We start from the raw sequence: 288,358 nt of genomic DNA on the forward strand, positions 1-288,358 counted from the left end.
ATGCGCTTTACAAGACAACGTTGTTAAAATATGTACGTCTTTTATGCAGAAATTCTAATAAAATCACGAAAAGTAGCAAAAAGGGGTTTTTTATTTTGATATTTTACAGTGATCAAAGATGATCAACCTATATAGAGCTAGCGATCGGGCGGGAATGAGTATCACTTCCGCGATGCCAAAGTCTGATTATAACATTATAAAACGTTAAACAGATAACAGTTCTTTTATGAGAATCTATTACATAACGACATTGTTAAGCATAACTAAGTGTTTAACTAACCAAATTAAAAATAACGATACAACTATAGTTATAATTCAGACAAAGAAGTTGGAAGTTACGAATAAGTTGTTCTGGAAATTAACATTATTAAAATTTAAAATGTCAAGACAGACAAACTTTTTGTTATACAGCTGCACATTATATTAATATGTGACCAATGGTTATTTTTTGTCTTGACGTTTTTACACGCAACAAATAAACACATACAATTTTTCAAAAATCTGCATTTTTGTTTTTACAAACATTTAAACATTTATCAAATTGCTCGTATTTATCGTTTCACAGGGACATAAACGTGTTGTTTTACTTTATAAATGTTTTGGTATTTGAGCTCTGCAAGATCTTGTCAGCTACATTATAAGCCGTTTAAACAGAAAAAAAGTTTTTCTCTTTGGACAACTTTACGAAAAAACGGAATGTAGAAGTTGACACTTGATGTGTGATTGGCGGAATCGATCGTTCAAAACTCAGGTGACTGACATGTCAATAATAAATTCTCACATCGTTGCGTTGCTTAAAATGTCCTTATAATGTGCAAATAATTGAAGAAAGTTATGACCTGGTACCGACAATCTGTTGGCTTAATCTTTAAATTTTATTGTTCGGTCTAAACTCGGGACCGCTTTACTTGTCCGTTGTGAAGAGATAATTTTTACGAAGAAAATAACTCCAGTTTGACTGTCTGTGTCCGTTATTGGGGGGTGTCCGTTACAGGATTGTATAACTGGTTTCGTCTGCTCTAAAACATTTGTAAATTATTTTAATGTAGCTGTATTTTACGTAACTGGTTTAGTTTTTTCGCCCTTATTACAATCTCTAGACAAATAAAACACATATTTTTTTGGTCAAAAGTTTTCAACATATTTGTTTTTTCTAGAAAAAAATTGTCGTCTTTAAAAATGCAGGATTACATTTTGCACACTATTTTTTAGTCACTTTGCCTCACTATAGTGTAACACATTAAACAATGTATGTATACGGGGTGTTTTTCAAATGAAACATCTCTATTTTTAGAAATTATGTCATTTGCTATTATAATATCTGCCAAAATCAGTCCTATTTTAGCAAGTCCTAACCCCGCCCGCCCACCCTCTTCTCATTCTAACGAAAAACTTTATTCTTGTTCAGTATAAGTACCACCTTTCATTCAGAGCAAATAAAATTGACTGAAATGGAGGCGGGGTGGGTGGGCGGGCTCTATTATTCGTTCTTGTTAGCAAATAATTTGCGGATGTAACAGTCCGTTATTTTGTTTTTGTTCATAATCTGTGTCAAGCAAATTTGTATTAAAATCAGAAAACGTTGTCTAACCCAAAAATTATTTGGTTGTTAAGTTATTTTCATAATCGCCAGTTTTTGACGTGACTCTTTCTACACTGTAAAAAAATAGACAGAACTTCCTTCGCCGTGAAAATATAGTCCTACAAGTTCCTCTATAGATTGTTAAAAACCTATAATTGACACCCCCGCACCCCCGTAAAAGTGCCAATTCCAAGGGGAAGATAACCAACGGAAAAAGTAGATATTCTCAATTTCTCGTACACGCTTAACTTCGATTGTTTATGTTTATACTTCGAAAGAGTTTGACTATTAGCGGTTAAAAGATAATTGATTGATTTTGTCTCCTTGACGTAGAAGACAGGACTGATTAATTATTAATCAACCACACTACGTGTTTTTCCAAAACACTCATAAATTTGAAGAACATTTATTCGGCAAAATTGTAAGATGACGGGCAAATTTTGATTAACGATTTCGAAATCACAACAGAAACGGCATAAAATGCCAGTTATTTGTAAATCCGAGGTAATTTAAATGATTGTTAACAAGGTAAAAATGATACAAAATTTATGTCTAATGGTGAATTATTGGTGGGGATGATTAGCAAAATTTTGGTTAGCATTTGACTATCGACATGATATTCCTAATATAAATACAAAATTTGACAATAATGCGCCCAGTAGTTTCGGGTATTATCTGTCCAATAAAAATCCGGACAGACGACAGACCGACAGACAGACGGAAACAGGAGACATCTTTTTTCGGTCATAAAGCTTCGAGAAAACAAAAGTAGCCAATAGACTCAATAAACAATTGAAACTAAAGACACTAGAAATATAGGTTATTTTTAAATATCAACGTACGTATGTAATGCATCGTTCAATTTGAAATGAAACGCAAATAGTACATAATAACCCAATATGTTTACTTTTATTAAGCTCCCGCATTCGGATGAACTGATGAATAGTAATAATGTAAACAAATGTAAACTCAAAATAGTTTAATTATCGTAAGGATAAGCGTTGTACGCATCAGTAAATAAATTTTGTATGAAACTCCTAGCACCTTTAGTGTGTCCAGACCTACAAAAAATTACGTATGTGCAGTCTTGCTAATGTGGATATTGTGTAGGTCGTGTTTTCATTATGCAAGGGTGCGGGTTTTTGCAGACAACGCAATATTTGCTTGTTTTAGATGCGATGTTCAAGCTGCAACTTTCACTGTGTGCAGCCTGTTTCGTTAAAAAATGAAACAATCTGGTTAGTTGGCGTACAGTGAGAAAGAAATGTCGGTTTACAAAACCTCACGACTGGAATTGACGCGATAATGGGGATAATAATAATAATACAACGAAAACAAGATATTTACCTTTATGGAGCTTCATTTTCAGGGTGAGCCGATGAGCAATAATCAAAAATCCAAAGTAATAATTATTTTCAGTAGACTCGTCATCACGATGCAAGGGTACGGGTTTTTGCAGACGATTTGTACGATTTGCTTAACTGTGACGTTTAATTTAATGTCATTTTTGAAATACGTAATTGTAAATAGTATTCCAATTCGCATGTATGGAAAACAATAGGGAGACTTGGAGAATCGCTTAACTGGAACTCTGGTTGTGGTAACAATACGTCATTATTAACTCAAATGTTGATTACTTTTCGTTTTAACCTATCCACGTAAATTAAGAGCAAACAGAAATTAATAATAAACAAGATACTTACCTTTCGGAACTTCGTCTCGTTGTGGGGTTAACTCAAACACAACGTTGATAAAATTCGAAACAATTTATTTAGCTTAAATATAAACATTTTATGCAACAGTAAATAAATTTTGGAACGAAACCTTAACGGAATCGACTACTAAACATATACGATCGTTTAGATTTGATATATTAAACAGAAATAAACGACTTAGCAGGCGTCTAAATGCAACAGAGGCTTAACATTTATCATGCTACTTTTAACATTTGCTAGACAGTTCGTATGATACAGACGACACTCAGCGTTAGGTAGCGAAGCACGAGTAGATTTGGCACATATCACATTGCACTGTGTCCGCGCACCGCACACCGCAGCGTCAAATCAACAAGAACAGTACCAACAGCAGCCCCCCGGATCGCAGCATCGTGTCCGTACTCCCGGAACTTCCGGAACTGACATTCGGCTGCAAGCTGCTCTCTTCAGTTTCGGTAAGTGGCCCTTGAAAGCCGTTATACAGACGCTTCTCCGTATTCTCCGTTTCGACGTCCTCGTCCATGTTCTCGTCGTCGGAATCTGCCCGGTTTTGGATCTCCATTTCTGCAACGATAGTCAATATTAAATATTTTAAACAAAAATGCCCGTATTGATCGCTTCAAATACATTTTCAACTTTAAGTTTTATTTGAATATTATCTGAATCTCGGAGAGCTCCCCCTTCACTTTCGCATAGTTGGCAAACTTTAGACGAGAATTACGTGGCTACAAATTTCAATAAACGAATACAAACAATCTTGCCACGACCTTATTAATTAGGCTCATATTTTTCTTTATTGCTACTAAAGTAAAATACAAAATCAACGCTATATTACTGCTGGAATTGTTGTCATACCTCACTAATACAAGCAATTACAACTACATACCATTGGCTTGAAAAATGCCCGGTATTGCATTAAGAATTTCTTATTTTTTTCTAACAACTATGTATTCCATACAGTCCAAGAGCTAGCGACCAATAAGTAACCCCTAGTTCCCAAAGGGGGTAAAAAAACTTTACCCACTGAATAGGTACTGAAATATTACATAAAGTAAAGTACTAACAATAAATAACCCTGCTCTTTAAGGTCCAAACTTTTCAACGAGAACTTATTTCGTTTTACATGATACCAAAATTTAAAAAATTGATCAAATTAGACTCATTCTACGGCACTGCTTTCGATTCGAACACATCACATTATGCTAACTTGTTTATATTTGGTCTGGCGCGGAGCGAGGAGAATCGGATGAACACTCAAACAATTGTTCCAAAAGTATGAATACACTGATGAGGCGGAAGGTTATGCCTGTTTTAGTGACTTTTCCCACTGAAAAATGTTCCCATCGACAATTCAGCAAGCACACGCAGTCAATTCCGACACGTGCAGCATATATAATATAATTTTGAGGTAACCTAATCCCATTGTTGATATTCATAATACACAAATAAAATTTACCAACAACCCGTTCAGTAGTTTCGGAAGACGACACAGACAGCGGATAGACACACAGACGAAACCGGGGGACCTATTTTTTCGTCGCCCGATGGACTCGATTACAATACTTCCTTAAGGTTAGTTCAATAGAAACAGAAACTAGTGGCGTGGTGTTAATACAAGGTTATGGTGGCCCAACGGGAAAAATTATCGATACATGCTTAACTTCGATTGTTTATGTTTGCCTGTTTTGAGTGATTTTGTCTCGTCAAAACAGAGTAGGCGTCTAATATGAATAATCGAAATTTTCTAAATATTTTCTTTCTTTTAATTTTGTTTGTTACTACCTTTTCCCGTTGAAATATTCGTGCAATGCTTTATATTTTTGGCCTGTCAGTGTTATTCTTAGTAATATTTCTATGGCACGCTGCCGTCACACTGCCGCCCCAAGCGCACATTATGTCTGATTTTAAATTATCCAAATCCATGGAAAGTTTTAATTTGTTTCGAATCGAAAGGTCAATAGGCGAAATTTTACTCCTAAATAAATAAACAATGGACTTAAATCGTTAAATCTGCTTGAAGCTCGCCTATAGGGGAAACGCAGATTCCAATAATTACGGTGATATTTTTGAGCGCTGCATTTCTGTATAACGGACAAAAAACACCGTCACCAACGTTTTTAAGCGCAGATGTGGAAATTTATGTCGGCATGAATTTCAAATGTACAACCTGCGATATATTGCGATAGATCGTAAGATTATACCCGCTCAAAATAATGGGGACCGCGTAAAATTCTTTTGAATAACTTAAATAAAAAGCGCGTTCTAAGTTTCTGACGTATCTTTTGCTATTATTTTTTCGGTTTGCGGGTCCCGTCGCAGTCGGCGTTGCGAGAATTTTTTCAATTAAAAATTGAGACACTCGAGGTGTCAACGCCACAAAATCCACAACACTTTTTTCTTTGTAAGCTGGAAGTCCTTAAGAGCTTCGCGGAAAATATTGTTTACAAAAGCAACAAGAGGTTAACGTAAGAATGTTATGTACACACACAATCGAAAAGCAAACGAACGCCCTACTCCTAACAAACAAGCGATATAGTTAATCCTGGAAAATGTTGACGCTATTACTGTCAAAATACCGATAAAATATAAAAATTGCTGTGCTGTTAAGGCGAAATGATTTCTCACAATGTATGATTGCGGAATTAAATTTAAACGCTTATAGTATGCGACGAATTCTGAAAGGTGTCGCACTAGACTATTTTAGTTGCAAATAGGATAATAAACAGGTGACGAGCAACGAACAAAAAACGGCGTCAAGTGGAAACTTGATATTCTATTGTCTGTTCGACGTACGACTAGGTTGCTCGTTATTTATATTATAAACACTATCGACCTCATATTTGACGCATTGTGCCACACTTTGAACCCACTTGAAGTCGTTTTTGTTCATTTCCCCTACATCGTCGTTTTTAGTGTAATGTGGTGTATTACGATAGTTGGGATAGATTAAGGAACCACTAGTCACTAAACGCTGTGGTAAGGCTAATGAAGAACGGCAATTGTATTTAAATTTAATTTCAAATAATGCAATTAGTATTGTATAAAATTACAACCCTAATTGTCATTCGCCCTGAGACTTCGTTTTAATTCGTTACAACGTTTACTCTGTAAACATAAATACGTCAAGATTAAAACTGAAATTCTCTTACAAAAAGCTTACAACTTCCAGTCAACTCTTGTACATTCTGGTGTTTCTCTAATCGTAATTTATAATAACACTGCGTAAATTGCTTAGATTTGTTCGTTCCAATATCTCATCGATACGCTCCATACGTTTTCGATTCTGTCAACCCCGCAAAACGTGAGATGTGTTTTAATTGGGGTAGGTGTTTAGTACACATTATACGATTTTTAATTAATATTTTGATTAAAACACTACTGGCATAGATAAAGCCAGTTTTTGTGGACAAGAGGTTATTAATGGCAGAAATGATTTATTAAATCAAATCTGATGAAACAGCATGGAAATTTAATTGCTCCAGTTTTAATGTATTCAGTTACTTTAACGAAAACTTCAAAATGTATAAGTATACATTTTAATGACTGAAGAAAAATATTTATCTCTTAAGCGCTATTCTCTTTGTCGGACGGACGCCAAACGGAGTAACTTTAATTATATTTTTCCCAAAACGACTTGCTTTTATTTTAAAGAGAAATTAAAATATGAAGTGTTAGTCAATAGCGACAACAAAAAAGGAGACAAAATAGAAATATTTGTTGAGTCTGTCGCCCGACTCTCTTCTACTTTTACGTTTTCTCGAGCTTTCATGACCCCTAGAGTACGAATCAATAGGTTTCCCGTTTCCGTCTGTCTGTCTGTCTGTCCGTCTGTCTGCAGTCCCGGATTTTTATTATCCAGATAATCTCCGAAAGTACTGGGCCGATTGTTGTCAAATTTTGTACTTATATTAGGTATATCATGTAGATGGTAAAACGCTAACCAAAATTTGTCTAGTCATCCCCACCAATGATGTGATGACGTCACTTCAAAATTGCACATAATAAATGGGTTTTAAATTGTATGAAATAACATAGTCCTACACGTGTAGTTTACAACTCCGTATTGAGTTTTTACCAGAAACGTCCAGATTTTTCGAAAAAAAATCAAAATTATAAAACAACATTTTGCAATTTAATTTTGAATCTGCAACACCGAATCACCAGAGATATGTATTACATGGTAAATTTTTGATCAAAATGTGTTTGCTTATCCCCCCTAAAAAATTGGTGACCCCACCAAATTCAAGTTGATATACGTGTCCTTGCAAAAATGCTCGGATATGTTTTGTTTTTCAGTTTATTAGTGTAAACTGTGCACAAAATCGTGATTCTTGTTAAGAATTGTTAGAATTCATTGTAGCTTCAAGTAAATTAAAATTTCTTGCATCAGCGAGTCGGTTGTGAGGGGCTAAAAACGAATCCCGCGAAAACTTAAGAATTGTAGCAACGTAATTTGGACGAGTTTTAATCAAATCGATAAGCCTGGATGAAAGTAGCAATTTCTGGAATCATTTATCGATTGTTTGGTAATGTATAACTAAGTACGTACATGTATTGGAACTAAATAAAATTATTAGCGATAAAATATTCATTTGGTAATAATGCACTTCGCTTAGGTATTGTAGTTAATGTATTGAAAAAATATTCCATTTATAGTTGAGCCCGAATTATCCGGACGAGCTGCGTGTACCCTTCCATTTGGAAAAGTTGAATGCATTCCAATATATTTATGCATCGCAAGCTAAATAACATTCCTGAATACGTAACTGACACTTTCATTATCTAGACACTCCGACGAAAGCTTCTAATCTCTTTTCTCGCCAATTAAACGCCCAACATTTTAACATTAATTTCACTATGGAGATTGAATCAGATGAAAATATTGCCTTCCTTGTACTTCTGCATAGTTACTTAAATAAAGGAAGCGGAGAGAAGTCTCAAGGAGTTAAAAAATTCGTGTGCGAAAAGATTTTTGCATGTTTAACGGCTAATAAAGCACGAGTGATATATTTTGTGTAATTTCGTCCAAGCGTAATTGGTTTTCGCGCAAATGAAGAAATGTCGGAGTGGTTGAATGGAAGTAATTTTTGTGCGAGATGGCGTTTGATTGTAGAGTATTTGGGTAAGGTGTAAAGTTAAAGGTAAAGTGTCGGTGGAGGTAATAAAAGTGGGAGAAGCAATTGACTTAAACCGTTAACAGATATACATTGGTGTGTCGAAAACGGGTCGGATACAAAAGTAGTAAGTGAAATTTTAGCGATTTTTGTGAAAAATCCAATTTCATTTTATTGCGTCGCCAATTCTAGTGTGAGTCTCATCAACATTTCATAGTTTCGAAGCTGTAAATCAGAAAGTAAGTGGGAGCTGGCTTACCATAGAGACGAATGTTGCCCTCGGCATCACCGATCGAGTTTTTGGAGATACATTTGTAACCTCCTAGATCGGATTTGTGGAATCTTCTTATGATTAGCTTCATTTGTACGCTGTAATAGGAATTGTTGATTTCTGTCATGAAGTACTTGTCGTTGGTGATGATCATCTCTCCTGCAGGAAATAGAAAAGAGTTTGACACGAAATGTGAATGCGGAAATTCAGATTCAGTTATAAAAGCAAAATGTACTTATAAAACCAAACCACGAAAACACAGTCATCCAGACAAGAATATACCCCAAACGCTGAAATTTACACAAGGAACATTTCCGAAAATAAATAAACAAATTGTAAAAACATTTACAATTGCTACGCTATGTGAATAAATGCAAATATCACCGTCGGTTTAAATTTCTCAAGATCTTTCACACCGAACTTAAAAACACCCATATTATTTAACTCATATTAAGTGAAACGATTCATAACAAAAATCGTCCCCTGAAGGGTTAGTAAACGATTTAAACGGTTTAAATTTACTTAAACTTCAGCTTTAAAACCAGTTGAGTTAGTTTTGTATATGCTCAGTGACTGTTAATAATAAGCACAAGTAAAATAGCAGAAACTCAAGACCGTGATGTATTTCAATCTGTTGAAAAGTGGTTAAATCTGGTCATTAAATTTATCAAAGTTGCAGTTCGAACACTCGAACGATATATACAGAATAGGAACAAAAAATAAATTAGATCTAATTTCAAATCATTTCGCCACCAAAGTAGCCCGGATTTTACTTCTCTTGTATCATCGAGGTTTCGTTTTTCGTTCGTTGAGTCCTCGGTACTGGTAATCAGTTTTACCTCATTAAACAGCACCGACGTCATATGCACTTATTACGCACGGCTTCTATGACAAGGTATTGGATTTCGCTCCGCTAAAATTCCAAGGGTCGGTTTTCACCTTCTTAGTCGTACATACACACTACAACGCACAGCGTAGCTGCTGTGACACAACAAGTCACGCGTTCAACTCCCGACTCAACTATCTTAATGATGAGAAAATATATCACACACATAAAACTCCACCAACTTTTCGAATCTCGCAAGGACGGCATCGATTTTCCTGCGCTGGTGTCCCACAAACTATTAACTTTTTGGTTGACAGCAAATACTCGTATTTATGGCTGTATCATGACAAGCCCTGGGTGGCAACCCGATGTTTCACACTATGAAAAGAAATTTTGTTTTCGCTGAATAACTCACCTAGTTTCCGAGCCTGGGAGGTCAGTGTGTGACCACCTAAAATTGTTTTTGATTTTCGGTCAACGCAAGGTAAGCTTTGATATGCAGTGGCTTTAGTTTAAACTAGAACATAAGGAATTCTTGCGGTTACAATGGACGGTGAAGGGTCGTCACCTTGCATTGTATGTTTTTAAGTTGGTTTTTGTAAGTGAGGGGATTCCTCACGAAAAGGAAGAATTCGCCGACAAAGAGAGGCTTTAGCCAAACATATTTAAACCCTAAGATTCCGAGCCTGAATTTGAATAACAGTGTGAGCAGAACGGTCTCCATGTGTAACGTGTATCGTTTTTCGGAAGAAAGATAATTATGTTATCAATTTTTTACTTTTTGTGGAATTATTATCCACTCGCTGGCGCCCTTTTAAAAAAAATAATGAGGTTGTTGCGAAGCCCGGCATTTCAATTATTCCGCATAAATTGGGTTTATTACAGAATACATTTTTTGTGCTCTTCACTCTAGTTATTTATAGGTTGTTTAATTTTTTTTTATATTTTTCATTTCAGTCGTTCCGTATGAAAACATTAAATTCGAATAAAAAAGCGCAAAGCACGATTTTGATTTTGATGAAAGAAATTGAGGATGCCCTTTTAAGTAACCAATTTGAAAAACCGTGGTCTGAGAGAGTCGATTTTTTTGGGCATTTAGTACTCATACAGTAGAAAATGTAACGGAAGTTTTAAGTTCACTATGCTTAAAATATGTAAACCTTCAAAAATAGCCTACTTTACCCCCTGAGATCGTTATATTGAGAAAAAAATACAAATGTGAAACTTTTAGGAAATGTAGTCCCTACGTTAATTTTTTGACGCCAGTATTATTTTCATCATATTTTTTTTAAAAATTGTTCTGTGACACACTGTGAATATTATCTGTATATACAGGGTGACTCACTAAGCGCACGATCCTCGATATTTCATTAACTATTAGAAATAGAGGAAAAAGTCAAAGGCCAAAATTGTACGATTTTTTGAGACTATACTCAATATAAATTATTTTGAACTACACAGAGTGTTCTGTTTTTAAGCCATAGCACACAACTTGGTGTTTTTAACAAATGAAAGATCCTATATTTTGATTGGCGTCTTCTTGCGCTTTATAACTACGGTTTATTTTTGAAATATCGATGTGACGTTGCCACGTTATTCCAATTTTCTTGAAATTTTTTAGCAATGAAAAGGTTCACAAAAAATCGCAGTAGCGTTATTTTTATCATCGGGGCTTACAATATTGTGTGGAGAAATAAATAAAGCTACGGGCTTTATGAAATTTTCATATACATATCTCAGTTTTTCAAATATAGCACCCACATTTTATTTTTGGATTATACAAAATGCCTCAGAAAAATTAATGATTGTGTTGTTAAAAAATAAACATCCAATCAGATTTAGGCATTTAACTCATTACTATAGAAATTGCAATTTAACACCGTTTAAATTTAACAAATTTGTACAAGAATCTTAGGGCAAAATCAGTTTTATCTTAACAAGTTCTAGGCCCGCCCACCCGCCCCCTATTTTCTCAGAGAATATATCATTTGCCAAAATCAGTCTTATCTGATCAAGTACTATATTTTGCCTTTTTTTTTCTTAATATTCATAGCCGTCTTTTCACAACAAGAACTTAGAACATGGTTAAAATGGTACATCTTTGCAAGGAAATATGGATTTTGCAATTATGGGGCGGAGCCTAATTACAAAATCGGTATTTCCTAATACAAATTTTCCATTTTAAACATGTTTTAAGTTTGTTGTTATGAAAAGAAGTCTACACATATTAAAACAAAAAGGCATAATGTAAGCCCGCCCGCCCGCCCTGTCCCAATTGTGATGATTTTTTTATACGCCGTTAGAAAAGAGGGCGGAGCTTAACTGCAAAATTCTTACTTCTTTACAAGAAATTAAAAATATGTTTTTGAGTATCGTGTTGTTCAAAGAGTACTATGTATATTAAGAAAAAAAGGCAAAATATAAACGCCGCCCACCCACCCCATTTCAATTGTGATGATTTTTTTAATTCTTAAAAACCTAAAACACGTTTAAAATGGTAAATTTCTGTATGAAAATATGGATTTTGCAATTAGGCTCCGCCCCTAGGTCTGCCAACGAATGAAAACTTCATTACTAGTTAATAGAGGTGGGTATGGGTGGGGCTTAATCTTTGGCTTTAATTTTTTCTTAATATACGTAGTGTTCTTTGAATAACGCGATCCTTAAAAACAATAGAAATAATAACGATTTCGCAATTAAATTTTGCCCCTTTAGCTCTCGATGATTAAAAAAATCATCACAATTGAGATAGGGTGGGGCTTATATTTTGCCTTTGTTTTTTCTTAACAAGTAGATTTATTTCCACAAGAAGAAACTTAAAACATGATAAGAAGGTCTACAGTAAAAAATGACGAAACAAGCGTTAAAAAAATGACAAAAATAACGACAGAAACGTCAAAAAAAGCGACAAGAAACGCAGCAGAAAACGACGACAAAAAGCAGATAAAAAACTATAAAACGGGTGACATGAAAGAATACTTCAAAAGGGCAATAAAAAAGACGAAAAAATGCGTTAAAAATAGCGGCAAAATGAAACAAAAAATGCGATAAAACAAGCGACAATAAAGTCCACAATAAAAAGCCAAAAAAAGAGGTGAAAAGAGAGTCCAGAACAAAGAGCGACAAAAAATGCCACACAGAAAGGATGACAAAAAAACGGCAGAAACGTCGAAAAGAAAAGGCAACAAAACTGCAACAGAAAAAATCAACAAACACGCGAATAAAAATTTATAAAAAAGCTATCGATTTTGCAATTAGGCACCGCCCATCGGTGTGACAACGAATGTAAAAATTCATCACAATTGAGCTTGGCATGGATATGGGTGGGGCTTAATTTTTGGCTTGTTTTTTCTTAATGTTTTTGTTCTCCTCCTTTTTTGTTAAGTATTTTCTATATTTAAAATTGATAGTTACTGAAAGAAAGAATAGAGGCAATGAGAACAAAGAACAGAATAAAGTAATAAAATACACGGTGTTCTATTTGAAAAAACTGAAATATCGTTTTTTAAAAATTGTAAAGTTTTAGATTTTTTTATAAACACCCTGTACACTAAAATCTGATTTAATTGATACCACACCAAAGCGACTACCTTTATTGATCTTTCCACAAAACATGGTAAGATAACTTCGTAACGTTGTATCGGAATTTAAAAAGTAAATTGTAGTTAAAAAGCTTAGCAAAAGGCTAATGAGAATATATAAAAATATATAGGCTGTTTCACTAAAAAAACTAAGTTGTGTGTTATGCCTTAAAAACAGAACACTCTGTACAGTTAACAATAATTTTAGAGTACAGTCCTTAAAGCCCTACAACCTTGATCGTTGACTTTTTTTTTTATTTATAATAATTAATGAGATATTGAGGAACTCATGCATAGTGACCCTATTCACGTTAGTTTCTAACAATATATTTAGAATTTGAAAGAATTGTTTACAATTATTAAAAGTAAAATTATCCGGAAATTTGTGTCATAATTATCAAAAATGATTTTTTTTATCTCGCTCCACTTGTATAACATGTATCAAAACTTACATCTAAAAATGTTGTGTCTTGGATAGACGATATGATATTATTGATGAAGTGCTGATCAAAGCCAAGCCGGAGACCAAATCATGGCTCGTTTAGACGTATTAGTTACACCGTTGCCGTGGAAACCGTGCGTCTAGTCCCCGTATTCAGCTCCGACAGTGCCCACCAGCAGTAACTCAATTGCGGCTTTCAATTTTCTGCGCGAGTAAAATTGTTTGATTTTAAATAAAAATAATGGATTCGGTTGAATATTAAAAAAAAACTCGTCCTCTGTGTCACGAGGGTACACTTCAAAATTGTAATGGATGCCGAGCGGAAGTATTACCTAAAAGATCATCCTCAATTTTCTTGGAATGACCCCCTAAAACCTAATACAAAAATTGTTTTGAAGCCGATTCTGTTTTGTCCACCACTTTTGTTCACTCTAATAGTTTCACTGAAATTTGAGCATAAATTACAAAGATCGATAGATGCTGGGACCAGCAATTGAATAGAGGTTATGTTAAACATGTATAGTTTATGCGATGTAACTATAACTTGTGGTTATTTTTACAGTCAGCCTCAAGTTCCAAAAATCATTTTTTCGTTTCGTTTGTTTAAAATTGTGTATATGTGTAATGAAATTGTTTGACTTGTTGCGGACTTATTGTTAATTAATCAGGAAACTTTTTAAATTTTCCATGACTTTTTACTTGGGAAAACTAGGTGGCGCCTTTAAAAAAAAATATTGACGTTGTTTACGGGTGAACTGGACCCTGGCCGGTGCTGCGAAGCCGAGCATTTCAATTATTCTGTTGCGTAAATTGAGTTTGTTACGTGATAAATTTTTTGTGTTCTTCGCAAAATGTGGTTTTGTTTTAGTATATTTTGCTTTCGTATGTGTTCGGCGTAGAGTTACCGCTTTCCCTGGTCCAGTAGTTGATTGCCTTCGGTGATGCCTCTACGTGACACTGGAGGGTGACATCGGTGTTAACCGGGGCGCCGACGAGCTGGTTGGGAACTTGTATCAAGGGGTGAACTGCAACAGAGGGGTTTACATCATCCGTCAACGGTGTCAGGCGCAGTGCTCTACCCTTCCCACAATACGCCGGAAATAAGCTACGAATAGCCAGCGGAAACTGCACGAAAATGGAGTGTTGTGACAATTATGCCTGTGCGGGCCACAACTCGACGAGGTTAGCGAGGTGCAAACAGAGTGTAGCCGCAGCCCGCGTTAGGCAGGAGCCACGAGGGGAGATACCAGATACCTACCAGCCATACAGATATCATGGCTGATAGCCGCGCGCCCTGAAAGATGCGCTGAAAGACCAGTGAGTCATAACGGTCGTGATAAGCTTTATAATATAAGTACTAGAACTCCAACTGCTCATACTTTTTATCGGGCTGTGAAGTTGCGGAACCTCCTTGTGCCCTACACTAACATTTCTTAAGAGATGACTTTCAATTTCAGACTTTGCACAGTATATTTACTTAGCGGCCTGAACAGCGGCGCGGTAGATGTATAGCTGAAATTCATTCCCCTCGACGATAAAACTTTGGAGCGCGATCGAATTATTCACTATATTGTGGCACGGGTAGCGGAACTGAAAACTGATAACAAGTGCCCCAAATTGATTGACTAACTGACTCTTTTTTAACTGGAAAAATTGAAATTGTTTCCAAACTTAACTCAACTACATTGTTTCTTACAAATCGACTGCAATATACGAACTTTGGGGTGAGATATTGGTCACATTCGATACGATAGTGATTTACGGTTATCATTTGGAACGTATCAAGATTAATTTCCGCCCGGCGCGTCCACCAATCGACGCCAAGTACGGCCGACCCAACAAAATCATTTTAAAATCTACATCTAAATGTCAGTTTGTGCGAATACATTTAATGCATACCTTTTGATGCAAATGTTACTCGTATACTAAAATCCATTAATAGATGTTAAATATTCCAGAAAGTTTATTAGGAAAGCGACGGGCATTCGTCCTGCGACTGCGGAACGCTCATACATTTATTTATTTAATGTAATACATAAATTACTCCGTTCCGTATTGCGTAAATGCATAACCAGTATAAACCTATGAGCGCTTAGCATACACGTCGGGAAATGATTGAAGTTGCGTCGGCCAACGTTTGTATTTATGGTTATGTTTATAATCAGCCGGCATTGTCTACTTAGCGCGCACCCATTACCCCGGGCTATTGTACCGTGTGCATTCCGCCGCATCCATATTCATATGAGCTTTTAAAACAATTGTTCATTCTCGCCTTTATGCAACAAAATAAATAAAAATGCAATACCGCATAGTAAACATCCCGACTGTCAGACCCGCATGTCATCTCTTCTCTTACTTATTGTTACATTGAGCCATCGATCCTTTCCACGTTCACCCCTCGCATAACCCTTTACCCTTTTTTCCAAGATCACTGCATAATTACCGATGTGTACATATACAGGGGCGAACTGCCATCATTCTCACTTCTATTCAACGCAATCTTAACTAACCTTAACTACCGCATAAGTCATCTAAACACTAAACGCATTTCCACGGAAGTGTATATCGTATCAAAAATGTTTCTCGAGTTTCACCTCTAGGAACTCTGATCACCGCTCTCTTTCATTGCTACCGCATGTTTGTGCAAGCGTGCATTGATCTTATTTTCAGAAATTTAAGGTTTTGAGAAATTTAAATTGTATTTAGGGGTAAGGGAAGTCCTATCTAATAACAAAAGACCAATTTTTAATAAACCCATAACCTCCCCGGTGCGATGTCTACGAGTTTTTCTCGTATGTGTGTCGATGAACGGTGACTCATCGACGGCCGAACGGCGGGCGCATAAAGACAAGTCTGGAGCCGGTTACCGGAAGTCTCGAAACGGAGTCGCCATGGACACTCGAGAAAGATCTCGATCGTGGAAGTGTGGGTTTAAATAGAGAACCATTATTCATTCAGCTAGTTTAATCAGTCAAGAGCGTCCAGTGAAATTCGCCGGAATAATCTCTGTACATAATCGTCGCAATAGTTAGTCGTGTAAATACCAGTTATTAAGAAATAAATTGTTGAGTTTTACCTACACCCGATTAATTTTTCGCCCGCCAAACGTAACAATACGAAGAAATAGGTCTCCCAGCTCCGTCTGCCTGCCTGTCCGTCTGCCTGCCTGTCCGTCGATCTGTCTGTCCGTCTGACAGTTAATCTCCGAAAGTACTGGGCCGATTGTTGTCAAATTTTGTATTTATATTAAGAATATCATGTAAAAGGTGAAACCCTAACCAAAATTTGTCTAATCATCCCCACCAATAATATGATGACGTCACTTCAAAATTGTACTTAGTAAATGGGTTTTAAATTGCATAAAATAACATAGTCCTACACATGTAGTTTATGACTCCGTGATGAGGACCAGATTATTGAAAAAAAAAAAACAAAATTATAAAACAACATTATGCAATTTAACTTTATTGATTTAATCAGGAACTACAAAACCGATGGTTTGAAATCTTGGAAAATCTTGGAAATGTTTTATAGTTATCACAGTTTTTAATCAAAACATATTTGCTCATCCTAAAAAATTGATGACGTCATCTCAAAATTTTGCCGAATAAATTCTATCCAAAATGTGCAAAATATGATGACTTTTTACTTGTGATTTATCTTGCATTCATATTTTTTAGAAGATACGTGTGGGCTGTTAAAGTACAGATAAAGGAGCATGTCATGTGTATGTTTCAAGTGAGTATTTCCGTAACAAAATTTTGTGATGATGTCATCAATATTATCAAAAGCACTTGTATCAGTGAATAGATGTAGTATAATACTAATAAAAACAGTACTACATACTCACAGCTGCTTTAATAAAAAGAGCAATTTCGTAATTCATTAATTGTTTTGTGTCACCCTATATAAGAAATATTAAAAGCTATGAATCCGTTGATCAACCTCAAATAAAGAGTCATAATATTTTGCGTATTTTAGATAGGAATTATTCAGCAAAATTTTCAGATGACGTCATCAATTTTTAGGACTGGATAAATGGATAAATTTTGATTACGGATGCATCATGCTTCCGACAACCGTAACATGTTTGCAATATTTCAGAGCACTCGGCTTTGCAATTTCAAAGTTAAATTGTAAAATGTTAATTAATTCTGTTTTTTTTCCAAAAATCTGATTGGGTAAAAACTCAATATGGATGCATTTAAATAATATTTACTATTGTAAATTCTGGAGAAGTCATCTCATTGTTCGTGGAGAGGATTAGACAATTTTTGGTTAGCGTTTTACAATCTACACGATATTCCCAATGTACAATTAAAATTTGACAACAATCGATGTAGTAGTTTCGGAAATTATCTGTCTAATAACAATTGACAGACAGACATAACCGGGAAAGCTACCTTTTAGTACTCCAAGGATCATTAAGCGTCGACAAAAACTGAAAATAGCAATTCGTAGGATCGTCACATCGTTACTAATTCAAAATTTTTTCGACAGGACCACAGAGTTCACCACATGTGTCCATGCTCTTTTATTGATATAAAAGATGACGATGAAATTTTCTAAAAATATATAGAATATTCCATTTGAAAAAACTAAGTTGCGGGCTACGCCTTAAAAATACATCACTCCGTATAGTTGAAAATATTTTTAGTGTTGGTCTTCAAAGAACCGTGTGACTTTGTTTGACTTTTATTTCTGTGTCTAATAATAATTAATGAGATATCGAAGAGAGCGCTTAATGATTCACCCTGTATATTTTATACCCAAATCGACTTATAACTTAAAAACTACTACATGATCGTTTTCCGGGTTGGAACCGTGTAAATTGAGTTTTGTTTCTAAAGTGTGCGAAACGTTGAGCCCAAAAACTCAATTAACACGGTTCCAACCCGGAAAACGATCATGTATTGATTCCGATCGTGGAAGCCTCCGAAATTATTTTTAAAAACTACTGGTTTTAAATAAGTTGATCTGTGCGACAAATCCACATTCAACCCTATTTATAATCGTGCTGTTATCAAAAGACACACGTACTTAAAAGTAGCAATTTAACACCGATAACCAGTCCGCCCCTGTATGTCTATACAACCCATCACACACTCCCCCTCAGTTGTTGAAACAGTACCATTAACTAGATTTACTGTTCCATTTTTTACCTACTATTTCGGGACAATTTCACATTTCAAGGACCAAATCGATCATTCCCATTCACTTGCGTTTTCAGCGCGTACACTATTTTACATAATTTGTTGCTCCATTGTTTCGCTTCTATTTAGTCACAAAACCTGGCGGCAATCACAGGTTTTTCATTTTAAAACGAACAAAGCCCACTTGTGAGCTAGGCTTTACGTGTGTTTTTACACAGATTTACATGGTTAATACACTGACGAAAACGTGCTACAACATTTGCACACATATTGCTTACAAAGGATTTCTTAACGGCTGTGTTTATTTACTGTTTTTGTTATTTTAATAACACTTTATAGATTTATCGCTTTATCTGCACACTAAAAGTGTGACAACTTAAAATGAATATTATCAAACTCAAGACTTTGCAACTTTCACAAGAATTGTTGACACAAAATCACACATCTTATTACAAACTTTATAGTTCTACATCTTTGCGCCAATACAGAATGAAATGAAAACCACATTACTAAGAAGAGAAAAAAACTTGAAATAACATCGACGTCTTATCTGGCTTGTATTTAACTTTGTATATTCTCAGCGTATTTCCTCGATTTGCTCCTTATTTTCTTATTCCAATTGTACTTAAAAATGTTTACAAATTTACCAAGGCATTTTATACAAATTCTCAATTCGTACGCTTGTTAATTAAATTGAAATGAACTTAATTAGATTGCACTGAAAACATATTTCTTTTGTGTTAGTACAAGCCGAACTCTTGTCTAGTCAGAATATGTTTTATACTCCATTTTAGCGTAATTTTAATTTTCGACTCGGCTGAAATGGATTTGATCGTTCCCGACGGTGGTGTCCCTATTTAAACCGCGATGCGTTCGCTTAGATTATTTGCGAACGCCGCCTTCGAGGTTGTTCTGGAATCCACCAGCACCAGGTTTTTCTCTGTTCCAACACCGCCGTAACCGATGATGAGTGACCACAGCTCATCGCCGTACATAATAAAAACCCAGGCCGCGTACCGCGGCATATGAAACTGAAGCCAACGTTAAAAAGGTTATAACCTTCCTAATGTAAGATTTTTTCGTAGCTTCGTTTTTCGGATGTTCAGTTTCTAAAGTGGTTAAAAGAAAGGACACATTGTTAAGGTACTTTTTTAAGTTATTGGAAATGAAACGAACAGTACGTCAGTCCTGGCCATTGAATTGAGATTAATGAACTCACACAGAGATGTGACACCGATATGGCCAATGTGACCTAACCAATTGTGATTGCTTTCGTGGTCGACTTTGGTTGAGGATTTGAGTGTTTGTATGCATTGTTAGGGCAGGTTAAATTAAGCCAGAACTAATAACAGCAGCAATTGGTATTCTTAAGCTTTCAATTAAAATCCATTACTAGTCATGTTGTTGTTAGCTTAGTATTTGATTAATTGGGTCGTTATGACTAAATCTAAAAGTTCAACATTTCCAATAAAACAAACTTAATTCTCTTGTTTAGAAACCATCTCTCGAGCGAATGCTAGCAAGGACTGTTTTTCTAACAATCATTCACGTACGTTAACCAATTAGTGAACAATTTATTGAGTTATAGGTTAGAGCATGTAGCCAGATACTTGGAGCCGTGTTAATAAAATATTTTTTTAGTTTCTGTTTGAGCGCCGAACATAAAAGTATTCCCAGAGGTCGGGAAGAATTTTCTTTGCTAGTTGAAATGAGTTGTACAATTTCTTGATTAAAGCTTGTTTTACATTTTGTTTCGCGAAATATATTAGTCTGACTTGCGCTAGTTTCATATTTAACTTGTACACACGCTATTAACCCAAACGCTTTTAACACCACGGCGTAGAAGCTTTGTGCAAACTGGAAAATCAATACCAATTGAAATCTGCACAAATGTCAAAAAGCGATATGAAACGATCACGAGTATGAAGTGTACGGGCACTAGTGAAATAACGTAAACGCAAAAATTGTTTTTATGTACCGTATTGTGTTCAAACAAACTATTATATCAGCATAAAAAAAGTTGTTACACAATTTGAATAATTTTTGCGAAAATCTACGAATCTAAGGTAAAAACTTAAGGAGCTTTCAGAAACCACAAGTATAGAGGTATGCTATTTTAAGAAATTTAAATAACATTTACTACTAACAGACGGAAACGCGAGCCTGTTTTTTCATACTGTTACGAAATAAACCCATACGCCGCCCCAGTACGACGCCTATGGATTCCAGTATGCACGGCGATGATGGATGACTCATCGGCAGTGGCGGCGACCGGACGGGTTTCGCTAAAAAAAGCCTGGAAGCGGAAGTCGCGATGGCTATTCTAGAAAGACGTCGATTGCAGTTCCGCAATCGACGTCTTTCTAGATCGACGATGTTCATCTAGAAGGAAGTATGGTTTTAAATATCAACGTAACAATATGTAGGGGTCACGAAACATTGAGAAAACATGAAGATGGCCATTCGCCGCTATTATAAAAATTTCTTAGCTTATTATTCTTTAATGTATAGTTTGTTTCTTGTGTAGCTAGTTGTTTTCAAGTAATTACAGCTAATGAGTAACAAAACAAAACAGACCTACGAGCTACAAGATGATTCGTTATCTCTTTCCTTCCAACGCGTAAGACGAACTAGTAGTAAAGCATCAAAGTATAAATAAAGGTATATACATCCGTATTTAAATTCTTTTTCCGCCTTTGAATGCTTCGTTAAAGACTAAGAAGCAGTGGAATTTTTATTGACTGCATTTTAAATGTGTCACTTAAAATTCACGCTAAAACATTGAAAGCAGTTTCTTACTCGTGTGATTTAATAAATAAATAAAACCATGCAATTTGAAAGGCATTATAATTCTTTGAAAAGTTGCAAACGCAATGTTGAAGTCTAAAAGCAGTTTTTGCCGTATTCCCAGTGAGCGTTCTGTGAGCAAACTTCAACATTCCTATGCTAAAACTAAACAAAGCTTTCCAATTTCAGCTGTATAGGTTTCAAATTAGTTGAATCGCTTAATTTAACGGCCATTTCGAATTTGTTTAAAAAAGCAATGAAGTGATTATATTTAGCAGACGAATTTGTATATTTTATCTCTAATTGGATTGAGTTGCTCGAAACCAATCGTCGGCTTTATTTTGTTAAAAATAACAATAAAAAGGTGATCTATGTGTTTCATTTCCGTCGCTTTTGGCAAATAACGTTCGTTTCAATTTTGTAAATGGTCCGCAGGTATTTCGTTTTAAACACCGACAATTACAAGCAACATGAAGAGTTATAATTTGCACCCTTTTAAAATATGCACAATACAATTGTTTGTAGAATCTGAGTAAATTAGCGAAGCATACAACAGCACCACGTTCAGGTGATGAATCGTATTGTTATTGAATTTGATTGAATAGCCCAAACACAAACCCACAATGGTTCAATTACATATCATACTTAAATCGTTTTATGGGATAATAATAATGCTTAATGGCCCGTTGTTTGTCAAACGCTCAAACGCAATTTCCCGCACGCATTACTTACGTTTATGAATTTTAAACACGATTATTTCATTCATGTAAATCTTGCGACTGGTTCACGCTTAATTGTTTCAGGTCTTTTACATCTGATCAATGAAGCTCAGTAGATCTAATTTAAACTTCAACCGTATGATTTTCAAGAGTGCTTATTTAAAGCAAGGTATCGACAAAGTCGTGTTTTTAGCCTCGACCATGCTATTTTTATTTCGAGGTAAACTGTCTGGGTCTCCCTTTTAAGCGACAGTTGACAAATAAAAACCGCTAATTAAAAATATATAATTACCGTCCTGTTGTTTACTAGGAACCGTAGCTAAAAGTAACTTACGAAGTTCAGATTTAGTGTTATTTTGACGAAAATAAAAGAAATGTTATTAATTATTATGCTGCAGAACAAAAGACGATCAACCAAAATGTAGCACTAAATGCGTTAACATCAGAGCGTGGGATGAGGATATGAAAATTAATACGAAAATTAATAGATATCAAAAGATGCGATAATAAAACCGACACGTCGTTAACGGTTTAGATTTTCACATCCTTTATGTTTTGGACTTTATATTTCGCAGTAATTACCGATTTGTTTAGGCGTACTTGTTTCAAAGTAAATGCAACAAATTAATAGGCTTCTTTGACCTTTTTCCTTTGAATAGCAGCATCGGCCAAACGCAGCGTTATTCCTTTTTAAGCTCAAGGCAAATAAAGCGGCAAACCTGTATCTGCAATTTAGCAGAATGATCTCTCTGTTCTGTATATAGCAGCACCCACAATATAAGTTAATTTGACTGCAAGCTACGCACATTTTATGTATAAGGTAAATTTCTCAAACGGAGGATGACAGCTCTTCTGTCATTATCAAGTTCCGAAAATGGTTCCCTCAAAGCTATGAAAATCCGGTACTGTTTCTTTGACTATAATTGAATAGCGCTTATTCCGCAAATTTGAGCCTGGAGCTATTAAATGTTTGCTCGAGCCGCAGCCTTAAAACAACAACAAACAAAAATGCATCGCGCTGAAAATATATAAAACAGATTAGTAACCTAATTTGCAAAAAGTGCACAGAGCGGGGATTCAAGGGCGAAAAATCTATACACGCTGTAATTTTAAAACACTCTTGTACATTATTATATTCTAGGGCAAAGTTGAATTGTCTGCTTCGCATGGAGAACGAAATAAATTGCAATAAAAGCTTGTTTTATTTAACTGATCCTTATTTTTCGAGAAATTCAATTATTCAAAATTGTATCTGAAACGGCTGTATATGTATAATAAAATTCGCATGAAATTAAGTTCCCTGATTCATCTGAAACTCGCCTCTATGTACAAGTGGGTTAAGTAACAGTATTGCAGCCGATATCACTTCGAATTTGTTGCTGAACTTGAACTATGTAGCGTGACGCATTTACAAGATGAGCTTAAAGGCTGGATCTCACTGAAAGACAACCACTGTTTTCCACCTCTCAGTCCCGTTTAATTACATTATTTTTGTTACATAGTCAAGGCGGATATCGAACCGAAAACAAATAAAGAATTCCGAACATGTTACATATATAATGCAATTTATAATACAACATTTATAATATTAAAAACACAAATACAGTCGAAAAAATTGGTCGAAAGTTATTTCGACAGAACTTCCCTGGTCCTTAAAGTATAGTCCTACAAATTCCGCTTCAGAGCATTCGGTTTGCAGCTTCAAAGTTAAATTGCAAAATGGAAGATTATCCGTGTAATAAAAATCCGGCAGACAGACAGACAGACAGACAGTCGGAAACGGGAAACTTATTCTCCCGTTTTTCTAAACTTGGTTGTTTCATACCAATCTGCATCTACGAACACATTCCTACAACATTCAGATAATTACGCTGCTAATTCGTGTCTAGATAATATATTTGTCAATTGCAATTACGCATAAATGTAATCAACGAGTGAAGCCCAGTTTAATTATTTGCATGAAGCATTTCTACATTTCTGTAATAAAAGTTTCGTAAAAATAGCTAATAAAAAGAAAACGAAAGATGCATGGCTGAGTACACCCGAAATTAAAAATTCGCCTGACTTGTTAACGTTTTTACATAGTGCGTATAAACATTATTTCTCATCAGTTTTTTAAAAACTCAAAGTAATTTCATCACGAATCAATTATTTTAGACGAGCCTAGTCCGGGCAATAGCCGTCTGTGTTATTACTTTCTCGGCCGTTTTGAGTGGGGTGCCCGAGCAACCGCTCCCATAGTAGGCGCCAATCCCGTGTTATCGTTTGGGGTGTACTCACAGTGCACGTGCAGCATCATCCTCTTGCTGACAGACGGCGGCACCCCGTTGGCGGCGATGCACAAATAGGCCCCCATTTCCGACCTCGTGACCTTGGTCAAGCTGAGCATTTCTCCTTCGACGGAAGTGAGTCTTTCCGCCCTGCTGCCGCCGGTGCCCCTCGCCACGATGGTGGCGCCGTCCTCCCGTCTCCACACGATACGCGGTTTAGGATAACCTCGAGCCTTGCATATCAACTTGGCGGAACCACCTTCCGGTACCATCATATCTCCCGACGTTTCTTCATAAATAATGTCCGGAGGAATTACCACTTCCAGATAGGCAGTCTGCAAAGACAGGCAATTACAGAACGTTTATTGCTTCGCTAGGAAGTAGCGCGACTTAAAAAGTAATTGTTTAAGCGCTGCAAATGTCTCTCCATCCACTATATTATGGTGGCGTCCTTATTTATTGCTCTGCAGCCATATTCAGATTGCATAGCGAAAAGCCGACATACATCTTTTACCGAGTTGTCACTCCAGCGGCTATTCATTAAATGGGCGCACACTACGTTTTCACGTTAACAATACTGTAATGTTACCATTAAATTTTCATTGGGACAGTTCAAATCGTCTCTTTATGTGTACAGGATGCCGGGATGAATTTTAACGTTGGCGTAATATCTAACAGTTTGTTTAAATAAACACGCAGGTTTACACAGTATAAACCTTGCAAATGTTCATGCGTTACGTGTCTTTGGTAACTAGTACATGCCAATTAATCTAAATGTCAAATCGCTATTGGCGCCATATTTCATTTTATGTAACGAAATGCGAGGCTACCACGTATGCACAATTTATTCTTATCGAGTTTTCCTCATGAAATAAAAATCACAGAATATCGGAATTAACGTATGAACTTTAAATTAAACCCATTTGTGCTGAGTACGTTTTTTACATCTGAACGTGATAGAATTTAAATCTCATTGTGATCAATATAATAGATGAGTATTTGTTGCGATGTATTTTAAATGTGCATATTATTTAGAGAAATGTCGATTACAGGGAGAAATAAGCTATAGTGTGAAAAATGGCAAAACAGGAAATCTGAGCTGGGAGCCCCACTACTTTTTACCAAGCGTTTATCATCGTCTTGTCCTCGGTTGACCCGACCCCTTGTTCGGTGGGGTTCGGGTAGTGTAGTGCAGAGCGGTCATTGCCCTTTTTGGATCAGCACGTGTCTGTTGTTGACCGGAGCGTTCAATGACCCCTTAGTCAACTTGGCCCAGCTGTATAGGACGTTAGATTTAAGATTTGATTCTCGAAACGGAGCGTGGGTTCGAATCCCACACCTGACATTCTTTTGAGTTGAAATAAATCACATTTTAATGTTGTTATTTATTGAGGAAATATAGAATACAGCCAATTGTAGCTGACCGAGCAGAAAGTGATGACAAACGTTGAAAAGGTCAATGACCGACACTACCGAACCCGACCCCGACCCAACAAGATCAAGACAATGACAAACGCTCTATAAAAATAGTAGGGTTCCTAGCTCAGATAGGAAAATACAGATTTATAAATAAAAGTGTAGATTCTCGAAAGGGAGCGTGGATTCGAATCCCACACCTGACAGTTTTTTGAGTTTACATAAAATAGTGGGGTTTCTAGCCTAGATTTCTTCAGCTAGGACCCCCACTATATAACGACTCTGGGGTATCTTCCAGTCGTTTATATAATTGCTCTACTATATCCACAGACTGACTTAAGGTCAGCTTGTATTTGCTAAGATGTGACTGATTTTGACAAATGACATACCCTCTAAGAAAATAGAGGGAGTGTGGCTTACAGAACAATTCGCCGAGACAACTTGTGTCCTAATTTTAATTATAAATTAATTTAATCTTACTTATTTGCAATAAATGCTACCACAAGAGCAAACAAGGTGTCTTTGTTGCTGTACTAAAATTTAATAAAAAAAAATAGCGTTCCGAGCACCGTTTATATGAAACGTTGAAGTAAATAATCTTAAACTTTGCCTTTGGTTATTTCTTAGCTATAATAAATTTTTGTTTCAATTGTAAAGCACCCTGTGGGTTTTATCTCCGTAATCTTTCCACTTTTTCCGGATGTAAATAAATTATAGATAAAGTTGAGTGTGCCTGTCCAGACTAGAAAACGTTTTCATTTAATAAGAAACTGGTGTAAACACTACTGCAACACCAACTCTGACTGGTTAATTTAACAAAATTCTTCATCAAAAGACCGCATGGTTTGCAGAATATTCACATAAATAAGTGGTAGTAAATTGTGCGGAATGGCTCTAATAATGCAAAGAAATTTTAATGTGGAAAGCTGTAGGACAATACGGAAGCTCACATTTCACACGAGGCACAAAACTTGTTGACAGGATTTGGATGGAAAATTCTCAAACAGTCCCTGAAGTCCTCTCCTAAGCAACTACAATTTGTCTGGATCTTATAAGGAAGCGCATCCTACAACGCCGATCACAAAATTCAAACCAAACTTCGGATATATAAAACACGCAAAAAATAAAGAATTTTCCATCAACGTTTTTAAACAGTTTCTCTAACTTTCCGGCAAAACGTACTGCTCTATTAACGGACTCTATAAACTTCTGTAAATCAATTTACAGCTAAGCTGCGTTTATGTAGCTTCATGTTGACAGTTTTTGTGCTGCCAGAACTGACACTGGCATTCGTCGGGCACCTCCGCACTGTAACATTACTAACAGCTAAAAATATGTGTTTGAAAAACAAACGATAATTACTTACAAGTCTTTATCTTTTAATATTTATTATAAACTACAATACAATACGTTGCATAGCATGACTAATTTTCATCCAGCGCAAAGAAATATAGTTAAAAACCCCAAATTCGGGTTACATTTAAGTATTAACGTTTTGTTGTGTTTTTAACTAAAAGCAGTGGATGTTTCGTCATATGTTCTTAATTTATACAAAATACTCGCACTATTTAATAAAGTTTTAAAACTAGTACAATAAAAGTTTGATGAAGCTCATAAACGTTTAGTGCAACTGTATCTAAACCAGTAACAAACTCCTATCCGTTTCGAGACATTTCGTTATGTGTAAGTTATGAAAATATCTGCGCATATTCATATGTGTAAATTATAAAACCTTCCACGTTCATAAAGTCACGCCTTAAACATTATCAATCTCCACTTTATTTTTGATGTCGTTTTCTCAAATAATATTTGCATTTGTTTCAATTTTAATTGTATTTTCCACTCGGAATCATTTATTAATATTGACAAACTGAAGTGACAAAGTTCTTGTAGAGGTTTTATCTCTATCCTCCAGAACAACATAAAACCTTTAATAACTATTGTGTAATTAATTTGTGTAAAACTTTCTATATCATTAAAAAACTGGCAGCCGTCGCTCAGATTTCACGAGCTTGTGATATATATTCTTTTTCAATTAACTGATTTTAAACCATTAACCGACATTTAAAGCAATTTCGGCACATCGATCAGATTATCCGATCAAACTGATTGACGGACAGTTTGACCGTAAGTGGAATTCTTCCGATATTCTTCCAGTTAACTGGCAGATATTCGGCAAATTTTTCACCCACAGACATTTCTCCAATTACAATAGCTTGATGACTGTTCGTTTTTAACAAAACTACTAATGTGGGATGATATTAAATATAATTACACCTACGTTAAGCGCTAATCGCGTTTAATTCAATAAATCGTATTAAATAAACAGATAAAATCACAACCGTTAATAAATCTGCAAACAAATATAATACCAACAACATATTTGTTTGTATATTTTGTTTCATTATACGCAACAAAATTCTGCATTCGCGTTGATTTTCGAAGCTCATCGACTAGTAAATTGTTATTTGAAATTTTTAACCACTATGTAGCTGTGAGAGTCATTACCTGTCGATTGGGAATAATTCGCTAAAATTAAGACTACATCTGTTTCAATGCGTAAACACCGTCCACTACACACTATTCGTAATTCTACTCATTTCAAACAATTATTTTCCGTGTTACTTAATTCAAGAAGTTTCGTATACTTCTTTCGAACTATCACAACCACAAACTTAAATTATTCTTAGTGATAAAATTCTTCAACCAAATGAGGAATGGCTCGGAATAGTAAATAGTTTTAAATCTGATCCAAATGAAGTTTTCAGGGATTAAAACTTGAAATTTTTCCAGATATTTATTTGACATGTATAAAGGCGCACGAAGTCGGTAGACACACTACAGATGCTCTTTAGAACAAATCTAATGCATTATTCTGTCCAGATTACTCCGCTAATCATCATGCAGCTTTGCGAGCATCATCTTTATAAGCCTTTGAGATACAGTAATTAGCTACATGCATGTGTGCTTTGGATGAAATCTTACAAATTAGAAAATGTCTGCTTATACTTTTCTGTAATAATGTTGGCATTAAATGAAGAATGCGCGTTAATGAGCGACATAATATGAAACAGTTAAAATGCATTTAAAAACATGGTCGAATTTGTTGTACAACTAACAAATTTATTGTTGTAGTATTATATATTATATTAACAACAAGTGTCAATATTGATTTTGAACGTTCCTAAAGTTCAGTATTATATAAATACATCGATTTGTGTCGACTTGTTTCTACTTATTTTTATATTCGCCGTTGTTACAAGTGTAACTTGAATTTGAGCCTTAATTAATGATTACATATATTGTTATACAGTGCAATGAGTATGCGATTAAAGCTAGCTGGGATGTCTACAATATAGTTTTCGTTTTTGAAATTGTTGATTTAAGTTTAAACTATCCAGATTGAACCATTAATTTAAATTTAACAAAAATGTTTCCATTTTCATTTTCAAGCTAAATAATTTTTATGAAACAATGATGTGAGCTATTTGGAGTGCCTTAAAGCGATGCATGATAAAAACAGGTAATATGGGATAAAACAAATTGTATACTTAAAAAAAAAACTAAAGTGAGCCTCTAACAAAAAATACGCGAGGATTCATTTAAATGTCGGCTAACAATGCCCCTACTCGTCAGGTTTTAGACACAATCGCAGCTCTGGTGTTGTATTACGAAAAAACACACACACCAAATACAAAATGAAATCTGTTTTAGAACTACATACGCAATTGTGATGACAAAATAACATAAACAAACCATATGTAATAAAAGAACGACAGATACTCACCTGCATTTTCATCGGATCAGTGTTTACTTGGCACATATACTGACCCCGGTCTTCTCTTTTAACGTTCCGTATATTTAACGTCCATGTGTTGAAATCGTTGTGTGTTACGGATAATCGTGCGTTGTTGGTAATAACGTGCTCATGGATGGCTAATATTGCCTTGGTGTCCGCTTTTATCCACGCGACCTGATCCAAAATGAATTGTGAACAGTTGTGGTAAATATGCTTTAATTCGATTTCATTTTATTTATTTCCAAGAAACAAAAATTCCAAAACTGCGTGTTATAGTCATATTAAGTGAAACTGTTTTAGAATTTTCGCCCTTTGCTATTATGTGCAACTACTGTCACCAATTTACGAAAGTATCTAGGTTCTAAAGTAAGGTGTTGAAAAATCGAGGAATTAGAAGCGTGCGACATCAAAACATTTATGTAAATATACTTTTTCTATTAGATGCATTATTTTTAAATTTAAAGACAAATTGTCACCACCGGATGAAATTTAAGGCCTCGACATTACCTGTGTGTAACTGTTCCAACTGAGATACTAGACTTAAGACAGTATCGTTAAAGCTATATTTTAATTTTCACTAAAATTTTACTTCCGTTCCAATCTACAAGCTCAAACAAGACTACCACTCGGGTAAGCTACTTTGCAATACCTCTACCATTTTTTTATTTTAATACTGGAGAAGAAAAGTATAACCTAGTTTTAACTTATACCCTTAAAAAATAAAATTATTAATGATTGCTCTCTAAAACTAAAGGGCACAGTCACGTTTCAATGATAAAGAGATAAAGAAAAACAAAAATTAGTTGAAAAAAGCTAAAAAAGTTTGAATAAGTTGGTATTCTTGAAAAACACAAGGGCATTAACTTCCCAGTTTCGTAAATCAGAAGGAAATTTTTTAATAGCTAGTTCAGGTCAGTTCAGGTCGGGTCGGGTCGGGTCGGGTCAGGTCAGGTCAGGTCATTAAATTGTATGAGCAAACTTTTAGGACATATTCTATTCCGTTTACGTTAAACGTGAAGAACGCGTTCAACGCGGTTCCGTAGAGTGAAGTTATAAAGGGGTCAAAGACAAAAAATATAACTTCATACAGAGTTAGTTCGAAGGGAGGAAGATCGGCACTAAAAACATTGAGTTGGACATAAGGCCCGAGATAGCACAGGGCTTAGTCCTTGGTCCGTTGCTTTGGATCGTCTTCTATGACGATCTACTAAAGCCCAATATCCCTGGAATGACCCAGTTAGTTTTTGCGGGTGATCGGGTACTGATTGTTATGGCAGAAAGCCAGAGTAGGCTGGAATACATAGTAACTCGAGAAGGCACTTATATTATACGGTCCTAGGAAAAGGGACAGTGTTAGATTTAACATCAGGAATACCGAAATTAGGCCAAGTAAGGACGCGACAAGGAGAAGTCTATTGTCGCCCTGGGTAAATTAACGCCAAATGTTGCAGGACCAACGGATAGAGGTAGAAAGATCCTGTTGAATGGGGTGGCAAACTGAATCTACAGAGGCACTTCAGGTTATAGCTTCTGCGCCTCCCCTAGACCTTCTGGCACAGGAGAGGGAACTCCTATACCAAAGGTCTAAGAAAGAACAGATCACAGAAACAGAACAGGCAACAGAAAAGAAGATGGCAGATGAAATGGGGAATTCCGAATAGAGACCAAGAGCCTGGACCAACATATTGATCACCAACATCAAAAAATGGGTGGGACGCAAACACAAAAAACTGAATTTCCATATTACGCAATTTTTGACGGATCACGGGAGCTTCGGGAGCTACACCAAAAGAATCGGGTAAACCTAGGTGGGAGGAGGAAAGAAGAAACATCCAAACAGAAATTGGGGTTGAAATTTATACCAGGAACGTCATAGACCTCATGCTAGGAAATGAAGAACAGTGGAATGGAATTTACAAATTTATCACAAAGATAGTCAAGGTCAAATAGGAAGAAGAATGACAAGACAAAATATGGAAAATGGAAATACTCAGATCCTGAGTGACGTGATTTGAAGTTTTCTTTTTCTTCTATGCAGTTCTAGCGTTCACCCCCCCCCCCTGAAGAAATATTAATGCGGTTGGAGGAGGGGGATAGGAGATAGGCCAGGTCAGGTCAACTCATTCAAAGAGATTGGATAAGCTGGTATTCTTGAAAACACAAGGACTTTAACTTTCCAGTCTAGGGACACTTTCTCGGGTGTTATGTCACTTTATTAACTGCTAATATTGCAGAAGCCAGAGTCTGCATTGTCTGTGTGGCTGACGGAAGTCCAATTTTGGCAACACTATCTGCAACCTTTGCTCTCTATTTTTTGATTGGAGCTGAGATCCAAATACAGATTTAAAATTTAAACCCTGGTACAAATGACAGTTTCTTGTTATCTCGAATTTTTCACAGGATATAATCGATAGAATTGTATCCGGGTACACTATTGGACTAATCTACGCCACTTGGTGTTTTCCAGGCAGGTATCATTCTATCAGCGATGTACTTTTCCACTGACCCTAGGTGATGTCCACTTTAAGACACCACTAAAGACTTAAAGCAGTACAATGCAAACCCATACCTTTTCGTCGTTAATGGTCACTAATTTCCACAGATCAATAGTCAGTTGGAACCCAGAGACAGTGTTATTGGTTCGTTAAGTGACGTTCTGAAGGTAAGGTATAACACGGTTGGTAAGCAGTGACCTCCCTAGGAGTCGGAAAAGGCATATCTTTGAAGAAAATAAAGGGTCGGTGGGCGGGGCCAATACTTCCCAAGATAACACTGATTTTGCCAAATAATATATCCTCTACCCTTCATTTTTTTAGAGAGAAGGTATTTGCCAATATCAGTCTTATCTTAGCAGGTACTAGCCCCACCCACCCAGCCTCTCTTTTCTTAGAGGGATCTCATTGGCCAAAATCAGTCTTTCTTAGCAGGTACTAGCTCCGTCCAGCCACTTTCTATTTTCTTAGAAGGCATGTCATTCGTCATCAGATAAAATTGATTTTGGCAAATGACATACCCTATAAAAAAGAGAGGGCGAGTGGGCGGGGCTAGTACCTGCTCAGATGAGACTGATTTTGGCAAATGACATAACTTCTAAGAAAAGAGAGGGTGGGCGGGCGGGGCTAGTATCTGATAAGATAAGACTGATTTTTGCAAATGAGATACTCTTTAAGAAAAGAGAGGGTGGGGCCAATACTTGCCAAGATAAGACTGATTTTGCTAAATGATATACCTTCTACCATTCAATTTTTAGAGAGTAGGTCATTTGCCAATATTAGTCTTATCTTAGCATTTACTCCGTTTGAGACCGGCTATGTGTTCCCGGTATCCACAGAATCCAGTTTTCCACACAGGGACAATTTTCGTAAAAAAATCGTGAACTAGGACAGGTGGAACAATGGGGTCTGGCTCTTCCGAAACCAGCTAAGGGTTGATTTATTACCTTAGCATCGTGAAGCATCTAGCCGTTAGGCGTTCAAGCATCTTTGAAACTAAGGCTAGTATACTTAAGCTTTTCACTGTCCCCTTGAATCCTCTGACCCAGAGATTCCAGGTTTTTCCTGTCGAAGAGGCACGTTGAACAAGTAGATGCTAGTAAACCTTTGCCGTTGTCTCCTTTTCTTCCGAGGTAGACAGGGCACCTGCGGCAACGGGTTTTCCGTGCCATAAAGAGTTGAAATCCCTGCTCGGGGGCACTTGCGACTCCCCGAGCCTTAAGGACATCCCTTTTTGGCTCGTTCCACCCTTAGAAGGTGAGGTCAACCAGTTTGTTCTATACCACACGAAGGTACGAGTTGACATAGAGCACGAGAGGCTGTTTTTGCATCATTGACACTATGGAGTAACGCCCTACTGGTAGCTGTACCAGATAGGATTATAACGTATCTCTCACGTCTCCGACGGAGGACGTTTAACGATCTCGGTTTTCCGGTCCCGAAGACGTCAGATCATATTACGTTAGCAGTAGATAACCACCCTCAATCTGTCAGGTCAAGCATTACCTTGTCAACTGTGCGCCTTTCTGCTGGTCCTTAAGAAATGATGCGTTCATTGTCTCTCATTGCTAAATGAACAAGTCATTCCTCTCCAAGATGGTATTGGTCGATTAAGTTCTTGTGTACCCCAGGTGGTGACAACAAATAGACCCACGTTGGGTCGGATCAAGAAGCACAGTAAGGGTTATTTGGAAACATATTGGTAGGACGACCCACGGAGAAAGATTAACCTCGTAAACTGGCTCCTGAGGATGGATGCCAAATCGCGACCTCAAGTGGTAACTACAGCAAAAAGACCGACCCATGCTGGGTTGAAAGGGCATGGTATTGGTTCACTGGAGATGCAATGAGAGATGGGGGCGTGCCATTAGTGACTCATACCTTCACCATAAGGGCTGATTTCCCCAAATTCAGAGCTGTCGCTGTTGACTTCAGGATCTTCAGAAAGCATAAAACCGGCTTCAGTGTGGGGACTATACGTTATTGGTAGAACCCTGTCGTATATTAAAATTATGCAGTGTTTAAACACTACGCATGTCCTAAAGAAGCTGTTAAACGAGAATCCTCTCACTCATATCACTTACATATAAAACCATCCGTAAACAGGGTGGAAGTATAGGGAACGCTGTTTCAGATTCCTTGAAACCTCGTAAACCAAGAACGGGAAATATAAAATGTAAAATAAAAATTTTGGGGCGATCTGGGAAGAATCTGAACTAATCCAAGGAATTGAAGAATAAGGCAAAAGAGCACGGTAACCCAGTATTTCCTCATTCTTAACCCTGCTCCTGAAGATGCCACTTACGAAAGTGTGCGAAACATTGAGCCCAAAATCTCAATTTACACGGTTCCAACCCGGAAAACGATCATGTATTGATTCCGATCGTGCAAGTTTCCGAAAGCATTGAAATCGCCAAATGAAATCTTAAAGGAAAAAATCTTGTGTCCAAAAACTCATTGAATTCTTCCGATGAAACATAATTTTCAAACTATGAAACTTTGTATCTTCCAAATGAGTACCATAGAACGAGTTTCTTAACACGTGAAGCAATTTACTCATTTATGACCCACTATCATATGAAAAAGGTTAGTCATACAATCCATACTATGCAATTGGTCTTTTATATTTAGCTACAACATGCATTATTAACTTTAGAAAAATTAAAATTTAGATTCAGTTAACTATAACACTATTAGAAGTAAAATCTTTAAAGTTAAAACTGTGAATCTTTCTGAATGTATATAGCTTGAACTTCAGAAATATTATTTTGAATTGGCTAGTAATGAATATACTTGGTAATATGGAGGTTCCGGCTTCAAATTCGACATGTGACAATTTATGTTCAAATTAAAAATAATGCTTTAAATAGAGAATGTACAGTTGCGTAACATTTAGCAACACGAGAGTAAATCAATTGAACATGTTTACACAATTAGAAGTCGCATCCTTCGATCAGTATAATTAGAATCATATACCTTACGATACTGTTACCTGACGTAACGCAATTAGAACTAAATACACACCAACACCTTCGTTGTTTACGCCATTTATGGTTAACGAAACAAGATATTACATTGAAATTCAAAAACAGCCCAATTGGAGTGTTATGATGTGGAAAAACTATCATATATTTGGTGGATGCGCCGGGACGAATTCAATTACGCGAACTACGTGGTTCAGGTTTCAGTAATTTTTAAAATTATAAATGTAATTTCAACCGTTAATAGTTAATATTTGGTGAGCGTTGGAATTCATCAAATTGTTTGTGATTTGTGGCTTTGGTGAAATTTAAAATTTAAAGAGAGCGTGTTTATTTACCGTGTTACTGCCAGATTAATTAGTAACGTTAAGGGGAATCAACAAAAGCGAAAAAATATTTGATTTATGTAACGATGTAGGCGTTCTCATAACCATTAAGAGTAACTAAGACGATAAAACGGTGCGATAAAATAAAAATTTTATTAATTAAATCTAAGATGTGGTCTTGCCCACAACGTCGTCCTCGTTTATAAAGTTTAATGTTTTGTTTGCATATTTAAATGAAATTATACTCACATTTCTTCAAGCACAAAGGAGCGTTTTAGACGCAGGGTATAATATTTTCATGAAAAAATATATAAATTTTAATTATAGAAATTCCTGAATACGCACTAGACTCCCCAAACACTAATGAAAAAATCTGAAATTGTATTGTGTAATTTGCATTAAAATGTCACTTGTTTTATTACAAATTACATGTTTATGTCTACCACCTAAGTTAAAGTTGATAATGCGGTAGAACACTAAACACTCCCTTTATCCTTCATCTGCATAAAAGAGACCTTACAAAACGGAGCATTAATTTGAACGGTCGCAACTTTATTAAATTTTCTTAATTTTTTTATAAAACGCACCACTCTGTATGACTCTCAACATCAAAGTATTATGTTTTACTTCATTTAGTTTATGTACTTATCGCAAGTTTCACAACGTAATTAAAAATTACTTGGGGGTAAAAATGGTTTCATATAATGTGAAAACAACGCTGAAGTATTTCTAGTAAATTTCAGCTGCATGCCATTCCTTCTGGATTTTATTAGAAATTGCGTTTTTCGGATAGCGGATTTTACTTAATTCCTAACTTTGTGTTCATTACTACTTAATATTTGAGAAATTTATATTAAATCATTCATTATAAACATTAAAAAAATCCCTTCAACCTCTTCCGAATTTACATTATTTGAAAACCTTCCTCACAAAGAAAATACTTTATTTGCGTTTACGTTTTTTGCCTGACTTTTATGTTTTCAGATATAATTATTATACTTTTTTTTATCTTAAATATCGCAAACAAAATATTCAGTATGGAAAGAGTTTTTTTTTCTACGTTATCGGTAAAATTCCGTTTGAACTGATTGGTATTCGTGATGTTTATGTATAATGCTATTTCATAAATTCATTGAAGCTCAATTGTGAAAACAAGCGGAGCAAGTGATTTTCACATATCTGCGAAATTTTCAAATTTTTGTAGCAGCGTACAAAACCCGTAAGCATGAATCTTACACAAATTATTATAAAGTTATACCAAAATGAAATTTTAAGACGAATAGAAGCCGAATAACAAAAACTTTATTATACAGCAAAACCTCTCTACAACGGACAGGTGTGCTAACTCTGAAAGTGTCCGTTGTTGAGAGATCTTATTGCATTACATTTGCTAAACATACTTTCGGTTTCTTAAAAAATGTCCGTTATTAGAGGTGTCCGCTATGTAGAAGTGTCCGTTAAGGGAGGTTTGGCTGTAATATAAAAAAATAAAACGCTTACGAGTTTTGTATGCTGTCAATTCAAACCAGAACGCATAGTATAATAGGTTTTTACAAATAACAAGACAACAAATTAAACGTATATCTATGAAAAATTAGAGACAAAATCTCCGAAATGAATCAATGTACGTTTTCATATTAGTAATTAAAGCCACCCTGTCAGCTACAGCCACGTTTACCTTCATGTAGTACATGTACGTTAATCGCTTCGCTCTGGTTACGCATTTTAATAAATTAAAGGTGACCAGCATAATGCAGCGTAAGTTAGTGGCGTTCCATTACTAAATAGGGAGTTTCAATTAATTTCGCAGCCCACACAATAACCCGAGTATAAAACTACAAAAGAACAATTTGCGTATGTGTTTGGAGCTAGCGGAGTTAACGTTCGTCCAGTGGTAGTGTGTGCAATTTTTCTGGAACAGCAGTGTTTACACGAGGATGAATATGCAGTGATAGTTACGCACTGGTGACTACGTGCACACGATCGATACGTAAGTGTTATGATTTTAATCCGTGAGTTATGGTATACATATCTGGTGGGCATGTATTTCCTCTTTCAGATAAGTGTTTACCAGATCTGATGCGACTGGCGTCGAAGGTGAATAATGGCAATCTTGTTTGCATATGAAAGCTAACGGTCCCGCAGTTGGTCCCGGGCCGTGACCTCGCAACCATGTCACATGCAGCCGATAGACTCACGATAACATCAAATCCTATAGGTCGTTCACGGCGAAAGTGAATTGGAATTAGAGATATGGCAGCAAACAGCCCCCTTAGTGAATTCTAGCCTGCGAGTTAAGCCCTTTAACACCGCGCGCATCAACTATTGTGTGCTAAACACAATTGCATATTTCATTATCTAGAGAAACAGAAGGATTACTAGACTTCGTACCAAGATGGCTACATAATAGAACGCATAATTCTGCTACAAATGTCCGTGTTAGTGGCGTGTTCAGGGCGCTCGAGGTCGTCCTTTAGCAGGACATTCCCTGTACCGAGATATTGCTGATCTAGCAATTAATCCACGCCATTGTTTGGTCAGACGGGTCAGACACTAGTTTTAGATCTGCCGCGGTGAACTAAATAATGGTCGCTTAAACATTTAAAGAATATTTTATACCCCCACTCTAACAAACACATCCGAACTACAGAAATCCTAATTAATGTTAGTGGCCAGGCATTAAGCTCAACCGGACCAGATGACCACTCCTTAAAAACGATCACGGGATGGCATAAAATCAACGACGCCGCTAAATAAACCAAACAATACTTCCTCTTTCACACTTAATATTACGTTCCGATTTTAGAAATGCAGACACTTCGATTTGTACCTGCTGTCACTCAAACACAGCAGATGGCGACAAACAATATTTTTAGACGAATGATCGAACACATGCAAAGTGTACGTAAAGTTTTTTGAATCCCTTAAACTTTATCTCTGGAGATTTTTGACACCAAGCACCATTTGGCACTTATAGATCACATCCCAACTTATACGGTAACTAGCGTCATTTCTAAATTATCGTCAAGTTCAAGATTCTGCTATGTTACACATAAAAGTACAGAAATGTAAGATCTAGTTCGTAGCCATATAAACGGTTGTTATGCAATAGATCCTGAGAAATCTGACGCTAACTTTTAAAACTGCAGCGCAACTTGGAAAAGATTGCTGTAATAATATCATATTAAAGCAGCAATACACTTCACGAAAAATTGCAACAATACTTACATTTTTAAGACCCCAATCCGTGCATTGTAACTTGGTGACAATTACGAATTAATTGTGTAATATTTGAACTTTCGACATCCGAGAAAACAAGAACTTTTTAATTAATTATTTATTTATAGCTTTATACAAGAAAATTGTAGTACGTGTTGGTAACACAGTCCTCAATTCTATACAAAAAAGTTTTGAATGTCCGTAAACGGCAATAAGTTTGTGCATCATTTTAAAATTTCTGTTCTAGTTACTCATGACGCTTACGTCAGCAGTGAAACGTGTCGCATAACTTAACTAACTATTAGTGAATGTGAAGAATCCAAACATCTACGTTAAAAAAGAAATGAAATTTGATTGTTTTTGTCTCCTCGACAAGAGAGAGAAAAAAAAATAACGATAGCGTAGAGTGGGTGCCAAGCCTTGGGCCGACTACTGTCGCTGATTTAAAACACGTCTGGCTAAGCTTATGGTCGCTCGGGCGCCAGCTCCCTCTCCGGGGAAGAGAGCGCCGGGGTTGCTCTCAAGCCGGATCTCAAGTGGTGAGCGCGGCTTTACCCCCGGCTCTCGCGGTACGCGTCACGGGTTCCGGCCCGCGAAAATTAGCTTCGTTACAATACTGTCTTCATTTTTTGGCGAAAATTGAGCCGTTTAGGGAAAAATTCAAAGCGGAAACTAAATAAAACTTAAGTAAAGAAATTTTACACAGATATGCTGGACAGCAGAATGGTAAAAACTGACAAATACAATGATGAGATTTTACACAATATCAATCTGTATCTGAAAATTGAAGAGCAATCGAGAATTTCATATTTTTTTGCTTAAGTTGCAAACGCTGTTGTAAACTTCTCCTAACCTCTTAATTGTTAACGTGCCGGGAATGGTAATAAAGGAAAACATAATATTAATATAATCCTTATGCGATGTGATAAAAGATAAATCAGAAGTTTTATTAACCACTTAGATCGTTTATATATGTTGAAGTTACGACGACATAACGACGTCAATTAAGTTTTCAAGCATATAATTTGCTTTTCTCACTTTGACAACACGTAGCTTAACACTTACTGGAAAGTTGTTTTGTTTATATTGCTACAAATTTAATCAAGTGTTAAAACTACTTCAATCACTTTCGCAGTTCTTTAAGGAGAGACGGTGAAAATTCTAGCTTATTCTAATAAGAATTATTCTCTCACACATTTTCTCTTTTCAGTAAAGTCGGACATGAAAAATAGGTGTCCCCCCTGACATGGGTTAATCCTTTAATATAATCATCGAAGCGACTTCTCGTGGATAATTGACGAAAATAACTCACCCTCAAAGGTGTCGCAAAAGCTGTGTTCCTTCATTCTAAATGACTTTTCTAAACTACAAACAAAATTGAATAATAATAATAATAATGATCAATTTTTGCTACTATTGGCTTTTTTTACTTTCTATTGGTTGTTCGTTTCGTTATAAAAAAATTAAAATGGCGCTTTCTGGACCGTAACAGTCTGCGACCTGCATCAGTTTTTAATTCTGCGTTCATAAATTTTGCAGATAACATACAACGATTTAAAAATTGCACGGCTCACCTGTCTTTCTAGAAGCGTCGTGTTTTTGCGGTCGGCAAATCATAAATCGTTGACACCGAATTGTGGCAATATCAGTTATTAGAGTACCACCAATTGCGTAAATCACAAAATTTTGCCGTGCTCAATCTGAGCTACATTTTCCGTGATTTACAATTCGTCCACCGTTGCCGAACTTGTAAACAAACTTGTGATCTGTGTTTAACCAATCGTGTTGTGTCAAAAGTAATCCTTGATGAAGCCGAACGTCGTCACAGATACACTATTCGTAGCACGTACCAAACTAACTAACCTATTACAAGTGTCTTTACTATATTTTTGGGCTGTGTAAACCAAACACATCAGAATAAAATCGGTGGAGGTGTTTTAAAGATTTTTTTGAGATATTTTAGGAGTATTATTAATATTATGTATTACAAGAAGCTCGCGGCAACAAATGCTTAGTACATTTTTAATTAAATATGCATAATGTGCTGTTGAAAAAAACTGCTGTATTTGGGTTAAAGAGGTCAAATGTTAATCCACGTGATTTATTAAAAAAAATAGTTAGTGAACAGTGAATTAAGATATTTTATCGACTCGCGAAAATTAGTCACTCGGACGAACGTCTCGGTAACGAAATTTCCTCTTGTGGATAAGATTTCTTTTTACTCCCTTGAACCGTAAATAATAATTATTTATACACGCGTTCAAAAATACCAACATTTTAATACAAATTTCGTTCGTACATAAAAACAAAAATAAATTCTAAAATAGAACACGAATTTTTTGGAATATCTAAAGAGTACGTTAGTTAGACCGGATTTTCCTCTTATCTGGAGTCAAACATTAACAAATTCACGCAAGTACACACACAAATTTTCCTAAAACAATTGTGATAAAAATCAAGGCGGATTCATAAACCATCACTACACACGTATAGACTTACCACTTCAAGTGGCACTAATTTTTATAATTTTTTTTGTGGCGAAACTACTGGAAAAGTTGACGAGAACGAAATTATGATAATAGAATTAATGAATTTTTTTAATCAATTAAAAATTAATGTCTTGTTAAATATTTAATGGCGCATTAAACCTTGATCTTGAGAAGTTGATAATTTAATCCCATGATCAATTAATCGCACGATTAAATTAACAGCGCTTTCATAAACAGGGTCTAAGTGTTATCGCAAAAATTTCATGTGGCGAATCTGCGGTTAGAAATCTGACACCGCATGGAATAAAAAATGAAACGATTGGCTTTTAAACAGTGTCAATCGATGAGTGAATGACAGTTGTTTCAAATATCTGAAAAGCATGAAGGAATTAAAACCCGATATGTCACACAGATTTTAGTTTAGATAGTTTAGATATTAGTATGCGATAAAACCTAAGTTTAATGACAAGTTAAAAATAATTCGATTTCGATCGAAAAAAAATTGGCAATAAAACTACTAAAACAACATTATTTGATTCTGAAGCTGTTAATTCGCCACATTTAAATAAAAGTATGAAAAGTGAATAATAAATCAGCGATCCGTTTTATATGGGTGTATTTTTACTCGGAAAATTAGCTATTAAAGTTAATTTGCATTACTAAAAATGAAAAGTTGTCGCAGCTTTGTAGCTACGTAGAGCTCACCCTTGTTCCATTAATAATTAATGTTTTTCTTTTGAAACGAACGATGTTTCTATGTTTACTGATTTTAAATTAGCCATTACACATAAAAACTGAACAACGTAGCCCAAAGCTCCGAAGTTATTAAGGTATTAAGCACAGCTAAAAGTTCGTATTTTGTTTTAGGGCTCTTCTACAAATATAAATGAATTTTCGTGAATCAGGAACAGATGATTGGAGTAATGCAGATATCCCCTTTAGAAAGCATATGAATGAAAATTCACAAAATACAATTTGCTCATGTTTATTTACGACTGTTTGTTCATTAAACACAAAGGGAGAGATAATAAACAATAAAAGTAAATTTGCATTAAGATTTGTAGTTCTTACCCTATTCAACATTGGAAAATATTCGACGATGAAATGTAGTTTTTTCGGAGGAATTTCTTCAGGTGTGTATAGATGGGAAAGAATCTGTTTTAGACAGACAATCACACAAGCAAATCTCTCAAAGAATACTTGGCGACTCTAGGTAAGTATGCGGATTTATCACATTTACGTCGAAAGAGTACGTTCGAACTGTGTATAAAAACTCAAACAAACTTGCTGCTTAAATTAAAACTACGAAAAGCGAAATATCAAATATTTTCAGATGGTGAGTATGCTTTCATTTTAAAACTACTATTTTACTTTGGCGTAAAGTGAGATAAAGCTTTGTATAGATCATGAGTTTAGAATCGAATGCATTATTTGTAGTCAGACAGAGGACGTTTCGTTTAATATTCCTACGAGTATTGCGAACTGGCATTTCTGCATATCTACCTAACCTCGGCTTTTCTGGGATTTATTTTGTACACGATAAAATTCCTCTGATACATCGATTCTTTGATCAAAATATCTATGAGATTGCAATTGCGGGGAATTCACCTGTCTTGTGAGTTTGTAAGAACAAATCCATTGCAGTGTACATCCACAAACAAGTATTTCTGTAATATCTGTGAGACATATGCAAAGCGTTCGACATAAATGAGGCTTAACTATTTATACCACATTTGCATCTATCAGCTTTGTGATGTTTCATAAAAGTTGTAAAATGCATTTATTTCACATGAATGTTTCATGATTTTATTCTAATTTTCCCTGTTAAATAAAACTGACATTACATAACATAAATCCATAAAGCGTTGGATCGTCCAATCGACAGTAAACATACAACGTTAAAAGCCGTTAAAGGCATTTCAATCATATTATTAATGCGGCAACTACGAATTTCCAACTATTCAATTATCTTTTTATTGCGTGTATTAAGTCATTTAAACAGAGCTGCGCAACTATAATTCGACAAACAGCTATTACTTTCCCTACAACAAACTGTTTCTTTTTTTTGTTGAATTGACGAAACTAGAACCAGAGCTTTATGTAAAAAAATTAAAACTTTTACTGAGTTTAATAAACATTAAACAAGACTCTAGATTAAAAATCTACTCTAAATAAAACTCCATATAAATAAACACGAAAAACATTACAATCTCGTAATTAATTTTTCAGTAAATCATCCTAGCACATTAAATGCGAATGGGTGCAGTTTTGTACTGACCTGAATGGCCGTTGCACTAAAATTCAAATGAATAAAAACTATTATTGCTATTTACATCCATTGCGACGATTTCTTGCGACGAATTCCGTCAAAATTATTTCAATGTATCGGCTTTAAATTTTGGTAAAACTACAAATACTCAACCACCATTAACTTTTCCAGTGCAATTATTATTAATGCCGTGTTTAAAATGGCATCAAATCTGCTGTGAATGCACAATTAAAAATGTATTTGTAATAAACAACAAAATTCATACATGAAACGGCAAGAATTCCATTTATGTACCTAGTTTATGCGTACAAATATTTCATTCTGAATACTGCTTGTAATGAATTTGTTATTGCAAGTGCCCTAGTGTTCGATATTTAGCTATAATATCGTCGTAATATCAATAACTAAAGCGGATACACTGACACTTACAAAGCTTAGTTGAAAAGTGCTCCAGAACAACCTCGAATTCGCGAATCCTCTAAAACGACGCATCGTTAATCGTGTAGTTTTGTATTACGGTGAAATAAATTGTTGCGTTTTACCCACGCCGATTTTTATACCCGATCAACGTAGCACTATATTTAAAATTAGGCAACGTTCTACCACATACTTTTTTTGTTGTAACAAATTGTTTCGTCAACCATGTCGAATAGTTATCACATCCAATATTTACTTTCATTTATCAGTCAAATAGGTGTAGTACACTTGAAAGCAATTCTGAATATTTTACCAGAATGATACTTTATTATTCTCTGTCCGCCGCTTTCTAGCAGAAAAAGCTCGTCGTAACTAGTAACATTGATTTTTACAAAACGAGATATTAAGTTTTTAAAATAAATTTTAAATTTTCATTAGTGGAGCTTTTAAATTAAACCACTGTTACTGAGAATATTGTAAAACTTTCAGGACTCAGAAAAGTAATTAATTCCGTATCAACATTGTACTTATTAGTTTAACGTTCCAATTTGTTATAACGTTTCTTTGGCTTTAAAAATATAAAGCATTTATTGTGTCATAATTTTAAATTTTTAGAAAACATTCTGTCTGTCCGTCTGTCTGTCTGTCTGTCTCCATTTTTATCAGACACGTAATTTCCGAAACTGCTGGACCGATTGTTGTCAAATTTTGTATGTATGTTAGAAATATCATATAGATACTTAAACGCTAACCAAAATTTGGCTAATCATCCCCACCAACAATTTGATGACGTCATCTCAATGAACCGTATTTTAAAATGCGTTGAATGTTATACAAAAATACTTGTACACTTATAGTCAATAATGGTCAAATTTTCGCAAAAACAATTGCAAGGTATAATAACGTTATCTTTGTTTTTTTTAAATATATAGAGTTTTCTTTCAACAACAGGAAAGTTAAACATGTTTTCAATTTCTTGTTGGGAAAAGAAGACGTATATTAAGAAAAAATGGACAAAATATAAGCCCCGCCCACCCACCCGTTCTCAATTGTGATGAATGTTTTATTCATCATGAGTTGACAAGAGGAATTTAATTTGCAAAATCCTTATTTCTCTAAAAGAAATTATCATATGAAATATATTTTTAAAGGGGTAGATTTTTTTTTTGAAATATTAATGTAAAAACATATTTCATATGACAATTTCTTGTAGAGAAACGAGGATTTTGCAAGTAAACTTCGCCCCTCGGTCTGATTAGGAATGAACGACTCGTCACAATTGAGATCGGGTGGGTGGGTGGGGAAAATTGAAAAAATTGAAATTGAGAAAACAAAAAATTATAAAATCGGAACATTGAAAACTTGTAAAAATAAAAAAAATAAAAAACTGAAACGAAAAATTGCACATGGAAAAATTAAAAATTGAAAACTTGGGAAACTCAAATTGAAAAATTGCAAAATCTAGAAATTGAATTGAAAAGTTGAAAAATTGAAAAATTTTGACTTGAAAACTAAAAAAAATGCAATAAGGAAAAAAAATTAAAAATTGAAGAAAAAATTCAAGTCAAATAAGCTGCGGGAGCGTTATTTACGCTACTGGTTTTCACTTTATAGAGGTTATGAGAAAACAAAAATCGCAAAAAAAATGATAATTTTTCTGAGAAGTGGGATTTATTTGACTGCACTTCAGGGGCGAGGGAAGTTCTGTTTAAATAACATTCGACCAATTTTTTTAGTTTTTTTCTGAGCGTGAGTTAAAGAAGTATTGTAATCCACTGAACGATTGACGACTTTTATGTTTTCTTGAAAATAATCATGAAAACGTCTAGAGTACGAAAAAGTAGGTATCCCGTTTCCGTCTGTCAGTCTGTCGTCTGTCCGGACTTTATTAGATAGATAATGTCGAAACTACTGAACCGATTGTAGTCAAAATTTGTATGTATATTAGGAATATCGTCTAGATCGTAAAACGCTAACCAAAATTTGAATAATCGTCCCCACAAATCATAGGATGACGTCATCTCCAAAATTTACATTATTAAATGTTATTTCAATTTTATAAAATAAGATGCTCCTGCACGTATGGTTTACAAATCCGTGTTAAATTTTTACCCTAAACTTCCAAATTTTTGAAAAAAAAAAAATCAAAATTTTATAACATTTTGCAATTTAACTTTGAATCTATAAAACCGAATAATATGAAATCTTGCAAATATTTAAAGATTATCGTAAGCTTGGTAAATCATTAAGCAAAATGTTTGCGTTTATACGCACCCACAAAAAGTGATGACGTCATTTTACAATTTTGCCGAATAAATTTTCTCAAAATTTTATACAATTACATATAGTGGACCAAAAGGTATAAGGTTATATGGCCATCATAAACTCATCCCATTGTGTCCAAATTAAGTTGTTTACAATAGAAAAGGTTTTAGGGTCGTAAATAACGTGTCCACTGCAGCTCGACCGGCTGTTGTGGTTTCGTTCAGGGACGGCTTTCACTAATATGAAAATCCACCACTCCACTATTTCTTTACTACCTGCAGCCGCTGAGGGTTCCGAAATAACCACTCGCTTTGAAAGCCGGCCCTGTTAAATGTGAGCAAGAAATGTTTAGAAGACGATTTATTGCCAACCCGTAAGCTTAGTGCGAACCACACAAAGGGGGTATTTATTTGCGGTCAACTACTTTTATGATGGTCATATAACCTTATACCTTTTGGACAAGTATACTTCTACATGTGTGATTTATGAATACGTCTCGAGTTTTTACCCTAGATATACAGACTTTTGAGAAAAAAATCAAAATTGTACAACAACATTTTACAATTTTATTTTGAATTGTCAAACCAAATTCTTTGAAAATGTGCAAGCCTTTTCAGGTTATCGTAATCATAGTAAACCGGTATTCAGGCCTCCCAAAAATATGATGACGTCATCCTACAATTCTAGCGAATAATGATTTTTTAAATTTTATAAAATAACATTCTTCTCATTAATAATTCAGCTTCTCGGGGAGATTAACGTGTAATTTTTAATAACACGTAAATGTGCTCACTGCGCTCGCATTCGTGGTGTTCGTTTCTACAATAATAAATCGTCGCTATGGTTACTTTCCAAAATCAGTCTATCTTAGCAAGTGCTACCACTGCCCACCCACCTTTTATTTTCTTAGAGGATGTCATTTACCAAAATTAGTCTTATCATGATAAGTGCCAGCCCCGCCCACCCGCCCTTTACCCTCTTAGCGAATATATGATTTACCAAAATCACTCTATCTTAGCAAGTACTAGAATCTGTATTGAGTTTTTATCCAGGATCCAGATTTTTCGAAAAAAATCAAAATTTTACAATTTATCTTTGAAACTGGAAAAACGCAATGCTGTGAAATCTTGTAAATATTTTAAAGTTATTGAAAGCGTAATAAATCGTTAATTAAAACTTGTCCGTCATCTTACAATTTTGCCGAAATTATGAGTGTTTTGGGAAAATACTGAGTGTCGTTAATTAATTAATCAGTCCTCTCTTCTGCGTTGGGGAGACAAAATCGATCAAATTTCATTATCTTATAACCGCTGACGCGTCTAGTCTGAACATGCTAATAGCCAAATTCTTTGGAAGTCTAAACATAAACAATCGAAGTTAAGGATGTACTGAGTAATTGAGAATATGTAGTTTTTCTGTTAGTTATTTGATGGTGGGCTGCGAGGTTATTAATTACGATATGCACCTCTAGTAGAACCAACTATTTTTCACAGATTGCTGATAAGGATGTTGGTAGAGACAAGGACGACGTTAATAGTTCGCTTTGTGGAACTAATTATAGTAACTCTTTTTTATTTGACTGTTTGGTTGTTTGCAAGCTAAAATTTCGATCTTCGGGTCTATTTACTTCTAAATTTCCAAGTACGCAATTTTCAGAGTGCATCATATCGATTTGAGTCTGGTTGCAATAAATATGCATTTAAAATACAAACAAAACACTTCTAATCACTAAAATCACTGTGTGGATAATCGCTTAAAAAAATCTAAAAGTTTCCGAAAGTTACTAAAAAAAAAAAAAACAGAAGGATTTGAGTGATAGACTTCCCATTAAAGTAACGACAACTAATGAAGATAAAGTGCTAAGTTCATATATCTTTTGAAGAACTTTGAAACCTACTTATGCTCTTGAGTAAATTAAGCAAAATTTTCAATTTACATTCTTTGCGTGTTACGCGATCAACCGAGTGAAGCGCGGCAAGTTTCAGGTTGTGTGTTTTAATATTTTTGGCGTATAACAACGAAGGTAAATGCGAGGTGTTCGAGGGTGAACGAGCAACGGTGCAAGGTGCTATCGTTGTTGTGCTGGTGCTCAGTGCTGTGGTGCCGTGCGGGTGCAGTGCTCGGTGCATTAGTGCTCCGCAATCTGATCGCCTACTCAGATTTGCAGTCAGATTGCGGTCACGTGGGTGCAGTAGTATATAGTTTGGATACACACCCTGGCTGTGGCGAGATCCCCACTCACCCTGTATCCCCCCAGATTATTTACCACACAGGTAAAAGTGGCATCGCGTCCCTGGGCCACCGTGATGTTCTCCAGCGGGTAGAGGAAGTCCGGCTCGAAGCCAGAAACTCCTGTAACATATCATCACATACAATAAACCTCACACATGACATGCATAACAATTCACTTATAATATTTAAGCAAGATAAGGAAGCTCTAAGCTCTTACTACCCCAACGCTCCTTGTATGTTAAAATTTAATTATTAATTAATTCCACCTAAAGCCAAGCTGAACTGCAACCCAAACCGTTTCGCCTAAACTGTCTCTTATCAACAGTTTTAATAAATGACGATATTCCGCAAAGGAATGTGCATAGTCCTCACATTTGGGCATACCGACACGATTTTTATTCCTGAATAGATATGGAACGTTGCCAGTCACGTTTTAACCCAACTCTTCACCTATCAGATTTATTTTCTTTCGTATTTATTAACCTAGAATTTTGTAAACAAACATTTCGTGCACTGACCCTAATGTAGTCAAAACATTTTACTTGCTATATCATATTTTTATGTGCACAAGTGCGGACAACTTGACATACACATAATGAAGACGACCGATGGAAAAAAAGTGTATTCTCCATTTCTCAGAACATGCTTAACTTCGATTGTTTATGTTTGCACTTCGAAAAAATTCAACTATTAGCACGCAACGGAAAGGACTATTTAATTAACAACGTCACTTTGAACTATTGTACATTAAACATATTTTAAATTACATAAAATAATAAACACAATTACACACTTGTGCTTTATGAATCTGCTTTATTTTTGTTTTTTTGTCAATTTGAGGAGAAGTTTCACGTTAAATATTGGTTAATAAATATTTAGCAATAAATTTCACATACATATTGTATTAGAATTGAGATTATAACTTGAGGTTTTGTTGTGTTAAATGTATGTTGTTACATTTTTGTTTAACAACTGAAGATGCCTTATCGATAAATCGAAACTGGTCGTCAAGTGAGTGTAAACGAAAGTTCGTGAACGATCCATAAATCTTTGATTGTCGCGGAAGTTGGTGGCAACGACGTGGTTTAAATCTGTGTATCGAGTAAAGCCACAGGCATTTAAAAGCTAAAACACGCTCACAATTTCTTGTTTAATCAACCTCGTCACTATGGAACCATATAATTAGAAACGTCACCATAATCCAAGATATTCCATTTCGAAACATACAGCATTGTCGAAGTGAGTTTTTTCTTTACACAATTTTGTTATCCACATTTTTGCAAGGACACATATGACAACTTTTTTTGGGGTGGTGTCATCAATTTTTTAGGGGGGATGAGCAATTACATTTTGATCAAAAATTTACCATGCCTATGATAAGTTTAAAATATCTCCAATATAAATACAACGGACATTACTGTTTAAAAAAATCCGGGACGGCAGACGGACAGACGGACAGACAGACGGAAACGGGAGACCTATTTCTTCGTCCTCTAGGGGTCACGAAAGGTCGAGAAAACGTAAAAGTAGAGAGTCGGCTTACGTTTAATAAATGGAACAGTTGCTTTACTGTAAAACGTGTAAAGTAAATTTACTTGGGTAATTCTCGGGTCAATAAATAAAAACTTGCTACTACTACTTAAAGCATTCGCCAAGGTTCTCAAGTGGGTCCAATTCTTTTATTCTTAAGTATTGAATATTCAGTTTTGGCATTGTAGACGTAACGACTTAAAAATATAAAAACTTGACAATCGTAAATGTGATGTTTTAGAATCTCTAGAAACACACGTTAATTAAATATTTGTAAATATCAAGCGCGTAAAAATTGTTTCACATACAACAAAAAAAAGCAATTTAAATAATGCAGGATTTTACGTTTGATCAGCACTCGCGCTAACCTTGCTTTCGCTAAAACGTAAACGATAAAATTTTAAACTGACATTTAGAATTTACATGCGTTATAAAGCCGAGTTTTTAAAAATGAGGTGTAAATGTAGACATTTAAGCTCCCTGAAAATAGCGGATCAATTTAATTAGTGAGAAAACAAAACAAACTTTTTAACTGAATTAATTTCATGAATTACAAATTTCTTACACAATGTACAATGATGTGGCTGTCATGCCAACGTCACGCACTTATTATGATAAATACTCTTTATATTTGTAAGCAGAGAAAAACAAAATTTTACAATATGTGGGATGTTGTTTTCGTAAATAGTGTTTTTTGAGTGGTGTATTAATAACATTATTAATCGGATTGGTTCTAACTCTATCAAAAAACTTCTGAATAAGAAGGGTTACATTATCCATCCCCATTACTGTAATTAATTTTCCTCGCAGCAATTCGCTATTTATGCACGGTGTTGCTTTACAATTAATTCAAAACGTAAATACGATGCTTTCACTATTCCAATTTATGAGACATATACCTCCTCAGAATTACTTGTAAACGAAGTCAGATTCTGCTCCACTTTTATAATCTAATAAAAATGTTACATTTCGTTTTAATAAAATGCGGGCATACATCAAAAACATGTTTTTAATATATCACGTAAAATCTCATTAGAGTGGACATCGCGGAATTTCCAGCGTATTTATACACTCCACATCAGGAATAGAGAAAAATTTGAAAATGTTGCCGTTTGACAAGTCCGTTTTGTGTAACTTAGGGCTTTCCAATTTTCGCCGTCCCCTACGGGAGCAATAAAAACTTGTTTGAACATAATTTAAAAAAAATGTTTCACATTTTCATTAAAACTCTGCATTGTAGATGCGTCTCTTATGCAGATTAATATTCTAAACCATTTTTGTACTTAACGTTTTGCTTTAAAAGCTGTATTCAGACGTAGTGTCAACAGTAAGCGTTCACTTTGCTCAAGAGATACGACACACCGAACACCTGTTCTCTGTAGGATTCGCAGCATAATAAAACAACACTGCAAATACGCCGGAAGATTTAACACGAAAACAATTTTTCGCTACCTCAGAAACGCTATTCAAATAGAGCACAAGGTCTGGATAGTAAACAAGAATATTATAGATGAAAACATTTAAAAAACACGTTTTCAATTTCTTAAGAGTAGCATTGATAACAAAAACAATTACATGAAAAACTTAACGAAATAAATACTGTATAAAAAAAATTGGTCCGTTACAAAATTGTAGATTATAGCGATAACGCTTGTCGAGCTGCACACGTGAGAGTGAAACGGAGAAACTAAAATCAACGATATTTTATTTTGATTTTCGATGTCGTAATTCACATTTGTTTAATTATAACTTGTCTGGGTCATGAAACGTTGAGAAAATATGAAAGCTATTGTTTCTAGCTAATATTTAAGCGTAAATGGGGGAGAAATCTGTCTAAATAGCGAGCAAATGATCGCGATGTTATATTAATAAAACCCGAACACATCGTATAGTGTAATTACCCCACTACATTCCTCTTCCCTTCATTGTTAATATTTGGAATAGCACATGTTTTAATGGCAAGTGTAATTTATGTTGATGACATCATAAACATTTAACAACGCCACCGAGGTCTCTGGAACCTAGCCCACTCGAAAATTTAGAAGTTATTAGAGTAATGACGACTATCCGTAATTTTAAATCAATAATCCATATTAGTTTTCACGAGCGTTGCATTTAATTGATATTAAATAACTCGGAGTAGAAACGAAGTTTTAGTAAAAAAATTCTTGATAAAAAGCTTCGGATTTTATTGTCACTAAAGCGACGATAGCGATAATCGTAAAGTTTTATTTATATTGCTAGTAATATAAACAAAATAATGTGATTTTTATTTAATGCAGTCTAGCACGTTTACGAAATCAGATTGTTGAACAACAACCTCCCAAAACCAAACACAACAAATGATCTCAAACTTTCTCTGAAGTTTCAAGGAACTTCTCAATATATTTCTTACTTCTCTCTAGATTAAGTCAAGATCGTTTACGGAAGCTAAACGTCAAAGTATCTGTGCTTTCGCACTTAATTGCCATGTATAGCGAAGTATTATTGTGAGCGGACATGTAACATCGACTGCTTTTACGTAGTACATTTAGATTTGCCGATATGATTTATGTTGCAAACATTTGTTAAAATTCAAGTGATGTATGTTTATTTACTATAATTTATCGTCTGCACGGTGCACTCTCATTCTGCAAATTGATAGAGCGAAGCTTAGTGCAACACTTTGTCAAAAAGCTTTTGAAAAATTGAAAGCTCGACATTAAAAATTAATTACAATAAACCGGATTACTGAAAGTACGTGGATTTATTATAAAACAATTATTTTGAATTAGTGCGAACGGCACATCTGAGATCCATTCACAAAATACTCCCTTGAGCTTTTAATAAATACGCTCGTACAAAGTTTTCATAGAAGAAAAATTGACTATTGTATGATTGTTGACAGTACAATGGCTTAACTCTCCCATAAATCCCACGATCTATTACGATTTATTGCGCAACTTAACTTGCTTATAAAATGACCCAACGATTTTAATGAAAACTCTTAATTAAATCCTCTGAAACACGGGCTGAGGGCAAGCATTTAGACATTTTCCAAACAATAGTTTCAATTATATGAAACACTAAAACACAAAAACTCTTATAGAATAGTAATGAAAGCAGTGTAGGTGTATGTTAGCAGTGTACTTAAACCCCTACGAAAAAACCTTAAATTTTTAAATGAAATCCAATACGTGGTAAATAATTAGATAAGTCAACGAACCCGACGTTTTTACCTGGCAAAACAGGATCCAAAAAAATCCATACCCCAATAATAAATCCTTTTGTAATGAGTCGTTAGCCCTTTAAACACAACTTGTGTTAATTACGACAGGGAAATAAAAAATATCCTTGAAGGGAACAACAATATCCTACAATTACGTAATTGTCCGGTGTTTGCCGAGTAAAATCTAAGCACTCATAAATTTTATTTTGAAGTTAATAGCGCTACCTGAGAAGCATAAATTATTTTGGATGCTACTTAATTATTTGTAAACTCCCAGGCCGTTTAAATCGGAAACTTCTAAAGCAAATTAATGCGATTTTTAATACGAAAATTACACATTTTAAATGAGCGATGTACATAATCGCGTTATCGGTGTTGTCCATTTCAATTGCTTAATGCTGTCTTCTTAAAATCATATTTTACGTTATACATTAAAAATTAGTGCAATTGGACACTGCGGATAAAAGTACACACAAATTACTATAATGCGGTCACGAGCTGCGCTCGCTCCGAACTTGCACTTTTTTCTTTAGTTTATTTACACACTAACTTGTTTACTATTATTGACTTGTCACGAAAAAATAAAAAGTCCTCCGAAATTTAAAATAATAAAACTGCCAAACAAAACAACCAAAAAACCCAGTTTTAACTGTACAGCATCAATGTTATTTCACCACGACATTTCACACGCTAACACTTTGAAAATATCTTCCATCTATAAATAAACAATTTAAAACTTGATAAAAACCACATTACCATCAAGAAACATAAACAATGTATGATACATTATTAATACGTGGTGAAAATATGATCGATTTTCGTTCGTTACTACGTGAATCCTAGTTTACATAGAATAAAACATTTTAATTTTACCTGATTCCAATATAGTTATTTACACTTTCATTGTACAATAAACGAATATCAAAACCCCTGAAAATTGCAAGGGATTGTGCAAATTACACAAGTACGGACAATGTAGAATATATTTAATGGGAAAAATGGCCTCTCGGCAATAATGACAAGCTTTAACTTCAAGTGTTTGTTTATACATCGGTTTTGAATGAGCTTGTGGGACTGAAATGATTAATTAAGTCACAGTCAAATTCTTATTAAATATTTTCACGTTTTCGAGTAAATGGGGTGAATGCACTCGATCGCATCGTTTTGATACACTTAAATATTTTGTGTTCATTATTTTAGTATTTGCTTTAAATGTGATGCAAATCATTCCATTATATAAAGCTGACAGTATGTTTGCACGTTGCTGGTCGATTTTGTATCGTAAAACTTAAGAATAATGAAAAAAGAGTGGTCTTGTGCAAACATTTAAATCGATAATGTTTGTACAATATTGGTCCTGCTGCTGAATTTATCTCGTTTAGATGATCTCCTCCCAGTAGGAATTTAAATCTGGAAAATTGATTTTGTGTGTCGCTAGTTAAGAGAAAAATAAAAAGCAGAATGTTGATATTGTGCAGTATAATTTATGAAGATTAGATGAGAAGTTCTTTGCTTAGCGTGTCGATAAAAAATTCCGGTTGGAAGGTGCTATTTCTTTCTTCGCAAAATAAACAATCTAGAGGAGTGTGACTGTTTGCATTGCTAACGGGATGCACACGCCATCAAATGTTTACTTATATTTTCTGTAATAGAAAAATGGCATGTTATTGTAAGGGCGAAGTGGACTACCAATCCAGGGTTTAGACGTAACCCAATTACGCGCGAAGAGGGACTAGCGCTAAGCCGTTTTTACAACAGGCTATAGTTGGATTGTTTATTTATTGGGGATGAAATGTGCCGGCATAATTGGAGATTTTCAAAACTTCCGCTGAGTATTGTTTGCGGTGTGATAAAGTAGAAAAGTTGGCGCTTCCCCCACCTTGGCGGGTGGAACCGGCCTAACCGGTCTAAAGCGCAATTTACACTTGTCCGATGTTCATAGACCCGTGGCCCGTTAGAGGATCCTCAGCCAAAACAAATACCTTCATAAAAAAAATCGGAATTATTTCTACCATTACGTTAACGTTAATTTAAAACGAATACATAATTTTTGTTCCGACGGTTACCTGAGCGGCGTGCATTCTTCGCTCAAGTGTACATGAACTTTCCTGTCTTGCCGGTAAATTTTATACAAACTGATTTACTGCACCACTACCCATCTGCAAGTAATAACCCTTAATTTATTATTTATCCTGTCCCTTGTCTAGTGGTGCACGAACTTAATAAAATCTACAAAAACCGAAAGTTATTAAGTTGTACTTAAAACTTTGCGTGATTTCTAATAAAATGAGTAATCTCTGACGAGGAGATTGCAGTAGCATGCAGACAGACGTTTTAAATTTATAGTGGTTGGGAAGAGCTGGATAAAAATCTCACTGATATTTTAGTTATTTTGAAACCTCTTTAATCCTGCAGATAGAGAACAGTAGCGAATTTACTTTTGTAGTGGAGGAATTACGGTCTTTTTTTAATTATTCGTTATATTCCAACCAGTTTCAAAATAGCGCCACAAAATATTCTTACGAAAGACACTCATACGCCGCCCAGGTACAACGCCTATGGGTTCTAGTATGTAGAAGCGGAAATCGCGATTGGCAATCGAGAAAGACCTCGACAGCGGAACTCCTACGTCTCGCAATTCTCCTTTACATAACTAAAGTTTACCAAGCCTGATTTACCAGAGTCAGAGGAGCCAGGCACGATGTTGAATGAAGCCGTAAACTCTTGACCATACATTTTGGAAATCACTTGACTGAAGTGATTCCAGTAGAACAACTGACGTCGGGCTTCACTATTACATATCGATTTACGTCAATGTTTATCAAAATCATTTATTCACGACACAGTAAATAGGTACATACCACATTAAACCCATTTCATTTGTTTCTGATGGATCAATGACCATTCCCTGTATTAAATTCGTCTTTCTAACTACCGCAGGGTGGAGAATTTTTAAACTACTGTTCTTACTATCTAACTATTAGTCAAAGGTTATTTCGACAGAATTTCCCTCACTCCTAAAGTGCAATAAAACATATCCAGGTTTTTCGAAAAATTTATTTTATTAACGTAACATACTTTAATTCCGCCACGGTCTATGATCCTGACGCATTATGTTAGGAAAACACGTTATCTTTGGTCTGGAGTGCACTTGTCGTTAGGAAACGGACAGGGGCTGCTCATGAGTGGAAAAGTTAATGAGGCGAGGCACAAGATGTTCCAATGTCTAAATATCGAAGAAATAATATTGTCGTGGTTGCGTTTTTAGGAGTTCAGATGGATTTTCTTTCGCAAAAAAATTATTTAAATTACACATTTAGCAAATCAAAAATGTGTAATTTTTCTGTGTGTGTGCAGATGGTAATCTGCATGATATCTTAATATACGACAGACAAATGGAAACGGGAAATAAAAATGTATATGAAACAAAATATTTCGACATTAACAAACGGCAAAGTGATAAATATTGTGTTGGTGCGTCTATCCAGAAAGCAGAAAGTCACTTCTTACAGATCATCAAGTCTGTGGTAGCGCCATCTAGCGATTTCAACGCCCGATCTAACTGATCCCGCTTATTCTAATCCTAACCATCGTGTCGCATCGAACGGTGGCCGTCGCAAACTCAATTGCAACAGAACGCAACACCTTACTGCAGTATGTATGTTCATAGCGCCCGGTGTTTGACCAAACTATAAATTTCCAGCGAACTGTCGCCGTAATTTATTGCTTTCGGGACGTGTTCTATGAACGGCGGACAGGTAAAAGTGCAAGTTAACGGTCTCGTTCCGGGCGATCAGGTGGGAGAAAGCATGTGCTTTGTTTACGCGTGTCTGCCTTACGGGATCGTCACGCAACTCGGAGCTTACATACACCCCGTAAATACCTGTTCATGAAGAGCTTAGTTCCGGTGACGTGCAACGCTGCACTCAGGTAGAGCCGCATCAATATTATAATTTGTCGCTGTTTTGGGAAGCGGGCCTTAGACTCGGGCAAGCGGAAGAAAAACTTAAACACGAAAAGTTTTCCGGCACGACTAGAGCCGGAGTCTTACCAGCACGTTGCCTAAGAGGAAAAGTTTTGTTTAATTTTGTTTGGTTTGACGTTAAGCTTGCCTCCTGTCACTTTCATCCCGTCTTCTTTGTCGGGCGCGTCTGTTGTTTGGCACCGTGTTGTTCCGAACAATATTTATATTACCCTTATTTCTTAGTTAATGCACTTCGACTACACTTCACAACTATGAGACGTTGCCGCCACTCGAGCGCACCATACGATGTCACCTTTCAGGAAATTTTATGCAAACAGGATGTTTGCTACTTTAAGAATCAAAATTTTTCACACTAAATTCAACTGATAATTGTCAAGGTACGTTCAAGTTATGACTCGAAATCAATACAGACGTACAAATTCCGGAATTGACTTTGCGTACTTTCCGAGAAGAAAAATATTTAACCCAATTTATTTAGTTTTTAATTTAGTAGAGTATAGGCTATTTTGTTACGTCATCTAAAAGTTCTATGTTTTTATAAGTTCAGTTTCAACAATTTCCATTATAACAGATTAACTGTAGAATTGACTTTGATAATCTTCTCTTAGTATTCTGACTACAAACAAAATGTCAGGTTAGTTTAACAGAAAATGTAAGATAATAAGTTATTCTATAATAAAAGATGAGCCTCCTGCTTTCCAGTGCTTTTGTGTCTACTACAAGCTGTATAAGGAATTAAAATTTTGTTAACTTTTTTGTAGAATTTCATTAGATATAATTTAAAAATAACTTACTAGAAGTAACTGCACTATGGTACACAGCAAGTGTGTTTACTAATTTTAATAATAATAATAATAATAATGGTTTTGATATATCAATACAAATAAATACCATAAGTAAGATCTAGCACAAAACATCGGTCGAAGATTATTTCGACCCCAAATTAGGTTACGCTTACAATTATTAAATTTTTAAGGTACTTCGATCCGTAATTCAAGTCAATGTATTCCACCAGTAAACAAGCCTAATTAGAATCAGGTAGATATTTGCTGGACCGGAGTTAAGGTTCTGCGGGTATTTTGACTTGCTTTAACTGGTCGGGTGATCGCCATTTTTGTACCCTAAAGTTCAGATTAGGTAACGTCAAAGGTTACGAGTATAGAGACAATGGCATGGATGAAAATGTTCGTTCCCTTGGCTGTCAAAACTCAGGATCTTTGTAACACCGAGGTTTCAATAAGCGTACCCGATTGTGCTTAAGGCCTAGACTTGACAATGATCTTGGGAATCCTCTTGCTGACCTGGGCTGACCAGGTCCCAAATTAGGGTCTGCAACCACTACAAGCCCGGGGGTACTTGATATCCGCCTCGCACCTGGACAGCCTTTACTGGTTCAAGAGAAGCAACTGCCACGTCATTCCTGTAAGTACCTGGAGCCGTAGAGCACCGTATGGAAAGCGCGCAATAACTTTATGAGGTTATTGAGGTCAACTAACCCGTCTCAAAAGGTACAAAACGCAAGATTTATTAAATCTCGAAGTGAGCATGGGTCAGGTTCAACACTACCCAACCTCAGGTACTTCATACGGTCCTATACTACCATGCGAAACTTTACCTTCTACAAGAAAAGTAATTCCGGTAGTATTTCAATTGGTCCGATTACACGTCGTACTATAACCTATATCAAAATGTTACCAGGATCCACTGGTAATCTTGGGGTCCTTAGAGCAGGTTTCAAGCCCTATCCTTTACTTACGCTTCAGTTTACCTGCATTTGATTGGACTCAACTAAAAGCTTAAACGCATATGATGTATCGGCCATTCGACACGATTTCAACTTATAAGCAAATTGGTAAGATTGACGAAGCGAGAGAATCATCAATATGCTTGAAACGCAGTACAATTTTGCGAAAACTGTTAAAATAAAGGGATTTCAAAAAATATTTAGGTCGCTACATTTTGAAGACAAGAAAAAAATACCAGTGGAACGTTAAATACAAGAGAATGATACAAAAAAAGGGCAATGTTTCCCGTAATTCTCACAGTCAATAAAAATTACGTAGTTCATATTGCAGCTGCATATTTTTTAAATTTCAATCACGACCAAATTGAATTGTGACAGTTTCACACATTTGTATATTTAGAAAAAACACCACAATCGATCATAGCACGTTGAGCCTAAAAGCAAATTAATGCAAAATGCAGTGTATAGATTGGTGCATTAAAACAATGCACTTTTTGTGTGAATTAGGCCTGTCTCGCTGAGATTGTAAAATATTTGTTTGGCAAAATAGCAAAAATGGGCAGTGTAATTCTTTTATTCGTATTATTATTACTTTTGATGACTGCGATTTAGGACTTCAAAACGTGATTTAGACAATGAAGAAAGATAAAATTTAAGCAAATTATACACACATATATTTCGAGAATATTGTCAGCGTAAAGAATCGTTCGTCAGTGATCCTGAAGTGTGTCTGTGGTGGCAAAATTATAAATAACTGAAGTTTCAATATCGGAAATATTTTTTAAATAGGGAGTATTGTGGCGGCAGCATTTCCATTGCTCTTTCCACAGTTTGGATTCTCTTTATATTTATAGCGTCTGTTATTAGCTTTCGACGTTGATGTGACACCCCGACTTCGATTAAGTAATTTAAAAGCAATAACAAAGACCCCGATGGCCCGACGTACATCGTGTTTTCATAGTGTGTAGTCTATTTTTCGGTAAGATAGAGCGACGTGCTTTGGCAGTCGAAAAGCAGGAAAATTTAAAGAATAGGGTGTGTACGGAGTATCCGGGCCGGTTGAGTGTAAGGATATGATTCAAGGCAATGTGAAGCCTTAACGTGATAAACGCACGCGACGCATGGCCCAGCGCTTCGCTTTATTGCCGACGTGACTCGCGCTTTTTCAATTTCGAACCGTGGGAATGATTGGCGCTCGGGGTGTGATTGCCATGATGACGTATCGACTCGGACAACCCGCATTTGACCGACCGTTCTACTTGACAAATGTTCGCCAATGTAGCGCATCGGAAGCGACTCAAATCTATGTGTACGTCCTGCAATGGAAGCGATAAATATGTATATGATGCACGTATTGTGCGTACCGATCGTATCGTGGCTTCACCTCCCGCGAAAAACGGACCCAATCAAACTCCAAATAAATTTTTCGATAGCATTAAAACGCATTTAAGCAATTAAAATCCAATTTTCATCCAGCCCAATATATGTCACAAAAAACTAACTTCCATTCAAAGGGTCGCTTCGTCTCTCTCGCGCCGCATTTGCTTGCTCCGTTTGCAGAACAATTACTATCTACTCCCTCCCCGCGCGTCCCAAATATTTTAATCCTTTACCCCTTCTGCATGTCTTGCCACAGCTACTCTGCTGCTTCGTTTTAAATGGATAACCATTGTCTCAACAGTCCACTCAACTTCCCGGCTCGATTGCCACACTCGATCAAACACCAAAATTAACTTCAAAAAAGCAGCCGGTTTATTCGATAAGTCGATAATTTGAATGCGATCGGACGCTGTCCCGGCGCCTCCACCAAAACTGAATATTAATTTAAACAAAATTGAAAAACTATAAATTATCAGTATTGCCTTAAGCAAATAAATAAGTTGTACTTTTTTACAATCGACTTTCCACCCTTCCCCATGATTCACAGAAATAAGGTGTGACGGTCTATCATGAAAACTAAAATCCTCACGTTATAAAATATTAGCACTTTTATCGTTAAATCAAATAACTCGCCTTTACATTGCGTATTCAGCTTTTACCTTTTTATTTATTCCTATTAGTATGCATTAGAAATGCAACATTTAGGCTAAAGCTCAACCAGGTTCGGCTCGGTCCGTGTGCGAGACGGGTGAGCTCTCTGTTTAATTTAGTCGAAGCTGAACCAAGCCGAACTCGGGCTGACTGCAGACGAAGCTCGAGTGAACTTCTACAGACCGAGCTCCACTGAGTCAACCGAGCATACATACATAACAGATAGATATAGGAATATATAAACCATAGAGGTGAAAATTTGTAATAATAGAGATGTATGTAAAATAGAAAAGGCACATGTCTCCTACTGACACTCCTAACAACTGCAAAAGTAATGTGTTTTATTGTTCAAATCTAATTGACGTTTAAGCCCTAAGCCCAGCTTAGGTTACCGGACGTTCAGACCGGATCGAACCGGGACGAGGTTTAGCCGGACCAGAGCGAGTCTGGACCGAACCGAGACTGAAGGGAGTCAAAACTGAACTGAACCAAGACGAGCTAATGACATCTAGTTCACAAACAAGCCGCTAACCGAGTTTAGATTATCGGAATTCGGACCGGACCAGTGCTTCGCGATATAGCTTAGTATAGTAAAGGTATTCCTAAAAAATTAGGAAACCCCAAATGAGAAAAAAATGGGTCATGACATCTAGAGTACGAAAATATAGGTGCGTCTGCCGGTCTGTCTGTCTGTCCACCGTCCATGTAGATTTTTGTTTAGATGAACTAAACCGTAAATTGGTTTTAAATTATATAAAATAGCATACTCCTGCATGTTTAGTTATTGAATACGTGTTGAATTTACCCAAGGAAACCCAACCCCCTGTTGTCGTTGTGAGAATATTTAGAATATTTTATTCGATTGTGGCTTAATTAATAACTTTACTCATCTGTTTTATGCGGCAAACCCTTTCAAATCGAACTAATTTCTACGTGACATTCTTCCGATATATAAACATAAACACTCCAAGTTGTAATTATTGATGAGAGGCCATTTATACTTATTAAGGGTAATTCAATAAGCGGACGTCTAAGCAATAAAATAGTCTCGTCAATCTTCAACCAAACTTTCATTTTAGTTATCTAAGCTGGTCGTGTTAACTGAAAATATATAGCAGGTTTATAAAAAGACCCTACTACATCCAATAATGGACTCACACAGGAATCCATTAATCGTTAAATAATTTAAATTATACTGGCTATCCTTGCTGACCTAGTGTCTGCACTGGAAATAAATTAAGTAATTTTATTAAATGAAAACATTATAATTGTTTCACCAAACAGGTTATAAATATATACAAAAAATGTTATAATCAGTACTATTATTGTTTAACTTTTTGCTTTTCAATTTCACTTCTTGTTGATATGGATCGTTCAATATTTCTAGTGGCGTTAGCCACGATCGCAACAATTAATAATCGACTGAATTATCGCTTCTGCCAATTTAACGATTCAACAATTACAAGCATATGAAATTTTGTAAATTCAATTGTAGTGGATACACTAGTACATTCTATCAGTGGATACAATTAGTGAGCTACAATATTTAATGAACTTGATACATATATAGCTAGTAAATCTGTATCATATTTTCTTGTTGAAAGTTAGTTTTATAGTTTATTACCAACCTACTCGGGTTAGAAATGGGTAGTCTGAACCGTATTTGCTCTCTCGTGGCTGCGTACATTCCAGCTTCCTCGTTTTTGGTTAGCAAATTTTTTAATACACTTGTTTCGAATATAAATTAACGGGTTAAATACAACACTAGTTTTAATTAGAACGAAATCAAAAGAAAATAAGTCGTGTTTAATTTTAATAAAGAAAATCAACAGATTAAAAATTTTAAACTGGAATTTTTCATACAAATTAATATTTGTTTAGTTATTGCAATGGAAACGTAGCTGGTTTATTTTAGTTTAATTTTTCAATTTTAATGTAAAAATAACTCCAACAATTTGTTTATTTATCAAATAGTAGTGAATTCATTTCGTCCAGCTACCTAAAGTGTGACAACTAACACCAGTTTCCTTTCACAGAAAAATAAATGGATAATTAATACCCAACTACAAACCAACAAACTTTGAAAGTATCTTTGTGTTTTGTAATTGCACCACTCGGAACAAACACAACGTAGATTTAAAGAAACCGTGCTAATTTGCTTGAGATTAATTGGAAAAACTATCAGAAGCTCACGAGTCAAGTACGTCAAATATTATTAGCCAATTGGTTCGTCAAGTTTTATTTACACACTTTAAGTTAACCTCTTCAGAAGCCCGAACAGAGGTCACCAAACTAACAAACCAATGTTGTTAGAGGTGGCTGTTAAATTTTCAGAACGTACCATACAATCAATACAAAATGTCTTAAAGAGCTAACCGAATTCTATCCCTCGGCAATTTATTCCCGTTCCGTTTTATTAACCACCTTTCATTGATCATTTCACTACATCTAAAAGTGTGATACCATTTTAAATAGAAGTCCTGTTTTAATTAAAACTAGCAACGCCGTAATCTGGAAGATACCTTTTTAATCGAAAGAATTTCCGCCGTCGTTTGTTTATTCTACTTAGTTGTATTGACATGTTGTGTGTACTGATTTGAAAAATGAACTTTGTCTGGTGTTAATAATTGCGATCGTTTGGTCAGCCGATACGTTCAGTCGTTGGGAATAATTACTTGAGCCAATCGCCGGCAGATGTGGAAAAGTGTTTAATAAAAAAGATGAACAGCTAATGGAGTACGTTTCCTATATGCTGTGTAAACGCGGAAGATAGTGATACTCTTACACTTGCTACAGCAATAACGATTCATATTTGGTATGCTTGGGTGATCACACTTCTAGCTAATTGCTAACTTTCATTGATTGAATGCAATGACTAGCAAATTTAATTTTCTACTAGTCCGACTTTTTTAACATGGTGTTTTATTTTTAACCACGTAGTTTTAACTTTTCCGATAAGAAGGTTATTGGAATTAACGTTTGCTCCATGTCTCATGCTACTTACCGAATCGATGGGCTTAGTCGACGCAGTTGCAAAAATTAAACAGTAAATCTTAGAAAAGCGACACGAGATACAACAAACAACAGATGGCGCGGAGCTTTCCTTAAAATATACATATACACATAACTTACTATATTCAACAGGGGGTAAATATAATTAAATGTGCAAACACATTCATGTAAATACCTAAAACGTTGATAAAATTGTTATAGACTTCAGAATATCCAAATGCACAAAAGATTAATCAATTAAAAAAGAATTTAACAAATTATTGTAGCCATCGGGAACAGTAGCATATAAAGAACGAGCGAAGCTCGCGACCTAATAAACATGTTGCTGACCTTGAAATGCAGCTTCCCAAAGTTCATGGATACACAAAATACTAGCAATGTTGAAAACATTTCATCCTCCTTTAGTCTTGAGAAACCGGGACTGAAAATCTTTAGCTTTATAGGGGAGTAGTACACGCGGTACAGTTCAAGGTTTCCATGAAACGAACACAACCGCTTTCGTTTAGGTCACCTTCACTTTTCCTTTGATGCAGGTTTTTTTGCAAGCGAATCCCTGACAAAACCTTTAGTTCCCAAACTAAGGTCAGCAAAATTCCATTTCCTGTGGAATTTTAACGGGTTCAAAGAAACTGGACGGCAAAACAAGCCGGGAGAACATGGATTTTCGCCCCACCGCACCTTTCTAAAAAATACCCAAAGTCACGCAACATACATGAAGATGAATTGCATCGTACAGTCTACACAAATCGGTCCTACTCAAAACCTGCACTTTTACCTTCTATAAGGAAAATGGACCGCTAGTATGATGGTTCACTGATACCTTTGTGGTCTTTCAGAAGTTTTCATTGGTCCTATGATGCCACAAACGACATCCGGCATTTTCTTACCTTTTGAGATAAGCTGTTCAGGGAAGGAGAGCTCTGCTGATTGAAAGCCCAAGGGCGATTCCAATACTGTCCCGAGCTGGGGTATTGGCCTGCTCGTTGATCGGTCGTATACCGATCCCGCATCCATGGGGACCGTGTTGTAGAGCCTCTACGTACAGCACATAAAATCACCACACTATTGGTATAGGAAGTCGGACCATGGTAACGATTTACTATTACAAACTTACATGAGGTGACCCTTCTGTAGACGTATTGTGGGACCTCAATGGACCCACATTGAGTCGGACCCTAGAGAATAGTGAAAAAGTCTTTGATTTTGGTTTTCGTCAATGAGATGCCTTAGAGGGCAAAAGCAGCAAAACTGGAAACTCAGTTTTCTATACGTATCACCAGTTCTAATGATTTAAGGGTGATAGTGTGTGTCAAGAAGAATAAAATTGTGACAGGCACAGTTTGATCTTGTTCAGTGTCTTTACCGGTGTGACATAATGTAATGAACTGATGACGGGCAAGTCAAAGACTTGTGTCTTTGCAGACCCTCTAGTTTTGGACCTTCGGGGCTGCAAATGTGGAACCTCATTTTAGGTGTAGTTGGATCATTTCTAGACCTGCTGACAATTCGCTGACACAAGAAAACCGAAGCTAAATGGAGGTGGGTGGACCTTACCAGCTACTGGTAGGACATAATTCTATGGTGTGAATGATGTGAAAACTCTTACCTTCTCGTTGGTGCAGGCTGGTAGGGGTTCTGTCCGCTGGCGACCAAAACCCCCAATTTCTAAGTCATGGTTTGCAAAATTTGTTACCTGGCTGACGATAGTCCCAAGGCGTTAATTAGGAGACCAGACGGTGGTGAAGGCGAAAAAATATTTATATTTTGCCCTACGAAGGCTGTCTTTGACGACGGATCGGAAAAGCAAAAAAAGCATGTGCAACGATGCGCTCCAGTCCGGCGCACCAGTTCGGTCGCTCCTCTTCTTACTGATGTCGTGTGACCCTACGATAAGGCCTTCTATAAATTCTCTCCGTTTTCGGCAGAAAGGGTAGAGAATGCCTCGACAGTAACCGGTACGTTCTGCCCTTCCCTCTACCTTTCCTCCCTCCAGGCATTAACCATAGGACTTCCCGACACCCAGCCATTAACCGGGGGATCTTCCATCAGCCTCCACGCATCAACCGGAGGATTACCGTCCCGACGGACCATCCTCCAGGTATCAACCGGGGGATAATATACCCTTCCGCCCTCGATGCATTAACCAGAGGACTTCCCGACATCCCCCAGGCATTAACCGGGGGATATTCCATCTGCCTCCAGGCATCAACCGGGGTATTACTGTTCCGACCGACCATCCCCCCGACATCAACCGAGGGATGTACTTTTCCGTCGTCCAGGCATTAACCGGAGGACTTCTCGCCATCCCCCAGGGGATCTTCCATCAGCCTCCACGCATCAACCGGAGGATTACCGTCCCGACGGACCATCCTCCAGGCATCAACCGGGGGATAATATACAGCACATAAAATCGCCACACTATTGGTATAGGGAGTCGGACCATGGTAACGATTTACTATTACAAACTTACATGAGGTGACCCTTCTGTAGACGTATTGTGGGGCCTCAATGGACCCACATTGAGTCGGACCCTAGAGAATAGTGAAGCAGCAAAACTGGAAACTCAGTTTCCTATACGCATCACCAGTTCTAATGATTTAAGGGTGATAGTGTGTGTCAAGAAGACTAAAATTGTGACAGGCACAGTTTGATCTTGTTCAATGTCTTTACCGGTGTAAGATAATGTAATGAACTGATGACGGGCAAGTCAATGACTTGTGTCTTTGCAGACCCTCTAGTTTTGGACCTTCGGGGCTGCAAATGTGGAACCTCGTTTTAGGTGTAGTTGGATCATTTCTAGACCTGCTGACAATTCGCTGACACAAGAAAACCGAAGCTAAATGGAGGTGAGTGGACCTTACCAGCTACTGGTAGGACATAATTCTATGGTGTGAATAATTCAAAAACTCTTACCTTCTCGTTGGTGCAGGCTGGTAGGGGTTCTGTCCGCTGGCGACCAAAGCCCCCAGTTTCTAAGTCATGGTTTGCAAAATTTGTTACCTGGCTGACGATAGTCCCAAGGTGTTAATTAGGAAACCAGACGGTGGTAAAGGCGAAAAAATATTTGTATTTTGCCCTACGAAGGCTGTCTTTGACGACGGATCGGAAAAGCAAAAAAAAAGCATGTGTAACCATGCGCTCCAATCCGGCGCACCAGTTCGGTCGCCCCTCTTCTTACTGATGTCGTGTGACCCTACTAAAGGCCTTCTATAAATTCTCTCCGTTTTCGGCAGAAATGCCTCGACAGTAACCGGTACGTTCTGCCCTTCCCTCTACCTTTCCTCCCTCCAGGCATTAACCATAGGATTTCCCGACACCCAGCCATTAACCGGGGGATCTTCCATCAGCCTCCACGCATCAACCGGAGGATTACCGTCCCGACGGACCATCCTCTAGGCATCACCCGGGGGATATACCTTTCCGCCGTCGAGACATTAACCAGAGGACTTCCCGACATCCCCCAGGCATTAACCGGGGGATATTCCAACTGCCCCCAGGCATCAATCGGGGGATTACTGTTCCGACAGATCATCCCTCAGGCATTAACCGGGGAACTTTCATCAGCCTCCACGCATCAACCGGAGAATTACCGTCCCGACGGACCATCCTCCAGGCATCAACCGAGGGATGTACCTTTCCGCCCTCGATGCATTAACCAGAGGACTTCCCGACATCCCCCAGGCATTAACCGGGGGATATTCCAACTGCCTCCACGCATCAACCGGGGGATTACCATTCCGACAGATGATCCCTCAGGCATTAACCGGGGGATCTTCCATCAGCCTCCACGCATCAACCGGAGGATTACCTTCCCGCCGGACCATCCTGCAGGCATCAACCGGGGGATATACCTTTCCGTCCTCGATGCATTAACCAGAGGACTTTCCAACATCCCCCAGGCATTAACCGGGGGATATTCCAACTGCCCCCAGGCATGAATCGGGGGATTACTGTTCCGACAGATCATCCCTCAGGCATTAACCGGGGAACTTTCATCAGCCTCCACGCATCAACCGGAGAATTACCGTCCCGACGGACCATCCTCCAGGCATCAACCGAGGGATATACCTTTCCGCCCTCGATGCATTAACCAGAGGACTTCCCGACATCCCCCAGGCATTAACCGGGGGATATTCCAACTGCCTCCACGCATCAAGCGGGGGATTACCATTCCGACAGATGATCCCTCAGGCATTAACCGGGGGATCTTCCATCAGCCCCCACGCATCAACCGGAGGATTACCTTCCCGCCGGACCATCCTGCAGGCATCAACCGGGGGATATACCTTTCCGTCCTCGATGCATTAACCAGAGGACTTTCCGACATCCCCCAGGCATTAACCGGGGGATATTCCATCTGCCTCCGGGCATCAACCGTTCCGACCGATCATCCCCCAGGCATTAACCGGGGGATCTTACATAAGCCTCCACGCATCAACCGGAGGATTACCGTCCCGACGGACCATCCTCTAGGCATCAACCGTGGGATATACCTTTCCGCCCTCGATGCATTAACCAGAGGACTTCCCGACATCCCCCAGGTATTAACCGGGGGATATTCCGTCTGCCTCCAGACATCAACCGGGTATTACCGTTCCGACCGACCATCCCCCCGGCATCAACCGGGGGATGTACCTTTCCGCCCTCCAGGCATTAACCGGAGGACTTCCCGACAACCCCCAGGCATCAACAGGGGATAATCGACCCAACCTAGCGCCGCTCGGCATTGACCGCGACGTTCCACCCCACTACCACCGTCCACCCTGTCGACCCTATGCTTGAGTTGCTGATTGATGTATGCTGGGTGTTAAATAAGTATTTTCATACCACTAGTGGTTCGAAGTCCTGGAAGTTACCGTCTTCGGTCGACTACCCCAGCATCGAAAAGGGAAAAGATCCGTTACACATGCGACTTTCCGCTGGTACCCGAAACCAAGGAGCCTTCTTTGACGGGCCTGAGGCTAAGTGTGGAATGGTAGGAACTCCCACGACTGGTTATCGGACCCATGGAGATTATAAGGTTCGGGATGATAGTTTTGAGTTAGCCTTACCCGTATGATTGGCGAGGGGGCAGTGTACTCTTTTAGAGCGCAACTTTATAAGGTGCTTCTAAGGGATTACTAAATCTACCGACTACCAGTACCTCGAACTTCGCAGAACAATGGATTGCATCATATAGTCCCTCTGGACGTGGTCAGCACAAAACGACCATTTTTGCTCTAGCGAACCTCTACCACCGGTTTGGGAGCTACTCGGGTAGTACGATGTACTTCGGACTGACCCTAGCGGGAATTTCAAGTCTTTAGGGCCCGGGGAAACGAATTCCCGCTGGTGTCCCTTTTAGCTCACAACGCAAAGAGGCAAGTTTTCCAATACCTGCTTGTTCGAAAAGTCCCTTCGGCTGACAAAACCTGGAATCTTGGAGTGGACCTTGGGCACCACCTAACGGCTGCCGTTCTCAGATGGATTGGACACGAAGGGGTAGTGAAAAACTGAAAAATGGCGGTCCTCGTTTCGGGGACGGCTTATAACCTAACGGATTACAAAGAAAAAGGACCAGTAAGGTCAGGCAAGGTTTGGACAGGTACTGATTTCTACGACGGGCAAAAATTGAGAATGTGTCATAAAATTTTTCTTTGAAAATGTCTTGACCGTACCCAATTTTCATCACTTGACATCACTGATAGTCGTATATTTAACTGACGTGAATCGCTCGAGTTCCCGCGCATAGCGTCGTTCACGTCGTATCCACTTCGTTTCTTTCTCGATTGGTGACCTGTTTTAGCCGACTATAAACAAATGGTGACTTATTTTTATTTCTTTGTATTAAATTATCTTATATTATTTGCATTTTATATATTTGTGGATGTCTACATATTATAATAAGAACGCTATTTCCTGCATGTATATTAACATGTGACCGACGGGTCCTCTCCGCACGTGCGTTAGTTTTCTCTGTCAAGATGAAGGTTTTCGTAATTGACAAACAATTCGTCGAGTCGCTACGATATTAACGGAAAATTTTATCGTTGAGGATATAAATATCGTTTTACTTGTGAATAAGTTTGTGCTTCACCAGTATTAGGTGACACAGAAAGTAAAGACCGTATTCTTGGACGGCATTGTTGCATATTTCAGACTGGTACGTGGCTAAGCTTAACGGAGTTATGCGACTTTCTGGTAGTTAGCATATATTGTTTATGCTATAATGTAAGAAAATGTAATGTAAACTTCTATGCTTAAATGTTTTTTCTCATCTGTAATGGTTCTTAATTTGCTCATTTTTTGATAAAAGGGCGGATACTTCGGAACACAAATTAATTCCTGGTACGTTTCATTGAAAGCTTCGCCCGGTGTTGGATTTTATGTGCCATTGTAAAGTATCTGATCCTCTAAATCAAAAAAGCGAATTTGACCCACAAAGCCCTAGTGAATGAAAAAGTGGCGAATGTTTTGTGCGCTATTGTTTACAGAATTTGCATGGTAACTAGCGATGTTGTAAGTAATGACTCTGGTAATAATAATAACCATAATGACAGCTGTTGTTATTAGAGCAGCGATAATCTGTCGATAGGATTGTTTTATGATTTGATGTGTCAGTCCGGGTGAAAAGCGTTATTTGGTGATTAGAGCATTAGTGTAGACGTGCTGGTCGGTGTGGGAGAGTAGATAAAATTTCACTTTGTGCTGTACATATCGAGTTTCTATCAATTGCACTTATGGGAATGGGTGTTTGACTTGTTTGTCCACCGGACCCCCGGGAAACATATAAGATTGAGTGTTATTACTCAACGCGCATAGTAGTCACGAGGGATCTTACAAATCCCCGAGTTATACGAGGCCTAGTTAAAAGGAGACTATTACACTTGCAAGTCCGGGCGCGGCCATTTGAATTGAATATCTAGATTCGATTCGCAAATGTCCGGCTATTGAAAAAGTACCAACACCAGCGCCATATAGCAATCAAACCGGCTACTAAATTACAACTGACGTTATCGCAAAAACTGGAGATTCTGGAAGTGTCGGACCCAAGTGGATTACAGCCTGCGATGGCCACGCGCTGACGGCTCGAGTTATTGGCCTTCGTCGATTTCAACGTCCCGTGTCATATCTCTCCTGCTCGTCGCCGTCGCCGTCGTCACCCCCTTGTCTTTCTAAAAATTGGATATCTTTTTCGACACACGATAAACAGTTGTTCAAACTTGTACATTGAAATTGATTTATGATACCCCATAACGTGCGTTTAATGATACTTTCTCTACCCAAGCAATTTATTCTAAAATATTTTCATGTTTATTTAATACTCTAAAATCTATATCACGCATTCTGGTCTACAACATCTAGCTGCAGTAATCAATAATACCGACACGTCCGGTATTCTAAACCCTAAACTGGCACATTCGATGACTGCAGTTGACGTACAACACTCTGTATAAACTAAATAATATGAAGAATATTACAAACAAAATAAAGGACCACGTGAGCCATGAAACTCGGACCGAGCTCGCGACATTTGCAAAGAATGCGGCTCATATACTCATATCTTTTTAATTTATTCTTTAGTTTTATTCTAGAACTTTTCAGTCTGCGGTTTCCAGAGCGCTCTCGACGCTAGTTATCGACCAGAATATTTTACAATTTAATATTTATAAAATCAAATAACGAAAAATCTCTTTGACCATACATTTTTGCCTAATGGGCACTGCGATCCTTCTTATAGCATTTGTTTGTATACAAATAAGAACGTATGGCTTAAACGCTATATATTATTCATCACCCTACCACTGCCTACGCAATTCAAATTATTCACGTCAAATTAACACGCGGCAACACCTACATTTTATATTTTTTCGATTGTACTGGATACGTTTATATTTTATTAGTAGTATTTAAGTGAACCATAACCTTACTTTTTTTAAATTATTTCTCTATAGTTTGATTAAACTCTAACCATCGATACTAAAATTGGAACAATTTTCTTCATTTAACTAACCAGACAACATGACTCCGAGGTTGAGAAATTGCTAAAGGAATGTTTTAATGCTACATTTTCCTCAACTTGTTGGTATAGCTTTGAGGCAAGACGTTCTACTTGGTTAGGAATATGTCTGAAACACTTTAGAATCGGAATCAGTCGTGTACTTGATATAACGAGAAGTTGTTTCAATGTGGAAAAAAGTAATGTAAAACTGTACTGAAAAACTTTTGTGTAATTGATTTTTCTGTCAAGAAAACAACGCAAATAATTTGAGTAAATTTTTGTCGTAATGTCGGGAATAAGAAAATGCGATCGCTCGACTTAGCGAATAAGAGAACTTACATCCTACATTGGCAAAGTAAAATTTAATGTAGAAAATATGGTACAAATATCATTAAAACAATTTCCTAGTGTATTAGATATGTGGTATGTCTAATAATTGCTCACAATCAAAGTGTCATGAAAGATGTTTTCTGTCGGTACACAGCAGCGAGGGATTAGGCTGCTCCGCCTCCTCTCAATGGGTGTTCATAATCCCATTAACGCTTAGGTATATTATACAATAAAGCGGACATACAATACGAAACCCCGGACTGAAATTTTTCAATGGTCCCCCTTCTTCAGATTTCGGGAAAATTTTGACATTTTCGAAACTTAACTAAATACATTTTCTTGTGGATTTCGAGCCCAAGAACTCATTTTCGGTCTCGATTCTTTGATAACTGCAACCGTTTTTCCCGAATCGACCGTTAAAATATCGAAATTATTAGAAATTTTCAAAAATTCGCATTTGGTCCCGATTTTTTCGAAAATGTTGCTCCGTGACCATCAACACACTATATTTTCGGAATCAGCATGTCGAGATCTACGTTCCTGAATTTTTTCGCAATTTTTAGACAACTTTTTTAAAATTGAAATTTTTTAATGGTCCCCCCTTCTTCAACTTTCGGAAAAATGTTTACATTTTCAAAACTTAACTAAATACATTTTCTTGTATATTTCGAGCTCTAGAACTCAATTCCTGCCTCGGTTCTTTGATAACTGCTACCGTTTTTCCAGAATCGACAGTTGAAATATCGAAAATTTTGGAAATTTTCAAAAATTCGCATTTCGTACCGATTCTTTCGAAAATGTTGCTCCGTGACCATCAACACGCTATATTTTTGGAATCAGCATGTCGAGATCTACGTTCCTGAATTTTTTCGCAATTTTTAGACAACTTTTTTAAAATTGAAATTTTTTAATGGTCCCCCCTTCTTCAAATTTCGGAAAAATTTTGACATTTTCGAAACTTAACTAAATACATTTTCTTGTATATTTCGAGCTCTAGAACTCAATTCCTGCCTCGGTTCTTTGATAACTGCTACCGTTTTTCCAGAATCGACAGTTGAAATATCGAAAATTTTGGAAATTTTCAAAAATTCGCATTTCGTACCGATTCTTTCGAAAATGTTGCTCCGTGACCATCAACACGCTATATTTTTGGAATCAGCATGTCGAGATCTACGTTCCTGAATTTTTTCGCAATTTTTAGACAACTTTTTTAAAATTGAAATTTTTTAATGGTCCCCCCTTCTTCAAATTTCGGAAAAATTTTGACATTTTCGAAACTTAACTAAATACATTTTCTTGTATATTTAGAGCTCTAGAACTCAATTCCGGCCTCGGTTCTTTGATAACTGCAACCGTTTTTCTAGAATGGACAGTTGAAATATCGAAATTTTGGAAATTTTCAAAAATACGCAATTCGTACCGATTCTTTCGAAAATGTTGCTCCGTGACCATCAACACGCTATATTTTTGGAATCAGCATGTCGAGATCTACGTTCCTGAATTTTTTCGCAATTTTTAGACAACTTTTTCAAAATTGAAATTTTTTAATGGTCCGATAATTTAAGATCGATTTTGGCAAATAACATACCCTTGAAGAAAATAGAGGGCGGGTGGGTGGGGATAGTGCCTGCTAAAATCTGTTTTATCTTACTAGCTACTAGCCCCGCCCACCCCCTCTTACGTTTCTTAGAGGATAAGTCATTTGCCAAAGTCAGTTTTATCAATCAGGATATGTCTGCCCGCCCCCCCGCCCTCTCTTCTCGTAGAGGGAATCTCATTTGCCAAAATCAGCCTTATCTAGGCAGCTATTAGCCCCCCACCCACCCGCTCTTTTCTTAGAGGGTATGTCATTTCCAAAATCAGTTTTACCTTAGCATCTACTAACTAGGATACGACTGATTTTGGCAAATGACATACCTTCCAAGAAAACAGAGGGTGGGCGGGCGGGCTTAGTACCTGATAATTAAAGATCGATTTTGGCAAATGACATACCCTTGAGGAAAATAGAGGGCGGGTGGGCGGTCATAGTGTCTGATAATTTAAGATCGATTTTGGCAAATGACATACCCTCGAAGAAAATAGAGGGCGGGTGGGCGGGGATAGTGCCTGCTAAAATCTGTTTTATCTTACTAGCTACTAGCTCCGCCCACCCCCTCTCATGTTTCTTAGAGGATAAGTCATTTGCCAAAGTCAGTTTTATCAATCAGGATTTATCTGCCCGCCCACCCGCCCTCTCTTCTCTTAGAGGGTTTCTCATTTGCCAAAATCAGTCTTATCTTGGCAGCTGTTAGCCCCCCGCCCACCCGCTCTTTTCTTATACGGTATGTCATTGCCAAAATGAGTTTTACCTTAGCATCTATTAGCTAGGATACGACTGATTTTGGCAAATGAGGTACCTTCCAAGAAAGGAGAGGGTGGGTGGGTGGGCTTAGTACTTGTTAATTTAAGATCGATTTTGGCAAATGACATACCCTTGAGGAAAATCGAGGGCGGGTGGGTGGGCTTAGTATCTGATAATTTAAGATCGATTTTGGCAAATGACATACCCCCGAAGAAAATAGAGGGCGGGTTGGCTAGGATAGTACCTACTAAAATCTGTTTTATCTTATTAGCTACTGGCCCCGCCCACCCCCTCACACGTTTCTTAGAGGATAAGTTATTTGCCAAAGTCAATTTTATCAAACAGGATTTATCTGCCCGCCCACCCGCCCTCTATTTTCTTCAAGGGTATGTTATTTGCCAAAATCGATCTTAAATTATCAGATACTAAGCCCCTTCTTCAAATTTCGGAAAAATTTTGACATTTTCGAAACTTAACTAAATACATTTTCTTGTATATTTCGAGCTCTAGAACTCAATTCCGGCCTCGGTTCTTTGATAACTGCTACCGTTTTTCCAGAATCGACAGCTGAAATATCGAAATTTTGGAAATATTCAAAAATTCGCATTTTGTACCAATTGTTTCGAAAATGTTGCTCCGTGACCATCACGCTACATTCTTGGAATCAGCATGTCAGGAACTACGTCCCTGAATTTTTTCTCAATTTTTAGACAACTTTTTTAAAATTACAATTTTTCCAATGGTCCCCCCTTCTTCAAATTTCGGAAAAATTTTGACATTTTCGAAACTTAACTAAACGCATTTTCTTGTAGATTTCGAGCTCTAGAACTCACTTCCGCCCTCGTTTCTTTGATAACTGCAACCGTTCTTCCGCAATCGACCGTTGAAATATCGAAATTTTTAGAAATTCTCAAAAATTCGCATTTCGTGCCGATTCTTTCGAAAATGTTGCTCCGTGACCATCAACACGCTATATTGTTGCAATCAGCATGTCCAGATCTACATCCCTGAATTTTTTCGCAATTTTTAGACAACTTTTTTAAAAGTGAAAATTTTTGATGATCAAATTCTTCAAATTTCGGTCAAATTTTGACATTTTCGAAATTCAACTAAATACATTTTCTTGTTGATTTTGAGCTCTAGAACTCAATTCCGCTATCGTTTCTTTGATAAGTACAACCGTTTTTACAGAATCGTCCGTCAAAATATCGAAATTTTTAGAAATTTTCAAAAATGTGCATTTCATAGCGATTCTTTCGAAAATGTTACTCCGTGACCATCAATACACCATATTTTTGGAATCAGCATGTCGAAATCTACGTCCCTGAATTTTTTCACAATTTCTAGACAACTTTTTTAAAACTGAAAATTTTTCCAATGGTCCCACCTTCTTCAAATTTCGGCCACATTTTGACAATTTCGAAACTTAACTAAATACATTTTCTTGTAGATTTTGATCTCTAGTACTCACTTCGGGCCTCGTTTCTTCGATAACTGCAACCGTTTTTCCGGAATCGACCGTTGAAATATCGAAATTTTGGAAATTTTTAAAAATTCGCATTTCGTACGAATTCTTTCGAAAATGTTGCTCCGTGACCATCAACACACTATATTTTTGGAATCAGCATGTCGAGATCTACGTCCCTGAATTTTTTCACAATTTTTAGACAACTTTTTTAAAATTGAAATTTTTCCAATGGTCCCCCCTTCTTCAAATTTCGGCCTAATTTTGACATTTTCGAAAATTAACTAAACACATCGAGCTCTAGAACTCACTTCCGGCCTCGTTTCTTTGATAACTGCAACCGTTTTTCCAGAATCGACCGTTGAAATATCGAAATTTTTAGAAATTTTAAAAAATTTGCATTTCATACCGATTCTAACGAAAATTTTGTTCCGTGACCATAAACATTCTACATTTTTGGAATCAGCAAGTCGAGATCTACATCCCTACATTTTTTCACAATTTTTAGACAACGTTTTTAAAAGTGAAATTTTTCCAATGGTCCCCCCTTCTTCAAATTTCGGCCAATTTTTGAAATTTTCGACACTTAACTAAATGCACTTTCTTATAGATTTCGAGCTCTAGAACTCAATTCCGGCCTCGTTCCTTTGATAACTGTAACCATTTTTCCAGAATCGACCGTTGATATATAAAAATTTTAGAAATTTTCAAAAATTCTCATTTCGTACCGATTCTTTCGAAAATGTTGCTCCGTGACCATAAACATTCCACATTTTTGGAATCAACAAATCGAAATCTACATCCCTGAATTTTTTCAGAATTTTTAGACAACTTTTTTAAAAGTGAAATTTTTCCAATGGTCCCCCCTTCTTCAAATTTCAGCAAATTTTTGATCTTTTCGAAACTTAACCAAATACATTTTCTTATACATTTAGAGCTCTAGAACTCACTTCCGGCCTCGTGTCTTTGATAACTGCAACCGTCTTTCCAGAATCGACCGTTGAAATATCGAAATTTTTAGAAATTCAAAAAAATTCGCAATTCATATCGATTCTAACGAAAATTTTGGTCCATGACCATAAACATTCTACATTTTTGGAATCAGCAAGTCGAAATCTACATTCATGAATTTTTTCAGAATTTTTTGGCAACTTTTTTAAAAGTGAATTTTTTCCAATGGTCCCCACTTCTTCAAATTTCTACCTAATTTTGACATCTTCGAAACTCAACTAAATACATTTTCTTGTAGATTACGAACTCTAGAACTCACTTCCGGCCTCCTTTCTTTGATAACTGCAACCGTTTTTCTGCAATCGACCGTTGAAATATCGAAATTTTAGAAATTTTCAAAAATTCGCATTTCGTGCCGATTCTTTCGAAAATATTGCTCCGTGACCACCAACACGCTATATTTTTGGAATCAGCATGTCGATATGTACGTCCCTGAATTTTTTCGCAATTTTTTGACAACTTTTTTAAAATTGAAATTTTTCCAATGGTCCCCACTTCTTCAAATTTCGGCCTAATTTTGACATTTTCGAAACTTAACTAAACACATTTTCTTATAGATTTCGAGCTCTAGAACTCACTTCCGGCCTCGTTTCTTTGATAACTGCAACCGTTTTTCCAGAATCGACCGTTGTTGAAATATCGAAATTTTTAGAAATTTTAAAAAATTTGCATTTCATACCGATTCTAACGAAAATTTTGTTCCGTGACCATAAACATTCTACATTTTTGGAATCAGCAAGTCGAGATCTACATCCCTGAATTTTTTCTGAATTTTTAGACAACGTTTTTAAAAGTGAAATTTTTCCAATGGTCCCCCCTTCTTCAAATTTCGGCCAATTTTTGAAATTTTCGACACTTAACTAAATGCACTTTCTTATAGATTTCGAGCTCTAGAACTCAATTCCGCCCTCGTTCCTTTGATAACTGAAACCGTTTTTCCAGAATCGACCGTTGATATATGAAAATTTTAGAAATTTTCAAAAATTCTCATTTCGTACCGATTCTTTCGAAAATGTTGCTCCGTGACCATAAACATTCTACATTTTTGGAATCAACAAATCGAAATCTACATCCGCGAATTTTTTCAGAATTTTTAGACAACGTTTTTAAAAGTGAAATTTTTCCAATGGTCTTCTTCAAATTTCAGCAAATTTTTGATGTTTTCGAAACTTAACCAAATACATTTTCTTGTACATTTAGAGCTCTAGAACTCATTTCCGGCCTCGTGTCTTTGATAACTGCAATCGTCTTCCCAGAATCGACCGTTGAAATATCGAAACTTTTAGAAATTTAAAAAAATTCGCATTTCATATCGATTCTAACGAAAATTTTGGTCCATGACCATAAACATTCTACATTTTTCGAATCAGCAACTCGAAATCTACATTCATGAATTTTTTCAGAATTTTTAGACAACTTTTTTAAAAGTGAAATTTTTCCAATGGTCCCCCCTTCTTCAATTTTCGGCCAAAATTTGACATTTTCGAAACTTAACTAAATACATTTTCTTGTAGATTACGAACTCTAGAACTCACTTCCGGCCTCCTTTCTTTGATAACTGCAACGGTTTTTCCAGAATCGGCCTTTGAAATATCGAAATTGTTAGAAATTTAAAAAAATTCGCATCTCGAATCGATTCTTTCGAAAATGTTGCTACATGACCATCAATAGGCTATATTTTTGGAATCAACATGTCGAGATCTACGTCCCTGAATTTTTGCGCAATTTTTTAGACAAATTTTTTAAAAGTGAAGTTTTTCCAATGGTCTATCTTCTTCAAATTTCGGCCAATTTTTGAAATTTTCGACACTTAACCAAATACATTTTCTTGTAGATTTCGAGCTCTAGAACTCACTTTGGGCATCGTTTCTTTGACAACTGCAACCGTTTTTCCGGAATCGACCGTTGAAATATCGAAATTTTTAGAAATTTTCAAAAATTCGCATTTCGTACCGATTCTGTCGAAAAAGTTGCTTCGTAATAAGTCAACATGCTATATTTTTGGAACCAGGATGTCGAAATCTACGTCCCTGAATTTTTTCACAATTTTTAGACAACTTTTTTATAAGTTATATCGACAATACTTTTACGCGCGAGAGTACGTCTGAGAACATATCAATCAGTCTTACTTCACAACGTAGTAACCGTATCCGTTTTATGTGACGTCTTAAGCCACATTTTACTGTTGTTTGACGAACACATTAACTAGCATGATTAGATTAAGTGGCACTTTCTTTCGAAATATTTTTGTTCTGGCCAATTTAATTTATTCGAGTGGACGAGTAAGTTCGTTTTCTGAATTTGTTGGTGACTATAATTCTTTAGTGTTATGTCGAAAGAGAGACGAAAGGCGTTTCATAGTTGACGGTAGTATGAAATTAAACACTCATAAACCGGTGGTAAAGTGGCCTCCTTTTTCCTCGAGATAATACGTGCCAAAGTTTTGGTCTCTGCCAGGACTAATCTCGAACTTGAGTTGATAAATGATGTAATATGTTGTTGATTTTAGGCTAGATGGTCCCGAAATGTAAGTCAGGCCGTGTGTGTAGATCGTTACGTCACAAAGTCAATTAGTGTTTTGGTGTTTTAGTGTGGTGTGGGTAGACAGTCTATCGAGACAGTCAACAGCCGACGTTAAATGGATTAACTACATAAAAGTGTAGGTAATGATAATTAAAGAAACCGTGGCGCGTGGATCTCAGATGTTGTCATACAATAACTCCGAACCGAGTAAAAAGCAATTTCACTAAAACCCAAGGGTGTAAGCTCAACCGGACCACTCAGAGCTCTCACCGAGTTCACTTGTAATTGTTGGTGAGACAGCGGAATGCAAGTGGTGCAGTCGTGGTTTCAATACAAGTATGTATATCAAGTTCTCACTATTGTACCTGAGCCCGTGCACCCCATTCCGGACATTATACATGCAAATCGCCGCCTGCACTAGTCGTTTTCAAGCGACAAGTCCTTATTATTATTAGCGATGAGAGGCTTGCTTGCTTGCTAGGGTGGCTCTGTTTCGGACGGTGCGCGCTGCTAAATCTCAATCTGCAAATGGCAGCTCACAAAACCCACTCGGGCTATTGACAGTTGATGAGCCAACAGCGACCACCAAAAAATCACCCCAAAGTAACTCGTTACTCGCAATGTTGCTTATTTAATCAATACGGACCATCAAATTAAAAATATCTTCAATCAAAACGTCAAGTTAGACAGGGACAACACCACCGGCAAATGCATTATTTCTAGTATTTTTAGCATTTCTACATTATTGGCTTCTCTAAACCAACGCCTACAGTTAGCTCACCAAAATTTAATTATGCACTCAAACATTTCATGTCGTTCATTTTCAAACATCAATTATTTGGACAATGTCTCATTATTTAATTGATCTTCAATATTTCCGACACTTTCTATCTTTGTCTAACTCATTGATACAGACATCAAAATAAAACTCACATGTATAACACTATACACATATGACATTCGAGAAAACAATCAAATTCCATCAAACGAGACATCTAAAAGTGTACAACACAGGAATTAAGTCATCCTCGCAAAATTTAGACCAAAATGTTTGTTGCTTTTGAATGTAACAAGCTACTTTTACACGAATTTTCTCTGCCTATTCCACCAAATTTTCTCTGATATCATGATTTTTAAATGATCTTCAGTTCTCTATTTATCACAAACACCCTTTGAGGTCAAAGAACAACGCTAGAGCTTTCCCTGTATTTGATAAATTCTGATTTGCTACGTGGTTCAATATGTAAACGTTATCCGTCCGCCTCTCTACAACTGCCTGAGAGTCTGTTAATAACCCTTTTACTTTACATTTTCTCATCAGTCTTTGCTAAATTATTTCATGGATAACGCGTAGGAGAAATATAAACCTAAAATCCTAACTCAAAACGATATAAACTTTTTGCTTCCAACATGTATACGTTCTTGCATATTTTGATAGGATCACTAGTAATTTAGGTCTTTTACTAAGACAAGAAAAATTTATATGAATTTTATTGAAATTATGATAACCCCTATAAGTTAAAAAATATATAAGTGATACACAAGAGTCTCTTATTTTATCAAATTTACTTTCATACTACAGCAAAACCTCCCTTAACGGACACCTCTACATAGCGGACACCTCTAGTCAAGAGACAATTTTTAAGAAACCGAGAGTGTACTCTATTTTTGTACTCAATGTGTTGATGTATCAATTAAAAAAATATAAGATCGCAGTAACTATGAAAAAAAATTCAACAAAAAAGAGAGACCACAAATATTGATTTTGTTGCAACTATAAGGTGAGAAATAGACTTAGCGCAGTAATTAATAATCTTTCAATACACCAGCGACCTGAGCAGTCGAACTAAATTATTCATCATTCGACTGTATTAATTCCTTTCACGACGTAACACGATTATTAATTAATTAAATAATACACGTATTAAATACGAATACTAGTTAGTGCATTTCGGTATTCGCATTTTCTGTATCGAGTTGTCATTACGGCATTACGAATCACTCTCTTAATCCTAGAGAACCCGTGTCCTCATTACTGTAATGATCCGAGCACGTGTTTGAAAACTGGTGCCCGAGCACCAGTCGTTCTCTACTCAGCAAGTACATTTTCAATTTCAATAATAAAACGGCACAGTTCTATGTAAATTTGGTTTATTACTTAATAAATGCTCCTGAAATGCTTATTTAAATTGATAATTTAAGCCCACATATGATACAATTTGCTCGAAATTACATTAACGAACAACATTTTAATTTTTACGTTTTACACAGTCAGTAATTGAGATATAATTCCATTATTTTATCGACTATAGTGTCGGTGTTTAATTATTTATAAATAAATAAAAAGGAATTCAATAATTCGTTAGTCGCTTTGTTTTGAAAACAAAATTTCGTTGCAGCACTAAATATGAAAATATGAACCCACTGTGTTCTCAGAATTTTAGAAAATTAATGAAGCGTTTCTTGGATGATCGATACAATAAACGAGTTCATGCATTCATTTAAGCAATTTTGTAACATAGAAGGAAATTGCTCCATCATAAGCGATATCACTTCCCTGAATATGCTGTTCATTAGAAAGTTGTTTAATCTGTTTGATGACGTTATCAATTTTTGATACGACTGTGTAAGAAATAAATAAATTACTCCAAGTTATAATTTTAGTTCTTTGCGTTTTGCTCAGTGCCAATAAATGCTCTCTTACCAATAAAATGTTTCTATCACTTTGAACATCGCAGAATTGACACACGAATCCTTTTTTGGCGCTCTGCGTCCGCTATGCAACTGTCAAAAAACAACGCTACTACAAAAATGTCTCTAAAAGCATGTATAGTTCGTAGTTACCTTTGAAGTTTGATACTCGTTAACTTTGTCGCGTGTGTTATAAAACGCATACGTATACTTTCAAATGTCATTGTATTTCAAATGTATGTTGTGCCGGTTGGATAGTTTTATATTCAGTTTACAAAACTGCGATTTTAACAGAGTGTGTCGTACAATTAAAATAAAAATTAACCTTTGCATTATTTATTTCATTGTCATTTGATTACAAAGAACGTCGTTAATAACTGATGTTTCGGAAATCTATAGACGGGACACCGGTGCATGACATCCCCGCTTGTATTTTGCTGATGTTTAGTTAATGGTGATCAGAGCTGAATTTAGTGTATGAACGGAGAAAACAAATATCATTACTTGAATAGGCAAATACGGGAAAATCTATTCACTGACAGCATCTTAGTTTCACCTGTCGAGACTAAGTTTACTTATTCAAATCGTCATTACTTGTGAGAGTTAATGTAGTTTGGCGTTAGTGCGTCAGACCGACAATAACGCTCCTTGGATGCATTATTTCCTTCAGTGAATTTACATTATTTGATTTTATTAAATTTATTTTACTATACCAAAATAACACCATTAAAAAACACACCAGCTCTGAAAATCAGGCAATGCCCCAAATAAACGTTCAAAACGTAAGATCCTAGTGTGACCCGAATTGACCCGTGTGTCTTCTACTTTTTACTTTGCGAACGTAAGCTCAGAAAGCATCGTAATAGGACAAGAAGTGCGAAAAAATAGGCATCCCGGTTCCATATGTCTGTCTGTCTGTCCGTCCGTCTTCTGTGTCGATTTTTGTTAGACAGATAATCTCCGAAACTACCCAACCGATTATGGTCAAACTTTATATGTGTTATGAGTATCGTTAACCTAACTCTGTCTAATAATCCCCACCTGCAATGTGACGACGTCACCTCAACATTGAAAATATTCAAATTTTTGGAAAAAAATCAAAATTTTTAATTTGGAAACTGCAAAACCGATTGCTCCTAAATCTTGAATGTAGAGCTATTTTGGCGAAACTGTGAAAATTGCTGTATTTCAATTAGCGATTTTGGCAAAACGATAAAAAGGAAGCCGAAAATAACTTCTGGATATCGAAATCTACAAGAAAATGTCTTCAAGTAATTTTCGGATATACTTGTAGTTGAAAAGTGGTCGAAAACAACAAAAGTGCCAAAATCAGTCTTATCTTATCAAATACTAGCCCCGCCCGCCCACCCTCCATTTTTTAGGGGATATGTCATTTGCCAAAATCACTTTTATCTTAGCAAGTACTAGCCCCACCCACCCACCCTCTGTTTTCTTGGAAGGTATGTCATTTGCCAAAATCAGCCTTATCTTAGCAAGTGAAAACCCCCCTCTTCTCATTCTAACGACTAATTTTATTTCTGTTCAGTATAAGATCATTCATTTCAATCAGATTGGATAAAATCACTCACTGAAAAAGAGACAGGGTGGGTGGGCGGGGCTAAGTGTGGTCCTCTGTTGAGTGGGAGTGGAAACTAATAAGTACATAACAGAATCTAGGATGTGAAAAAAGTAAAAAAAATGCTAATCGTAACTTTATTGGTTATACTTTTTACTAGAAAATTTATTGCTTATTTCTGCATCTGACCTGACTTGACTTAACGTATTCAAACCTGTCGTAACTTCTCTATTGTAACAAATATTTTTTTTATATTTCTGTAATTTCATAAAAACTACAAAGTACATTCTTGAAACAATTGTATTGTTACGAAATAAATCCACATACCTGCCCGCTACGACGCCCACGGGCTCTAATATATATGGCGACGTTGACTCATTGTCGATGACGGCGGCCGGAGAAGAGCCTGGAAGCGGTGACAGAGACCTTCGAGAAGGACCGCACGCCAGTCGAGTCCAACGAGTGTCGAGAGAACCCAGTGAAGTTACGCCGGAATTATTTTGTACTTACTCGCTCTGTAATGTCGTGTAAATTCGAGTTATTAAGAAATAAACTGTTAAATTTTACCCACGCCGATTTTATTCTCCCGCTAAACGTAACAGTATTTTGTGAAACAAAAATTAATAGTAATTTTCTTTTTTATCTAGAAAATTTTTTAGAGCGAGCTATTTTGACGAAACTGTAAAAATTGCTGTATTTCAGTTAGGGATTTTGGAAACGCGGTAGGAATTTTCGAACAAACCAGGCCGAAAATGCCGTCACCTAGTCTTCAAAAATAGTGGAAAAATTGTCGAAAATGTCAAAAATCAGTTTTATCTTATGAAATACTAGCCCCGCCCACCCACCCTCTGCTTTCTTGGAAGCCATGTCATTTGCCAAAATCAGTCTTATCTTAGCAAGTACTAGCCCCGCCCACCCACCCTCTCTCCTTTTAGTGATTGATTTTATCCGATCTGAATGAACTGAATGATCTTATACTGAACAGAAATAAAATTAGTCGTTAGAATGAGAAGAGGGGGTGGGCGGAGCTAGTACTTACTAAGATAAGACTGATTTTGGCAGATGACTTTCTTTCCAAGAAAATAGAGGGCGGGTGGGCGGGGTTAGTATTTGCAAGATAAGACTGATTTTGGCAAATGACATACCTTGTAAGAACATACAGGGTGGGTGGGCGGGGCTAGTATTTCATCAGATAGGACTGATTTTGGCAATTTTCACACTGTCTTGTAGATTTCGATATCCAGAAGTCTTATCTTAGCAAGTACTAGCCCCGCCCACCCACCCTATCTCTTTTTAGTGATTGATTTTATCCGATCTGAATGAAATGAATGATCTTATACTGAACAGAAATAAAATTAGTCGTTAGAATGAGAAGAGGGGGGTGGGCGGAGCTAGTACTTACTAAGATAAGACTGATTTTGGCACATGACTTTCTTTCCAAGGAAATAGAGGGCGGGTGGGCGGGGTTAGTATTTGCTAAGATAAGACTGATTTTGGCAGATGACATACCTTGTAAGAAAATACAGGGTGGGTGGGCGGGGCTAGTATTTCATCAGATAGGACTGATTTTGGCAATTTTCACACTTTCTTGTAGATTTCGATATCCAGAACTCATTTTCGGTTTCGTTTCTTCGAAAATTCCTACCGTTTTTCCAAAATCGCTAATTAGAATATAGCAGTTTTACAGTTTCGTCAAAATAGTTTTGTACGTAAATAAAAAATTGAAATTATTATTAATTTTTGTTTCATAAAATGCATTTATTTTAAGAATGTACTTTTGGTTTTTAGGTAGGACAGGTCAGGTGACGTTACGTCGAAATCCATGTCCCTGAATTTTTCGAAAATTCTTCGATTACTCAAACTGTTTTTCTAGAATCGCCCAATAAAAAATCAAATTTTTCATAAATATCAGAAATTTCGAATTTCGTTACGAATATTTTCAAGATAGTGCCGCGTGCCCATAAACAGGCTATATTTTTAGAATCAGCACGTCAGGACCTGTATCCCTGAATTGTTTAAGAATTTTTAAACAACTTTTTCAAAAATGAAATTTGTCTGTGTGTTATTTCAGTCTTATCTTAGCTAGTCGTAAAAAAATTGATGACGTCATCCCAAAATTTTGCCGAATAAATTCTACCTAAAATGTGTGAAATACGAGGAATCTATAATTGTGCTTTATGCAATACATTCATGTTTTTTAGAACTGCTTATACAGGGCGACTCAAAAATATTGTTGAATGAGTCAACTTATTTTTAACAGCACTTTTTTCGTATATATTGTAATATTTTGCACTTGGTGTCTATAGGAAGTTTTTTTTACTACGCTATAAACTGTATAATTATAATCGTCAATGTTAATACAAGATGCATCACATAACGAACCCTGAATGGAATAAATCCGTAAATGTTTGTTTTTGGCAAACGCAGATTGAACGCGGTCATTATTGAAAATCGTCGCTGTCCAAACATGATGTAATGTACATGAAAACCCTGATCCTGTGTAATCTGCATGTTGACAATATAATTGTTCACAATCGCATTGACACCAGAGCTCTGACGTGACTGACAACGTCCTCTAGATTCCATAGGAAAAAATGTAGATTGTAAGCTTAATGAAATGTTTAATTGTAAGTAACGATTTTAATCGCAGGACGTTAATGCAAAAAAGAAAGAAAGGGAAAAATTGAGGCGAGAGCTTAAAGGGAGAGTCGTGAATGGGCTAGAGCGTTCCAGTTTGATCGTAGGTAATAAACGGAAAACAGCATCAGGGCGAGGACTATGCAGATATCGTAATATAATTACGAACGCGTGAAATTGTAACATAGGTGTAAGCAACGCCATTTAATACTGGGTAGTATGTGGCGTTGCAGAGTACAAACCGCACACAGTATAAATGTGACCGAAATGGAATTTAATTATTGTGTAATGCATTTATGCAGGGTGCATAGAGGCATAGAGCATCGGTGACGCCTGCGGCCCGGGCTATGAGCGCTGATCCGGACTGCTCTTGAGGACGATCATATTCAATCTAAGCTCGTTAATTAAGTATACCGAGAGCGTAAATGGGCCAAAACCCGTTGCGATGCCGAACACGTAGTGAAATTGTGATTCTGAGGTGGTTAGTTAATTATTCAGGCCGGCGAAACAAAAGCGCTGAACAGCCTACACGAACCAGAAAATTAAAACAAATAATTTACGCGGATAATATGGATAATTCCGGCGTCTATTGCTGCTGATAACTGACCTTCGAACTGAAACATCAAAAGCATGTGCACTAGGAGTGTCGCAGTCGTCGGAAGGGTTTGCAGGATATGCATGGTTGCACGATCTCAATCCACCCCGGCTATTTGGCCGCTGACTCCCATGGCCCTGCAACAGACAGTAACTTCGGTCAGGTCTGCACTTCTCCAATGAAGCTGCTCTCTTATCAACAACCTCAAACGGAATACACAATTCAGACCACTCTTTACGTGTTTTATAGGCATGTATTAGCATGCGAACTCTTCGCTATCACAAAAAGACTTCTCTTCAAAATACATATGTAATAAATCAAATGCTTGCGGAATCGACCGTTCAACAATGCTTTTGGGTCTTGATAGATCTTTAACTCTCTCAAGGAACCGCACAGGCCTCGACTCCGACAAAAATCCAAACATATCAACTTTAAAATTTCCTACACTTAAAACCTAACCGTCGCAAAAAACCCACAAAACATCTATCTGCATGCCTATTTATAAAAAAATATTAACTTAAGTGACCAAACTTATCACAAATAAAACACAAAATAAACTATCACAACAACAACATTACAACACCAACGTCGCAAATAATTTGTTGTCTTTGTTTCATGCGTTCATTCTCTCTCTCTCTCGCCATCTCCGTCAGATTTTTTATATTGCCTCCTCGCAAAATGTACTCCCGTTATTTTCATTTGTTAAAAATTAAAAATATTAACACTGATTTGTGATTTTAATTACAGGAGAATAAGATTTTTTCGAAAAAAATAACTTTTACTGTATCTCATTTCCGCCAAAAAACGTGGACAATGCTTCTTGGATAATAACTAGGATTATGTAAACTGAAAATATTTTTCATAAATAATAAATGATATTGATTTTTAAAAATACTTACAAAATTTGACGAAAATTTAAAAAAATTATGCTAGTAAATTGCTTTTTTACTTCCTGAACGTAAACTAAGGAAGTATTGTAATTGAGTCCATTGGATGACCGGCTACTTTTCTCGACGTTTCATGATCCTTAGAGCACGAAAACATGGGTCTCCCATTTTCGTCTGTCTGGCTGTCTCTCTGTCTGTCTGTCTGTCCGTCTGTCTTTAAAACTACTTAACTGATTGCTGTCAAATTTTGTACGTGTATTAAGAATATGGTGTAGATGGTAAACGCTAACCAAAAGGTGGATAATGATCCCTACTAACAATAGAATGACGTCATCACCAAAATTTACATTAGTAAATATTATTTAAATTCTACATTTTTTCCTATTGGTTATCTACTTTAAATATATTTCATATTGTCCACACTTGTGCGAACCGCGGGATGTTTTTACGCCACTAGTTTTTACTTTGTAGAGGATTTCACAAAAATCGCAAACTCAAATTTTATAGCGAGATGTGTCGAACTACACTTCAAGGTGGAACGAAATTCTGTCCAAATAATTTTCGCAAACAATTTTTTAAGAATGTAAAACCTTCTCGCTGGTCCCAACAATTCTTTTTTTAAAGGGAAACCTAGACCCAAACCGACAATAAATATATCTTCTTCTAAAGTCCACATTTTTCCATAACCTTTATTATTTAAAGAAATAAACGTTAAAATTGTATTCAAAATTTGACAACTAATTGAAAAATTAATAAATTAATTTAGAAGAAAGTCAAATAGTCCACTAGATGTACATCATTTATTAATACTGTTACGATGATTAGTAATTAAAATCGACGTGCGTAAAACTCAACAATTTATTTCTTAGTAATTCGAATTCTCACGACTAATTACACAGCGATTATTATGGATAAAATAATTCCGGCGCAACTTGTCTGGACTCTGTCTAGACTGAACTGGCTGAATGATAATCGTTCCTCTCGATGCATCGAGAACGCCGCTTCGAGGTTTTTCTGGATCCCGCAATCCAAACTTCCGGTAACCCGCTGAAGTATTTGTCAAGATAAGACTTGATATGGCAAATGACGTATCTTCTAACAAACTAAAGGGTGGGGGAGAGTCAAGTACTAGCTAAAATAAGATTGAACAATATTAAGACTACTCACTCGAATGAAGAAGGGGTGGGTGGGCGGGGCTAATACTTACTAAAATAAGACTTGATATGGCAAATGACAGTGATCCCTGAGATTCTTTCTTAACACTACTTCAAAAACCAGACACACGAGAGGTCCCCGAGATTCTTTAAGACTATTTTAAAAACAAAATAAAAGAGGTCCCAGAGATTCTTTCACATTACTTCAAAGAAAAAGTGGTCAAAAGAACTTCCCTCGCACCAAAGTACAATAAAAAATATGCAGCATTTTGGAAAAAAAAACATTTGGGTCTCCCGAGAAGAAAAGAAGAACTTTACCCCGCCCACCCACCCCGTCCCTATTTCAGTGATACTTTTTTTATGTGGTCAGAATGAAGGGTGGATCTTACACTGCTAAGGTAAGACTGATTTTGGCAAATCACATACCTTCCAAGAAAAGAAAGGGTGGGCGGGCGGGGCTAGTACTTGTCAAGATAAGACTTGATGTGGCGAATGGCATACCCTCTAACAAACTAAAGGGTGGAGGGGGGAGTCAGGTACTTGCTAATATGAGATTGAACAATATTAAGATTAGTCACTCGAATGAAGAAAGGGTGGGTGGGCGGGGTAGTGCTTCCTAAGATAAGGCTTGATATAGCAAATGACAGTGGTCCCCGACATTTTTTAAGACTACTTTAGAAACAATACAAAAGAGGTCCCAGAGATTTTTTCAAATTAGTTAAAAAAAAATTGGTCGAAAATTGTTTCAAAAAAAAGAAAAAACTACATTTGAGTTCCCCGAGAAGAGAAGCACCTTAACCCGCCCACCCACCCGATCCCCATTTCAGTGATACTTTTTATGTGGTCAGAATGAAGGGTGGACCTTACACTGCTAAGTTAAGACTGATTTTGGCAAATCACATACCTTCCAAGAAAATAAAGGGTGGGTGGGCGGGGCTAGTACTTGTCAAGATAAGACTTGATATGGCAAATAACTTTTTAACAAAATAAATGATGGGTGAGAGGGACTAGTAGGTACTTGCTAAGATAAAATTGAACAATATTAAGACTAGTCACTCGAATGAAGAAGGTGTGGGTGGGCGGGGCTTGTACTTACTAAGATAAGACTTGATATGGCAAATGACACACCCTCTAAGAACATAAAAGATGGGAGGAGGGGCTGGTAGGTACTTGCTACGATAGGATTGAAAAATATTAAGATTAGTCACTGGAATGAAGAAGGTGGGGTGGGCGGGGCTATTGCTTTGTCGTAAGACTAGAAATATTGGTCGAAAGTTTTTACATAGAACTTCCCTCGCACTTAAATTCTGAAGACTTTGTGGAACGCCGTCCGGCGATCGTCACCGATGATGACTCACCCATCATTATCGCGAGTACTAGAAAACTCACGACGATCCATAGGCGTAACAACGTAGGTACAGATTCTTCATTGACCGTATTTCTTCGCACAAATTCTTAATAACCCAATATTGAAGGAATTAAAGTGGAGCTCTGTGTGACATCATTAGTGGCGTGTAACAGTCATCACAACTAATAAATTGTTTTTATCAGCAAATATTACTATAGCAATATATGTAGAAACACACACATAAAATGCGCTTAACGGATTAGTAAATATCAAAGTGACGCATAATTGTTGGTTTATTTCCTGCTGCGTCGTAATTGTAAATACTATTGAACAAAAAATATTCAGCAGTTATGGCTTTTGATAAATCCATAACCATAAACTTTATTCTACAATTTATCACCAGCAAAAGTTTAAAAAATACTCCCTTTGTTCTCGTAGTTTTCTACCGCGCTGTAAGAAAAACGCTTTCTAAAATTCCACAGCTTAACTTACACGAGGTAACACTGTCATAAGCACATTAATAACAATTCTAAAGCGACATTTATCAGAGTACAGCAAACAAAACTTCAGCACACTTTGATCTCAAATTATTAGTTTGATCATACGGCATAATACGAACCCTAATTTGCTTACTCAAACACAGTGCGTGAGACTGAGTTGACAGTTTGGGATTTCAGAAAATACGCATATCCTTTTAATAAAGTATTCCACATGGAATGTAGCTCCCATTTTGATTCACTCAAGATCACTGTGGACATTTACTGTTGTCTGCGGACAGTGAAGCGACATTTAATAGCCACTGGGCTAAAAAATAGACGAAAATCGGTAGAGTAATACAATACTTTACCTCGTTATTTGCAAGATTATGCAGCAACGATAATTGGTGAAAGGGAAAACCGACACCTTCTTGGAAATTTAGTTATAAGTGTGATGAAGATAATACGTAACGTAAGGGCAAAGATAGAAGTTGTACAATATTGATTCTGCGGTAAAACTGTATTAACGTCGTCTTGAAAGAAGAGAACTAACTTAACAAGCAATAGTAGTTTAATAGCGCTTTTTATTTATAAAAAAAATATCAATTAATAATTTTCTGAATTGTGTTGCTATTTTCGTGGTTGCCCTATTTAAATAACGTCAAAAGATAAAACATAAATAAACCTAGAATGATTTATTAGCGCCACACAATACGATAAGTAGCAACGTATTCAAAATTATAAACTATTATTAAAGTGCAATTTATCAAATAATACATTCCCGGAAATAACAGGTTCTTGTATCGCTGCACTTCATAAAAAATTAAAAGTGTAAACGTGTATTAATTATATTAAAATACGAATTTAAAATCGTTATTTTGGAAATTCTTGGTGATATTTCTAAAATGTTATTGCATACAGTTTCAATAATAACTGTCTTTACAAACTGACTTAAAACCATATACATGATTGCACACCAACGTGAGCTGCTTATTCACATCAATAATCTGACTGGAGGAATGAAATACGATCTCAAGGTTACACTCATAACATCTAATATATATTAAAATATAAAATAGCCACAACAACTTTGGCGGAATTTAGTTTGTCGCTATCGTTCCTTGAATGATTAAGGATTTCCGACTAATTATATTTTTCATCGTATTTTTAACACATTCGATCGCATTATTTCACTTGCCTCTGAATAAGGCCGACCAAATGCAGCTTCTTCGGTGTTTACCACTTACAAAGCTGATGATGATTTTCCCCCAGCGTTGCGACACCAGCTCCTACTATTCCATACAAAAAGATCTCGTTGTTTTTTTCTGAATGATGTCCAAAATAGTAGTTCTATAGCGGGGCTCCTAGCTCAGTTTGACCTCATTTGACCTGAGCTAGGAGCCCCACTACTTTTTATAGAACGTTTGTCATCAGCTTGTGCTCGGTTGCCTTACCCGGAGTTCGGGGACGGTCGTGTTTTGCGCAGACTCGAGTTCCATGCCGACTACCCCCACATATAGCTTAGTAGCAGAGTATAGATTTATAAATAAGGCAATTGAGTGTAGTCAGGTTGGTTGAGCGATCGAAGGCGTTAGATTTAAGCTCTGATTCTCTAAAGAGAGCGTGGGTTCGAATCCCACACCTGACAGTTAAATGTGGTCAGGTTGACCGAGCGGTCTAAGGGAAAGTCGTTTAACGACGTTTAAGTTAATGTTCTAGAACGAAAAATTTAAAAAAGAGATTAAATTTTAGCTGGAACAGGCTGTATATACGTATATTTCGCAACTATGCATTTCTAACTGCATGAATAAACTGCGTTGGTCGGGTAATGCACGTAACAAAATACTTGTAGATGATATATTATTTATGGTTGGTGTACACAATTTGTGCCTTTTTATTTTGGTATTTTAAAAGAAGTTATAATAAAAGAGCTTTTGGTCGAAGAGTTGTGAGTGGGGAAAGAGAATTTGTTATTAACGTTCGTGCGCAAACCTGAAACTCGCTAGTTGCTTTCTGGTTAAAATGAAGTTTGTTTTTAGTCGAAATTTTATTCCGGTTTTCGAGTATTAATTCGGCCACGCCACGGTTTATATACGTAGTTCCGGTTTCAATTTGGTTCAGATCTCTGGTTAGGGGATGAATTGGACATGACGGGTCCTTCTACATGTTATGATTTAACATGAGTTAGGGGACGCATTTGATGAATCGGTGTAGGTATGAGAGTACATGAGAGCCTTTAAAGTTAGTGTCTGCGGTGTTGTTAAGTTAGAAGCTTAGAACATAACATATAGATACGTTCATGACGGAGACATCGTACAATATGAGTTATTAATTACTGACATAGCATGTCATTAAAAACGTCGGTCTGATGCGCACAGACGTATGTATACAGCAAATACTAATCGTGAAATGGATGACGAGGGTGGTAAACTAAGAACCTTTGTGCGTACAGTAACCTAGAAGCGTAACCCGAGAAGGTTATTAAAAATTTAGAAACGAAGGATGTATCTAGAGTGTCTACGGAAATAGTCAAAGACAGGAAGGTATAGAATATGAAGGAGAAGGTGTATGATTGCAGAGCGGTAACCTTTTTTATTCAAATGTTACGATGCTGCAGCGACTAGGTGAAATTGGCGTGTAATCTTGCTAGGAAGATGTAAATTAAAATCATTAAATATTTGGGGTGTTAGGCGAGGATATTAAAAAAACCAAATAAATTTGAAAATAGCATGATGTCGAGAAGAGGGTAAAAGCGCACCAAAGATAGGGTTATTTAAGAGCCAGGCAACGCTTTGTTAATTTACTTTACTGTGACATCGTGATGGAATGTCACATCACTTCTACGGAAATTGAGAAAGTATTGTAATAGGAGAGGTTGAGTGACAGGCGCGCTTCTTTATCAGCTGCACTATATTCTGGCCGGTTGACACCTTCGGAGCGCATACTAAACTTCTTTATGTTTTGGCCCGACAGTATATACCAGTCTGCATCGGCCGTCCATTCTGCCATACGTGTGATTGCCCACATACGACATTCATCGATGGCTGCTTTCTTCCGATAGGCAGAAACATGTGTCCGCATAATGCGACTTCCACGACATCCATTCAACGCCACAAATGCCCAGACTCGTCCTCGCCTTCGTCCGCGTCCTCATGCTGCCGCGCGCTGCACTTTGTTTAACAATAAGTAAAGTACTGCGTGCATATTTATGCGCTGCCTGGCTGCTGCGTCTCGGCTTTCCATTTTCTATATTTCCACTGTATGGATTTTCGTTGAAAGGGATCTCTGCACCGCCGCTGTTTTGCTGTCAGGGCCGGATCGGCGTCAAGAATCGGCCCGGGCCATAATCCTCACACCGACCCATCCCGTTACAGGTAAATAGGTGTTACAGTATCTCGGTTCAACTCCGGTAAGCTCGTAAAGAAACTTTAAAGTAACATGAAAATAAATTTGTAAATATGTAAGGATAGGATAAAATGAAATAAGATGAGTACTAGAACTAGACAGAATTTCCTCAACATTTCATAATTCAAACATGACAATGACAGTTCAACGCATGCATTAGACTCATTAATCATAACACATGATAACGTTATACCAGGTGATCATACTACTGCACACATTATGATAACCATTATTAAAACAACTAACTGCTGAAACCTAAGACACCCATATGGATTGCCTGTGGCGACGACTAACGTTAAACGACTCTCCCTTAGATCGCTCGGTCAACCTGACCACATTTAACTGTCAGGTGTGGGATTCGAACCCACGCTCTGTTTCGAGAATCAGAGCTTAAATCTAACGCCTTAGACCGCTCGACCAACCTGATTATACTCAATTGCCTTATTTATAAATCTGTACTTTCCTACTAAACTTGTGGGGACAGTCGGCATGGAAGTCGAGTCTGCCCAAAACACGACCGTCCCTGAACTCGGGGTCAGGTCAACCGAGCACAAGGCGATGACAAACGTTCGATAAAAAGTAGTGGGGCTCCTAGATCAGGTCAAATGAGGTCAAACTGAGCTAGGAGCCCCACTACATAACTACTATTTTGGACATCACTCAGAAAAAATCAACGCGATCTTTTTGACAATATTTATTAAACGGGAGTGATATACGAAAGATAGTAAGGAATAGCACAAATATATGCAGACATCAGTACACAGACCCTGAATATATAGGAGAGTTATGTAGGAGCTGGTATCACCACACTGGGGGAAAAATCATCATCAGCTTCGTAAGTGGTAAACACCGAGTAACTTTAGACAGTGTTTTCGTAACATAATGCAGTCGAATCAAAGGCAATGGCGGAGTAAATTGATCCAAATAGTACACGAAAAAGGTAAAAATGTCGCAGCTGACGGATCAAACTGGCTAACGTTCCGCTTGTACACTGTTTTCTTTTTAAAACAAGTTTGAAAGTGTTAAAGAAAGAGGGTTTTTGGATACGAAGATGCGAAAACATGTTACATAGTCAGGCTACTTTCGAAAAATAATTCATAAGAAAAATTAGAAGGGAACGTTTTGTTAATTTGCGCATAAAAACTATAAATTCTATATTTCGTTTTGTCGCACCGTCTCCTAGACCCAGTGAATTGAACGATAATTAATTGCAAACAGACTGAACAGACTGAAATCTTTGATGTGTTCAGATGATTTAATTATTCGTCATTCTTAATTAAATCATAAATATTAAATATAATTAAGTGTTCCAACTTTTTAACTGTATGAATTGAATAAATGATAAAGGTCAAACCACTGATAGATAAGATTTAGGTAAAACCTCAAACTTCCACACAGTGCCTATAAATGATTCTGGTATCATGAGTGGACAAGAGCAGCCCCTGACCTATTCCGTCCATAAGCGTTAAGGACGTCAACATTAAGAAGGCGTCACCAGCCCCTGGAGTCCGAATCAACCCAGTGCGAGTACACCCGATCTAGAGAAAGATTTTTTAGGGGCGTGAGTGGCAGTGTTTGAAAACTATATACTTGTGTGGACCACCCCACAATTGCGTCAAAAGATGCTCACCTCTCAGAGCTGAAATCCAATACGGGTAAAGATAACTGATATCTTTCGAGTTAGACTTGACCCCAGTCCTTTATTCTCAACTTCTTTTAGGTCCCGAGACCTAAACAACATTTTAGTATTTTTAAAAAGTAAAATCTTGGTTTTAAAATCATCTACGTTTCCTCAATTAATATTTAATTTTGGGTATGTGTGTATGCAGCGATCTCTCCCCTTTAGTTGACCCAAGCGGCTTACCAGGTCTTAAAATACCGTCCAACCAGTAACTTCAGCAGCTAACCCGGTCCTGGTTACTGTCGCCTGCGCCCCATCAAGTCTCACTTATTTTAATAATTAAAATTATTCTTGAAATTATTGTGTACGTTTCGGACTTCAAAAGATTGTAACTTTATTTCTTACGGAATTTTAAATGAACTACTCTGCTTTAACAGTTCACGGAATTTTAATGTTCCATTCCATTAAATATTTTCTTTTATTTATCAAATGCAATCCACTTGATGAACAAGCGAAGAAACGCTCGACATCAGCTGCCACTAGGTGTAAACACGATAAGGTGCTCGCACGTGCCCTCATTCACCACTTACCAACTTAGCTTCGCGCTTCCCTTACACCCTTTAACTCTCAAACAGCTGAAATTGTGACCGCATCGAAACCAATAAATACTGCTATATTTGTACTTTATGATCCTTTACGCTCACAAAACAATAAAAAATATCGCTTACACCCGCATTCAACCACCAAAATTGTCACATCGCACGTGTTTATCTAGCTGAGACTAAACTCACAATCCAATTCTTTCCTTCCTTAAACCACTGCGATCCAACGTTTTTCATCGAACATAAATCAAGACAAAAGCTTCAAAAATGTTAACAATTTGAATAAATTTTTTTCACAGTTTAAGCACCACACGCGTTTTTATGACCATGAAAAAATCGCAAGAAGGAATAAACTACTTATATCGGCCAACACAGTATCATCAAGGGAATTGTGTGGGGTTTAGTAATCTCTAGTTTACGCATGTATTTCAAATATAATTAGTTCTAGGGTAAGATAATTGTTCTGGTGATGTTAACGCTTAAGGCAAAACGCATCAACATTTTGTGTTAATTTTCTGACTGTTACAGTTTGAACTAATTAATAGTCATTGTACACTAACATCAATGGTAATAGAAAGAATGGAAAGAGGATGTTCCGCTCTCAAGTGTTAAAGATTTGACTTTACGAAGACGACCGCGTGATAAATATATGTATCGGGACGCTTACATTAAAAACGATTGGGCCCTCATGGACTTTATGCGGCAGGGATTACAGAACTCTTCTTAAGTTTACGAGAATACCAAAAAAAGGTTCCTTAAACGATAAGTTCATGAAAAATTACATTAGCCCACTGCAAATCCCATAGAATTTTTACCCTAACGTCTTCATTATCGACCCTACATCTTCCTACAGGGTGACTCTTTGTTGAAATTGTACACTATATTGTAGTTTCAGCTTCTACCACCGAAACCTTATTCTAGTCCCTCGATGTAGGGTCACTAATCGCAGTCTTTATTAGAAGCTTGACGACCAACATTTGAGTCCTCGGATACTTGTCGGAAAATGGTCGGGTATGATGATACCGTCCTTTGCACTTCTCGCATACGAAGGAAAACCCAAGCCTTGACAAACTGTAACTTATCTTGGAAGCGTCAGACCAATTGTATCCAAATAGGCAAATATAAAGTTTCAGGGTACGAATGCTACATTTAGAACATTGGCCCTCAGGCATTAGTTGGGCCTCGGGCCTCGCTCGAATCTTGGTCCTCGGGAAAAGTCCACACTTCTATTCAAAAGCACCAAAGCGTGACGAGCTACAGTGATATTTGAGCTCCAGGGTACCTGTCGGAAAATGGTCGGATATAATCATACTGTCTTTTCCACTTCTCCCATACGAAGGAAACCTGAAGCTTGACAAACGGGGACTTATCTTGGAAGGGGCACACCAATTGTATCCAAATAGGCAAATCTAAAGTTTCAGGGTACGAATGTTACATTTAGAACTTGGCCCTAAGGCATTAGTTGGGCCTCGGGCCTCGGTCGAATCTTGGTCCTCGGGAAAAGTTCACACTTCTACTCAAAAATACGAAAGTTTGACGAGCAACAGTGATATTTGAGTCTCAGGGTACTTATCGGAAAATCGTCGGGTAGGATCATACCGTACTTTGCACTTTTCCCAAACGAACGAAAACTGAAACCTTGGTAAACTGGGACTCATCTTGGATGGGCCACACCAATTGTATCCAAATAGGCAAATCTAAAGTTTCAGGGTACGAATGTTACATTTAGAACATTGGCCCTAAGGCATTAGTTGGGCCTCGGGCCTCGGTCGAATCTTGGTCCTCGGGAAAAGTTCACACTTCTACTCAAAAGTACGAAAGTTTAACGAGCAATAGTGATATTTGAGTCTCAGGATACTTGTCGGAAAATCGTCGGGTAGGATCATACCGTACTTTGCACTGTTCCCAAACGAACGAAAACTGAAACCATGGTAAACTGGGACTCATTTTGGAAGGACCAGACCAATTGTGTCTAAATAGGCAAATCTAAAGTTTCAGGGTACGAATGTTATATTTAGAACATTGGCCCTAAGGCATTAGTTGGCCCTCGGGCCTCGTTCGAATCTTGGTCCTCGGGTACAGTCCACACTTCTACTCAAAAGCACGAAAGCTTAACGAGGAATAGTGATATTTGAGTTCCAGAATACTTATCGGAAAATGGTCGGATAGGGTCATACCGTCCTTTGCACTTCTTCCATACGAAGGAAAATTGAAGCCATGGCAAACTGGGACTTATCTTGGAAGGACCAGAACAATTGTGTCCAAATAGACAATTCTAAAGTTTCCGGGTACGAATGTTATATTTCCAACTTTGGGCCTAAAGCATTAGTTGTCCTTCGGACCTCAGTCGAATCTTGGTCCTCGGGAAAAGTATACACTTCTACTCAAAATCACGAAAGCATGACGAGTAACACTGATATTTGTGTTCCAGGATACTTGTCGGAAAATGGACGGATAGGATCATACCGTCCTTTGCACTTCTCCCATACGAAGAAAACTGAAGCCTTGGCAAACTGGGGCTTACCTTAGAAAAGCAAGACCAATTGTGTCCAAATAGGCAAATCGAACGTTTCAAGGTACAAATGTTGGATTTAGAACATCCGTCCTGGGACACAGGCTTCGGTCGAATTTTGGTCCTCGGGAAAAGTCCACACTTCTACTCAAAATCACAAAAGCTTGACGAGCAACAGTGATATCTGAGTTCCAGAATACTTTTCGAAAAATGGTCGGGAAGGGTCATACCGTTCTTTGTATTTCTCCCAAACGAAGGAAAACTGAAACCTTAGCAAACTGGGACTTATCTTGGAAGGGCCAGACCAGTTGTATCCAAATAGGCAAATCTAACGTTTCAGGGCACGAATGTTGTATTTAGAACATTTCTAAGGCATCAGTTGGGTCTCGGACTTCAGTCGCGTCTTGGTTCTGGGTAAAATCCACACCTCTACTCCAAAGAGCACCAAAAAACTTGGCATTTGGGTCACAACTCCTCTTTAGTGTGTTTGAAAGAACTCTTAAATTTCGTTGGTTATTGTTAAATATTATTACAAGATAAATATAGCTACTAATGGAAAAAATTCTCGATACTTATTATTGCTAGTTCAATTAAGGTGCGCATTTATGATGTATGTATATACACATCATGTGTGCGTATAAACAGTTTAATTTTAGCTGCCCAAGCACAAATTCTGTTACCTGCACGCAGTACTTAATCGTCCCAATTTTCTGCCTACTTTCATCAAGTAAATGCTTTAAATTGTACTAAAAATCTGCGAATGTAGCAACACTTTAAAACATATTGTTTTTAGTTTCTCCAGTGCAGGTTATTAACCTAATTTGTTCTGAAATAAATATATTTCTTATAATGCTACGCAACGGTCCTTTTGCGACGTCGCTAAATTACTAGTAAAGCAATTATAAGGTACATTCAGAACGCAAATTAGAGAAGATACAAATAAAGTCTGCCTTATTTAAAAGTTGGAATGTTGTGGTGGCTTAACAGTCGTAGTTACCATTATCCATGAATTGCTTAAAAGTTTTGCAAGTACGTGTAGTAGTTTTAACGGCATATCTCTCGACTCTTTTTGTCGCTCGGCATCTCGATCATTGTTGCAGCGCAAGTTCGAGTAAAAATTCAAAGTCTGTCCGATGGACAAGAAAACTCAGTAAATATGATATAGAGCTCTTTGGTTTAGTTATTTTAATAAGGTGCAGTGGGTGTGTTTCTTAAAAAATGTTTGCGGATACGTCGAACGGGCCAGCATAGGTTTCAGGAAGAGAACGTATAGAATCGCAAAAATGCTCAACCTTGTGTGGAGAGAAACAGACACGCTAGCGTTGTTTGAACGTTTGGAGTGGCTACTTTGTGTCGGTTTCCGCTACATTTCGGAATTATCAGGTCGTTATTGTAGAGAATAAAGGAAAGAAAATGTTATTGGATCAGCGTAGCTTTGCCGCGGCGAAGCGGAGCGAATGTAGTGTTGAAGTAATGATTAGACTACTGGCCATAGAGGTTCCCCGTTGGATCGTGGTTAAATGTTTGTTAATCTATGCGAGTGCGTGTGTGTCGGTAAGCACAGTAAGCACAGACGGGGCGCTTAACATCAATCGGCCGCATTCGTTTGAAACACACACAGATTCCTAGCCAAAGCCCATACAGTTTATACATCAGTCTAATTAATAAATGGCAGACCCGCGCACATAAGATGATTAAAGCTGGCACTCTGTTTACGAATCGTCCTCGAGGGTGAATAGACGCACCAATTCGACATATTCAGCGGCATTTGAATAGCGCGTGACACGTGAAATTTATAATTAGAGAGCTCGTCCGATAGGTCCAAGCGTTCGAACGAGCACTGGCCCTTTTCGGATTGTTTTTAATTATTTAAATGAGGACAGAGCGTGAAGATAGCCGCCGGCAACATCGGCTGAGCTTTGTCAGCGCAATGAGCCCAATTTACAATGGTTGTAAATCACTTTTCCAGTATTACGATAAATCTCCTTTTTGGCTTAACACGTCCACGTGTAGCCCCGAATCGGAAAGGCGTCCCACAGGGCACTATTTGAAGACCTATGCTTCACACGTAAGGCAGATTGGTTATTGGTCACTATTCCTAAGTATTTATGGAAAGCTGCAACCACTGTAGCATGTGAATCAACGTTCGCATTATCACGGTAGCTACAATTAAACACGTTGATTATGCAACTATTTATATCTTGAAGTTTCTCTTGTGTCAGTCAATCTTGTTACGTTTGATCGGGCTCAAGACGTTAGGACCTCACCAGTCCCTTAGGTACCAAAAGTATATGTAAATCAACACATTTAGCGTAATTAAATAATTACTAATGATTTAACGACTGGCAGAGGCAAAAAATCGTGGTGTATAAAATAAGGCGTAGTCAGAGGGTATGAAAGCGTAATGATTTGTTGGAATTTAAGTACACATTGATTTCCTTTTTCTATTTACACGAACGTGAAATTTATAATTAGAGTCCGATAGGTCCAGAGGCGTCGAACCAGCAACGGCCCTTTCGGCTTGTTTTTAATTATTTAAATGAGGACAGAGCGTGAAGATAACCGTCAGCAATATCGGGTGAGCTTTGTCAGAGTAATGAGTGCAGCCAAGCACTTGTATCGACAGCACGGTTTCGTGCTGATCAGACCGGATCGCAGCCCATAACGAGTCCAGGGCCACTAAACTACACCTGATTGATGGATGTGCTGAAGGGCCAAACGCCACCAACTTGCCGCCGCCCGACACATCCCACCGACGGTTTCCGACTCCGCTACCAGTTCCGCTCCAGAAATGTGCTCACCATTATCTCTTATATTCTTTCAATTCGCAGATTGTTTTGGTAGTCTAAGCGCGTCGCTCGGAATTGCGCACCCATGGCACGGCCGCTCGCGAGCACTTCCGGTTCGTGTTATACACTTGGAGATTATTTCACTTCAACTACTAAACTTCCCTCCGGATTATAAAAAGAGACCTTCAAATTATAAGCAAACACTTCTCCTTTTTCTTATCAAAACCAACTCGCCGGCGCAAAGCGAGAGGAAACTTCTAATAATGAAATAATTGCCTACAACTTCCTTGCCCCTTCCGGCAAAGCCACGCGAAAATCTTTTATTTACCAAGCAAATTTAAAGACAGTGTCATTTAACTCAATACGCTACCAAAATTTCGAATCAAAACCCACATTAATTCACGATTGACGCAAAAAATCATTTAAGTAAAAGAGAAAAAGTAGCAGCCTCAGTACTAAGTCTTGTGAAACCCCAACACTAATAAATAGTAGTTTAATCACTCGCTTAATTAACCCTTAATATTGAGTTTTTGTTTATTAATAATCAATCAAACACCTTAGCAAGTTCACAAAAATTAATTCCTATGCACGCTCGTTGAAGAACGGTCTGGAATTTCCGAATGATAGATGGCCTCAAATTCATTGATTACATGGCGACACCGCTGACTATCTGTCATTTTCTCCCCACTTCCTGGCGACCTCTATGTAAATAAATTACTCTGATCATAGGCTCCTGCAGATAATCACTGTACTAACTTTTCAATCTTTTCAAAAGCAAAAAACAAAATTTCAAATTCTGAAAAAACATAACCTAACAATAACCTCAACATGCAAGGTGTTGTGAAATTTTTATTATTTGCCAAAATCTCGATACCTGGAATTAAAATCAAGGCTGATTCATAAACCACAAATACAGGCCCGGCTTCGTTCACGAAAAATTAGATTTAGAGAAAACATAAACGCATCCGTCCCCTAGCTTACAAGTAATATCTCATCCTACTTTCGTTTATCGTTGTTGGAGACTCGTAGGCGTATGTGTGATTGTATTTATGTTTATTTACAAAATACTGTCATCCGTTATTGACTGTTCTTCAAATGTTTTATTTACACGGTCCAAATCGTTGTGGTAGCTCTTTCCACCTTTTGAACATTTCATTTCATAGGACCTCGTATGGTTTAAATTCTACCCACTGTCGCTTATGTAAATTGACTTATTTGCGGAAAGATCTGAGTTTTGTGGGAATATCAGCCGCAACAGCTCATTGTTTTTAATTTGTAATGAAGTTTCTTCTACTATTATAACACTAAATTTTATTGCACAGCTAAGTACGCGTAGCTAAGTTTTAAAATTATTGAAACACTCATTTGCAGACCCCGATACAAGTTGCCTCCTGCTTTTCTAGGAAGAGCTGTGATGTGTTAAAGCACTAAGCCCTCCTACAACTTTCTTTTCGAGCTCTCTTCCTGTATCAATTAGTTCGTGTTGGGTTTTCGGAAAGTCAAGTTCAAAATTGTCACTTAGTATTTTGTGCCATTTTTAAAAATGCTCAAAGTTAAAACGTCTTGAAAGGACAAATTAAAGAAACGGACGAAAAACAAATTATCCGGAATCAATATGAAGATGTCAGTGATTTAATTTCCAAGGTAAAGAAAATATTTCTTAAACTTTATTTGGAATTCCAAGCCTTCCGGGAAGCCTTATTGGATTGTTGATTGTCTCCAGAACCTGTTCTGACAATAATATATATAAGTATATATATTATTGCGATCATTTTGACGATATAAAAACGGTTCCTTTATTGCTATTCATAATTTCGTTGTGTAATTTTAAATAGATTTAATATTAACGGTACTTGTGCGGACCTCGCGCCCTGGGTGTTTCATAACACAGTGCTTCACTCCATTAATTAAAAAGGTCGAAGTGATTTGATAGGGGCTATATTTTAAGTGATAACAGTATTGTTTGAATAAAATAAAAAAAAAATTAGTGAATATGTAACTATAGTGCTTTATAAGTAATAATAAGGCTTAAAAATCCGGAGGAGATGTGGCAAAGGTTAATACTATTGTGCAAGAACTGTTCACTAACAAAGGGTTTCTTTTGACGAGCAACAGAAGCATTTGGTAATTTTGGCGAAGCCTGGGTAACACAATTGTGTCAAAGTGAGTCTCAACGTGTCCCGTTTGTGCGCGAATCATCGACATATTTCAGGGCGAAAATGCAATTGTGTGTAATTTTTTTCCGGCGAGCTGGTCGGCGCGCTTCGTTTTATCACTTTGAAGCGATTGCGATAAATAGGGCGGTTATCTGCGATCTTTAAAGCAAATCGACGATTATTAGGCGGCGAATCTGACAACACATCTTTTATTAATCACGCGATTGCTTAATGAAATCACGCTGGGGAAGCTCCTAAGTGGCGATGCCACGATATTCTGGCTGTTTGTACCCATGCGTGCCTTCGTCCGCACGCAACCGCTAATATGTGATTATTGCAGCAGAGTTCTTTCGTAACGGATCGTCATTGTTTTAATGCGGTTCAAGAAGTGACAAATTCCTAATTGGAATTCCTCAGGCCCGGCCTAACCAACCCATTTCGTAATGACGCTTACTTCGCTTATACGCCGCGTAACAATTTTAATTGGCTCCAAACAATGATCTTTTAGCAGCGTGAAAGTAATTCACTGGATCCGGGGACTTTCCATAAATACGGGAACGTCAGATATTGACAAAAATAAACGGAGATAGAATCTGCCCGGGGGAGACTGGGCCGGCACAAAAATTATTACTAAAATGTATTGTGGCAAAATGTTATTATTACACGAAAGTATCTCAACAAATTCAGAAAGTACAACAGACAAAATGTTAGCGAATTAAAATGTCCTAATGTGAAAAGTTTACGGAGTAAAATGTTTTAGCCTAAAATGTACGCCTGGTAAAGAAGTAAGCCGGTCAAATCTAAAGAGTAGGCGGAACTATACACAGCTTTTTACATATACAGGATATTTCAATGAAAAGAAACACCTAAATAATTTAATTGTTGTTTTGACTTTATTTTCTCTAAAATAAAAAATTAAAATAACGTCATCAAATTGTTGCTTGAAATCATCAAACAATCGGTCCGGTAGTTTCGGAGATCATCTATCTAATAAAAATCCACACAGAAAACACACGACAAACAGAAAAGTATTCATTCGCCGGATGAAATTACAATACTTCCTTAGCTTACTAAGTTAATGTAATTCGCTCATATTTAATTATGTGCAATTTTTGTGAAATGGTTGCCATTAAAGCGAAAACCTCTTGGAAACTTTCCAGTCCGTTATACTGAATCAATAATTTCTTTAATTAAAGAAAAATATCAGGTATAGAAAAAATACTCATAGCAAGCCGACTTATGAAGATTTTAAAACGCTGAGAGTTAAAGTCAATACTTGACTTGAAAACAGACCCAAAAAAATTTTGGGCTTCCAACAAATGTTAAAACAAGATTTGTTCGATGCTACCAACTCTGTATTACTATGACGATGAAGTGGATAATATTCAAAGTATTATGAAAAGGTTATTTAATGCGGCTCCTGAATTTTAATCGTACCTTTAAATATTTCATGTTTCTCATTCCTAAAATATCAGAATTTATCTGAAATAAGTAACACGTGGAATATTGAATAAGCTACTTATTAGATTACTGAAATCTTATTCAGAACATCTAGCGTACCGCAGGAATCACTATTGAGACCACTGTTTACTTCCTAAGCGAAATTGAGTCCATCAGGCGACTCTCTGCCTGTCCGTCTGTCTGTCTGCCGTCTGTCCTGACTTTTATTAGACAAATAATCTCCGAAACTGCTGCACCAATTGTTGTCAAATTTTCCAGAAAATTTGAGAATACAGTTCGTTCTTGATTGTGAACCATGAGTCAATCGAGCCAGCGATCCTCGCGTTAGTAATTTAACATCCTTATCGCACGACTACCGAGTTTTCCAAACGTGAGTGCTCTTAGACTGTTAAAAAATGTTATGATACAATTTGGAGTATCTTATTTTATACAATTTGGGAGAATGTTGTCAATTCTTGACGTTCTGTTCTATCGTCTGTCTTTATAAAGCGTGATCAAAATCTATGGATAGAAATGAAGAGTATTTTCATAGCCGACCCTAATCAGCAACTTTTTGATCACGCTTTACTTTCGATAAGAAAGTTTGAGTATAAACTGTTTGTCCATAGAACATTTTAGAGAATGTTTTCATAGTTTTCAATTTATTATGGTACGTGGGTTTAAAATTTTTTCCGCAATTTCTTTAGCCCTGACTGAGGTTGCTCTGCGGGCTTCTATCAATTTCACTCACAAAAGTTAATTTAAATTTTGAAGAAATTTTAATAACATGTTCGTTACGGGCACAAACAATTTATTAGATTTATTCGTCTTTACCTTCAGGCTAGATACTCATGTATGTATGCTTAAGACAGAGTCACTGGCAGAATCGGCCGGAATGTAATATGCGAGTTAGTCGTAACTCCGTAAATCTCTTGTAGGCCATAAAGACAATATTAACTCTCTCTCTGCACTTAGCAACCAGATGAGATTATAAAGGTGCATAATGTATCGCGAGACTGATGCGCGGGTCAATTCTCTGAAAGCGCTACCAGCTTCAAGTAGGCTAATGAAATTACCGCTTTCACTTTATTTTCAAGAAAAACAGACTCAAACTTCTAAGTGCATGTATTCATGTTTCACCGACTGCCTTTCATTACCTTAATGAATTGCGTTTAACTGCTAAAGCTCAACGCTTTCCTCAAACCTTTTGTCGACGATGCCGCCCATGGAAAAATTCCAACCATATCTGTTTCAAGGTAACAACCACCTTCCATGCCCTCGGTCCGCAACCGCTTCAAAAGCTGAGAAGTCGATTAACGTCACGCGTAGGGAAGAGAAATAGAGCTTAAATTGCAGCACATCTAAGTTCCTTAGCAGGGAATCTGCCAGGGCGGGGTATTTTACAACGAATATCCGGACAGACCAGCGAGATACCCCATTTGTTTCATTTTCTACAAATTATTTTCTTTTCACTCTAGCAACCGGAAAATTATACATGCGACTCCAAACTACAAAATCAAAATTAAAACGTCACCTTCCCGGCTTTTACCAACGCAACTCAGCTAAACGTCACGTCCGAATTACGGTAGCTGTTTAGTTTTAACTACATGCAGTGTTTAATGTTGCCGCTTCAACGGCCATTCGAATAATGCAAACACAATGATTTACATAAAAAACTAAACATTTCGCTCTCATTAGAGCTATTTTATGCAGATAACGACATATAGATTTTAACGATTTACTAAACGTTTAATGCTGTTACTCTGATTGAATTCAAAGCATTGTTTTTGTCTTTTCGCATACATTGCGAGTTTTAACCCGGCGCCTCCACCATATTTTAAATGCAAAATTATCACAATTGAAAATTTTACAAACGCACAGATAATTTGCTTAGTTAAATTCATTTAGAAAATCTAGATGCCTGCTAAAAATAAAGGCAGATTCATAAACTACGAGTACACAAATATGTTATTTTACAAAAATTTAGACAGTATTTACCTGTATGTCAGCTGTATTAATAATTTGTTATAGTTGTGTACTACAAATTTTAAAACAACTTAGCAAATTATTATTGATTACTTCCTACCCAATTGTAAATCTAGAAAATGATTTTAATGAATTCTGTCTTCGATGGGGTTGACAGAAGAAATAGTGTGCAAAGTCCGGAGATATCACCAGATCTCACGCCAATTGATTTTGTCTGGTACTTTAATTCAATGGTTGACGAAACTAAACTGGAATCTTTGGAATAATTGAGGAAAAGAATAATTTCGCAGTGTCCGAGAAGCATTTGAATCTGGACTGTACATGGAAGTGATTGAAGCTCATTTTGTACACCTTCTAAAATAAAAGCTAATTAATTAGTGTAATTAATTCACTGTGGTAAACTCAAAATGTTTGTTGACTTGTAACACATCAATTAAATGTTAATGGAAAGTCCTTACTATAATTAGGGATAATTCAAGCAATTAAATAATGTTGGTAATTTAATTTTAACATTATAGCAGTGTTATAACATGTATTCATGCTTGCTGAAGCAATTAAACATATTAATTAATAATCGAGTCCATTGGACGACTTTTATGTTTTGTCGACGTTTCATGACACCTAGGGTACGCAAAAGTAGGTCGCCCATTTCCATCTATCTGCCTGTCTGCCTTCTGTCCGAATATTAATTGAACAGGTAATCTCCCAAACTACTGGACGGATTGTTGTCAAATTTTAGATATGTATTATGAATCTGTACTTGTAATTTATAATTCCATTCATATTTTTTGGATTTGCATATACAGGGTGACTCAAAAAATCAATGACTGCGTCAATGTGTTTTATTGATTAAATCAGGAATTGCAAAACCAAACGCTTTGAAATCTTGGACAAGTTTTAAAGTTATGATAAGCCTGGTAAATTTTTGATCAAAATATAATTGCTCATCCCCGCTAAAAATTGATAATGTCACCTCAAAATATTGCTGAATAAATCCTATCTTAAACGTGCAAAATATGATGAGTCTATACTAACTTGTCATTTATAACTGCAGTATTCTAATCGAGTCCGTCGACTGACTCTGTACTTTTACGTTTTCTCGACTTTTCATAACCCCTAGAGTACGAAGAAATAGGTCTCCCGTTTCCGTCCGTCTGTCTGTCTGTCTGTCTGTCTGCCCGTCTGTCTGTCCGTCTATCTGCCGTCCCGGATTTTTATTAGACAGATAATCTCCGAAAGTAGTGGGCCAATTGTTGTCAAATTTTGTATTTATGCTATGTATATCACATAGAAGGTAAAACCCTAATCAAAATTTGTCTAATCCTCCCCACCAATAATGTGATGACGTCACTTCAAAATTGTACGTAGTAAATGTAGAATTACCTCAAACGGACTTGAATAGGGCAGCAACATTCGTTATATAAATTCATTTCATTTCCACTTTAAAGCTCTTCGTCAATAAATTTATTTTTTCCTTTCTTTTCACACATACTTTCATGTCTGCGGTTGAGAAACTTTCACGCCGCTACACCTTCTCTCATCTATCATTAACGCAGTAATTAGCGAAAAATTAGTTCCTTTTAAAACACGTTGGATAAAAATCTCCCAGCCAATAAAATTTTATTAGAAAAAGAATGACTCGCTTGTTAACGGAGATTTGCGAGCTTATCGCAAAGATCAAAGGCAAATATTTTATGTCCATAATTTATTATTTAGCTTTCGTGCAAGTCACGCAAAATCGCTTTTAAATAGTGAGGCATTGAATAAATGAAATCTAATCTAATTTAAATAGATTTACTACCGTTAATCTGAGAATACGCGGGCCTAAATTAATCGAGCTTGATAAAATGAACTCCATGAAACCTACTACGTCTAGTTTGCTAACTTATATGATATGTATATCATGTGCTGTGTAGAACTTGTAAAGCTGTAAAACCTTCCTGAGTTACCGTAAAGTTATCGCGACATCAAATTGTCTCAGTTAATACTCGGACCAATAATTTGCGAATTATTGCAATTTGAATTTAAATCAATAACACAACAACCACTTATTCATGGCGGATTACATCCCGGCCTTTCAAGCAAACAATAGTTTACATATAAATGTCGATGTAACGATGTTCCGGCCAGTCTTATTCAAAAATTTTAACAACAAACTCGTAAACACAATAGAGTTCGATTACCTGTACTTACATATTTTCCTTGTAAAACTAACAATATCAAGAGAAGGCAAATAACTACAAGTACATCCAATAATAACAACCTATAGCAGAAAATGTTGCTCATCTTGTACCCCAGGCGGTATTTACTAATAACTGCAAAAAATTAAATCACAGTTTTGTACTTGGATTAAATCGATTTTAGAGGCATACAAGACGTATATAGGTACAGCCAGCGAGTAAAACTTCAACATAATCTTTTCCAAGTCTATATTTTTAACCTCCTTGTCATTTCGTCTGATATAATTCACCGCTACCCGCGAATTAAAGCACATTTAGAACTTCTAATGTTTTATAAGGTGATAAGAATTGCATGTCGGGTAACATATCTCAAAATAGCACCCCGCCGTTATAAATGAAATTATTTAGAAGAATTTATACAAAATGTTTTAAAGTACCAAATTTCAAAATAAGGGCAGTGACTGAGTATGTATAATTAAAGCATGATACATTACATTGCACCTACAGTAAAAAGAAATAGGTCCCTTTCCGTCTGTCCCCTCCCAGGTCGCCGTACCGTCCCCGTGCGATTTCCAGGTTCAAAGTTGCCGCCCCCAGGTTCAGGAGGAGCCCGTCTTGACGGAAGGCACCGTCCGAGAGGGAACGTCCGCGCCGGACGTGTTATTATTTTACTTATTTTGTTTTGCACTCTAGTTATTTGAGACTTAGCCGTAAGTTTTATTATCTTATCCGTGTAGCTGGTGGCACAGAATAAACCCGATTTATTGTTCAAAATATTTCCAGTCGTTTTATTTAATTTTCTTACTTTCGCGGGCGCTCACCACCTGAAATCCGTGTCTCCGGCTTGAGTGCAACCCCGGCGTTAGAACAGTCTATCCAAGAAAGAAATAAATAAAAAAACCGTAATGAAATTAACATATATAATATTAACAACAACAATTAAACAAACTATATTAACGTGAGAGGTTTCTTTACCTCCCTTCAAAGAATTATGACACAGAATTGAGGAGCGGCAATGCACGATTTTAAAAATATCTACCACTTTCCATATCCGGTATTAGTCATGAAAGAATTTGAAGGACCGTGATCTGATAAAGCGTCAACAAGTGTGAAATTGTGGTAGAATATATCTTCGCGCCCAGCCGCCTTTAAGAATAAACACTATTTCGAAAGTTGAAAGTGGTTGACCCGACGTAAGATAATCGAAACAGTGACGCAACTTGATATTGATTTACTCTACATCCCAGCATTTAATTTTTGCACCCTGTATACGAAACAGCGTAATTTATGGTTTTTCAGATTTTTTTTAAATAATATTAATGAGACGTAATTTAACCGCTTAATGCGCGCATTGGATTATGTAACGAGACGGAGGGTGAGTGTAACGGGTTGACTTGCAATCCCAAAATGGTATTTGGCAAATTTCCGAACAGGCGACTAAAATTAATTTCTCTATTCTCAGACATCAATTCATACAACCCCTTCAGTGACATTTATAAGTCAGGAGTGTATTGTTATCCAGAAGTAACCGCGCGCAATGGGGCCTCGAGTAGTTAAAAGCTGTGCGGGAGGTACTCATCAAGTCGGTCCCTCGGGAGTTGGCTCTTTAGCTCTTTTGTTCGAGGACTGAACGGCCCGTCGGCCGACTTGCAATGTCGACCCTGGTGTCGAATACTGATGGGGCCAAAGACAACGATAAGGTGATATTCTATTTATTGATTGTATTGGGCGTTTATATTCATTCGTTTTTGGGAAAAACGCAGCACCTGGGACTAGACCGAAAGCGTAGCGACTGCTTTCACGTTATGGCTTTTAAATGCGTGCGTTCCCGCCGCCCGACAATGCACACATATATTACCATACCATTAAGGAATCTCTTGTTACATACAAAACGAAAAACACTATTGCTTCGCAGTATCGACACCTCCGACAGCCCGAATCGCGCTAGATAGCAGATATGCCGCCTCCTCACCAAGACTCGTCCAAAATGATTGGCCGATGCTTAACAATCACTTTTCTATCCGTCACGTGTCAAACGCACTGCTTCGCCAAACTTTTTAAAACAATGCAGATTCTGTCACCCCAGCTCAGCCACGACTTTGCATTCAGTTAACAGCTACTTCCAACTACAGGTTTAGTGCCAGGATAAGTTACGTTATCTCCAGCTTCCAACTTAATGAGGCTAATCATTCTGTACATCTACATGTGTTGCCCCACGTACATTTTAATCACATTATTTAAAATTTTTCTTACAGTAAACGCCAAATTCTAAATATAAATGTAATAAACATTCATTTGGCACAAAAAACGAGAGAAACAACGCCACAAGTATTAATCACCAAATACGCTTTGTAACTGACTAAACGTCATGTTCATCGGGTTTATGGCATCGTTACAACTAATTTTTAACAAAATATCTCCAACCAAAAATATGATTTTCTAAAAATATATTTTTTCAAACTGAACATAACCCAATCATAACATTATCGTCATTGCTCTAATTACTCTGTGCGGTTCCTCCCAGACGATTATTAATTCACAATTAAATAGCCATTCAACTGGGAAACAAAGATTTTTCAACTTAACGGACAATTTTACCAACAGCAATAGACGACAACTCATTTTCGTTCATTGCTAACCGTTTCATGATCCCACTGAGAAGGATTTCAGAGAAAAGTTTCAATTTTATGAAAGATATGGTTAAAGTACGTGAACAAGACTCCTCGCGTTTCCTTTAAATGAATAAGGGCAAGCTAAAAAGCACAAAGTTATTAAAGACGCAACAGGTATAAAGGAATAAAGGTGTTGTAAACATAATTATTAACAAGTTTTATTTACGGAAGAGATTTTTGAATGGTTTACTTTTCTTATAATAAATCCCACTTCCACCTACAGTCAAAAATTTACGCATCCTTCTCGGATTTCGACAGGACTTCCCTCGACTTTTATTTATAATAAACTCTAAACATTAAAACAAAGACATCCTGTAAAAGTGTTTTGACACCCTATAATTTTTTTTGTTTGTCCCACTTTTTTAATGACACTCCATACATTTTTTGCAGATTCTTGTAAACCCTATTTTTCCGATTTTATTCATGTATTATATTTTAATCACCCGGCCACTGACTGATTCGAACGACCATGATAAGAAACGTATTAACAATTGCTCCAAAAATTTGAATTCATTGATAAAAATCGAGATTTTGCTTCTATTACCGAGTTGTCCCGCTTGAGAAAGTTCCGGTCAACATTATTTCATCAAGGACACGTTTGTCAATTCCGACACGTGCAGTGTAATACTAATAATAAAACACTGGGAGTACCGTTCTTGAGATCCGATACTATAAATCTTCGTAAACGAAGAGGCTGTGTATTCTGTAACCGCTTGTAAGCAAGAATATCTGACCAAATATCGTGATTTAATAATTCAAGAAACATCGTTAAAGGCCCACATTAGAGATGTAATCAACAGATTTGTTCGAACTGGCAGTGTCAACAAAACCAAATCTCGTGGAAGATCTTCAGTATTTAAGGAAGTTGTTGATGATTTGAGACGACTTGAGTAGAATTGAATAATTCAACAACGGGTCCAAAGTATTGACGGAAGGATGTTACAGAACATTTTTGAAAACAGAAAGAGAGTAAACATGTACCTTGAACAGAATGATGAACATTTTTACTTCCCGAGCGTAAGCAAAGGAAGTATTGTAATCGAGTCCGTCGGCCGACTCTCTACTTTTACGTTTTCTCGATCTTTCATGACCCCTAGAAGACGAAGAAATAGGTCTCCCATTTCCGTCTGTCTGTCCGTCTGTCCGTCTGTCCGTCCGTCTGTCCGTCCGTCCGTCTGTCCGTCTGTCCGTCTGCCCCCGGATTTTTATTAGACAGATAATCTCCGAAAGTACTCGACCGATTGTTGTGAAATTTTGTACTTATATTAAGAATATCATGTAGATGGTAAAACGCTAACCAAAATTTGTCTAATCATCCCCACCACTAATGCGATGACGTCACTTCAAAATTGTACATAGTAAATGGGTTTTCAATTGTATAAAATAACATAGTCCTACACATGTAGTTTACAACTCTGAATCGACTTTTCACCCGAAACGTCCAGATTTTTGGAAAAAAAATCAAAATTATAAAACAACATTTTGAAATTTAATTTTTAATCTGCTAACCAGAATGCTTTGAAATGTTGCAGATGTTTTAAGGCTATAAAGAGCATCATAAATCTTTAGTCAAAAAATATTTGCTTATCCCCTCCAAAAACTTGATGACGTCAGCTCAAAAGTTTGTGGAATAAATCATATCTAAAATGTACAAAATATGATGAGTCTGTACTTGTGATCTATCACTCCATTCATATTTTTTGGATTTGCATATACAGGGTGACTGAAAAAAATTAATGAATGCGTAAATATATTTTATTGATTTAATCAGGAACTACAAAACCGAATGCTCTGAAATCTTGCAGATGTTTTAAGGTCATAAAGAGCATAATAAATGTTTAGTCAAAATATATTTGCTTATCCCCTCCAAAAACTTGATGACGTCAGCTCGAAAGTTTGCCGAATAAATCATATCTAAAATGTACAAAATATGATGAGCCTGTACTTGTCATTTATCACTCCATTCATATTTTTTGGATTTGCATATACAGAGTGACTCAAAAAAATTAATGAATGCGTAAATATATTTTATTGATTTAATCAGGAACTACAAAACGGAATGCTCTGACATCTTGCAGATGTTTTAAGGTTATAAAGAGCATAATAAATGGTTAGTCAAAATATATTTGCTTATCCCCTCCAAAAACTTGATGACGTCAGCTCGAAAATTTGCCGAATAAATCATATCTAAAATGTACAAAATATGATCAGTCTGTACTTGTGATCTATCACTCCATTCATATTTTTTGGATTTGCATATACAGGGTGATTCAAGAAAATAAATGAAAGCGTAAATTTATTTTACTGATTTACTCAGGAACTACAAAACCGAATGCTTCGAAATCTTGAAGATATTTTAAAATTATCATAAGCATGGTAAATTTTTGATCAAAACGTATTTGGTCGTCCCCCCTAAAAAATTTATGATGTCACCACAAAATTTTGCTGAAAAAATCCTATCTAAAATGTACAAAATATGGTGAGTCTCTTCTTGTGATTTATCATTCCATTCAAATTTTTTCGATTTGCATATACAGGGTGACTCAAAAAAATTAATGAATGCGTAAATTTATTTTATTGATTTAATCAGGAACTACAAAACCGAATGCTTTGAAATCTTGCAGATGTTTTAAGGTTATAAAGAGCATAATAAATTTTTAGTCAAAATATATTTGGTTATCTTCTACAAAAAACTGATGACGTCAGCTCAAAAGTTTGCCGAATAAATCGTATCTAAAATGTACAAAATATGATGAGTCTGTACTTGTGATTTATCATTCCATTCATATTTTTGGATTTGCATATGCAGGGTGACTCAAAAAAATTAATGAAGGCGTGAATTTATTTTATCGATTTAATCAGGAATTAGAAAACCGAATGCTTTGAAATCTTGGGAATATTTTAAAGTTATTATAAGCATGGTAAACTTTTGTTCAAAATGTATTTGTTCATCCCTCCTAAAAAAATTGATGACGTCACCCTTAAATTTTGCTGAATAAATCCTATCTAAAATGCAAAAAATATGATGAGTTTGTACTTGTGATTTATCATTCCATTCATATTTTTTAGATTTTCTTAAGAGGTGGTTCAAAAAAATTAATGAAGTCAATTTATTTTATTGATTAAATTAAAGGAAACACTTATTATTAGTATTACACCCCAACCAACCCAATTTGGTAGACACAAAATTTGTTAAAGGAAAAACTCGGTTGAAACATAAGGGTAGCACGCTTATTTACATCGACTTTAACATTACAGACCTGCATTTGTTTTATGCGCTCACTTGGTTCCGCGAATGTGAAATAGACATGTTTATAATCAACCAATTGTGAATTTCACCGTCAAGAATTAAAATAAAACCCAATGTTTTATATAATAAGCGGAAGTCGAAGCAATAAAACCGATGGTCGTTTTGTTTACAGTTTCTCTGACTCTCACGTATGCTGTTACGCCTGTCATCTTAAATTAAGAATGTTTATACATACACGATTTTCAGTTGCCTCTGATACGTATACGTGAGTAAATTGTTTCGTTATTTTATTGATTATTACAAATCAATATTCAAAACGACCCAATTCATTTTCCCGAAAATTTGAGAATATAATAATTTTATTCTTAGTATTACACTACATCTATCCCAACTAATATACGTGTCCTTGCAAAAATGTTGATGACGTCATCGCAATTTTTTTTTAAATTCCCACTACAAAAATGTAATGAGAAAAAAAAACACAATAGGCATGCAGTCGTCAAGTTTCCGACAGCGAGGGAAGTACTGTCTAAACTCTTTAGACCAATTTTTAATATTTACTGTGATATTTAACAGCAATAAATTTGTTTCTTTTTATCGTAACGAATTAGTTTTATTTTTTTTAACATGAAGCGTTTAGGCAACCAGTTATACACATGTGTACGTGGTCCATGTGTGATCTTTGTCATACGTCCACTTGATAGTGTTACAAAGTCCAAAATAAACAGAATAATAGCTGATAAATATATGAAGGAAATTGCCAATGAATACTATTAGACACATAAAAGATTACTAATTGTTTCCTTGTATAAGTTCAGGTAAGAGTGATTGTGATAGATACGGAATACGCAAATAATTCGATAGTGCAAAAGCAAAGAAAAGAAAAATTAGAGGTTATACATATTCGGGTATATAAAGGTTAAGTGAAAGAAAAAGGTGGATAAACCCAGAACTGAATATAAAACATGGTGGACAAGAACATAAACAGCGTTTAAAAATCTCCAAGGATAGTGTGTAGTGCAATCAACTACAAGTGTCAAAAGTTCGAAGTGCCTGGTGAAAAAATTCGGAAGGAAAACGAATGCTAAGGCGATGCAGATGTAAACATAAATAAGGAATAATAAGCCGTGAGTGAGCGATCAACAGAACGTGTGTAAAATATGTGAAGAGGGTAGAACAATATAATGTCGAATATATTCACGAAAGAACAAAAGAGTTTGAAAAAACTGCGACGCTTTAAATTAATTGCAACATAACCTCACAATGATATTCACAAAACATTGTGTGACTTAGGTTTGATAGATGTTAAGTGATTATGATTATACAAAATGTGTTTACACCAATAAAGACAGTTTGAATGGGGTAACGTGTTTAAGAATAGAACATTGAATTTCATTGACGTGCAAAAGTGAGTTAAAAAAATATTTCAAAAATTGATTAATTGCGTCGTGGTACGTGTCGTTAAAAAGAGAGAAGAAAGAAGTGAACAAAAATAGCGCCTAACGATTTGTAAGACTGATATATCACTTCAATCCGCGATTCGTTTGTTGGTATTATGGAGCATAGCGGCGTAATCCGTGGTCGCAGTGCAGTGCGTCTGCAGATGGTCGCTAATTCGGGCAAGCTGTAGACTTGGTCCCTATTAACTACCGATTCCGGCGTAATTGGAGGCTAAAGAGTGAGTCTCCGAAACCGTGGAGTACTTTCTGCTCGTAAACAGAAAAATGAAAAGTGCGGATGAGGCAATTGGGGCATCATTCCCAGAGGTGGAGAGCCGACGCGAGCGAGCACGCAGTCTCTTAATATGAACGAGAGGGGCACTTCTAGACGCGTTCCTAAATCAGTCTGATTACAGATTGCAAAAGGCGCTCGCTCGTTTACTAACTAACTCCCGGCCCGTTACTTTTATAACTACTTGCCAAGACAATGTAATTAAATGGCATCCATTTGTAATTTCAGAGCGGCGTGCAGGGAATGTAAACGGCGGAACATGGAGAAGGTGTGACTGCGCGGCCCGCTACAATCCCATCGGTACGCCAATAAAAACAAGCAGCTGCTCTGTCAATACTTGCACTGCCGAAGAATAATTAGCAGCAATAGCGACCGATATTTGCATGTCGGGCGGTGCCAAACGCCATCCACCAGCCGCAGCGACATCAGCCATCGGCATCGGCTCATCGACATCGGCAGCTCCGCGACATGCAAATCTAATTGACCTTGCGCTTATAAATGACCGTGCGGAAGCTGTCATAAGCAATAATGTGTACTATCAGATGAGTCGACGTCGCCAATGAGCTATGGGCCCTGTATTCGCCGTCAAAAAACTCTTCATTAGCACTCGGAAAATGATCGCTGTCACTGCCAGGCCGACGCTCTCCCGGTCAATCATTTCGTCATTAGCGCCAGAATGCTAGACAAAACACATAGTTTGACTAGCCCCGACCTCACGGAAATTCTTCCTCGATGCCCGGATTAATTTCGTCGATGATTAATTGAATCAGACTGAGAGAACCACACCACCTTCAACAGACAATGACTTGAACGCATTAAACGAGAATCGTGCACACCTATATGCAGACGAAGTTCTCACATTTCATTCGACGATCAGTAAACTTAAACTTCAAAATATCAAAAACCTGAATTCGAATTTCAAATTTACCTTTTTTCTTTTTTATTCTTTTAGACATGCTCTACGCGGCAGACAGTCTTTAGAGAAGGAGTATTAAATTGTGTAAAAGAGCACACGTACTCGTCCCGAAACTGCACTCATTTCATAGGTCATCAACTTCTAGAAGAGGGAAAAGATAAATTTTAAATAATCTCCTTTATTTCTTAAGACAATTCCATTGCCACGAAAATTTCAACAAAACTGAAAGAGTAATTTCTCTAATACTTGGGAATACAAATCATCATAACACTTAATTTTTACTTCCTGAGCGTAGGCTAAGGTCTCCATTTTCGTCTGCCTGCCTGTCTATCTGTCTGTCTGTCATCTGCCCGGATTTTTATTAGACAAATAATGTCCGAAACTACTTGTTGTCTAATTTTATGTGCATTAAGAATATCGTGTAAAAGATAAAAGGCTAACCAAAATTTGGATAAACATCCCCACCAACAATAGGATGACGTCATCGCCAAAATTTGCATTAATAAATATTATTTCAATTTTATAAAATAAGATACTTCTTCACATGTGGTTTATGAACCCGTGTTGAGTTTTCATCCTAGACATCCAAATTTTTGGAAAAAAATCCAAATTGTATAACAACGTAAAATATGATGACGTCATCTTAGAATTAATTACATTTTAACCACTAATACTTGTAAATCTGAATGTGACAATAGTCGAATTTTTTTGAAGTATAAACATAAACAGTCGAAGTTAAGGATGGACTGAGAAATGGAGAATATCTACATTTTTCCCATTGGTTATCTACTTTAAATATATTTCATTTTTTCCATACTGGTGCGTACGGTGGGGTGTTAATTACTCCCCCAGTTGTTACTTTATAGAGGTTATCACAAAACAATAATCGCAAACTCAAATTTTTTAATATTCTAAAATAGCGGGATTTGTAGAACTACATTTCAAAGAAATTCTGTCGAAATAATTTTCGCAATTTTTTTTAACCTTCTGGGAAGCCAACTTTTTTTTAAGAATGTGAAACCTTCTCGCTGGCCCAAACTGTCTTTGTTTTTAAAAAAGGTAGAACCTTCTCGGGGACTCCAACTATCTTTTTTTTATTACAGTGAAACCTTCACGGGGGCTCCCAATTGTCTTTTTTTTAAGAAAATGATACCTTCTCGGGGACACCAACTGTCTTTTTCTGAGAATGTGAAACCTTCCCAGGACTCCCAACTGTGCATTTTTATTTAAAGAACCTGAAACCTTTTCGGGGGTCCTAACTCTTTCCTTTTAAAAATGAGAAACTTTCTCTTGTCGTATTTCAAGAATCTGAAATCTTCTCTCGGGTCCGAACTGTCTTTCTATAAAAAAGGCTAAACCTTCTCTGAGGACCCAACAGTCTTTTTTATTTAAAAAAGGTGGGACCTCGGGGGCAGAACTATGTTTTTTTTTGATAATGTGAAACCTTCTCGTGGGTACCAACTGTCCCTTTTTTGAAGACGGTAAAACCTGAGGGGCACTTATTGTTTTTTTTTTTTTAAAGATGAAACCTTCTCAGGGGTCCCAACTGCCTTCTTTTAAAGGTTTTTGAAATGAAGGTGAAACCTTCTCTGGGGCCCCAGCTGTCCTTTTTTTTTAAGTGAAACCTCGAAGACCCAACTGTTTTGTTTTTAACAAGGTGATACCTTCTCAGGAGCCCCAACTGTTTTTTGAGAATGTGAAACCTTCTCGGGGATACTAACTCTCTTTTTTGAAGAAAGTGAAACCTTCTGGTGGGACCCAACTCTTCTTTTCAAAATGTAAAACCTTCTCGGGGGCCCCAACTATCTTTTTTTAGAAAGAGAAATTTTCTTAGGGGCACCAATAGTCTCTTTTTTAAAGACGGTGAAACCAGAGGGACACAAATTGTCTATTTTGAAAAATATGAAACTTTCTCAGGGGTCCCAACTGCCTTCTTTTAAAGGTGAAACCTTCTCAGGCATTCCAATTATCTTTTTTTTCAAATGAAGGCGAAACGTTCTCAGAACCCCAACTGTCTTTTTTTTAAGAATATGAAGATAAAACCTCGAAGGCTCCAACTGTCTTGTTTTTTAACAAGGTGATACCTTCTCAGGAGCCCCAACTGTGCTTTTTTGGAAATGTGAAACCTTCTCGGGGGTACCAACTGTCTTTTTAGAGAAGATTAAACCTTGCGGGGGGGGCAATTCTTTTTTTAAGAATGTGAAACCTTCTCAGGACTCCCAACTGCCCTTTTTATTTAAAGAACCTGAAACTTTTTCGGGGGCCCTAATTCTTTACTTTTAAAAATGTGAAACTTTCTCTTGTCGTATTTCACGAATCTGAAACCTTCTCGGGGGTCCCAACTGTCTTTCGTTAAAAAAGGCTAAACGTGCTCTGGGGCCCCAACAGTCTTTTTTATTTAAAAAAGATGATACCTCGGGGGCCCAACTGTCTTGTTTTTTAAAAAGGTGAAACCTTCTCAGGGGTTACAACTATAACGTGAAGCCTTCTCGGAGGTACCAACTGTCTCTTTTTTAAAGACGGTAAAACCTGGGGGGCACCAATTGTCTTTTTTGAAAAATTTGAAACCTTCTCAGGGGTCCCAATTGCCTTCTTTTAAAGGTTTTTGAAACGAAGGTGAAACCTTCTCTGGGGCCCCAGCTGTCTTTTTTTTTTTTTAAGTGAAACCTCGAAGACCCAACTGTTTTGTTTTTTAACAAGGTGATACCTTCTCAGGAGCCCCAACTGTTTTTTGAGAATGTGAAACCTTCTCGGGGATACTAACTCTCTTTTTTGAAGAAAGTGAAACCTTCTGGTGGGACCCAACACTTCTTTTAAAAATGTAAAACCTTCTCGGGGGCCCCAACTATCATTTTTTAGAAAGAGAAATCTTCTTAGTGGCACCAATTGTCCTTTTTTTAAGAATGTGGAACCTTCGCAGGAGTCCCAACTGCCTTTTTTTTTTTTAAAGTGAAACCTTTTTGAGGGCCCTAACTCTTTCCTTTTAAAAATGTTAAACCTTCTCAGGACTCCCAACTGCCTTTTTTATTTATAGAACCTGAAACCTTTTCGGGGGCCCTAATTCTTTCCTTTTAAAAATGTGAAACTTTCTCTTGTCGTATTTCGAGAATCTGAAACCTTCTCGGGGGTCCCAACTGTCTTTCATTAAAGAAGGCTAAACGTTCTCTGGGGCCCCAACAGTCTTTTTTATTTAAAAAAGGTGATACCTCGGGGGCCCAACTGTCTTGTTTTTTAAAAAGGTGAAACCTTCTCTGGGGCCCCAACTGTTTTTTGAGAATGTGAAACCTTCTCGGGGATACTAACTCTCTTTTTTTAAGAAAGTGAAACCTTCTGGTGGGACCCAACTCTTCTTTTAAAAATGTAAAACCTTCTCGGGGGCCCCAACTATCTTTTTTTAGAAAGAGAAATCTTCTTAGGGGCACCAATTGTCCTTTTTTTAAGAATGTGGAACCTTCGCAGGAGTCCCAACTGCCTTTTTTTTAAAGAAAGTGAAACCTTCTCTGAGACCCAACCGTCATTTTTTCTAAGAAGATGAAACCTTCTCGTGGGTACCAACTGTCTCTTTTTTAAAGACGGTGAAACCAGGGGGACACCAATTGTCTATTTTGAAAAATATGAAACTTTCTCAGGGGTCCCAACTGCCTTCTGTTAAAGGTGAAACCTTGTCGGGCATTCCAATTATCTTTTTTTCAAATGAAGGCGAAACTTTCTCAGGACCCCAACTGTCTTTTTTTTTAAGAATATGAAGATAAAATCTCGAAGGCTCCAACTGTCTTGTTTTTTAGCAAGGTGAAACCTTCTGGTGGGACCCAATTCTTTTTTTAAAAATGTAAAACCTTCTCGGGGGCCCCAACTATCTTTTTTTAGAAAGAGAAATTTTCTTAGGGGCACCAATTGTCCTTTTTTTAAGAATGTGGAACCTCCGCAGGAGTCCCAACTGCCTTTTTTTTAGAGAAAGTGAAACCTTTTTGAGGGCCCTAACTCTTTCCTTTTAAAAATGTGAAACCTTCTCGGGGCTCCCAACTGTATTTTTTTAAAAAAGGATAAACCTTCTCTGACACCCAACCGTAATTTTTTCTAAGAAGATGAAACCTTGTCGTAGGTACCAACTGTCTCTTTTTTAAAAACGGTGAAACCAGGGGGACACCAATTGTCTATTTTGAAAAATATGAAACTTTCTCAGGGGTCCCAACTGCCTTCTTTTCAAGGTGAAACCTTCTCGGGCATTCCAATTATCTTTTTTTCAAATAAAGGCGAAACTTTCTCAGGACCCCAACTGTCTTGTTTTTTAACAAGGTGATACCCTCTCAGGAGCCCCAACTGTGCTTTTCTGGGAATGTGAAACCTTCTCGGGGGTACCAACTGTCTTTTTTAAAGAAGATTAAACCTTGGGGGGGGCAATTCTTTTTTTAAGAATGTGAAACCTTCTCTGAGGCCCTAACTGTCTTTTTTATTTAAAAAAGGTGAAACCTCGGAAGCCCAAGTGTTTTCAAGAAGATGAAACGTTCTCAGGGATCCCAACTATGTTTTTTTTTGGAGAATGTGAAACAACCTTCTCAGAGGTCCCAACTGCCTTCTTTTAAAGATGAAACCTTCTCGGGCATCCCAAATATCTTTATTTCAAATGAAGGCGAAACCTTCTCTGGGGCCGCAGGTGTCCCAACTGTCTGGTTTTAACAAGGTGATACCTTCTCAGGGATCCCAACTGTGTTTTTTGACATCTGAAAACTTCTCGGGGGTCCCAACTCTTTTTTTAAAGAAAGTGAAACCTTCTCAGGGCCCCAACTGTCTATTTTTAAAGGATATGAAGATAAAACCTCGAAGGTCCCAACTGTCTTATTTTTTAAAAAGGTTAAACCTTATCAGAGTTCCCAACTGTCTTTTCTTTTAAAGGCTAAACCTTCTCTGGGGTCTTTTTTATTTAAAAAAGGTTAAGCCTCGGAGGCTCAACTGACTTACTTTCCAAGAAGGTGAAACCTTCTCGGGGGTCCCAACTATGTTTTTTGAGAATGTGAAACATTTTCGGGGACATCAACTGTCCCATTTTTAAAGATGGTGAAACCTCGGGGGCACCCATTGTCTTTTTTTGAACAATATGAAACTTACTCAAAGGTCCCAACTGCCTTTTTTTTTAAAGCCGAGACCTTCTTGAGGACCTAAATCACTTTTTTAAGAATGCAAGACCTTGTCTGGGTCCCGAAACTTTCTTTTTTCTCTGTACCTAGTACTTTGTAGATTGTCTCCATAGAGGTTATCGCAAAAAAGTAAAAATTCGTAAAAATCAAATTTTATAATTTTTCAGAGAATCAGTATTTGTGTACTTCAGAAGTTTTGTGGAAATAACATTCGAAAGATTTCAAAATAACGGTTGGATTAAATTAAATCTAAAGCAGAGTCAACTTATTGGTGAGGATAATATATTAACTTTGATGAGTACAATGTAGCACTAAACATAACATTATTGTTTCCTATTATTATGCAAAATTTCGTGAAATTCACTATGTAAAATATATAGAACAAACACGTTGCAGGTTTTGTTTACATTTTTCGAAGTACAGCCTCCTTGCGATTGCGTTAGACGTACGCTACTTGCGTCTGGTACACAATCCGTTTTTCTAACACTGTCACATCGATAAATTATTTCAAAACAAGTTGACATATTTTAATAACACTGTTCTTTCTTTAGATAATTTTGTATATTACGTTTATGTATATTTCTGACTGAATACTACCATTCTGTCATCATGTCTGTTTTAATTTCATCGACAATTAAATGAATCAGACAACGGGAACCTCAAATTCGGCCAACAGACAATAACCCGACCACACTAAACCTGAATTATACACCTATGCAGATGATTGCACTCGTTTCACCCTTCTCTAATAAAACGAAAGCCTTACGTTGTCATTCCCCCTTTTTTATTTCTTCTTTTACTACATGTTATTCTACTCAAAATAAAGCTCTGTACAAAACAACATTCCAACAGCGCTTACCGCACGACAACTTTTAACGGAATAATAACTAAAGCCGGCAAACTGTCTACGAAAACTTTGACGTTAATGACACAGGAAATGCCTACAACTTGGACCGATGTCTGAAACGACACTATCACACATCCGATTTCTTAGCTCCGAAACAATCAAAAACTAATAAAGAATAACTCATTTTGCACCCGTTTTGAATGACAGAACGGTATTTACAGAGGACAGGACCAAACGTCATTAACACTTTAGAACTATCAATACAAAAAAAAGTTAAACCAACAATTCATCAGTGGTGTGCCATTCAGATTTTTACACTACTTCATGCTCCACTTCGTCACACAAATTCTACATAATTTATAACAAAATCAATTATATTGACAGACGAAATTCAGTTTCAGTTTTAAATTAAATATTAAAATGCATGCCTGGAATTCGAACGAATAGTTTAGCTTTATATATTTTAATCTTTAATACAACACCTCGTATAATTCATTTTTTGTAGAGACCTCGTACTCTTAAATTTTTACCAAAGGTTTTTTTTTTAATTGAGATTTTAATTTTCTAAGTTGTATTGTTTCTTTAAAATTTCAGTTTCAACAGCTAAAAACTTACTCGAGGACAAAAAAAGTGCCCTGAGTTTCGACTGATCGATCTGTCTAAACCACATCTCGAACTGTACGAAGAAACCCTGAAAAATCACCAGCTTGACAAAATTCAAGTACTTCAACTAACTTTTTATTTCCATTTTTATTACTTGAACGGCGTTACACTTTAGTTACAGCTTAACAGTATGAATTAATTTCCGACGTCCCCCTTGTTTCCCAAAGCCTCCGTTACCCCGAATTTAATTAGTCGTCTCTGCCTTTGTACATGTGTTGGCAAAATCTTAAAATCGATAATTAAATACACTCACAACGGCGTTATTTATTTGAAATAACCGTTAGAAAGACAAGTTAGACGATAACACAGCCGGTGCCTGCGTATTACTAACTTTTTTGCAAGCTCTCTTATTCTTAACGCTAAACCACCGCATGTTTCCTGTAATAGCTTACTTCCCGCCGTTACAAAGCACACACGCAGATGTCTCCAACCTTACTCGGATAGCCAACGAAAATCGTATGAACCAACTGGCGTTCATTGTTTTATCAATTTTTATACCATTATATTTCAACCGGATCCAGCGTTAAATGAACTTATGTTTTTTTAGCAAAAAATCCTAGGAGATGTTCGTACGCTACGAACGCGATAATGCTATCGAAAGGCGACGTGTTGGAATGATCTACTTGGCTCCACAGGAAAATTCGGGAGTAGGTAGTTCGCTTCTCTTTTTACCCCTGACGATTAGGGATAATTCAGTTACGATAGCGCTAGCTGAAAACTTTTGCAAATCACCCCCATATTAATAAGTAAGCCGATTTTTAAAAAAATAGACACTTGGAGCACCTGGAGCCCCGCGTTGCAACTGAACGAGAAACTGTTCAGTTGAAAATTGCTTACCTAAAAAGTTATTACGATAAAGTTTCGTCGATAAAATACATCGGTTCACTAATTGATAACCCGCCGCATCAACGAATCCAGATAAATAGTGTCATGTATAGCAAAATATAATTGTTTACAAAACGGTTTTATTGAACTACAAATCTATATGAGAAAAGCACGTTTACACGCAAAATAATTTATCAAAAAAGCGGAAAACAAATACATAGAAAAAAGAATTTTTAAACCATTATAATTGATTTTTTATTAAACAAGAGTACATTGACATTTCAGTGCCAGCTCTAACTTTCTATATTCCGTTTTTCAACATATCTACTATGTATTGTGAAGCTCTACAGTGTTTTTGTTGATATTATTATCGTTACACAGTTTGTAAAATTAATGGATAAACTATCTAGAAGTTTTATTAAACAAGTCTAATTTTTTTTGTTAACGCAGACAAACTTTACTGTGCTATCTCTAGTTTAAATAACAAAATCATAACAAAAATCGAGTAAGGGGTTTAAAATGTTCGCAGTTAATTTTAGGTGTTTTATTTTCGGATAAATTTAAATGAATCTGGTGTTTTGTTCCTGGATGAACTTGAAAAAATCGTTTGAGTTTTTGATGCTTTATTTTTTACGAATTTGAAAGTCTTGAGTGCCGCAGTGTTTTTTTTTAATTCGGAAGACTCTTGGATACCCATGCAGATTTTTTTTGTAAATTATTTAAAACAATTTTGGGGGACTTTGGTGATCTATTTTTGGAAAATTCTGACCTGACCTGTTTTTGAATTAATTAATTTTGGGACCCCGTTTTTTTTTTAATTTAAAACAATCTTGAGAGAAAGAATTTGGAACTGCTTTGGAGTTTCTAGAGGAAATATATACATTTGCCAAAATCACTCTTATCTTAGCAGATACTAGCCCCGCCCACCCACCCTCTCTTTTCTGAGAAGGTATGTCATTTGCCAAAATCGGTCTTATTTTAGCAAGTACTAGCCCCGCCCACCCGCCCTCTATTTTCTTGGCTGGTATGTCATTTGCCAAAATCGATCTTATTTTAGCAGGTACTAACCCCGCCCACCCACCCTCTCTTTTCTTAGAGGGTACGTCATCTGCCAAAATCAGTTTCATCTTAGCAAGTACTGATGACTAACTTTTTCAAAAAATGATAAAAAAATTGCTTATATACACAAGGCAGGAATTTTTAATATCTTCTCTAGTGTTTAGTTGGATACGTTTTAATGAATTTTTCTTTTGTTGGTTTTGTTTTTGTTTATAACTTATATATGTCTTATTAAATGTTTTTGAAGTGTTAATTCCTTTCTTGTCGTAATATAGAACACGTATGCGCGCCGGAATAGGAATGTCGAGTTCCAGGTACGAGCTTGGTATCAGTGTCGGTGTCGGTGTCGGTGTTGGTGTCGAGGTCACTGAGATCGGTCTGAACCGAGTCTGAACATCGACATATAATGCCGCGCTATAGAAAAAGAGAGAGAGAGAAAGAAAGAAAGAGAGAAAGAAAGAGAAGAAAAGAAAGAGAGAGGAATAAACTATCAAACAATATATACATGAAACGCCTCATAAAGTGGTGTTGCTTCCGTCTCTTAGCACCCCAAGGATGCTCTAACCTTCACCCACTGCCAGAATTCAAAGAGCAATAAAGCATTTTATTTTTTAAGAGAAAATTAATGACTTCGTCCCTGGGTCGACGCACTCTTTTTTTTTGGTTTATTTAGTAATGAAAAATAACAGCTTGTTTTATTAATAATAATACACAACGATTAATGACTGAAAGAAAGTAAGCCAATTTTACTTTTAGAAAATTACGTACCAAACGCACTGAAAAGTTAATCCGCCATTTGCCAGACACCCGGTATAAAAAAAGTAAACTAACTAATTAACTAACTAACTAAATTTCATCCACTCGTCATTTATGAAACAAATTATTTAGAGAAGTACTAAGTGGTTTTTTAAGTAAATGCGACTTAGGGGGTAGAATTTCCAACAACGCTGAAACAAGTAAGTTAATTTTTTTACCATAAGCCGAAATATTGCATTTCAAGCTTTTACTTTGAAAAGTATGACGGGACAAACATTAAGACTTTCATCCCCTATTTTAACCTTTAAAAGTAAAATTTTGAAAAATCCGGCCTTATTTCTTGTCTACATCATAAAGGGAACTTTTGTACAAAATTTCAGTTTTTGAGACCTAAGGGTTTGGGCTGGGCGTTCATGAGTCAGTCAGTGGATGAGTTAAAACTTTTCTTTTTGTAATGTAATCACTGAACATCATTAAATGTTTATTGTAAAACATGACCTAATATGGTTTACAGTATCTTTTAAAATTACTTATTTCCTACAAAACTGTTGATTAAATAAAAAATTTGGCATCACTGAAAAATCAAGAAAATAAAAAAATAAAAACACAAATATATTTTTTGAAAATATACTGTTAAAAGACAAACTAATTGACAGCACTTGCAGAACAGGTGACACTTTTATAACTAACTGAGAGAGTCCTGAACACCGAAATTATAATAATCACATAATAATGATTCTTTTATCAAAGAATACAAAATTTTGTTGTCAAAAACGGAGTAGTAAAAATCATATTTTTTTGACGGTCGAATTAGATTTTTATTTTGGGATGTGGAAAATCTACTTTTGAAAAATTATTTCAAAAAATACAATCCTCTCAACGTATCGGATTAGTTGCCCGGCGCATCCACCATTATCACAAATTCACCGTTTGCAAAATTTATATTAAAATCTATAAACTGAATAAAACTGTAGTCACTAAACATAAAAAATATTTAAATAAAAGTTCAACATTATATAAAAAATTAACACACCACATTTTATCATGTGCTTACTTTTGTTTATGCCGTGAAAAAGCTCAAGCTTGTTTGAAACAACCCAAAATAGCTGTGCCGTCGGCAGTTAATCAAGTAATATGGTTTTTATGCATACAGCATAAATTATTAAAAATTTTACAACCGGTTTACGGTTAAACATTAGAATTAAAATTCCAATAAAAAATCACAAATCAGTTAACCCTAAAGATTAAAGTATTTAATGGTCGAAACGAGTTACTAAAACAACTCAACTGAACATGCACCAGAATTTTATATGCACAGTTCGAGTCATTTAATAAAACTAAATAAGCTGGTTTAACATACTGCACCAGTGTTTAAAACCCATGTGACGAAAACTCAAATCAAAAAACCTGTTTTACACTCTATATGCACCATACATTCATCGCATTAACATAGTCCTCGTGAATTCGAAATGAAACACATTAAAATGCACAATATATAGCACTAATCTCTGCTGCTGTCCATCACATCCATACGCCACCCCGAAAAACTAGTTTCACAGTCGCCCAAAAATGTGCTAATAATCTAAGAATACTAGTGAAATAATTGCATGCAATAAGTTGGAAAAACGAAACCACTGTTAAATCGGCAAAACCTAAAATGCGCAAAATATATTTCAACGAATGACTAGTTCCTAATTTGAGAAAAGTGCGCGCCCCGAGCGGTTTAATAAGTGTGGTAGTGAAATTGTTGTTTGAAGCAAATTGGAAAAGACAAGACGAAGATTGTTGAACTCGAATATAAAATGAACGAAATATGGAACTAATCTCTGTTTTCCTAGAATTGGTGTTGAAAAAAGTGGTGACTGTTGTGATTGGTAGTGAGACGATTGTTTGAAGTAAATTGTTTAAAGTCGTATTTAGAATGCACAAAATTTAGACTAATCTTTGTTTTTAAAGCAGCGTGGAAAAAGGATGAGTTTGTTGTTAGTATTATAGTGATGTAATTTGCGAAAAGTTGCGCGAGCCGAAGTGATTTAATAAAAGTAGGGTAGTGAGATGATTGTTTGAAGTAAATTGGAAAAGACAAGGCGGAGATTGTTAAACCCGAATTAGCGAAATTTTTTAAGAAAGTAATTGGAGCGTCTGAGCTGGCTGTATTCTTTGCGTCGTACGTGCGATGCATGATTAGGAAAGCGTCCGCCTCGGCGTGATTAGTTTTGATTGGGTCGAAATTCTTCCGGAAAGGCACGGGCACGGATGTGATGGATCGTCGTCGGTGTTGAAGCGCGATCCATCGACAGTTAAATAAAATTAGTGTCAGAGTGCATGTAAATAGCTGGTGCTCGGCGCATGTGTTTATTCTGAGCACAGCAGAGAAGAGAAGACATGCACGGGAAATTAATGTTCGAGGCGAGTGTTATGGGGGCGAGCGAGCCTCGTCTGGCGAACCGCGACCGTCCGACAGCAGCGAACCGCGCATACAAGAAATCAATTTAACGACTGAAGAGTAGCGATGCCGTAAGCCGTATAAAGGAATACGTTATTGGCGATAAGATGGACGAGCGTGTTGATTGCACGCCCGGCGCCCGGCCACATTCCGCTATGCGCACGGAAACGTTTTAATAACACGTTTAAAAATAAAAGAGCGCCCGCTATCAGGCGGGAATTAAAGGATATTTGTCATTCATGATGTTTCATCGAAGCACCGGTAGTCCGCGGCCCATGCGAAGCGCGCTCATCAAACTTTCAATGATTGTGTATTGCGAAAGTAAGTGTGAACACTTACGATCGACTTGCAGCGCAGTACAGATAAAGCTTTTATAAAGTGAGCGATCGCACGAGCGCTCGCACCCTCCGCGCCGCTCGCCCCCAAACTAATGGCTTTTAATAAAAGTCCGACTATAAAAATGTTGATTTATTATTAGTTCGGACGATTACGGCCCGCAAATTTTTGCCAAATTTCCAAATTTTATTAAACGCATAATTAAAACATTTTTCATCATTACTTTTAAGTGCCCATGCCGCCCGATATCCTCACCGTAATGGATAATGCCGCCCGACCGGTCGCCCTTAAACCTAACAAATTGTCCCTTATCACGCCAGCCGCGCCAAGAAATCGCATAATTGTTTCGGAATCGCACTCTTTTATCTTCTTGACGCGCCATACAAACAAACAAAACTCGTCCGAGAGCCCCGGCACACGTGCGTTACCTCGTACCTAGGAATGCGAGTCGGTCTCGTGCATGTGCAGCGTCGAAAGTTGGCAGTTGCGGAGTTGGCGAGAGTTGCGCTCCACGACTTCGCCGGCGAACGTCCCGTTGCTCGCAGCACAAACACTGGTCATATACTGAAAGGGCACCGCGTGCCTTTGCTCGAAGGCCCGCGACCGCCACCGAGCCGGGCATCGAGCCTGTGGGAGCGGCGTTTCACCACGCCCCCAAACACTGAAACAAATGCGACGAGGAGTGAAGTAACTGTTGCTCTTGCAGAGCGCGCTGGAGGGATGCTCCCTTACGGAAATCTGCACAGGAATGCAATTTCATCAAAGCACACAACAGCGTTGTGTTTTGAGTCCAGATCACAGGGCTCGGCCACATGGAAAACAAAGTTATAAGTCGCGGTTACGGTTTCATTACACCAGTTGGGACCGGCACGGCTCAAGATGACCTTCGATACGAACGTATTTAAGGAATTCACGAGGATCATCTTCAATCCGGATTGCTGCACTGGAAAACCGAAAACGGAAACCTCTCTAATTAATAAACGGACGCTCAGACCGGCCATCGAATCGCCGACCTCCCAACGCCTTCACTCGGTTACTTGTCACGTGGCTGGGGGCGGCCTGTCGCACATGGATCTCCTCTAACACAAGTATTGCCTGATTTACGACGCACGTTTCCCATGCACTACACTTCCCAAAAATTTATAACACCATCTCGATGCAAATTCTTCTTAAATCGACACCATTATTGTTTGTACTTGTTTCCACTCTCAAATACTTCCCTTACTAACATACACTCGTCGTCCCAAAAAAGGAACAAAAACCCCGTCACCCTAAGTGGCTGTTTTTTTCTCAAGAACAACACTTTTTGCTGATGTTGGGTTCTTCTTCGACGCGTTCCAAAATTTGTTCTTCAGCTTGCAGTATTCTTTCGATCCTATCACGGCCACGATTGTGGGTTTGCGGCTTGAAGGTATCACGGAATCGCACGATTTGGAAAGCGCTCGATCCACAATTCACGGACCAACCTGGCGTTTCACCATTGTTAAAGACGTCAACCGACCACACACCGGCAACCAACTTACACATGACTAGCTCTTATCGTGTTTTTGCACGTTGCTTATCAATACGACGCTTTTTGGTTCTTAATCCTAGTCGTTCTATGTCATTCATTGCGTAGTAGTTATGGTAGGTCAAGAAACGCTAACTAATTTCAAATATTTTTTTCTAGACACATTTCGAAATCACCTTGTATTTCATATTGTCCGCATTTAGAAACTGCGCCCCTTGGGCATAGGGACTACTTCGTCTACTTCTTCTATGATTATTTGTATCTTATTCTTGTTACTTCCTCGTTTTTTATTGATTATCATCTTCCCTTTAGATTTTTTCACATTAACTTCCTTGAACATCTTTTAATCTTTCTAATCCATAACTGTGATTTTTTTTTTGTTCATTTTATTTGTTATAACTGTAACTCAAATTTTTTGACTCCCCATATTTCTCTTGGTTTATTTCCTAATATTACTTCTAAAATCGATTCCATTTTTATTGCTGTAGTTAATTGTCCGTGTCTGTAAACTATCTGTTAGCGGTGTCTTCTGACTTCAGTTTAGGTATTGCTATTCTATTACATTAGTTTTCTTCATCTATGTGCACATTGTTGACTACTGCTGTTCTTTCTAACTCCGATTTTTATCATCCTGACTTCCTCTATGCTCTTTTGTAGGTCTTGTGTACCCCAAAGAACCAACTTGGGTCCCATGTTATTTCTCTTTTTCGTCAACGTCGGCGTAATTTCATTAAAAATGAATTCTTATAATATAAATCAAAGATATACAGAATTGTATAGCAGTGCAGAATGATACTGACCGTTTCGTCTTAAACAGTTTAAACAGTGTTATACCACCGAGGGTATTTGACTCAAATATCTCTCTTATTACATATTAAATTACCTCACAATTCTTACAGTTTTACTGTAAAAAAATATTAACTCTTGCATTCTATTGTAATTCAAGAGGACTCTAATCTTTTGCGTTAAATTTCCGTCAATGTGGTGTGTGATAATCTGAATAAGATATCTGCAAGTTGTAATATTCATTACGATTCACTTAAGCTTATTAAGTCTCTATTAAATGAAACACTAGCAAGCTATGCAATTAGATTGATTAATAGAGTAACATAAGCTTGACTTAGAATTTTTAGTTTTCTAGAAGACTGAGAAAAAATTTCAGATCTCAAAGTGGATATTGACGGACAACACGATACCGCGTCGCAAACCATACGACTTACGAAAACGTGGACTGCCGGAACGAGCCGGAAGGGTCTTAACAGCAGCGGTTTGAGTAGGATGGGTTAGGTCACCGAGTACAATTTGTCGATAATTTACGTCTTTGGAGATCCATTCATGCCGTCCAAATCGATACCTTCCTCTAAATATCCGCGGGCTGCTTAGGTTTCGTCGAGACTAAATAGAGAGAGTGGACAGACACGTGAAAACATGCTGTGATTTCCCTCAATCAAAGGACAAAATTCAAACGATGTAGTGAGAGCCCGTATGGTCATCAAGACCTAACTGAGATTGGGTAAGCAACTGTTTTCATTCATCTGAGACAACGAAAATATTGCTCATACTTTTGTAATAACTTTTTATTTAAACGAAAGTTTACGCGGTACAGTTAATGGCAAAATTCGTAGAAGCAATTGGTGTTGTCAAATTGTCAAAGAAACTTGGGTGAAGCTTTAGTTGTATAACTTAACTTTATCTGAGTTACACAAATACTGACAATTTTTGTCAATCCCAACGTATTTTGTCAATTAGCTGTGAGGAGGTTAATTCACAATGAGAACGAAAAAGAAAAGAGGACTAAAAGATCTAACATAAAACAAGACATTCAATTTTTTTTATGCAGTTTTAAGTAGATTTATAGTAAGGTATCATAGAATATGCTTACTAAAAGCAGTATAACCTAAATTCAATAGGACTGCAAAACAAATATTCTTTGATTAAATTTACAACAAAAAATGTGTCGTTCTTTAATTATTTCACACTGCTGTTTGTAACGCGTAACAATAGTGCCAAGAACGGAGGCATCGACATGAACAACTAACAGGTAACTGGGACGCTCGACGTTACGCTATTAATTATTAACCACTTTTTTCGCTCTCCGATAAATCTACCGACACAAACCCACAGTTCTTAAACGTATTAATCGCAGTATGATCAAGGAAACGCTTCCGCTTTCGTCGACGAGTTTAATTTCCGAAAAATGGCATCATATTTTTGCATGATATCGACGAATTAAATTGATTCGATTCTTTGCAAGATTGTTATTCCACCAAAACAAATATTATTTTATAACCTGGAGAAGTCTTTACAGGAAAAGCGAGATCAAAGTAAATAATTAATGAACGCATATTAGAAGCATGAAAATTGTGGCAACGAAGTAAAACTTGCTTAAGCTCAGAGACAATCAAGCTAGCAAACATAGATAAACGAAATAAAGTAAATTTTTCAGTGTCAACTCTAATGTTAAATATATATAAGGGTTAATTATTCTGATAGTAGAAGATCGCATTCCTTCGTGTCAACGTTCTTCGTCCTCTAGCTTCTTTGTCTCAGTCGTTGCCAATGACCCCAACACTGCGCAGAAAATTTTGTCAACATATTACTGACACTCAAAACTTATGTTAAAAATTTTTTAACCTAGTGATTGTTTTAAATCAAGAATAACTCCTCCAACTATTTCCATTTATAAGTGGGTAAGCTAGTCCGGAACGCCAAAAACGATTTATCAAAAAGCAGGCTTACTATGCAATTCTACAAGAGGGTCTTATGGTAATGACATTTCTTATGCTAGTCGATTAAATACCCGCCTACGATAAGTAACATCAGCACCTTAATGTGTTTCAAGGAATAGCAACCAAATTAATATTAATTCTGCGTTTCTGCTTTAATGCAAACGGAATTCATTCCTAGACTTTATTATTGCTTCAAATCTCGGAATAGTTTAGGGGGAGATAGAGTTCAATGTTGCCATCAAATTTAAGAAAAGTTTAGAATTTTTCAGTGTCTCTCTACACTTTGACGGCGTATCGTCCGAAGGGCAAAGAGAGTCTCCAGTTTCGCCTTGCGAGGTTGGTTCTTCGTAAAATTGCAGCGTAGACGCATTTGACCATGTTATTGACTTTGGTCGCAAATTGTTTAACGGGCGGCGGTTGTAACGCGAAGGCGGGCGACAGGCTGTGAACGGGGCAGGGCAACAATGCGGTTGCTGGAGATGCTTAATATACTAAGGCTGGAGTAATGAACGTAAGATGAAACAGAAACAACGATAAACGTCCTTAACACCTCGTGATGAATAGCTTAAAAGTAATATAGTGAGTGAACTCGCACGGTTGTGTGAATGTTGAGTGTTCGTCGTCGGTTGCAGGGCGAGTTATTAAACAGTGGCAGTATTGAGTGACGCGCGAACCCGAAAAGGGAGGTCTCCTCAAATAACAATCAAAGACGATTGCCGAGTGCCGGGTCACCGGGCCACCACTTCGCCACCATAACTCAGCGGCCCTCTATCGCACTCTGCCAGACCGCATTTAATCCCTTACTATTCTCTGCCCCCCGCACACACTGTTATAAATAAATTTGTTACCGAGTCCTTTATGGAGGCGTAATCATATAAAGAAGAAATACGGTATATTTTATGATCACGGAAACCAGCCAGGGCATAAATGTTGTATAGCAACTATTACAGGACTCAAGATTGGCGTCCTGCGTGAAAGTACATCGGGAAGTAGAGCGTCGCCGACGTCGATAGACGCAAAATGCAACTAACGTGCATACAAATTACACACGATTTTTTCCTCTCATAAAAATAACAATTTTCTTGTCATAAAACTATTTTATTCCCCATTACGTGTATGCCTATAAAAACAGGTTGAAGAGAGCCGTAATCGCACGCTTAACTGGCCGACAACAAACATACATTTCATGTGTAAAGCAGGTCGCATCCACGGGACAGGACTCAACATTCAGGGCTAGCGACGCTTTCTGATTAGCCCGAGTGGGTCACCAAAGGTACACCGCTCAACATTCACTATAATAACAGAATGCTAACAACTCAGACCTTGGCATACCGAACTGTGACCCGAAGTTATAGCAGATACGTGACCACATTCCCACCACTTCTGGTTTACCATAACCTTTACTATCATATATGCATATTGTCACCATCACCATCGTAAAAAGTTTAAGTAACTACCAATCACAACTTAAATTTGTTTGATCACTCCAGGATCAAAAAACGGTTACTAAAATAACATCATTCCTAGAAGCCACGAGATCCTTTCTAACGGTAACAAATACAAAAATCATTAAATGTCTTCAAGTTCCAAAGTAGGTGTACTCTTGACCCAATAAATGAATTATTACTCGTTTATGCCAGAAATACCTACAAATACTGGCATCGTCAATTACAGTGAGTTCAACTTCAAATAACACAAACGTATGTGCAGTAAGCACTTACGTACACAATTACATATAAATACAATTACAAATATATTTTCAAATGTATCTCGCAGAGGAATTCTTCAATGATATAAAATGCCTTCAGTACTAAATATTTTTTAAAACTTATTTACTTATTTTAAAATTCTTTCGTTTATTATCGCTTTTCAACTGTTGAGAAATATTATTACAAATTTTAACTGGTAGTAATTTAGTTTTTTCACTCCGGGAATGGAATTTCCCCAATATCGCGTGGGGACGACTGGGCGACTAGTGCCGCTGATATGAAACGCGTCTGGCCGACCTAAGCTGCGAGGTCACCTTCACGCCTTATGTCGGGAGCGGTGGTGCTCGGGCGCCAGCTCCTATCCGAGCGCCGGGGTGGCTCTGAAGCCGGAGACACAAGTCTGCAGGTGGTCTCGTGAGCGCCAGCGGAGACAAGAAATAACACTCCGGAATTGTTAACTATAATAGGGTTTTTATTCCCTGCCATCAGCTACAAGAAATACAAAAATTTCCCGCATTGTCGTTCTGGGCTCCTGGACGGCTGCTTCCTCCTAGACAGGCTCCTCCTGGTCCTGGGGGCGGCGACCCTGGAATGGGAAATCGCGCGGGGACGGTACGACACGTACTCAACGGCTTCGGCTTCTTGCATTAAACGTAAAAAACAGAGACGGTGATCCAAAAACTTCCGAAAACAGCCACAGCGCAGGGGTGAAACACTTCTTTTTTCAAACCCAAGACTCAACTCTTGAATTCTTGCTCAATTGCACAACTCTATAAGATATATGTTAGACCAATTTTAGGATTTCCGATTGATGTTTAGTGTCCTCTGTTCCGGGCAGATATCAAGCAATTAGAAGCGGTCCAGCGCTGAGCTGCCAGAATACCTTTCGACATTAAGCGTCCCAAATATCTAAAAGGACTTACGCGTATGAATCTTTCGTCGTTGTCTAATAGACTCAAAAAAGTGAGCACAAACAGAGGTGTCACCTTGTTGAATTCGCCACCAGCATACTCGACTAGTGTTTCTCAAGGACTCACGAACTCTGTAATTTTTATTCACGAAAAAATGAGGACTTTTGTAGCACACAAAGTTTTAATTCACACTAATTTATCAAATTAAAAAGGACATTGCACGGCTTTTTTATTATTATTATTATTTTTAATTGTTATTACTTTAATAAGATGTTCAAGCAGTGTTTACACTGAAACCTGTGGAATGTCGATATTGTGGCATGTCATCGGTAAAGCCCCCTCCACTGAGTTGTCTAGCCTCCGAATGTATTTTGCTAACTTTAACCTAAGCATTGATGTGTTCGTTAAATGTAATGTTTTTAAAAAGTTCTGCGTCAGTATAACAGCGGCGAATCACGTTATCTGTTTCGACGTGATGTCCAAAAATCCATAAGCATCATTGGTGGTGACTGCAAATTGGACACGATGGTCGGAAATCCACAACTTTGCCAATTTTCCTCAAGGTATATTAACAAGACCACTTTATCTAAAGCAGTTATGAGCTTTTTGACCAGCTCAAACGTAACGCGGCATTGCTCTGTACCCAACGTTCGAATTTTCGTGGGAGCTACATTCACATATCGGCACGACTGCACGTCCCGACGGCCCGTCTCTCTGCCGCAGCACGGGTGTGTAACGCGCCACTGTATACACACAGTAATGGAAATCGTGACTTACCACAGACGCTGACACCGTTTGTCGCAATACATAATTAAGCTATCATTCTATCACTGATGAGATAAGGTGACAGACCAACTGTGAACCAGGAATTAACCCAAGGATGATTATACACCACCTCGTACGAGTCGACGCCTGCCCTAGCGATTAAACCCCCCAAAGCGTCTGCGACAAAAACGCCTTGAGCCGGCGGCATCATTACAAAATATAAAAACTAAACAGCGGGAACTCTTACTTGGCGCCTATATTACAATATATTATGCTCAAAAAGAACAAAACTCCTCTTAATAGAAGAGCTCTTGTGTATAGTTATATATACATATGACGTGGGATCGAGGTAAAGCGTACAAGAAACAAAAATCGAATTGGATTTCATATCGTTATTCCAGTCGGAGATCATACTAACACGTTTGCCCGTTTTACGTGAAATCCTGGATGCACCGTAAACGGAAAGAATTCGCAAAAACGGAATCTGTCGATGTACAAGATAAGTAACTTCTTTTGAAAAAAAACAAACCACGGCACACGGTCGAGAGACGGAAATGTAAGACCTACCTTTTCATACTCTAGCTGTTGTCATACCCAGAGAACACTAAATTAGCCGTTCGTCAGACACCATTAATGTTGTGGTTTTTCTAAGCTATTTTTGTTTTGTTATGCCTGCCTGAAGTGGAAAAGTTTTCAATCACTCGTTAGATCATTATCACCCCAGGAGGGTAGGAAATCCCTTTATTATGTGCGCACGTGGAATTAAGTTTCTGTGAAATTTCAAGGACAGGGCACGCAACTAATTAAAAGAAACCGCTTTAGATGTCAATGACAGTGGCGGGGAAACGAAAATGAAAGGTAAGCTAAACAATGCCCAAGACATGGGGAAATGGTTGAAAAGATATTCCAGACGAAAGGTCAGTTGCAATGGAACTATGAACAAATATGATGTGTATTCTTTTGTTAAGATAATTGTTTTCGGTTTGTACTGGTCTCGGTGGTCTGGCTGTTCCGGTTTAGTTGCAAATGCTACTACTGGTTTTTAAGCAGAGCTAAATGACTGGGGTGTGGAACAAAACCCTAAAGAGTACGGCACGACGAAACCCATTGTTACAATTAATAGATTCAGAAGTCTTCTACTTTCAGGCTGAGTACCTGAACGAAACCTAGAAATACATACTATTCAATAACATTAGCATATTAATTCTCAATAACAACTGTTTCTGAATATATTAAAACCCGCAGTACCCTATTTTGCGCGTTACGATTGCATCCAATGTATGTTATAATTACTTCATACTTACCCTACTCTAAACCGGCGACTCCCCTTGCCTGTCTACATTTTCCACCGATCCCTTTATTCTTTAAAAGCACATTTTATCTCGTAACTACACCGTATTCGTGGACAATATATTTAGATTCGTGACTGACGTCTTTCCGCTGTGTTAAATCACTTAGCTACTTCCTTAGCTATTAACAAATGCGTCCGCTTTATCTTAAAAGTAAAGATGGCTTCGTCGATGAAGCGGTGACGTGATGAGGAATTTGAAGGAAGAATAAACGTAAACTCCGGATACATAAGCCATTTTCATAATGCTCATAATAAGTGAAACTGGAGCTATCTGCCCCTTGCACCGACTTTAATCCCACAACGTCACACTGCAGTTAAAATGGCTGAGGTGTAACCGTTCCGTTTAGAAGTTAGTGAGTTTTATCGCCGCCTTCCCTATGAATACCTAAGTGATTTTAATTTATACCTGCACTCGGGGGTACCTGATGGCGAAGAGTGGTATATGTCAGTGAACTGACTGCATTCTGGCTAGAAAACTGACGCAAAATCGACAGCTGTACTTCCACAAGATAATTTATGCGTCAATTACCGACTATATCTGACGCAACAGGGTCCGCACAGCGCTATAACAGAGAGGGTAATATTTTAAATTGAAGGATTTCATTGATGAAAGAAAATTTCAGTTTCAATATATGTTGTGTTGTGGCCCCGCTATGTTTAACCCTCCTACGCCACTTTGTTTATCATAAAGTGTCCATTATAGTCTATTTTAGGTTATGTTTAGTAACCCAGTTTTGCCGCAAAGCGTCTGGGCAGTGACACACCTAACTGTACAGACAGACGAGCGATCCGATACTCATTGGACCCATCCAAGTCTTAATTATGGGTAGAGCTGCTTAACTCTCTACCTAGGTACAGTTTTAACTGATTGCTATTCTACAATCAAATGTGGGTTAAGAAGGGTACATGTGTCATAACCCAGCCGATTTTTTTTTAATGATGGGGAAACAACGCTAACAGCGACACTTCAAGGTCAAAAATGAGACAGTTTACGCGATGACAGGCTGACATTTGATTATCAAGGTATATGCTTCCTTAATGTTCTTCCATTGTCAACATATCAGCAAGATTTTTGTTTGAGTGTAGGAGAGAATTTGTGATGGATGTGGGTGCGTATGTGTCCCCGAATTAATTCCTTAATTGTAATGACAACAACCCGTGATAGCAGAGGGAGTTTGGTTGAGTTAAAAGAGCCCGATTCTGTCGATAGGCTCGTTTGAATGGCTTGTCCTATAAGTGAGGTCTCCACTGCAGACCGCCCTATCGGTAAATATGCGCCAAGAAGCCTCCTGAACCGAAACTTGCATTATTCTTCGGGTTTATTACAACGTTAATAAATGCGGCTATTAGTGCTGACATAGCTATAATAAGCAATGTTTCCATGTTATCGATACGGCGACACGGCGACCTTTAAATGTCGTGCTGGGACGGTGACGGCATGGCAGCCCTGCGGCCCTCTGATCCTGCACTCGCCGACAACGTGACACCTTATTCATAGTGTTACGTGGTAGCTGAGCTTCGGACCGGCTTCCTGATCATGATGAAAGCTTCTGGTATTATGTGGCCTGCGTGCTATACTATCAAACAGAATGCTGAAATCCAGCAGTAGCGTATCGTATTCAACCCGTTAAATGCTAGCCAGCGCCCGAACAGGAATACCGACGCTCAGGGAGGTTCCGTTCTGAAACATCATTACTATTCAACTCACGGGTGCCACCGAACCGGGCACCCTGTCATTCTTGTCTTTCTATATACTATACACCCTTTTTTGCTGAAGGAATGACAAAATTTATAGCTTTTCGTCGTCGTAATTATTTTTTTTTACAAACAGTTTCAACTCGGCGACTGAGGAAACTATCGGACTCGACTTGAGCTTCGCACAAGAAATACGACCATGTCTCTTATACATACGGTAACTGACAGGGCAGCAAAATCTATAAAATGCGAATGTATTGATTTTTTCTTTATACACAGCATGTCCCAATTGTACAGATGTAAATCAGCTACACTCCACACGACAGACACACGTACAAAACAAACGCTAATTGATTTCTACCTGTGGAGTGTTGGAGTAAATACATTTAAAATTTAATACCTATTTTCAAACCTGGTTACCTAGTTCATCTACACATTTGTGTCAGAAATTAACTAATTATAAATTAAATTCACACATATGACCCGAAAATCAATATACAACCTATCGGCCAGAGTGACATGATCTATCCAGACTATACTATAAATAATAAATCATAACATTACAACAAAGTTAATTTTATGTTCTTACGTAAAGATATATCAGTACGTTGACCAAGCACCATATCATAATCAAAATAATACACAAGTACTAAATGTCTTGTCAATATCTTTGATTGACATGTATGATATTATCCAAAAACAGTGTATAGATTATTTATCGCTGACGCATTAACACATCAGACATATTTAAATATCATATCATCTGTCATATAGACAAAACTTCCCTCAAACCTGACATACATCTAAAATTTGATAAGAATCGGTTCGATAGTTTCGGAGACGATAGTCGAAACGCGAAACCTATTGATTCATAATCTACAGGTCATGAAACGTCGAACAAACATAAAAGTAGCCATTCGCCGGATCGAGAAAACGTAAAAGTAGAGAGTCGGCCGACGGACTCGATTACAATACTTCCTTAGCTCACACTCGGGAAGTAAAAACTCTGTTTAAATAAAATTTAAAGCTAAAAACAATCAATATAGTGGGGACCCGACAGTCGAAGAAGTAATTGATATTAACATCTTAACGAGTGACAATTTGGTAATGACAATAATAAGGCTAAAGTCAGGGGAAGGGTGTGATTGTGTTAGTAATATTATTAGTTAAACTTCAATATTAAATTTTACCGAGACGCTTAATACTGAAGATAATTTCTTTTTTTTTTGCATGACAACATAATAAGAAAACTTATTTTTGTACATAAACATGACAGTTTATTTTACTAACAGCAATCAAAAAATACAACTAGTACCTTCCACGGAATGACCTTGAAAAAATTTAGTGTCACGGTATTATCAACAACCGTCGTACTTTTAGTTGAAAAAATTCGAAACCTACTTGGGAGTGGAATTTGATCAAAATTAAATATAGAAACCCACGAACACTAACAGAATCGTCTTTTCCTTCAACCGTTATGGCATTAAATCAATACCACAGCTGTCTAAATAACGACTCAACTTATTAATTTATCAACTACCACTTTTGTGAGTGATAAAAGTCAAAACAAATATCCCACTATATGGAATTAATATAAGACCAATTTTGTCGTCACATGGACATCATTGTCGTTTAATCCATCAAACAAATATTTACCACAGTGATCCACCGCGTATGAACAAATGAGAAACAATAAAAACACTAGCATTTCGCCATTAATGTAATGGCTGTGAATTTTGGTAGCGTTGGATTATAATAAAAAATAATCCTGAAAATCAATATTGGTATCTATCTCAACATCCATACATATATCAGAATTCTGAAAACTTTCCATTCAGTAAAAAGAGGTATAATAATGCGATAACAGTATCCACTTTTAATAAATCATATATCATTGCCCGAGAGACTCTTGTAATATCATTCAACTATATTCTTACGGGTCGCGATAATTTTTAATGGTTATTAAATCTGGGAAAATTATTATCGAGCACACAATTATCGTTCATGAAAACGTTGTAATTAAAACGTTATTGTGATCTCTATTTACTTATTGAAAACAAAACGATAAAAAATTTGATTTAAAACGCAATGGAATGAATCAATTAGTTAATAGGGTTGTGCTTTTAATATCGGAAAAATAAATGAAATGCATTTCGCCACAACAGCTTTATTTTTTATTCCAGATGCGCTTATTTTAGAGAAAGTAATTAAGGGAATGGTTTTTAGTGGTTCAAACCTTCTCCAAATATTAGTTGTACAGTTTACTTGGTATTTAGTTTAGAGGAAAATGTTTCTGTGAAATAGTGCAAGAACGCTAAACTTACATTCAGGAATTCCTCTTTCGTGCGTTTTTAACCTATGAAGAATAAATCACCTAGGAATCCTTTAAGTCATTAAATCGAAAGTGTCGCGTCGACAATATTGAAACTTGATGATCCCAGCAAATCGAAATCAAATAAAGACAAAACACAGCTTCTTTCTAATGTACAACCAAGATGTGGATAAGTATTTAAAACACAATTCCACATTTTTTGCCTCAGAATACATACTGTAACAAAAAATAAGTATCTGTTGCAACACACTGCGTCGTCTATGGAATCTACTGAGGCTTCGAGCCACATGATCTCTAATCAACAAGAACGATCGGATCCGTGTTTTTATTAATAATTTGATTCATAAAATGAATAAATGTTGCAAAACGCAATATTTAATTACAGAAAACTAGTAAACTACCCTGCATATTTAACTTTTTAACTCATAAATTATTTTGCACTGAAACAAGCAACACATTTAGTAGAAATAAGTGTGCTCTATAGCGTTAGTGAAATATAGAAATGAACAAAATTTTAACGTGGCTCGGTTAACACGAAATAACTCACGTATAAAGTTTGTTAACTGTCGACATACAGTAGTTTGAAATAAAATCGGGCTTGAAGTGTGCAAAAGCCCTCACGTTTTCAATACAATATACACTGTTGTATGCTGCGTTGCCTATAGATGCGATGCATGAAGTAAACATCGGGTTATAATTAATATGCTATGTAATATGCTACGTGTAATAATAATAATAACAATAATAATAGTAGCGTTAAGAACAAGAGTGACTTTGTAACTGAAGCATATTATAATGGCCGGCTTAACTTTTGGAGTTATACACGGAGTTATTATGCCTCGCCAGCCGTCGGCATAGGTCAGTGTTTCCACGGTCGCAGCGGAGGGGACAGGTAAGCCCCCACACACCTTATGGTAAGAGGGAAAGTAGTCGCATCGTAAAGTTGGATATGGTTGTGGCGTGTCTACCTGCCGACTAAAGTAATTCCAAAGTGTTTTATAATGTGTGAAAATGCCTCGGAAGTTGCTGAAATTTTTAATTCTCTTTGACAACACATCTTTGTTGTACTTCCCCGGACAGTTCTTATCAGGCAGAGTTCTCATCGAACTTCAGGATGACACGCCTGCACTCGGTAAGAATATGAGATGAGCACTGTCATGTCTTTACAAACACGAATCTGCAATGGCTACTCTTATTTCCACCTCAAATTCTATTATTCCGTCTCATTATGCATTCCAAGGCATCACGCGACCTAAATATTCTTTCAGGTTTTAACCCATATTACATAAGAGATTGTTTATTGTAGTGAAATTATAATTTCGGCCCACACGGTTCCAACGTAGGTTACAATCCCACTCGGTTCATGCTTGATTAGTTTTGCTAAATTAGGAATTTACTGATTATGGTGATTTGTATTCTCTTAGCCAAATGCAATGCACATTAACATTCTTGGTGCATTACATGAGCATGCGCTAAAGGCATTCCCAGAAACCCACAGCAGTTGTCATTGTCTGTTGTATATCCTGTAGATTTTTATGTACTCAGAAAATCGGTCTTGTAGATTTTTAAGATGCATTCTACTATACATCGTCGACCCACTTTAAAGCAACCGCGTAGTTCTAGCGAGAAAATATCAAACATTTTGAACATCACTACTTAACACAATTTCTCAAGGTGATTGTAGGTTAGACTGAACAAAAATTCCGTCACTTTTCACTCAATTTTGAGGAGTAGCAATTATCGAACTCGTGATTACACAGAATTAAATATTTAGTATTTTCTGTTCTCCAATTACTGCGTAGAAACGGAATCGCGGAAACCGTAACATGTCCCTCTTTATTTTTGTATTTGAACTCAACAGGTTACTAAATATTTGCATGGTCATGTCATGTTTATTTTCAAAGTAGTACAGCAAATATTTATTCATTTTCTAAAGTCTAATACACGTCAAGGTGATGAAATCACTTCATTCGGACTCTACTTTTTGTTATTTAAACCGTGTAACACCTTCCGTTTGTGTTTTTGTCGGGAGGGTTGACATTGAAATGTAATGTTTTAGACGATCAGTCGAGCGTTTAGATTTCCTATATCGAAAACAGTTCAATTTATTATTCAGAGCTAAAAGATTTTTGACAAAACTCTTTCCATTTGTTGATTTTCATGTCGAGCTATTGATTTTAGTGTAGCGCGTTACTTTGTTTTATTTTTGAGAAGGTGATTCCAGTGTAAATTAATCAACAGAAATCGACATGTAGCTACCTTTGTCAGATCAGTATAATACGAAATGTGAATAATATAGTATTTTCTATCAAGCTGAGGACAAGTCACATGTAAGTGTAACAATTCAAGTCTGCATCACGTTAGTTTGTTTTGACGTCACTTTTTGACTTGTAAGTGCAGACGTGCATTCTGTGACAAAAGACGATCAATAAGTAACCACAAGGTCACAGTCGTACGTATTTTGGAAGTAATTATGTTCCTTTTGTTTTTTTTTTTTCAATTTTTACTTCGAATGTGTCTCTTTGGTATTCGCTTTCCTTCACATCGAGAAATCCCTGTGTAAGGAATCAAAGCGGCTAAAAATACACACATTAAATCTGACAAGAAAGCAGAGAATAAGAAAATAAAGCCTTTAAGCGAAGCCTTTAGAGAGTAATTTAATTCTGTGAGAAATAAGTAATTGAGTTTTAATTAGTAAGTGGGCCAATTAACTTATTAACAAATTATGTAGAAAATGATGCAGTTGTAGCCATTTAATTTTGCGAATGAAGCGAGGGCATTTAATAAACAAAATTTTGTTGTTTTCGTTTGGATATTCCGTGGTAATTTTAAAGACGTGAATCCCGCTATTAGTTATCCGTGCAATTATTGTAAAATCTATGACGCAATAGTGTCTGCAGCTCCGAAAATTGTGAGAAAGGCCTGACTCGTACACGCGTTGTGAATTCACGACAAGCTTCTCTCTAATCAACATTTCCTGTTACACAAAGCCGAACGCTTTCCCTTTTTTAACCCCTATACAGTGTCTGATCTGATAAAATCAATCATGAAAACATAATCTCTATCCCTTAAAGACTCGTGCCATGACTTACCACCTCAGAAGTTACGTTGATGGCGCGTAAATCTCTGATACTTGTGATTCAACTTTTATCACTTAGAAAATGGATGCTTTACGAAGTTTTAATCTAGTTTTTACAAACACGTTTATTATTATTCGGTGCAAATGACAGTATTTCTAACTTTCCTTCGTCATTTTTTTACTTAAGCTATTTTTAGGCGAGGTACTTTGGGACTCATACTCTTTAATGGAAAAACAACGCTGTCTTTATTTATTGCATTTTCCTTCACTTAATTTTACTTTACAACCCCTCATTTTAGCAAAGCTTCACTACTCGGGAATCACTTATTAAACATCATCTTATTACGCGTCTTCGAACACGAAAAACAGACAATCCTTTGCACTCTCAAAACCTTCTCACATTTATACATTAAAATAAATATAACTTGGCAAATACAATCAACGAACAATTTTTTTCGGATGTAATTATCGCAACGATCTCTCACTGACTACGAACAAAATGGCCAAACTCTTATCACAACAAATTGAAAGATTCATTCTGTGTCGTTTAACCAAAAGCGTGAAAATTTTATCATTTTAAACAAAACGCTTATCAGATTTCCCCACAATTGTCAGAACACCGGCAACGCTATGAAGTCAATTTAAATTTATAACTGTATTGGACACCCACTCGCGATTTCCAATCTTAGTTGGACCTTTGATAATAATTAAAATAACTTGTATAATAGTACTATAGTAATTCCGGTTTTTGCATAATGCGATTGACATGCCACCCACAGTTCTACCAATACATGTCACACCACGCTCCGTTTGACCATGTCTTTATAAACACCAGTCATTTCATTATAATTTAGGAAGTAAATCACAATAAAGTAACGATTAACACAAGCAAAACAGGAATATCAATTAAGAAATAATTTGATTTATACCTACGGTTCAAATCAGTGCCATATAATATATAGATAATTCATCATTCCTTTACACTAAATTCAATAAGTGTCGTATTGTTTCCTTATCTTCTTCATACCCTTTCCTATCCCAAACTCCACTTTGCACCTTTGAGTATGCTTTTCCTTCTAATCTGTCACCCAACTCAGTGAGAATCCTTGTCTCACTCCGCGTATCCTTCATTCATTTTCATCGCGCATGCCTTCTCAATTTTTTTCCGATTTACACATTAACTCTACATTTATTCCTTCTTTCTCCGACATTCTCAATACATGTCGACCGCACCAAATCCTGTTTTGAGATTCCCAAGAAACGTATGCATACGTGCAACTTCGTTTTCTTGTTTCTTTTTGGACTAAACACCGCAGTATATACGCGTGGGTACATTTCATGACGGGTACCAAACCATAAACATTATTCAACGACCGCACTGCGTGTATTGAAAAGAGACGGAAACAGACCACCTTCCATATATATTTCCTTCGACAGGAACCGAGTAACTAAACTGCAACCAACATGGACCATTCTCGTTGAACGCACTGGAATGCGCCCAATCCGGCCTAGAACCCCGCACGAACCTACAAAATTGGACGATGGACGGAGTTTGTAGTCGGAGAGAGGCCATTTAGCTTCAAACTGAAAGCAAACCCAACGTGGCATGATGTGGTTCATTACGAGCATTACGCAAAATTTGCTTACATTCCAAAAAAGCTAAATTAGTGCGTCTAAACATCTGAAACGTGTGTGCGTCGAACAAGGCTCTAATCCGGTACCACCGCAAAAGTGCTAAACTGTGTACCTAATCTCTTATGTCGTGATCTACTAAAGTTTGCTTAACATCAGAGGGCGGATTCTTGTGGGTGAGACGGCAAGCCACTAGTGCAATAGTACAGCTGATCCTCCCGTCGGAGCGATTAACTTTCAGGTGTCTAACTATACAAAGTTACATTTCAAATCGGTGACATTGATTTGAGTACGAGTTTTAGTATTGCATATCTTTCCAGATAAAACAGTGTTTGTACGGTTCTTTTGTAAAAGAAAACAAATAAAAATACGTACTGTACAATCGCATTTGTATAATCATTGCGTTTACTGAAGTTTGTGGGTGGTATTTCGTCGTTTTTAAAATAGCTGCAATGGAATATTGTGGACGCGAAGTTAATGAAAAATATCTGAGGCACAATTAAAAAATAAATTTCAATTTTTATTAATGAGACTCACCGTTAAGTCCAACATAAACACGACTCGTTTGTTACCGCTTTTATTTACACTTTTAGCGTTTACTGCATGAGAGTAACGAGCATTTGATATCGGAAGTGCATTTTTACAGCATGTAGGAATTTCTGTATATCGGTAAAACACAACGCGCAATTTTTTCGATTTTGTTCCGAAAGAGTGGATTTAATAGGTACATAGAGATTTGTCGTCTACATTTCGCCTTATCCCTAACACCCTTGAGGTTTTCAAGTACGGGATTTTTAAAATGCCGTTTAAAGAACGTCGATTTCGACTTTCACACGACACGGTGTAAAGTTTCCCCCGTAATATTTCTGTCAATAAAGTCAATTTTTCAGCGGTGTGGAGTCACGTTATAACATAACGCAACATTAGAGTTTTAATGATGGACATTTTTAAGTCACCTGTTGCACGCCGCTGACAGCGTTTATAGTTATTTAAATTGTTGGCATTATTAAAACAGCAAGTCGCAGGAATATCGTGCGAAAAATCGGCGTTTCTTAATTATATCGTAAGTGAGGGTGATAAAAAATACGTCATGGTTAGAGCTAGGGAATAATATTGCCGGGGAATATTGCAAAAGCTAATATATTCACGGTCGCACCCTAAAATAAAGTTCGGCATAAATGCAGCAGGAAATATTACGCGTGCTTTCTTTATAGATATTTTCATTGTTTATTGTGGAGGCTTTGAATATTGTATTTCATGCAATGATAATATTTCCCAGGGAAGGCCGCACGGGACCCAGTGCGTTATAGTGAGATTAATTTATTATTAAAAATGAAATCAATTTTGTTTTTAAGAGGGATGATAAAGACAATCTGTACGCTCTCAGAATCAAGCAAATTATAACTCAGGGGCTTTTCATTTAATCCAAAATATTTTAATAAAAACACAAATATGATTAATTCCGTTGCGATATCAAAGAACAAACTAAATGAAAACAAGAAAAAAATTAATAAATAAAAACTCGAATTATAAATAACAATTTCGGCCCCTGCGAAATGCCGTTTTGAATTATTTATGCCAGGATTCGATAAAAAGTAGGAGTGCACTAATTACTCCACTTTCGACATGAAAGCTTAAAAGCTGGATTTTAAAAACCTGACACCATCTCAAAAATCTTTTCAACATTTTAGTATATTCTTAAATCCAATAAAAACACTCGAATTAAAACACGCATTATTTTGGGCCTCTGACAGCGATAAGTGCTTTGTTAAAAGCACACAGCTTTCTTCATGGTGTTATTTGATTATCCCGAACGCACGGACTATAAATTCTCCGCAGCGCTCCAATTAACTAATGTCGAAATATTTTATATTGCGGTACATTGCCAGTACAGCCAAATTATCTAACGTCAGATGTACTAAATTAATTAGCATTACTCATAAACAAAACTAGACCCCATCTCGCTGACACAATTAAAACGGCTGAAAGTGTTTTAAAAGCGATTTTAATGAACCTCATGACATGCAACAAATTTTTCGACGTTTTTCTACTTACCAAAAAACAACGCACAGGTTTACTAATTACCCTTATATTTAATAACTTAATTAAGCCATTTTTACGCAAGTAATGAATTACTATTACTAAACTAATTATTATAAATCAAAGGAGAAAATTATTATTAAATAAAAGTGTAAATTAATAACGTATACAAGAGAATTTTCACTTCATAAACTGTTGCTAGACACATCATTACTAAACGAGTTAAATTCCGATACAGAGCCGACCTAAGTAGTGGCTTCGGTTAATTATCTCGTGTTGAAGTTTATTAGTAGGAAGAGAAGTGTGGCTATGGCGTGAACTAAGAATGCACACGGTTTAAACCAAAATATACATCCGGACGCAATAAACTACGTATGATAAAAGTAGATATACACTAAACGCTAAGACGTATTTATGTTGAATTGACGAGTTGTGAACTGAAAACATATTTATTTTTACACACCAGCTGAAACGTTACAAAGACGCAGTAACGATTGAAAAATGTAAGTATGTGCGTATATAGAATCAATACTATAAACTGTACTTCAAGTATCCATTACATCTGGAACTAAAATTAACAAATTTGTGTGTCCATTAATGCAGAGCATTGTTGCTTAAAGGAATAATCAAAATATAGATAGCTGAAATTTTGCACAAAGGTTCCCTTTATGATGTAGACAAGGAATACGGCCGGATTTTTCGAAATTCCTCTCATAATCTTACATTTTCAAATCAAAGCTTGAAATTTAATTTTTAGGCTTCTAGTGACAATTAAATACTTACCAGTTTCAACGTTTTTTCAAATTCCACCCCTGAAGGGGTCAAATAAGCGATCAAAATTTGTGAGTCGCATAATTTTCGAAGCAATAGGGGATGAAAGATTGTATACGAAACGCATTTACTTAAGAAAATATTTAGTACTTCTCTAAGACAGTTTGTTTCACAAATGACGAAACTAAATATCATCCCCTGGCGGATGATATTTAGTTAGTCAGTCCGTTTACTGTTTTATACAGTGTTGTGGCGACACAATAACACGTCGGTAAACGGAGAAAGATAGGTAGTCTCGTGGTCTAGCGATCAGAATATCTGCCCGGCAAGCGGGAGGCCTGGGGTTCGATTCCCACCGAGCCACAACATTTTTCTTCGCTTACCTTCATTGGTAACCCCGACAAGCAACACGTACCACTCTTTCGCACCCCACTGTGTCGCGGGGGGGGGGGGGTACTGTGGCAAATAACACGTCGATAAGCAGAGAAAAATAGGTGGCCTCGTGGTCTAGTGGTAAGGATACCTGCCCGGCAAGCGGAGGCGTGGGGAGGCAACAACATTTTTCTTCGCCTACCTTCAGTGTGATTTCGAAATTTATGGTATAATTGTAACCATGGCATCACGTACCGTAGTAATGTGGAAATATAGAAAAAACAAATTAATAAACAGTACTTTCAATTAAAGGTAAGACCGACTTTTTGCTGCTTATTATTCGTTCATTCGTGCATTCATTCATCGTTAAAGGTCATTGCGAAAGATTATTATTAGTTGTAGAAACAAATGGTGGTCCTGAGAAGGACCGATTTTTGGTAATGCTTCATGGTGATGGACTTTTTATCTTGACGGATGTTTGGTCCTTGCCACAACGATTCCACATCGTTTATTAGAACAAAAATAAGAGTAGCTGGGCATGCTACTACTATTTTTACAATAAATGTTGAAAATGGTACCCTTGACTAGCCATAGATAAAAATCATACGGAATGTACAGATTATGAAACTCCAACTTCAGCTGTAAGTCGGCGAGTGATGATATGGGGCTCTTCTTCGACGCGTTCCAAAATTTGTTCTTCAGCTTGCAGTATTCTTTGGGTCCTATCACGGCCACGGTCGTGAGTTTGAGGCTTGAAGGTACTATGATTTCGGAGATTCTGTACCACTGATGTAAATGTTCGCACACATGGAATCGCACGATTTGGAAAGCGCTCGATCCACAATTCGATTCAATTATTTAGTTTTTTCAAATAGAACCAGAGTAAAATATAATATTAAAATATCTTCTATTTGAAAAAACACTACCTGAAGATAATAAAAAACAGACGTATTTAGATGTAGTTGCTAGGCAAGCACATGTAGCTTTGAAATACACGTTTCTTTGGACACGTTGCCAGTTGTGCGCATTTGAACTGGTTTTTGGGGACAATATAATTTACTACAAGTTGCGGTTCTTTTATTGCTTTTGTTTCGTTAAAACATTTTCTATGATCGTGTGATTAGCGTAATAGGTATTGGGTTTTACGCAATTTGAATCAGACTGTCCACATTCAGGGATGATAATACGAATCCGGCTGCCGCTGTGACGAACGAACTAATAGCGACCACTCGATACCATATATCGGCTGAAATTTATAAAACCGGCTTAGTTGCTGTAACTGTTTTAATTCCAGTGAAACTACAAGCAAACCGCCAATTTAATAATTTAGAGGAGTATAGTCGAAGAAGTATAATAGAGTACGTTAGCTAAGAGGCAGGTATGAGGTACAAAGCGAAATGGTCGGACTAATTTTTTTGGTCCACCTTGTACATTTAAAGCCGCAATTAAAGGGCATATTCGCAAGCAGAACGGTCGACTCAGCACATTAAAAGCGAATAAAATTAATTAAAATGCAGCATTCTAATTAAAATAGTAAGTAATTTTTGGTGCAAGCAGGTTGTGCCACTATTAATGATTGTATTTTGAAAATGACAGCAACTACTTGGTGAAAGTTCCAATAAATCGCTGTTTTTATTGAGGTAAAGTAAATTACATTTGGGCGTAAGTAATGCAACGTACGTTTAATGGTGAAGCAGCAGAAGTTTATTCTGTGAATTTAGTTGAGTTAAAAGAGTTTTTGTTGGCATTTTGCTTTACATTACAGCATTAGAGCAAATGTCAAATTAAAATATTTTCCTTCTATTACATGAAGGTTTCCATTCTAAATATAAAATTTCAAAAGTAATAAAATGATGTAAAAGGCACTTAAGAAAGGAAGATCGATATCAATTTCAAGAAGTCAGGCTGCTTTCTTGTCTTTACCTGGTTTGGTTTTCTTTTTAAATTGACTTTAAGGCATTATCCAAAACAGAATTTCTCGGATAATGTTATTATGTTAAAAGCAAGTTTATTTTTAATTTAAAATAGCTAGCATATGGATGTTTCATTTTCCTTCAAAAACGTTTCAGCATTCAGGTGTTCAAGTTACAAATTTCATCAGAAAAATAAAAAGGAACACTGTTACAACGCTGCGGATCATAAAGATAATTTTATAAATAGGTCGTTTACTTTTTGTAATTAATTGTTAATTTTAACTCTGCGACTTGAGTGTTTCAGTAATTACCAAGTTTTAATTTCGTGAGTTGAAATTTTTTATTTTGATTCAAAATAATACCCAGTACGCCGACTAAATTGTCAATCTTATAACTTCCCCATGTTCGCATAAGCAATGTGAAATATTCCCTACTTAGAAACTTTGTATTTATAAGGAAATTAAAAATACTTTACCAACGAAGAACTTTTTTATTTAGGAAACTGCAACTTACTACAATATATTCACACTAAGCTGTCGAAGTTAATTAAAATACTTGCCGGAATTTCCTCTGCCTCACAAAATTATGAATATAAAAGCACCAAAAACAAATACTCTTTGTTGATTAGTTTGAACCCTCCGAGCTGTGGTTAACGTGGACATTTGAATCCTCTAAATATCTGGATATAATTCAAAATTTTAAACCTTTTCAAAGCCGTTAACAAATACTTTTTGACTAATACCGACCACTTTATAGATTACATTATCCTGAAAATGTCAACACATTACGTGGATTATTAAACGACAAGCAAAAGAGCATGCTATGTGAATGTTTCAAGTGAAATCTCCACATTTTAAATGAGCTTTACTTGCAAATTTTTGAGACGACGCGTCAAGTTTTTGTTGTACAATTCTCGTTTTCCCAAAAACGTACAACCGCAAGGATAAAAAATTGGTCGAAAGTTGTTTCGACAGAACTTCCCGCGCTCCTAACGTACAATGAAACATATCCAGTATTTTCAAGTTGATTTTTGCAAGGACACGTATATCAACTTGGATTGGTGCAGTGTAATACTAAAAATAAATGTATTGTATTCCCAAAATTTTAATGCAGTGATAAATCAGAAGTATAGACTCATCATACTTTGCACATATTTTCAGCAAAACATCTCCAACATTTCAAAGCACTCGGTTATGTACTAATTAGTTTAAATCAATAACATAAATTCAGGCATTCATTAATTTTGAGTCCCCCGTATATGCTGTAGGTAAGCGAAGAAAAATGTTACTCCTCCGGTGGGAATCGAACCGCTTGCCGGGCGGGTGCCCTTACCACTAGACTACAGAGGAGCTTATCTTTTCTCGCTTACTACTACGTATTATTGTGCCGCCACAATGCAAATCCAGAAAACATGAATGGAATAAACACACCGGTGCTTAAAAATATAAACAGATCCGTCGACATTGTTTGGATCACAGCACTTAAGAAATATTAAATAAATATGATATGTAAATACGATAAAAAATTCAGTGACCTATTGTTTCACGTAAAAAAAATTAAGAAAGTCAAACTCCACTTTAATAATCGCATCTACTTGAAAAAAGGGAATCACTATGACATTATTTGTTTTAGTAATAACAATATAAAACACTTCAAAAAATTGTTAGTGTTTATTGTTAGAGACATACGCACACAAGTTATTGTTACATATTTATTTTCTACATAGTAATTATAGATAATTCTGTAACTACGTTGTAATTCCGGTGAATTCCAAATAATTCGAGTTATTTTCTATATATAGTTTTAGTGCGTGGAAAACGTTTCCTGTGATCCTAAAATTCCATTTTGTCCATGTATAATTCCTGGAGTAATTCTAACAAAACGTGCAATGGAATTACAGAGTGAAAGCCCCTGGACATAAATGGACGCGAGTGGAAAGTGAAAATCTGACAGTAGAGTTTCAACGCATCAAAATATACGAACAAATTAATTTGTAGCATGTCGGTGTGAATGGTGCAATGTAGGTATTTTATAATCTAAATGTTAAATACATCATTTTAGAATATAATCAGATGAATCAATAGCAGCCTATAAATAGCGAAATGTTAACGCTTAAATTTGTACGCCATCAGCATCAAGAGTGTTTCAGAATTAAACTAATATACCTCTACAATGTTGGTTCTGTTTCACCCTCAAACTAATTATTGACCTGTCCTGCTGACCATCACACAACACCTACATGGGACCATGTAGTGGAATGAGGCGGTAAAGTATCACGCCAGGTACTGAATAGCAAATACAAATGATTCTTTTTCCCTTTGTTTTTGCAAAATCCAATAAAGTTTAATTAAAAGTCGTTAAATGTTGAGAGCCATTTATTAGAACAAGCCTAATCTACAATAAATCGCGACGAAATTTGTATATTTTCTTACGCGCATCGGGCCCGCTATTGTTAGTAATCTATAAATTCAATTTTGCTGAAATGAAGCCGAATGTCTGAAATTCTTTTCGACAGAAAATGCACAAAGTAAATCAAAATTAGATGAAATTAAAATTTCGCACAAGGAAAGACGAATAAGGGGTCTTGGGAAAAATAGCGCCACCTAAATTCTGATTTTGGCATGAAACTATAAAACATTCATTTGAATGCGGTGATTTGCGGCTTTAATAACCCTTTTTAAACGATCACTTTATTTTACATCATCTACATTCCATATTTTAACAATTTATTTTCCATAATTAAAACAGATGCGCTTCGCAGTTTCCAATATTCATATAATGAATCCGGTAAAGAATGCAACGTGATAAACATTCTGAAAGCCTTTTAATCATCGTCGAGGAGTCGACTGGAAGTAAGTAGCTCCTGAAATGTTATTTTAGCAATTTGCGAATTAACTAAGGGCAGTAATTGACCAAAACTCACGATAACGTTTATCATTATTTAACCATTACGTAAAGCGATAGCACTCAAGTTCGTATTTCTACAAATTGTATAGTGATAAAGACCTACATTTCGTACATAAAACGGACATAAAATGCAATTATAAAAGGGCGGAATATTCTAGCAAGGAAATTCCCGCGAGAGCTCGATTTACGAAACGTGCATTTAAGTTAGAAAGTTTTACTCACGTTGAGATTTCTTTTAGTTAAATTTGTTTCAAATATCCAATGTTTGCTACAAATACATTATGTTCACCCTTTATCTATACATGATCTATCAAACTTTTCCCGTCGCCGTATCAATCACCGTAAACCAAACGCCTATTAAAAAGCAACATTTTAACATCTCCGCCTTATGCACAAAATACAAACACCACCTTAATCCAATTTATCTAACTCTATTGATAAAAACCTAATCACAGTTCATAAATGGGTTTTTTATAGTCCGTTTATGAAAAACCTCCCTCGACACAGCCGAAATTTAAACTGAGTCACGTATGTCTACCGCATCCCAAATTTTCTTTTTAACTTAAACAACTTTGATCAATGTGCGCTTTTTACGTATCTGTTTACACAATACGATAAATACAGCTTACTTTCCCGCACGAAGTATCTACATTGATTTTTTAAAGCGTGTAACAAACGCGTAGGGGAAGACGGGGCACGCAAATCCGAGCCGATTTTAACACGTTGCCTACCGATCCTATTAAGAGAATCTAAAGCCCCATTCTTAAAATTATAAGATCTAGAAATGAAAGAAACGAAACGAGGAACCACTAATAAAAACCGGCATTCAAGGGGCCAACGTAATCCAACCTCACGAGTTACCGTTTAAATTATGTGCCATTCAAAGAAATGTGCCCTAGATTAGGAACTTCAATTTTAGAATTATGCCCCCAAATCACACGCACTTGACAGTCAGCAACATTCGATCGATTTTGCGGATTTTTCATTTAACCAGAAACGTCAAAATTCAAGCTTATCGCCATTTCGTTCAAACCTTCAAAAACAAAATGTCGTGGGAAGACTTGTTCCGTTTTTAGTATGCAAATTATATGGTATTCGTTCCTGTAGGTTAACAAATAAAGAGAAAATGGGACGAACTGTTGAGAATGGTTTTAGTTATAAGATAAGTCTTAAATTTGTCGGTTGACGCTTTCTTCAAAATACAGTATGAAAATTTAATGACAATAATAATAAGAGATTAGGACGGTTCGCTGCGGTCTTTCATCGCGAGACATTTCGTGGCCACCGCTTCGACGTTAGCCATTTCAGTAGAGTAATTTTTGCCGAGCTCTTTCACTCAGATTTTTTCTCAAGAACCAGAAAACGTAACACGTGCTATTAAAACCATCACCATCCTTTATGCGGTCCGAAATAAACGTGGGATAAATATGATCAATAAGTGAAGCAGATGTTCAAAAAATTTACCGGCTAGGGTTGGCTGTGTATCGTTAAACGTGTCATGCATTTTTCAACTACCAATATTATAAGTTCAAAAATAAATGCAAAATAAATCTGATCAATAAATCAACCAGTAACCCATGTTCAACAAATTTCTAATAGGTGTTGAAAAAGCTGCACAGTTGAAGCTGGCAATACGACGATAAACGTGTCATTCGGGCGTTTATTCAACTATAAATAGTGTAAATTCATTTTACATTAATGGTGCATTAAACGAAGACAGATTTACCCGGTGTCAAAACACCCGTTAGCACTCACCGTTCACACTACAATTAAACTTACTATATACATAAACCTTCATCGATTGCATTAGATGCATTCAATAAATGCACAGCAATTTATTTTAGGCTGTTTCGCTCTCTATCTGTCTCTTTCTCTCTCATGTTCTTTAAAAAAGGTTGACGTCATTACTGCGTAATAGAAAACACAAAAACACACAGACCTCCATAGTTTCTTATTGGAATAATTCAATTATCGTCTGCGTCAATGTCAATTATCATTTCGAAATGCCGTCATGAATACACGTTAACTGTTTAATTAAAGATCTAATTTAGCGAACTGCTTTTGCGTCACAAAATAGACGAGAAGGACATACGCTCATACCAAAGATATGTTTCAACGTTTCCCATTTTTAACAACCTTTGATAGAACTTATAATAAAGCAAAATTAAAACCCTTTCAAGCTTTTTGGAAATTCCACGAGGATGTTACAGGACTGACAACAGAAAATCCGTATAGTATAGTATAGTAACGACTACTGAACAACATAAAGTTGTAAAAAGTCGACACTACAGTCAAATTGTTCTAAATTCTAGCGCATCGGTGCTAATGACGCAACAACCCATAAGCACACTCTTTGAAAATATTGTTGCAGATTTAAAAAATTATATACATTACGCGTGAAATAATTTTATACTAATATGTGTGATAAAGACACAGAGGAGGTACCCCCCACTACCAAATTGTGTTAAGTTTTTATAGATATATTGATGTATGTGTCAGTAAAAGTCAAGAATAGACATAAAATAAGAAATTATTACGTCTACCCCGATATAAATTAAAAATTGTATCGATTCTGTGCGCACATACTTAAGTTGCAAAGAATATAAGTAGGTAACTGATATGATTTTGATATAAAAAACAACCCACCACTTATATAAAATAATGAATTCGGTTTTGTTAAAACAAGTAAACACCCACCACATCGATGTGGCATGACCAACGTAATGGGCAGTTAACCGGTTCACTTAACATAAATTTTGTGAATCATTTTAATTATAACCTGCACCGACAAGTCGCCACTGATAAAAATACCATTTTATATTAATCTTGTAACACTTCTTATTTATTCTGAATGCGGGTGTAGGTGGTACTTGGGTCATGCATTGCGTGAGCGCAGCGAGCGAAGTTCGACTTCACTAAACTACCACGTGCAAGTAAAATTCACAGAGTTATGCATTTTCCTAATATTAGTGATATGTACATTTTATCGCTTCGCATGTACTGAAAAGAAATTGAAAAGGGCTGGTGTTTCCATTTTCTGCGAACTCCGCAAGGTAAAAATTCGAAGGGATCCACACTCGCCTGAAGCCAATCGTATCATGACGCGTGAACCACGAGTGCATTGTGTCGTTTTATGAATCCACGGTATGGAAGAATTAATATAGCTGGATAATAATTCTATCGTGTTGATTTTTAGCGAAGTCATTGCGAGCGTAGCGAGTGGTTGTATATTATACTTCGACAATAAATAAGTTTCAGGAATAGTGATTTATATACCGACTTAGAGTCGACTGAGGTTCTACGATTTCACCTCGATTTATTGCGTAACAAAAAGTACAACATGTCTGGAAATTGTAGAGTAGTTTGCGATTCCAGAATACTTAATTACAAAAAATAATGCAAACTATACTTTTCGTATTGTTAATTAAAAATTATGTGCAAAAAGAAAAAATGTTGGTATTAACTTTGGGTCTTGCTTTAGAGTGTACGAGACGGATCCAGTGAATCATATAGAGAATACTAGAGTAACAGTAACTCGATTTTGTATGTATATGTATGTTGTTTGTGGTGAGAGTACATGGTTAAGAGGTTTGTACTAGATGGTTGCAGCTTGAGATCTATGTTCTTTTAATGCGATAACTCATAAAGGATTTGACAAATTTACATGATTTATACAGTCAAAAGTTAGCGAGAAGTTGGTTCGGCGTAATACTGAACTAGTACATTGCTCGCTGCCAGTGTTGTAATTCCTTTTAGCTCCATGAGACTTTTTCCAACTACGACAAATTATTTTCAATTTATATTTCTTTCAAATAAAGGGAAAATAGCAGCGACAAATTATTCATCTCATTTGCATATATCCTTCTTAAGAGTTATAATTCCTCCGTAATATGATCCATTCATCAACCAAATTAATTTAAAATTTCATTTAATTATCTTTTTATTGACAAGGCTCTCACACTCTTCTTAATCAAATGAGAACTAGTTTCTAAAAAGCTTTTCTTTATCCAAATTGAAAACAGATAAAGCCTTGCAGTGCCCTCTATAACGTTGCAACGCGAAAATACATCGCTGTGAATTTCCTTTTTCAGGACTACATTTCCACGTGGTGGGGGAAGGAGTGGTGCGGGTTCGCAGCTCCCGCCAAGAGAGGGTGTACGACCGAGAAAATTACATAGACTTTAGAATGAGGCTTTTAGGCGAACCTGGTATGACACTAATAAGCTAAATTTATCAGTTAATTTATAAACAAATCTTGTAGGTCAAGGTCCTTCAGTATTATCTCCCGGAATCCACAGCTTCCCCTTTAAGCTGGGACTTCCGTTAGGCTTACCGTCAACGTTCTTGGGAAAGCATGGATGGGTGCAATACTTTTGTAAAGCCGCTCTGCGCGAACCAAATGGGCTAACACACAAAAACCAACAAGTTTTTATTGTGATGAACCCAATCGACTTAAATCTAGAACCGTCCATTCTAGGCGTAAGTGTACTAACTTTTACTAATTAGCCGATTTAGAGCAATGTCTTGATAATATCATGTTATTAACTTAGAACATTTCGGGACAGGAAACGTTTAGGTGTGAAGTTGAACACAAATTCGGTGTTAGTTGCGTTGGCTCTGGGCCCGTTGTTTGTAAAGTTACTCTAGATAGAGGAGGCTACGTTCCTGGTGAAAGTATAGGTAAGTTCCCGCTATTTGTAACGACAGATTTTTCATATAGTATCTCAGGTGTCTCTGCGAGTGTTTACAATCGAAGTAGAGTTACCATTAAAAGTACAAGAGCGGCCTTAACGGAAAGTATAACGTATATGGCCAGAGGCAAAGTAGTCCAGTCTGAAAAAAGAGAGTTGGCTTGTTTAACAAGAGGTAAAATCAGGCCAGGAGAAAAGGATGAATGGATTAATGAACAACTTTACATTCCTCCTCTACCACCAACAAACCTGCGAGGTTGCCATTTAATTAAAGTGAACTATGACGTCTATGTTAGTTAAACACTTGCAACTATTGGGCATATTTATACTAATAAACAATTTTCAGTTTATAATAGAACCGAAAAATCTTCAAAAGGAAGTTAAACTTCAATTACCCATCATGATGGCCACTTACCCGCTACGGTCAGAAGACGAAGAGGGTGCTTTCAAATCAGGAACCCACTATCCATCAACTTTACCTATATTTAGACCATGGTTAGAAGATAAACCATCAGTTGATTGACGTTAACGATAATGTTAGGAAAAACTAATGCAATGTGCCAACATATACATAATATTAAGAAATACGGGCAACATACACATCAACAACTCAAAAAAGGAATGTCCTCCTGTCTAGAAGTGTTGATGATTTTATGTGCCCCTAGTCACATAGTTTGTGGCACGAATATCGTTCTAGAAATTAAACTTGAGCTCTAATTTTGTAAACACAGTATTATAAAATTTGAATCAACGATTCCTGTATTTTAAAAATAGTGTACTTCCCGGTACTGTTGCTTTCAACACAAACTAATTTGATACTAATGTAATAAAATTGTCACACATGAATGGTAAAAAATGTAATGATAATCCAGTTTTAACTTGTATAAATTACGCTTAACAGTAACGGCCTTTTGTTATATAAATATAGAACATCTAAAACAAATAAATTTGTATGATTGATGTACCGCGTTTAATTTCATTAACCCTATGACAATTACTCTGTTTGCCTCGTACAGTACCCAGAAATGCATCAACTGTCGTTTAAATCTTAATAAGACGTCATTACCGTGATAAGTTGATGACCCTTGACCAAGAGAGATATTGGCAGACATCTTTTCAACTTGGTTAACATCTTACCGCTTTACTTAATTAAGTTGCTTATTCAGTGCTGGTGTACAAGATGCGTAGTTTAAATCTCATTTTCTTGATTTTGTTAGTGGATTTTTGTCGAAGTGAAGGTATGCTTGATCAGTACATTTTGACCGTTAAATGCAAAATCTATTTTAGTTCCTTCTGCAAAACAACAGCAACTTATTGAACAGAGCGAAAAAAAGATCAGTGACCACATATTGGGAATACTAGAACATTATAAACAAGATGACCCTGTAGGAATTCCCGGAGTACCAGTGCCTGACCCTTTGTCCATCCCGCCGTTGGCTCATTCGTTCCCGGTTGGCAAGATGACCTTCAAAAACGTGAAACTGTATGGATTATCAAAGTTTCGACTCGAGCAAGTCAAAGCGGATGTTACTGCAATGAAAGTAGAAACCGCATTATCTATAAAAACACTGAATGTGATGGGCAATTATACACTTAGTACATTTTTCTCGTCAGCGCGTGGGCCATTTACGGTGAAACTAACCGACGTCTACGTCGTAGCTATTGCAACTCTGGAAGTTGAGAGGAATGGGCAGCTTGAAGCTCAAGATATGAATATGGATATCAAATTTAAAGGAATTGCAATGGATTTCAAAGGATTGGGATTCTTCGCGAGTATGTTTCAAGGTGTTATTAACTCCGTCGGTAACTTTATTTTCGACTCTATAAAACCGTTTATTCTGCGCGAAGTCAATACAAATATGCGAAAAGACGTCAATGCGCAAGTAAGGAAACTTCCGCAGAGGTTTCCCAATTCAATTTCACCTTTTGATCAACTTCTTGTTACTGTACGTCATAAAATCAGAGATGCGCAGTTGGATCCTTACAAAGTGAACGACTATAACACCTCTGTTGGTATTTTTGATATTTTTATGAGCCATACGTGGTTATATGGGTTGTCTTCGATCCACAGAGTGGGTGATATTGTATTTGAAATAAAAAATAATACGGTTTATGCAAATGTGGCAGCTGGAACACAGAAAATGGAAGGAACAAGTCAATGGGAAGTTTCTTTGGCCGCTGGTTTTATGTCACAAGCGGGAACAGTTTCATTCACCGTGGAATATCTAACAGTACTGTTGTCAATAATTTGATTAGTACTATCTTAAATGTTGAGTTTTTAGGTTGAAGTAGTTCTTAGTCAGACGATGGACACACGGAATCCACCCACGTTGGAAGACATACAACTAGAGTTGGGGAATATCCAAGTCAGATTTGATGGTGCTGGGACTGTAGATTATGTAATCGAGCTGGCTGTTAACGTTCTCCCGAATTTGTTAAGGTATCAAATAATGGATGCTCTAGAAACTCCAATAAAACAGCGAATCCAGCTTGAATTGGACAAAGTTAACGTTGAACACATAATCAAGCAAAATATCAAAAAAATTGATAATCCTCATGCGATAGAGCTTTTGTAATGAAACTGTAGTTCAGATTATAAATTTATTTTCTTTTATATAAAATAATAAAGAAATAATGTACATTATTTTACAGAGTACAAAATTTAACTAAAATATAAATAGGTACAATAAAGTAGTTGTGACTACCAATCATCAATAAGATAACAGGAACTCATAGTCAGGCTGCAATGTATTGATTGGCATTTGTCCAAAGAATGTCTTTATGGGATGCTACACATTATATAATTACTTTAACTAATAAGGCAATTAGTTCCATCTCTTTTACATATATGAAATATTGAGTAGACAAGAATCTTAGAGTACCCCATAGAATGGAAAATCAATAGACTAGTCTTTATGGTTTCAGACTCACTGAATACGCCTCACTTAGTTATGATTTGCTAATGAACACTGTTTTTCTGTAAAATGTAGGCCTTTCAGCAAATGAAGAAAATATCTTTGGTAATTTAAACTTATAACTACTTTACAAAAACAGTCATGTTACTCATGTCTCTTGCTGCAATAGTCAGATCTTTATAGGAAATACTTTCAACTGAGATGTGATATGTAGCTAGCACTGAGTTGTTGCTGCACCGTTTGTGGGACATCCACTCACGTAACCGTTAGCTGTAGCTTCTTTGTTCTCAACTGGAATACTGGGGAACCGTACATGTGTGTCTGCGTCAGGGTCAAACTCGTCGTTGGAGTCGTCAGAATTCAGGGAAAAATTGACATCATGATCACCGGCCATTCGAAGTGGGGTACTAGGATCGTCCTGTGAAGGAGAGGGCGTCGGACGCGTTGCTCGAGCTTCAATTCCGGCTGCACTATGATAAAACGACACCTGAGCAAAACTCGTGCTGGCATCTTCTAACAACAATGTGCACAACCTTAAGAACGAAGGACGTGATGATGGTTTATGCTGCCAACAACATCTCATTAAAGTGTAGAGTTTATCAGGACAATTTTCCGGCCGCTCCATCACACCCCCGTCAATCACATATCGCAAAACTTGATCATTTGACAACCCTTGGTAAGGTTGTGATGCGAGTGTTGCCATTTCCCACAACACGACTCCGTAACTCCAAACATCACTATTACTAGTAAACACACCGTCTTTAAGACTTTCCGGCGCCATCCAACGCACCGGAAGAAGCCCTTTAGTCCCTTTTCGGTAATAGTCTGTTTCGTAAATATCGCGGGTCATACCGAAATCACCAATTTTTACAGTCAAATCTTCTGCTACCATACAGTTCCTAGCTGCCAGATCACGATGAACAAACTTTTTCGCGGATAAATATGCCATTCCGTCTGCAATCTCAATTGCCATTTGTAAGATTTGCTTCAAGGTTGGAGGCTGCCTTGCTGTTGAGGGGTCGAAAATTTCTCCATCTGGACGGTGTGAACGCAGATAGGACTTCAAGTCACCGTTCGCCATTAGTTCCATAATTACAAGGGTAGGCTGACCCTGAGATACTACTCCTAATAATCTAACTACGTGAGCCGTATCAAAAGCTTTCATTACAGATGCTTCATTTAAGAACTCGAGACGTTCCCTGAAACGAATTGGAAATAGTATGAACTAAAATACCCCAAGATCTGCATACCTATTCGTAGCGTGTTCATTGACCGTTTTCACAGCACATTTAATCTGTGCTTTACCTCTTACATCCCTAGCGATACCTTCGTATACCATACCGAAACTTCCCTGACCCAACTCGCGAATCAGTTCGATCTTTTTGCGTAGTACTTCCCACTCGTCTGGAACGTACACGCTAGGGACGTACTCGGGATTCACAGAAGGGATCAACCTTATGCTCTCTCTGTCAGCTTTTCTCCTTCTATAGAACCATATTCCGACACACGCAGCCAACTTTAAAACAACAGTGTTCCTGTTAAACGTCCAAGTACTTTACAAAGGTACTTACAACTACAGCAATAAGAAGTGATATAGTCACAGCAACCGGAGTGTATGATGAGCGCTCTTCAATATAAAAGTAGACCTGTGGTGAGTAAGCTCCATTTTCGGCGGATGAAGTTGCAAAAACTCGGACGCTATAGTTACCAGGGGAAAGAGATTTCAAGGTGTAAATCCTGCTTTGATTCAAAAACCGCGCATGAGTTATGTACTCCTCATTTGCTTTTGACTAAAATTCAAAATTATCATTGATAAAAATTGTCTAAAGAGGTACGCAACTTACATTTTCGTTATCCACCTTTTTGTATTCTATTGTGTAACAAACTATGTACCCGTTCGGATCTTCTGGTTCTTTCCAGGTTATAGACACGGTATCCACACTTTGGTTTGTTACCAATACTTGCTTAATATCGTCAGCTCCTGTCTTTTTTAAGGTTCTAAATGTTCTTATACTGGTGTTACTGCAAAGATCTGACGACGTATCCTCACTCTCCTTGCTATGCTCCCTACAGGCTTCAACGCTAATTTCATAGACCGTAAAATGGTGCAAGTCTTTTAAATAATACTCTGTTCCCTTAACTTCAATACTTCGCGTATCAGTACCTAAAAAAATTAAATCGTACAAAACGGGAAGCGAGTGTTACGGTAGTTGCAGTTAAAACTGCGTTGTTGCGAGACCTTAAAATCTGTATAACACCTCTACCGGATACTGAAGACATTCTAAACTTACCCAACTTGATACAAAATCTCAACATGTTTTGTCACCAAGATTGCTACCATTTTTGTCAACTAAAACAAACGACTTAAGTGTCCTGGCGATACCAACCTCGTTGTAATGTCGCCACTTTGTATCAAGTCTACTAATTTTAGAGTGTTTTTCAGTATTACGCGAGGCTTACCAAGTGATCAAGGTCAGTGTAACTTTGAAGACCAAAAAACAGAACGTGTTACCACAAAAATCTTCTAGATATCTGCTACGTACCTTTTTCCGTCCAGTTATGGATCTTATTGTCAATTTTATAATTTTGCTTATTATTCAAAGGAGAATTCTGCGTGTCACGTTTCTTCCGAGACTCCAAAAGTCCCTCCCTAGAACAAAGAAAATCAAAAATTATGTGGCAGAGTTCCTACGTAAAACCTCACTGCTTTTTCACGTAAACTGCATTATGAAGCTCATCTTCAAAATCAATTCGAGATTTGACTATATCTTCATTGATGCCGGATGGCGATTGTTTCGTTTCTGAGCAAGAACAGGTATCGTTGTTAGTTGGTGATGACGCAGTAGGCGCTGATGTAGGCGTAGGCATCATGTGTCTTCGATTTGACGCTATAAAGACTAATGACATTCTCTTCCGTAAATAAAATTTGCAACTTACGTGATTTACAATCGATCTCATTTAAATCCAGGTCATTTTTACTTTCATGTTTCTTTACGTTGACAATGTAATGTGTTAGTTTACCGTTTGGCTGCTTTGGTGGTCTCCACGTCAACTTGAGGGAATTACTGGAGTTACTACTTATTTGTAATCCGACTGGTGCCGTTGGTGCTACAAGAAGATTCGTCATTTGAATGGTACAAAATGAATGAACTTACTGAATGGAAGAGTAGTGAAGTACAAAATATTACTTTGAGCACCTTTCCTCTCAGTTGCTATTGTATATGTTTTGACATAGAATGCGTACTGGGTGTATGGTTTCAGCCTTAGTAATGGATGTGTCACTTTGGTTTCGTTCTCGGGAATGGCGACATCATCCACTCGCCAACTGAAACAATGAATGAAACAAAGAAAATTTTTGTAATGTTTACGTACCCATCACCACCACAAGCATCCCGACCGTCATAAAGAGTAACGTTCTGGGTTGGTGCTTCTATTGAATAAACAATGTATCCCAAAAGTTTTCGTGGATCGTCCATCTCAAACGGTTCCCACACTAAAACAACACCTTTGCTATATCTCGTTGTTGGTATATCCACCTTCAACGGCTGGAGATCGCCTACAACGGATTTCTCATTATAAAAACGCAAAATGCACGACGATTTTACATACACGCAATTTTATCACCATTGGAACTCTTGGCAACCTCCAGTTCTGTGACATCTGTTATATTGGTAATATTCTGCAACTTTTCGATTTCTTTTATACACAGTTTTGGGTTGAAGTGGAAAAACAAGCGTCCATTATCTATTTTCAAAGATGTTTTAGTATTCCAGTTCCACAGCTCTTGAAGATTTTGATTATCAAGTACCACAAACACGTATCTAGAAAAAATGGTATCACTATCAACAGTAAATCAGGTATAGGGTATTACTTTTGACTTTCCAGTTGCTTGCCATGTATTACTTTTAGATTTTTGAGAAAATTCAAAGAGACCAAGGGGAAAGATCTGACTACTTTTAGATAGCCGTCGATTTCTTCAATCATACCCAAACTTTCTTCTAATTCATTCGCCACATTTCCTACAAACATATTTCATAAATTTTGAGCGTCAGCGAGAATTTTAGTACTTACTTCCTCCCCGAATTTGTATCTCTAGAGAACTAGTAATGTGGGTGCATCCTCTTAACTGTCGTGCCAGAGTTGTGCTGTCTACGTTGACTCCGGCACATTTCTTCATACAAGTTCCTGAAAATTTGGTTGGTCAATTTTAATTGACGCGAAAGTGTAACCCCGAAACCAAAATTAGAACTATAACCAACAATAATTTGGTATAGTCGTACTGTTTTAACCTTCCACAAATGTGTCCAGTTTGGTTTTCGGGTACCTCCGAGGTTGGTCCTAATTTTGGTTGAGCGGGAAATTTATTTGGAAAATTAAAATTTATGAAAACGGACGTTAACGAATGAACGTTACCTTGGCAGGGTATACAATGAGTGTCATTATTCATGTAGTTGGCAGGGCACTCTAAGATGCAGGAATTGTTGTAAATTTTGTATGGTTTTTCAGGTCCACTCTGCGATTGAAAATTCAGCGGCCTCCTCATTTCTTTGCAGTCGTCTTTCTGTATACAACGTCTTCCTAAATACTGCAAGCACACAAGTTTAAGAATTCAGTTAATTTCACATGTCAGCACCAACCTGATAATGATTCTGTGGACAACTTGACATGCATTTTTTGTTTGCTCCGAACCCCATGCTGAAATTTCTACATACGGTGCAAACTGTAAGGTCATTCAAATTACAGCCGCCTAAGCACCTGTCGTCACAGCAATCGCCATTGGCGTTACATGCACTTTTATTACACTTGGGGCAAATTTTCTGGCAATGTTGTCGATTCCAACACAATCGTGGATCTCTGTCAAAACTATCACTAGTCAACCTAGGGTGTGCTTTGGGGCAAGCTTTGTAAGATGCACTACTGCTAGGGTCGTCCTCCTTCTCATCACCGGGACACACCGGGCATTCGTTTCGCGATTTCAGACTCTTTATGAAGTGGTCTCCTTTCTCGTGGGCTATCAAATCCCAGTCAATGGAATTAACAAAACACAGCGAAGGATTCTTATCGATCCTTATCAAGCCGCGCATAATGTCGGTCAAAGAATAAAGACCAATTTCTTGTAAACTGGACATCTCAAACACCACGAACGAGTATGTATAAAACGTAACCTGTCCACGGATTACACTCAAGTTTGGAAACAACTGTCCTATACTCCGCAATCCGTTCACTCTATACAATAATAAATAGTCTGTTATTTCAGTGAGGTTTGGAAAACTTAAGAGGGATAGTTCAGTCTCATTCACATTATCAAACAGTAGAATCTGCACAAAACCTTCCACCACGTGACAACCTTTTAATCTGTTAAAGGCATCCAGCGTATTTCTTATGTCCATGCTTTCACAAGCTGAAACAACAGCATCATAATTAATACAAAACTCTTCATGTTGTGCCAAGGACAAGGTCGCACCAATCTTGACATCCAGAACGACAAAATAGAAAAGAAAATCACACTGGAACATTACCGACCATTAAAAAACCGCGCAAACAAAAAGATGAAGCTAATTAAAAATCAATACACATATAACAATCGGTTGGTTAAATATAAACGACAAAAAAAATTACGCTATTTATAGATGATAAATACCATTAATTACAATTTTTATCTAAACGCTAGCCTGTGTATACAAAAAATGAGATTGCATAAACAATATTTTTAGATGATTTATTGGTCGGATCAGATTATAAAAAATTAAATGGCTATAATCTGATACAATGAATATCATTATCCAAAAACCCCACTATAAAATTTATCACAGAAAACGTCACACCGCGTGCCCTGGGACAACTCTTTTCGCCGTCTTCCACTACCATTAATAGATCTAAAGTAGAATATAGATCAACTGGCAGACAAGTCTTTCCAATTATTCGTAGAATATGTGTCATTAGTAAAACATGTTATACTGCTATTCTATGTTTTACGAGAATTGCTACACAATTATTGGCTTGTTTTCTAAGATTACAAAAATTGCTACGTATATACAGCTTATCTCTATACGTCATTAACATTGTATCCTTACAGGTTTCAATATGGTGCAATAAATTCAAAAAATTGATTGTGCTAAACATAAAGATATCATAAAGTGGGGAAACTATATAACTGTACCATTGTCTGACCTGACCACTCGGTTACCAGGTAGTTTCTTCTGCCACCCCAATGGATAGCAAAAGTCACATAATATTGTAGCCGCGTGTTTCCTACGCGGCTGAGTGTGTCCAGTCTAACAATGATAACAATAACGGCTTTAACAATAGTTCCCCGTCACTGCAGTGACAGTGGTATCACGATACAAGGTTTATTTTTTATATGTATACATGATATTATGAAAGGTACCAACAGCAAAAACCTAATTGTACCGGACATAATCGAGCCTTTAAAAATATTCTGGTTATTTATACGTAACATGTATGTAAACTCAAAACAAATTCTGATGTAGATTAGCACAAATTTACGAAGTGAGACACGTGTTTACACTATAAAAATTTGTGTACCGGCCATTCAAACGCGCTTATCAAAAGCCCACGATATCCAGCTTAAATTATGCAATCTTGAACATTGCATCGGAATATAATGAGTACCGTAGTTAAATCCGCGGCAATTATTCCGTAAAAGTAGCTTCAAACACCGTCATCCATCCGATCAAAATGTCCGTTAATTGTACACCTTCAAGAGCAATTTAACCCGTACGTAAGTATCAAAGTCGATTCTTTCCCAAGCTAATTGGTCCGCTTCGACGAAGTTGGTGAAGGCGCAGGTAGTACCTGCCTCACGAAAAACGACCAAAAAGTCATGTTGGAAATAATTAAGGGTAGCACGAACACTAGTTGTGAACTAAGAAGGTCGTGAGATTGAAGAAGCCTACAAGAATGCGACCGTCCGGAATGCAGTTTAACGTTCGGAATTTGCGAGACGCTGTGTTTGTGCAGCCCAACGGGGTTACTGGCCATCTGAAGGACAGCGCCATTGGTGGAGTTTGCGAGTACCTATGCGATATGCAAGTGATCGATCTTGAGAAGTGGAAGACCACCAGGAAATGCCGAAAATTCTCTTGCTGCAAGACGCGCCTGAGACCGACACGAGAATAAGGGGCTAGTCGCGAATCTAGTTATACACGAGAAAAATGGTACCGGTTGACCAACATAATTTGTGTTGATTGTGCATACCCTATTAACTTTAACTACATTACTATTAGGATTACTAATAAATAATAATCATGACAAAAGATGTTCATTTTCGTTCTAAATTCATGATCTTAGACACACCATTCGTTAAAAATTGTTTGCAAGATTTCGCTTGAGGTGAACGTGGCTTCACAGACATTAAAGCCGGTAAGAAAGTGAGTTTGGGTTGAAACACATATTGTAACTTTCCTTATAAGTAATAGAAGTTGGTACCGTGTAATAATCACCCGTAAATTTGAAGTTAGTCTAAAAAACTAGAGAAAACAAAGAAAATAAAGACAAAAGTTACACAAACTCGGATTTTAAAGAACCATCAACGCCTGTTTTCTTGTCGAACACCTGCTAAACTTAAGAGATAAGTCGTAAGATCTCGTATTCTATAGTGCGCCTAAGTCTTACCTCGACACATGAAAAGGGACCTATTTCGTTGTTTTCTCACCTTTGCGTTTAAAGTTTCAAATTGTGTTTGATGCTCATTACCAGCATTATTCAATTGAAATATTTATTGCGTTAACGGTTCCTTAAAATGTGAACAGAACATAACTCGGCGGGAAATTTAAACAGGGTATGAGGTGGCGGGTCTGCTAACAAAGGGAAAACCAACGAAACAGATTTTCTTTCTACGCTCTGAACCATAAAGTCTTTAAAAAAGTGAAAGTTATTAGCGTGCAAAACCTGCACATTCCGAGTAGTTAAAGACGGTTTTATCAAAACTAATATTCTTCTTTTAACGAATGCCATAAACGTCATTATCTGAAAGTCCAATTTGGCGGTTTTAGTTGCTACGGACAGTTGGAAGGTTAGCAGTTTGAATAAAAAGCAAAGGTAAGTCTACATTTGGCGTCTGTTGTGAAGTTTATTATTGAGTTAACTGTTGCTACGTCGCACACAAATTGTACCGCCTTTTAAACGAAAGCAAGTATACAATACAATATATACGGCAGAAAAACATAACAATACGCCAATGCTAAAAGCCTGTAGCTGACAAAGAAGTCAATTTTAAAGAAATATACAATTCTGGGAATAATACTAAAATGCTATAACATATCTTCTTACTATGGTAAAAAACCTGTATTTCATTATGTACAAGATGGAAGGAGTACAGTCCTCAAAATGATTTCTTAAAAACGTTCAATTTTTAATGTACCTATTAAGATAACAAGATAAAAACCTCTTAGTTACTAGTTGACCGTCTTTTTTTCGGGAACGTAGTCTTTGGAGAGTACCATAACATATGCACAGAGTTATCATTGTAATATAATATGACGTTTAGATTTGTGATTTGTTCATCTACTCGTATATTAAAAGCCAGGTCTGGAAATGTTTAGAATCCGTTTGTGTTAATTTATTAATTCAATAAACACATTAACAAATGAAATTAATTTTAAGTCAAGTCTGTATCACTTCATTTCATTATAACCTCATTATTGACACATCGCGTCGATGTAAATGCAGACATATGTTCAATAACACAAGACATAGAACTAGTACTCGCTCAATGTTCCATCAATCGTACTCCCACCACAAGTCCCGAATAGAAGGTAGAACTTTTACACCCCAAAAACAGGGTTTGTTTGATTACTGATGACGCTACAGTAGCATCCATTAACATTAAAAACTGGTTAGTTACACCAAGTCCGTCTAACAGCGTCTTAGCATCAGCGGTACATAAAAAAGTCATCAATGAGATGGCCGTACTTAGCTATAAACTGAAGTTATAAACATTTCGTGACTCGTCGCATGAACTGGATTCTAGAACTGTGATTCCCAACCTTTTTTGAACGCGACCCTAAACCAAACACAAGAAACGGTTAAAAATATTATAGCTTCTGCTGCGATGACATTCGGAACTTTGACAGCAGTCTGTTCCTTAATCCTCATACAAGATACGATTTCGGGAATATCGGGCTTCTTTAAAATGTAACATTGATGAAAGTTAGCTGGATATTTATGACTCAGCAGTGACAATCTGAAAGTGGCACCTACGCAACAAGTAAGAAAACAGAAGAATAAAGCTCGAAGACAAAGGCTACCTAAGCGATATAAGTAAAATGTTAATAACTTTATTTTAATACTTTAGAACCCTAGGACTCACAACCTTAATCATTAAAAGAAAGTGTTCTTAACGGAGCATTAATAGGATATAACAAAGGCAATATCGTTAGGTATAAGGTAAATCATAACGTTAGTCAGAGTAAGTCATTAACCAGTAGTTTATGAACAACATGAAGGTTCTATCTTTTCCAATGTATATCCCGGTTTCTCTATGACAACAAAAAAACGACAATAGCCCGCACAGTTATCAGAGTGATTTATGGACAGTTAAAGCGCTGTCATAGTATTTAGTACTATTTCGATCTACCTTAATGTATCGTTTTGCGAAAAGGCAGATAATTAACGAGTGTTATGTCGGACTACAATCCATATATCGATATATCGCCCACCCCTTCATGACCTTCTTTCAGCGAGCGTTACAAGTAAGTATAGTTACAGAAATGATATAGCATGAAAGTATTTGTAACAAACCAGTAATAGGGTACAAGAAATAGAAATAGGATGTAAGGAATACAATGTCGTCAGCTATAAAGTAAACAATAGTATTAGTCAGAGCAAGTCATTAACCAGTAGTTAAGAGCAGTGTGAAGTTTACCACGTTCCCTTAGAAGTATCTCTATGACAAAAGGTGCGAAAATGGTCCGTATGGTGTTATTTCCGTGTCGGCCAAGTACCGAAGCAGTCGTACTCACTTTCATTTCCATTCTGACGTGCGAGGTCAGAATTGGGTTGCAGTGGGTTTGCGCCAGCACACGTTGCGCCAAAGAGGATGAGTAGAGCAGCCGCGTGGAGCACCGGCCCTGGGCCGAGCCAGCTGAAGGAGCGGCGCTGTCGGGCCGTAAAGGCAGTGCCGGTCGCGGCCATCAGTGCCAATACATAGACATGGGTCTGCTGGGGCCCGAGCAAGGTTGGCTAAGTCGCGTCGTACAGAATTTCTGTAAACTTATGACGCAATGCCCGATCAGTGTAAACATGTTATTCACTTCGGCCAGGATGTCCAAAAGCGAGTGTCGCTGCTCGTCGGGTTACACCTGCAACAAAAACGGAACCTTTAAAGCCCGCTCACACACGCGCGACTATTTTCGAGAGAAATTGGAATCCGCCGGTAAAAAATGTTCATTCATAAGTTTCATGAGTGGAAATGGTACGGTATGTTAACAATATCGCGAACGGGGCCCCACCAGGCCGCCCGCGCCGGCTCTGTTTTAACACCTAACTCCGAATCGCCGAATTTGTCATTACTTAATTGACGCGGACTTTAAAGCGATTTTACGCTGGAGATCCTGGGCGGACAATGAACCCTCGTATTACACGTCAACTGTTCTTTACGCCGATCGCGACAACCTGATAATCGCTTTATTTTATATGATTATGACATGCTATTAAATAATGTGCAACCACCATGGAGCAATGACAAACACAAAACATGAATCGTTGGCCCCGAAGGTATTTCCCGCCTAGGAACTTTGACGAAATCTGAAAAATCTTCCTCACTTCTACCGCTCATGAATTCCACGCGTGCAAGTGGGACCGAGATTTTCACAAAAAGGACAGCAACAAGTTATAAAGCACGTCATAAACATTCTGGACATATCAACACCAAGATGAAGAAATGTACTCCCATTTAATGTAAATAACACTAAAATATCATTTTGGTGCTAGTTTTAAAGCATTCCCGCGCCTGTACCAACGCTCAAAACTACCATCCGAAAATGTAACAGATACATATCGGATGTTCAGCTACGATTTTTTGTAACTATTACGAAATATGTCTACAATAAACCTAAAATTTAATTTATGACAGCCGACAACGTGGAATGGTACAACTTAACCTCACACTATGGGTTTATAAAACTCCCCCTTTTTTCCTTAGGTTTTCTTTTATCAAAAAACGCCAACTTGAAGAATTTTTCAACTGAACACCCACCCATCAATTATTGTTGTTGCACTGTTAAAAAACTCACGGGATTTCATTTCGTCATACTTTTCTCGACGTATCACAGTTCATAAAATGGCGATTGCAGATTTGCTTTGTACTTCTATACTAACCAAAATCTGTATGAGCAGTTTTCACAATTTAATTCTACTTTTTGACGAAAAAACAGCGTGAATCGTCAAATTTTGCAGTTTATGTCATGCCTTACGTAAGACTCATGGATACAATACCAACAGGATCAACAAAATTAGCGTATGGTCAAACGATCAATAGGCAGCAAACCCACAATTGTAAATAACAGTGGCTATACCCTCGCACAAATAAAATTGTTTTTTGAAATTACTAATTAGCACAAAATTCCTTCCTCTTTGTTATAAGGGCAGTCATGCGGCGAGTTCATAAATTAGATATAAGAAAGAGAAATTCCTATATATGAGAAATATGTTTCTATTTGTTTGGAACGTACTTAAATCGCAATAGCTCATAAAAAAGAATATTTGTTGAACGTCGGGTTTTACTTCATTCTGATATCTTCTTTATTGGGGAAATTCTAAATATGCGCAGATGGAATTTCCCCTGGCTGTTTTGTGTTCTTTATTCTCATGATATAAATTACAAAAATCGTCGTAATATCGAATTTGTTTAATCAAGACGAGAAGAATGTACGGTTTTGGTTATTAATTACGAACAGGGAATAAACAAGAAATAATTAAATTTTTGTGAGGATTCAATTGAAAGAGGCCAAACATTCATTTTCATTCTTTGATTTACTTCTTTTCAAACATCGTTTTTTACCATACTTAGAACTGCGCATTTTTCAAGTTTTAACTTGAGAGTTAAACAAATTTGGAAAATGTTTTATGAAGATCCCAACCTCTAACAATTTTTTTATTCGCAACTGAATGAAAAAACGTGACTTTGCACATTTCACCCGACTGTTAAATGTAACCTTCGGAAATATCTCTTCCTGTGTGATGTTTCTCTCGTACTTTTATATAATCGTTGTTATTAGAATTTAGATACAATCATTACAATTTATCGCATTTGTGTTATTGTTTGTCAAAAAATAACCAAAGTTATTAGTTAAATTTTTAAGGTGACGTCATCAAATTTCCTGAGTGAATCATCTCTAAAATAATTTTTAAACCCGGATGCCACAAATACTATTTTACTGGATTGACATTATGTTACAATATTTTTACATTCATTTGTACAGTGTGTAATACAAATTTAACGTTTTTGCAGTTTATTTGAACGAATTGTACATTATGGTGAAAACATTAACAAAATAAGTGTATCTATTTTTCAGATTTCGGAATGATGTTCTCGCAAAGAGGGTGAACAATGACAAGCTTAACACATGGCACAGCACCTGTGCAAACAATTTTTGGTTTAAATTGCCTAAAATTCGTAAATAAAAAACAAGTGTGAAGAATATAACTGCTCGAACAGTAAATATCTATTTGGCTATTTTCCATTTTCTGACTAACTTTCAACTGTAAAAGTAAAACAACTCACAATACGGAAACAAAACATCGAGAGTATTCGTCATCTCACAACAAAGCGAAATACGTTTTCAGAAACTTAAATCGAAAATTATTCATATGTACTTATACGAATCAGGAAAAAATGAAATCAGATATCTTTCGTTAGTCACTTTTCATTCGTCCCTCACTTTTTATCTCCCTTCGTTGGCAGCTGTACTATTATCAACTTATTCGTAATACTACAGCATAGTACGCAAAAAACTTAACAAACGCAACAGTTATCTAAAAGTAATTTTTTTAGTGTTCTGAGTTTTACTATTAACATGAACTGAAATATATTGCGTATTCGTTCCCTTTTAAAAGTCGATGACGTCATCCCCGCAATTCATTGATGGAACATTTGTATAAATCAGGGGGCTTTAAAAGCGCAGAAAAATATTGACGATGTTACACTAATTATGACCTTTCTGATCAAAGACGTTTTTTAAAAGGACTGAATACCCGTAACGACGGAATTAACTCACAACAAGAAACCACGACTTTTGGAAACAGGGAATCAAAGCTGTTGTCGCTATGGAGTTCACAATTTCTTCCCCACAAATAAAGCACAGATACAAATAATCCGCAAATTAGTATAATGAAACTGAATTCTCAGGTACCTGAAGATGTTCGTTAACGAAATGAAAAACAGAATGGCACGGTGTAAGGTATGCGGTGAAAAATGTTTTCGATGTATATTGTGTTAAACGCCACCTGCACTCGAAAATCGTCTCTATCGTCTACAAACAAATTAAAATGTCATTGAAACGTAATTAGAAATAAGTGTGTGAAGATTTAATTGGATATTGAATGTATTTATACGTCTCGTGTGTACAGCGGGTGTCACAAGAACGGTACAGTAAAATAAATTAGTAATGTTTTTGATGAATTGACATGTTCGTGAGTTTTAATTTATGAAAATGACAGTTGAGTTCAGCAAACGTTATTACTTTCGGCAGGGGTGAATTCCACATTAAAAGAACACGAAAAATGTTTGCAAGTTCAAAACGGTTGTACAAAGTTCCCCTTTTTATTCGTGCTCGCTAAGCTACAACAAAACAGGTTTTAGAAATTGGTGCTTTTATAGCATACAATGGGGAAATAAATACGTTATAACAAACATAAAGAGGTGTCGTAAGTACTAGCCAACTTTTTAATAACGGAAAAGCCGAAGAAAGTTCGATTTAAAATGTAGGCAGAATTGCGAACGAACTTTTTTAAGCTCGAGCAAAGTGGATTTGTAATATTAACAGAAAATATGAACTTTCTGAAATAACACGCCGTACACAGGACATAATCCTTTGCAAAAAACTAAAAACGTCCAAAAAAATTCTTTCTTGTAAAAACCCAAAACCTACGCCGAAATGCTTTGAATTCTTTGTCACAACTGAAAAAAATATTTATAATAAGCTAAATTACAACCCGCTGGGTTGAAATTAAAAAAATATACATATTATGGAAATTTAAATAATATGTCTATGGAAAAACAAAGTTATTTATTGTGTTTGTCTCACCAATGTGCAAGTTTTTAATGCAAATTTAAATCTGAACCGCTGATTGTGTTATACATTTGTTGCTTTAAATTGCGATGAAATTGATTATTTATTACACAAGTTCAGTCAAACGTAACAACAACAAGATAAAAGAGTCCAATTTTGCCAGTGTTGAAACCAATAAACCAATGATTAACAAGAGTTATGCGCTAAGAATTTCAATAAACCCACAATTTATTGAAATGTAACACATTAAATAAAATGCGGACACAACCAATAAATAAAACTGGGTAAGAGACGACTTTTCGGAAAGAACGGTTTACGATGATTTCATCTGACATGGTGCAGCCAAAAAAATGAAATCAGAGAAAGCAAGGTAGCAAAACAAAAATAGGAAAAAATCAAGGGATTATCAATGTTATTAAAACACGCGCAAACATAATTCATAGCTAGTTTCATCGTTATAAATATAAACAAGCCGCCATCTTTTTAATGACTAAGACAATTAAATAAAGTTTATTTTAAATCTTCACAGCGCCTTCAAATATTTTTCACTTTTCTAAACCCAGACGAAAAATAATACCAAAAGTAAATATTTACAACATGTGAACGTTCAGTTGCAGATCTATCTTCTGTAAAGAGTACGAAATATTTTTCCACGCTCGTGCGTACATTAAGCAAATTTTGTCATAACCTCACTCAACTAGATTAATTCGATCCTCCTCTGTAAAAACCGTACCAAATGACCGTAACAAAATCAACTCTAAACTATCAAAATTACTAATTTTTATAATCGATAAGCAACAATACTTTGGAAATGTGTTACAAAGACCCTTCACAAGTGGTACGTGTATTCACTGTATAGAATAGAGCGGATACGATCTATAATTTACGGTTTTATAGGCCAGAGATTACGCTACTTAATTTTAAAATTTGCAAACTTTTGTTGTTATCATTTGTAAACGTGTTCTAATTTGTCGCCTTCAATGTCATAGTCAAATCGCTGTGATAATTTTGCTATTTTTTACTATTGCGGTCCACAAATTACTCTCACACTTGAAGATAAGTGAATTCAAATCATGAGAGAATCTACAGCCGGCGTCACTTTTAATGACTATGAAATTTTGGCTAGCCGAGTACAGAAAGAATATACAATTACCTATAACTTGCTGAAAGTCATTTACATATATGTTAAAAACCAGAATCCTAAATGAGAACCTTGTGGTACCCCCAACGTAATATTAATAATAATAATTTTATTTGGCCATGAAGATTCGGAGCATAATCTAGCACATGGTAATATATCTGACAATAGTTTAAATTTTATTCACGAACAAACTTTTAAGTAGTAGTTCGCTGTAAACTCTGATGGTTCAAATTACGAATAGTGGCGATATTAAATATATTGTTGTTTTCAAACCTTGTTCAAGACCATTTATTTATTATTCTTGAACAGAAGTATATCACTGAAATGACGAAACATTACTTATCGAAAATTAATAAAAATTTAGTAATGTATGAGGAAAAAAGCAACATTTGAAGCGCTAGTATTATTATTAGCGATACTTTAACAAAATATATTACCCATTGTTAAACATAGACTAGGAGCGAATAAATTCTGAAATACGTTTTTTTTTAATGTACTTTTAATGTAAACACGTTAAAGTAGTAATTTGAAATATTATCCATCATTTACGTGGTATGTAGAACATTTATAGTGCAATTGCGCTTTACTCTTTGTCGCAAAAAATGCATAAATTAAAGTTAGACTTGCATTGGGCACCTTTGATCAGAATTTCCCGTTACATTATCATAAAAATCAATTGTGCTTGAAAATCAATACAGACAAAACATAACAGTGGTATGTTAAGAGTATGGTAATATTCATTGTATGAAAGTACCCATGATGTCACAAATATTATTATTACGTGTTTCCAGTGTTCTGTGGAAAAGTTGCAACTTATTAAGCCGCGGTGTGCATGAATATTAATGCGTTAAAGTTAGTAACTTTTGTTACATCGAAAATTCCACCCACACGCCGAGTTCTTAATTATATTATGAAGTTCGCTTAAAAATAAGTAATTAAATAGTAAACAAGTAAGAATGAAGTGTAACGAGCGAGGAAAGTTGATCCAAAAGTGAACCTTTTTAACGAGTCTTCAAGCTGTGCGATTACTATATTAGACTAACAAGTCTTGTTATACGTACACAATATCGTTTAATTATCGTCTATTTGTAAGTTCTAGCGCAAGTAATTAGACGAAAGGTTGGTTTTAGAAAATTACTGGATTCAGTCGGTTTATAAACAAGTGTAGCAGCACAAAGTCAAAAATCAAAAAACGTGTCGATATTGATTAATATAATCGACGAAGTGAAACACGGCAAAATCCTTGAGAAAGCGTCTGAGTTACGACAGTGTTTGCTGAAAAGTTACAAAATTGATGTTTATATTTTTCACCTGTAGCTACTTAATCTTTTTGTTTTGATTCGAGACAACATTCCGAAATAATGATATTTCATTCTACACGACCTGAATGCAACCGACCGAAGTGAAATAAACAAATTATGTAGAAAAAACGATTAAAATACGAGCAAACGCTTACCTCCAACATGCTCCACTTCACAAGGGTAGCGACACAAAGCAACATAATTGCCGTTTTCGCGCCATGTCTGTAATAAACTAGTGAGGGTTGCCATGACATGACAATCTCCCTACCACCGAGTTTCAATATTGCCAACGAATCAGGAGCTAGTTAACAAATGCTGCGTATTTGACATTATCTCAGTTTGAACAATTTCAGCAGAGGGTGGTCCGATTTTTTCTGCGTCCAGACTCAAAATTACCTCGCGTTTAAGAAAAAATTAATCACCCCCTTCGTCCGTAATTAAACGCAAAAACCCTCAAAACCGCATTACGGACGCACCTGACAAACGACGTACATATTTCGAAAAAAGTTATTCGTCAAGCTGTCGCGCTATTTTCATTTTTTCCGACATAAATGCGGCACGAATGAAATAAATCTGAAATGTGTCACCTTTGACAGTGAAGACATTAAATGTAAATTAACGCCCTGAAATTGGCCTCGCTTAATGAAAAACAATTTGATATAATTTTTGTGGAGCGGGTCAAAGGGTTAATAGCTTCGTCAGATGGTTATTGTGTATGCAAATTGTATCTTGTTCCAGACAAAAACATTTCACGTTGGAAATTTATCGTCACAACGGGGTAAAAAATACTCCCTTGATCGAATTAGATCTAGATGAAAGTAAATTAGTCACGACTGGCAAAAAGCAATTGCGTGATCGGGTTTTGCATAAATCGGAAAAATTGTTTCGTTGATGTGTGCAATTAGATTTCCTTGATTTATTTTCGTCATATGAATAATACACTGCCGAAAATAAATATAGAAGCCGAAAAATATTTCGTCATTTGAGCATTCTTGCGGATTATGGATCATATCCCGGGTTTTTGGAATCCCAATACTTTTATTAGATTTTCGTGGACACGAAAATTACAACACATCCATTCATTAGCTGATAATAAAATTGCTGATAGAGATACGTAGTAAACATCACACGATAACGATATTTATTGAAGATACTAGAAATGAAACAGCGTCCATACACGATTGCGTCACGTTTGCAAATCATTTTTCGATATTTTCGACAACTTCAACTATAAACTTCGGTTTATGTTGCGATGTTCTAATTTTACTCGTCTTAACAAAATTGCAACATAAACCGCAAATTTTCCACGATTTTTTTCTTAAATAGCCGTTAAGTAAACAAAAAATAATCTTCTATTAATTTAAACAACAAATATTACGTCATTTTCTAGAGAACTTCGAGAGGTGATGGCTGCTAAAACCGATTTCTTTAAAATGCGTCTATTGTATCACCGGTATTTCAGCTCGAAGGTGCGAATCGACTCAATAACTCGTAAAATTCTACTATTAACCGTTAATACCCTTTAGAAAATAAAATAACAACAAACGCATTACCAACTTTAATAACAAATACTTAGTAATTTTCTTATCTCACAATGCCAAGGTAACTGTACTTGCCAGTTTTGCGTATTTTAATTCTTACTACAGGTTATTCTGCTTCGTCTTCATAAATAAACATCGTTTCGTCAAGGACCAAAAACGTTTTACGTACAACCAAAAATTTCGGAAACACGCACAAGCTTTATCCAAGTTTTCGCTTTTTGGCACGTAAGCGAATACTTTTGGCTCCGTTGGACACAAAGAAAAAAATTCCGAACGACGAAAAACTGAAAAATTATTCAAGATGGCGTAGTCGCAAAATTACCACCATTATAGATTGAAGCAGCGTTTTAAAATAACAGAAAACCAAGAAATGCTTGAACAGAAACCGAGCTGACAGAATTTTCCGAAAAAAGAAAATCTGTTAATACACCCGGTAAGTTACTAGGTCGATGACATCATTCGTCGCTAACAAAAAAACCGAGTGCTACTTTAGACAACGTGAATTATGAAGTGCACTTACGTCACATTCACAGCAACACAAACAAATTTCACAAAATACACATAAAACACTTTTATTAACGAAACGACAATTAACTGTTGACAACACAATGAACACTGACGATTTTAAATCCAAAGAAAAGTGTAGAAAAACAACAAAAAATAGGCGACGAGCAAGATAAAAACTTTTTTCGGAATATTTGAAATAAGTAAAGCTACAAAAAATTATCTAAATAATAGTCCTATTTAGCCAAAACAAACGACAAGTGAAATTATACAACAAACCAATGTTATCAAACTTCGACGAGAAGGTTGACAGATTTCGTAAAAAATGATTCGTACAAATCAATAAGGGAACGAAAATTGCTCGACCTTATTTACACAATTAAAAAAATATATGACGTCAACAGACATGTTAATTTCAGTTGCTCTCCCACTTCCTTTACCATCCTTCACTACACGTACGGTAATTTAAGACTGCTTTCAATTTGTTTACGAAGAATTTTCCTTTTACTGCGCATAACGAGCTCGTTGCGGCTATTTTCCTTTTATTCACATCAATGCTCAAAATTTAAAGCTGATTTCTTTGAAAAAACTTTTATTGAAGTTGTTCGTAACAAAGAGCCCGTTCGAATTGAATCCAAAAATACCGCCAATAAAACCATCTCGCGGTGTCACGTAAAATTAAAATCCGATTATCTCGGAGATGAAGTCGTCAAGTTAAATAATCCCGTAAAGAAATCACGTGTCATCGTAAATATGCTGTTTTATTTATAATTTTCGTCGACAAAACTTACGTAAAAGTATGGAGATCTATGCCGGATTTTAGTGCCAACCAATACGCGAAACTTTTCCGTTCAATTAAGATCCCGTATAAATAGTATGCGATGTGATGTGCTATTTTTAAAATGCCATTCCTCAGTTCATTCATGAAATTATTTATATTTTGACAACCTAGTGTCTCCTGTTAAAAAAAAGTAAGAGTTGTGTAAAAATAACAGGACATTCGACACAAGAAATTTAATCAACACCATCGGTAATGTTGCGTCCTCGACGTATACCTTTTGAAGTTCGATCTACGCTTGTGTTTCGTTTGATTTACTTTTAGTAGCCAAGTTATAAATTCACAAATTTTGGCTAGCACTTCTACAATGATTCAAAATTATTAGTTAAGAACCACCGTGTGGTCGTAAATAAATACGTGACTTTTCTACCTTGAAACTCTGAATCTCGATTTCACAATTAATGTTGCATAAATTCCGTTTTGTAAGATTTTTAAAACAAAAGTTAAGAAACTCCGGCAAAAATTAGAGAAACCGCTCAGCGTTAAGTGAGAATGAACACAAAAAAAAAGCCATTTAAATGTCTAAAAATACTCCTAAAAAGTAATTCTGCGACATCCAGTGTTTTCACGTATTTAGCAGTGTGCTAATTTTAGCCGCTTAACGCGCATCCATGTATATTTAAAGCTCTATGAACAAATGGTTGTAATTTTAATTAATGTTTTCACGAAATAATTACTCGCTATTGTAAACCACATTGTATGTATTTAATTTACCGAAAATTATAAGATAAACCCTAAAATTATTCTCATTGTTGACAAAACAATATGCTCGTTTGCGTGTAGTACAAATTAGAATCACAAATAAATTAAAAACAACGAAAACATCTCAGCGTCATTTCCGGTTTTACTCCAAAAATCCACAAAATTTTTCTAATTTCAAATACACCCCATCATGCCCAATTAAAATTTATGAGCTGCGTTGTTTCCGTTTTCTGTGGATAAAGTTCACATACACAATGATTGACTTGTCACTTTTTTTTTTCAATTAATAATGAGCTGCGCTATTGCGTTCAATAAATGCTTTTTTTTAAACGTAATTCTTATAATTTCGACGGAACATAATACAATAAAATCAATAAACGTGTAACGGTCCTACCTTCAGGGAACTGAAATGTAACAGCTATGATGCTATTGATCCAACAATATAACGAAATTTAAATTACAAATTTGTGAGAAACTTCCCTAAGAACGCGGTCTCGCCCACACAACGAAATTTTAAACTCGAACAATATGCTTCATTATTATTCAGTACATTTAATTACTACTTACTTAACATGAAAAAAGCCTTCAAGCACAGTTCTTTAAAAATGGATGAGTTCATACACATGCTGGTCCACCAAATCGTACACTGTCTATCTAACAATCGTACTACTAGGTTATGTTTCCATTATTTTTCCGTTTTTAGTTTTTTTCAAGACTAGTTTTTATCCCCCGTACATTTTAGACAGCCCCAAGCGTAATCGCAGATTAAGCCAACATGGCGGCATAATTGATAAAATGTAAATTGATTCAAAGCTGCCAAAATTTTCAAGAAGTAATTATCGACAGATTTTCCCCCGTGTGGTTTTTCTCAAACCTGACGAGGCTAATTCCACGAAGGCAGGCTGCAAGCTGCGATATTTTCCGTTCTTTTCGGGTTGCGTAACAAGGAAAAAAGTATTTTAAAGATTTGACTGATCATTAAGACCTGCTACTTTTTCGAATAGTGGGTTCATCAGTCACAATACGAGAATTTACACGCTTTTCTGAACTATCAACGAATACCACAAACTAGCAATAATTACTGTTGCTATTCAGTCCCAGCAGGTCCCACGAATTCGTGATGGGTCCATTTTCTATTATTCAAACAACATGTATCTTGATTTGTTTTTCACGACGAGATAATTGTTGATTATACCACAGATTACATGCAAAAATTCGCGTTTTTGCCATTTCACAAATAACAACCAGAAGCCAGATAACAAAAAATGGGCAGAGTAATTGGCACTGGGTTCAAAAAGAGGTATTAGTATCGCGAGCCAGAGTACACACCAATCGATCGCCGTCCAATTTGCAACACAATTTTATTTTTAACCGAAATTACTGTAAACAATCCCGAATAAACTTATATTCAGATAATCACATAAACAAAATTCAAAACAAAAAAAAGGTCACACAAATGATAACATATCTTATCGCCAACATTTTTGTTCATTAAAGACAACTGATCTCCTATCAATAAAAATAGCTGTTAAAGGAAAAATAAAAGCCGACAATCGGCAGCGACTTGTGAAAAACACGAATTAGGGCTACTGGAAGTACGCACAAAACTAGATAACGAAATACACGAAAACGTCAAGTGTACGCACCTATTTAAACGTATCACGATACAATTGCGTAATGACATAAATTTGTAATGCAAAATGTGGAAAAGTATGGTTGTTGTGACCTACTGCAAAATGCAAGTGACCCCTCTTAACATAAAAACTGATACTTTGATGGTCCAAGTTTACATATCCATCATTTCCGTATGAACCATCACGTCACCCCCATCGTAAAGTTCCTGTGCAAATGAACCATTTACAGTCTTTACAGTAAACGTACATCATAATGGTACATATTTCACACGGTCCCTAGTAATAAAGTATAAAGTACCTGCATAAGTACATCGTAATCTGAATTTTTATGCAACGGGTCAATTGCAACAAACATGCAATATCAGAGACCATTGCAACTATAATAAAGGATTCAATTATTTAAAGATGTTACCGTTACAAAGTTCAATCAATTTGTTTATTACGTCCTACATTGTCTCACCACGTGACGAAGAACAGTAACGCACTCACAAATTAAATTAGATATAGCATGTCGTAATATCAAATGTGCGAAAAAATAACAGGGCATGCTTAAGATCATAAGGTGAGTCCATACGTTCATTACCCCCCATGTAAGATATACAGGGACACTTTAGCACCAATGTTAATATCGGGAAAAAGTAATTTTTAACTAACAAACAACTATCAAAGATTAGTGGTTTCCCATTCAATGATTTACTGTTATTGCTTCTAGTTGTTACTATATGTCTCTGTTGTGAAAACAATACAAACATACTCACAATAAGCCGTTAAAATACTTTAAACACAGCACTTAATTTAGTCTTTTGTAAATGAGAGTGTAGGTGTTAAAAGGTGACTTATGGTGTTGCGGGGATAATTATGTATTCGAGATCGCAACTTCATTTTTCAAAATCGTAAGAAAACATGAAACACAAACAAAACTACATCCAGAACCCCGAACGGTATTACCCATACAGTTTTGGTCAAGTTTTAACCATCTGTATTATAAAATTGAAACGAAATGGAGTAAATTTTAGGTTCAAAATGGAATTCGCGAATTTCAAGCTTACACAGATAACAATAAATGTCCATCACTTATCACTGTCTCACCCACTGTAATCACTTTACTATATATTAGGTCAAAGTACTTTCTTTAGAGGTAAATACAAATATTTTTATAATAAGATTAAAATACAAAAATAACACAAAGCACACACATTAACAAACATGGTGCAAACACCATTTAGAATAAATTCGATGAATTCGAAAAAGCAAAATTATATAGCAAAATTTGGCATTCGTCTATTCCAAAAACATAATGTTTTTAAAAACGTTGGCAAGTAAATCTCGTCTGAAATTTATTTGTGTTTCCATATTTCTTTGGAAGTTTGATTACATTGTTGTTATTAATGTTACAATGTACATATTAAAATTGATATCGTTGTCCTCAGTAAAAAGTTGATGCCGTCGCCACAATTCATTAAATATCAAAGTTCGATATGGAAATTTCGGCAGCCCCCAGCTCTAATCATATCTTATCTCTACGCAAAGGATAAAAAATGTTGAAAACATATTTTGTCAAAATGTAATGCGTTTTTGGCATGTCTACAAAATAAATTCGTTGTTGTAATTTCTGATTAATTTAGTCCCTATCTTTTTGAACTCACTGTACTGATCGTAAGACCCTCTGAACTATAGACGAATTCCCATTCACCTTATCGTGTGTACATGAACCAAATGTTCGTTCGCCGTTTCCGTGTGTACACGCCTTTAAGCTGCACCTTCGGTGTACACTTTAGAGAAAAAAGCAAATAATAAAACTTTCCGCGCGTACATACCTACATACATAAATAAAAGTAAATTAAAGCAAATTAAATAATGAAAGGTCTGTAAAGTGTCTTTATCTATCAATAACACCGCAGAGTGTATTATCTCACCCACTCCATCATATTAATTATGTTTATTAGGTCAAGGTATTGAATGAAAATTGCCAATGATACCACATCATGAAACTATTTGTCTATTACTTTATCGTGTCGTTTCATTTGATTATACTATTAGTGGCGAGAGTTTTCTTAAAGCTCGAGCACTATTACGCAAAAAGGGAGCTAAAAGAGCTAATTTACCACAAAGGGAAACATTTGCTTTGTTGTGTTGTTTCCTTTGTCGTGGTTTAAATGATACTACTACAAAGAATAGAATTTCTATTTTTGACGAAAATGCTTTTCAAACTTGCTGAAAGTGAAATTTTGATATATTATAATTGCTGGAGACTGTATCAAAGGCACGTAATACTCTGTGTAAGTCTGGCTAAATTCGAGATAAAAGTAATTTCGATAAAGTTATCGTTCCGAAAAATGAAACATCTTTTTACTTTTTGGATTGGTGTGTTCAATAGCAAATTAGGACAAATGTGGTTTATACCCACACATTGTTATTCTGCAGCTAGCAGAGACGCAGTACCAGAGATGTTTACTCCATAACAATCCATAACTAATGAATGACACTATGTTGGTAATTGCTTTCGTGTTACATAATTATTAATATACTCAACATGTTTATCGTCCATAGAAATAACTATAGTTGAGAATAAATTAAAGATCATTAACCTTTTTGGATGACTTCGTTACAATGAAAGTGGACTATTAATTTCCTCCTTTATCATGTAAATAAGGGGAAGGAAAATCTTGCTTTCATCAACAAGCAGTAACTTTCATTATTGCCCTTTCAGACAGATTCTATTTCATGGTGATTTAGCTAAAATTACTTGATTGGTATTTCTTAACATACCAAACATTCCTTAACGAATGATTCAAATATCAATCAAACTAATTAAGTAGCATTAATACATTAGCAAATGAAAAACTCCCGAATGAAGGCTATAGAAACAAAATGTCAACAGGCGTAACAAACAGTTTAACTGAATTCAGGTAAACACAATATATTTATAGCCATCAGTGATAAAAAACAACACAAATTTGCAAAACGAACCAAACCAAAGCCTACACAGGTGCCCGGTGTTTGTTTTTCGAGTACTAATTAGTTTGGAATTATTTACATAAAAAAACTGAATTGTTTTCAACAACATATGTTATATGTTGGTAAATAGCACATACAAATCTCAATAATGCTAGTTTCTTGGCAGACGACGTCGACATGTGTCAAAGAAAAATATTACATAATCATGCACTTTTCCAACTATTTTTACAAGACATTTTTATAAATAGCACCCCACAAGTTTGCACCAAACTCCATGTTAAAACTCTAGATTTCAAAAAACAAACTAACTTCACACTAAATAGATCACAGCTTTCACAATAGAACTAAGTTTCGAGATATCAATTATATAAACTGTTACAACATTTTATTACCAAATGTTCTCTTTTAAAACAAAGCACAAACACCACCTGACGGACATCCATTTTTACTCAAGTTTTTCTAAGTTTATTTTTAACCATCGAAAATAAACAAACTTTGGTTACACAGTCACATGCAACGTAATATCAACGTAAACCAAAGTTGTATATGCGAAAATTGTGCTACCTTTGTACTACATACGACAATGAACACCTGAAACCCTATGTTGTGACGTTCTTGAAAGTGGTTATTGCGTCCTCCACTAGCCTAAGATTGATGGCTAATTATTCCTGAGCGTAAAAGTTGAACGTAAACGTTACCGCCAAATTGTACTTGCAAATGTAACGAGAAAACATCAAGTTAAAGTTCTGTAACGTAAAAAAAGCATAACGCAAAGTATCCCGAATATGTGACGAGCAGTTTATTTCTTGTCAAATCTTCAAAATTTTTAACACGCACTAAATCCAAGTCATGGAAGACCTTATCAACGCGTTATTTTTTAACAAGAGTACACGAACAAAACGAGATTGTTAATCAGCAACGCATTTTAATAATTACTGTGAAAGAATGTGCACGTTTATGTAATTGAGAGAAAAAAAACACAGCTTAGTAACAAGACCAATGGATTATGTTACGGACTTTCTGAAAAGCCGACGAAAGAATTTACAACAAGGTACGGTTTAATTCAGCAATATCACAATGTCATTCAAAAAGTGTCGTAATAGTAACGAACCGTTAACTAACGCCGTAAGAATAAATTTGAAAAAGTACTAAAGTAATAGTGAAACATATACAGCTCGTGCGAGTTCCAACTTTTGATCGCTGCCGCTTACAAAGAACAGCCGATGCTTTAACGGCTAGATCAAAGCTACACATGTATGGTTTAACGTGACTTTGACCAAAGTTCAACTTTTTTGACGTTCGCATCAACAATATACGCTGGGAGTCTATCTCATTAACGCAGAGCGAGAAACACTACAAATTCCTGGCCGTATTGTCCACAACAAGCAACTGTAACTATTCCAAAAATCTGGAATACTGGTAGAATTTCTTGGTCACTGGGATATCCTCCGGACTTCCCAATGCCCACTGCAACTGCTCGATCTCAACGACCTTAACAAGGAATTTGGTCAGCATTTTTACATTCTTAATTTAAAACCTACATAAAAAGTCGACGGAATCTCATTGAAACGTGCATATACCGTTACATACATAAAAAAAAGAAAATCAAATAAAAATCGTTTACCGCTAAATCAAAATTTGGAGCACTTAGATTAATCGACCGAAAGTATTCATACAAAAAATTATGTTTTCGTAACTTTAAAACGAAACTAAACAGTGGACTTGATCACCTACTATAAAAAAGCTAATGACTGCAGATAAATATTATTAGGTTACTGTACCTTTAATGTTTGGTTTTATCGCTGTTGATAGCTAACGTTATTTGGAATATTACCAAGTTTGTGTGAAACGTTTGGAACAAGCTAACTGCATTTTTGAAAAAAAATTGACTTCTCTGCCTAAATTCTTTTGACACGTTACCGCCGTGCATGTAAACGTTGACGTGCAGTCATCACTTTTTATAGTAGCATGCATTTTTTTCTACTTTACCTTAGTAGAAATACAGAAATATTTTGCCTCAGCAATCAATTGACTGAAACGTCAAAGTTACTTCCGTGACAATACTTTCGCGGGCGACGCGTTAGTTCGTAGGTGGACAGAGCATATCCAATGACCAGCTAGATCACCTGATTTACTCCATTTATATACGTGATTTCATCGGAGGAGTTCTAGCGAATATATAACTGATGAGCAAGAATCCTTTTACGTTCTCCAGCTAATTTATGAACGCTTGCTAGATTGGTTGTTTAAATTGGCGCCAAAAGAAACCACGTCTTCGCATGCGTGAATTTAATACACTATTCTGTAGACGTTTTTTGAGTTGATTAAAATACACGGGTGCTTTTGTTATTTCTGGTTTTCTGTACCATTTAATACGTATTTGACCTAATAGAGAAACGTTATTGCTTTCAGTCAAGTGAAGTGTTTCTATGACCATGACAACCGTCAATGACGTTCGAAGGACTTGGATTGGTTTGGTTCGTGAAGCCATACTTCTCACTCTCTATTTTCCACAACAGATTATTGTTCCACTAAAATAATAATAATAGCATAATTAGCACGTGTGCCTTAATATAAATATTGCAATATTTTTTCTATGATTGTTTTAGTATGTCCAGATACTATATGCGTGTTTATCACGCAAGGATACATCAAACTTATGTTAAGGTTATTCTAAATTATGTAAATTAGATTTTAATATGAATATTATTTTTCAAACGAATTCAACCGTTGTGTTTATCTCAATGACAAATTATTTTATTTACAAAGTAGGTGGCTACAAAATTCAGTCCAGTTTTGCGGCAAAAATTCTTTCTCGTTGTTTTTATAAACTTTAATATGTATATTTTTCAGAAAAAAAGGAAGATAACCAGTCTCATCCGTGTTCTTACGTTTTTTATCAAATATCTCTAACGACTTTTTTATAACGACCAAACACCTTTAATTCCACGAATTCCTTTAATTCATTAATTCCATTGAAAGAAGTTTTCTTATGCAGTTTCCTATATGGAAAAAACAACCACAACAATGTTACCAGGATTCAACAAAACTGAAAATTTTCTTCACACTTATGTGATCTTTGACATTTGCAGAACCAAGAGCTTCATTACTAAAATACGTAAATTAATATTACACCAACTTCTGACGTCTACTCTGGAAAAATGTCAGTCGAAGGGTTCTTCAATTTGGAAGCTGTAATCGTTTGATAGCATTTTGACAATCCTTGAAAGAAAAAAGTTTGAAGCGTAGGTTCTTGTTGCTTTTCGTAACACTAGTCGGTGTACCATTTGTGTACAAGTTGTATCCTGTTCATTACGTATAAACTAAAACAATTATAAACTTAGCAATAACATGACCAATCGATGCATCTTCCAAGAATTTTACTCTATTAACCAGTTTAATTGTGTATTAACAGTACGAACATTAACAATTCTGTTATAAATATACACTTATTTTTACAAACATTGAATTACAGATGTCAAAATGGCTAAAAAACACTTGTATATATTAAAATAAAATCGATTCTAGGAACCAACCAACGTCCCCCCCCCCCCTCAATGATCGTTCCCTCTTCTGTGCTAGTACTTAATTAATATCGGCTAGTTACCAGTTGCTAGGCAATGCAACACGGGTGATATTAAAACAAAATCTCAATTAGTAGTTAATAAATAACTTGTAGTTAGTTATAGTGGCACTGATTGCCACATTTCGTAAATCGTGACTAAAATTACATCAAGCCTTTTATAATAATGGTGGGTTAAGATTAGGAAATGATGGAAATACTACGTCAATTCTAGTTTGTCGAGATAAAAAAGTATAGTGTTTATACAATATTTACAACATATCAAAACAACTATTAGATAAAAAAAAATGGAAGTTTGAAATCGCCAAGTTAAACAACACAAACACATTCAAAGAATCAAAGATATCGTTCCGCATATAGAAGCCGTTGTTCCAACGTAATCTCGGCTACATTAGTTTACATTAATAAATTTATAAAATCAATTTTATTTTCTTTTTTCGAACGATATCAAAATCTTAATAACGTAATTTATTATTTAAACAAATTCAACCCAACATAAATCTTGACCCAAGTTTTATCTAAATTATGATAATCGCTGTCGTTTTGTTTTCCTAAGTGAAAAATTCGCATTCGTGGTCAAAATTCATTATTCGTGGCCCGGTAGACTTGATTCATGTGTACAGTCCGTGGCCATAGAGTCCATGTTCATTCATAAAATTTTCGCATTTTAAACAAAGCAAGTGTAAATTTTTATGGATCAAAATCTACGCGAGCTGGCGATTAGTTCGGAGATATGATCGAAGATAATGCGGCAATTTGTGTTATTCGCAGCAAAAAATACAAGGTTTCTGAGTTGGCTGCGAAAAGTAATCGGTCACCTAAAGTGATCGGAAGTGGTTCGAACGCCGGTAAAGAATCGCGGCTGCTATGAATAGCAAATAAAAATTTTGTTTACATTGTGTGATAAGAGATCATTGAGAGATTAGGTTAGTAGTAGAAGCATCCGCACGCATCTTTTCCCATTGAAATAAATCATTGTATAGACGTTTGCGAGCGAGTGTGAAGGTCGTTACGTACGAAGGGACAAAAAGAATGATGAATTGAGTCCGTATGGGAATATATAAGCGAAATTCATATAAATGAGTGCAATGAAGCACGTGGTTTCGCCACGCCCCAAACCGTACTATACGTTACTCCATAGTGGGGAGGCGAATGTTATGACGGCGATCCGAATCAATACCCCGCAACAACATTGCAGACGCCACCCAAGAAAACACGAGAAACATCATTTCCGCAGAAAAATGTCGACAGTCAAAATAAACACACGAATCGAATCGTCCAATCGCCGATGAATCATTCATGCGAAGCACGGCACACATGCACAAAAATGATGCCAAATTCCGAATTTGTGTCGCAATCCACATGACGGAAAAATACAAGTCCTCGAGAAAATCGGGCATTTTCAATTTAGGTTTATTGACATCCGCGGAGAAAAATACGCCGCGGCAGGAATATACAAGCGCGGTCACCCGAGAACGCGTATTTTGGCGAAAACACTGTTATTATTTATAAATGTTGTTTACGTAAACAAGTGTCTTCGGCGGACCCGCAAGGGGTTACACCGTCCAGGTGAAGCCACTCCGACACGCTTTAATTGTGCTAGTAATTAGAGTAACTAGAATATTTACCTTGGGAAATCGCACCATCTTCAGGTAGACAATTCACCGAAACATAACCCACACTGCACTGACAACGTCAGAAGCACGCAATTCGGGATTCACTATTCCAACAATTTCGAGCGAAAGACCATATTATTGCACAACAAATTCACTAAACAACGTCGTATACACTTTAGCCACCATGCTTACTGGAGTTACATACAACTTTACTAATATTTGTTTGGCGATTGCGTTGTACAATGTTGCCACTCCGTCAAAAATGGACAGACCTTTCACTGCAGAACAATCCGATTCCATTCATACTCGCCATCGCGTTTAGAAAACCATCAATCAAACACAAGTGTTTTTTCTCTAAATAGGTTTATTTTTAAATTCAACAGAGCTCGTACACACGAGTGCAATACATAGGCAACATAGGAATATAGGAACGGGTATTTTCACCTCCACCCAACAATGCCTTCGACTTCTGCGCATGCATTTACGCGCTACAAACCGCACAGACAAGGACCGTCGGAATACCGATTGATGGGAGAAAGTAAGAAAATATGAATCATGAAACCACTAAATAAAGCACCATCTCGTGGCTAATATCACAAGCAAAGCAACTTCGCGAAAAAATTAGGCAACCTGTCTTTTGCGTACCACTATACAGGAAATTTTAAAACTATAAAAAAATACTTAATCACAGGACGCTATTTCTTATCACAACATATTTTTTTTGTCACTATCTGTATTTACAAATTTTTAAACTACGCAACAACTGATATCGGACTGTTATTCAACTACCTGCGTATTTTTATATCATCCTATTATCGCACAGTCCCAACTTCGCAGAATGTTTCCCTTATGTTAGGCAGCACTCACAACACAAAAGTAAATTTATATATCCTAGTCATGGATATTTATTTATTTAAAACGCAATAAAGCATTGCATGCCGTATTAAAAATAGTTAACATAAATATGCAAGTAAGTGTTCACGGTAGAAACTGAGCCAGCCGAAGCAAATGTTGCCAAAAATGTAAACAACAAATCATATAGTAATAGTTGATGGGATATGTGTGATACTTTTCTGTTGTGTTCGTAAAACAACTTTGTTGGCGAAACGCGTCAAAAATTTACTCGATGTATCGTTTTCGTTGTTGCACCACTTCTCTTCTTTTAGTCTTAAAAGAAATTATGTAAATAAATGTGGAAGTAGCCAAAAAATCATTATTTGTGTGGTGATACTGCTAGTTCAAAATTAAGACGCATTCGAATTTTTCAACTTCTCAATACTCTGTGCTACTATATACATAACTTGACTATTGTGTGTAGTTTAATAACAGTTTATAAAGAAAGGTCTCTTTGAAAGGCATGACGCTCTAATGAGGTAACAATAGTGTTACCCCTAGAATTTCTGTAATAACAGTAACGCCCTCGGCTGAGAACCCTTATTAATTAACTCGCTAGTAACCCAATCAACATGCTTCACAAACATAATTCTCCAGTATTGTTTCTATGTTAAACCTTTTCTGAAAAGATCCAGGCAGTCAACCGCTTACAACCCTTTCCATGTGAAACAGACCGTTATCGATTACAATCAATTGAACACTGATTACAATCGATACCATCTCAAATAAAGTTTCTTTTATCAAGAGTGTTTCATTGATTACTGAGAATTTTCACAATATTTGTGCGTTTATCTTATTAGAATTTTATTATTGCTAAACTATTTTGAGTAGGTATACAAGTGGATCAACCAAGGTGTGACAAGTCATATGGCTGTATACTTACATAGTTAATTACTTAGATTCCTTGTTATAAACAAAGGGCGGGACACCCGTTTAAACCATATTCTTACAGACTAATTCTGCATTGACAAGTAAAGCAGTGGACGAAAATCGAAAGACTCAAGCGTTCACCACCACAGGGTATCCCAAAATTGATGCGTTAGAAAAAAGGTATAGAAAATGTCAAGACCCAACAATTTTCTGCAGCCCTGATAATAGGCCGCACACAATACATTCATATTTATGTGTCCGCCCTTATTGATACTGTTCCGATCGCAATCCGGCTACAAAACCAGTTTACACTAGGAACCTAAAAATAAAAAATTCCCAAAATTATGAACTTTGAAACTTTTTCCTATCCAACAAGTTGATTAAGATAAAACAAGGTAAAAACATTACGGGGAGATTCTCCTGTCTTTTTGGTTGTTATTGTTGTTGCCAAATTAGCTAAAAATAATGAAAAATGATGGGTTGCGTTTCACATTACTAGTACTAGTGCCATTTTTCCTTCCCAAGGGGGGTTATATCTCTATACACACCTTCCATTTCAAATTTGTTGTTATACTTATTAAGTAACTTCTAAGCTTATCATCCAGCGTCTCTATTCAAGACAAGCGTTTTAAAAAATGGCCTCTTTTCAAAAATCATTTACGAAAAGCTTATTAAGACACGTGGATAAAGAAATATCCTTACATATGAGGTGATATTTGATATGTGCTAACAATTATAGTACATTATCTAGCCTATTATTTTTTTGTTTGAAATACATTACTTTTTAAAATAAAATAATTTTTTCGACTGGGTCTTTCAGACTCTTTCCATTTTAGCAGTGATTTTTACCCACATACCGAAGGGTTAGGCAGGAATAAGGCAATTGCAAGTTTTTCCATTTCTAGCAGAACTATGTAAAAAGAAAAATCTTGGCAACTGATTGGAAAAATTTATAAATATAAGATCTACCTTACGTATCATTTTAAATTTACCGCCGTATCTGGACATATAGTGAAAATATTATTTATTTGTTCGTAGGCTGGTTCGTGATGATGGTAACACATTCTAGTGACTGGACAAAGGGACTACTTCAAGTATATGCATTTTGCTTAAATGAATAATTATATTTAATTTAGAAATGAGTATGTACAAAAGAGATTTAGTCATATGAGAATAATTTGGTATAACAATAAATTGTAGTGTAGTTTAATATGCAAATATAATTATCAGAAAATGAACTTCAGTATTAAAACATTTTTAAATAAATTCAAGAAAACCTTATAAATTTGAAACTAATAAAACAAACATTTAAAAAAATCTAAAACAAAAATATAACAAAACTCAAAATTGGTACCATAACTCAAAATTTGTAACAACTCAAATTTTGTAACATAACTCAAAATTTGGTAACAACTCAAAAATTTGGTAAGGAACATTATAGTAGTTGCGTGGTCAGCGTTCATCAAACAATATAGCTGTTTAACTAATAATTGCAATGCAAATTAATCTTTAAAAATAGATATAAATCTCAAAACGTTATCCAATCGAGAATACAAAGGGCGATTTATCATCAAAATTAAACTGAACTTTAAAAATATTAATAAAAACAAAACTTTGAACTTTTTATGAAATCGTGCACATTTTTGGAGATTAACACTTACCCCCTTCTGTAACAACACAAACACACACTAAACAGGAAACTGGCTAGAGGACTCTGGTCTTTTTGGATCTTTCGATCTTTTATAAGTAAAGACCCCTCCAAAGGAGTTGTTTTCGCAAAATTGTTTACAAGTTACCAGTTTATTTGGGGAGTAGTAAAAGTATTTGTGTTTCCACCAAATTAGGCTTAATTAACTGTAATATGAAGATTTTTAGTGGCAAAATGTGCTTTTTGTTAAAATTAACAAATTTAAACCATGAAATTATAAAACCGGACAAAGACATCGTGTCCAGCCAAACGGCGCCAATATTTAACTGTGAAATTATAAACCTTGATAAGAGTGGTGTGAAATCATAAAATCCAAGTTTCACAAGGACAACCTTGAGTTTTACGACAATGACGATTGACGATTGTTCTGATTCATACCAACATCTCCAAAAATAAGTAAATTTATCGCCCAATGGAGAATATCAGAATACACATTATTAAAGCGATCAGTCAATGTAAATCAGATTTTGTACATTTTCTAACCTATATTGGGGGGGGGGGGGTGTCGATTATTGGATACAAAAAATCATTGGGGAACCACTGACCGGCAATGGTGTCGATTATAGGGAAAACGATTTTTCCATGTTGGCAACACTAACAAATTGCGCGCAAAATTTAAAATATCGCGTTCAACACCAGACCTCTGTACCATGATTTACTCCAGTGTTCGACACACATGTGTCAGTAACTGGGGCAACAAATGTCTCCTAGAAGAAATTATACAAAAGAACGAATGTCTAAAGCCATTGATGCTGTTGGGCGTGGAATGGCGATAGCTACAGCAACAAAGGCTTTTTCTGTCCCAAGAACAACACTTTTGGATAAAATAAGTGGCAGAAGCTCGCTCGAGTCCAAAGATGGAGCCAAACGCAGTGCTAACACAACATGAAGAAAAAATTTTAGAAGACTGGATAATGTCTTTGTCTGATATGCACTACTCAACAAAGAAAGATGAATTACTTGACAGTGTTCAACATATCATCCAAAAAGAAGAAGAAAAAAAAGAAAAGTGCAAGTGAAGGAAAAGAAAAGTCAAGAACGACAAGCCAAAAAACTTGAAAAAGACAAGAAGAAGATAAAAAGAAGGTGTTACTGACGAGCGATTCTGAATCTGAGGAACAATGGGTGGAAAGTGGTGACAGCCTAGACGACATTGACTTAGAACAAGAAAATAGCGATGAAAACTTTGGGTATTACAAAGTTGAAGTAAAATCAACACCACTTAAGCAACCATATTAGAATTCATATGTAATTGTAGAATATGAACAGCGCTATTTTCCTGGTCGAGTGACAAAACTGGACACAGACGGATATTTTATTTCTACCATGACAAAAAGTGGTTTATGTGACTGGAAATGACCAGAACAAAAGGACGAAATCCATTATACAGAAGAAGAAATAATAGAAATAATACAAGCACCAAAGAAAAAAAAAATTCACGTGGGATATATTCTGTGCCGGAAATGGCAAAATATAGAGATTTTTCGGTTTGAATTGATTAATAAAAATATTAAGACTGATTAAAACCAAATGGAGACTGATTGTTAAGCTGTTAATTTTATAGAATATATATATTTTTTTGTTCATTGATATAATTTTACGTTATGTTCTTTTATGACAAATAAACTTTATTTTTTTTATCATTTTGTCTACTTTTATTCGAGACAAATCTCTTCAGTCATGTCAATTACTGGGGTGTCGATTACTGGAAATCAAAAAATTCCTGCGTCGATTACTGGGGATTTGGAACAGTTGTTTAAAAAATTCAAAATTTCAAAACTACACAAAGAAATCCTCATTTGTTACTATAGGAATGAAGATAAAGAATTATTGAATCTCTAAAATAATTTTCCAAGTTACTTGACCGTAAATCTCCAATTTTGACATTTTTTTTTTGTTTATGTTGGTCTAATAGTGTCGATCACTGGTGTCTTTACCTTATTTGCTTTTTTAAACTAATTTCAAGATCAAATTAAAACACTTTACTAAAGTGTGTTGTGTACTGATATAGTACTACGGTAGGTTGTACATAATATTTATCTACGTTAACGAGTCCTCAACAAAAATTATCCTTTAAATCTGAATTCTTATTAAGTCGTTTATAATTATATAGTAACACCCGCAAATTCCTAATTCTTTTTTATTTTTGAAATTCAGTGCTTGCACAGCCTAGTAGAAAGAAAAATAACTGAAATGTCAACGTATCTTGAACTATATCAAGCGAATCTTGATTGTGTACTTTAACATCATGCAATAAGAACATACATTTTACAATGATGACCGTTTCACAACGTTACAAAATTTTTAGATAGTGGAAATACCAAATTTATATATTTAATAATCATATTGCTTTGCTTAAACTGTGCTTTAGGAAACGTAATTTTAAATTTTTTCAAACTTCAACAAATTTGTGTGAAATAGTGTCACAATAAATGTAAAATTTATTGTATTTCAAACTCTGAAGGTATACTCGTTAACGTTGGAGTTTAACAAATAACAAGTTTTAAAACTATAGTACTTTACATAACATATCAATAATTTATTCATATAAAAATATATTAATGACAATTTATACACTGCACTAGATATTTTTAGGTAAATTTATAATACAAAATAAGAGTTTATTATAAAATATATAAATGATTTAACTGGACACATAACCTTGACTGTCAAACACAATAATTTAACAACAAAGTATTAAGTACGTACATTATATTACCAACACAGTCTGGCAAGACAACAGTTATAAAATAAATAAATATAAATAGACAATCATCGGTAAATATGAATACTGACTTCACCGTCAGGAAGTTTCTTCATTAAAGACCAGGCTTCTATCCTTGACAAATTTGTTAAGCTAATCTCATTAATAGCCAACAGTTCATCCCCAACACATAACTCTCCACATTTTTCGGCAAGTCCAGCTAAAATCAAATTTACAAAATGATGTTCGGCACTAACATCGCACAAACCTTGGAATATTTTTTTGATCCTTAACGGCAAATCGCCCAGTGGTGAATCTTTTCCCCCTTCGATACTAAACCCTAAACCAGCACCATTTTTCGTTAAGGTGATCACATGTGTAGCACTCTTTGTGGAAGCAGCAGCAATTGTCGGACCTAAAACGATTGTGTTTTCAAAATCTGGTTGCGACAATCGTGACAGTACTCACTTTTTGGTTCTGAAGTGTCAGAACTAAAGGATTTTCGTTGTGGTGACGGAACGGTTTCTTCTTTACCCTCTTCCACGATTAGGGTAAACTCAGCAACTGGTTCCTGAAAAGACCCAACACTTTATTTGCATCCAACAGCGATTTATACACTTACTTTTAGTAGTTCAACAGATTCTGCATGTGTAAGATTTGTTGTGCTTTTTCCATTAATGGATACAATTTTGTCGCCTTTTTTCAGCTGCCCGTCGTTATAAGCTACGCTTCCATAACGAATTTTGTGCACCTATATCAAAAATGTTAGATTCTTCGTTATTATTGTTATTATTGTTTGACTAACCGTTATTTCTTTTGTTTCGTAATCCGTCCCTCCCGCCAGGGTGATGCCAATACTACCGCCTACGAACTCGGGACAGAGGACAATCGTCCTCCTGGTGGCAGCAACAGAAATTTCTTCTTGTTTTTCTTGAGTCGCTTCCTTTGGAATTGGAATGGGCTGCGGCTAAAAGCATGATTATCATGAGAATGCTTTTGAAGAGGAAACATCAACAAGACGTTTTTAAAATTCCAGGTCTAAGTCATGGGTGTGAGGTTAATTTATTTAACAGTTAAGCGATAATAACTACACAAACCTTTACTGTTTCCAGCTTAACAACCTCTCCATTGCTTACGGATTTTTTCTCAGGTAAACTCTCCTGTTTGGTTAATTTCGGTTCGGTTTTAGTGACTGGAGTTTTTGGTTCCTTGGTGGTAACAGATGTTGGAAAGCTTTGGGGTAGCGGGGGAGGTGCGGCGCCGAATTTTTCAAAACTTTTTCTTAAATCCGTAACACTCATTGCTTTGTTATTGTTGCGCAAGCTACTAGGTTTGACAAGATTGCTTTTCGGAGGTATTTTTGTTTCTCTTAGCTGCGTGGAGAAGCTAGTAAGCGAATTAGTTACCGGTTTCAACGTAACCAGATTGTTTCGTTCTGATACTTTATTAGTTAATACTGATTCTGGAATATTGACAGTGAGTGCTATACGAAAACATAAACTTCAATACTTACCAGTTTTTGCGTTCTTCGTAATTCCGCTATCTCCGTTTACAACAGGTTTAGGAGCAGATTCTTCACTCATACTGCGTTTTTCTTTAATTAAATTACGAAGTTCAAACGGTCGGGACTCTTGTTTAGGAATCGACGGCTCTTTTACTGTATTTTCAGTTTCCGCGGGGTTCGTGGTCGTGGAATTAGTATCATCTTCATATTTTCTTTGAATTATGGGGGAGCCGACTTTAAGGTCCCTGCCGCTTCGACATTTTGCAGAGGCTAGTATATTTTTACGATTAATGGCTTCAACGCTGGCTGCTTTCAAAAGTCGGCACTGCATGTTACTGTATTTATCGACGTCTTGGATAGAGTCTGATTTAGTTCGAATATTCGCTTCATAATCCAGCATTTCACATGATCTAGTCGGTGAAGGTGGAGGTGAACATCTCGAAATATAACTAGACTGACTTGAGCTTACTGCTGAATCATTGTCACTTTCATCTTCGGATTTTCCGATGTCTTTGTGTAATTTCGATACGTAGTTGAAAGTCTCTTTGGGTGTCCTGTTCGACTCCTGTTTATTACTGTATTTCCCTTTGCCGAGGGAATTCGTAACGTAGTCGAAACTGCAGTCCGACCTTGTTGGTGACGTGATACTTTCTAACGATTTAGGGGAATCGGATAAATTATCGAGTCTTAGTTCATCTGACTTATTTTTTAAAGTGGCACTTTTCTCAGGCACAACAGTTTTTACTGGCGATTTACTTATGGCAGTCGGAAGTTCTTCAGGTTTATTGTTTTTCGTTTGCGAATAAACTTGAAGGCTTTTCCTCTTGAAGGCGGGAGAATATTTAGGGAAAGTACTGGTATTAGAAGCCCAAGGAGGTGAGGTTAATGGTAATGCAACTGGTTCAGATTCATTTGAATGGCATTGTGTGGTTTCATTTGCATGAATCTTTGTTTCTAGAACAAATGATGAAGTGGTGTGACTTATTATTTCAGGTATGTTAACCGCAGGAGTCGTGTCGTTTTCAGATACGTGTTCTGGTATTACAAGTCCTTTTAACTTCGAATATCCTTTTCTTCTTTGTTCGGCTAAAAGACTCCAGCGGTCACTTTTTTGCTTTGATAAATTCGACATGTCGATTAGACTTTGTGATCTCGTGTGGAGTGTCGGTTCTAAACTAGCCCTTCTTAAGGTTACCTCATCACCACCGTCGAAGGGGTTTATCGAACTAAGATCACTGTTCGAAACACTACTAGCCTTTGAAAGAGGCTTGTTCTGTACGGAAAAATCGTTGAAAGAGCTTCTGTTTGAACTCCAATTTACACTATCTGTTGACTTGTGAGTCTTCACTAGTGTTGGCTTTGTACTTTTTTCGTTTACGTCTAGCTGTTGACTGTATAAATCTTGATAATTTTCTCGGAGGTATTTTTCGTCGCTTGGTTCACTGATGATGACTTCGGTGTAGTCTGGAAACTCATGTCCATCAGGTGGCTGCCGTGAATCACTCGGAAGAGTTTCCATCTTGCCATTGATACCTAAAAAAATGAGCGCGATTGAAACACGCCATATCGCACCACACGTTTACATATAATGAGTCAAAAGTTGTTTTTAATTTATTAAAATAGCTCCGACAACTCGTTGCACAATACCGTATGGTTAAGATCTACTTTACATCCTACATGACTAACTAAAACAAGTAGGTTGAATTTTTCAAACAACTGATTTATCGACACGTAGAGTTGATGGACTACCGATAAAAATGTGACACATTATGATAATCATATCTCGAAACTTCATTCAAGTAAAGATTGTCCACACGTTGCATTTGCCAAATCGATAAAACCGCAGTATTCTTCAAGGGAAATTATCTCATTAAAAAGCTATTTTTGTAAACAATATATGGCAGTACACTGTCATAACTTCATGGTGAAAACCCCCGCACGCTGTCTCTGACCATGAAATTTTTTCACCACAAGTATCTTGTTTCTTGAGTGCTCCACATCAACAGCAAATATATATCGAATGATCTTGGATTGGAAAAAAATCACTGATCTAGTTATGGATAAGGAATTTGACAATAATTACATTCAAAGTTGGTTTCTGCCCACAAAAACTTGTATGGTTAGGGAAAGTGAATATTTTATTCACCTTATTATTATGTCACAGTGCATAAAAAATGACATGTAGGTACCGTACTGGTCCATGTGAGATGTTTGTGATTTAAAATATAACAGTAATAATCGTAATAAAAACGTTAAAGACGAGTACGTTTTGAAATAAGTGCGTTGATTAGCGAACGGTAGAAAAGTTGGTGTTTTTTTTTGGCAGTGAACTCTTCGTCGATGCTGTTTTGTTGGTGACGACACGATAATCGCGAAAAAGTTGAATATTTGACAGAAGGTGAATGAAAAATAAACGAAAAAGAAAAAAACGCTCACCAAATATTCAATTATCCAAAAAGAACACTGTACAAGTGATGGAACAACTTAGAATTTAAAAACGATTCTGTAGCAATCGCGTTGGGCGTGCAGATTGCTCGCCATACAGACCGACACTAACGAAATGGCAAAGCAAAGTCGCGCTCAGCGTAGATCCGCGAATTACTCTGGTCAAAATCTTTATCTGGAATAGAAAAAATGCTGTTTGCATCTTATTTATTACAGGTAATAAAGTGAAAATTTTTATCTGAGTGGCGCGTTACGATAAATAGAGATGTAACCTCGCTGATACGGGTGCGAAAAAAAAATGAATGTTTTAATTAGTGGAGAATGATGCAGTAATAAAAGCGTATGGCTAAATAAAATCGATTTAAAACCGATAATAATCTAAAAATGATGTTAAATAGCCGATTGTAGTGGCATCGGCAGAGTTAAAGTTGGAGCGGTAGGAGGGAATTGGCAAACCATCAGGTCAGTGGACGTGAAGTCAAGGGCAGCTGGCTGGCTATGGTATGGATTGCGGGTTGTCGATCACATTGTAACTGCAATCTTACTTTTATGTAAATATTTTGCTCAGAGGAGGCACATGCGGCAAAAATTTTCTCATTCCCACGTAGTGACCTACCGCGTCCACCCTTATTTAAATTGAAGCGTGAGCCGCATACAGAGCGCTCCTACTTGGAAAACTTGATGCGTCCGCTTAAAAATGCATATAGGTCCGGCGGATTAGTATTGCCAATAAATTGCTGGAAATACTGTTATAAGGTAAAACATGTACACATTCAGCGGAAACCGGTCAACTGAAGGCATGCTCCTCCTCTCCTCGGAATATTCGGTCTTTAATCAGCCAATTTAACACCACGAACTCATTTCACTAGTTTATGGACTCGACGCAAAAACTCCAATTAATTAAAACATTCTCATTATGCTCTATCCGAGAATTAACTCCACTTTCCTGTCAGCCCGAAAAACATAAGGTTATTAACCAAGACGCGAATAACGCGATTTTGAATTAATAAGGTAACATTTTGCTTTCTTTAATTGACGCTTTGATCTGCGACAGGATGCGCTCAAGAATCAGAACTAGGAAATTCGTCGATTTGGTCTACGGTACGCGGTGAGTGGCATTCGAAAAATTTCATCAACCGGTGATGAACTCGAATGAGAAGACAACGGATCGATTATCTATGAAAGAGTGAAACGGACAATCGTTTGATGTAACCATTTTTTAGAGTTTGGCGATAACATCGCGGCTGGAAGCAGTGTGAAACCAAGCTTTGGTTCATCTGGAACGTGCAACAATGGAACCAACAAAGATGTGTGTATTTTAACATCAATATTGTCTCACTGGCATTGACATTTGCGTCAAACCTACACATGAACAAGCACATTAATATTTTTAAAAGCGAATACTGCTTTTCACACAAAATTTTATTTATTTTGTTGTATTTCGACAGGCGGTTTCATCATTAAAACGTCTGGATTTTAGAACAACTCAAGTGGGACGAACTAATGAGATCTGATTTTGCTCACAGAAACGACTACGACTTTAGTTCGTCCGCCTAGAATAGGCAAGTTCAAATGTCAAACATTTTTGGTTTGGCTTTCTACTAGAAAAGGCCATAAGTAACAGCCAAACTTTTATTTTAACCGAGAATGTATCTGCAAAACTTGTTTATTAATTGCATTCTCCATAAAAGGCAATTCTCTATTCAGAAAACCAAAACCCTCTCCATACATTTTTTCATCATTAGTAACAAGACGACAAAGTGCAGTATTATCAAATAAGTGGTACAATAACAATGCAGCAATATGTGTTATCTTCTACAGCAAATACTAATCATTAAAAATACGCGCTCTGTAATCCTTTCTTTTTGGGACGTGATAAATTTTAGGGATTACTCACGAAGTGTATATCATTTCTAGATAAAGCTACTAATTTAACCGAAAATATTTATTATCGGTGTCTCTAGTTACCAATCAAACAACTCAAAGCAGACGATAGATTTTCACGTTTTCAGACCTGCGGTTCCAAAGCAAACCGGTTAGTGCTAATTTGAATTTGTGTAAAAAGTAACATATCCACTGGGAAAATTTTACCGCGCCTATGTTTTTAAGAAGCAACGGCGCTTCTCAATTTTGAAGCGCGAACGACTAAAATTATACATGATAGCTCACATGCCCACAATTTGTAAAAAAACTACCACTAGAATCACTCTAAAATGACTTTTCCCGTTATGTAAGGTTCATTATTTTAGAAATTAAAATAACTGATTTTTTTCATATTCAAAACAATTTAAAAATATGTGGTAACATTTCCGTCAAAATAGTTTGCGTGCATAATTTCAACGCCTAAAGTAGTTTAAGACACATGAACTTGGCCATTGAAACTTATGCGTGAAATCTATTTTAAAATCAAAACAGAGGTATGTTTGTTTGAGAAAAATAAAAAACAGGTTACTGTGGTATGTTTTTGTATAAAATATATCTTTTTATATCAATATTTACAAGTAAGTTTAAATTTTGATAATAAATGGTAGCATAAACTGATAAGCGCTTTAAATAACAACCGATTTTTTTCCAAAATGACCCACTTCCTTAAATACTTTTCCTGATAAAATTAATACAATAAGCAGTCTATGTTCTTTTAGATTTGTAGCCCACCATGACATCATCGGCGATTTTTTAAATATTTTGCTTTATTTTGGTGTCATAATATCATCACTGTTAAGAAATAGCCCCTTATGTGGTTTGTTTCAAGTTTTTAAATGTTGTTCCTTGACATTTAGACTTGAAACGTTAATTGCATACAATTTTTCTTTTCTTTGAAAATACATTTAATACTAATTGTACACGAATTATAATTGGCAAACCAAAGTACCAGTTTTCAACAATCATTAAACAAAAATACAAAAGTGATGTATAACTTCATAATTCACTTCAAGCACTTGTCAAAATATGTGGAATGCCTGTTGAAGTGGATCCGTCAATATTGACAATAACACTAACCCAACTTCGATTTTGGACAAGTGACCCAGGACGACAAACATTGCACAACACTTTTGTTCTACATAAACCCGCAGATCATTTTTTTATTATCCGGTATTAGTAAATTGATAAAATATTTGTCGTATGTATTTTAAAAAATTCATTTGCTGATTTTTTCAGTGTATTTTGTTTACCTGTAGAAATGCACTTAAATTGTTATCTCCACTATTAACATTTGCATTTACATGATTCAGCACGGCTATGAATCAATAACCACCATCATCTCCCAATACGTATATGTTGCATAAAAGTAAAACACGTCATTTAGTTTAAAATAAACTCAAACAAAATTCTTTACATATTTGCAAAATCACTAATATTGTTGCTGCGTCACTGCAGCATTTTGAAATATTGTGTTTGAAAAATACATTTAACAATTGGACATGGAAGTTATCTTTTGTCTAATGTCACTATTATTTGATGATTAATGATGATTGATGATGAATGATGCGTAATTTGTAACATCCATAGTTCTAATGTTTTAACGCAATTCCAATGTTCCTAGGCAAAAAAGTTGCTAATTTATTGTCAGTGCATATCTTAATTGGCGATTTTAATTCGATTTATTGGAAAATTGTCTGTAGGTGGGTAATTATAAAACTTCCTCCGCGTTTCAAACTCGAGACTATGGTGCATAGCGAAAATCGCGCTATAATAAATCCCGCTAACGAGTATTGTTTTAATGTTAAATATAGAACTGGGCCGCCACTAAGTGGTGACATGTTTTATTGTCAATTAGAAATAATCGGAATAAAGTTTTAAAAGCGGAATTCTTGACGTGATTAATAATGTAAATAAATGATCCAACTGTTATTGGATGTTAGAAATATTAGCAATTATTTATAGTGGTTTAATAGATTCAATTGCAAACTGTGTAACATATGTTGTTTATTAATTAAACTGCTTTTTACTCAACGTTGCTGGAACAGTTTTGTGTAGGACATTCTGTATAATTAACAGTAGCAAATATTCATCCAGATTATTTGATATGCAAACATCTAACGGCTAATCTTTATCACTTCCAGCTATAATTTTAATAAAATTTCACTTACATTTAAATATTCAGTTTCATTTAACACCCACGTCGTACAAAGTGGATTGCATTGACTTCGAGCAACACAATAAACAGATTTCCGTATTTTTTTATTAGGGTATTCGCTATTGTTTAATTATAAAAGGTCTGAGCCTGAAACGGTATTCTGCTAATCCTGTTACAGTTCTTTTGACTTTAATTAACAGGTTTTTTATTTTTTATTTATATATGGCGGATTCTGAAGAATTCTGCTTTCTACTTGAATTGTGCTGTGGTTAGTGAAGTCACTAGACGTAACCCACAAGGCTGATTTTTTAATTTTTGTTTCCGGTTGAAGAATACAATTATGAAGTTTTCGAGGAACATCAAAATTGTAACGCGTATTATAAATATTATATGCGATAATGTGAAGTCGTTATCCTATACAAATGAAAATATCATTAAATAACGATCGACTAACAAAAGAAATGGTTTCTAATATCGCCATCTTATTATAAACAGCTCTGTAAGTACCTGGTATTATTCACAAGTCGTTAATATTGGATAGTTATCTTTATGACAAAGTGATAACATTTATAACAAATAATGATTCTAGATTTATTGGCATTAATAAGTTAATAATACGTTTATTAAAGGTTGAGTAATTCCGAAAAGTAAATACTTTTATCTTTTAGCATCTGTACGGTTAATAGTAACTACCAACAATGAATTCGGTATTAAAACGTTTGCGGCAAACTTTATTTTCTTTTTTTAAATTTATATCTCATTTATCTTCATCCTTTACCGTGCACTAAATTTTCACTAACCCCACTGTCATAAGTTTTTACTACGTTTATTTATATATACGTCGATCGTAATCTCATTCTACCTCTGAATGTCTGCAGATTCGCCGTATATCACACTGTTTTTACTTAAAAACGCATATAAGAAAATAGACCGATTATATGTATCTAAGGTTCAAGGACAAGCACCAAAATATCCAGATAGAAATCTAGAGAACACTTGGATAGATAACCGCGTTGTCAAATAAAAATACCACAGCGCTCCAAGATTTTTTCAAATTTACTTCAAAAACATGACAAGGGTTTTCTTAAATGCTTTCAAATTACTTCAAAAACAAAATAAAAGAGGGCCCCGAGACTCTAGAAGCTACTTCAAATACCAAGCACAAAGGGCCCCCGAGATTCTTTCAACCTACTTCAAAAACCAGACACAAGGAGTCCCCGAGATTCTTTCAACAACACTTCAAAAACAAAACACATAGGGTCCTCGAGATTCTTTCAACCTACTTCAAAAACCAGGTACAAGTGTTCCCTGAGATTCCTGCAAACTACTTCAAAAATAAAAACAAAAAGGGTTCCGAGATTGTTTCAAATTACTGCAAAAACAAGAGATCACGGGCATTATTGGTTGCATATATACGTCTTCAAATCATAAAATTCTTCTTGAACTGAGACTAAAGTAAGCTAATAAAATAAATGAAGGTGTACCGAGTCGACACTCTGTTAGTAATTTTGAAAAAATAATTTAGCTCAAAACTGCTGCAATACAAAAATCTGAAACGTTGTCTGATTAAGAAGTTCCGCGACAGTTTTTGTATAATTTTGTTCTGATATTTTGGCGATTTGACGATTCTGTTCTAAATGCACAAAATGATGATACATACACGAATTTAAGAAAAACAATAAAGTTTTTTTTCGTTTAAATAAATACTAATTATAGAAGTGCTGTCTCAAAATTCTAGGAAAATTACGAGATTGGTTTCTGAGGAAAACAATTAAATAAATTGTCACTTAATATTTTATCTATTAATTATTAATAAAAATCTAAAAAATGACTCCGTCATCCACATAAAAACATTGATCCAAGTATCTTTGGGCAAAATTTCCCTCGCCCTGGAAATACAGTACAACATAACCAACTTTTTCGAAAAATATACAAAAGGAGCATACTATGCATATATTTTAGGTTACTTTTTCCATTACAAAATTTTGTGATGACATTTAACATTTTAATAAGGACATGCGTATCAATTTGAAGAGGTGCAGCGTACAACTAATAATAACAGTATTGTACTCCGAAACTCTTGATTTGGATAAACGGATAAATTTTTATTAACAATTTACCATAATTGTATGTTGTTTTATAAAATTTTAAAAATATTTGAGAAAATTTGAATGGGAGAGCAACTAGGCTTGGATCTTGGATCTCGCGTCCGCCTATACAGCTAGGTACGGACTAATGTAAATAATATTTATATAAAACCATGCACAATTTTGAGGTGACGTCAACTGCATGATTTCGTACACACATAAAATTTAGCAATATTCCGGTGGTTTCGGAGATTATCAGCTAATAAAAATCGACAAAGGCAGACAAACAGACGGAAACGAGAGGCCTGTTTTTCATACTCTATCATGAAACATGGAGAAAACATGATAGTAGCCATTCATTTGATTGAAATATAAACATGTTATTATACAGTTACGTTTTCATTTTTTAAGAATTAAAGTTATTCAAATCTAGAACAACTAACTCAAAATGCAAAAACATGGATAATGAATATGTATCAAAGCAGCTCAACTAAACAATAACAAAACAACGTATTTCAAAACAGTTCTTCGTATGAGAACTCCTATCTCATTAATTGAACTATGTTTTCTGTAAAACCACTCATTACAATCATATCAGCACAATTTAAGAGGATATCAGTAGATAACATTTAAGCACCACTCGATCGATAAATTGCAGAAAGATAACACGCCAATATCGCTGACTGGTTGCAGCAACCATGTATGAACGTACGTATTGCTGGTTGCATATCCAACACTAGTAACCTTGAAAGTATAAAAAATAATTATAATATAACGCGGATTATGTCCTTATATGCACCTATTTCGATGCAGCGTATCTCACTTTGCTACTGCAACGTAAAGGACACTCGTTCTTATTTTATAACCTTGACATGAAAATAACGAACCTGTTTAATATGTACACCACTTTCAAGTCAACAAAAATTTTAAATGTCAGCAGTAAGTAACATTCTGTTTTTATGCACTAAATTTTACCGACATCCGGGTGCAGAAAGTGAATCTGGGAACACCGATGTTTTTTGGAAATTGTTCACAGTGAAAGCATTTCCGTTTGTGGATAATAATTAACGTAAGCGGAAGGAGGCAGGGTTAGATTTTAATCGAAAATATACAGCGTGGCAGGGAACTGAGTGTTCATGCCACGTTAATTTATTAATACATTTTGCAACGTATATATTTATATTAATTGATTAATGAATTAATTAATTAATTAATACAGTAAAAAATGAAGCGGACAGTGACAGAAACAACAACACAGAAATTTAGTATATGTATTACCTTCGAACAACAACGGCTTCAACCTAAACGAATGAAACAACTTTAATGCAATGGATTTAACAAAATCGGTGATAAAATTTATTTGCTCATTGATATAGATATAAAGATTAGCACTTCCTGAATAAATAATTAACGCACCTAGGAACGTATGACGTAGGTGCTTTTGACACAATTTATGTCTGTCTTTGTTTAAATTACATGTATCAAGTTAAAGACATTACGGTAAATGTGCGCTAAACAACGGTCGTTTATTGTTATATCGTTCACGTATCACATACATTATACATTACATTACTTAAATTCGTTTATGTAATACAATGCATAATCAGATACGTTCACTGAAATTTTAATTTAGGAACGATTGTCTTACTCAAACTGTTTATTTAAAAAGATTACGGAAAATCGTCATGGATAATTTTGGTTAACAACATTTTGAGAATTTTTTTGTAATGTGTGTTTTCCTTACGTCACTTGATCCCTCTTTGTCATTTTTGTTTACAGTTTGATTATCTTTATGAAAAAATCGCGATGATCTAATATCGGTACCATACATCATACATATCCAACGAACTGCTACTATTATTATTATTATTATATTTTTTTCATTGCATAGTATACAAAGCGGATATTTCTACACTAGACAATGAAATCAATATCTTGCAATTTATGCAAATTTAGCTCTAATAAGATTCGAGTGAAACTTTTGCCTATATTGAGATTAACAACACTGCTTTGAACCCAAAACACACAAGCACTAAGCCTTGAAGAACTACACCTTACTTTCAAACAGCTGAAAAATATTGCTATTGTATTTTACGATAATTGAGTGTCGAAGGTAAGCAGTAAATGTTGCACTAGATTAATTTGCATGAGCTTCATTTACGACTGTTGAGAAATTTTTACGGAACGTTTGTTGCATGACGTCATAATAATAAGACATTACTCTTGTCAACAACGTAAGAACAGTATAAGCAACCACAACTTTGTTGCACCGTAACATAAATTGCATTATAATAAGTGGTTTGAAGATTTCCTGTATAACTTTGAGATGCGGAACTTCTAGTACTTTTTCAGTGTAGGGTAATCAAAATAACTTACCCTCATCATCTCTTGGTACGTTATTTGCTGGTTCGACGTCCGGTTTAGCTGTTTCGTTATTACTGGTGTCATTATCAGCGTTTTCTACAATGACGATAGGTGTTGAACTGATCGGTGATCTAAATTAAAATTCACGTAAGAGTTTTGTTTGTAATCTAGTTATTATATTACCTATTCAGACTTGAATCTTGAGAGCCTTCTTCTTCAACTTCCCCGATTGTCGCCAGTTGAGAAGATAAACTCCACTTCGAGCTATATACATCAATATCGGTATTATAAACATCCAAATTTGCATCGATATCATCATCTCCATAAAGTTCGTTCTTTAGATAATCTGTGTCCCTGCGCTCATTTTCTAAAAATACGTTAATAATCTCAACCGGATTATCAAAATTGTCCCTGGTCGTGGATTTAGGAACAAAGTCAACCAAACGTGGTAAGTTAGATATGTTCATATTTTCATCATGAATGTTCGGAAAATCTTTACACCCATTCATTTTATGAGCGTTGATTAGATCACGGGATCGCGGTGGTACCGGTGGTTTTTTCAATACTTTGTCCTCGCCGTTGGAAATTTTTGTAGGATTTTTCTCACCATTTACATTATGTTCCACGTATTTATTATTCATCGTTTTTTTATCCTCACACATATTAATTTCATTCGATTTCGTTTCTATTATTCTCATGTCCTCATTTCCGTAACTAAGAGGAGCATCTTGAAAGCAGGATGGAGGTTGCAGTGGAGAACCATCTTCATTGACGCTTGTTGTTTTCTCTTCAACTTTTTCATTCAAATCCCCGTTTTTGACAACATTTTGTTTAATAATATTTCTGTTTAACGGTACCACGAAGTCTTCGTCGTCGTACGCGTTCAATAAGTTCGTGAAGTCAATTTGTTTTTGTACTGATGTAGGTGTGGACGGTAAACTTCCTGCTAAACTTGAAGTTGTTGTAGTTGGGAAAGAACCAAATCTGTCAACAACTGTAGATATGGAACTTCCTGTATCGTCCGACTCGCTTAAACTTTGTGTGGACTCTTGCGAGAACAGATCTACGTAAACTTCAGCATCTGGAGGTCCTAAACTCCCATCTGAGAATCTTCTGTCTCGGCGAGGAATGTCAGGAGAATGCGACGCTCGCCCGCTACTTCTTGGTGATTGGAATTTCTTATTCTTGTTGCCGTTGACTTCTGAGTTGATCTGGCGAGCCGCTGGTACCGGGTTTTCGTGTTGTACGTTGTTCTTGTAAAACTTCTTCGGAATTTTTCTCGGAGGTACTGGCGGTGGCGGTGGAGGAGTTCTTTTCTTCTCGGCGCTTATAACTTGTGGAAGATCTTCTACCGACTTATTATTGTCTTTACTTCCCGTACTGAAATGTTTCACTAACAGTTTGATAACGACGTTTGAATCTTTAAGACACCGCACACAATCGATTCTAGTCATAGTGTTTACGGGCATACAGTCGATTTCGAGCACTTCATCACCTTCCGTTAACTTCCCCCAAGAACTCTGGACTCGCGAGGCTGGACTGTCTGGAGCACATGACTGGATAAATAAACGTTTAACGAACTCATTTGCTTTAGTGCCGCCTTCGAACTTCAAACCAAAACCCAAACGTTCACCTGGAAGTCTGTACACAAGAACTTCGTCGATTATGTCTTTTGTAACACATTCTTCATCACTGTCACCTATGGTAAGTACTGTAACGTAGCCCGAATTGTTAGAATCGGGGGAAAAAGAGTCACATTGTGCAGAAGAACGGGTTGTTTCGGACCCCACGGATACCACAGTTACGAAGTTTTCTTTCTGGTCTGGAGGGAATGTTGTAGGTGCTTCCATACTTCCAAGTTAACGTGCGAACATCTTCTGCAAAATATTTGATTTAGTAATCGCGAATCGTGATGTCACACTATTCAAAGTATGCGAATGATGAGATGACACACCAAATATAAAAATGTGTGGTAGAAATAGTTTTTTGTAACCGGTTCTTTCTGTTAACAACGCGCTATCTAAAATTGTAATTTTGCGCGCGGGTACTTTCTGGAGTACTGTACGACAAAAACAAGAAGCGATGATGTTGCGAATTGTTTCTGTTTTGCTGCATTTAATGAAATGTAGATCAACAGGAGGCTGATGTTATGGAGAGCAGGCCACGAATATTCTAACGGTATAAAATTACAGATATGTGTAAGATTGGAGGTTGTGCGATGGTACGTGAAGTGACGTAGGGTGACAATGGATATTACCAGATCCTTACCCTAGGGACTCCCGAGCACATTTCCCAAGACTTGTTTATGATAGTGATACGGGACACTCGCGCGGAGATTGTAAACAACTGTTTTCACGTTTTCACCTCTCACAGAGTCCCACTTCAAACACCTGACCTCGTGTGGGTCCGCAGGTCTTCGTCTGCATCGACATTCATACCTGAGGGCAGGGGCCATATTAATTACCGAAGCCAAACCTGTAAGAAAAATTTTAAAATAAGGTCTGCCGATGTACAACCATAACATAGACAACGCGGGTCATGTATAATTAGAAAATTCGCGGTCTAGGCTCTGCGGGATCGGTAATACTGAAAATTTAGAAAGGCTTGTGAAAGTAGTTCTCATCTCATGACTTCTATTATTGTGTCAATGGGTTTCAGGCATAAAATAGCTGTAATACGCAGATAAATTATAAGAAACTGCATACCATCGAGCCTAATGGTGTGATTGGGTTAAATGATTGCACTGGGCTTGCTCCTTTTAGGTGTTCTGATACCGTTAGATTCACCTGTATATCGAACACATCAACGCAACTCTCTGTAACGCAATTTAACATGTTTTGTCATTTTATAAACGCAGTACAACAATGGACTAACTGAAAGTGCTAGAACTAGGGGAACATGCTCATTATTCATTGATGACACACCTTGAATACTTGCAAAAATACATTATAATACCGATGCGTACCTACCACCAGCAACGAAAGTACCCCAATTATTTAAATTACTGTGACATCTCTGAATATAAATATTAATAAACTTTCTCTAATAGTTTAATTTCCATCAAATACCATACTGGCACACTTTGGGGTTGATGTGCTTTATGCTTTTTGTAGATTATTGACGCTGCTTTTTTAGAATACCGAGTTAGCACTTTCCATATTCATATTGTTTAACCTTCATTATTCCTTTCTAGTTGTTTTGTTTTATTATTAGTGGTACACGAAAAATTACCCAAACATGTCATGGTACAGTTACATCTTAGTTAAACTGATGAGATAAGAGTTGTTATTGCCAACCATCGTTTAACAGTTAGTATATATTATAGTGAAAAGTAATATAAGGTATTTTGAACTCCAAATGAAAATGACTTTCTGCCAAGTTAACGTTAAATTACCTGATTCAAATATTGTCACTGCATTTATTTGGAATGAAGTATACGTGTAGTGTTTAACCGAAAACGGGTATATAGTTAATAGATTAGGTCTAAGTATTGTATAAATAAAAACATGCGGATATTTAAGGTTATTTACTAACAGTTTGCACAAACGCCATTACACACCTGTGCTTATTGTGTTTTTCCATTTTACCATACGTGCTACACTTCCGTCGTCATTATATTTGATGCTGCTTTATTCGTCTTTGTACCAAATAAAGTCAATAAACTCAAACACAAACAAAAATTCCATTTCGATTTACATTTTAACTTTCAACGAATTTATTTGTTATGATTTTATTCACTTTGTTTTGCAAATATGAAATAACTAAACCGTTACGCTGACGCAATCATTTTTATTGTCTGTTTTATTTGAGTAATGAACATTATGCAGGTTTCCACATTATTGTAATTATGATTTCATCTATGAAAATGTTTCAAAACTGTATTATAGTCGAATATTAAAATGAGCGCACATATTTGCGTAATGCCATAAGCTATTCCGCAGGAATTTACAATTTAATTGTACACATATTTAACAAGAAAGATTATCTCCTTCACACAGAGTAGCTTAACTTTCATCTGGTCTGCAATTTCTCATGATTTACGATTAAAACCGTTAAATCAAGTTTTTTGAAGATTACAATCATTCATGATCGCGTATCCTTTAGAGCTGTAGTTGTGATAACATACTTCGTGTAGTGCAATAAACTTTGAACATTTCACCTCTTTGACCAAGAGTAAATAATATAAAAATACAAAGAAAAGCTTTACTTTATTACTTGCCGTTACTAATAAAGAAAGTAGCTCAACTCAATCTTCACATATTTTCTAACATGGAAAAGGATGAAGTTTTTCCAGAGATGTTCGCTTTAGTTGATTTTAAAAAAAGAAATCTGAAATTATGATTTAACAGATTAATTTACCAAAGAGGATTCAAATATTCGTAGTTTAAAAGCGAGCGTAGCGAGCTGTTTGTGTCCAGTCGGTAATTTTAATGATTTTTTAAAATGAGGTCATAAGTAAAGAATGTTGGTAGCTCCTTCAACAAGTCCGAGATACAATTACATTTTATATAATAAAATTATATAACTAGATACTCTACAATAATTGTCAATGTTATCAAGTTATCGTTAATAAAGCAAATAGATATATTTTTAGATCAAAATTTACACTTCATATGTAAAAAAATACTTCGTTATCTCTATTCTACAAAGGTAGGGAACTTACCTATTTTCCTCGTGCATTAAGATTACGTTTTTTGTTCATTTTTACTTTCAACTTTTTTATTGTACTCTTAAATACCTTTTTTGTTACGGAATTTATTGTTCTGTAGCAACTGCCCTCCTTTTTTATTCTCTTTTATTGGAGTTTTATACACGTACATTACCGCTTTTACACCAGTTCTGCATTTGTCGCTCCTATTTGTGCAATGGGCGTTGCTAATTCAACTTGACTTAAGTAAAATCGGACAGAAACGTGTTATGATATACTTAAAAAAAAAACTCAATTAGCCATTGGAATTTATACCTCTACGTACGGTTGGTCTGGAACCTTGATGCAGTCAAGGTTGTTTAAGGCTTGATATTTTATGCGTGATAAAATCATAACAATTAAATTTAAAGTGACCCGTTTATTCACGTTCGGATTTAATATTTTTTTAATTTTTCTTTCTATTTACTAAATTTCTTCTCATCAGCGAAATGGCTCTTTGTGTATGTAACTAGTGTGCGAAAGAGTAATTCAGGACGAGAGAATGAAATTTTACTAACTAGGGACTACCATTTTTATTTTGTTTATAATGCGTTTTTAAAACTTTTGTGGTCATTGTACTTTCCTTGATTCATTGTTTTAGATAGGAATATTTATAGTTTACATAATTATGTTGACAGAAAATTCGTAAATTTTGTAACGTTTTCTATACATGTGCGACATTCTCTTGTCTTTGTCTTTTATATTCCTTTACTATTTTCGAATAATGTATTAGCCACAATAAAAATCCGTTTATTTTATTCTCGTTATTTATTTCATCTCCCTTTCGCTCCCTTGATGTCTAATAATAGAAACATTAATGTCAAATTGCTGCTTCCTACTTCAAATTTATTTATTAGTGCTTTGTCGCTATCCGCACAAGTGTTATTTGGTTTTCACTACTTTTTATTATTTTATTTATTTATTACTTATCAATGACAAACTCTTGTGTGTTATCTACATTTCATTCTCAAATAGCACTTCCGGGACTCAAAGTCTGCAGTTAAGCAACTTAACAAAAAATTACATTGTTATAGTACCTAGTTATTGTGTGTATGGCATGATTAAGTTAGCTTAGTTGAGATAAAAATAAGCTAGCTCTCTCTTTCTCCAGTCTTAATTTTTCCTTTTCCTGTGTCTTATTGTCTTACTAACAATGATTCAAAAGTGTATTACCTATAATGTATACATTAATGACAAAATATACTTGATTTGTAATCTAATATGTTACACTAATTCAAAACAGGGCTTAATCATTAATGTTGGTTAAACTTTGACACATGATATAGGTATCAAAGCTTTAACATCCTTAATCGTCGGCATTTTAAACTAAATCACATGTTGTTTTATCGTTTAATCGCTTTTACAATACTCAGTACTTAGCTTTATAGTAACTTAAGCCTGACTAAGAAGTGATGCAATTTTAAAAATTTAGTTAACAAAAACTTATGTAATAAAATATTTCCAGCGCCAAAATATGAATGATTATAGAGAGAATCGCGCTCAATCGTGGGTATTTACGGCCGCTAGTAGAAGATGGCGCCACTAATCGGAACATTTGCGCATTTTAGTTCGCTGCCAGAAATGAGATTTGTTTACGTCGATTCGATGTCTTAAGTTGTATTATTATCCGTATAATTCGAGCTGTTCAGACACTATTTGACCTCTAGATGTCATCGTAATATTACTAAAGGGCAAACCTTTCATTTAATAAGGTCATTTCTAAATATGGAGTCTCCATGGCTCACCATTTTGAAGTGAAAACGGATGTTACATGAACTTGTATTATGAAGTTTTATTATCTTGATGCTATGATTAAATATACTTGATTATTTATAAAATCGTACCCTTTTGAATTTAGTTGGATAGTGGGAGGAGTTACTATTGTTTGATTGGTGAAACTCGCTCCCCCTCCCACTTTGAATGACGGAGGATGCCATGCTACTCCCCTCCAGCGTCGTTTTTTGTGCTGTTGTCAGTTGTCAAGTATCCAAGAATGATCGCCTTCAATTTGTGTTTGTTTTGGTAGTTCAGATTTAAAATATGTATTTTTAACTTTGTGCAGAGTTTATTGGCCAGGATTCAACAGTAAATAAAGGTAAGTTTGTAAACATAATATTTATTTTGATTATCAGAAAGAACGGTTTTCCCCTGTTGATTAAATGATCAAAGCGGGATAGGCTTTTGCAAAATTGGCAAATATAAATAGCAGCAGCTATTTGTTCCAACTTGTTTTTGTTAAAGTTCATCGAGTTTTACTTTCGTGCAAGCGTTTTGCAATATTGTGGAACTAATAGTTCACTTTCACCGAATTTCATAATAGGTAACAATATGTCGTCAATAAACATTCACTGTTGCTATCATAAACCAGATTAACAAATGACGTGAACCTGAAAAAATTTCGTTGTAGATCGGTGCACGGACAATGGATTCATTCTTAAGTCTTTTTGATCCCAACAACTGCAACGACAGTGCAGACGACTTTGCAATAGGAAATCTCAACAACCAAAAGGCCCTCCCGCCAGAACCCCAAGTCGGCAACATTGAGTACAAATTGAAAATCGTAAATCCAACGAATCAAAGATTTGAACACCTGGTGACACAAGTAGGTATATTGTTTCATCATCAGTAAATCCCCTAAATGTTGCATAGTTGAAGTGGCGACTACGCGAAGGCAATGGCGAAGCCATCTACGAAATCGGCGTTGAAGACAGTGGTATTTTGGCGGGACTGTCCCAATGGGACATGACCGCTAGTCTACAGACTCTTCAACAAATGGCCCTGAAGCTGGGAGCAACAACAACAATTCTCAGAGAACGCACTCTGGACAACGGTCGCAGCGTTGCAGAAGTTCTAGTGAGAAAGATCCCTGATGACCAAAACAACATTGAAGTTCGCGTAGCTGTATTGGGAAATGCGGATGCCGGTAAATCAACCTTACTGGGGGTCCTTACACAGGGAAGTCTCGATAACGGGCGCGGAAGAGCAAGGCTGAACATGTTCAGACATCTACATGAGATTCAGAGTGGGCGCACTTCTTCCATTTCACATGAAATATTAGGGTTTAACTCTCAGGTCAGAATACCTTTGGAATCATAGGAACAGGTTTTAACTGTGGTTTATAGGGTCAACCGATCAATTATAGCTACAGTGAGTTGATAACAGCTGAAGAAATTTGTGACAGTTCTACAAAGCTGGTAACATTCTTGGATCTTGCTGGGCACAAGAAGTACATCAGGACCACAATCCAGGGTCTCTCTGGATATTCACCACATCATGCTATGCTTGTAGTAAGTATAAAAACCGACAGAGACGGAAGACAGACAGACGGAAACGGGGGTCCCCTTTTCGTCTGTCTGTAGAAAACATGAAAGTAGATATTCGCCGGATGGACCCAATTGGCTTACCCTCGGGAAGTAAACCAGTAGGTCGGATGAATCAATTATGTTGATTGTTTACTTGTCAAAAAAGTAGGGTTACAATCGCGTGATATTCGCGCCAAATTAAACCCTTATTTTTTCATTGTTTTATCTACTTCACTTCTATACATACCACTGTAGATCGCTATTAACGATTGTTTTGTATGGTATTTATCTCTACATTCGTTGACAATGAATGGTTTTATGTTATCAATAAGATCTCGCCAGATTATAATATAATTAAATTGTTTTTCACGAAAGTTCGATTTTTATCGTACAAATTCTATGATCTAAAAAAAGCATTAGGTTTAAGTGTTTACACCTTTTCGAAATGGGTAGATGGCGCTACTTTGTGTAGGTCAAAACTAAATTCACTTGAATTTCAATTATTGCGCAATACGGTGAAAAGGACTGGGTTGGTATATAAATACATATAAATAATACGCAAATAAATAATGCAACAACGTCGCGTATGTAGGTATATATATTTTTTAATTAAGTAGAATCTTCTGTTTCTGTCGAAACTGAAAGACGAAAAATTGGATTGGGATCGTTACGCCTTAATCATACTTTTCAATTATTTATGAGCATCATTACATTTTATTGTCGTATGTATTTCATAATTATTTGGGTCAGAAGGGCCATAAAAACAGCATAATTGATTTTCTACTACCGTCATAACTAAGTTTTATCGATATTGATGTGTATATTTGTTTTTTAAATTGTCCACGGCTGAAAGTTAATTGCCTTAAAATACGGGGTGACCAAAGCGGTCCCACATATTGTGGGTACACACGAAAGAGTAATTACCTTTTTGTTTACGATCATCACCGCTATCCTTAGAAGGCGAGGATAATAGTTCAAGAGAGCCAGTATTGTATAGATCACCAGACTCAGGAATGTGAAAAGTTGCAGTCCTTAATGATGCTTAATGAGACGCCATATTACCATGTGGTCCATTCCGTCCCCACGTCTCACGGGTACTGATTGACCTTACAAAATTCAGAAAGTTGACCCTCGGGGTCGAAAACCTATATGAATCAGACTAAGAACTTGTCCGGTTCGAAGGGTCAGTCTTTGAACCAAGTACTTTGAGATTCCTAGACTTGATTCCAGTTCTCCTATTCCGCACCTTGCGACAATCGGACAACAATATGTTTCATACACTTCCCTCTGAGTCTTTTGTACCAGATAATTGACAAGCAGTTCCGAAGTTGGTTCTAAGTTACACCAACTCGAATTTGGAGTTGATTTAATAAAAAGAGGTTACGTGTTTGCATTATTGACCTATTAAGTTACGTCAGATCGTTAACTATACCGGATAAGGTAATACCGCCTCTCGTAGGTCCCCTTTACTCTGTTAAACGAGGTATCACTTTGACAAACATGATAAACTCACTTTGAGAAGATGTTGCGCGGATCTTAACTTACATATATTCATTTAAGTAGGTAAACACGTCGCGCCGTGATTTATAATGCGGAATTTTTATCATATTTTGGTACAATCCCAAACATATAATTTTTTAACCTTCGTAGTGCGAATTGCGTTTAAACACAAGTGAGGACGAACGTGATTTACCTAGAAATTTCAAGTATTTTTCTTATGTAGAACTTGTAGCCATAATGATGAAGATTAGTTTGGATTAGTTTTGCTATCACGTATCATTTAATCCTAACATAAGTAGTACATATATCGATTTATGAAGTCATGTACAACGTGGACAGTACTTAGTGTTAAGAAAATCATTTCTTATTTGCTAGTGACAAACCATTGAATTCTTGTTTTCACAACATATTACTGTTTAAATAAAACTCAGGACACCGGATTTCCGACGTTTACATTATTTTGACCCGATTGCATTAATTATAAGTGATATTCATCGCCAAGTTATTTTGCACTATTCATTCCTTTCCAGATATCCAGCACTGCAGGAGTGGTGGGGATGGCTCATGAACACCTGGCAATAGCAATAGCCCTAAACGTGCCATTTTTCATAGTCATAACGAAAATCGATTTAGTTTCACCTACAAATACTCTTCAATCTCTCGAGTCATTTTTGAAACAAGTGGGCAGTCGACGTGTGCCGCTGGTAATTAAAAGTCTGGATGATGTCATAACGGCTGGTGCAAACCAACTAACAGAAAATGTAGTACCTATATTTTGCGTATCAAGTGTGAGTGGAGAAGGGTTGGAGCTTCTCCTGAAATTTCTTCATGTCTTGCCACCTGGGATAAGTGCCAAGGAGAAAGAGCGTTTGGAACAAGAATCTCCCGAATTTCAAATCGACGAAAATTTTAAAGCTGGTGACGTGGGTCAGATAATCGGAGGGTTGTTGACTAAGGGCGTTATAACGGAGGGAATGCAGATGCAGATTGGACCACAGAAAGACGGAAGTTTTCAGAATGTCATGGTTAAGTCGATTCATCGGAATCGAGTACCGTGCCGAATGGTCAGGGCTGGCCAGAGTGCAGCACTATGTCTGAATAGTTACATCCGCGGGTTGAGAAATGGAATGGTCTTGCTAAAGGCAGATTCCAGTGCGAGAGGGTGTCTATTCTTTCAGGCAAGCGTATCGGTGTTGTTCCACGCTACTGCGATTTATCAGGGGTACCAAACCACCGTCCACATTGGGAATATTCGACAGACGGCGGTGGTGGTGGGCATTTTTCCTTCCAATTGTATTCATACCAATGAAAGAGCGTCAGTATTATTTAAGTTTAAGGTACATCCGGAGTATGTCACTGTAGGACAAAGACTGCTATTCAGAGAAGGCGCTGCCAAAGGCATTGGTGAGATTACACAAGTATTTCCGCTTCCATACAAACCAGAATCAGAGTAAACAAATATCCAATTTTAGAGTAATTTTTAACTGTTACAAATTAACATAGGAGAAGTACTTAAAAGTAATGTTTTTAATCTCACCATTGACAAATTTATTTTTTTATTTGTTAATTTAATTTTAATAGACGTGATTTTATTTATTTAAATTAAGTAAAATATATGTATTTGTAAGTGTATATAAATTTTAAAAGTTCAAAATTTTTAAAAAACTCTTGATGTTTTTAAATCAACATTAATAATGTACAAGGAGATCTAGTACAAAATTAGAGTCATGTAATGACAAAATCTGTGATTGTAATTTAAGAAATTTTGTAGTATCAGTGTTATCTAATTGCACATCTCTTGTAATTTATATTCAAAGATCTCTGTCATACATAAATATATGTTATACCATACAACCCGTCGATTTATATTGTAAGTCTCCACTCTATTTACTACATGTATTTACTGATTACTGTACCGTTCTGATTTTGGTACCCATGTTGAGAGGATGCTACTATCTGAGGAAAATGGTTACGCTGGAGTGGACAAAGTAGGAAATAGTATGATCTTTAAAGAAGCGATTTTCCGTATTCCGAAAATATAGTACCTAAAGTTACGAGATGTTCTTTTAAGTGGTGTAGTTGCCAACCAAACAACATACTCTTGAGGTTTGAATCAAAGTAGTTAGTAATATAAATAGAAAATAGACTTGAGAGTGGAATTTTTCTGAAACATTCAAGCACTATGAAAATATTTTGGTCCAGCAACTTTCGTTGGACATTTAAGGGAACGAAATTCTTGCATAACCTGTTTACTGGACTTTTTTGTTTTCGTTGACATTCTAACGATAACAAATAGTTCCTAACTAGTCTTAACTACCAAAAACCAGACATGCACACTGAAGCAGTTTACGATAATAGTGTTTATTGCTGCAATTCAGGGATAATTATTTAAGAATGTTGTGCGTAGAGCATCGTTCAAAGGTTGAACTTTTATGGTTACATGAGAAACATTTACTTATAATGTCACTCATTTGAGTTACACAAACTTCAGGTTAAGTAAGGTTCAACGAGCAAATTTTCTTTTTGCACAAAAGGAAATAAAAAAGATACAGAGTTTGCAGAGTTGGCTATGTTTCTTGATTGCGCGCCTTTTACAGGTATGCCATCTAGTGCGAATCTTGCACACTATACATGAACGAAAAGTATTACCAGTTTGTCTTTATTTAACTAATACAACAAAAGGAGCATAGCGCACTGCGATATGCGATATGTTTTTCCTGTTCTAGATGGCGCTAACCATATCGTTTTGCGTTCTATAAACTGGCACAATTTAAACTTTATTATGTGTAACAGTTTAAAATCACAAAATAAAAAAAACAATTTTAGTAAGTAGTTGTGTTACAAAAACAAATTTTACGTTGGCATCGTTGGTTAGGTGTAATAATAATTTTTTTAGACAATGTAAAATCCTAACAATTAGGATGTGAATGAAGTTGTGATTATATTATGTCTAATATTCAATTAGATATGCAAACCAAAAAAATCATTTTAACAAAAACGCTCAAAAGTCAAAATGCGTTATTCGTTATTAGATACAATTATTTTGTATACTATAATTAAATTTATTTTTTTTTAATCAATCAATAAGCACAAACAATATAATATATTCAATCCCAAAGTGTCTATAAAATCCATTATAGGTGCCTCCGTTACATCGAACGGCATTAGCGCAGAAGTTAAAGCGTCGCGCTCTGAACACGTGCATTCATTTACTGCGTGTTCGAATCATAAAGCGCAAAACATTTTTCATAGCGATAGAATATTTTCGAAAATAAAAATTTCAAAACGAATCCAAAAATTCAAAAAAATTTTGAAGGCCTTATGTTTACAGAGCTGTAATGCTTTAACTGTATTATTTTTCGCAGATGAGAGGTTTAAACTAATCTGTATTTAGATAGTATCTAAATAGAGGTACACTAAACTAATATTAACAAAATACACAATCGTAGATTGTAATACTTGGTCCAGAAGTAAAAAAAGTATTGTTCGTTTTTATCGGTTTTTATGACGAACATTTCCAACATTTGATTTGAAAGTCAAAATTTTCTACTTACCTTTTCTAAGTAATTATTAAAAAACAACAACATTCTCACAAAATTTGTTCGATTTATTGAGTAAGTGATATAAAATTTAAATAGAATTATTTAAAACAACTGCAACATTTCTGTACAGTATCTTGTTCTAACGCAATATGTGCAGCCGTCAAAAATACGTCTTGAACTCGCATCATATGCTTCGCGGAACACTCAATATAGTTCCGAGCCTTAATTTTTTTCGCCATTTTCATTCCCTCTTCATAGTTAACCGGATGCAAGTCCCTTGTCTGTAGCGCTTCCACACTTCCTGTGTTATTCCGCAAGTCGAGTTTATTCCCAACTAGTATCAAAGGAACTTTGCGACAGTAATGTTTCACTTCAGGTGCCCATTTCGCCTCTACGTTACTTAATGAGATTGGGTTATCAATAGCAAAACATACAATAATAACACTGGCATTTGCATAAGATAGAGGACGCAGGCGGTCGTAGTCTTCTTCGCCGGCGGTATCCCACACCGCTAACTCAACGTTTCGGTCTTCCACCAGCACAGTCTTGCAGTAAGTATCGTAGATCGTCGGAATGTGGTCTTCAGGAAACTCATTTTTACAAAAAGTGACCGACAAGCACGTTTTCCCGCACGCACCGTCACCAATTACCACAATTTTTTTGTGGACCATACTATGCGATTTTGAAGTGATGCACTGCGCACATCACGGTTGACCGTATCTTACTTATCCTTATCAGGTAGTGGCATTATCACTGACTGCTGAATGTTTTTTGGAAATACCACGTGTTTATTTACGTTTGTGTATTCAGGTAGAAGATACGGATCTGGGCAAATAAGGGTATTTGCACAAGTTTGTACTGTCCAAGGCACCAAAGTCTGTGGAGATCGACAGTGACGTGATTTGTGACTTTACATCAAATTATCTTGAATAAGAGAATTCTAGTTTTTGTGGACGGTTCCAAATTGTGATAATTTTGTTAAAATTTCTCACGTGCGTTATCGCACAACTGTCTTATCGCTGTTTCTTCGAATTTGCGATCAAGTCGTTAGGAAAGTTTACACCCCGTCAAGGATTTCTCAAAACCGTTATCAGTTATTGATGAAACGTCACACTAGTTTTCGAATAAACTTCGTTTTATTTAAAAATGTAATACGATGTTTTATAAATCGATGCACGTAATAAGGATGAATTGGCACAAATCTTATTTCGAGAGAAATGGCCTAATGATGTCCTTTTCAGTATCTTTTGTAATGCGATTGGTTTGGAAATCTGTTTTTTATTGGTAAATTAGGGTAAGCGTCTTCAAAGCAATCGCTTGTGCAGTTTGAAACGGTGATAAAAATTTGCAATTGATTGGATTTGCTTTGAAGTTGAGTGCTAGTATAGAAGGTAATTCCATGTTTGTTATTAAGTGAGGCATCAAATTAGCGAATTATTTTTAGCCTGTGTCGGCACGACTGAGCGCTGAAGCACCTAAAGTATTATTCAAATTCTGCTTAAAATTACGAGGGGGTTTAGATTATCTGAAAATGGGTTTTTTGAAAATAATTGTAACACTTACCTGGAGGTGAGCTCTGGCGGATAGAGAACTAGTATTGAATTAATGCCGTTTCTTATAAAGGAGAGGAATTGGGTGAAATGAAAGAGAAGTTGAGTGTTGGTATATATTGACTACATTTTTTCAACACAGGTTTCAATAATACAGGAGCGGTAACTGGAAGCACATAGCATGCTGACCGGACATCACACATAACTAGACCAGTTATTGTCCCATTGCATCGACTAGATGTAGCAGCAAAAGCCAAGGAACACATAAGTGAACAATTTCGCCTAATTTAAACAATCTCATAAAAGATAAGAATGGTTCTATCAAAATAGTATTTTTTCCCAAACAAATATGCATATCGAAGCTCACATGAAAGCACCCACGATGATGTATAAATATAAATTTATTGTCTAAAATATTGTCTGGATATGTAATATCACTTAATTTTTATGATTCTCCGAGATGTAGAGATATGTTTATGACTATTTAAATTTCATGTGAGCCCATAATATTTTTATTTGTGTCATTAATCACCCAAAAATCTTCAACCAACGACAATGCTTCCGGAAATAACCGATGGGATTATTTTTAAACCTTAGATTTCTAAAATTATAATTCTATTGACTAAATGTAGTACTGTTTCTCTTATCTTCTAATATCACTGTGTTTGATAATTGCGATATTTCCGTGAACAGTATCGTCGGACCACAAACATCCTCATCTATTTACCTATGAAATCGTTTTTTGGCGATTAATGACTTTTGCATTTTCTATATGAAAAACACAATTTAGAAACATGTACAACGTATTTCATTAGTGATTGCCCACACGTCGCAATTTTAGTTAAACGCAGGGTCTTTGGAATTTAACAATCGCCGACGGCGAGGACAAGCTAAATAACGACAGAAAATTTATTCCTCATATTCCGGCATCGTTCGAAAAGATATTCCTCGAACCGTGGTAATTAAGTTTTCGAGGGTAAGTAAGAGAATCGATTGTTATTGGGTTTGTGAAAAAAATAAAAATAAAAATGAGACAGCATCATCCCCAACTGCTATTGGTAATTTTACGGATTTTCTTTTCAAAAGGTATATATATCGTTCGATCTGGTAAGATGGTCCTTGCCGCGAGCTGTAAAATTCACGACCTGCGCACAGTAGACACTAGATAACATCATTATAAATCTATAGAAAACTATGATATCTTCTTTTTCTAAGGGTATAAAATATATTTAAAGCATTGCAGAAGGCTCCGAAGTAATTATTGTCACAAGTACACCGGCACCAGGGCGCGAGGCGGTTATCTAATAGGGCCTTCGAAGACTTCTGCACAGGTGGCGATCTTACGAAATATACTGAACCTTTCATGCTCGTTAAAGGGCTCGTCGGGAGCCAAACATCAATGTGACATAACTGATCCTTTTCACGAGCAAAAAGAAAACGCATATTTCGGTTAACACGTTACGTATACATTTATACATTTACATATGAAGCATATATTATACATTCAACCGTCACAATAAAACGCCTCTTTAAATCTTTGAGGAAATCCTATCGTATGTCATGTGACAAACACACAAATGTCATGCAATATTCAATTGGGGTGTTTTTGACAAACATGTGTCGAGTGTGTGTGTGTTTATTTGTACGCAAATTTGATTTCTGCCATTTTCTGAAAGTTTTCAGGATAGTTATAAGTATAGTTATAAAAATTTTTCGGATTCCGGTAGCTGTTGGTTAGGCGAATGGGAGATTCTTGAAGGTGAGCGTTATGGCATGCTTTAGTTCAGTATATTTATTAATACCGCACAAAGTTGTATATGACACAGCTGTATAAACAGATCACATGTAGTAGCGGTCCGCTCGAACACTAGGTGAATTGTCACGAAATATCACTAGAGGATCATTCTAGATATTGTGCGTAGCTGGATTGTGGCAGGGGAGAACTGCTATACCACAATATAACAAATGCGTCTTACTAAGTAACTTTGTAAGCATTCTCTTCATGTAAATGTCTTAGAAAACCATAGTTACCGTGTATAATTTGTACCATTCATTCTTGTTACATTATTGTCAGCTTAATTGAGATTATTGTCTTATCTACTATCTAATCAGAGTAATGCTTCATCTGCTGTAAAATCCACGGAATATATTTCGGTACGTAAGCATAAACTCCGGGTAGGTGCGGATGAGCACATTTGATACCCCAACTGACGATTCCGCCTACAAACCACCGGTCTGGATCGCTGCTGTCGCGACACAGCAAAGGACCTCCGGAATCTCCCTGTGATGCATGCGCCATTAATTCGTCTTAGATTATGAACAGACCGTAGCAAACTCTAACCTGATACGTGCAGTTGACCTCAGACAATAATAATTTACCCAGCGCGCCCATCCGACGCGAAGGACTAAATCCTATATCGCGTATAATCAACGATCAGCGATGCCGATACCCTTATCTGGATGATTTCAAAGGAATCCGAAAGAGTTTCCACGTTTAGACGGGAAATATGGTTGGATTAAGTGATTATGAGAGCGCGATGAGAACTTGTAAACATGATGGGAGATAACTTTGATGTTGCGGAACATCACATTTTCAGAAGGAGATTTTTTCTGCAGGTGATGAATCGCGAAAATAGCACTTTGAATTCGCTCGGAGCAGAGAGAATTTAGAGTTAACTCCGCATGTTGATTCATTGAAATTATTTCAGTATTCGGCACTTGCGAGGAATTCGGTTGTAATAATGTATCTATCGCTCCAATTCGCCAGGAATTTCCAAAATTTTGAGTTGCTCTCGCTATTTCGTTTATAATTTGGATTATTTTGCGCCAGCTGCACGTATCAAAAGAAAATGTTTAGTAATCGCTCACCTGACAGGCATCTTTCCCTCCCTCCTTGTATCCTGCACAGATCATACCATCTGTAACGTTCAACTCCCGGTTTTCCAGCCAAGCGTTACACAAGTCCCGATTCAAAACGGGCACCTCCACTTCATTTACTTCGGGTTCGTATTCTGACACTACAAATAAACAACAAGTCTAACGTCACTTTTTCCAACCTGTCCCCTTTTCCGACAAATTGCCCAATCGTTTCAAACGAAACAAATATCCCAACTTCCTCCAAATCCAACCGGCATTGTTAAAGCGTTTTAAAACACTACACTGCTACACCCCCATTCATCAGCAAGATTGTTATAATTCTCCTCTTCCCCGACATAATCCCCCAACGATTAAATCGACTTCAACTTCACCCTTTATTTTGTTAAGATTCATACTGTTGATCCATTTTTCTTCAAGCTAGAACGTTTTTTATGGACACAGCGAAAAAAAAAAACAACAAAACAAAACGTTTCCCGACAACGCCAAGAACATTAATTATAAACTTACTGTGTCTCGTGTTTGTAAACCATTAACTGCTGATGGATCCGACGCCGGATGAAAAATGTCAACATGCTTTTTAATATTTCTTGCGTCGCAATTATTTTTAATAATTTATAAACATAAAAGCAGCCAAACCGAGCTTCTGCGTCTTCCCGGCAGTGACGCGTTCCTAACGTAACTGTTGCTTCCACAAAGTTAATAAAAATTTGGCGGAGGCGCCAGGTTAACTCGTTCATTGAAAACTTGAAAGTAAAAGTTCTTTTTACTTTCAGCTTCCCCTCGCTTTAAAAATACGATATTGTTAAAAAGTAAAGTTATTTTGGTGGTCTCCCTACGGGTTATTTTTAAACCTTCAAAGTGAATTAAATATTTAAACGCCAAGTGAATGAAAATTGCAACTTTTTCATTCAAGAAGAGCGTTTTAATATAAGTTTGCGTAAACAAAAGAAAGAATTTGTATTTCGAGGATATAAACTTGCAACAAATCAATTTTACGAGACAATATAATGTCAAGGTTGGTGCATGGCGTCTGTGAAAGCTGATAGAAGAAAATCGAAAAAAGATCTATTGCTGTAGAATACATTTCAATGTAAAAAAGTTCTAAAAACGTAATAGAGCTAAATGAGAAACCGGTAAAGATTGAATCAACTTTATAATAATCACACGTTTAATTATCGAACGGAAAAAGGAGAAAGGTGAATTGCTTTCAACTATCGGGAAATTGCGCTCCTGGATGTATTCGCGTTTAAGATAGATTTAGGGTGTCCTTGTCGCAACTCGTAGACAATGCATTTAATATAAGTTATCTGTGGAGCGAATTGATTCCGAGTTTTAATAGAGCCCCCTTTTGCGTCCCAGGCGCAAGACCCCGCAGGGACGGGACTTCAAAAGACGTGGCAACCCTCGACAATCCTGAAAATCCAGAAGCAGACATAATCCGGAAAAGTCTGGTTACATAATTTGTATAACGAGAACAAAAGGGTCAAGAGTTCTAAAACAACCCGAACACTTGTAGAAAAAAATGGCTTTAAAAATTTCTAGGCCAAAAATCTTAGTATGGTGCAAGGGAAAGAGAAGACACAGAAAAGGGTAACTGAAAATGGTGAAAGAACACAATAAAGAAGTCGGAGTAGAGGCTTGTAAAGCTAGATCGATACATATATACAATAATATTAAAAATACAGGCAAGGTAAGAGAATTGACCCCAATAAACAATATGTGCGTAAAATTTCATTGCAAAGAAGTTATTGAAATTCAGTTGTTTTCTGTACGAATGAAAAAGAATTAACGGGTTTAGATTTTAGAAGAACCGGAATTAGTACAATGAAGAAAATTTAATCATCTCTAAACGAATAATCTTTTAAGCTATAATCAAATATTGTGTTCCCCCTAACATTCCGTTAATTGTCTCTTTGATATTTCTTATTTGAAATATCTGCTTATCCCTTGCTCGTATTTTCGCTATTGCTGAAACGCTTTGAATTGCAGAACCTGTTGCATGGACATAATCCTGAATCAACCTTAATGTTACACATTATGATAAATCTTTACAAGAACCGTCTCAAAGACGCATTTGAAATTTAAATCTGTTGTTAAACACACTCTTTAGTGGAGTGAATTAAAACACAAGACCGATTTTTGGACGGATTTGGTGGAGGCGCCGGGTTACATTGGAAAAGTGACGGAGAATAAAACGTGAAAGTTAACAGTGTTCACTCTATGTAGTTATGAATATTGAATAAGTGTGTAAAGTTTTGTGATAATTAATTACTTACTTCCAGTGTCTTCCTTTTTGCCCCATCCTATAACCGTACATTTTGTGCCCGGATGAAGTTGCTTATTGGCAGGTGGAAGACAAACTGGCAATAAATGTTCATGAAAGTCAACCCTGGAGGAGAGCTAGAAATATAAATATTTATGTCTCATAACGAATGAATGCACTCAGTTTCGCGAGTTAATCGTTTCCAAATTGGTTTTAGCTTTCGTTTTTAATTGTTATCTTTATTTCCGAATTAACAATAAAGATTAGACTATGATGGTTAATAATGAAGACCTAAGCGTTGTTCTGTAAATTAATTTCTCCTTTGTGTGCTTGATGAGAATGGCGGATTGCAGCTTTTGTATCTCGGAATTAATTGTTAGAGTATAATCTTAATTCTGACAATTAACTATTAATGAAAGTTGCGTAAGTGAGTAGTACTTGAAGCTCGTTGAAAATTTCGATTAATCGATATTTGCCCGGGCTATTTCAAATATATCCGGACAAATATCGAGTTTTATTTAACTTGTCGCAACTTAATGTCCGGGACAGTGACGGCTGTTTATCAAACCGTTTCTGACACGTTTTATTATCTCGGACAAAGCAAATTGCACCCGAAGACTTTTAGTTGATTTGATTCAAGAGAAAATTGAATCGAAAGGAAATGTTCGGAATTAATAGTAATATAAGATACAAAATCCCGAGCGCTCCGTCTGGAATACAAAACTTACTTGAAATAAAGCGACGTCATTATCGTGCGCCACACCAAGGTTGTATAGAGGATGTGGAACAACATTTTTAACTTTCATTTTCTGCCCATAAAAGGAATGAGCGTGTCGTCTCGTAATACCCAGTTGAATGGTCCAGCCGGAAACGTCCGAATGGCTGTAGAATAAAATGCCTTATAAATGCGTCCGTGAAGGTGCGCTTTCACTAATCGGCGGCTGGTGCAACGATTCGTATTACATGAACGCGATCGGCGCCGATGCCGATTAGTGTACGCGCAGCTTAAGAAGTCGCGGTTTCTTACTTCCCGACGCAATGAGAAGCCGTGAGTACCCATTGATCGGCGATTAAGACGCCGGCACAATAAAATATCTCTTCTGGACCCCCGAGGAGAGCTGCAAGGAAAGGCCAGTCTCCTGGTTTTGATGGATTACCACCAACTATCCTCAAAGTCAGTTGTTCCGCGTAACTTTTCCTCGCTTTTCCGCATACTATAACTCTTTTTACACAAACGCCACGTCAAACATGTCCTACTTACTGTAATTTGTGCAGTTTAAAGCGACTGTGGGGTATGTTGTTCCGTTGCACGAACCGAATTCTCGGATCATGTTTTTCGGTCGTTTGTTCTGGTTCATTCGCCAGATAGCCGTTGTCTCCTGAATCGGAGGAGAAATGTTTATGTCGGTACCTCTCACTAAACGGCTTCCATTGGAACTCCTATAATTCCGCGAAACACTATTTAAACTTTTGTTAGGGGCAAACAAAACTTTATAGCGATATACCACTCAATACCTACTACATCTTTGCTAACTGTTCTGCTTCTTATCTTTCTTCACACAGACCTTCTGTTCCCGTAATATGATGTGAACTCGCAAAGACATCAAATCGGATGCCAACAAGTCATTCGCAGAATTGAAAAATGAAATGATGTTACATGCCAATTAATTTTTATTCCACCGAAACACCTACACAACTTCGTACTGAATAAGTATGTAGGTGGCTAAGGTGACGAAAAATTCACCTCAATTTCATTTTCAATGCTATCGAACGTAAATATACTTTTTCACTTCATTATTTTTAGTCGAGAAGAGACAATTTCATTTAAACACGAGCTTTTCCCATACAAAGAAAAAAGCTAGCTTCATTCCCACCGTTCTCTCATGTCAAATATTAAATACTTTATTAGTTTTCCAATCCCGAACATCACAGGATTTTCACAAAAGAAAAATATAAAATTAGTCATTTTCTGACGCTAGACAGAAAATTAAGAATTTAGTTACAATTGCGAAGTATTCATATAGGATGCCTTACAATACTGTTTAAATAATTTATACAAAACTTTAAGTTCATTGTCGTTCAAAATTTGTGAAACCGAAAATAAATCTATTCTTCATGAAACTGTAACTGTACTTTGTATATGACTTAAGATGTTGAGATAAGCATCTCATTGAATGTCACGTGCAAGTGTTTGAAGTATTAGAACCGTTGTTTCACGTTTTATTTCTCAAAATTTCAAAATTTTGACTAATTTTTCCAAAAATAAAATAAAAGAATTAGAGTCAAGATCTTGTGAAAAAGTTAAAATCTTAAATAAAAAGTTAAAAGCTTAAATAGAGTTTGTCTGTTTCAAAAAATTATGGTCTTCTTAGTTCAGAGACAAACGGTAATTTTGGAGAAACGATACGTTCTTCTGGAAAGCAGTTCCTCTGAAGAAGCTTGTTAAATTTTTGAATTTTGTTTTTTCCGTGATCTTCAATATGTTTTTAAAATTTTGAGTTCTTGTCCTTAAAATGTGTAAGAAAAGGCAGTCAAGATGTTGAAAGATGTTAAAAACCTGAGATATAAAACTACGAACACATTTTAGTTACTTTTCTGGTTTAGAATTTGAGGAGATCAAAATAACTAACAAAAATTTTTCGAAAATCTAAGTTTGCATTTTTTAGTGCAATTAGTTAAAGATGATACACAGTTTTTAACATTCATTTCGTAACATGACTTGTAATAAAAACCGGGTGAAGGAAGCAATTTCATGTTACTTGCTATCGTTTGCTTATGTGAGAAGACATAGAGCGGAAAGTACACAACAATCCGACGAAATTACAGATAGTTTTCACAACTCGACAACATTCTTTATTTGTCCGTTGGAAAAGAAAATTTATTAAGTTCATACCGTAATAGCTTCCTTTCCCCGGAACTCGAGAACAGTTTCGCTTAAATGTTGATAAGATATTGAAGAACAGTAAATTATTGAGTTAGTAGTCTCGTATCAATCACGTTTAACAATTTCTGGCTTTTCGGTAGCCCGACTAACTCACCAAGCTAACAATCTACAACACATAATTCACTTACGAATATCCAAGTAGCGAACAAATGGTTTTTGGCGATGTCTTCTGATCCCAGTGGGCTACACATGCTGGCACCCATTCGTTTTGGTCGGGTCTAAATACCTCCAACTGTCCTTTACCTTCATCTCCATTCCGTTCACTTAATCTTACTAAAAATCGCGTTATATCAATTTTTCTCACCGACGGGACTCTCCATCACTTACAGCAATTTCTTTCATCTTGACCCCAAGGACAGTCCAGTTTACCGTCGCACATATGTTCTTGCGTTATGCATTTCTCCTGACCGCAGTGAATCATTCCAGGACCGCATTCTTTGCAGTTTAATTCATCGGATTTATCTTTGCAATCAGTGTAACCGTCGCATTGCCAGTCCTTAGGGATGCACCGCCTTACGTCGCATTGGAAGCCGTTCGGGCACACTTGAAGGATAGACACTTTAATTGGTGTCCGCGGTTGTAGATTAAAATGCATGTGATAGTTAAGGGTGTGTATCGTCATTACGGATATTACAGTGAGTTAATTGTACAACTTGCGGTAAATTTGGTGGTCTTCCACGCTACTTATATTGAAAAATTGCATGCGGTGTAGGCTGAGTGTTTTGTAGTTGCATTAGGACGAAGGAATTGTGGCTATTTTAAAAGCGTGGTGACAAGTTGTAGTCTGTTTTCGCTTATTTGTGGCTTGGGTGTCTGAAGCTAACACGCATACTTTTCTAGCTAGCTAGATAAATGGAATAGGAAGCAAACAAGAGACGAGTTTCAACACGGAGACAACGTCTGGAATTGCAGCATGCGTTGAGGTTTGCGTAATTGCAGACATATTTCATGTCTCGATGCGATAGTCCCTGGGTTATGCAGAGACCTGTACAATTTTGCAAAATTGGTTGGAAGTTGAATAACGTAAAACTAGATACACATTTATTGATTTCAGTTTACGGAAACAAAATTGTCCGATGGAATGCGATTTATATCCAAGCTGCGTTTAGAATCAATTTAATTGAAAATCGTTGAATTTTTAGAGAAGAGATCATTAGTCATCGGAACCGTTTACAAGTTGACGTTAGAGATAAGTTGATCGTAGATTTGAAACGCTTTAATAAATTCGCCTTATAAATTTGAGGGTGAATCTGTTTCGGTGCATCAACATAAAATATTTATTAAAGAGCGCGGATATCGTCGTGTAAAACACGAGTCGACAAAAGATCCATGAGGCATATTAATAGGATATTTTCGTCGGGCGCGATAAGAAAATGTTATTATTCTATTGGGTCTATCTGATGGTGTTAGAGGGGTCTACGCACAGCTACTACAATGTTGTTAGAGCTTGACGTCGTGGTTTATTGTGTAAACAGCTTCCGGTTGTTTTACTCCGTTACTTTAATAGCTTCGAACGCGAATTCGAGCTTCATTAGATATATCTCGATACATCCCGTAATTGCAGTCTTTGTCGATTCGTTTGTCGTCGTGAAAGCGCTAATTACCTGGTCTCTGAGCCCTCAATTTGGCTTGCTTCACTTCGTGATAGCCGATGCACGGGCCTCGCTCCGGCTTCTCCGGAAACAGAGCACAGTCCAGATACTCCGGGAGAGTCAATCCAAACACGTCAAGAAAGAAACCGCATCGCCGTTTCGTCTCTGTAATGAGTCGGTTAGCATCGAGTCGGGGCGAGCCAGAGCCGTAACTAACAAGGTTTCTGATGTACTGTCACGAAAGAGTTTGCTTGTTTGAGCAAGTATCGAACGCAGTGTATGACTCGCAGGTAACGCGCAACGTTGGCTCCTCCGACTAACTTTGTATTATTTTGCTTGATTGCTATTTTGAGAATTAAACTTGCGGATTGGACCCGACGGTTATGTTTAAGAGCGCCCTACCCTTGAGCAACCCTCAAGTTATAGGCGTGACAGTATATTAGAGAAATTAGATACGGCAAGTGCTAGTTAGGACTCAGGATCAAATTGAGGTGTTATACCGTAGCAAAGGTTGCGACAGGGTCGAACCACTTCCCCATGAGGGCCACATTTGGGCACGAAAAGTGAGCAGAGGAAGAGGGCAGACAGTTCGTAACAACGAACGTCGACAACCGCGTCGTACAACTCCAACTCTTGTTGGGCGTCTCTTTGTCCGAAGTGTCCCATATAGTTCGGATAAACCGTGAAGTTGTAAGGTACTTTATGCTGTTGACAGAAACTCACGATTACAGGTAAACAGATTCCAGGAGCCGGATTTGTGCTGATTTTTTCAACAGCTGGCGCGATGGTCGTGTTAAAGGTCGTGTTTACTATTTGCACTGACGTTGGGTAAGCTGGAAGTAAAGAATCATAACAACGCGGGTTTGTTTAGTTTACGCAAGGATCACCTTTAAAGTACGCCGCCATTCCTGCGCCTATAGCAAACAAGGCAATTGCATTTATAATTATTTGAGCAAATCTAAACCTTAATTTTAAACGTCGAGCGTAGTGGCTCGAGGGACGTCTCATATCTCTAATTATCTAAAAACGAGATCGGGTTAAACGAGCGATCGAAGAGATATTTCGCGTTACCCTATGATGGAGAGACATATTTGACCCATTATGGAAGCGCACGATGGTCTGCAAGCTTGCAGGCGTCGATGCACTCTTGGTTATTGTTGTGTTTCCGTTAGCGTCGTCTTCGACGTTTTGAACTTTAGCAAGAATCCCGTTTTGTTGCCTGACGGGAGTCTTTGGCGGCAACAGGGGAGTTTCCATCGTTTTTGTTGTGTAACTCGGGGACGATGTTTGACTAAAGCTGTCGCTGGAGATCCCCGAGTCTTGTCGCACTGAAACTCTGCCCCCGTTACACTGATTTCCGGAAACTTTATTTGCCGGAGCGATGTTCGGCTTGTGACACCCCTTGGGAGCCGGCGGTGGAGGGCCGACTGGAGCAGGAGGTATCTTCGAAAAATCCTGGTTTACAGAATTAAATTCAAAAGTGCAACCAGGAAGCTTGTTCTGTTTAGGCGACGCATTTCTGTTTAAGTCGTAAGTTCTTGACAATATGTTAATATTGTTTGATTCGCCGGAGATCTGGTGTCTGACCGGTGGCCTGGGTTTGGTATCTACAGTGGGTATGGGGGGTAACGCTCGAGATTTCGGCAGAGGTGGAATGACTGGAGGTGGTTGTGGTAATGTTCGGACGCTCGTTTTAACAACGGTCTCGTTAGCATTCACCGGTGGGGGTACGTGCGTTCTTTTGGGTACGGCAGGTGGTCGCATTGGTACAGGCGGAGGTATCTGGAAACAAAAACAACAACCTACCGCTACAACAGCTAACTTTTTTTAATAACTTTTCTACATGCTCTTGAAAATATGTTGTCACGTCTTTCTAAGACGAAGGTCCTTAATGAAATTCTCGCAACGCATACCGCGCATAACTTGTGGTTACAAACCTGCCAACAAGTGGTGACGTCACAGCAGTATTCCTTACTTAAGAAAAAGACTAAATTTTGGGGTTCATTTCAACCGAGACATAATGGCACGCCAAACAAAACTAACCTCAAAAGTTTTCCACAAGAATTCGCGCCAGTTCTAAACTCTAGATCAGTGTCATCATGTTTACTTTACTTAAGTTCAACAAACAAAATATTTCTGATTCTCCTACACAATTGAACAATTTATTGTATTTATTTGTTAGTATTTATGGTTATTCACGTTCGGGGTTGGTAAAACCATGATATAAAAGTAAAACTTGAATAATAATTGAATTTATCTATGAAGTATTTCTTATCATTAAATGACTTTTTAAACATGTTAAATGTTTCTATTGATTTATTCTTTACAGTCATACATTTCTCACGAAGGCAGATAAGACACAGACAAAAAATTTGATACCTAATTTACACACAATGCCAACTTTGCATTTTAACTTGGAGAACAATAAGGTTCAAAATGCAACGTTACAACGAAATTCATTTAGGATAGAGCACGTTTTGTGTTCTTATTTGCTTTTAATATTGTACAATTCTTGTCGTAAATGGAAATAGCCAACGAAAAACAGAAAGATTAACAATGATTTTAAATTCAAAATTTCAAAAAAATGTTTTCACTCGTTTGAAAATACAGGCAAAATTTGAGTATAATCCGTTAGACAGTTTAGAACACAGTCTTTTCAAAATATTATCATATTCCATGAAATTAAAAAGAAGTTAGGAATGTCACTAATTCGTTTGTTGACGCTTTATTTTTTTGTCAATTAAAAAGTTAACCTAGTTTTATCTATTATTTTGACATTATTTTACACTTAACACTTTTGAAACACGCAGTACATTTGCGATCGTTTTGTGGTGATCCATTACGAACAGATTGTAATCAACGTAGCTCGCAGGCTATGCAAATTTGATAATTTAAACCTGACAGGCTACTCACTAGCCACAAGTGCAATGTATTGTGTGAATTAATTATATCTTAATAATCTCTCATCATGTCTTCATTACGTGATATCAGCTTTGTTACCATCACTTTCATCAACTATCGCTACTAGATTTCACAATATAATAACATACAAATTAGGAAAGATATTTATCTTTAAAAAATCGATCATTGCTGTTCCTACTAGTTGCGTGTATGCAGTTAATGTAAGGTTAATCAATTCCTGTAACTCTAAATTAATTTTCCGTAAATGTTTACATTGTGTTTTTATTTACTTATTCTTATTATTATTTTATTACTACTAATACACAAAAAATGTAAGTTTTAATCATCTAGAACATCCTTAGTTATATTTTAACATTTTTGTAGTTACATGGTCAAGCGTAGCTTTCGGCAGTTCTCCAGTTTCCGGGTGACGCAGCGAACAAAAATTTAAGTTTGCTATAGTTTCGAATGTGACACTGTTTTCAACTTGAGCAAACCAAATTATCTAAAGCAGTTTAGTATAAAATTTGCACTGAAGAAGAAAACCATACTTTTTCGGTCCTGGTTCTTTCAAAATTTTGAATTTAACTTTTTTTGAAAACAATTTTCAAACCGTGTTTACTAAAAAAACTACAAGTGTGTCTATTGTGTCCTATACACCTGATAATTTGACTGATCAATTGAAATGTGGTTTTTAAAGACTGATGATGAAGACTAAGTTTTCAAAACATGATGTTACTGGTGAAATAAATTTTTGGGTGAAGCTAGACACTAAGTGTGATCGTGTTGCAGTAGGCTTTTTTGTATTACTGATTATTTTACAGAAACATAAATGTTCCAAGCGGCGCATAGTTGAATTCAATTTCACGCAGCTCTGGCTCATTCTGTTAACTATCATTAAAAATGACGTATAATGTTTAATAGGAATTAGAGCTGAGTCTGAGTGGCCTTATGCAACATTTTTCACTCGACACATTTGATAATTTTGTCAATAAACGAAAATACCAACTAGTGTTCTGTTTAAAATATCCTGTGATGTTTTTTTTCGTTTGAAAAATTTACGTAACAGACACAATTCCGATTATTTCGGTGGAATCTTTAAAATTTTTTTGTTGGTGTTTGGTGCGTTTAATTTGAGCTGCTAGTTAAAAGGAAATTCTTGTTTGTAGATTCGCCCTACACGAAGTGTTACCTTCAAAAATTACGTGCTTTAGAAATTCCTGCGTGGTTGTTGATCTTAAAAAAATAAATGTTCATGTTTTATCTAACGCTTGCCATTATTTTAAAAGTAATTCCGCACATTCCTTTCCATCGTCAGCTTTATTTATTATAGGCGATTGAAAAATGTGCTTCCAGAATGTTTCATTTTTGCGAAGAAAATAAATCTCGAAGACAAATACATCGCTTATTATTTTTATACATACTTAAAAGCTTTTGTTCAAACACCGTATATTTTTAATTTTATGTTTACTTAAAATCCGCCGTCACGTTATTTTTGTGTCGGATTAAAATTTAAGAATATCTGTGCATTAAGCGCTGCTAAAAATAAACACACGAAGAAATATAACGTTTCGGATTTAACGCCTCGAAATGAGGAATGTAAAATGCTCAGGATGAAACTGTGTGTGCACTTACCTAAACACCCCCAAGTTTTAATAAAAATGTAATATTCACTGACGCTTGAAGACGTTCATTTGTTGAATATAACAGTTTGAAATTTAACGATGTCGTTTCGTTCGTATCTATATTCACAAGGATTGTTAGACGTCTTATCATACTGAAACTTTCAAGCATTGCGTCTTCGCAAACTAACAAAATCCGGTAACAAGCTGGCAAAAAAGGGCCTTCAGCCTCAGTCTGATCTGTGCCTGAGTGACAAACATATGACAGAAGAAGTGGAAAATTTTTTTTATAGTTACAAAAAAACCTAAAATGTACTTTTCTTAGGTTGTCTATGCATTGTATGGGCGTCAAAATACATACATGTTGTCCGTCGCTTTCTATAACATCAGTGTTTCTTATTTCGCACGGGTAGACACAACGATCGTAGGAAATCAGAACTTTACGCAATAGTTCGGCGAAAATTAAGACTACAAGTTTGTTTGCCCAAAAATAGATAACTTATTAGGAAGGTTATCAAAATATTTATCACAAATGTTAGTAAATTCAGTTTTATATTTGTTGACTATAAAAATCGCCTCTTAATATTCAAGAGTGTTTCTTATAATAAAAGCGCCTGTTTGTTTATTCGTAGTAGTAAAATTGCCTTTTTTAATGAGTATGGGAGCAAGTCGTGAAAATAACGTTAGCATGCAAGTGGAGTTGAAAGTTATATAATACGTGCGGAGAAGTTTTTCTTGTGTGGAGGTTTCAAATTGAGTAAATAGGGGAGTTGATAGGCTCAGGTTCGTGTTATTGTGTCAAATATTATATTTGTGAAGGAGTTTTCGAATCAAACGGTTATGGAAACGGTTCTTTGAATTGATTTTATTCTATAGATGTATGAAAATTTTATTCCTGATTTCGCTAATATTCACGTTGTTTGTATAATGGAATTTTTCGCTTTTTCCGCGGCGAACCAGGATTTTATAAAAGGTGTAATAAATCAAATATTTTAATTTTTATCCCCTATGAAAGCACGTAAACAGAAAGACGAGTCAGGCTCGACTCAATAAGGGATCTTAAGACGGCGAAGTGTCTATGTGGTCCATAAAATGATATGCAAATGAGCGTATTAAAGTCATTAATTTGATATTTTGTAATGATTGATTGCTCGAGGGCTAAATATATTTTGCGCATATTTCGTCGCGGTTAAACAATAAGACTTTTCCATTAACCGACGAATCAATCTCTTCTGTCAAAATATCAGGAATGATGCTTTGTTGTACTTACCTTTTTGTTAAAGTTTGAATCAGTGTAATCGTTATAATGAAGCGTCACAATTAATTAAAAATTCCGATAGGACTGTCAGGGCTAGTATAAAATTTGATTCCCTTGCAGTCTCCCGAATTCTCTGAGGTTATTTCAACAGAACTGATCCGATTATAAACGCGTATGAACAGTTAAATGTAGCGTATTATGTGATGAAAACGGGTCCTGTTTTGAAAATGCTTATTTTTAGCCAAGTTAAAGTTATTTGACGCGGAGAATTCGCAAGAAGAACATGTACTTACGCTAGCCACCGTAGCATTTCTCTCTTCCGTGATAGGACAGGTGTGCGCCGAGTGCCGCCTCGCATAAATGTTGGAGCTGTTGATGGGCGCCAACGTGAGGGAAGTGGGCTGCAAGTTCTGCTGGTCACCATCCAGAAGATCTAGAAGCGCTCTTTCATTGGCCAGACTTCCCCATCTGAGAACCGAAAGAGTTAGGAAGGAAGGAAAGGAGCGGGGCGGAAGAGTAAGTACCTTGGCCTAGGCCTTGGTTCCTCTATCTGGTTAACAACACTATGACGATGTCTATCCACCATGGCGTCCCTTTCCCCTTACAGCATGCTGCGCTCTGCACATACAACAGACCTGTTGCACCTATACAGAAACAAATTATTTTGCATGGTAGCGACTCGCAATGCGATTTTTCAAGTGGCCACTAATTTCGAAAATTCCACCGGGAGCCAATTTCATTTTATCGGTGGGCAAATTTATGCTTCCACGATCAATCATGTTCCATCACGCGCCAACACTGATTGAAACCGGAGTTGGATGGTTTCGGCGCGTCGCAACTTTTCTTTGGAAACTTTCTAAATTTGGGAAGTTGTGCGGAAGTATGGGTGGAAATTTGGGCACGGGACTGCGACCATCCGACGGTCACTGACCTACTACAGACATCACGTACACTCACCTGGAGCGATGCGCGCGTAAAGTAACGTGTGGTGTGCGTGACCGCGACGTGGCGACATGTGTACGCGAATGTGTCTAAGCTGGTGGCCCTTCGGACCTGCGCCGCCGCCCGGCCGAACCGCCGCCGCCCGGCCCAAGCTGCGCTCGATGCAGCGCTCAACTCCACGTGGACGTCTCGAACACCGTCAACCGAGCCTACCTTATCCTTCCGTCGGCGACGCTACCAGCTCTGTCTCCGCCGCTCACGCTGGACCTAAACGACAATTTCGCGGACAACGCTCAGCATCCTCCCAACGACTTGCGACGCGACGCAACAATTTTTTACAACACGTTCTAACAAGTGGATCGCTTACTTAACACAACAAACTGCACCACCGAGACGAGGTTCATGAAATTCCGAGACCCAACCGATCTTGGAAATCGATCTCGGACGATCTTTACTTTCCACATACGCATTTTCTATGCATCTTAAGAACATTCAAAACTCTTCGGTGTAACTTTATTCACACTGCGTTGTACTAATAAATAATATACATTCTTATGTAAAATACATCACTCACTCTTCGAGACTTACCCCTCAGTGGGTAATCTTCGACTGTCTCCATGAAAAATAAGTTTAAAGCAGTTTTAAGACAACAGAAGAGTATGCAAAAACAAACGTCAATAAACTCTCAACATTCATCTTCCATTTATGATTATCGAGTCACAAACTGAAATAAATATGTCTCCACTTGTAACAGTGTCATAACGCGATCTCTTGGGATCTTTACGCTTTTTAGGTTAAGTTTTTTAAATAATAATAATAATAATAATACATGTATTTAGCCACATTAACGGACTTATTCTAATGAAAATTTAAATATGACCTGTCTATAACTTGCACGTCATCTTTAAAAATCAATATGTCAATTATTGATAAATATTTTGGAATACCGTTTTCACCACTGTTTTCAGTCAACTTACAAAACTTTATAAATCGTAGGGGAAACATTGTCGACTTTCGTTGTGGGAAATGAGACAGTAAAAAGCAGTTTCTGCTGTATCTCACAGTGGTAAAAACTGTGTTCCGAAATTTACATCAATAATTGGGATATTGATTTTTAAAAATAAAATTTAACCAAATTTTAAAAACTGTCCTTGAACGGGTATATATCAAATCAAGTTAAAACAACCCGGAAAGAGCAAAAGTAGCTTTTCATGCTGACGTACTGCGTAGTGATGGCCGTAATGTGTTGTAATAAAAGTGTCGTTTACCTGATGAGCAGTTTTAGCACAGGACAAATCGAAAACACACAAATTGTATACTCTTTTTCTAAACCAAATGAATGCGCCCTTTTTCTTTAGGGCATTAATCCATTATCTTTTCATTAACATCGGAAATCGACCGAATAAGCTTTTGTTCAGTTGACAAACACGCTAACGCGTTAAGCCTTGGCGAACACTCTACATTTAAGTCAAGCGTGCGACATCCATTTCGTTTTTCATCAATATTTAGCTAGAAAGAGTTGTTGTTACTTCTTGCGCGCAAGCTAAGGAAATATTGTAATAGGGTCCAGCCGGCGAATGGATACTTTCATGTTCTCTCGACGTGTAATTACCGCTTTTGTATAACAATAAGTCGCCTACTTCCGACATGATAACGTCAAATTAAAATTTTTCATAGCGAATATTACTTAAAAGTATAAAAGAACGTACTCCCACAGGTGTGTAGCAAAAGACCTATTTAAATAACACACAAAAAAAAACAAATGTTAAAACAAACACTCGTCTGATTATAGGAGAGGTCAACTGAGGTCAAAATGAGCTAGAACCCCCATCATATAAAATTGGAATTTGATGTAAAGAGAGCGAAATTTTATTTAATTATGAAGCTAATTTTTATTTCTTAAGTAAAAAATGAGTGTTTCGTTAACAATAAATACAGAGGGTACAATAATGGCGTCATAACAATTAACAGTTCTTTGTGAAAAATGCATTTTACGCGACGGATACATATAAAAGATTGTCAGTAGCGTTAAACTTTTATAATATCAGTCAGTCTGCTCGCTCTGTAAACTTTTACCTCTAAAATCGAAAAATACACACACGCATATATATAATATATGTCAGCGAGTGTTTTCCGCGTCTTTTCAATAAATATGGTGCGGCGAAGGTTATGATCATGTTTTAGTATATATAAAATTTAATCAATAAATTTTATTAGTGTAGAAAACGCAAGTTTCGATTTTCTTGGCATTGTCATGTTTGCGTATACTTTGTCGTCGTGTTATTTGTATCTCCACAACTCGTGATACTAAAATTTGAACGTACGGCAAATTATCGAACCTCGTTCTAGCGTGCGATTGCAAAATGCATCGTCACTTCGACTTGCTAATGATCGCAAATAATCGAGCAATTATATGCACAAGCCCGAGCGTCGGTTCGACGATGTCTTTCAGAAACTTTGTTAAAAGGGTCGTAATCTATTCACGGTTGACACGCGTTTTTACACCTTACTCTGACAGTACCACCCATGAAAAACGATAATGACGGATCTTCAATAAGATCTGCCGCAACAGGTTTAATAGAAAATTTTATTTTACTCTCCTCTGCCATAACCAGACTTCATTACCACCGAAACTCAAATATTCCTTCTGATGCTCGACTTAACCAACAAAGAGACATGCCGCAAACAAGGTTTCAATTCTCTTTACAAAACTTAACTTCTTAAAAGTATGGCATATTAAGTACTACCTTTCAAAGGAGCTCTGCAATTTCCAACTTTTTCTGGTTCTGGTTGCTTACAGAAAATTAAGTCCTTTTATGTAACACGGGTTTTTGCAATTTCAAAGACGTTTTATTAAGCTTAAGGAAGGTAAATTACAATAGCTTCACTTATATAAAACGTGAAAAGATGTGTTGACGTTTGAATAAAATAACCAAGAATACCTCAAGCGTTTGCGTTATTTATACAATTACGAACGGTAAACAACTTAAATAAAATTGAAGCAAATATATAAAACATTAGAGAAAAAATCACACAGTACAGCGTATACGAGTGAATTTGTTATTCTGATAAAACTTATTCAACGTTAATGTTTAAATTTCGCGCGTTACTACACATCACTTCGGCTGAAACCTTTAAGTGCTCAAGATCAATGAAATGATGAAAGTGTCTTCTCGATAGCGACGCTTCTGGCTTTACCTCATATTCGTGAAATCTGTACGACAAGCATAATTAAATCCAATTACTTAGAACACTTTTTGTCATGCTTCCTCAGGTGTGAACTAACACTCATCAAAACAAAGATTAAAAGATACTTTGGTAAATAAATTGGAATTGTGAAACGTGCGACAGCTGTTATTTATCTTCTTAACACTAATAAAGATTCATTATTTACCTGCTGTATATTAATCCACGTTAATGTCTGCAGGTACAAAACTTAACATTTGACACTCTCGAATTGAAATGTAAAATCGATACAACCACAGTAAATGAAAAAAAATCTCAAAAAAGTAAAGCGTCGCTCTCTACCCTGATTTAATCGTAGTTAAGTGCTTGATTAAAATTGGTGCCATCTCATTGGGGTATAATCCAGTTAAACAAACATTAAACCATTAGAACGAGTGGTTAAGTTCATTAAAAACAATATTCGCAACGTTTAATTTCAGTTGTTTTAGTGAAAGTGACAATCCTGTCCACTACTAGTCTACACAAACTAACTTAATTAAAAACGCTATCTATTGTTTACGCTTTTTCCAAAAACATGACATTTTTAATAAATCTGCTTTAACAATCGTCAATTGTGAAATTAATTAAAACAGAACATACGTCAATTTATTCACTGTAAAAAATCTATAATTGAAAATTGAAAATAACCAACAAAATTAAAAATTGCAGATATAAATAAATACAGTCTGGGATATTTGCGTTCCACTCGAGCTTGATTTTTCCTTGGTAACACAGCAAACATTTTTTTCTTAAGCACGAATTCGCTTTACGATGTAATTTAGCTATTAAGTCGTTAGGGTTGGACGTTGCGACTACAAAAAATTAGATACAAACTCGTACTAGAGAAATACGGCCACACACGACACGACGGCGTGGCACGTTCTTAAAAACGTGGATAGTAAACAACGTAAAGCTGCAACAGTAGAATTTCAGTAGATTTTTATAGTAAACAAATCCAATTCGTTACAAAATAAAACAACTATTAGTATTTTATTAGTTGTATTGTACCAAAATACCCCTAGAATCAGGTTAAAAAAACTGGCGCCCGAGTTTTCCGTCCTGTTCGAACTGTATACAATTATGTGTATATTTCTACCGCTGTTCGGTGCGCGTGCGCATGTGTAACGTGCGAGTAAATTCAACCAGCACGTTGGAAGCATGATTAATTGTTGACTTCGTGTAAATCATGTGCTACTTAAATATCTGAAATATTGCATGCCTCTCTTTAACGGTGTGGTTTCTAAAACAAACTTCTAAGTTGAAGCTTGTGTTTAGAATTTCCTCTTTATTCATATATTGTTTATATAAATTTATTTTCAAGCGAGAGTATAATACAGGCCTTTGTTACATTCTTACGCTTTGTCTTGCAACCGACATGGAATTAACTTTGTCAGAAGTAATAAGAATATAGACAATAGTTTGACAAGCATCGCTTTGTTGTAGGTGAAGTACGTGTCGGATCAGCGAGATTCAACCATTTTGATGTTTATTTATATTTAAAATACAACGGCTTATTTTAGAAAAATGAATGCCTTTCATCCGCACCCTATCTATTAAGAAGAGAATTAACATCAAATATTTTTATTAAATTGAAATGGAATTTCTCCGGACGTAGAATCAAAAATTCCATTTAAATTAATGAATGCGTTGAATTAATTTTACAGTCTTCTTGAAAAGACAATGTAAAAGCGGATTGACAATTTGATAGGGGAATACTGGCTGAGGACAAATCTATCCATAATCTAATTCACGCGATTGTACAAATAAACTCGCAACTTTCATTGTTCTTGTTCCGAAATGTTAACGTCTCTCTAAAGTTTCAACAACGGCATGACAAATCTTCCCCTTTATAACCTTTTTGTTGTAGAACGCAACTTCGTAATTATGCGAAATTAATGAATTTATATAAAATTGTTTTTTTTTGGTAACATAGTTTGCAAACGAGATATCCTTTCAAGTTGAACCTGTTGACCATAATCTACGATTAAATGTTATAAAACGAACCTGACTTTGTGTTGAAAGGGTTGTTATTTACCTTTGAGGAGTTAGGGTTTACCTCAGTGGATTTACCGGTTCCTAAAACACTCATCCGATCCTTACCACTATTATCAATTTAAATTCCCAATTACTCTAAACCGATTTGATTATTTTAAATCAACGATTACTACCATGGAAACCGGATTTGTATCAACTGTAATCAAGAGCCCTATTAAATTAAGCGAGTTGACTTTAATCTTGATTTAAACGTTATCTATTTGATAAAAGTGCTCTCGAATATTTAAAGAGTTCGATGGGTGATCAAGTTCTGAGTTCTGGATTGGTATAACAACTCAGTCATTTTGATCCAGGCGGATATTTAGGACGGAATAAACGACATCATTTTTATAAGAAATGCAGTCGATTCGTTGACAGCCTATTTTACGCCTCTACAAACTCGAAAAAATCAAATTATGAGCCTTCCAACGCACGTCAATACTGTTAATCCTTCTCCGTTCTATTATTATTTTCGGGGCTCAATCGGCGTAATAAGGTCGGGATAATTTCTCATTAAAGGAATTCAGACGATAGACAGACACATATGTATTCACGCAAACATATTAGTATATTACTGATCTTCAAGGTCACCATACATCACATTTAGCATTTTATCGAATTTACAGAAGAAAAAAAATTGGAAGGATTAAGTGCAACTATTTGTGTGTTTCTTCTTAGGATTTCATTCCGTTTCTCGTAATATAGAGACACTAATGAACAACGTAGTTTGTACTGGTACAGATTACAACAATATGCATATAATATTGTAACGAATTTTGGAAACGCCATTGTTTTTAGCTTGAAGGATACATCAATACATAATAACAAATATTTAAAAAAATTGGTCCAAGACTACTTAAACAGAACTTCCTTCGCACCTAAAATATAGTTACAACATATCCAATTTCTCTGAAAGATTATAAACTTTGATTTTGAAAATTTTATTTTTTTATGATGATCCTTATAAGTTTGGATTTTTCCATAATAAAATTTTGTAGTAACATCATTAGCACTTTAGTAAAGATACATATATCAATTTGGATACGTGTAGTGTAATACCAATAATAACAGTAGTGAATTCCCAAATTTTTGGGAAAATGGGATGAACCGTTCTTGATTTGATCAACAAAACACATTAAGCATGCTACAAAAATCCAGAGACTTATTCCAGAGTTATTTGGGTTATTTTGAAAATACACTTCCAGGTTTGTAGTTTTACTTTAGTTTAATCGCCCAGTATCTTCGAAATAAAGCGTTTTTGCGTAAATAACTCAAGGACAAAAAGGTTTTTAAAAAATCCCCGAATTTTTGCCGCATATTACAGGGTTTCTATAAATGATTATAATGTTACGTTGATCGGTGAATAAAATCGACGTGGGTAAAATTCAACAATTTATTTGTTATTCTTATAACATTCACTGGACTCGACTCATTGGCTGAATCAACTGAATAATCCTCGTTCCCGACGGTGGGCTCTATTTAAACCTATACATTCTTCTCGATGGATCGAGAACGCCGCTTCGAGGTTTTTCTGGGTTCCCCATCGCGACTTCCGCTTCCAGGCTTTTCGTTAGTGACCGCTGCCCGGCCGATGAGTCATCATTGCCGTACATACTAGAACCCATCGGCGTCGTACCGGGACGGCGATCTGAAACGTCACCGGTGTCACTGCTGTACTTCATGAGACGCTCTAAATGGACAATCTTCATTTTCGTCTTCGGACCTCGTCGAATTCTGTAAACGACATTGTTGATTCTCGTCACGACGTTGACAGTCTGGTAACAACTTCGGGCAACGACCTTTCCTTCTTCGGGAATAATAAAGCCATACTTTTTTCTACAGAAACCTTTATAAGCCAGCAATAGCCCCGCCCACCCACCCTCTCTCATTTACCAAAATCAATCTCATCTTAGCAGATACTAGCGCCCGTCCACACAAGCTGTTCTCATTCTAACGATTTTATTTGTCTTCGATTGAGATCAACCTTTCATTCGGCCTAGTCAAAAGAAATTACTGAAATGGAGGCAGGGTGGGTGAGCGGGGTGAATTATATGTTCTTTTATAAAGTGTGATTGGGAACTATTAGAAAGTATACTGTTAAAAAAAAGCTTAATAGTATTTTTTTTGTTATATGTACTACTAATTTCCCATAGTATTTATTTCTTATTTCTGAAGAAAAAAAGTAGCGAACCGGTGGGTGGGTAGGGCTAAGTTTATCTTGTTCCAACAGAATATTTTATAAGCAAGCAGCAACCCCGCCCACCCGCCTCTATTTTCTTAGAAGGTATGTTGTTTGCCACAATCAGTGTTATCTTAGCAAGTGTGAGCCCCTCCCACCCTCCTTTTATTTTCTGAGAGAGTATGTCATTTACCAAAATCAGTTTTATCTTAGCAGATACTAGCACCGCCCACCTGTCCTCTCTTCTCCTAGAGGGTATCTGATTTGCCCAAATCAGTCTTATCTTGACAGCTACTAGCCCCGCCCACCCACCCTCCCTTTTCTTAGAGGATATGTCGTTTGCCAATATCACTATTTTCTTAGCAGAAACTATTCCAATCTTGCTCGCGTCCGTGTCCAAAATGAACATTCCCGATGATTGAGGATAGGACAGAATAGGAATAGAGCATAGTGCGTTCTTCAATCTTTTGAAGGCTGCTTCAGATTCAGCAGTCCAATTAAACTGAGACTTCAAATCCGTCAGCCTGTGCAGAGGACCAGCAGTATCAGCGAACCCGTTGACAAATCTTCTGTAGTACGTGTACAATCCCAAGAAACTATGGACTTCGTGTTTATCTCTTGGTCTTGGCCAATCGCGAATCGCATTGATCTTTGTTCCCATAGCCTTGATCCCGTTTACCGTAACAGTGTGTCCCAGAAATTCTACCTCTTTTTGGAAGAGGAGGCACTTCTTCGGATTAGCTCTCAAGAGTCCTCTACGTAGGATTGACATTGTTTTAGATGTTCATTCCCAAATCGAAGTTCTAGGGCAGCAGTTAGGGCGCTGTATCTGTTTCTATCTTCTTCGGATAAAGTTTGCAGTATCTCGAGCGCTCCGCCTCGCAAAGCTATTACCAATGCTGTCGCTTTCTGCTCTTCTTCCCAGAGATTCGCCATTGCTGCTGATTTGAACTGCTTCTAGTAAGATGACCAAGGCGTCTGACCATCATAGGTGAGTGATTGAATTGTTCTGGGGGTCAACACCAACATAGATTTCATTCGATCTTCAATTTAGTTCTCCATTCGATCTTCACACATTCCACTGATTTTTCTCGTCCGTCTTTTCGTCCACTTGTGTGAGCATAGCCATCATCTGCTTTACTTGTTTCTCAATTTTCGCAGTTTGAGTTCTAGTTTCAACAGGCATCAAACTTCAGAGATTAATTAATTTCAAATCCCACTTCTGACACCATTTTTACGTTGATCGTGACTGAATAATAATCGTTCCCGAAGGTGACCTCTATTTAAACGCATACGCATCGTGATCGAGGTCTTTCTGGAATACCCATCGCGACTTCCGCTTCCAGGCTTTTCTTTAGTGAACGTCACCGACGATGAGTCACCCATTATCGACACACATACTGGGAAACCCATAGGCGTCCTACCGGGGCGGCCTATGGGTTTATTTCCTAACACTATATATTTTGATGCGTACAATGCATAACTAATAACAACGCTGTTGTGTTTTTAGAATTTTACAGTCTTGACGAGAATTATAAAATCTAAAAGATAGAATACGAGGACAACTAATCACAGAAATATATTAAGGGTGTCAAAGTTAATACGGACTCAGTTATTTCTTTGCTTGATGATTTTATTGTAGAGCAGTGTTATCAAACGTGACTTGAACAGAGGTTTTCAATTGATTTTACTTTAGAAGTATTGTTTCTCCCATAATATATTACTAGTCAGTTTCAACTTTTCGCCATAAATATGGCGAGAAGCGGGGCGAAATACAGTTTTACGTTTGAGGAAAATGAGGTAAAAAGTGGCAAAAGGAAATCTGTAATTCCGGGGGCTTTAAAAAATAATAATTTTTTCATTAGGATTTCCTGTAAAAAATGATTAAAAGAACAGTGATATGTAGGGCAAACTTCAGAAGAAGCCAGCCGGGAGGATTTTCCTCGGTTTATATCTACTTTTAAAATTAATGTGGTATTTTCCCTCGAGAATTTAGTCATAATTTATAGCAATATGCATTTGAAGGGGCGCATGCGTAATCGTTAAATAAACAATTCAGAAAATTTAGTTTGAGAGATCGAAGGATTTACGAGAAAGGGTCGTGCAATTCATTTGCTACCCTTATCCAATGGATCATAAATTGAATATGTTGAATCAGTCGCTTTGGTTCGTTAGTTGCCTCCTTAATTTTGCTAATTCAAAGTATAGCACGAACTGAAACACAAATATAAAGACTTGAGGTAGGTATGCGCAATTGCGTTATCGATTTAGTCAATTAAATTTTCCAATTTCATTTTCACCAGTCATTTAAATTAATTCGATGTTGTCACTTAACTCCTCTCTGTGACCAGTTTGTTAATAAAAAGTTAACTAAGCGGAACGAAGCAGACAAATAAATAAAGCTGAACAGAAAATAACTGTTCCTTGTTTTTCGACATATTTACCCGACATAATTGTGGTGCAATCAGGCAAGTGTACATTATGGCATCAGTTTCGACAAAACGATCCTGCTAATGTTAAAATCGATCATTTACAATAGAATGGAATGTTCTCCATATTACGAAGAAGAATTTTTGTTGGGCTATTGATCTTGATGGCATAATAAATGGTTTTCATATAATAATAAAAATATGACATTGAAAATTTTGTAAAGCCTGACCTAAAGGCATCGCCTAGAGACCTTTTTTCATAAAACACATATTTTAAATATTTATTATGAAAATTCTGTAAACTATTTCTCGCTCTGGAAATTTCGAGCTTTGGTCGGTAATAATCATATCAAAGTCACTCTAATGGGTAATGACGACGTAAATGGTATTTCAAATCGATTATTAGCTTAGGTACATAAATAATACAGTTTCAAGGTCACCGAATACGAGCTTGCCAACGTAAATGGGTTAAACGTATATAATATCCCAAGCGCACACAATTGTAAAATATATTTCATTACGCGCTCGAAAGCGCATTTCTTGGCAATGCCCCGACGCGAATCTGAAAGCTGCCACTAAAAAAACTACATTTTTAGAATCATTTACCAAGGCATGAGTGATATTTGATCGGAAAATTTTTCAACCTCATCAGTTATAGAAAATTTAGCAAATAAGTGCAACATTCTATTAACTTTCACTCCCACGATATCTCAACTATTGAGGGAATTCAGTTTCCATTCGTGTCCTTTTGAGTTAATATCCCTCTGACAGTTGAAAAATTTGATTGCAACTAATTTCGGCTTCTAGAATTCGTGTGTTTCTGAGGTAATTCGTAAAGTTTTCACCTGCGTTCCATTTCCGTGTTTGTTTACTACTCTCATTTGTTTCCTTAACGTCTGACGATTGTTGATTTATCTGAGTCGTTAAAGGAAGAGAATTTTCATCAGCTTCGCAACATCCTTCAGTCTGTTCTATTTTTTTCTGTAATACGTGATACTGAATTTAATTTTTGTCTTTGCTTTAATGATAAATCTTAATAGATTATGAGAACGTGTTTAAAACAGTAGTAAAGGTGCTAGAAATGATATAATGTCGACGAAGACGATACGGATTTGTATAATCACTACCCAAAAGACCCTGATTGTCTTTCAATATGAGGAACAAAAACAACTGAATCACAAGAATATATATTTTTAATGAAAAATCGCTAAGCTTAAACGGAAAAGAGAGTGTCAAGGATTTGTATTGTTTGTAGCTTTTAAGAGATTATTTATTTTCAATTTAAAACCAATTTTTACAGTTGTTTTGCTTATGTTACATTTTAAATGTTATCGCGAATAAAAAGAGAAAAATAATGGACTAAATTTCTCGAGAGTTTTTCAGCCTCTCAAGTTAAATTATTTCAAAAGAACGGTTTTCTTTTATTAATTTCCAAGTCTTCGTATTTACTTGTGAAAATAATTTAAATGCGATGTGTACACCTTATTAAATGCTAAATTGGACGTAAAATATGTCACAGAAGTAAATTCTGGTAATTAAAATTTCATTCTACGCCCCAAACGGAATTTAAATATTAAAATACATGTTTGATTAAATAACTTCTATTTAGTCATAAAACAATATAATGCCGGCTACGTTGTTAACGCAATGATTTATTTATCGTACTATTATTTTAGGTAAATTAAATTGCCAGACGTAATCCAACAAAGTATAATCTCTAATTAAAAACGTAACACTCTGACGGTTTTAAACAAGGGTACTAAATTAATTTTCTCACTTAAAATGTAAATTTGTTAATATAATATATGCAAAGTAACGACACTCTTGTTACCTAACTTTAACACAGCAACAATTAAACCACCATTTCGTTTGATTTATTTATTAGGAAATATGTGTTTCCCCTAAGCGTGAACCATTTATTATTTTTTGTTGCTGCACCCAAACTAAATAACACAAGTTATTAAGGAATTTTGCAAGAATGCCAAGCAGTTATCGATTATTAAATAGTCTCACAAGATTTTCCTCATTAAGGAAAATCCACATATAAGAAGCTCATGTTAAACTTCACCCGAAATTTTTTTCAACAGAGATAAGGAATTATTGGAATTCTGTTCGAAATTAACCGATTTATGCTGTTTAGGGAAGAATTTGAGTTCCCCAATTATTTTTTCCCTTAACCAAGATAAGACTTATTTCTGGTAAGCTTAAACCAACTGAGGGGCTCATCGTTACTAATGATGGTAATAGTGAAGTAGTAGCGATACTGCAGCTAGTCGCTTAAACGAACAAAGTCTTTCAAATTACTTTTTTAAATTTGCTGAAACAGATTAAATCTCACTTTGTAAATTACGGTGGATAAATAAGTTTTATGAATTTCTTTTAGTAGGAAAATTTACCAATTAAGAAATGAATTAAACTTCGCTTTGAGAATTGAATGTTTGCACAATGTAAATGAGTCAACAGAAGACTTCCAACCAGTAAAAATACGATTTAAAATTAAAAATCAATAACAATTTTTGCAAGGTATAAATTCACAACTGAAGGAGATGCCGACACTTTTAAGTGTTGAAAAGAGTTTAAAAAATTTACAGATTTTAACTACGACGTTAGTCCTTTAAAAGATTCCATTCATCTATTTCAATAGCTGCTCGTAGTTTCTATAAACATTATAAAATAAGCAAAACGCGCCGAATATAATTTTGGGCGAGTTGTTATTATGTTAATTATTATTTTATTAATATTAAAATAGGCAGGCCCGACATTACTGTATTTTCACATTTTCGAGACAATGGGATGAACCGTTCTTGACTTTGTTAAAAAACTGGACCTACTAGTTATCTGCTTCGTACTATGTGTCTAAAGAAAAAGACGGATTAAACAATAAACAAATGTAAAAATAATAAACAAAATCATGGTAGATTCGTAAACCACAAGTACAGCAGTTCGATTAAGACCTTCCCAAAAAATTATGACCTCATCTTAGAATTCTACCGAAGAAATATTCTTTAAATTTTACAAAATAACATGGTCTTGTATGTGTGATTTATGAATCCGTGCTGATTTTTTACCTGTTATTCAGATTTTTGAAAAAAAAATCTAAATTGTATAACCATATTTCACAATTTAACTTTCAAATTGCAAAAACCGATTGCTGTGAAATCATGAAGATATTTTAAAATTGTTTTGTGTCCTTTCCTCTCCATTGAGGAAACAAATTCAACCAAATTTCATTTTCTTTCAGCCGTTGATGCTTGTAATCTGAACGTGCTAAAAGTCGAATTTGGTCGAACTATAAACATAAACAGTCGAAGTTAAGCATATACTGAGAAATTGAGAATGTCTATATTTTTTCTCGTTAGTTATTTGTTTTAAATATATTTCATATTTAAAGACGCAGAAGTTGCGGGGATGCAGTGGCGGCGTAGCGTGATTTGCCCCCCCCCCCTACTAAACGTGCTTACGGATCTTTATTCAAAATATTCTATGATTTACTTTCCTCCCTTTTTCACCAACAAAAACATGTGTTTGAGTATCGTGTTCTTCAAAGAATACTATGTATATTAACAAAAAAATAAAGCCGAAGATTAGGCCCCACCCATGCCCGCCCCGACCTCAATTCTCAATTCTGATGAATTTTTCATTCGTTGTCAGATCGAGGGGCGGGGCTTAATTGCAAGATCGATATTTGTCTACAAGAATTTATCATTTCAAGCATATTTTAAGTTTTTTGTTCTGAAAAGACTACTACGTATATTAAGAAAAAAGACAAAATATAAGCCCAGCCCACCCGCCCTATCTTAATTGTGATGATTTTTTATAATCGTGGTTCATTGGTAGACCTAGGGGCGGAGCCTGAATGCAAAACCTACATTTCCTTACACTAATTTACCATTTTAAACGTGTTTAAGTTTCTAAAAATAAAAAAATCATCACAATTGGGGTGGGATGAGTGGGCGGGGTTAATATTTTACTTTGTTTCTTAGTGTACATATATAGTATTCTTTGAACAACACGACACTCAAAAACATGTTTTTAATTTCTTGTAAAGAACTAAGTATTTTGCAGTTAAGCTCCGCCCTCTTGATTCACGGCGAATAAAAAATCATCACAATTGAGATAGGGCGGGTGGGCGGGCTTACATTGTGCCTTTTTGTTTTATTATGTGTAGACTTTTTTTTACATCATGAAAATTAAAACATGTTTAAAATGGAAAATTTGTATTTTTGCAATTCGGGTCCGCCCCACAACTGCAAAATCCATATTTCCTTGCAAAAATATACCATTTTAATCATATGTTAAGTTTCTTGTTGTGAAAAAATGGCTATGTATATTAAGAAAAAATAGGAAAAATATAAACCCCGCCCACCCGCCCATATCTCAGTTGTGATGAATTTTTTATTCGCTGTCAGATAGAGGGGCGGAGTTTAATTGCAAAATCCATATTTTTCCACAAAAATTTACCCTTTTAGAGATGTTTTAAGTTTTTTGTTGGCGAAATAAGTCTACACAAATTAATAAAAAATGGCAAAATGTAGCCCCATCCACCCGCCTTATCTCAATTGTGGTGATTTTTTTATTCGTCGTGAGCCAAGAAGGCTTGAATATCGTGTTATTCAAAGCATACTATGTATATTAAGAAACAATTAAAGCCAAATATAGAGCCCCACCCATACCTGCCCTGATCTAAATGGTAATGAAGTTTTCATTCGTTGGAAGGGCAAGGGGCGGAGCATAATTGCAAAATTCATATTTCCTTACAAAAATTTACCATTTTAAACGTGTTTTAAGTTTCTAAAAATAAAAAAATCATCAGAATTGAGATCGGGTGGGTGGGCGGGGTTTATATTTTGCTTTATTTTCTTAATATACTTAGTATTCTTTGAACATCATGATACTCAAAAACATATATTTAATTTCTTGTAAAGAAATAAGTATTTTGCAGTTAAGCTCCGCCCTTTGGTTCACGGCGAATAAAAAAAAATCACAATTGAGATAGGGCGGGTGGGCGGGCTTACTTACATTGTGCGTTTTTGTTTTATTATGGTGTAGACTGTTTTTTACATCATGAAAATTAAAAGATGTTTAAAATGGAAAATATAAACCCCGCCCACCCGCCCATATCTCAGTTGTGATGAATTTTTTATTCGCTGTCAGATAGAGGGGCAGAGTTTAATTGCAAAATCCATATTTTTCCACAAAAATTTACCCTTTTAGAGATGTTTTAAGTTTTTTGTTGGCGAAATAAGTCTACACAAATTAATAAAAAATGGCAAAATGTAGCCCCACCCACCCGCCTTATCTCAATTGTGGTGATTTTTTTATTCGTCGTGAGCCAAGAAGGCTTGAATATCGTGTTATTCAAAGCATACTATGTATATTAAGAAACAATTAAAGCCAAATATAGAGCCCCACCCATACCTGCCCTGATCTAAATGGTAATGAAGTTTTCATTCGTTGGAAGGGCAAGGGGCGGAGCATAATTGCAAAATTCATATTTCCTTACAAAAATTTACCATTTTAAACGTGTTTTAAGTTTCTAAAAATAAAAAAATCATCAGAATTGAGACCGGGTGGGTGGGCGGGGTTTATATTTTGCTTTATTTTCTTAATATACTTAGTATTCTTTGAACAACATGATACTCAAAAACATGTATTTAATTTCTTGTAAAGAAATAAGTATTTTGCAGTTAAGCACCGCCCTTTGGTTCACGGCGAATAAAAAAAATCATCACAATTGAGATAGGGCGGGTGGGCGGGCTTACTTACATTGTGCCTTTTTGTTTTATTATGTGTAGACTGTTTTTTACATCATGAAAATTAAAAGATGTTTAAAATGGAAAATTTGTATTTTTGCAATTCGGGTCCGCCCCACAACTGCAAAATCCATATTTCCTTGCAAAAATATACCATTTTAATCATATGTTAAGTTTCTTGTTGTGAAAAGATGGTTATGTATATTAAGAAAAAATAGGAAAAATATAAACCCCGCCCACTCGCCCATATCTCAGTTGTGATGAATTTTTTATTCGCTGTCAGATAGAGGGGCGGAGTTTAATTGCAAAATCCATATTTTTCCACAAAAATTTACCCTTTTAGAGATGTTTTAAGTTTCTTGTTAGCGAAATAAGTCTACATAAATTAATAAAAAATGGCAAAATGTAAACATACTGCGTATATTAAGAAAAAATTAAAGCCAAAGATAGAGCCCCACCCATACCTGCCTTGATCTAAATAGTAATGAAGTTTTAATTCGTTGGAAGAGCTAGGGGTGGAGCATAATTGCAAAATTCATATTTCCTTACAAAAATTTACCACTTTAGACGTGTTTTAAGTTTCTAAAAATAAAAAAATCATCAGAATTGAGATCGGGTGGGTGGGCGGGGTTTATATTTTGCTTTATTTTCTTAATATACTTAGTATTCTTTGAACAACATGATACTCAAAAACATGTATTTAATTTCTTGTAAAGAAATAAGTATTTTGCAAAAAATGGAAAATTTGTATTTTTGCAATTCGGCTCCGCCCCACAACTGCAAAATCCATATTTCCTTGCAAAAATATACCATTTTAACCATATGTTTAGTTTCTTGTTGTGAAAAGATGGTTATGTATATTAAGAAAAAATAGGAAAAATATAAGCCCCGCCCACCCGCCCATATCTCAGTTGTGATGAATTTTTTATTCGCTGTCAGATAGAGGGGCGGAGTTTAATTGAAAAATCCATATTTTTCCACAAAAATTTACCCTTTTAGAGATGTTTTAAGTTTCTTGTTGGCGAAATAAGTCTTCATAAATTAATAAAAAATGGCAAAATGTAGCACCACCCACCCGCCCTGTCTCAATTGTGATGATTTTTTGTATTCGTCGTGAGCCAAGAAGGCTTGAATATCGTGTTATTCAAAACATACCACGTATATTAAGAAAAAATTAAAGCCAAAGATAGAGCCCCACCCATACCTGCCTTGTTCTAAATAGTAATGAAGTTTTCATTCGTTGTAAGCGCTAGGGGTGGAGCATAATTGCAAAATTCATATTTCCTTACAAAAATTTGCCACTTTAAACGTGTTTTAAGTTTCTAAAAATAAAAAATCATCAGAATTGAGATCGGGTGGGTGGGCGGGGTTTATATTTTGGCTTGTTTTCTTAATATACATAACATTCTTTGAACAACACGATACTCAAAAACATGTATTTAATTTCTTCTAAAGAAATAAGTATTTTGCAGTTAAGCTCCGCCCTTTGGTTCACGGCGAATAAAAAAAATCATCACAATTGAGATAGGGCGGGTGGGCGGGCTTACTTACATTGTGCCTCTTTGTTTTACTATGTGTAGACTTCTTTTTACATCATGAAAATTAAAACATGTTTAAAATGGAAAATTTGTATTTTTGCAATTCGGCTCCGCCCCACAACTGCAAAATCCATATTTCCTTGCAAAAATATACCATTTTAATCATATGTTTAGTTTCTTGTTGTGAAAAGATGGCTATGTATATTAAGAAAAATAAAGGAAAAGTATAAGCCCCGCCCACCCGCCCATATCTCAGTTGTGATGAATTATTTGTTCATTGTCAGATCGAGGGGCGGAGCCTAATTGCAAAATCCATATTTTCTCACACACATTTACCATTTTAAACGTGTTTGAAGCTTCTAAGGATAATTTTATATTTTGCCTTTTCTTCTTAAAATACATACGAATTAAAAAAATCATCAGAATTGAGATTGGGTGGGTGGGCGGGGTTTATATTTTGCTTTGTTTTCTTAATATACGTAGTATTCTTTGAACAACATGATACTCAATAACATGTATTTAATTTCTTGTAAAGAAATAAGTATTTTGCAGTTAAGCTCCGCCTCCTTGGTTCACGGCGAATAAAAAAATTCATCACAATTGAGATAGGGCTGGTGGGCGGGCCTTTTTGCTTTAATATGTGTAGACTTTTTTTCACAACATGAAACTTAAAATATGTTTTAAATGCAAAATTTGTATAAGGAAATATCGATTTTATATTTAATAATGATAAAAGAAGAATTATCATAATACCTGTAGTTCAACAGTCCACGCATATCTTTATTTTAACTTGTTGTCATGAAGAAATAAATAAAATTCGCAAAATAATTTTTTTATTTTTTAAAGAAATTATATATTTTTTAGTGTACTTCAAGGGCGAGAAAAGTTCTGTTTAAATAACTTTCGACCAGTTTTTTCTGACTGTTTTGACCGCCCTTTACTTTAGTACTTTAGTTAAAAATATTCATATAATTTTTATATTTGTTTATTTCAATATATAGTTCATGTTGATTTTGTTAGAATATCTGTTTATTGTTTGTAATATTACGTCAGCTCAACAAACAATTTAGTAAATATTTTTTTAAATATACTATAATATCGAGTTCAGTGTTTTAAAAACTATTAGAACCGGTAAGCGTGATAGTGTGTTTAAAATTATTCTAACGCATGTTGAGTAAATATGGTAAATTTCGTATAAGTTAGTTATATATTTAGTCACTTTGTCGAAGTGTGTGTATCTAATCCTTAAGTTCGTAAACAATTTTGCAAACTCACTAGTTCGTAATTAACCTCAACATGTTCAAGTTTACAAATTCTTATTAAATCTGTTTTCCGATATGTTTGTAGGATTACGATACGAGGTACCTTATGATGTATTATTCGAAGTTGTTTTCTGGGATAAATTACAATAATTGAAATGCGCCGAGTGGCAGCTACTAGTTCTGAAACTCCAAAATTACTTGAATCACGTACTAAAATTCAAATACTCCTCCAAGTCGAGGAGTATAAAATCTAATAGCTGGTAAATCTTAAGTAATTGAAAATTCCTGTATTTACTCAATACTCGAACGAAATTGATGATGATCCACTTGTGAACGCACATAATCGAAAAATTATTGGCAACCGAATCCTAGTAAAATAAAAAGCTCAATTTCCTGTGCGAAGTTCACATACATTTGATTTAATTAAACCGTTTTACGTTTTCATTCGAATAGCGTGCGTTATGTAAATATATCATATTTTTAGCATCTGCCTCGTCCTTTTTGAACCCGATGGGGTAACAACTCGAGTGAAAAAACGAGCGACATATTTAGAAACATTCATCGAAGCCGACTACATAGGACGGGAATATTTTCCGCTCGCCATCAAAAACCTGTAATTTTCAAATTAAAAAACTGAAATGGTTAAAATAAATTTGCGCTCGAGAAAAAGGCGGAAAATTTAATTAAAACAAAGTAGTAAGCGCAAATGTAAACAGAACATGATGTACGTACGTTTCGGGTTTCCAGATTCCCTACATTTTTGCAAAAATATTTAACAATATAATAAAGCGAATATCACGCACGTCGACACTTGGCATGCCTGGGAAAATACGAGGCTTAACGTTTATTTTATTTTCGCACACAACTGTTATTCCTTCGTTTTTGTAAGGCTTCGGTTATCGATATGTACCGTATCCAACCCGATCAATCAATAACAAGCATTGAAAGCGCGATTTGAATGCGGTTTGAATTTGTTGTCAATCTGCGTTTTGGCAGCTTTGGCGCTGTTGTTTATTTTACAATGTCGCTATTTACATGATTTGTGAGCGATTTTAGTGACGCGTCACTTAATTTCATGTATGACATGCCAACAAACGGCTAAACTAACACAATTCGACTTTCATTTTTACTCTATGACCAACAGGTTGAGAGTACAGTGCATAACCATTTTCTGATGTGTATCAAATTTTTAATAAAAGCGGCGGACATTTATTTCGAAGTTGAGCATTTCCAGTTTGTTGCCACAACAATTTGTGAATGCTCTCGCTACAAAGAGTGGGATAAAAAAGTTGAAATTATATTTAAAACTTGAATGAACAAAGGAAAAAAATCTCTTTGGTCGTAGCTTATTACAAATGCTCCTGTTTTATTTTAATCATAAGTAGCTCTACTAAAGTTAGCAGGTTCTAAATTTTACACGAAGTTTTATAAACCTGTCAACGGTTTCGTATTGAAAACTTGAAAATGTAAATCTATAGAATGTTTCACTTCAAAAGAACAGTTATGAAACCGAGAATGTATCCTAATTTCACCGAAAATGAAGACGACGTTCGTTTTTACCCGAGTGTAAGCTAAAAAAGTATCCTATTCGAGTCCATCGGGCGACTTGCACGTTTTATATTTCCTTGACGTTCCATGACCCCTAGAATATGAAAAAATTCTGTCTGCCTGTCTGCCGTCTGTCCGAATTTCTATTAGACAGATAAACTCCAAAACTACCGGACCAATTATTGTGAAACTTTATATGGATGTTAGAATTATTGTATAGATGGTTTATGAATCCGTGTTAAAATTTTACCCTAGACATTCAGATTTTGCAAAAAAATCAAAATTGTATAACAACATTTTACAATATAATTTTGAAACTGGAAAACCGAATGCTCTGAAATTATGACCGCTTTAAATTTATAGGAATAATTCTTCGATTTTCGATTTTTCGAATATTTGATTAATCGATTTTTAGACGTTTGAAATTACAGATTTTCCGATTTTCGGTTTTTTGATTTTCGATTTGTCGAATTTTTGTCTTTTCGAATTTCCATTTGCCGATTTTCGATTTTTAGAATATTTGCTTAATCGATTTTTAAATTTTTGGGATCTTGGTTTTCTCAATTTTCGATTTTTCGAATATTAAATTTTCAAATTTTCGACCTTAGATTTTTCGATATTTCGAATTTTAGATATTTCGACTTTTCAATTTTTCAAGTTTTCAGTTATGAAAATCTTGAAGTTTCGATTTTTCCATTTTTCGAATTTTCAATTTTTCGATTCTTCAATTTTTCAAATTTTCGATATTTTGAATTTCCGATTTTTCGAATTTTCGTATTTTGAGTTTTTGAGGTTCCAGTTTTTCCATTTTTCCCTTTTTCAGTTTTGGGACTCCAATTTTTTTGCTTTTCGATTTTCAATTTATCGAATTTTTACTGTGTCCTTTTCGGTTTTCCAACTTTTCAATTCTTCAATTTTTCAAATTTTCGATTTTTTGAATTTCCGATTTTTCAAATTTTCGTCTTTTGAGTTTTTGACGTTACAGTTCTTCAGTTTTTCGGTTCTTGTTTTTTTTAATTTTTGATTTTTTGATTTCTCCAGGTTTGGATTTTTGATACTCGAATTTTCAATTCTTCTATTTTTTGATTTTCAACTTTTTGAATTTTGGATTTTCCAATTTTTACATTATTCAGTTTTTAGACTTTTTAATTATTTTATTTCGATTTTTTGATTTTTCGAGTTTTGAATTTTTCAAATTGTCGATGTTAAAATTTTCACGCTATTTACTTTCAATTTTCGATTATTTTCAATACTTCCTGAGCGTAAGCTAAGGAAGTGTTGTAATCGAGTCCATCGGCCGACTTACTAAGTTTTCTCGACCTTCCATAACCCGTCTCCCGTTTCCGTCTGTCTGTCTGTCTGTCTGTCTGCCGTCTGTCCGTATTTTATTAGATAGGTAAACTCCAAAACTACCGGACAGATTATTCTTAAATTTTATATGTATTTTAGGATTATTGTGTAGATGGTAAAACGTCAACCAAAAATTGGCAAATCATCCTCACCAGTAATAGGATAACGTCATTAGTAAATGTTATTTGAATTTGATAAAATAAGATATTCGTACACTTGTGGTTTATCAATCCGTGTTGAAATTTTAACCCAGATATCCAGATGTTGGGGTAAAAAATTATTATTGTATAACAACATTTTACAATTTAACTTTGAAACTGCCGAACCGAATGCTCTAAATTCATAAACGCTTTAAAGTCATAGGAATAATTTTTCGATTTTCTATTTGTCGAATATTTGATTAATCCATTTTCTATTTTTGGAATTACCGATTTTCCGATTTTCGGTTTTTTGATTTTCGATTTGTCGAGTTTTTGTGATTTCGAAATTCTATCTCCGATTTTCGAATTTTTGATTAATCAATTTTTCAATTTTTGGAATTTTCCATTTTCCCATTTTTGGTTTTTCAATTTTGGATTTGTTCATTTTTCGAAATATGAATTTCCAATATTTTAATCCCTTTTTCAAATTCCCCATTTTTCAGTTTTCCGACTTTCTAATTTTTGGAATCGTCGTTTTCTCAATTTTCGATTTTTCGTTATTTCGAATTTTACATATTTCAACTTTTCGATTTTTCCACTTTTCGAATTTTGAGTTTCTCGACTTTTCAGCTTTAGCATTTTTTCATTTTTCGATTTTCCAATTTTTCAATTCTTCAATTTTTCAAATTTTCGATTTTTTGAATTTCCGATTTTTCAAATTTTTGTCTTTTGGGTTTATGACGTTACAGTTTTTTTGATTTTTTCATTCTTCAGTTTGTGGACTTCAATTTTTTTGCTCTTCAATTTTAGATATTTCAACTTTTCGATTTTTCCATTTTTCAAATTTTCAGTTTCTCGATTTTTCAGCTTTTCCATTTTTTCATTTTTCGATTTTCAAATTTTTCTATATTCGAATTTTTACTGTTTCCTTTTCGGTTTTCTAATTTTTCAAATTTTCGATTTTTTAAATTTCCGATTTTTCAAATTTTCGTCTTTTGGGTTTTTGACCTTACAGTTTTCCGATCTTTCCATTCTTCAGTTTGTGGATTTTAATTTTTTTGCTTTGCAACTTTCAATTTATCCATTCTTCATTTTGTCGGTTTTTAGATTTTTTTTTGGATTTTTTGATTTCTCTAGTTTTCGATTTTTGATACTAGAATTTTCAATCCTTCTCTTTTTTTATTTTTTATTTTTCGAATTTTCGATTTTTCAATTTTTACATTATTCAGTTTTTAGACTTCAATTGCGACTTTTTGATTTTTCGAGTTCTCGATTTTTCGAATTGTCGATATTCAAATTTTCAAGCTTTGTACTTTCAATTTTCGACTGTTTTCAATACTTCCCGAGCGTAAGCTAAGGAAGTGTTGTAATCGAGTCCATCGGCCGATTTACTATGTTTTCTCGACCTTTCATGACCCGTAGAGTACTAAGAAATAGGTCTCCAGTTTCCGTGTGTCTGACTGTCTGCCGTCTGTCTGGATTTTTATAAGACAGATAATCTTCAAAACTACTGGACCGATTGTTGTCAAATTCTGTATTAGTATTAGGAATTGTAGATGATAAAACGCCAACTAAAAATTGGCTAATCATCCCCACCAACAATTTGATGACGTCATCTCCAAAACTCACAAGATTAAATTTGTTTTTATTTTTATAAAATGCCATACCCTCCCTAGATATCTAGATTTTTATAAAAAAAATCAAAATTCAATTTGACATTTTGCAATTTAACTTTGAAATCTCAGAAGTGAATGCTTTAAAATCGTGCATACGTTTTAAGGTTATGTTAACCGTCAGTAAAAATTTATTCGTTTATCTGCTTCAAAAAAATTGATGGCGTCATTTTAAAATTGTGCCGAATAAATCCTCTCTGAAATATGCAAAATATTATAACTCTGTCAGGGTAACTAAAAAAAATTAATGAATGAAGCAATTTATTGTATTGATTGAATTACGAAAAATAAAATTCGCAAAATCTAGGGCCGGTTTACGGAAAGTAAATTAAATATTTAATCGTTGATCAATTTAACACAAGATTAAAACGTAGAATAGGAGCCCGTGATTGGTTAAAATATGCACGTTGCCTAGCAACGGACCTCAATTAAAACTTAATCGCGAATTAACTTTAATTTGCTTTCTATACACCGGATTGGTGGAAAAATTACCCGTTGGAGTGAAAAATTTTGTTGTATAATCTGTTATTACCCTATGTAAAAAAAAATAAACGAACAAGTTATTTAAAAAATCTAAAACCAATTTTGTTTTTCAACGCTATTTATTAATATTCGTTATGGCAAATATTTTATATCGTTATACTATTCTAATCGCGCTATAACTTGTGACTTTTAGTCTGTATTATATCGAGTAATAATACACCTTTCTCCTTTCTTTTAGCAATCTCTTGTCTCGCAACCAGACAATAAATGAAAAATATATTGGAGCAGACAATGAAAAACAGAGTCGACACGCATTTCCTTGGCATGTTTTGGTTTTTCTAAGCGGCTTATCTTGAGCTTAATCTTTTAGTCGGCGATTTGTTTTTGTAAAAATTAATCTGATCTGACCTCCGAGTAGCAGATTTCACACAATGACAAAGGCGCAGTTTGTTCGCATCAAGTTTAAAAGGGATCGATACTGATGACTTTGGGTCGAAAATCCATCAACTCAACAACTGTTATGATAAAACAGCTCTAATTCTTCTTCGGCTCTCGACGATAGCTCTCTTTTTCAATTCGCGTCAACCGCCGACTTAACTGTCAGTACAATCAAAACCTGATTAAAACGCTAATTTTTTTTATAATTTTTAATTTAATAATGTTTTTCTGAAAAAGATATAACTACTCTGATCTCACTTGCTTAGAAGTAAGTTTCATTGTTAGTAAGTTGTAAAATTTTTCCAAACATATGACCAAATATTGAGTGTAATAATAATAATAATAATAATATTGTAGTGCGCACGTAGTAGCCGTGACAGTTATATGTAATTACGGAAAATAATCTTAAAACGTCGAGCAAGTTTGATTTAGCTTAGAGTCTAACCCACAATACGTCTAATTACTGTTTATTTGATTTCAAGACCTAAACAAACGCGAGAGAATGTTGCTAAATTATTGTTTTTGTTTTGATTAGCATATATTTCAGAGACGCTCGTGTAACAATGAAAATGTGTCGGTGTAACCATCATATGCTCCATTTTCATTCCTTGTTCGTTATTCAACCGCCGCATCAAGTACCAGCTGTTACTGAGCTTCATCTCAAGAAAGTCTTCCAACTAATACGAAACAATTGTTGAGGCGTCATATACTTAAGAATTTAAACTTCAATCTTTGTACTTCCATCATCGCCCGCCTAGAACGAATTTAAAGCAAGCCACAATAATTAGAAAAGCAAATGGTATTAAACGATATCTGTCGAGACAAATATGTTTCATCGGTGTGATTCGTATGCAAGGGAAATGCGGAAAATTGAATTCCGGTCTTAATGGTGTATAGTGGAAAGCAGAAGCTCAATAGGCGGACGCATCTGGACCCTTAAACTAAATAAACCCAAGAGCTACATAGCGGCGAGGCAGCTACTTTAAGCTTAGCACGTTCTTTCTATAAACCATTCTGGTCGAAAAATTAAAAAGAGACTACTGTCTGACACTCTTTTCTCTTATAAGCGTTTCCGACGCTCATGAACGATTAATTGTTGGGGAAAAACAGACGTCGATTTGCCGATGAATTTTTAATTTTCACTCCTTTGAAGCAGCGAAATGCCTTCACTGTTAAAACTTTAATCATCTCGCTACTGAGTCGTTAAACCATTAGCTTCTTTATTTAAAAAAGCGTAAAAATTAAGTAAATTGAATTAGAAAAAAAATGGTCGAAGATTATTTCCCTAGACACGGACGACCGACCGACAGACAGACAGACAGACAGACAGACAGACAGACAGTCGCCCGATGGACTCGATCACAATACTCGTTTAACTCGCTCGGGAAGTAAAAATTACCCAATTTTGAACAACCAATGAACATCTCACTACGGAATTCCACCGTTCACTTCGACAGTTTTACAGTTCGAAATTATATACTTAATGAATAAAAGTTGTGAAATTCTTGTAGCTGTTTGGCACACACAGGAATGACGAGAATTTATTGGAAACAACTGTAATTAGTTCGGGCCACTACTCTCATTTTATTCGGTATAGTTTTAAAATAAACAATAACCCCTACCTATTCCTGCTTTATATCGCGGAACACCGGCTGTCGACTCCCATTCCCCCCCGATATGTCGTTCATGTGGGGTGTCTGGATCACTCTTACCCGTCGCTAAGCTTTAAGGAGTCCCCGTGAGAAAAACCACCATCCACGAAATTTTCACTACCCACTTTTCATTGTGGGTACATTACAGCCGAAACCATGGTGGGTCTTGAATCCAGGGTTTAACTCTTCCCATTCCATCTTACGACCGTCAACACTATTCGGTCCAAACTTAGGAGGCGAAAACGGGAGTCTGAGAGAGGCTGCAGTATGTCGCATTCCCGAACCGATTAAAGTATGTGAAAAGCTTGAAGCCTCGAGGGATATTCACACTACCGGAACCTCTTCCCTCATAGATACAAGTGCGTAGCGTCGAATCGAACGTTTTACCCACTGGGGAATCCCAGTTTGTAAGAATCCACAATCCGGTATATAGCGTCCCTGCTTTCGGCGGACACTAGTAGACCCGGCCTCTGCTCCACATATAGAATTATTTGCATCCAGCGATGCTTGCCGTTGAACGACAAAGTTTTCATTCACCAGACCCAAACGGTCACATTATCTCTTGCTTCCTGGGTCCGAAGCCCCAAACTTAGTCAGAAATCTTTTGAGCAATTCCCACTTTGAAAAGTCGGCTTCCATTGACGATGTTGCACCTCAGTGGACGAATTATACGCAAACAACCACCGCTCTAAGCGAAGTCGAAAATTTCCAATCATAACACACAAAAGAAATCATTTTATTGTTTGAATTGTGAACTAATTTTTGTTACATTGTGCCCTTCACTCGTCCTTTTTACCGCAGTAAGTTTAATGTAAGAGTTTTTACTTTCTATATATTCTAAGGAAAAAAAGGGTGGGTGGGCGGGACTAAAACTTGTTAACCTAGAACTGAACAATATTAAAAGTAGTCACTGGAACGAAGAAGGGATAGGTGGGCGTGGCTGCTGCTTGTTCATAAAACTACAAAAAAAAGAGTGCGTCGACCCAGGGATGCACGGATGGAGTTTTAACTCTGGGCTGTCAATTTACATAAATTAAACACGTACCGCGGCGAAGTCATTAATTTTCTCTTAAAAAATAATAAAAACCAAAAATATGTTGCATTTATATTTTTGACAAAATGATGATTATGATGATGATTGGGTTATTTAAAGTAAATATCCATGTATTGTCAATTGTTGTTTATTATAAAATATACTTTTTTATTTATTTATCATATCGAAATATCATAATAATCTTTCGTACTGACTTTTAACGATGAACGAAAACATGAATGAACGAATGATAACCTGCAAAAAGTTGTTTTTATTTTTAATTGCAACTGAAAGTGTTTATAAATAATTACGATGATATCTATAACATCAGTGAGGAAACATAAAAAAACAGACTGTTGTGAAATATTTTTTCGTGTGTAATCGATTTCTGCAGATGATTAAACGAATATATTTAAAATTTAAAAGGGGATGTCAGTTGAATAAACTCATGAAGACCGCGCACTGAAATTAAGCAGAAGAATCATTGCGGATTTAAGCAGAACCGGCTGATATGAGGTCGTAATTTTAAATGTAATCATTGCACAGAGCTTTAATTAAAAGAAAAAGTTGAATACAAATGGTTCGCGATGTTACGTGTAAAAAGAAATCAACATTTTAATACTTGTAGGAGGAATTTTTTGGGGTGCTTTTTCGTATAAAATTCGTTATCGAACTAGTTTGCGTTTCATTGTCAAAGTATTAAAAGACTAAAATAGATAATTTATTGGTACAGTTGCAGCAAATTGTGTTCGGAACAGTAAATTGATTTTGTTATTGTAAGTTGAAAAATTACGGGTCCCAGTAAAGACCTATGACATAAATTACGCTTTTAAAATGTTCGGCTCACTCCTCGTTTAAACTGCACTTAAATAAATTTCAAGCAGTTTAAGAAAGTTGAGGGGAAATGCTTTTATTCAAAGATTTCGTAAACAGTTCTCGACGAAATTCATTTAATTAGAAATGATTCTGTTTGTAAACATATTATTTAGAGTGATTGTTACCGCTAAATTGTTTTGGGTAAGAATTCAGACAAATATTGGAATTTACTTACAGCACCTCAACGCGCCAACCTTGGTTTTAATTTGTCGACTCCATTTCAAATCGATAAAGTTTACGCCGCTGATACTGATTCGTTTCCACTGCTTCAAACGAGTTAATGACATCGGAATCGAAAATTTCCAGATAAATTTTCAACTTTCAATATTTATTATTCTCCACTTTTTTCCTTATCAACAATTAGTACAAAAAACTAATTAACCGCCATCGATTTCCTTAATTACAACGAGCAACGCTAATCAGGATAATTAAACCCTTCGATGAATACTAATTGACTAATTAATCAACTAATTATCACATCGAAGGGTAAAATTAGATGTGTTTTGAATTTTTTTGTGCGTGCATAGAAGTGCAACAAAATGCAAAGGGCATTTAGAATTTGACTTTGGAGGTTTAACTCTAATTTTAAAAGATTCTTATTCTTTTCCCGTCCTCTTGTGAATTATATCAGTTAATTATCAAAATTATCTTAAATTAAAACCCCAATTAAATTCATTATCTACTCGTTAATATGATTAATTCTATGTACAACAAGGCAACGTTGTAATTAAAATTGATAAACTGTTTGCAATTTCGGTGTGGTTTTCACTGGACCGTAACTTAATTTTAGATCATTCCTGTTTGATAGGACGTTCGAAAATATTTTGTTCTACCCTAGGCTCTTTTATCATTTTCATAGGTGTGAAATTAAGAATTGGAAATAATTTCCAATTGAATGTAAAGTATAAAACAAAAAGGAGAAATGTAATCTCTGTCTCAAATTTATTACATCGAACACCAAGTCTCGAAAATCCATCGAAAAGGGCTTTCCACATAAAGAGCAATTTTTAAACTGAAGATCGGCCCTTTTGATAAACTCAAGACTTGCAGGATATCACGTGGAGAGATTTTCGCGAGGTAAGCAAAAATTTTTCCACTACTGATCCAACTAGCTCTCTTTGACCTCCGAAAGACGATCATGTTATGATTTCCTTCGGTAAATTACCAAAGATCACTGGGTCGATAAAACGAAAACATAATCTGTAATCTTTCAGGCTAAAGATAAAGATAAGCTTGATGGTTAACACAACTCTATCAAAAGGGTCAGTTTTCCCATCTAGGGTGACATTCAAGAGTATCCTCCCATTAGAATGCGATGCATAAATCATAGAATGGGCCACCAACCAGTCCCAAGACAAAACTGGCATTTTCAAGTAGATAAGTATATCTCACGGCTGTAATCTTTCAGTCTTGAATCGATCCGGTAGTGTATCTTGCCTAAAGTCCCAATCGGCTGACAGTCGTAAATCAATGAAGCATAGCAACGGTTTATCAGTATCTACTGCCATCCCCAAATGGGTGAAAGTGGACGCCGGATCCTCACCCTCTAAGAAACTATACCTTGTACAAGGGAAGCAGTTCGGGTAGTGAGTGTAAAGATTCTGGGATCCTAGGTACTGCCTAGACCTTATCTTTCAAGGACAGACATTACTCAATCCTTAAAGAATATGTGACAGTAGTCTTTACTCATTCAACCTGGACGAAAGACTTAAATGAGTTAAATGGACAACACCTGCCTCCTACTTGGTATTGATCTTCGATACATTAGTGTCGAACAAGGATGCCGCGGAACTGGGCTCTCGGGGTGGGTGACAGAGCGAGCCTTCCGGTGGTGGCTACACCAGGAAGAATGCTGAGTTGAACTCGAGGGAGCATGGGAATGGTTAATTGGGGGAACACGCTGTGGGGCCGTGTCATTAGCGCGGCATAACTACACTGCGGATAAGGGATAACATCCTCGAATTCCGGGGAAGGGGTTTCACCTGGCTGAGCTCACTGGCCCGAGGCCGGCCGTCTCTTCCTAGCTTCCACAAAGCCCATCTGTAAAATCTAGGGACCGCGTCCGGTGAAAAGGTCCTAAGGCAACATGGGAACGATGATCCCTTTGAAATCGACTTCAGATTGGTGCGCTATACGTTAGCGGCAGAAGTCCTGCCATAATAAGACGAAGTTGTCCGGTGTTCATTTACGAGTTCTGCTATACAGACAAATCGTGGCTACCTCAAGGTGAGTCTTCAGATTTGGATTCGTGAAAAACTACTTTACGGTTGTTTCAATAGCAACGTGGGATATTTTCAGAATTGACACATTAAAAAATGTGGTGATTTTTCTGGAAGAAAAATCTCCAATACTTATGTTTATTTAAAGATAAGTAAATTCATCTCGATCACTCGCTTGTGGTAGATCATGTGTGAACGATTCTATTGTGTAAGTTGAGTGAAAGAAGCAATGACCATGGCTCTCTTTAAAATGAAAGATAAAACGGATGAGTGCAGGAATTATAGAACGATAAGCCTATTAAATGTGCTAAAAAAAGACTTCAGTGAAATCCGTGGTAGAACTCTACTTAATGCATTCTGTAAAAATGAAACTCCTTTCTTTCAGACAGCACAGGACGAAACTTTTCAGATTAGCATATTTACACGATCTTGTAAACATTTCGAGAATAAAACGCACATTTACAGTTGCGAAGAAAAACGTTCGGATAAAGCATCAGACTGGATTTGTTGCGGCGATTGTCCGAGTGTGCAGTTATGCAATTTACAGAAGAAAACGGACGGAGCATAAAATCTAAATAGGGCCACAACGTTTGTAGTGAAATCACGAACCGAGTTGCGCGATCCTGGAATTCCGGAATATACCGACATTAAGATAATAAAGGTCCGGTTGCAGAAATGATTTAAGTAGAACGTCGAACTGCTTGCGGCTAAGAGGTATTGAGTTATAATATATTCGGTTTTGTCGAGCCAACAAAAATATTAGGGTTGTTCCGTACACGTGTCTTGAATTTAATCAGAGCAGGATCCGGATCAATCAGCGCAAGGAAATTCTTTATTTATTTTATGTTTAATTAAACGATGCAGGCGGCCACTCACTAACCAATATCTAAAAAATTAATTCTGTGGAGCGATCTTAAAGGGAAAACAGGAAGCAACTGATAATATTGCGAACACAAACCGCTAGCGGTTGATCTACAAACGTTTCTGTTGTTATTTGAGTGAATTCATTAAAAATTTACTTCGTTAAACATAAAAGGCCCTGTTAAGCCAATCCTGCAATATACTGTTCTGATGCTACGATCTTGGTTTAATGAACTAAACCTACATCTTTAAAAAAGTTGTCAAAAGTTGTTTCAACAGAACTTCCTTCGCTCCTAAAGTACAGTGAAACATATCGTGAATTCTTGAGTGTTTATTTATCTTAATACATCGAAAGAATGTCACGTAGAAATTAGTTTAATTAACAATATCAAATATAACGAACTTTTAGAATTTCAATATCCACTATTGTTCGTGTCCACAACACATTTTCAAAGCTATAAATTTTCACGATATAATTAAATAATTTTTAAACACAATTAATATTATTTATAATATTTGTTTAAACAACCCTGAAAATGTGTAATTTCCCGGCCAAAATATGAAAAATAATTTTTGAAATCTCATCGTGACGTGCGATGACGTCACTCTCACGTGAGCTACCTGAGCAAAGGTCACATTTTTCGGCCCCTTGTGTTCAATTTAGATTTCGGCCTGATGCCAGCAACATCGGAGCTCCGGTTTGGCTTAAAAGTAAGGCTCTGTGTGTGCTGTGAACACGAAAGAAAATGGATATTTTTCCGAAAAGGACCGAAAACGGGGTAAGTACGACTTCAGTTTTTATTTATCGGGTTCCGTGATTCGTTTACTCGATAATGTTTAAATTTTGGGGACATTTTCGAAACGATTGCTATAAATTTTCACAATATAATTAAATAATTTTTAAACATAATTAATATTATTTACCATGTTTAAATATGATAAGCTCATAATCCACAAAATACTGTGTCCATTTGAGGGGACTGTACCTATGATAACTTTATACCATCTCCAAGACTTTAAAGCAGAAAGTTAGATTACAATCAACGTTATGTAAATAAAAATCTTACTCAGCAGCCGAAATTTTCACGACGACTTTATTAACGTGACAACAACATCACTGACTAATGACATTTTCGGCAGGCACTCGGACCTATTACAAGAAAGATAATGAAATGTCTAGAAAAGGTCGTTAGTCACTAAGGACTATTTATTTTCAGGGCCTGCTCTATTCACTCTTTATCGAGTGTCCGTATGAACTATTTTATATGATTGCTAATATTGCTTGATAGGTATTTTCTACTTAGATATCATTAACAAGTTTGACTATTAATAATAATAATAACGTCTTTATTTTGAAGAAGTGGCGATGTTCAACTATATATGTTAATCTTCCATATAAACATATACACACCAAAATATAATTTGAATTCAACAGAAAAAACGAGGGTGTTCATGGGGGTTTTGCCACATTCGACTTTTAATTTGTTTTTTCTAAATTTTCATATTACTACATACATGATGACACGGTTACAATTATTGCATATATTTCGAAATCACCTTGTATATAAGTTAGAGAAAGACATTCAAATAGGTCTACAAGAATCAGAAACTAATAAATTTTGAAATACAAAAAATTTAATATACGGTTGCTTTTTTGACTAAATGCCCTGATGTTTTTTTTTTTGTTAGGTCTCAACTGAAAAATGCTCACACGTTAAAATATTGTATAAATCAGAGAAAATAGCCAGAATGTATAATCGCAAACAAACTGAGACGTGGACTTTGCGAAATGATATGAAAATATATAATATCTCTGGAGATTTTAATGCAAGGATAAGAAAAACGGAAACAAAATATTACATTTTCTCAATACTGAGTAAAAGTTGGATCGTTTCTAAAAATAGAGTTGCTGAGTTTAAAAAAAAGTATGAATAGGGCAAAACGCCAAAATAACAAGTTTCCAAGTTCAAAAATTCCAACACAAAGAAACAAGTGAAGAATTGTTGTATTTTCTAAAATTATAGAAAACACGTAAAAGAAAACTTGTAAAAGAAAATGAAACATATTGATTAAAATTACAGTAAAAGCTCTAATAACCGACAAACGAGATGATTAGGATGAAGTGAGACAAAGACGTACTAAACTAAACTAAAGAGAAAAATTCTGCTAAAAAGTGCAGGCATTCCAAAAATATATATATATATAGAAAAAAAAGTATATACATCACCCATTTGTGTCAAAGTGCACTTGACCAAATTGAATTCATTTTTATATTAAAAACAGCAATTTGCGCAAAAATTCAAAAAGTTATTTTTCTGAAAAGAAAAAAGGTATAAATAGACACAAATTTAAAGAATAAAGCAAAAAGGAGAAGATAAAGGCATTACTGAAAACTGTCCAAATTACGAAGTGTTCCCAAATTTGCGTCCCATTTATAGAATGACTTATAATGTTTTTGCATTTGTCCAACACCCTCTAGTAAGTCCTTATAAAAAATTTTAGACAAATTAAAATATTTTGGTATTCGTGCTGAATTATTTCAAAAACGGTGTTTTTGGTGGCACTTTTCCACTCATTCGGAGCATTTTTCTTCAGACAATGACGTTCCACAAAGCTCAGTTTTAGGCCCCTTGTTATTTTATTAATGTTGTAGATTTTTTCCCCAAATTTGTGAATAGTAGTATATTTTTAATGTAAAATGCTTTTTCTATCTCAACCTGTTTCCATTGTTAATAACAATATAAATTTTGAATTTTTATATAGTTGTTTGATTGCATCACCTTTGCCGCCCATTTTTCGAGACCCGAAATCGATCGCGCGGTGGCCGTTCGCAACCCCGTGGATAGCGGTGTAGTTAGGTGTTTTGCCTGTTTGGAATTATTAGAACGGATTTAGGGAAGTTTTGTCTAGCGATCGAGATTCCGACAGAATCATTACTCACCTGATGTGTCAGAGAAAGTTGGCAGTGTTAGGCCCACAATTAATGTCTCTGCCGAACGGCATACAAGGGGCGAAATGATCGGTTTGTTTTGATTTCATTATGCTAGAGCAGTCCCAGGCACCACCGGAGATTGGCCGGACCAAACCGCTGCCGCTGCCCGGAATGTCTGAGCTAGCGCTAATGGATATTTTACCCGGCGAAAGCACTAAATATTATTTCGCATTCATGACAACATTTAACTGAAATACGTGGCTTATTAAAACCGTAACAACTTCTGGAATTTTTAAATGTTGCGTCGCGTCTTCTCAAGTCATGGGGGGGAGACGACTCCGGAATACAGCGCGCCCACAAGAACCAACCTTAATTTCAGTTTTTCGCAAAACTGAAATTAAGCTGGATATCTAGTTTAATTTTTAGATCTTTCAAAAACTTTTAATACCGCATACAATAATAGGAACAACTTATTTAAGTTTACCGCGAAATTAATTAAACGTACACAATACCGCCTGACCTTCAACTGACTTCACGCACGCGCTATCCGCATGACCCTGAACTAAGATCACGTGAGGCCAACACGGTTTAGTCAGCTCGGAGAGCAGGTGTACGAGTTTAAAGAAAAAGGTTTTTCTTGTTTTTTTTTCTTACGTTTAATTAGATTGTCAACATCGTCACATTTTTATACTCAAATTTTATTAATAGAATGTTATTCAAGCATTTGACAAAGTTGATATTGCCACGCTTTATTAAAACTGTCATCATTCAAATTAATTTTGTCAAAGCTTTTATCTGATCAAAATCAACACGAAAATTGTGATGTTGAACAGTCATTTTTAATTTTTAAAGCATTTTAACATCTAGGAGAACTCGCATAACTCAGAAAAACCTAGAAAAAGTAGTAATTGTTATTAAGAATTCCCGAAGTTGTATGAGCATCACTTCCGTCATGCCGAAGTCTGGTTATAGTAAATCACCTGTCATAGTGATGATAACTAAATAAATATTATTACTTGCACTGAAACCAATTTCTTTCAAACCTGTTTATTAATTTCCAATTGTATCACGATTTCGTTTCTATGTGTCCCAATTCGTGCCAATTTCAGAAAAAAAAAAGTGTGAAGTAATTTCGCATATTTTTAAAAAAGTACACGTTGCTGTCTTGCTGTACAAAGAAGGATTGTTTTTATTGGTGCGAAAAAGCGTTCCTCTGCAATGCAGGCCCTCGATCCCCTTGGCCCGCCCCTGAATACACTTTCGACATCACACTCGGTAAACAACTCGGACGTTATGGTATATACAGTCGCTAAAAGGAAATACACTCAACGTAATTTTATACCTACTTGAAAAGGTTTGCGTCGTGCTTTGTGGCCGTTATTTCGTACTTTTCCCGTTTGTTGAAAATTTCAGATGCTTTGAAAGTTTTTTTCAACCGGACGAACCGATGTCCGAGCCGGCTGACCATTTCACTTAACTATTTCAACTAATCAATTGATGTTCGTTAGTGTTTAAGCACTCTACAAGTTTCAACCGACACTTTGCTCACGCACCGAAGTCTTACACCGAGCACACACATCGCTTCCAAAACGAGTTTAACAACAAAGGAGAACATAAATAAACACGGATTCTGGAGTTAACACGCAACTACAAAAAGTTACTCTCACAAAAGAAATTTAATACAAATTAATACATCTTCACAAAATACTGTAAGCTTTGTGTGGTTCGCCAATAATACGCTTAGATCTTTTCCGTTTCAGCAGGACGACCTGGGATCTCTTAAGAAAAATCGACAAAAAACCTTTTAAAATCTTTAACTTTACGCCGTACGGTGACATGTCTGCGACATGATAATCCAACAGGGAAAGGTGAAGAGTTTCGTAAAAAAGCATTGATAATAGTGTCGTAAAACATAATACTTTACGTGTGACAGTTAGTGCTTGTGTCGTCACTGAAAATAAATACAATAACCCTATGCAATTGTCACACAAATTAACTATTTTCTGTCTTTAAATGTACATTTGCTTGTTACATTTCTATTTTTTTAACATTATAATATCACTAAGTTGTTCAGATTATAGGTTCGCCTCAGTACTCCCCGCACTAAAGTTAATTATAACAATAAATAATATTTAAATCACAGCGAGGAACGCTCCAACTCAACAATAACTCTAAGAATAACTCAAAAAATACAATACACTAACGAAAAATCGAGTTGTCATACCTCCCTGATTGGGGACCCTAACGTCTGGTCTTTCCTTGAAAGGGAATTAATCTGAATGTGTTGTTAGCGCTTAGTGACGAATCCATCAAATCATAATTATGTCGAATCAAATGTGACTCCATCTCTCAAGAAAAGACAGCTCAAAGAAGAATCGATAAAGTTTTATGTCTTAGTTTTAAAAGCAAGCAAATCTGGGTTACTCTTCAAATCAATTGGTTTAAGGTTAACTTCTGTCGTCCCTGAAATACACTCCAACAAATCCAGTTTCTTCGAAATGATAAATTTCCAATCCAGTGATCTTCATTTTTATCGCCCCCTGAATTTTTATCACACGTTTAGTAAATATCATGTAAAGCTTGGATTTTTTGTTGGAAAAGTTAGAGACCTAAGATAAAAAAACACAAGTCGGATTCATAACCCACAAGTACAGGAATATTGCATAATTGTAATCGTATAATTTTGTGTATCGCTTTTCCATCTACAAGATATTATATAAATATATACATAAAATTTGACACCAGTCGGTCCAGTAGCTTCGGAGTTTATGTATAAAATGGACACGGGCAGAAGACAGACGACAGACAGACAGACAAACAGACAAAAACGGGAGACCTATTTTTTCGTACTTTAAGGTCCATGAAACGTAGAGAAAACAATAATTCCTTAGGTTGCCCTCAGGGAGTAAAAATTGTCGTTGTTACTGAAATTCAATTATGTATTTTTATTTTCTAAGAGTATACTAAAGGAGAAAAGGTAGGTTTCCCGTTTTCATGTCCCTGGCGTCTGTTTTCTGTTAGCGGTTCTACTAGATCGATAATTTCAGAAACTACTGGACTGATTGTTATAATAATAATAATAATAATAATAATAATAATAATAATAATAATGTATATTCGTGCCCAAACTGTACAGTTTTACATTCGTCAGAAAACAACAAACTAACACAACTTATATAAACATAAACACAAAAAAACATATACAAAAATTATTACAATCAATGTCGATTTAAATACTCGTCATAATCATAGTAAACATCGTTTATCAAGAGTTGTTTAACTACCTTCTTAAATTTGACAAGATTGAGATTTTTTATATCAGCCGGCAAACAGTTATAAAATTTTATACCAAAGTATCTGTGAGCTGTCTGCGTTCTCGTTAGGCGAATACTCTTCAAACACAGTTTATCCCTAGTCCTAGTATTATATGCATGGAAATCCCCAAATTTGTCAAAGATATGGATATTTTGTTTTATATAGAGTAAACATTCATAAATAAATAGTGCCGGAAATGTCAAAATATTTAATTCCCTAAAAGCAGGGCGGCAATCAGCTCGATATGGTAGACCGGCAACTATCCGAATTGCTCTCCTTTGAATGGAGAATAGATAATGCCTGCAAGATGCGTGACCCCATATTAAGATTCCATATCGCAGGAAGCATTGAATGAGGGAACTAAAAGCGATTTTTAGAACTTCTTGTGATACTTGATTCGCAAGGCTTCTAAGCATAAATGTATTTTTGCTAAGTTGTTTCGCTAATATGACACCATGTTCTTTCCAAAGCAATTTGTCATCAATCGTGATTCCCAAGAATCTCGTAGTTGTTTGAATATTTGGTAAGAGTGTTAGATTAGCTAGATTTGGTGACTTTTTTAGGGAAAACAACATGTTGACACTTTTCCCCTCATTCAGTGCAAGCCCGTTACTACAAAGCCAGTCAGAAGCCTTTGATATCGCTCTCTGATTTCTGGTCAGGATTTCATAGCAGTTTTTGTCGGTAGTACTGATTGTTGTATCATCTGCAAATAGAATTACATTATTTTCGTTTAGTTCTATGGGAAAGTCATTAAAGAATATTAGAAATAACAAAGGTCCCAGTACCGACCCCTGGGGAACCCCACGGCTGACAGGAAGATCAGACGATGTTGTTCCTTTAAGGCTAACTCTCTGAAAGCGTTCAGTTAAGAAAGAACTGATAATTCTGCAACTATCTGGATGGATGTTATATACGTATAATTTACGAATAAGAGTCTCATGTGATACAAGATCAAAAGCTTTCGTTAAGTCCAGGTATGTTGCAATGCAGTAATTACCACTTTCAAAAACTTCCGAAATTTGATCTATAAAACTTAGTAATGCGTCAGATGTTGAGCACCCTTTACGGAATCCAAATTGGTTTTTAACTAAGATTTTGTTGTCTTCAAAAAATTTCGTTAATTGTATACATAACACTTTCTCTAAAATTTTCGAAAAGACAGGTAATAGGGATATAGGTCTATAGTTACTCTTGTCATTTATTTCACCTTTTTTGAACACTGGTATGACAATCCCTGTTTTCAAACATTTAGGAAAAGTTTTGTTTTGTATGCATAGATTTATTAATTTGGTGAGTGGCGTAATGATGACATCTTTCACATTTTTTATTAATTCCATGCTGAAGCCATATATGTCTCTAGATTTACTCGACTTTAAATTTGTAATAACATCTCGCACACAGCTCTCAGAAACTTCAGTAAAACGAAAATACTTGGTAACATTATTACAAACATTATTATTATTACACATCAATCCTATAGGATCATATTTGGGGTCAGGTACATTTTCTAGTATATCATTGGCGATATTATTAAAATAATTGTTAAAAACATCAGGTGAGATATCGCTGTCTAAATTTTTATAATTATTTTTATTTCGTTTACTGTTTATTACGTCCCACATAGCCTTAGACTTATTTACTGCAGTACCTATATATTTATTATTCGCCTCACGTTTTGCTTTCTCTATGCTTTTGCGATACATATTTCTATACAATGTTTTATATTCTTTAATTAAATTATTTTTTGTACATATGTACAAATCGTCCAGAAATAACAAATTACTTCGCATGATTTGTAACTCATAGTTAAACCACTTAACCTTAGCTCGGTTATCACAATTATTATTACCTTTGAGTATGTTTTTTTTGGAAAACATATTATATATTCAGCATAGATTACATCAATAAATTTTTTAAATTTGCTATTAATATTTATATTATCTAGAGTTATAAAGGTCCAGTCTAACTTCTTTAGGTTATTAAAAAACATAGTTTTACCCAAGCCTGTAAAAGGGCGAAACGATTTAGAAACTTTTTTACTTTTGTTTAATAAGTTTGTCTCAGTTATAATTTGTAGACTAAGAGCACTATGGTCAGATATACCTGTATTAAGATTAGTAACCCTAACTAGTGACATATCTAGATTTGTGAAAATGTTATCTAAGCCATTTCCTAATCTAGTAGGAAAATTAACATGTGGCCTTAAGCCGTGACTAAGCAGCAAGTTAGTTAAGTTACGAGTATCTTCATTTGGTACAGTAAATGATGAGTTAAAGTCACCACCAATAAGTAAACTTTTCCTATTGTCATATAATAAATCCAACACTTGATTCAAAATTATCAGGAAATCAGAGTGCTTACCAGAGGGACTTCTATATATGGAAAGAACAGTCAAATTTAATGCAGGGATAAACACTGCCGACATTTCACATACTTTTTCCTGCGACAAGTTGGTGACTTCAGGGATGTTATTGCAAATAAGGGAGTTGTGAGTGAGAATCAGCGATCCTCCATATCCATAGGTCCTAGCAAAGTATGAAGACAGATTGTATTGGCTTATAATAAGAGATTCACACTCTTGTTTTAACAGCCAGTGTTCACTAATACACAGCACTGAAAAAAATATTTTATTCTTCAGGAGAAGGGATTCAAGCAGATCCATTTTATTCCTAATTGATTGGATATTGAAGAACAAAATTTCAGTCAACTTCAATATGGGTACTTCTCGGCTATCTTGTAATTCTTGGGTTACTTGTTTACTACCAGTTAGGGACGAACATGAAGAGAACGTAAGATCAGGTTTAATGTTAGAATTGGTTGAGTACTTTTTCAACTGATTTGGATCACAGTCCTCCTGATGACGATGAGGTTCTGGTGTCAAATTTTGGTTTACTCTCGTGAAAAAACCTGTAGCGTTGGACTTCGACGTTTGAAGGCCAAAATTCTGGACTGTACAGTTGTTTCACGATAATATCATCATAGTCCGTGTTGATACGAAAGGATTTATACACACCTTTAGAGTCCAATTTAAAGATCTGAAACTTTTGGTCGGGAAGCTTTTTATTGAGATATGACGCCACTTTCGCCTCGGTGGTGTCCTTATTACACCTGAATAAATGTAACCATAACTGTGGTTTGGGTCCGCCGAAATCTGAGTCCGTAACTTCATTATTTGCACATCCTGTCACTATTTTTCTTGATTTAGCGGAATTTTTCTTGCTATTCTTTACACCGTTGTTTTCTAAGGTGTTTTTGTGGGGCAGGGTATCATCATTGTAGATAACCGTCTCGGTGGAGACATTAGAATTGTCCAAGGACGAATATTCATCATCACATCGTCTTTTGTTAAATTTAATGTTGATTTCCTTCGTTAGCTGATTATTTGCTGTTCTTAATTCGTTCACCTGTTCTTCTAGGGCAGCGATTTTATCGAGAAGATTTTTCGTAGCATCTTCGACGATTTTTTTGATAAAGTGTTTTAAACTTTCGCAGTTTACGTCACACAAGACATCACTTTTAGCTTTAGCACCACCTCGTGTCATGTTGAAGCTTAAATTTTGGTTAAGATTACTTATTTTCAGAGCGAGGAGTCAGGAGACAGCGACACAGGTTCACACGTTCACACGTTATAATATTATAGACGTATTTTAGGAATATCGTGAAATGCTAACCAAAATTTTAGAATTTTGCAGTTTTTACAATTTTTAAAAATGACACTTTTATACCTTGAATTTACGAATCCGTCTAATTTTTCATCTTAAACATTCAAATTCTTGAAAAAAAATTGGTCCAAGTTTATTTAGTCGAGTAGAAAAATGAACTAATGCATTACTTTTTTTACTCACCTTGTATAATTAATTAAAAAAATATTAATGCATTTGTAAACTAAAGCATAGAGTTATTATATTATTGCGTTGATCGGTGAATAAAATCGGCGTGGTTAAACTCAACAATTTACTTCTTAATAACTATAATTACGCGACTGATTATTATGCAGCGATTATGTACAAAATGATTCCGACGCAACTTGACTGTACTCTCGTGGACTAGAGTGACTGAATAATCATCGTTCCCGACGGTGGCCTCTATTTAAACATATATAGTTCCTGGAAATATTACGACGGTGCTCTTTTGCCTTATTCTTAACCCTGGTCCTGAAGATGCCACTTACGAAAGTGTGCGAAACGTTGAGCCCAAAAACTCAATTAACACGGTTCCAACCCGGAAAACGATCATTATATAGTTCCTGCCAAAATAAGGCTGATTTTGGCAAATGACCTACTCTCTAAAAAAATAAAATGTGGGTGGGCGAGGCTAGTATTTTCAAAGATAAGACTGATATTGCCAAATAACATACCTTCTAAGCTAATAAAGGGCGGGTGGGCGGGGTTAGTATTTGCCCATGACAAGACTGATTATGGCAAATCACCTACTCTCTAAGAAAACGAAGGGCGGGTGGGTGGGGCTGGCACTTGCCAGGACAAGACTGATTTTGCCAAAGGACATATCATCTATAGAACGCCGCTTCGAGGGTTTTCTCGGTTGCCGATCGCGACTTCCGCTTCCAGGCTTTTCGTCAGCGAACGCCGCCTCACCGTCTGATGAGTCATCACCGCCGTACATACCAGAATGAACACATCCATACTAGAAGAGCCATGGGCGTCGTACCGGGGCTGCGTATGGGTTTTTTTTCGTAACAATATTTTAAATAGGATTTATCTATTTGACGTCATCAAGCTTTTGGAACAGGGGTTAAAGAGATAAATTCTGATTAGCGATTTGTAAAATTTCAGAACATTCGGTTTTGCAGTTCTAAGTTAAATTACAAAATGTTATAGTTTTGATTTTTTTTCAAAAATCTAGATATCTAGGATAAAAAAGCAGCCGTATTCATAAATCACAAGTATAAAAGTATAGTAGTCCAAGAGCTATAAGCTTATATGACCATCATAAAATTATCCGTTTGTGTCGAAGTTAAGTTGTTTACAATAGAAAAGGCTGTTCTCGTTTCGTTCAGGGGCGGTTTTCACTAAATATCTAAATCTAAGCAAGAAATGTTTAGAAAACGATTTATTGCCAATCGGTAAGCTTCGTGCGCACCACACAAAGGGGGTATTTATTTGCGGTCAACTACTTTTATGATGGTCGTATAACCTTATAGCTCTTGGACTACTTTATATTATTTTACAAAATTTAATTGGCTTTTCTATGTAAAATTTTGAGATACGTACCAAATTGTTGGTGGGGGTAATTGAACAAATTTTGGTTTGCGTATTACATCTAGGTACACGATATTCCTAAAGTACATATAAAATTTGAGTCCAATAAATTTGAATATTATCTGTGTACTAAAATCACAAACCAACCATAAACAGGCAGAAAGAAAGAAACGGGGGACCTATTTTTTCCTTCCCTAAACTTACACTCAAAACCATCAGAATTGTATCACATTTTACAATTTACTGCAAAACCTAAGCATTGTAGACCGCTAATCCAAATTCGTCTGCTTATCCCGTCCAAAAACTTGATGACATCATTATCAAATTTTGCTGGATAAATTCTATCGTGTGCGGGCGGACAATATGAACATTATTTTTAAAGCAGATAACCAACGAGAAAAATGTATTCTCATTTTCTCAGTACATGCTACATTTCGACATAATTCGACTATTAGCACGTTCAAATAGCAAGCATTTGCGTTAAAAAAAAATGAAATTTGATTGATTTTGTCTCCTTAACGCAGATGAGAGCTTTCTTTCGTTGGGTAAGCACATTTGTTTTTTTTTTTTTTTCAAAAAACTGGGTCTAGAGTAAACACTCATAAATTTGAAGAACTTTGTTGGGAAAAATCTTAAGATGATGCTTCCAATCTTACGTTTTGGACCTAATTGAACTTATAAACACACTCTATTTTTATAACAATTACAATTAGCGAAATAATAGTAAAGTACACACAACTTGTAAAATGTGACCAATCAGAATTCACCAGTTACTTACATTTTTAATTGAACCTTCAAGATTTTCAGCTCGTAATACGTACATCACACAACAACAACAACAATGCATTCGTTGCACACTCTACTATTCGGACCGACGAGACACGATTAAAGCAAATTAAACATGAAAAATACAGTTTTAAGTCACGTTAAGCTGACTGCAATGTTTTACATTGCAACAATGTTAGCGACATTGAAAAACTGTTCGGTTGCATTATGGCCAGATAAACGTACCGCGCAAATACGTTATTTTTTTAGTACATTTCGCTCCAAAACAAGGTTGAATTCATTAGGTCATAATTGTTTCAAATTAAATCTAATTGTCAATTTCCTGCAGTTTAAACAGTTACGTGCTGCACTCAAGAAGAATTGCATTTATCAATAAGTTCTATAAACAGTAAATTTTAAATAATAAATCAGATAATGTGGTCTGAAACTTTCATAGAGTTAATAATAGAAGTTTCTAACCCTTGAGCAAAAAATATAGCGTCCATCCATGCAGCACGAATTTTCTATTCTTTAAAGCTTAGACCGCCAATAGGTAAACAAACACGACGATGTAGGTCGTATTTTTTCTGCCTGTGGCGTCAATAATATGCTCTTCCCTTTATTTAGAGATTTATGAGGGTTTATAATTTAGAAAGTTGGACATTAAAGGAAAATAATGAATTAGAGGGATTTATTAAAAATCTTGGAGGTCTGAAACATTAGAAAAAAAATTCGTGTGTCAAAAAAAGTCACGACAAGCTCGGTCAGCTATTAAATTTACGGAAGAACGTGAGGGTAATTGTCCAGGGTTATTAGATTTATTTTCCATTAGAATGCCTGCCTTTAATTCTCCCTTTCAAATTCCATTTACGCCAAATTTTCATACAACTTTATGTGGATCCATTTACCTATTAAGTTAATAATGATAAAAGCTGGAAATGCGGATAATATGTGAATAATGTTCGCATTAACACACTAGTTTGTTTTTAATGTACGACTGCAATCACGATTATTATTTAACCTGACTGATGAACTAGAAAAACGTATTTGTTATTTAACTGAATTGGTGATAATTGTAAATGACATTATAACAGTATTTTCAACTGCTGATTTACGCGTTTTTGCGACTTTTACGGCGCTTGGCGGGTTATAAAATTTGCTTTGTTACAACTTTGTACTAAAACTACGTTCTCTTGATGTCGGAATAAAAAGTTTCTGTTTGATGTAGGCACTGAGAAATGTCCTCGATGAATTCACATCAAACTAAAATATTTGAATATCGACGCAGAATTATTACTTCTCTAAATTAAATACGTCGAGGATCCGTCGGTGACAGCATTTTCCAACTTTCCAAACATTACCATCGTATGATCCTTTTCCTCTATTCAAGTTATAAAATATCTTTATTTTCTTATGTGTGCAAGAATTCAGCCGTAGCAGACCCTTGAAGTGCGGCAGAGAAGTCCCCAAAACTAAAGTGTAGTAAAGAGAAGGGTAACGATGAATACGAATAACGACGAATGTTCTTGATTTGAATACAATATTCTGGAGGAACTCAATAACTGCGAATTTGGTAACAGTATGTCTATTGTTAAAACATTTCATTCCATAAAGGACAAAATTAAATGAGATTCTACAATTAAGCACATTCTGATCGTTCGTTTAAAATGTAAACTTCTTTTCACGACACAGTGTCCTGGGGTTATAAAAGTTCACGGCTCAGATTTAGCGGTTTGTCGTGATCTTTTACAGCTTAAAATCGATTTTCGTGTGTCATATACATTATAAGTTTGAAAGACACACGTAAAGTTACGCGAAGATATTTTACTTAGACTGTGTTCAGAAAATCCATATATTCATAAAAAATATCTACGAGCTTATGTTTGGATTTTATCTATAATACTATACTGCAAATCTGTTCATAATTTTCCAAAGGATATTACGCCGTTTTATTAAAAACTTCTTTAAATCTTCTTTAACCATTCAAATCTTTATCCAATATTAAATTTGGACTTACGCTTAAACTTAATTCTCACGTTAAAACATATACAGGCTTTCCAACAAAAACTGTCACGTATCCCAAACTCGCCGAAACATGCTTTTTATCTAAAGCTCCATTCGCAGCGTTTTCGGAAGTACGTAACGTTCTTTGTGAACTTCCACACATCTTAACACCACGAAAGCAATA

At 36.1% G+C, this 288,358-nt stretch overlaps 8 protein-coding genes across 14 annotated transcripts; 3 read left to right on the forward strand and 5 right to left on the reverse strand.

Annotated features, from left to right (window-relative positions):
- Positions 1–3,333: 3,333 nt before the first annotated feature.
- On the reverse strand, positions 3,334–130,797 carry Dip-beta (Dpr-interacting protein beta). Of its 3 annotated transcripts, none has more exons than XM_064072626.1 (8): positions 130,653–130,797; positions 87,038–87,162; positions 48,349–48,485; positions 29,664–29,849; positions 24,471–24,795; positions 14,437–14,556; positions 8,671–8,841; positions 3,334–3,861 (listed from the first exon to the last, which is right to left on the reverse strand). In XM_064072626.1, exons 2-8 carry the CDS (start codon positions 87,108–87,110, stop codon positions 3,641–3,643), a joined length of 1,233 nt encoding a protein of 410 aa, XP_063928696.1. In that variant the 5' UTR covers positions 87,111–87,162; positions 130,653–130,797; the 3' UTR covers positions 3,334–3,640. The 3 variants fall into 3 exon arrangements, with proteins under 3 accessions (XP_063928696.1, XP_063928698.1, XP_063928697.1); XM_064072628.1 differs by having other exon boundaries at positions 48,376–48,485; positions 130,653–130,795; XM_064072627.1 differs by lacking the exon at positions 130,653–130,797 and adding an exon at positions 90,425–90,524.
- Positions 130,798–144,120: 13,323 nt separating this feature from the next.
- Positions 144,121–161,584, forward strand: LOC135141694 (arrestin domain-containing protein 17). 2 transcript variants are annotated; one of them, XM_064073008.1, is made up of 6 exons: positions 144,121–144,351; positions 160,025–160,141; positions 160,195–160,412; positions 160,484–160,613; positions 160,662–160,915; positions 160,971–161,584. In XM_064073008.1, exons 1-6 carry the CDS (start codon positions 144,231–144,233, stop codon positions 161,145–161,147), a joined length of 1,017 nt encoding a protein of 338 aa, XP_063929078.1. In that variant the 5' UTR covers positions 144,121–144,230; the 3' UTR covers positions 161,148–161,584. The 2 variants fall into 2 exon arrangements, with proteins under 2 accessions (XP_063929078.1, XP_063929079.1); XM_064073009.1 differs by having other exon boundaries at positions 160,499–160,613.
- Positions 161,585–161,698: 114 nt separating this feature from the next.
- On the forward strand, positions 161,699–163,268 carry LOC135141693 (uncharacterized). The gene is made up of 3 exons (XM_064073007.1): positions 161,699–161,862; positions 161,912–162,855; positions 162,907–163,268. The coding sequence occupies exons 1-3, from the start codon at positions 161,805–161,807 to the stop codon at positions 163,198–163,200; spliced, it is 1,296 nt and encodes a 431-aa protein (XP_063929077.1). The 5' UTR covers positions 161,699–161,804; the 3' UTR covers positions 163,201–163,268.
- On the reverse strand, positions 163,212–194,129 carry Inr (Insulin-like receptor). Of its 3 annotated transcripts, none has more exons than XM_064073006.1 (16): positions 193,622–194,129; positions 173,523–173,861; positions 168,177–168,940; positions 167,953–168,124; positions 167,611–167,724; positions 167,411–167,558; positions 167,149–167,360; positions 166,912–167,095; positions 166,695–166,864; positions 166,477–166,647; positions 166,247–166,427; positions 166,083–166,189; positions 165,384–165,703; positions 165,111–165,329; positions 164,790–165,055; positions 163,212–164,738 (listed from the first exon to the last, which is right to left on the reverse strand). In XM_064073006.1, the coding sequence occupies exons 2-16, from the start codon at positions 173,692–173,694 to the stop codon at positions 163,754–163,756; spliced, it is 4,185 nt and encodes a 1,394-aa protein (XP_063929076.1). In that variant the 5' UTR covers positions 173,695–173,861; positions 193,622–194,129; the 3' UTR covers positions 163,212–163,753. The 3 variants fall into 3 exon arrangements, with proteins under 3 accessions (XP_063929076.1, XP_063929074.1, XP_063929075.1); XM_064073004.1 differs by having other exon boundaries at positions 166,244–166,427; positions 193,622–194,126; XM_064073005.1 differs by lacking the exon at positions 193,622–194,129 and adding an exon at positions 180,389–180,459 and having other exon boundaries at positions 166,244–166,427.
- Positions 194,130–199,599: 5,470 nt separating this feature from the next.
- Positions 199,600–214,621, reverse strand: Bbg (big bang). The gene is made up of 10 exons (XM_064073121.1): positions 214,532–214,621; positions 212,447–214,140; positions 212,276–212,394; positions 201,299–202,822; positions 200,883–201,247; positions 200,591–200,752; positions 200,408–200,536; positions 200,254–200,356; positions 200,054–200,200; positions 199,600–200,005 (listed from the first exon to the last, which is right to left on the reverse strand). Exons 2-10 carry the CDS (start codon positions 214,111–214,113, stop codon positions 199,854–199,856), a joined length of 4,368 nt encoding a protein of 1,455 aa, XP_063929191.1. The 5' UTR covers positions 214,114–214,140; positions 214,532–214,621; the 3' UTR covers positions 199,600–199,853.
- Positions 214,622–218,898: 4,277 nt separating this feature from the next.
- Positions 218,899–223,606, forward strand: LOC135141744 (GTP-binding protein 2). 2 transcript variants are annotated; one of them, XM_064073122.1, is made up of 5 exons: positions 218,899–219,045; positions 219,358–219,552; positions 219,600–220,022; positions 220,073–220,237; positions 222,283–223,606. In XM_064073122.1, the coding sequence occupies exons 2-5, from the start codon at positions 219,373–219,375 to the stop codon at positions 223,204–223,206; spliced, it is 1,692 nt and encodes a 563-aa protein (XP_063929192.1). In that variant the 5' UTR covers positions 218,899–219,045; positions 219,358–219,372; the 3' UTR covers positions 223,207–223,606. The 2 variants fall into 2 exon arrangements, with proteins under 2 accessions (XP_063929192.1, XP_063929194.1); XM_064073124.1 differs by lacking the exon at positions 218,899–219,045 and adding an exon at positions 219,175–219,270.
- Positions 223,607–225,338: 1,732 nt separating this feature from the next.
- Positions 225,339–226,055, reverse strand: LOC135141294 (ras-like GTP-binding protein Rho1). Its single transcript, XM_064072273.1, has one exon. The coding sequence runs from the start codon at positions 225,963–225,965 to the stop codon at positions 225,393–225,395; it is 573 nt and encodes a 190-aa protein (XP_063928343.1). The 5' UTR covers positions 225,966–226,055; the 3' UTR covers positions 225,339–225,392.
- An 891-nt stretch (positions 226,056–226,946) lies between these two features.
- On the reverse strand, positions 226,947–286,388 carry LOC135141293 (atrial natriuretic peptide-converting enzyme). Its single transcript, XM_064072272.1, has 15 exons — positions 286,184–286,388; positions 242,826–242,945; positions 242,595–242,769; positions 237,592–238,302; positions 237,408–237,540; positions 237,021–237,353; positions 236,533–236,685; positions 235,256–235,471; positions 235,057–235,201; positions 233,246–233,424; positions 233,012–233,198; positions 232,713–232,866; positions 231,998–232,121; positions 229,713–229,861; positions 226,947–229,125 (listed from the first exon to the last, which is right to left on the reverse strand). Exons 2-15 carry the CDS (start codon positions 242,885–242,887, stop codon positions 228,949–228,951), a joined length of 2,898 nt encoding a protein of 965 aa, XP_063928342.1. The 5' UTR covers positions 242,888–242,945; positions 286,184–286,388; the 3' UTR covers positions 226,947–228,948.
- Positions 286,389–288,358: the final 1,970 nt, after the last annotated feature.

The sequence above is a fragment of the Zophobas morio genome, unplaced genomic scaffold (genome assembly GCF_036711695.1).
Source record: "Zophobas morio isolate AGI-343-1 ecotype UQ-CSIRO unplaced genomic scaffold, CSIRO_AGI_Zmor_V1 ptg000044l, whole genome shotgun sequence".
NCBI classification, from domain to species: Eukaryota; Metazoa; Arthropoda; class Insecta; order Coleoptera; family Tenebrionidae; genus Zophobas; species Zophobas morio.

Excerpts from the sequence above, each read along its gene's own strand:
- Dip-beta (XM_064072626.1), bottom strand. The coding sequence starts at position 87,110 with ATGCATATCCTGCAAACCCTTCCGACGACTGCGACACTCCTAGTGCAC. Across the intron at positions 14,557-24,470 it reads GATGATGCTGCACGTGCACT|TTCACCCCTTGATACAAGTT; the intron begins GTGAGTACACCC and ends CCTCTGTTGCAG. Across the intron at positions 3,862-8,670 it reads GGGCAACATTCGTCTCTATG|AAATGGAGATCCAAAACCGG; the intron begins GTAAGCCAGCTC and ends CTATCGTTGCAG.
- LOC135141694 (XM_064073008.1), top strand. The coding sequence starts at position 144,231 with ATGCCTCGGAAGTTGCTGAAATTTTTAATTCTCTTTGACAACACATCT. Across the intron at positions 160,142-160,194 it reads GAGGCTTTTAGGCGAACCTG|GTCAAGGTCCTTCAGTATTA; the intron begins GTATGACACTAA and ends CAAATCTTGTAG. Across the intron at positions 160,413-160,483 it reads TAGAACCGTCCATTCTAGGC|AACATTTCGGGACAGGAAAC; the intron begins GTAAGTGTACTA and ends TTATTAACTTAG.
- LOC135141693 (XM_064073007.1), top strand. The coding sequence starts at position 161,805 with ATGCGTAGTTTAAATCTCATTTTCTTGATTTTGTTAGTGGATTTTTGT. Across the intron at positions 161,863-161,911 it reads GGATTTTTGTCGAAGTGAAG|TTCCTTCTGCAAAACAACAG; the intron begins GTATGCTTGATC and ends AATCTATTTTAG. Across the intron at positions 162,856-162,906 it reads TCACCGTGGAATATCTAACA|GTTGAAGTAGTTCTTAGTCA; the intron begins GTACTGTTGTCA and ends TTGAGTTTTTAG.
- Inr (XM_064073004.1), bottom strand. The coding sequence starts at position 173,694 with ATGGCCGCGACCGGCACTGCCTTTACGGCCCGACAGCGCCGCTCCTTC. Across the intron at positions 167,725-167,952 it reads TCATTGTATACCCTGCCAAG|GAACTTGTATGAAGAAATGT; the intron begins GTAACGTTCATT and ends CCAAATTTTCAG. Across the intron at positions 166,865-166,911 it reads GATGCTTGTGGTGGTGATGG|TTGGCGAGTGGATGATGTCG; the intron begins GTACGTAAACAT and ends TCATTGTTTCAG.
- Bbg (XM_064073121.1), bottom strand. The coding sequence starts at position 214,113 with ATGGAAGCACCTACAACATTCCCTCCAGACCAGAAAGAAAACTTCGTA. Across the intron at positions 201,248-201,298 it reads TACGAAGAACGCAAAAACTG|AATCAGTATTAACTAATAAA; the intron begins GTAAGTATTGAA and ends TCAATATTCCAG. Across the intron at positions 200,357-200,407 it reads AATCTGTTGAACTACTAAAA|GAACCAGTTGCTGAGTTTAC; the intron begins GTAAGTGTATAA and ends GGGTCTTTTCAG.
- LOC135141744 (XM_064073122.1), top strand. The coding sequence starts at position 219,373 with ATGGATTCATTCTTAAGTCTTTTTGATCCCAACAACTGCAACGACAGT. Across the intron at positions 219,553-219,599 it reads TTGAACACCTGGTGACACAA|TTGAAGTGGCGACTACGCGA; the intron begins GTAGGTATATTG and ends AATGTTGCATAG. Across the intron at positions 220,023-220,072 it reads TATTAGGGTTTAACTCTCAG|GGTCAACCGATCAATTATAG; the intron begins GTCAGAATACCT and ends TGTGGTTTATAG.
- LOC135141294 (XM_064072273.1), bottom strand. The coding sequence starts at position 225,965 with ATGGTCCACAAAAAAATTGTGGTAATTGGTGACGGTGCGTGCGGGAAA.
- LOC135141293 (XM_064072272.1), bottom strand. The coding sequence starts at position 242,887 with ATGGTGGATAGACATCGTCATAGTGTTGTTAACCAGATAGAGGAACCA. Across the intron at positions 237,541-237,591 it reads ATATGTCTCTCCATCATAGG|ATAATTAGAGATATGAGACG; the intron begins GTAACGCGAAAT and ends TCTCGTTTTTAG. Across the intron at positions 235,202-235,255 it reads TCAAGATGAAAGAAATTGCT|TAAGATTAAGTGAACGGAAT; the intron begins GTAAGTGATGGA and ends CGCGATTTTTAG.